The sequence below is a fragment of the Panthera pardus genome, unplaced genomic scaffold (assembly GCF_024362965.1).
Source record: "Panthera pardus isolate Hobbes unplaced genomic scaffold, ASM2436296v1 HiC_scaffold_17, whole genome shotgun sequence".
In the NCBI taxonomy this organism is placed as follows: Eukaryota; Metazoa; Chordata; class Mammalia; order Carnivora; family Felidae; genus Panthera; species Panthera pardus.
In genome coordinates, this window is record NW_026526732.1 from 54493149 (window position 1) to 54736941 (window position 243793).

General features: G+C 43.3%; 2 protein-coding genes across 10 annotated transcripts in view; one reads left to right on the plus strand and one right to left on the minus strand.

Annotated features, from left to right (window-relative positions):
• Positions 1–45038, plus strand: part of SCML4 (Scm polycomb group protein like 4) — a 124961-nt gene extending 79923 nt beyond the window's left edge. For 2 of the 8 annotated variants that reach the window (XM_019443018.2, XM_019443019.2), the window contains 4 exons: positions 2601–2795; positions 20610–20900; positions 30664–30809; positions 33594–45038. In XM_019443018.2, the coding sequence (XP_019298563.1) occupies positions 2601–2795; positions 20610–20900; positions 30664–30809; positions 33594–33719 (758 nt within the window). In that variant the 3' untranslated portion in view covers positions 33720–45038. Of the gene's footprint in view, positions 1–2600; positions 2796–18459; positions 18586–20609; positions 20906–30663; positions 30810–33593 lie in introns of those variants that run through there. The other 6 variants (XR_008422931.1, XR_002078247.2, XR_002078248.2 and 3 more) reach the window with 6 other exon arrangements.
• Positions 45039–75242: 30204 nt separating this feature from the next.
• Positions 75243–237522, minus strand: SOBP (sine oculis binding protein homolog). Of its 2 annotated transcripts, XM_019443016.2 has the most exons (7): positions 236829–237522; positions 223275–223413; positions 221312–221497; positions 195068–195219; positions 140482–140577; positions 93465–95411; positions 75243–75354 (listed from the first exon to the last, which is right to left on the minus strand). In XM_019443016.2, exons 1-6 carry the CDS (start codon positions 236922–236924, stop codon positions 93468–93470), a joined length of 2613 nt encoding a protein of 870 aa, XP_019298561.2. In that variant the 5' UTR covers positions 236925–237522; the 3' UTR covers positions 75243–75354; positions 93465–93467. The 2 variants fall into 2 exon arrangements, with proteins under 2 accessions (XP_019298561.2, XP_019298562.2); XM_019443017.2 differs by lacking the exon at positions 140482–140577.
• Positions 237523–243793: the final 6271 nt, after the last annotated feature.

A 243793-nucleotide genomic window follows, 5' to 3' on the forward strand; every position in this document is an offset into this window, starting at 1 on the left:
CCTGGGCTCCCTCTGAGGTTTAGAGCCTTGTCCTTTTCTTTGCTGAATACCAGGACTCAAGACACAGACACAGTGCTAAGAGAAAATTCTTCCTGTACTGTGTGCCCACCCTCTTCAGCGAATTCCATCCCACTGAGTTTTTCATGGCCCCTCCCCCTAAGCTGGGAGAACTTAGCCCATTTTCCCTGCTCTCCTGCTCAGCCCTTCTGTGGCCTCAGGGGCCTTGGCACTGGGGAGCAGGTTCTGCAGTGCCTGGCACAACACAAGCCCGGGAAGAGCCCTGCCAACTTTCCCTTGGCTGAGGGATTCCCAGGAAGTCCAGAGCTGAGCACTCAGTCTTGGTGTCTTGGAGAATGCAGTAGCACCAGGGACTCTTCATGCTGCCTCCTTGAGGTGCCAGAGCAGCAAGGGGGTCCTTCATGTTACTGAGGGCAAATATGGAAGCTCAGCAAGCTGTGAGAGGGGCCCAAGGATAAATAGACTCTCCCACTTTCCACCTCACCCTTAGGGCACTGCTTTCTAAACATTCCCATGGCACAACACAGAAAATGGTGACATTGATGCTGGCACATTGGGCTGAAGGAACCAGACTGCCATGGGCGGGCCTTGGGCCAGCTCAAGGGCTAAGGGAGCAGTATTGCATGCCCTGCCCGAGCCATGCTATCCCAGAGGGGTAGGCCTCATGGTCTCATAAATGCCATGGCTGCTTCGATGAGGTGGTCCTTCCAGGCACCTCTGGGAATGTATGCACCTTGATTTTTGGATTAGGCCTGATGACTCAGACTCTCCTGCTATGGGTTCAGTTTCCATCACACTTACTCTTCTGAAATATTGGAGGCAAACAGTGACACTCACACTAAGGGGGAATTTCCAGAGTGTCTGAGTTGCCGGGGTGAACCCCTTCGTGGGCCTGTTGGTAGTGCTTTGCCAGCTCTCCCAAGCAGAGTCACTTGGAGTATTAACATGACAGTCAAGGGCCACCTAGAGGCCACATGAGTTGGAAAAACTGCTCTTCACCCTCTTCTCAGTCTCCTTATCTGTAACTTGGGATAATAACCTCTTGTCTACTGTCCTCATAGGATAGAATGATGGATACGAATGTTCTTGTCAAACTATAAAGAGCTTATACACACAAAAAATGGATTCTTTTGGCTTCTAATTAAAATGTTTTGTTTCGTGTTAGTTCTGAAATCAAAACTACCTCTGGTTTTGTCCCTGCCCAGCCCCTGTTATGTGCCAGTCTTTGGGAGATAAAATGTAAAAAATCTCTTGGTGTTAACAATGAATGGCGGAGACATGGGTGGGGGCAGTATGTCCTCCTAGGGTCTCCTTCTGTGTTCCTCACACTGGAGCTGGTATGCAAGCTTCATGGGGCAAGAGAGGGCTGTGAGGACGATTACAGACAGGGGTATGCTGGAAGAAACATGTTTCTTCTAAATTCTGGTAACCCTGTAGAAATTGAATGTGGTCTAGAATCATTATGGAGAGATTATTCTTCTTTTTAAAGAGTCCTCCCCGAGAAAGGTAGAAAGAACCCTAAACTCTGTGATGCTGGATTAGAGCTAAAGACCTCAACATGAACTCAGGTTTATTTGGATCTATCTATCTATCTAGATCTAGACCTATCTATCAACGAGCATATCCAGTGCCCAAATCTTAGTTTCTAAATATCACTCTTCAATAACAAGGAACCAAGGATGTTGGAGAAATGGCTGAAATTAGGGCAGGGGCAGGGAAAATGCAAGATGAAACTGAGGCATATTAAAGTATCAGTAACCAAAGAGTTGCTAAAAAAAAAAAAAAAAATGAGGGCATGTCATAGGGACACAGGACACTAAAAGTCCCAAAGACAAAATTTAAGCAACAAAATAAATAACATAATATTGGATAACCCACAGTACAAAATAAATACATTAAGTCTATACTGATATTAGTAAATGATTGAATAAATGAAGGAATGAAGGAATAAATGGAGGACAATGGACGGTTCTTTCTTTCAGAAGAATTCCAAATAATACAGAGACTCTCCCCTCTTTGAGAGGTAGAGCTTAATCCTTCTACCACCCTTGAGTGTGGGCAGGAACTTGTGACTTGTTTCCAAGGAATGGAATATGGAAAATACAGTAGAGAAATGCAGCAAACGCTATCTGGCCAAGTGATAAAAGCTGACATCCCAGTGATGTCGTGGGAACATCATGTACCCTTGATCTGATAACAGGAGAGGGACACTTCACTTCTTCTCCAAAAACCTTAACCCCAGTCACATCATGAAAAAAAAAAAATCAGACAAACCCAAATTGAGGGACATTTTACAAAATATCTGACTGGTACTCTTCAAGACTGTCAAGGTTATGCAAAACAAGGTAAGTCTGAGAACAAGTCACAAACCAGAGGAGACCAAGGAGACGTGACAACTAAACCCAGCATGGTCTCCTGGATGAGGTCCTGGAACAGACGCAGGACATGAAGTGAAAACGCAGGTGAAATCTGAATAAAGCTTAGTTAAAAACAGAACACAACTGAAAAAACAAAAACCTCCTTCCAGGGACTTGTGGCTTTCTCATGCCCCGCTCTGAGTTGCTGTCTCTGTGGCATTTCAGTGTCGGCATCCTTCGATGGGAAACAGCACCTGCGGAGCCTGCCTGTGGTGAATAGCATCGGGTACGTCCTCCGTTTCCTCGCCAAGCTGTGCCGAAGCCTTCTGTGTGATGACCTCTTCAGCCACCAGCCCTTCCCCAGGGGCTCCAGTGGCTCTGAGGAAACCCAGGAGAAGAAGGAAGGCAGAATGGAGTCAGGTAGGCTTTGTCCTTCTGTGTTTCCTGTGCCTGCAGGTGGTCCCAGGTGTCCCTGCCCTCCCACGAGCTCCTGGGAGCTTTCTTGCTGGAGGCCCACAGGCGGCCTCTCTGCCAACCGTCCATCCCAGGGAGCAGTCAGGAATGGCCAAGACGGAAGGTACCTCGACAGTCCTCACCCAGGTTGCAGTGGGAAGAGATCACTCTAGCTACTGAGAGCTGATGCTATAGCATTTAGGCTTATGTTATTAGAATCTGGATGAGACCACATCACATATAATGAGTGATTTTCTTCACTCTCTTCTAATTAAGACTCTTGGGCACTTATGCATCATTGTTGAGTAGTTGAAAGACTATCACAGTAAGGAACTAATAAATCCTGAAGAAACTAGGGATAAGGAAACAGATTACGTTGGTCTTGCTTGGGGGCCTCAGATACCCACCCATGTCAATAAACAGAGTGTCTATTACTGCAGGGATTTGACCAGGCCACGAATCAAATATGTTTTTCACTAAGAGTCAGAGTCTCTCTCTCGTCACAGGATGGAAAGTGAGCCAGGGGCTGAGTGCCTTTTGTTGCAGAGTAGCTCAGCATAGGAAAGCTAGTGGGAAGGTCACCAAGGGCACACAGGGGCCACACTGCCAAAGCTGTCACAACATTGTCTGCTCAAGATACCCATAGAAGGTTTTCCTTCTCTGCTTAGCAGCCCTGAGTTATGGATTTGCAGAAAGTTAAACATGACTCTAGGTTCTGGATTCTAGGTTCCCAAGGATTAGCAGAAATGTTGCCTTTTTTCTTTCTCAGGAAGCGGTATTGTTGATATATAAAGAACACATAGTCAGTGAAACTGGAATCTAGTCATTATGTCATTCTATAAACATTTGCTGAACCTTCTTATGTTCCAACAACCATGGGAGACCTTGTCTTGTGATAAGGCAAATACACAAGGTTCAGGAAGTTTTTGAAGTATTGAGGTATTGAGTGACCAGTATTTGTAATGAAAAGTGAATACATTTGCAGGTATGTGTTCACAGGTAGGCTTAGATGCTTAAAAAAAAAGATGCTTATAATAAGAGTGGCTATATGGTAAGCCTAAGAGGACAGCAGGGAAGGATAAACTTAGATTCTTAGCATATATTTTTTTTCAGATACTGTCAAGAACCTTGTTTACAATTTTACATTAATGTCTCTAAGATCTGGGATCAGTAAGAAATTTGGCCTTTACAAATAAAGGTATCTAATTAAATATAGTCTATGTTAGCAGGTACTATATACACTTGTTGTTTTTTGGTTTTGCTTTGTTTGTTTGTGATGTCTCTATGTGGGCAAGCTTGGGAAAATGTTTTCTTCTTTCTGGGCCTCCATTTCCTAAAGGAAGTATTGCTCGTGCACAATGCTCCTTCTAGTTCTTACAGTGTGAATCTGGCCTCTCCTGTCAGCCTTAGCTGACTCAGGAACATATCCTAAAGCTAATGTATCTTCTAGTGAACCTTGCAAAGAGAATAGCAGAATGGTCTGATTTCACTTTGCAAACCCCTTGAATCACTGTTACATTGAACAATCAATGACCCATAGGATATAATTATAAAGCCACATAATTCGTGTCTCCCATTCTCCTTTAAATGTATCCTGTGGGACCACTTCTTTCCCGTCCATGGATGAAATTTTGGACAAATCTTATGACTTTTCTTGCTCCTTTCAGGTAGCAAAGCATTCTCTAGTCAACAATTAGTATATCTAGGTCAGAGTAAGAACAAAATTTAAATTTCACTCAAAGATATAACTATTTCCCATTCCCAGTTCAGATCTGCTTCAGGCCAGTTGGCTTCTCTCCACCTCACACTTAACCTTGTGTTTTTGCCCCCTCCTATATTTAGGTAATAATGATTTTGAATCCTTCATGACCAGAGTAGGGGACAGAAGTGAGGTAAGGGGTAGGAGAGTTTTTACTTGACTAATCCTGTAGTGAGTTGGCATCATACACCCTAATTTGCAGGTGTTTGAAGCTGATTCTTCATCCTGTGGGCTCTTACATGGGCATGTTGGTGATCCTACCATCTCTCACTTGCACTTTCCATGACATGAACAAATAAATACAACTCTTCTCTGGCTGGTCACTTATAATTCCTTCCACACCCCCAAATCTATAGGAAACACATCTCTAGCTTCTTTCTGCAGAGGCCCTGTTGTGCCACCACACAGTCCTGCAGTCCTAAGATGATCTGACTTTAGATCTCTCTTCTGATGGCCCACATATGGTCCTGACAAACACTACACATGATCCTTTACCCAGACAAACTGGGCAGGCTGAACCCTGCAGGCACCTCTGCTTTGTCCTCTGATCAACGTAGCCAGACTTTTGGATTTCCCATGGGAATCAAACAATAATCCATTGTGTCTCTCAACTCCAGGGACAGATATCAAGCTATTCACATGGCCACATTGAAGCCCTTGGGAGCACACTGGACAGTTGTCTCCATGATTCATCTTCTAGTCAACCTGTTTCTCAACCTCTATATTTCTTTTGCAGACGTGATGTAGGTGGTCATCTGTAGGTACAAAGCTGGCTTTCCACCTTTTATTTTTTTTTCAAGATCTGTACACTTCACACTACTTTGGGGTATCTGTTGTCTTACAGCCTCAGCCCAGACTGAAACTAAAATGGTTTCATTTTAACATCCTGTCCGAGGAGCCCCCTTCTAGCCTTCCTTAAGTAATTATTGAGGAAACTCTTGCCTTGGTTTCTACCATATTATCTCCCCTTCCAAGCTCACCATACTGGAGGACGGTTTAGTCTTTTCCCTGGAGCAGTGTAGCTACAGTTATTTCTCCCTGAAAGCTCCTTTTCTTCCTAGCTGGCCTGGCTTTGGAAGTAATAACTTGAATTGTCTTCATGAGCCTTTCCCTAGAGCATGCTGATTTGAAAAATGAATGGCTCCCAAATCAACCAACCTTGTGGAAGTTGTTTCTCATGCCCTAGGTGTTGCAAAACCAAGTGCAGTGTGCTTCATGTGTCTGGGAGTCTCAAGGAAAGTGGAAGAAGCAGCCACGTCATAGTATACTCTAAGCAGCCCCCTTGCCACATGTCTTTTCCACCAGTCTGCCGTGGAACCTAAAATGACACCATTAGAGAGTTTGCCTTTAGATTAAGACATTGCCTCTTTAGGATTGTCCTTTCAAATTTCCCTAAAAGGGTAACATATCAAGTTATTATTGCTTCAGATGAGGAACTGGCTTATACTCACTTTCCCACTTTTGTGGCAAGAGGGGCACGTGTGAGAAGGAAAGGACGGAAGTCTTTGTTGACTTTAGGTTCCATATCCATCTGGGGGACCAACATCATTCCAAAACAATATTGCAATCTTGAGCTCATTTGAACCAGGTTGTTCTCCACCCCGATGTTGTTCAATTAAAGCGATGGTCTATCAGGCTTGGTGCCACACACTTGTCCACACTCAGAGCATTTCCAGAAGACACTTGATGAGACAATAAGAAAATACAAAGCTGTGACACGTAAGAAACTATCAAAGAAACAAAGTTTGTGCCCCCCCCCAAAAAAAGGATGATTTGGAGGAAGACATGATTTTCTGTTCCAGTATACAGCAGCAGGTCATGTGGGTTTGTTCTCTGTGGTTCTGGTGATAGATTTAATTAAACCTAAGGTCTTGCCTCTCAAACTCTGGTCAGAAGCATCCTCATCACCTGAGAAAGGCAAGAGCTCAGAGGCCCTCCCACACTCTTTAACAACAGATCCCGGGTGGCTTGAAGACACATTAAAGTCTGGGAAGTGTGGATTTAAGGAATACTCTCCCAGGTAGACAACTTGGCAGCTGAAGAGCCAGGTAGAACTCTCACAAGATAGCTCCTTTAGGAGTCAGGTGGGGTTGATATTCGTAGGGAACTTTGAAAAGTCATAGAAGTAGAAGGGACTGCTTGAGCGGTAGTGATCTCCCCGTTATTGGTGACAAGTGCAGATGCCCACTTATTAGGCCATTAGAGGTAACTCTGGCAACCCAGAGAAGTAGGAGCAAGATGTCACAGCTGGAGGTGGCAGAGGCTAGCTCTGGGCAGCATGAGGTCAAGGTGCCCCAGGAGTCCCAGTGAGGGTCCTCCGCCCCCCCGCCGAGGTGGATCCCAAGGCAGAGGGGTTCATGTTAGAACAGAGAGAGGGCATCTTTCAAATCTCTTCCTCAGGCCTTTGGAATATAAACTTTCTTCTGTGATCTTTCTTCTGTGTCTGGGGCAAACCAGACTTCAGACCTCCTCAGCTGCCTGAATCCAGGCCAGAAGGTAGAGTTCTTGGCTGGAAATCAGGAACATCAGTCATTTCCCTTCAATTCTATTAATCGACAGCCAAATGTGGTGTGCATTTTAGGAAGACCAGCTCACTGGTGCTTTGCAAGAATGGAGGCAGAAACATGGATTTGATAACATTTGCGGTTCTGTCAGAAGTCATGTGATGATCACAGGGAAATTTACTGTACCTTCGAATGTTGAAAAGAAAAGGTCTCAATTATAAATAAACTCAAGCCAGTGTTTTCCAAACTTGAATGTGCTCCCGAACCACCTGGCATCTTGTTAAAATGCAGATTCTGGCCTCAGCAGGACTGGCGTGGGGCCTGGGAGTCCGCATATCTAACAGGTGCCGGGTATTGGGGCTGCTGCTGGCTGGGGACCACACTCTGAGTGATAAAGTGTGGGCTGGCAGAGTTCTGCTCACCTAGGGAAATTTAGTTCAGGTTTGCAGTAAAATGAGTCTATGTGCGCTAGGACACTATGTAAGTGTTGTCACTGAGGATGATCCCATGTCCTGTGGAGGTGTCCATGGGGTGGAGAGGAGATGGGGGGAGGGCAGAGTGGTTAGGTGAGGTGGTAGGTGTGCAGTCTGGGTGAGAAAGAGGAGGTTTGCTGCACTGGTGAGAAGGTTGAAAGAAAGCAAAGAATGACGACAGCAAATTCCTCAGTGTGGCCTGGCCATCTTCTGCAGCAGGGTCCCTGTTGCCCTTTAAGCTTCTCCGAATCCCAGAAGATGTCCGTCTGTTCTCCCCGACTCTTGTTTATACATCCTCAATGACACGTAATGCTGCCCCATACTGCAAGAATCTGGGTCCAGATCTCATCTCCCTGCCGGGTAGCCTTGGGGGCGGGGCCGCGTAGTACCCGGCCGAGCCCGACGTGTAACGGGTCTGCAGCAAATATTTACTGACTTAAATTCTATGCAACGCAACAGAACAAATTGCTCACCAAGGGTTGGGGAGATCTCTGGAAACCGCAAATGCGATAACTGAACTCTCCTGCAAGATCTAATTTAGTGATTGGTTTCCTGCCTTTTGAAGTTTTAACATGATGGGAACAAACTGTTTACTTTTGGTTGAGTAGCTTTTTTGATACACAGATGGTAGGGGGTAGGAGAGGAGGAAGGACATTTGTTCTCGAAGCGTAATGTTTTCTTCCTTGGCTGGTGGTCTTTGAGCCAGGCACCAGAAAACTACTGGAATGACAGACCTTCCCAATGTGCTCCGTTATGGTTGAACCTATGTACCCAGCCTTTAGAAATCAAATCTGCTTCCTTGTTGAAGTACAAATTCATCTAATATGATCTACAGAAAATGAGTATACAGGGAATAACTATCTTTCCAAAAGATTGTTTATTTCTAGAAGGAAATAGAGTTTATCAAGTGGCATGAATTCCATTACATGGAAACATCCATTTAGGCAGTCAGCAAACATTTAGTGAGCTTCCCCAATGGTGATGCACCGAGGCCCACAGAGTCAGGCCAATTGTTCAGAGCCACACAGAAAGGCAGCAGTGGGGAGGGAATGGAGCCCAGGTTTTCTTTTCCCTGTCCCTTTGCTTTTCTCTCAAGCCAGTTGTCAGTAGGGCCCTATTACCCAACACTTGCCAGTAGGGTGTACGTCCTGTTTCTTGACTCAGACGGCTGATGGCACAAAATGGATGTTCACAAGTGGCTTGTGGTACACCTGTGTCATTTTGTCTACCAAAGATATAAAAGAACAAAACAAACCCCAACCCCCATTTAACAAAATCTAGGCAGAAGCTGTACTCCAAGAAGATCAATTCTCTTTTCTCCTTCTGGATTTCCTGTCTTGGCCCCAAGGAGTGTTTCATCCTTGTCCTTGTGCTCTGGGTACACCCTTGCTAGGTGACATCCCCAGGACAGGCAGAGCCCATCATTCCAGACTCTGGGAGAGCTCTTTCATTTCACAAAACCCACACACAGTGGTCTGTTCCACCACACATTTGGCATCGTTTGACCTGGTATTTTAAATAATATGTGGAATGGTGGAGAAAAAAAAAAAAAAGAAGGAAGAAGTGTTACTCCAGATCCCCCTGCAGCCGCTTGTCTCCCAGTGTAGGCCAGTGACTGGAATATCTCAGAGCTATGCTCACCCTGCTACAGCCAGGGATCGTGTGAACAAAATGAGCTGTCCTGTTCTCAAGCCAAGTGTTGGAAAGAGGGTCATTTGGGAGGAGAACAAAGGATCAGTATCAAGCTCATGTGTTAAGAATCCTCTGAGAAAGTTTTGATGGAAAGGGTAAAAGAGGAATGTCCCTAAGGTCTACGGCAAATACAAAGGCCTTTCCTGTATTTTCAGATGGACAGGTCTGGGAGAAGCCCAGCCACAGCTCCTACAGCATGAAAGGGGGAACATTTGCCAGCGTGGGATTCCTAACTTTAGTTCTGCCCCTGGGTATAATATGATTCATGTAGGAAAAGTTATTTATTGTGTTTCTAGTTATATCATTCATTAATTTATAATATCTGTACATATTTTAAAGCATTTACTTAGGGGCGCTGGGTTGGCTCAGTTGGTAGAGTGTGTGACTCTTGATCTCAGGGTTGTAAGTTCAAGCCCCATGTTGGGTGTAGAGATTACTTAAAAAAATAAAATCTCACACACAAACAAACAGACAACAACAAACATTGAACTAAAAGGGAAAAATACAACCTCTCGAGAAAGGCCTGGGTTTTGTAGAATTTAAAATAGATTTTTTTCAATGTTCAGTGATTTAGTGACTCTCTTTGCATTGCAAGGCTTAGGTTCTCTTCTGAGACCTGTAGATACTGAGGAAGCACAAGATAAGTATTCAATACTTATTGTTAAATGAATGAGTGTTCCAATTAAGTTGTTATATAAAGGTAAACTTTATGAACTCTCTCCTATTAGTGGGTAGTTTCTGGGTCTCATACACAAGCAATACAAACCCTTTGCTAAAAAAATCCCATAAACTTCCTTGCAGAGAATTGAATAGGTATTCTATAGCAGATACATCCTAGCTGCTACTGAATTAATAATTATAATTTCCAACCTGGATATGCAGAGTCAAGGGAAATGAAACAAATGGCCTTTTCTCATGTGTATTAGTTATCTATTGCTAGTGACAAATTACCCCCAAAAGTTAGTGGCTTCAAATAACATTTATTATCTCAGTTTCTGTGAGTCAGCAGTTCAGGGGCAGCTTAACTGGGTCCCCTGGCTCTGGGTCTCATACCGGCCTCCATCCCGAACTAGGAAAGGATCCACTTCCTAGCTTATTCGTGTGGCTGTTGGCAGGATTCAGTTTCCTATGAGTTGTTGGTTTCTTGCCATATAGGCCTCTCCACAGAGCATCTCACAACATGGCAGCTTGCTTTATACCAGCATGAGGAATGCAAAGTATCATGAGCCCTCCTAAAAGTCAGGATATACATTTAGAACCAAAGCTTCGGAGATGTCCTCTATTCTGGTGACTCCAACGTTTTCCTGATTGAGGACCCCTTTTAATTTCCTTGAAGTTCTAGAAAGACCAGAAAGTGTGTGGCTGTTGAGGAAAAAGAACATGACTGTGGAAGGTGTCCCCCTCTCATCACCCTCCCTCACCTCTTAGGAGTTCCCACAAGAACTTCGGGTAGAGGCAGGGCAAATGTGCAAGACCATATAGAGAGTGATTATAGAACCTGCTTTCCTCTTAAGACTGGAAGAGCATTCATTATCCCAAATGGCTAGCGTTGGGCAAAATTGCCTTTGGGCAAAATTTCCACAGGAGGAAATCAACCCAGAGGCTTAGCACAAAGTCTTAGGCAAACCAGAAACATTTGAGAGGACTACAGTTCAGGTGTCAGGCATTAAAATTATGGTTGGTTTCTGTGCATCTCATTAGGGGAGAAAAAATATAAATGTGCTTAAATGGACCAGAGGGGAGTCATAAGGTTGATTCTGAGGGCTGAGTGATCTGAACTTAGAGGCAAGCTTAAAGGGAAAAATCTATACTGGCCAGAGACCAAGTTAATGGAAAATTTAATTGAAGCGAATGAAATGCTAAGCCTCGTAGGTGGTGTGGCCTGGTGCCCTTTGAACCGGGAAGGCTGGGACAGGAGGCCACAGAGGGCCCTGAGGGAAAACGTGATGAGCTTATCTGAGCAAGAACAAGGGCGGGACTGAGGCTGAGAAAAGAAAGTCTGCAAACCTCCACTCGAGCCTCAGAGAAAGGCAGCCCGAGGGCAGAGAGGAAATCTGCTGGTTTCTGCCACCACCTAGGAGTCCTTAGAAGTCCTCTCTGCCTCCCGGAGCAGTGCTGGGTGCCCGTGGTGCTGGAGAGGAGTGAGGCTGAGGCTGCCTGGTGGCAGACACCGTCAGCACCTGAGGTAGGAAACAATGGCCCCCTGTTGGGGCTCTCAGCAGGGTGCAGCTCTGCTGGGGACCTGCTACTGTTTCCGGGGGTCTTCTCCCTCTTGCCCCCTTCCTCTTTCGGCTTCTCCCCTTGCATGTCTTTCTCTGCATTCCAGAGCTTACTGGCTGTGCTCTCTAGGTGGTGGCACCTGGTTAAGCGCCGGGTAATAGTGATCCCCCAGCTTTTCCAATGGCAGCATATGGGGGCCATGGTGCAGCTTCCTTTTCTGATCTGGGTTTCAGAGCTGGGATCTGCTGAGCTCCCTTCTCTTCAAGCAGCCGAGCCAAGCTGTTCACACATGGAACGCTCTGGACACTGACCCAGTGGTTTGACTTTCTTGCCAGCCTGGGCAGGGTTGTGCGGCCTGCTGGACGGGGCAGGCCGGCTGGCAATCGATCCTGGAGAAAGGCGGTGGCTGCCGGTCGGGGCGGGGGAAGGTGGCGGTGATGATTATAGAAAAGGATCACTGTGTGCAGCTGTCCCTTTAACTGGGGAGTTATGCCTGATGTGGGGAAATAGGGTGGGGAGTGGAGGGTGAGTGTGTGTGTGCGCGCACACACACATGTGAGAGAGCGGGTGGGGACAACTGTTTGTAATGAAAGTGAATAGTTTCTAAGACTCTGGAATTTGGGGGTTATTATGGCATGATTAGGTATTATTTGAGAAATATTCTGCAGATGGTGGTATTGATGCTTTTCAGGGCTTCATTTGGTTGGAAACTCCAAGTAAAGTGCCAGTTTAAGTGTTTTAATAAAATAAACAGTCCAAGTTCACTTAACTGGGAGCAGTTAGGTCTTGTGTCCCAAATGACAAAGGGTCAACACCAGCCTGAACTAAAACTCCATCAGAAGGGTCTGTACTTTTAGACACGTGGGCCCTCTTTTCCTCTCTGTGCAACTCTCTGCTTTGGGACTTTCTCTTTCTCTCGCTCTCTATCGGCTTTCTTCTTCCTGTCCCTCTGTCTCTTCCTGCTTCTCTTTGGATGTTCTCTACATCCTAGGTGCTCTTGCCTGACCCTCCAGGACTGCAACAGGAGTGGGTTGCACTGGGTGGGTGACCTGGAAGCCTCTGCAGAGGTGAGGGGGGTGGGAGATGTCCACGCACTCCTGACCCTAAAGTTTGTTTCCCAAAAGGGGAGGTTTAGACACAGCTCAGATTCAGAAGCAAGTGGGTATCCCTGGAGGCTTGAATGGGTTGGAACTCTTCTAGAGTGTTCTTTGGCCTCCCTGGTGGGCAGGCTGCATGTACAGAGGCTGGGGGAAAACGTAGTTCTCCAACAGTTTGGCAATGGTGAAAAAGGAACACCAGGCTCTCCTGAAAATTCCTAAGACTTTAAACCCTGAAAATGTGGTAGCCTCTTTGTGCCATCGGTGCATTTGCTTTCTATTTAAGCTTGCTCATGTGATAGTACAAGAGCAGATTGTTCCTTTCTCTGGAGGAAAGTTTTAGTGATTTTACAGGCGGCATCCTTTGTCTCCTGGATAGAGGCAGGGAGGTTATAAAGAAAAGTACAAGAGACGCCTCTCATTTGCCTCACTCTGCTGAGCTCAGATTCTCCACAGAGATTAAATGGCCTTAAACAGAGGCCGGGTTGGATCCTCCTGTTTAATGAGAGGTGCCAGGGTGACAAGCTCATTTCACATGAGAAGTGATTTTCTAAAAATCAGGGAGAGAAAGACCACGAACGTCTTAACCCTGTCAGCCCTGTGGTTTGCTGCGAGTTTGTACAGGAGTTGGAACCGCGCAGGGCACTCGTGCCTGACAATCTCAGGACTGCTGGCCCCATCTGGTGTTCACTCACCAGTCAGCCACCAAACCGCTTGAGAAGTGCACTTCTCTCCTCAAGTATGGGTTTGGTCCTTCTTCTTAGGAACTTTAAATAATGGTTTTAGGTAACAGTCCATGTGTCACACTATGAAATTCTTAAGCTACTAAAAGTTCTGCATACCTATAATTCATCTACCTGTATGTTGATGACTTTGTAGTTTTGAATAGTATAAAGGCTAGTATCTTTTTTTTTGAATATATGAAATTTATTGTCAAATTGGTTTCCATACAACACCTGGTGCTCATCCCAAAAGGTGCCCTCCTCGATACCCATCACCCACCCTCCCCTCCCTCCCACCCCCCATCAGCCCTCAGTTTGTTCTCATTTTTTAAGAGTCTCTTATGCTTTGGCTCTCTCCCACTCTAACCTCTCTTTTTTTTTTTTTTTTTCTTCCCCTCCCCAATGGGTTCCTGTTAAGTTTCTCAGGATCCACATAAGAGCGAAAACATATGGTATCTGTCTTTCTCTGTATGGCTTATTTCACTTAGCATAACACTCTCCAGTTCCATCCATGTTGCCACAAAGGGCTATATTTCATTCTTTCTCATTGCCACGTAGTATTCCATTGTGTATATAAACCACAATTTCTTTATCCATTCATCAGTTGATGGACATTTAGGCTCTTTCCATAATTTGGCTATTGTTGAGAGTTATAAAGGCTGGGATCTGGCAGCCATCTTTTTTCCCCCATTTTTAAAAATTTTATTTAAATCCAAGTTAGTTAATGTATAGTGTAATAATGATTTCAGGAATAGAATTTAGTGATTCATCGCTTCCATATAACACCCAGTGCTCATCCCAACGACTGACCTCCTTAATGCCCAACGCCCATTTAGCCCATGCCCCCCACCCAACATGCCTTCAGCAACCCTCATTTGTTCTCTGCATTTAAGAGTCCCTCATGGTTTCCTCCCTTTCTGTTTTTATCTTATTTTTCCTTCCCTTCTTCCATGTTCATCTGTTTGGTTTCTTAAATTCCACATATGAGTGAAATCATATGATATTTATCTTTCTCTGACTGACTTATTTTGCTTAGCATACTACATTCTAGTTCCATCCACAGCGTTGCAAACTAAAGCAAGAGAAATTGGGGTTAGATGTAAGGAAGAAATTTTAGCCAATGAGATTTGTCGTACAATGACCTCACTCTGAGGGAGATTGTAAAATCTCTTGCAGGAAGCTTTTAAATAAGAGGCTCATTTATTTTCCTTATTTACCACCCAGCTTGAAAAGAGAGGTTGGACTAACTAACTCAGTGCATTCCAGTGTTAATACACCACCTTCACAATTTTTGTACAACCATATGACAACTGTAGAAGTGTTCACTCAAGAGATTCCTTTAACAGGTTCATTTCTTTTAACTTTAGCTGTTAGTAACCTCAAGCAATGATATTGTGTCAGTGAAATCATAGTTCAATGGGCTAATTAAATTTTTTTATTGCTGTACACTAAAATACATGACTATAAAAAATAATGTTCATCTGTTGTGTCTTCCAAAAAGATACATGTTCAAGTCCTAACTTCCAGTGCCTGTGAATGGCACTTTCTTTAAAAACATTTTTTTTAATGTTCATTTATTTTTGAGAGAGAGATAGTGCCAGTCAGGGAGGGGCAGAGAGAGAGCGGTGGGGGGGGGGGGGGGGCGGGGGGGAGACACAGAATCCGAAACAGTCTCCAGGCTCTGGGCTGTCAACACAGAGCCCAATGTGGGGCTCAAACTCATGAACCATGAGATCATGACCTGAGCCGAAGTCAGACACCTAACAGACTGAGCCACCCAGGCGCTCTGGGACTTTCTTTAGAAATAAGGTTTTTGCAGATGTAATCCAGACCAGGTCATACTGAATTATGGACCCTAATCCAGTGACTGATGTCTTTCTAAGACATTTGGACGCAGACACAGATGCACAGGGAAGATGCCATGTGACAATGGAGGCGGATTAGAGCCATGTGTCTATCATGAAGGATTGTTGGCTACACAAGCAACGAGGTAGAGGCAAGGAAGGATCCTACCTTTGAGCCTTAAGAAAGAACATGGCTCTGCCGACACTGTGATTTCATGCTTCTAGCATTCAGAACTACAAGAGAATACCTTTCTGCTGTTTTAGGCCACCAAGTTTATGGTAATTTCTGCAGCTTTAGGAAACGAACACACCAAAGTCACACCTGATATCATCCCCTGTCCCACCAGTGAGACACATCTAACACTTGGGGAGATGATGGGCTGGTTGCTCTCTGCAGGCCCTTTTCAGTCCTGTAGGTAAATAATGACGGCCTTCATTATATCAGTCATCTTTATGCTTTGGCGTGATGTAAGTGTCAGCACCCCTATTTATAAAGGTGAGGAAAAGGCTGTTTGAACCAGGTTTGAGCAGCTGTGTCTCATCAATTCTGAACGGCACCCTGGTGTGTGCACCTGTACGTGTTGTTCGCTCCCAGGCTTCCTGGGAGCTCCAGGCGATGCAGAGCCCCCATGGGGGGGCTTGCGGACCTGTCTCCATGGCTGTTCACCCGCTGCCTCTGGAATCACTGGTGTATCCTTTGCTGGGTAGAAGGCCATGGCTTGATGGTCTCTCAAGTCGGTTTTACTTTTTGATGAATTCATTTGGATCCCAGCCCAGAAACTGACTTTTTATTACCTTTGATCTCACCCATGGTCGTCAGCAGTTTTTAAACCAATAAAGTCCATGTTCCCGTGTTCCCCATTTCTGCACGTTGTCATAGGAGAACAATCTTTCATCTGCATCTCTATTTTCCAGCTATAGTGCAGATTGGAGAATTATCCGCATTCTCTGCCTTATACTATCAGAACTATGTAGACATATTTAATTTGGATTTAAAATATTTAATAAACAAAATAAACATTTTAGTTACATCTTTTTTTTATCATTGGTTGTCATTTATTTACATGAATTGTAATGCATGTTCTATGCAACGGCTGCCTGACTGCTAACAGCACCCAAATGTCTACTCAATAAATATTTATGGAGTGCCTTCTGTATGCCAGACACTATGAGTAGCTTCCTCACATATACCAAAGCACCTGCCACTAGGGATCAAAGGATACCAAAAGGATTGGTATCTCAGATACCAAATCAAAGATACCAAAAGGATTGGTATCTCAGATAATGAGAACATTCCAAAAAGGGGACTATAATGGCAGCCTTACTCCTTACTGGCTTAGAATGGTGCTGGCCCATAGTGGGTGCACAATAAGTGTTAGTTTTCCTCTTCCCACAAACAGTGTATGAGGATTCCAATTTCTCTACAGCATCAACATTTGTCTTTATCTGACTTTTTTATTGTAACCATTCTAGTGAGTGTGAAGTTATAGTTCTTTGTGGGTTTGATTTGCATTTCCCAATGGCTAATGATGGGGAACATGTTTCATGTGTTTATTAGCCATTTGTATATCTTTTTTGGAGAAAAGTCTATTCAAGTCCTTTGCCCACCTTTAAATTAGGCTGTCTTTTTATTATTGAGTTACTCTGGAAACAAGTCCCTGATGAGATATATGATTGGCAAGTATTTTCTCCCATTCCGTGGGTTATCTTTTCACTTTTTTTTTAATGGTATCTTTCAAAGCACAGAAGTTTGAAATTTTAATAAAGTCCAATTTGTGTATTGTTTTCTTTTGTTGATCACGCTTTTGGTGTCAAATGTAATAATGCCTTGCCAAACTCAAGGTCATGAAGATTTATTCTTATGTTTCCTTCTAAGAGTTTTATAAATTCTTGCTCTTACATTTAAGTCTTTGGCCAATATTGAGTTGATTTTTTTGTATATGGTATGAAGTAAGGGTCCAATTTCATTGTTTTGCATGTGGATATCCGGTTGTTCCAACACCAGTTTGTTGAAAAGGTTTTTCTTTCCCCACTAAATGATTTTGACACCCTTGTGGGGAATCAGTTGAACATGCATTGGTTTATTTTTGAACTCTCAATTCAATTCCATTGATCTACATGCCTACTCATATTCCAGCATCACACTGTCTTTACTATCATTGCTCTGTAGTCAATTTTGAAATTGGAAAGTGTGAATGCTCCATTTTGTCCTTTTCTCATGATTGTTTTGGTTAATCTTGGTCCCTCGAAAATTGTATGAATTTTAGAAACAGCTTGTCAGTTTCTACAAAGAAGTCAGCTGAGATATTGACAAGAATTACATTGACTCTATAGGTCAGTTTAAGGATTATTGCCATCTTAACAATATTCAGTCTTCTGATTCACGAACATGGGATTTTCCCCTGTTTGTTTAGATCTTCTTTACTTTCTGTCAACAGTATTTTATAGTTTTCAGTTTTACACTTCTTTTATTAAACTTATTTCCCCATATTTTATTCATTTAACGTTATTATAAATGAATTGTTTTCTTAACTTCATTTTCAGATTGTTTAATCTGAAACACAATTGGTATTTGCATATTGATCTTGTATCCTGCAACCTTGCTAAACTCGTTTAGTAGTTCCAATAATGTTTTAATGGATTCTTTAGGATTTTCTACATACAAGAGATAGTTGTATTTCTTCCTTTCCATCTAGGTGCTTTTTCTTTCTTTTTCTTACCTGATTGGGTTGGCTGGAACTTCCAGTAAAATGTTGAATAGAAGTGGTGAGAATAAGCATCCTTGTCTTTTTCTTGATCTTAGGAAGAGAAGCATCTAGTCTTCCACCATTAACTATGATGTTAGCTATAGGGTTTTTGTAGATGCTATCTCTCCAGTTGAGGAAGTTCCCTTCTATTCCTAGTATGTTGAGTGTTTTTATCAGGAAAAGACAATGGATTTTGTCAAATCTATTGAGATCATTGTACCATCTTTGTTTTTTTATTCTATTTATATGGTATATTACATTAACTGATTTTTAACTGTTAAAACAATCTTGCTTTCCTGGGATAAATCCTACTTGGTCACAGTGTATAAGTTATACTATATGTTATAGGATTTGATTTGCTAGCATTTTGTTGAGGATTTTTGTATCCATATTCATAAGAGATATTATTCTATAATTTTCTATTCTTGGAATGTCTTTGTCTGGATTTGGTATCAGGTTAATAGTGGCCTTATAGAATGAGTTGGGAAGTATTCCTTCCTTGTATTAGTTTGCTTGATCGCCACAACAGAATACCACAGTCTAGTTGATTTAACAATAGAATTTATTTTCTCAGAGTTCTAGAGGCTAGACGAGTGAGATCAATGTGCTGTCAGGGGTGGTTTCTGTTGAGAGCGCTCTTCCTGATTTGTGAACAGCCACTGTCTTGCTGTGTCCTCGCATGGCCTCTTCTCTGTGCATGTATGTTGCTGGGGGGGGGGGGGCAGGTGGGAGGAGAGGGAGAGGGAGAGAGAGAGAGAGAGAGAGTGAGAGAGAGCTAGTGAGCATGTGTTGTCAAATTAAGGTCCTACCCTTAAGACCTCACTTAACCTTTACTACCTTCTTGTATGTAGTCACTTTGGGAGTTAGGACTTCAACATATGAATTTTAGAGGACACACTTTAGTCCATAACATTCCTCTTCTATCTTTTGGAAGAGTTTGTAAAGAATTGGTTTTAATTTTTCTTTAAATGCTTGGTAGGATCCACTCATGAAACCATCTGGGCCTGGGATTTCTTTGTGAGTAGTTTTGATTACTGATTCATTCTGTCTACTTGTTACAGGTTTACTCAGATTGTCTATTTTTTTTTTTTGAGTCAGTTTTGGTAATTTGTCCATTTCTTCTGTCTACATTCTTCTTCTATCTAATGTATTGGCATATGATTGTCCATAGTATTCCTTAATGATCCATTTATTTCTGTAAGATTGGTAGTTATGTCACCTCTTTCATTTCTGTTTCTGATCATTTGAATCTTCTTTTTTCCTTGCCCAGTCTAGCTAAAGTTTTTCAATTTTGTTATTGTTTCGAAGAGCCAGCTTTGGATGCATTGATTTTCTCTGTTGTTTTTTTAGTCTTTACTTATTTCTGCTTTAATCTTTATTTCTTTCCTTCTGCTTAGTTAGGTATAGTTTGCTCTTTTTTTCCCTAGCATCTTATCATGAAAGATTAGGTTATTAATTTGAGATCTTTCTTCTTTTTAATGTAATTATTTACAGCTATAAATTTTGTTTTAAGCACTGCTTTAGCGACATCCCATATGCAATGACTTTTATTTCCAGACAAGATCCATATATTTTCCAACATATAAGAATTGCTAGTTGCCCTAATAAAATCAAGTCTTAATCTTTCATTATCTACATTATGGGAGGAATCCATAATGAAGAAAACATCTGGGTCTTGTGGCCTCAAATGTGTTACCCCATTGCCAACCTTGGAGGATCCACTGGTTTTTGTTACTCTAACAATTTTCTTTGTGCATGTCAAGATCTGTTTTGACCATATGTGGTATAAAGATGATTACTGATGGGACCAGGCACATGTGATCTTGTCTGGGACTGGAGGGACTAAAGACAAGGAATTCCTAGAATATTTTTCTTTTTCTTTCTATTCCCATAATCCTCCTGAACTTTCTCCTTAAAAATAAAACAAAACACCCCACACCATTTGGCCATAGGTATAGCTCACAGAGTTCAACAGGGAGTTCAAGCTTTAAAAGTATAGAAAATTGTGATTTACTTGAGCAAAGGGGAGCTGATGATGAGGTTGGCTGACTCTTCAGCAGCTTTACTCCCCCTGCACTTTTGATTGGCTCTTTATCTCTCAAATGCAGGTTATGGGGAGGACCGTGGGGCCAATAAGGTCAGCATTTGTGTCCCCAGCTTGTTAGCTTTGGAGGAAGGACAGTACCCTTCTGTGCATTGAGACTAAAATTGGGGGGGGGGTGGAGGGGGAAGAACCATTGCCCCTGTGTCACCACCCAGGCCAAAGTGATTCTCCTAACTCAAGGGCATTGTAACTCTTGCTTGATTTCTCCAAAGCATCCTGGGCCAAGTGAGGCTAGCAGTGTTAGTGGGCAAGAGAAAAGAGTGCAGGGAGAATCAGACAAGCTAGTAGCGACTGCTGGAGAGGCAACACCATGGAAGGAGAAACACCTTTGAATTTTACTTCCAAATCACCAATAACCAAATTAATCCCTTTTTCTTCTGAACACGGAAGGGGCACATCTCCCATCTGTTCTTTGGGATATGCTTTGTTGGTGAGACAAGTGTCTCAATCTGCTGAGAGGTGAACTATTTGGGATTATGATATGGGGTGCATTCCTCCTCATCTCTCATTCCTACAGGTAGCGGCACCCATGCCACTGAGGAAATGTTTGCCAAGATTGTCAGGTAGCCCCTGGACTTGCTTTCTGATCTCTGCTTCTCTGTCCTGCCTTCTTGCTTAGTAAAAACAGTCACCACTGAGGAGTGCCTGGCGAACCCTGTGGGCATGAACCGCTACAGCATGGACCCCTCCGCCTCCACCTTTAGCCACAGGGGCTCCTTGCCCACCTCTTCCTCGCTGTACTGCAAGAGACAGAACTCTGGAGATGGCCACCTTGGGGGAGTCTTGGCCACCACTGCCAGTGGTCCCCGCTCCAGCCCCATGTCCTCTGGAGGCCCCTTGACACCTGGGCTGAGGCCCCCAGGCTCCAGCCCCAAGAGAAACGGGACCCCTCTTGAAGGAAACAGATGTGGTAATGTAATGCATGCTCTGGCTTCCCCATGACTTAACCTCCTATGCCCTTGCTCTGGGATAACTGCATGTAGGGGGAAGGGGGTGGCTTCAGGGGGAACAATGCTATCTGAATATGGAACACTGGAAAATTGGAAGCCCTTTCAAGAATTTTTGTTGTTCTTAAAGGCAGCTAACTTCAACTTTTGACCATAAGTAAAGAAAATAGTATATAAGAACAGGCAAGGCTGTAGGAGTAAGTAGATTCCAAAATGTACAGTGGCTCAAATGCAATAGAAATTTATTTTATTTTTTTGTTCAAGAGTCCAAGGTGGGTGTTCTTAGGTCGTGGATGCATCCCGATTCAGGGGCTCAGACTTTGTCCATTTTGTGGCCCTGCTATCCCCTATGGCCTCCATGCCCCAAACACCTACTGGGTAGAAAGGGAAAGAGTGAGGAAGGCACATACTCTTCCCTAGAGCTTGAGAATGATGCACGTCATTTCCACTCACATTTCATTGGCAAGAACTGGCCATTATGCCACACTTAACTCTAAGGGAATCTGAGAGATGTAGATCATCTCTGTGCCAGGAAAAAGAAGAACTAGATGTCAATAAAGCATCTTTTCTTGCATAGTGGGTGACATTTGTAGGACACAAATACATGGGCAGAACCAGAGTTAAACAACATTTCCTTAATGCTGGTTATACTACCTTGTGATACCTTGTTGGGATGCAATGCATGAAAGTGCTCTCATTCTAGGGATAGCTTGGTATCCATTGTTTTTTTAAATCATTTTCAAGCTTCAGTATTTCATTAATGAACAAAGGCTGTAAAGCATAGTGGATAATCCATGGAATATGGAGCCAGATGCACTGGGCTAGAATCATGGACCTACCACTTCCTGACTGTATGACCTTTTGCAAGTCTGGGTTTCTCGGTGCCTCAGTTTCCTCACCTGTAAAATTAGAATGATAACAACAGCATCTATCTCATAGGTTTGTTGGGAGGATTAAATAAGTTCACACGTGTATTTAGTGTCAGACCGAGGACATGGTAAAAGCTCGATAAAGATTAGCTGTCACAGATCACGTGAACACATCTCTCACCCAATCACAGCCCGGCAGCTCTGCACCTGAAAGCTGCTGAGGAGAGGAGGCCCCAGGCTGAGGAGTTAGGGAGTCTTCATCTTGCCCCTCTGGAGCCTCCCAATGGGTTGACCGTCTTCTTTGACAAGTCACATTTTTGTTCGGAGCCTTGGATCTCTCAGCCAGTAGCCCTGAGAAGCCACAGTGATGAGCTAGTTTGTATGATCCAACATCCTCCATTTTTCCCCTCAAAGACCTCCCACATCTCACACAAGCCTCTCCTGGCTGAGGATAGATAGAAAGGCAGGCAGGAACGCCTTGAGCAGAGGGCAGTTCTGAGGAGCAGAGTACAGAATCCCTCAGCCACGGGGGTCTTGCCAAATGTAGAGGCACCCTGCAGACTACTTCCCAACATTGTCACATAAGCCATCAGCCATGCAGAAGATTTGAGTGGGCAGAGCCCATTTTCCAAAGGAGAGAGACATTGTTCTACCTGATTTTTAAGAACGAAAGAAGAGAACAAGATTTGGCACAAATCAACATCTTAAAGTAAATGAGGGGCAGCGTTTATTTCCTAGGCTTATCCCCAGAGTTTTTGTAGCACCCGGCATGTAGTAGTTCAATAAACATTCATTATCTCTGTGTCCCCTACCATGATGCCAGTGTCCTCATGTTGCCCCTGGTTGTCAAAACACTCCTCTTGGTGCCCCTCTGCCTTTTAGCTGTCTCTTCCTGTCAACCTCTTCTCCTCAACCCAGTTCCCATTTGCTCAGGGTGATTGCAGGTCATCGCCTGATTGAGTTGACTCATAATTCTAAGAGTGTTGCCATTTTTTAAAAAGGAGATATTTACCCTGTCTTCTGGTCAAGTTGGTGGAGTATCAGGCCCGATGTCGTAAGTGTAGGATTTGAGCAATAAAAGGATGAAAAGAACTTCTATCACTACCTGAAGAATTGTCTGCTCCATCCCAGTCTATCTGGTACCCCTGGATGAGGGGAATCTTAGATCCTTCAAAGGGATCTCAAGGTAGCTTCCCTCCCACCCTGGGATGCCCTCCTATCTATCACTCCCTCAACAACTCTCTTGTCCTTCATTTTCGCCTCCTCCCCAGCCCTTTGTTCTCCAGTTAGCTGTCTGAGGGGGTCTGCCTGAGGGGTGGTCCAGACGCTCCCTGGGAACCAACTCTGAGAGAACCCTCTCTGTTAGAGCTCTGGTTAACCCCCCAGGAGATCCCCACTCACTCAGGGCTTTGCCTCTTAGGATCTTGGGTAAAATCAGAGAGATGGAGCCCACCAGTGCCTGTTACCTTCCTCTCCAAGCAAAACACTAACTGTACCCTGAATACGGATTGCCTCTTTCACTACTTAGAAATATTAGTGAGAACTTTGATGCCCTGAAAATCAGAGTTGTCCATAATTAGCTGGACGCTTTGGGGCTTTGGGAAGTTCAAAAATCACACACTCACCCACCTAGCTTCCTCATTTTAGCTGCAAAATGTAATGGTAGAAGTTCATTATTGAGCCTCTTTAGTATACTGAAGAAAAAAGAAAATTATTCACCCTTTGTAGGCACATTAACTCGAATGCTCCAAAGATTCCTTTAACCAGTGTGCTAAATGGAAACAGATACCAGAAAGCCAGCCAGCTATGTCCACTCTAGCATCAAGATGTAGGAGGGCAGTGCCAGCATCTCTGAGAGAGATTTCCACTGCTGCTTCCATCTCATTGGCCAGAACTTAGTCACATGGCTACCAGCTGCAAAGGAAACTGGGAAATATGATTTTGTTCTAAGAAACCACGATCCCAGCTGGAAATCAGGATTTCCGTTATAAAGGAAGAAGTGCAAAAAAAAAAAAAGATATTGAGTAGGTGACCGAGAGTCTCAGCCACACCTCCCAATTAGAAATGTTTGTTCCTTCTGATTCCTTCTGTAGCACTTTGTTCTCTCATCTCTAGGACTTTCTCTTCCCTGTCCCACAGTAGGAACCAGACCCTCAGCTTTGTGAGGTCCCTTGCTCATATCAAAATCCTCCATAGCCCCAGAATAGGAGCCTGCTTGCTTGAGGCACATACTAAATAACTATTTATTGAGCACCTACCAAGAGCCAGACACTTTCCATACATTATTTATGACTTCTTGCAAGTTGTATTTTATGATTTATTATAATATGTACATATTGTTATAGTAGATATTATTATATACAAGGTACAGATAAAGAAAGTGAAGATCAAGATAAGGTCATTCAAGTGTTGAGTCAGGATTTCACTTTAACTGGCTCCAAAACCTGTGTCTTTCAAAATTACCCCAGGGATTTCCAGACTTTCAGTAGGCTTCAGGGGGTCCCTTCGAAGCTCTAGGGGATAGGGAAGAGGGGATGGGAGCAGACAGGACTCCCAACACCCTGCCCTCTTTAACCAGGGCCTCTTCACATTTGCAGAGCGGGGTTCTATGTATGCTTTGCTCAAAGTCCGTGCAGCTAAACATATCTGGAACCCATGGAGATAAACTGTGCTGAATCGAATGGCAGTATATTAAAGTAGGAGAGGAAACCATTGGCTTCCTTACCCATTTGTCACTTAACTGCCAGTCTGGGTGCTTGCTGTGGGCACTCTGGAGGGTTATTAAGTTTGCCCTCCACCCTGGGAATTGCTCAGGATTGCTCTGGAATTGCTTCCCAAGTGTAAGTATTTGGTTGGAAGAGACCATACCTCTTTAGGAGGGTTTGACCTAAGTCATAAACCCTGGAGGGGACCTAAAAAATGATTTTCCCCTGTGGTGCTAATCAAAATGGTTTAAAATCACAGAATCCAGAGAACTGCATGAGGCTGCAGGCAGGAGGGTAGATATGGATGACATGACAAATTTCTCAGACTTCTCTTGTGAGTACTCCCCCTGCCCCCTGCTGTCTTGATAGATCATACCTATAGCCCCTGCCAGTGGATTCTGAGGGGATGTACTCACAGGACACATTTCCTTGGTTTTTGCTGATACTCAGGTAAAAATTTGAGAGCTCTTCCCCATCCAACATATAAACATCTTCTCCCACCCAACATGCAAGCATCAAGAGCTATAAAGTTTTCAGATAACAAAAGCTTCCTAACTTTTGCATTAAATAGGACATGCTATAAAAGTCCCAACCACAATTAGGTCCAAGTTTCAGAATCAAGAAAGAATGAAAATAAAGAAGAAAGTAAAGCTTCCATAGGGTAAGGTGTTGGGTGATGGACAGAGAGACCATCCAATCAGAAAATGAGAATAGGGACAGCGCTCTATGTGGAGGGGTTGACGTGAGCAAAAGTGTGGCAAGGGCTTATTGATTCCAGGGAAAGAAGAGAGTTTGAGCAGAGATGCTGAGGGAAATCACCCTGGGAGATTTGGGGTCCACTTCGAGCAGACTGAGCTTTCATCTGTGGGAACCAGACATTTCTGAACAGGGAGGTAAGCTGATGGCCATGGACTTTAGCAAGACAAACCTACTGGCCTTTATGGAATGACACATCATAATAATAGGAAGCATAGTAACTACCTTTTGATTAATTCTTACTGGTTAATGCTTCACATCATCCCATTTAATCCTCTCAACATGGTAGGTGTTTGACAGGCAAGGCAACTAAGTCTCAGACAGCTTTTGCTCCATCTCAGCCAGCAGATACTTACTGAGCACACTATGCCAGGGGCTCGTCCCAAGTCTAAGGATGGAGCTGTGAGCAAGACACATGTGGGCCCTGCTCTCTGACAGTGTGCAATTCCACAGAGGCAGACGTTAACAATATTGCACAAACTTCATTACAACAGTGACTATCCCTCCAAGGAAAAATATGATGCTATGGGAGGATCAGCTAGGGAGGGGTCACTGAGCCTGCTCCAGGGAGGTGGGAAAAGCTTCCCGGAGAAGTGACAGTGGAGTCAGCTGGACAGGGAAGCAGGAGCTGGCTAGGGAAGGACCGTGGGGAGGAGTGGCTGGAAGCTTCCTGGCAGTGGTCAGATTGCTTGCCCAGAGGTCGCATGTCTGTGGTGGTAGAGAAGGATCCCGCCCATTGTGGCCTCATTTTAGGCCTTTGGTCTCTCCTGTCTCTCAGGGCATCCTCTCTTCTCATGCAGCATGTCAACTGGTCTTGAAAGAATAAAAGAAAAATCTGATTAAAATTTGAGGATTGGTCAGGTGCTCTTCTGTCTCCTATCTCTCTCGCCTCATACAGTCTTGAAAATTCTTACCATAGAAATAATGAAACACAACACTGTTTTAAACTACCTGATGCTACCCAGATTGTGGGCTAGGCTGGGCACCTCCCACACTCCTCATGGCCTTGTTTCTAGGAAGGGTGCCTTCTACAAGGACCAGGTCACTAGGAGGAGCTGAGAACAGATCTACCCTTCCCTGGCTTTCACCCCCATCCCCTCCAACCCAGATCCAGCGCTAGAGATGCCGAGAGGGCCAAGGGGACTCAGAGAAACCTGAGGAAGGACACTGAGAGGTCCCTTTTGGACACCGATGGGCTTCCCTTCAAGATGTTCTTTATCAGGCTCCAGCCCAAAGCCACATACTTGATTCTTACGATACTCTTGAGCAGCAAGATGAAGAAACTAAAGCCCACGGAGAATGATTTGGGCCAGGAAGGGCTACAAGCTTGGCCGTTGGTACTCTACTCAGTGTGCATTGCTCATGGACACACTGATAAGACTTTCTGATACACAAGAAGGTGACTCCCCGGGTGTTGTGCGGGACAAACCACAATCATATCAGAGGCAGAGGAACCTTAGAGATTCTTCCCAACTCCCTTATTTCACACCTGAGAAGTACAAAGACACTCACACGGCTGGTGGGTGGTAGGGATTTTGACTCCCGGCTCATTGCTCCTTCCGTTCCTCCATATGACTCTATTGTTAGCTCAAAAGTTTTCTTTGAATTATGAATGAGCAAAAGGAAATTATGCATGTGGTTGTGGGCAGGTATGAGACACAGAGATTCAAAGACAGCCGTGCAAGTCCCTGTGCCGTGAAAATGCCCGGGCTTGCTTTAAACACTGATTCGTAGGCATTTATTCCTGGTGCACGCGAGATCAGCTTTAGAAACAACCCCCACCTCCTTCACCTACACATCCATTCACAACTGGGTTTCACTCTTCACCGAATCTGGCAGCTCTAGTGAAGGGACATGACATACACAAAGTTGTCTGACATGGAGAATCCTGCCTTCCCATAAAGGCGTTTGGCGAGCACTTTGCATGCCCTGGTCCCTTAGGAACGAGATTCTTTTCACATCCATCATGTCTTCCTGCTGTCCAATCACATCCGCCTGGCCTGGCTGTGTCAGGCCGGATCCATCTGTCTTCCTGACACCTTGACAGCCACTGGAGGGGGGGGTAGCGTATTTATTATCTTTGTGAGTACAGACCACTGCAAAGGCTTTACAAACCTGCCACTGGAAAGTTCCATTTCTCTTCCTTCTAGAGCCAGTTTATGTGCTTTGGATCTTGAGCAATTCCCAAGGTGTGGCAGGCTTCCTGCTGCTCTCTGTCTTGTATGACTAAGAGACCCCCTCAGAGAGGCTCCCGAGCCAGGCCCGGCTGGTGCCATTTCATCCTGGAAAGGTGAAAAATGCCCACAGCAAGCACCGGGGCCACTCTCCAACTGGGCCACCTCCTTCTACAGCCATCACCTGGAGAGCCTCCTCAGTCAAGATGATCCCGCCCCTCTTGCTCAACCCCTGACTGTGACCACTAGGAAAGTTGTGCCCTGACCTTGCTCAAGGAGCTTGGGCTCCCAGGGATGATGCTATGAATTGGTCTGGTATTCTTCCTTCCTGTCAGATACAGGAAACTTGATTTGACCTCTGCTCTGATCGCTCTAAAATCATTCTTGGCACCAAAGGCTTGCAGCCTTTGTAATCAGAGCATCTTTTATCACCCTGATTACCACCGAAGCACCGATGGAGCAGGATCGAGGGCGAATATGATTTCTGTGATTCCTCGTCCCCATGTTGAGTGCAGATGTCTTTAAATGCAGTGAAATCATCTCGAACAAGCATGCATCCGCGTTCAGACGGCTCCGGGGTGCACTAATAGTTTCCCGGCAAAATGCCCTGTGCCAACCCACGTTAGGGGACCCTCCCAGGTCCGGCAAGGAAAAGGCAGGGAAAATCTCAAAGCAAATCCAGTTCTCAACTGAACCATTATGGTTTTAGGGCACACTCGGAAATGTGATGTTGTACTTTGCTCAGCACTAATGGAGAGCTGTGCACTTTTCGAGCATGTTAAAAAGAGGAGCCAGAAAGAGAGAGCAGAGAACCACTGCGCCCCGAGACTGAAAGGGGGAAGTGGAAGTGAAGGCTTCTGAACTTTTCACATAGAATTATTCTTTAGCAGGCTGCTTCATTGTTCAGAGCCTCCACTTTCTTTGGGCCTGAAAATAAGATTAAGGATTACCTCCTCAAGTCCTTTATGTGAGTTATCTATACTGTTCCTACAAAATATATTGATTCATTTTACACCTCCTGAGCCCATATTTGCAAACACATTTACTTAGAATTGTGGAGGAGTCAATGATCATAAACCCCGTAATGAGAGGATCCTGTTTTTCACCAGACACTTTGCCCAGGACCTGGTACAGAAGAGATGCTCAGTAGATGTTTGTGGAATGAATGGGATGGGATGGGGGGAGATGAAAATGATTGTCCTCGAGAAATTTAAATCTAACTGGAGGTTATAGACACGCGTAACTGCAGTATAAGGTGGAATGTGGAAAGCGTCTTGAGAACAAAGATGTGGGGGTTAAAGGCAGAGGAATGTGATGTCCAGATGGCAGGACACAGAAATGCTGCCTATGAAGGGGTCTGCCTGGGTTTTGATGGCTGGTGGAGCTTCTGTGGAAAGGAGGGAGGGTATGTGCTTCTAGAGAAAAGCCAAAAGCCCTGGCTAAAGATGGAGAAGGGAAGCTAGGGAGACATTCTGTCAGTGTGCCCGGATGGGAGTGTGCAGGAGGGCAGTGGAGGCAGGCAGGGTGTCTCCCCTCTGTGGAGTGCCTGATGCATGGTAGCCCTAGGGCTTAGGCCTAATCCCATTTCAGTCTGACACTTGCCCTTCCTAAAGGACAGTGTTGCCATTTTACAGCTAATGAGCTGAGTCATGGTCAAATTGGTAGCAGTGGGTGGCTCCAGGGTTTGTTCCTAGGTCTCTCTGGCACAAAAGCGCTTCCCCTCTGTCTCAGAAGGAAAGATGTTATTATAAGAGAGTCCTTGACCTTGAGCTAGAGTATGGACTCTGGAGTCAGTACATAGGCAAGGGGCACAGACAGGGTTGGGTCTACAGAAAACATTGAGGCAGTAGACAGTTTTGCCCAGAAGGAAGAGAGCCCAGGGCAAGGATACCCATGGAACCCATCGCAGGGGTTTGGGTAAGAGGATCTCCGATAGGGGCAGCAGGGTGGGAGGGAGAATCCAGTGTGAGAGGCATCTTCCTAAGAGCTTAAGAATAATTAAATGTGGGGAGCTAATAAGGGGCAGTAGAAGGAGAGGTAGAAGTAGAGACATCACTGTGGTTTCAGAAACCCGACGGATAGGAGGAGAACCTGGTGCTGGAGAAAGAGGAGTTAGTTTGGGACATATGAAAAAAGTCAACCTCTAGATATGGCCAGGCATTCGATTCGTTACTTTTTTCCTCCTTTACTTGTCTTGTACCTTTTACTCTGCCATGTGGGGGATGCATTTAAGGAATGGTGCAGGTCATACAATAATCACGTATCAAGGACCAGCTCGGGACCAGGCACAGGATTGGACCCTTTGCTGTCAAGGAACTCTCATGCTAGTAGGGGAGACTGGGGCAAGTCCTCTGAAGAGCAGGGGGCCATGGAGGAACTCTGTGCCTGGGGCAGTGAGAGGATGTCTCCTTTCTGCACATGCAGAGAAGAGGCGCCTCTCACAGAGGGATTCCCGGCACTGGAGGCAGAGACCCAGAACGAGGACCAAAATGCACCTCGGTTCTCCTAGTCTTTATGTCTCGGTGTAACCAGGGGAGGCAGAAAGGATCTGAATTCTTTCTGGCCTCCTAGCACTGTAGGGGCCAGTTTGGACGTTCAGCTTAGCAAGCCTTCTCTGGTCACCCGGCTAAGGAGGTCCAGGGCTCACTGAGACAGAACTGAGCAGGAGGGTTTTTTTAAAACTAACATGGACCAGAAGCACAGCCTGTTGAAGGAGATCCATTTTCTTTTTTTTTTTTTTATTTTTTTTTTATTAAAAAAAAATTTTTTTTTTCAACGTTTATTTATTTTTGGGACAGAGAGAGACAGAGCATGAACGGGGGAGGGACAGAGAGAGAGGGAGACACAGAATCGGAAACAGGCTCCAGGCTCTGAGCCATCAGCCCAGAGCCTGACGCGGGGCTCGAACTCACGGACCGTGAGATCGTGACCTGGCTGAAGTCGGACGCTTAACCGACTGCGCCACCCAGGCGCCCAGGAGATCCATTTTCTAACGCTTTACTCCGTGGGAGAGCGGAGGTCGTTTGCAGGGATGGGAGGGTCTGCCTCCAGAAGTGGCCTCCCCGTGCTGCAGGCTGTCTCTCCCAGCCTTTCTCTGTCACAGGAGGTCACTCAAGCCACAGCCTTGGACTAAGAGCCAGGTGGGGGCAGGCAGCACCAGGTAGGCACTGAGGCCATCATCCCGGTGTCTAATATTCTCCTTGTGTGTGCTCACCCGTCCAGCCTCAAGCCCTTCCCCAGACGGACAGGATGCCAGGCGGCCCCGGAGCAGGAACCCCTCCACCTGGACTGTGGAGGATGTGGTCTGGTTTGTGAAAGACGCTGACCCGCAGGCTCTGGGGCCTCACGTGGAACTCTTTAGAAAGCACGTGAGTACTTGCATGCACATGGTAGGCCTGGCCTGGGAGGGGGACGGAGGCGGGGGTGGAGGGAGCATGGAGGAAGGGCGAGGTTCAGGGAGCTGCAGGCTGCAGAGGGGGACTGGTCTCAACTAAGCCTTGGGCCACCACTCAAGGGAGGCCAGATGGAACCACAGGCTTCTCACTTCGTTTTGTTTTTAAGAAGGGGTATTTGTCCCATCTGTTCCCTCATTTCGGCCGTTATTAGGAGTGCCTGTTTTCCTGCCCATCCATCCGTCTGTCTGCACATTCAACAGACACTTATAGCACACCTACAATATGCCGGGCAAACTGTAACCGTGCCTAATAGTCTAAGCTGCTTTGAGGGTTCAATGAGAAAATGCACGTAAGGTGTTCAGCACGGCACCTGGCTTATAGTTAGCCTTCAGGTAGCAGGTATTCTTAGAAGGGAGATTCTAGAATATATATTTAAGAGATTCTGAAATATTATAAATATGGTAAATAAAAAAAAAGTAATTAATACTTCATCTGCCAGGCTTACTATGTCAGTTTTTTATTGCTGCTGCTAGAACCAATTACAACAAACATCTAGTTTAGAACAACGCAGATTTATTATCTTACAGTTCAGTGGGTCAGGAGTCTGACGGGTCTTGGCGGGCTGAGATCAAGGCGTCTGCAGGGCTGACATTCCTTTCTGGAAGCTCTAGGGAGAATTGGTTTCCTTGCCTTTCCCAGCATCTGGACCCACCCTCATTTCTTGGCCTGTAGGCCTCTGCCCTCATCCTCAAGTCCAGCAACATCAGGCGAGTCCTGCCCAGGCTGCCGACTCTAGTTCTGTCTTCTGATTTCTTCTTCCGTTTGTAAGGATCCTTGCGATGATGCTGTCTCTCCCACCCAGTAATCCAGGATACCCTTCCCCCCCACCCCCATTTTAAATCCAGCTCATCAGTAGCCTTAATTCTCCCTTGCCAGGTAACCTCACATACTCACAGGTTAGGGGAGTAGGACGTAAACATCTAGGGGGGAAGAGAGGGAACATTATTCTGGCTGGCCACATTTACCATGATATTCTCCTTCTTGTCTCTCACTTTTGTTTGGTGATTCTGTCATAGAAACCATACTCTCAGATCTGGGGAGACTTCTGCTCTAACCCAACACTCACATTTCATTAGGGATATATATATATATATATATATATATATATATATGTATTTATTTAAGTTTATTTATTTATTTTGAGAAAGACAGAGACGGCATGAGTGGGTGAGGGGCAGAGAGAGAGGGAGAGAGAGAATCCCAAGAAGTCTCCACACTGTCAGCATGGAGCCTGATATGGGGCTCAAACTCCACATGGACCATGACCTGAGCCAAAACCAAGAGCCAGACACTTAACTGAGCCACCCAGGCGCTCATTAGGGATATATTTACCATCGCTGGACAATGGGGCCTTGAGAGCAGGGACCATAGACTGGGTTATGTTAAGACAGATCTGGGTAGGAGGAGTCTGGCTCTCCTTCAGAGTGGTAGGGGATGGTGGAAGTCTAGGAGATGGGGTAAAGAGAGAATATTAGGCCCATCGTTGAGATCTGCCCACTCTTCTTCCATTTTGCCAACAACACAGAGAGTGAGTGACAGAGTAGGTGTTCCATCAATACCGGCTGCATAGACGCAGAACAAGGGCTGGTGAGCCTTGCATGGTTATATGAGTCCTGTAACTGCCTCTTCTCCCAACCTGAGCACCCACACTTTCTACCCTTTGTCTCTTGTGACCTGAAAATGACAGGATAGGTGAATGAGGAAACCCAGCCTTAGAAGTTTCATGAATTCTACACGCATTCTGGAAGGTTACCATTTTCAGAGACAAATCGGAACAATACCACGACCACGAGGGGTTGGCATTCCCTTAGTAGTTCTTTGTGCTGAATCCTGGGATGAAGTAGGTGCATTATTTAGTTGTCTGCCACCTCAAATTATTGATAGGGCCAGACACCTGAAATCCCTCATCAAATGTAATGAGCAATTTGGTAATCAGCTCAAGGTCAGTGGGCTTACCAAGAAAAGATAGAAGAGATTAGGGTGATGGAAGGCAGTCAGGGCCTCGTACCGGCACCTGAAATGGAAAAGTAACTGCTAGTTTCAGGGTCTAACAGGTGACACTTTGTCTTAATCCAGTCAAGCTGCTATAACAAAGTACCATAGACTGGCTGGCTTATGAACAAGAGTGATGTTATTTCTCAGCTCTGGAGACTGGAAGTCTGGGATCAGGGTGAGAATCCTCTTCTGGGTTGCAGACTGCCATCTTGTTGTATAAGGACACTAACCCCATTCATGAGGCCTCCACCTTCATGACCTAATTACCTCCCAAAGTCCCCACCTCCAAATACTGTCATATGGGAGGGTAGGATTTCAACATTTGAATTTGGATGGGGACACAAACATTAAGTCCATTGTAAATTTTTTGCTTCTTTGGTCCTAGAGCAGATAAAGAGATAAATATCATGTGGGGGATATCGGGAACATAACTGGAGTTATGTCCGGTTCCTTCAGTAGGGGGAGCAGGAATATGAAAGATCCGATGTATCATATGACCTCAGGGACATTATGGGAAGAGGAACACATAGTATTTGCTTTAATTTATTTTTTAAAGAAGATATTGCCTTGGGACTCAGAGAGATATATATGAGTAAATCCATATTCCCTCGCCTCATCCCCTGACCACATGTTAACCAGAGCCACTGTTCTATTATTCTGACCACCTTCTGGATTTTCTTTTTTCTGATCCTGTTCTGCCAGGAGATTGATGGCAATGCTCTCTTGTTGCTGAAGAGTGATATGATCATGAAATACTTGGGTCTGAAGCTGGGCCCCGCGCTGAAACTGTGCTACCATATTGATAAACTGAAGCAAGCCAAATTCTGAAGGTTTTTAAAAGATAGAAGCAATGTCCAGACAACAGATCTCAAGATCATCTTCTGCCTTACCAACATCCAGCCACCATCATAAAATGGATTCTCTTCTTAAAATTAACAGCCACAAAGACTTGGCCTTTAAAAAAAAAAAAATTGTGCATCTCTGCCTTTAAAAACAAAAAATTCAACATGACCCTTTTGAAAGGCTCCTCTGTGTTAATGATTTGCCAAAAATTATGGAAAAGCCTGTTATTTTAACGTTCCTGATAGGCTGGTTGCTCTTAGAGTGGGTCCTATTTTTATGATGAGAGAGCAGGGAACGGAATGCTATTGCCCAAGAAGAACCCTGAAGCGTTCTCACAAAGATGTGAGAAGAAAGACCTCTGTCTCCACCACAGCACCACCTGTCTTTAACTCTGCCCTGGGGACCTATCATTGTGAGCCTTGCTTAATTCAGCTCTGGAAGCTGTCTTAGGGAAAAATGCCTCACTTTGCACTATCTGGAAAACTTGAATTCTTTTGCCCTCTGACAGAGAAGAAAAAAGTCTTTTCTATTCCTAGTTATTTGAAATACTGTGTTGTCCCACTAGAGGGCAGACTGTTAATGAAGTTTCAGGACCCTCACTGCAGTAGCCTGCTGATCCGGTACTCCGGGGATGGGTTAGGGTCTCTGTGAACAAGATCTAGCCTACACAGACACGGGGAATTTCTTCCACAGTCAGCACCACAGATTGCAACTTGGGAAGAAACCGTCTCTTAGAGCATTCTAGTTCATACCCAGTCATTATTGATGGACTGAGATGCACAAGCAGCAAAGGCAAAAATCTGGAAGTATGTTCTTCCCAGATGGGGCTTTGGAGTCCCTTCCTTTTCAGAGTCCTTACTGAGGTGTTGATGTGTTGGCACGCCGAAGAGTCTTAGTGACATTTAGCCATGGGTGTTTCTTTAAAAAAGAAGAAGAAAAATGTCTCAGATAAGCTTTGAAATGGAAGAGTGTTGATTTCTAGTTACATTGCCGGATTACGTAGTTGTATCGCTAGCTAATTTTTCTAGTTCTCAACAAATACACAGACATGCTATTATTGGGTTTAATTCAATTTACAAATAGGTTTTCTCCTTCCTCACCGTGAAGTAATAGAAAAAAAATTGATTTTTTACCCCTTTGCAGCTGTGTCCAAGGAAGGACGATGAAACCACAATTGAATAGGCAGGAAGGTGACCTCATCTCCATTCCTTTTATCCTTCTCCTTTCTTTCTGTCCCTCCTTCTTTTATTCTTCCTTCCTCACTGAACAGGAAGCGTATCTTCAAACTGAATTCACCTTCGCCATGGGCATATCCTCTTAAAACATCTATAACGTTGGAGGTGAGGAGATGAATGCTAGACTTTGCAATCTCTGGGAGGGAGAGGATCAAGGAAAACTCAGGGCCTCCCATGGCCAAAATGCAAGTTAGGGAAAGCATACCTTCCTCTGGGATGCAGCCGGCAGAGCAGAGCAGGGGTCTCACCTGATGGCTGGAGCAGGGTGGGATTTCAGCCCCTCATCCTTCAACCAGGTGCCCTGGTGCAGGACAGGGGCTGCCAGGGTAGATCTGAATGCTGATCTTCTCTTCGATCAGGTAGAACTTAGATGAAGATCCTAAGGAAGATTCCATGCCATGCTGTTAGACCCATTTTGATGAGCGATAATCGAGAAAGCCCATCATAGCAAAATCCTTTCTTAGACACACACCTGGTGGCTGGACTGAAAGCATGGCAGAGAAGGGGAGGAGGAGACTGTCCTAAACCTGGCCCCTGAATTGAGCTGGAGTCATCAGGTTGTGGGAGAGCTTCATGTCTGCTGCTTTCAGCACCTGACAAAGCTACCCCGGTGTCATCAGGCCTTGGGACAGAGTCTTCCAACATCTTAGATAAAATGACTCTGTCCCTCAGAGTTTAAGTGCTCATGGCTGGTCTGGAGCTAGATAAGTTCCCTCAAAAGCCAACGTGAAAATGGTGAGGCCCAGAAAACCCCACCACAACTCACCCACCCTTTCTGCATCCGCGGGTTTCCACTCACATTCCTCTCTCAGACCTGTCGCGTCTCTTCTGCCAACACATACCTTGTTGAGAGACTTTCAAAGCTTCCTACCCACCCTCACCAGTGCCTCCCTCACTACAAAAGCAGGAGCATTGGTGCCCCCAAATTAAAATCATCCCCAAACAATGTCAAAGAGATACTGTGAGTAGTTTGCGGGGGAGAGAGATTTTCTCCTCTCAAGTCTAGGAGAAAACTGGATCCATGTTCACGTGTAACTGCTCTCACGGAGGTGCGATCTCATTTTGCATTAAACTTTAAGCAGGACAGATTGCTGAAGCCATGATATTTAAGGTTTGACTTTTTAAAAATCTCATTACTCTTAAAATGAATGCTGCCATATCAGAAAATAACCCAGGGAGGAAATTCCTCCTTGCCTGTTTTTGCACTGAAATGCAATTAGCCAACCAAATTATTGTAGCAATACTGCAATTATAATTAATTTTCACCCCTTTCAAAAATCTTGTCAGACCAGGCAGCTAAATAGCTCAGCAAATGTAAAACATGCCAGGCCATTTCCTCTAAATGGACCTTAAAGAGTCAGGCCATGTGTGTCATTCTCGTCCAAACGCGAGCTTATTTTGGGAACCTCACACTTGTTATTCCATGGCAGTAGCTTTGCTTCGGGTTGCGGTGAATAATGATATAGTTTTGCATAATTCCAAATTAGAGTGGGTGAGTGTGTGTGTGCGTGTCCAGACATTTCCAATCACCTGTGTCAAACATTTTTTTAAAAAAATCTAAAGACAATTCTATTGCCTAAATCATTTTAAGTATTTTATAAGTGCATGATTCCCTTTGTGAAGACTTCAAGTAAAAAGATGTAGGGTGTGTGTGTGTGTGTGTGTGTGTGTGTTCTAACAGTAGTTGAAAGAGCCTAGAAGAGGCCGAGAGCGGATCAGTTTTACAGTCGCTTGGTTTAGAATGCCTCCCAGCTGCAACTTGGAGCAGAACCCACTCTAGGCTGTTATGACCAGCTATCCCCTCTGCTGCCAGCAGGGTGCGCCCTGGAGGCAGTTGGGGGACGGTTCTGGGGTTCTGGGCCTGCATCCCTCAGGCTGGCTGGAAGGGTCAAGCCAGCCCAGGGCCCCTGTGACTGAGGCAGAGACCTAGCCAGGCAGCCCGTGGGGCAGGGAACAGACAGACGTCTTGAGCGCCTTGTTTAGTTCCCACCAGAGCGTTCACCGGGCTCCCATCATTTCTCTTCAGCGGGGCTGCCAAGGTTTTTTCCTTTCATCAGGAAAAAGGAATGAAGAACTCCTCAGGAGAACCAAATGGGAGGAATCCTGAGCGAAGGTTGGTTTACTTCAGGAGGAAACCAGTGAGAGAGGGAAGATACAACTATAAATTTCATAGGAAAACAATAAAAGAGCACCTCTTCTAACAGCCTCAACCCTTGAGGCAGCAATAACCTATTTTTGTATTTATGTGCTGTATGGAATATTTTTTTTTAATTAAAATCATTTTTTTAATTATTTTTTGAGATTGCTTTAGGAGAATTTTGTCGTAACTCTGAAGATAATTGGAAACTCCCAGCAGTGACCAAGGACTTGAATTTAGTCATTGGCAGAAAGTCGGGAAAGATGGAAATATTCCCCTTGATGTCTCCATAGTCAGGTTTTCATACATGTGAGCAGGTGAGTGCCAGTGTTTGCTCTCACAGGGCACTTTTTCAACTCTTCCCTGGTGGGGTTACAGGATGAAGAGATTGGACTCACCTTTCTTTTTTTAAACCTCAGATAAGAAGACATCGGGTTGTGAGGGAGGAGGTGACCTTTTTAAAGCTGCAATATTTTGTTAAGGAGAGGGGTGAAAACCTGTTGGTGGATGTGGTTTATTTTGTACCATAAACACACTCTACGAACTGAGTAGTTGCCCAGCTGTGCTGTTGTCTCACCATGTCTTATATTCCTGGTGGCATGAGAGGGCCGCCTGGGGACCCCAGAAGTGAATCCAGAAGTCTAGAGATGCAGTCATTCCTCTTTCCATCCTTCTATGTCACCCCGGGGACGACGCCCCACTTTGCTCACACGGCCCTTGAGCTTCCAGCCCAACTGCTGGTCGTGCTGTTGTGCTGTCGAGGGAAGTTCCAGGGAGTCCTTCCCCCACAGTGGTTACCCTAATCGAAGACGATTCCTTCCTGGACAATTGGAAGCTGGATTGTTGAAAATCTAACCTTGACTTGAAAGAGAATCTCTGTTATTTATGGCCACCAGTTAAATATTATGGAAACATGTCTGCTAACAATTTGCTTTGTGTAATTTGTTCTAATGCTAATAAGTCACAGCTGGGATACTTCCTGTGGTAAATTCCTCTGTGGTTACAGTGGTATTATCACACACGGACTTCACCAAAACACTGTGCTTAAGAAGAACCGTTCACCCTGGCTCTCGCAGGCTTCAGGAAATTCCCCTAACGGAGACGCAGCTCTGGGCAAAAGCACAGCGTTTAGAAAAGGATTTGCTCTTCCTCGCTCCCTCCCTTTCACAAGCGGGGCCCCAGACCCATACAGAAGCCCCTCACACTTAGCACTGAGTTTGAGTTCCTCCAGAGGAAGAGATGGAAAGCAGAACTTAGGAATGACAGCTCCCTCCAGGTTAGGAGGCTGTACCCGGAGTCCGTATTAAGAGGAGGTGGGCAGGAGAGAGGAGTGGAGACACTTCCAAAGGCGAAGAGCTAGTTCAGCAGTCAATCAAATAATGAGGTCAGATACTTGTGGAGACAACAGCGTCTTTCCGTCCAAACGGTCTAAGTAGACCACTCAGACTTGCTCCGGGCTGCCGGCCCATCATGCTCTGCTCTGTCGCTCTACCATGTGACCTGAGCCTCGGAGTTGGTTCTGTGCATTGGCGCTTCATACAAAAGGCCGACACAGGCGTCTTCCCTTAGATCCTACTTTGGAACACGCCCAGAGCCTTGTGTTTCCCAACAGCTCACTCTGAAATAGCGGGCCCTGATGGGGTGTCACTTCACAGTCAACCTGGGTGACCGGAGACCGCCTCCATCATAAATGTAGCACCCCCACATCTCAGGAAGGCTCTGCCTTCCCCACCCAGCACTGGACCGCCTTCCCCCACAGCCCTGAGAAATGGCTGTGCCTGACGACGTCCCATTACGGGGAGTTCACTCCCATAGGAAGTGGCTTATTTCTCTGTTGGACAGCTCTGGTTGTGAAAAAGTTCTTTCTCAGGGAGACACAGATGTCTGCGAATCAGACACAGACGTCTGAGATGAAGCCAACTCTGCAATCTTTCTCTTTTTAACAGAGCTTGTCCGTGCAGTAACCGCACCTATAATACAAATCGATGTTGGCGAGCAGATCCCCGCTCTGTTACATTAGAATAGAGGAGCAGACGCTTTATATAAATGTAGAACTTAGTTAGGTCGTGGCCATCAGATTCATCAGCCCTGTCGTGAAAACCTAGCAAAATTCCTGTGGCCACACACACACACACACACACACAAAGGGTGTCCTGGGAGAATCTTCAGTGTCGTCGTAAATCTGGCTGTGGTCACACAAGCAATATGAGTTACGTAAGCTTGTGTGAATGAATCTATAAGGCCGTGTGCTTCGTTAACTGGGGAAAAAATGCTGTGAGGCACCGAGGGCCTAGCTCTTAATTGTACTCATTAGTGATATAATGAACTAAGGAAGCTTTAGTTTAGAGAAAAACAAGTTATAATTGATGACAGAAAAGTAAACATGGTCTGTCGTGAAGGTCTGAAGAGTTATGCAGTTATAACCCCAAACCCAAGTTACATTTCATGCTTGTGTGTGCATGCATGAGTGACTGTGCATTTGTGAGTTAATGCAACAGGAAGTGGGAAGTGGGAATTGAGGGGATGTTTAAGGAGGCATTGAAGAGGGAGGTTTTGCTTTCTAGAGCATTCTATCTTAATCAGAAGAACTATCTAGCAATGATTTAGATATCAGACCCCAAACTAAACATAACACATGGTTTATGTAGCTTACTTAGATAAAATTCTGGCTCATGGAGCAGATTCTCTATGAAAATATTTTTTTGTATTTTTAAGTTTTTAAATTTTTTTAATGTTTATATTTGAGAGAGAGAGAGAGAGAGAACCAGCAAGAGAGGGACAGAGAGAGACACAGGCAGAATCCAAAGCAGGTTCCAGGCTCTGAGCTGTCAGCACAGAGCCTAATGTGGGGCTCGAACTCACAAGCTGTGGGATCATGACCTGAGTCAAAGTCGGATGCTTAACTGACTGAGCCACCCAGGTGCCCCTCTACGAAAATATTTAAATCTTGGTGCTTGGAAAAAGGAACTATCTAGCACCTTGCATAGCACTTGCCGTATAAAAGACACCTTGTTAATGAACCGTGTGAACCAATGCTTGACCGGTTTTCACATTTTTGTCAAAAAACCACTAACTTCTCTTTGAACCCCGTTATCTTTATTGAAAGGAGAATTGCCAAAGCGGAGCCTGACACCTTTTATTCCTGGCTCTCCCAACCTCCCCAGTCACCGACTTGCATCTTTTTGTCTTACGATCTCACATTCCCGCTTGGGCTAGTGGTCTCCTGCAGGCATTAGAGAGTCGTACTTACAGCTTTACTTTTAAGCATCATGTCCTTCTCCTTTGCAATCTTTGATGCCTCGCACAAATGCGTCGGGTTTCCATCTGCGGGTAAACTGTACAGGGAGGTAAGCATCTCTCGGGGAGGGCCACAGAGCTCTTTCCATGACCCCCACACTCCTTGTACCTTGCTCCCCTCAGAGTGGGCAGGTAGCTGAACTGGGCCTCCTGCATGAGGCACTCTGTCACAGGTATGTCACAGAGGTAAGCCTCTTTGAGAAGACACAGCCTGCAGGACATGGATAGAAGAGAACCTTCCCTGTCCTCTTTCATTCTTTACCATCTCTGTCCTTGAGAACAGACTCAGAAATATCTGGGGCTTCTCTTTCTTCCCAAATGGTTCCATAGGAGCACTGAGAATAGAATCATGAGACCGATTTTTTTTTTTTTCATAAGCACCTCAAAATTTAGTTTCACCTTCAAAGAAATCACCTTTAAGAGCCTGGGCACGTGTTCCTAGAATGTTGTCATTACTCAGGGTATTTTTAGTACATCTCTTCTGGAATCATGTTTAGAAGCTAGAACACATTCTTTCAAACTGTAGTTGGAAGTGCACTGTCGTCCCTTGGTGGGGGTGGATGTTTTTTTTTTCTTTTTGGAGCAAGTCAAAGCCACTGGGATGTTGCCTGGTGAATGACACAGATAATCCATTTGAAATTTAAAACGGTGCGTCTCCGTTCTCATTAGTTTGTCTTTTCCTTGTATGTTTCCTTAGCTGATCCAAAAGCTTAGAGCAATAAGAGCCACAATTCATTTCCTAACCATATCAGGCAGGTGTTGGTGTAAGGAGTTGCAATGCGTAAACCGCTTTGAAGGGCGATATTGCCGGATGTGTAACACCCACCGCGCTCATTTTAAAGTAATCTTATCGCTGTATCTTTAGGCATGGTGAGCTGATGCTGTGAGTGCATGCAAATGTGCAGACCCTGCTCTTGTCTCTAGAGCCCCAATCTCAGAGGAATTGGGAGGAAGACGCATGAGGGACACCTGAACAGCTCACCTCCAGTGTAGAACCCTCTCCACATCATCTCCCATGGGCCCCACAGCACTCTGTGGGGGCAGATCAAGGGGCAGTGCAAAAGAAACAAGCTCTCTGAGTTATCAACCCCATACCCCCACCTCCTCCACCGGGAGAGGAGGGGGCATCCAGGTGAGCTTTGCAGGTGCTGACGGTAGTTACTCTCAGCGAAGCCCAGTGGGGCTGTAGGCTCCTCACTCTTGTATTTTATGACTTGTAGCTTCTGCTTCTCCCCCTGTCTGACTTCATCCAGATATTTTCTTATCCTCTTCTATCACAGGCATGTAACTCTTCTTCGAAGCCACTTAAACATCATTTTCTCATTAGTTTCTACCTTTTTTTCTTCCTGTCTCTTCCTTTTTCTCTTTCTTTCTCTTTTCTCTTTCCCTCCTTCCTTCCTTCCCTCCCTTCCTCCCTCTCTCTCTCCCTTCCTTCCTTCCTTCCTTCCTTCCTTCCTTCCTTCTTTCCTTCCTATCTCTGTGTTTCTTCATTTCCCCCTTTCTGTATTTCTCCATTCCACTACATCAAATGTTTTTTGGGCAGGAGAGGTGGGTGGAGAGAGAAATAAAGAATTAACAGGTGGCCTCCTCACTTGCTGGCCCAGTAGTCCTGATCCTTGCCTGCCTTCCACTATCCCCTCACCACCTGCCTACAGCATTCTTTGGCTCTATCATGCTTCCAGCCTGATCTCCACTTGCTCTTTCCATTACTCAAGGTCTAGCCCTCTCAGTCTGTCCTTGAGTTTGGGAATAAGAATTCTGTCCCTTTTATTTTTAGTCCTATCCATTTTAAATGCTTCATTCTGTGACTCACCCTGACATCTCACTGATACAACTCATCAACCTTCCTCAAGCACAGGCCCAAATGCTCATCCCCGTAGGGATTTCTCTTCATTCAGTCCTGAAGGTCAAGAGCCCAGGTGACCTGGAGACAATCTGACATACCTCTTGAGAAGCATGAGTTGTTTCTCCCAGCCACGCTGCCTCCTACAATCTGCCTCGAGTCACTCTGACATCCAGTAGCAATTCTGATCATTCCACAGTTCTTTATAGAACGTGTAGCTTTGTCCAGACCCACTTAACCCTGACTGCACCCCCTGTGACCAAAGCCAGGCCAGTGTCTCAGTTTAAATGAGGAGGGCCAGCCCGGATCAAAGATGAGACATGATGAGCTATGTCAGAAGCATTTCTGGGGTGAAGTTTTGTTTTTAGACATTTACAAGTGTGATGAGAAGGTGTGCAGTATGAAGTCTGGGAAGGGAAAGATGATGATATGTTTCTGAAAGGAAAATGTAGTTTAGAGGAGAGAGAAAGGCAGCAAAATTCTGGAAAGGGGATGTTCTATGCCTGGCCTTTATCCAGCATAGTCGCATACCCTTCTTACTAGAAGTCAAACTTGTTTCCACTGCAGGATCTGAAAATGTTGCTGCCTAAGTGTGAGAATTTGGAGAACTTTAATTTCTGTTATTCAAAACCATTGTATTCAAAACCACAATATTTAATTTGTTGTCATCTTCTAGCTATATCTTTGATCACTTGATATAGTCAAAGAAAATGAGCTCCTCTCCTCTCATCCTCCAGAAATGTTGAAAGATCAGTTGCTTTACACAGCAAATATTTCCATTTTATAGACATCGGTTGATTATTTTCTCTCCTGTATATACCTAGAAATAATTTTATTAATATAAAGACTTTTTCCTTTAAGTACATTTGCAGATAAATTTACTTTTGATTCTATATGCACGCAATAAAATGCAATAAAAATGGATGAAGCAACATCATTTCATTATAATTACCTTCTGTTGCCATTTTTTCCTCTACACTAACAGTGAAAACTTTTTGTTAATTAAGTGCCATTGTAATATCACAAAGCATCACTGGGCCAGAAGGTTTGTGTTTTACTAGCCAGGCTAGGCTGTAACTATCTGACAAGGCTCTTGCTAAAATACCGAGGGCACCTGAGCAAGTGGAAATCCATGTTCTCTAAGCTTGCAAGATTGAATGATGATGATTGAAATGTTATGCCTTTTGTTTTGTAAGTTGAGGAGTTCATTGCCAGATTCTTTCAACCCAGCCTCAGTTAATCTCATGTTTCCACCTCTTTATTCTGCTTCTCTACTCCAATATGCCCACGCAGGAGGCGTTCTGATCTCTCTCTGTCTGGGAAGGTGACAGCCGAATCCTCTCCCTGGTAAAGTTCCTGTCCTTAACCGTGCCCTGCATGAAAAAGCCAGAAACCAAAGGCACAAATAGGTCATCTCCCTGTCTCGGTAAAAGGAAAATAGGGCTGACCGCATTGCCTTTTCCCTAACTGGATGGTCTTCCTCCCTTCTAAAGATTGAAAAGGGTGTATGTATGCACATTCATGCGTGTATTTATGATTGGGTTTGGGAATTTGAGATAAAGGTCATCCAGTGGAAGTTTATGCATCAACTGCTTGTGCCAAGGCCCGTGTGCAAGGAGGATCTGGTACATGTATTGCAGACACTCCAACTACTCGAAAATTCATTGTGCTTTCACTTTTTGTGGACGTAATGGAATTCTGGAACATTACTTCAATTCCAGACTTTATTTAGAAGTGCTTGGAGAGTGTGGAGCTTTGAGCCTAGGAAATGGTGTCATTTTAGGGGCTAGCTTTTTTTTTTATTATTATTATTCCAATGGATCTAATTTTGCAGACCAGAAATCAATGAATAGAACCCGTTGTAATGGGGAACAGCATTTCCATTGGAGAGGAAGAGCAGTAAACTCTGTCACCTGGGGAAAGAGCCTCTCCTTAATTTTTGTTCTTTGTAAGCATGATGCAATCAGTGTTTCCTAATATCGGGACAATCCTCTCGCTTCAAAGTGTTTCTATGTAATTGTGTCACATAATGATAAATTGTAATAGGCAATTTGGTTCTGTAATTCAGTTTGCCAAGCATGCAAACATACGATAACTAGGTTAAATGCAAATAAGCATTACACTAAGGTACAAAAAACAGGGGAGAAAAAAGATGCTGTGTCCGTAACTTAGAAAGAACATGAATTTTATTCCTCATGTGCCTCAAAATGTAGTTTGTTAAAGTTATTTATCCTCTCATTTAATTTCATCACATACTGTTTATACTATAATTATCTGTGTATGAACATACATGTATTCTTACTGCATACATTGACAGATCTCTCATGTGCAATAAGTAGGCTCCAAACAAGCATGTTGTCGGAGTGAGTTGATGTGCTCATTTTTTACGGTAATAGACGATTATATATAAGACACCATATCAAAATGTGCTTTTAATTTTTCAAAGCCTTTTTGTTATTGTACATAAGCTTTTTTCCTTTGGGCCAATTTTTTCATTATTTAGAGATCTATTTTTAATATATTCCTTTGAATAGTGACTGGTAGGTACACTAGAGTCAGATATGTAGTTTCATTAAACAAACACTACTGGCCTTAATGATTTTAATATTTTGGGGTGCTTTTTTCATTTTTGATGCAGTATTCTTTTTTTCTAGTACAGTGTATTGTGGGCCTGGGAGTGATTCAATAAAATTTCTAAATCTTAAGATTCCAAGACAATGCAGTATTTTCTGTTCATGCTGTAAAAAGTATTTCTGTATTTTAATAAAGAATGGAATTTATGTGAGACCATATATATTTTCTCTGAGCAACTTCTTTATGTTCATTATTATTTCATTAGCCCTAATTCCCATAGGTGGACAGCAAGGAAAAGCCTTTCAAAAAGGGGGTCTTTTGGCAGCCAAGGCCAAAAAGTCCTGATTCGCGGCTGCCTGTAGTGCCTCCTTTGGCGGCACCATCCTGGCTGGGAGTGACTTGTTACAGGAGCCCGGGATTCTCTACTGACGATACTTCCTGTCTCCCTGACCTTCCTGTTCTGGGGGGTGAGTACAAGGGGGCAGCCCAAGGTGGGGAAGGAACGTGAGATCTGACCAGAGCCCCAGGTGCCAGGTGTCTGCCCAGGGTCATCTTGGACCAGTGTCTCCTCTAGGATTTCCTTCCTGGTCAATTGTCAGGGACACATGGAGGGCTGCCTCCGATGATGCTCAGGGGAATTGAAATAAATTACAGTGCTTGTAAAAGCCTCTCAGACACTGTCAGTTGAGTCTCAAAGCCTATCCCAGCTGTTTTACTCCAGTGGGTTGGTTGTGACTCTGGCTGTTTGGGGGTCACGACTGCCCCTGGATTTTGATCCCGTCCTTACCCTGACCTGCCAATTCCCTCTCAAAGGGTGCCATCCTGTCCGGGTGGTTTGCAAGGATACTTCACAAAGGCAGCATGGTTCTCAACAAAACATTTCAGGGGCAGGGAGGGGTCTTCCCATGCCAGTGCTCTTTGTGGCTGTGTAAGGCCAGAGGAAGGACTAGGGATAGCTCTTGGGGAGAGTTGGGGGTACAGACCACCAAAGCCTTCTCTATTCATCATTGTTTTACTTAAAACTTAATAGATTCTGGGATGCCTGGGTGGCTCAGTTGGTTAAGCACCTGACTTCAGCTCAGGTCATGATCTCATGGTTGGTGAGTTCGAGCCCCGCATCAGGCTCACTGCTGTCAATGCAGAGCCCACTTTGGATCTTCTGTGTCCCTCTCTCTCTCTGCTCCTCCCCTGCTCACACCTTCTCTCAAAAATAAATAAAAACAGGGGCGCCTGGGTGGCTCAGTCAGGTAAGCATCCGACTTCGGTTTGGGTCATGACCTTGCAGTTCATGAGCTCGAGTTCCGTGTCAGGCTCTGTGCTGATACCTCGGCGCCTGGAGCCTGCTTCAGATTCTGTGTCTCCTTCTCTCTCTGTTCCTCCCCCACTTGCACTCTGTCTCTCTCTCTCAAAAATAAAGATTAAATAATAAATAAATACATACATACATTTAAAAAAACTTAATAGATTCTGAGAATATTAACCTTGCTACTTGCCCTGCCTCAAGCAAAACCATTCCCAAGTTCATCTCTCTCCTCTCTCCTCCAGCACAGATCCAAACTAGGTAGCCTTTCTTGTATGTCTGTAAAGTCCCTGAGCCACCCCAGAAAACCCTCCGACAAGTGCACTCACACACTCTGGTCCTAAGGATCCCTTCTTTGGCTTGCTCTCCTCTAATAGTTGGACACAAGTTCTGAAAACGCAGCTTCCATTACTAATTTTTTCTCCTTGTTGTTGTACCAACCGTAGTATCCTAATTATAAAAAGTGCAATGGAGGGGGGGGGGAGATGGGGGAAGGGAGGAAATGCCCAAGGGAATACGGTATGTTTTTCTGTCAAATCTGAACTTAGATTTGGCCATCTGAACACTTACAGAACTAGAAAGGAAGGAGGGAACACCGTGATGAGCTGAGGCACCTCACCCTGGATTGGAGCAGACATCACTGTCTGGTGGGAAATAGACATCACCGGAGGGCAGGAACAGTGCAGCTAGTGAGCATGGTCAGGTTTGAAGCTGATGAACGGGCGTGTGCACAACTGAACATGTGCGTGTACATGCACCGGCCCTGCCTTATTGCCTGCTTCTGAAGAGGCAGAGATAGAGTGGACCAGAAGCCACAAACCTGGTTTAGCCCTGGCTTTCCCACTCACCACCTGAGGCCGTTAGGCAAGTTGCTTCTCCTTTCGAGACACCAGGGAGTTGGACTAGCTGAGGTCCATGTTCCCCGACCCCTACTCTGGCCCTCTCCAGAGCCTGTGGGTCTGTGCCTTAGCAGTAGAATAAGGCATTTTTAACGAGAGTCTCTTTTTCATGGTCTTGAGAGTCCTGAGCTGGTAGGACCTACCGGGGTCCTGCAGAGAAGAGGGAGCTTATATGATGGAGGCTGAGATGACCACTTACCTCACAGGTCTCTCTCCTAAGAATCCATGAGGGACAGTACTTTTTAAGATCAAAATGGAGTTGATTTTCTCAGGCAAGTTACCAGAAAAGAGATTTTCCACTGTAGGAATTTAGAGCACCATCGCACACACTGAGCACAGAAAGCTCTTGCCTTCTGATCTCTGACTAAGAACTTCCATTCATTTTAGTGCTCAATGAACTTGCACGTTTTCCCATTACCCCTTTCATAAAAAAAAATCATTTTTAAAGCAGAATTGCTTTTCTCCTTGAACTCTTCACCAAGGTTGCTTCGATACCCATCTAGGAGTGGCTCCTAACTTATTGTTAACCTGTTAATGGGAGCGATAAAAAATATAGAAAGGCAAAGGCTATCTGAATGAGAAATATTTCTGTAAAATCCCCTGGGATTGGGAGGTGGAGCAGTGGCTCTAACAGTAGCTCCGTTGCCAGTTTCAGACTAACAGGTTTGGCAATGATGTTTTGTTAGCAGCAGTTAATCAGCGAATCCCATTACTTAATAAGGTTATCACTCTTAGCAAAAGCTGCAAATTAGTTTCTTTTTCTCCAGGCTGAAGATAACATCCTTAAAATTTTGCATCTACAAGTAGTATCTTGTTAGCAGAAACCAGGTAAACAGAAGCTCACGGAAAATGCCATTTGTGTGCAATTCCGGCTAATGTTTTTATCCAAATACTTCAGTCATGTTAGCCTGCAGCCTCCCTTCTCCCTCATCATTCGGTGCCTGTGCGGACTGTGAATCAGAGAGGGGTAGGAAGCTGCTTCTTTGTTCATCACCAGCTGCGGGAAACACTGTCGTGTCCACCGAGAATAAATTCATGGGCTTGTAAAGCTTGGCTAAGTCACCACCAGCCCCGGGTCTGTCTGCCCCTCAGCCTTGAAGGAGGTTTTCCAGTGATTTAGTGACCCAGGAGCTGCTTTCTCTCAACAAAACCACTTCCATCAACCCCCACGACTCTCACTTCCTATCTGGGCACAGGGCACTCAGGGTGGCCCATGAACTGTGTCTCCCCGCCCTCTGGGGTCTCCCCACTGCACCCCTTAGCTCCTGCCGTGTGTAAATCCCCCATAGCCTTATCGGCCAAACCTCCGCGGTGCAAGCTCACACGTATTCACCCATCCCTTTTCCCGTGGGGCCTGGGAACCTCGGAGAAGGACCGAGTGATGCTAAACACGTTGGCATCAGCCTTGACCTCCTATCAGGATGGCGTCGAGTCCCAGTGGAAGGGGAGGCGGTGTGATGGGGAGTTATGTCCTGCAGCTGACGGCAAGTGCTGCGGCGGCCCCTTGGGAAGGGGGGCAAGGGAAGCTCTTCCCTGCATGCACAATTCAGGATGAGAGGTGCAGGGGGAAAGCGTCCTGGGGCCAGGAGACCGTGCAGGGCGGACACCGTAGGTCAGGGCGGCGGGGCTGCGTCTGAGCGCCGCGCCTACACTCACAGGGGTACACCCAGCAGACCTGCTCTTCCAGCTCCACAGCGCTCCACTCCACAGTCCAGCTGTCCTGTTTTGTTTGCTTGTTTTTTCCTTCTGGCTCAAAAAGCCCAGGGGGGATGGATAGGAAGGCCTTCCTGGGATGCGTGTGTTGTGCACATGCGCGGAGTCTCTACCTCATTCCAGCGGTCGATGCCATTTTCCCTCCCGCCCGTTTTCTCCCTGCCCTGCCCCTCTTGCCCATTGGCTCCCACACCTCCTCTAGTACCTAGCATTTCTTAGAGCTGCATATAATTTCCCCTAGGAGGGACTTTGTGTTTTCTGGCTGAAGGATTCTTTACACATTTCCAGTCACTTTCCCCTTTGTGTCGCACCTCAGCATCCTCCGCACACTTGGCTGTTGGAGCATTTTTCTTTTTCCTGGTGTTTTATTTCCTCCTCTTGTCTCCTCCACCCCCCACTGCAGTGAGAACATCTCTGTGTGTGTCTCTCAGCTTTACATTTTCCACCAGCAAACACACTTCCAAGGGCCTTGGTGACTTGTGAACATTCCTTCCAAACTAGTCTCCTGGAAACAGGATGGCAGATGAAAGATTTCTTCATTAAAATTAGACACTTTAAGAGGCATTCGGTAAAAGCTCCAAGAATCCCCAATGGGCCTCTGTCTAGCGAGGGGGCCAGAAGGAGGCCTGGGTTTTGGGAAAGGCCAACGTCAAGCACACAAGCACACTGGGATTCTGTCCCCCTCTTTCTGACACAGAATTCCTTCCCCCGGAGCAGGGAGGTGTTGAACCTCGTGGGTTGTTGCTTCCGACTCATTGTTCACACTGACTCCTTCTTGAAACAGCTAGTCTGGGGGCGGGGACTGGAGGTCCTCATGACCCACTGTTCTTGGAGAACAGAATATGATTTATGGCTTGCAGAGCGGGTGGAGGTTTGGGATGTAATTCCAACCAGAGATTTCCCATTTGGACTCCTAATGTTTGATTATGCAGCTGGGCGGCGCCCCTCTAAAAGGCAGCTTTCTCGACATGAGCCAGTTCCCAGCTGGGGGTTTTCACTGGACCAGCAGCATGCAGTGGGAGCTTGGAGGAAACTCCTGGGCAGGGCCTTAGGAAACTCGGGGCCTGGGAAAGTGGTTTCTGACTCTGACTGAAAGCAAGCAAGCAAGCAAGCAAGAGGCACCAAACTGACTTCTTCTGAGCCAGGCTCGGTACTGGGTGCTGCATGCACAACAAACATCTCACTGATTCCTCAAACGCCCCTGCTTTGAGGGCACGTGGCAAACAGGCTCAGGGCACATTCCTGGGGTGAACCAGACCACCTGCTGGGCTGGCAGGAACCCCTGTCTTCCTGTAAAATCTTTGGTGCTTCCATGACGACCCAAGGCTGGGTGGTCTGGTCTTGTGGTTGGGCCTCAGTCCTAGGCAATATTCACCCCTCTCACAGGCCAGGCCTCAGACCAGGTGGACCCTTTTTACTTCTTTCAGGGACTTAGGATATAAGTCTCTAAAAAGCCGCTGAGCTGCCAAGCACAAAAATGGACAGAGATTCTATTTTTTGCCACCTGGCCCACCTGAAGGAGGCCAAGGATAAAACACTTTCTCAGCAGGTGCGCGCACACACTCAGCACAGCAGCAGATTTGTCCCATGCTTTACTGTAGACCATTGTTGTATTCAACGTTCAAGCAAACTATTAGGATGGACATCCATGCCGAAATACTGAATCCTGAGACACAGATGCATGGGAACCAAGTCTTTCTTATGCAGCCTACAGTGCCTCCTCCTCAGTCCAGTCTCTCAAGAGCCAGTTCACATGAGGGCGCGTTGTTTCTGCCAGCAGACGGGAGCCAGGTCCTACAACCTTTGGCGTGTAAGGCACTCTCCTCCCAAAGCATGGACTGTGTTTCCTCATTTTATGCTGAGACCTGACTCTGGCTATTGACCTGGAAACAACAGGGGTTGGGGTGGAGGTCAGGAGGGAGATCTTGAAAAGTACATGTAGCGTCTTGCGAGGCTTCGGAGGATGTCTTTACATTGGCTCCAGGCAAAGGGAAGCTGTTTTTCTTTTTAAATATTTATTTATTATTTATTGATTGATGGATTTAGAGAGTCCATGCAAGCACAAGCAGGGGAGGGGCAGAGAGAGAGAGGAGAGTGGGAGAGAGGGAGAGAGAATCCCAAGCAGGTTCCAAATTCTATGCACAGCCTGATGCAGGGCTCGATCTCACAACTGTGAGATCAGGACCTGAGCCGAAATCCAGAGTCAGATGCTTAACCCACTGAGCCACCCAGACACCCCAGGAAGCCATTTTTCTATAACACATAAGAGAGGCCTGCTTGTGCTGGTCTGGAGAATTAAGGAGAATTAGTAATGAAGATTCTTAGATGCTTCCAATCAGTGTCTGGATCCCAGATCTCAGGGTCTCACTCTTTATCACTTTTAGGGCAGTGAAATTGACGTGGGAGACCTAAGGCTGCACATTCAGTATACTTTGCAGCTTTGCTACTATTGCTATCAGACCTTGGGGCTGATTTTCAGCAGTTTGTCCCGTAGATATAGGACATAAAAGTAAAGGACTGCCATAGAGGTGCTCTGGCTTTCCAGCATGCTGTGTGTTGGCAGTAAGCTGTCCTGAATGCTTTTTTATCAAGTGTTGCAATACCATCAATGGCAGCCAGCACCTACCACAATCCTTATAATCGCCCCATTCTACCAATCAGAAGCCATGGCAAATGCATATCCCAGTGGTTCTCAAATTTGGCTGCATATAAGAATCACCTGGTGAGGGAAATACAAATCAAAGCCACAATAAGATACCACCTCATACCGGTCAGAATGGCTAAAATTAATGACTCAGGAAACAACAGATGTTGGCAAGGATGTGGAGAAAGGGGTACCCTTTTGCATTATTGGTGGGAATGCAAACTGGTGCAGCCACTCTGGAAAACAGTATGGAGGTTCCTCAAAAAATTAAAAAAAAAAAAAAACAACTACCCTACGACCCAGCAATTGCACGACTAGGTATTTATTGAAAGGATACAAAAATGCTGGTTTGAAGGGGTACATGCACCCCAATGTTTATAGCAGCGCTATCAACAACAGCCAATTTATTTGGAGTCCAAATGTCCATCAACTGATGAATGGATCCAGAAGATGTGGTACACACACACACACACACACACACACACACAAAATGGAATATTACACAGCGATCAAAAGGAATGAAGTCTTGCCATTTGCAGCAACGTGGATGGAACTAGAGTATATTATGCTAAGCAAAATAAGTCATGCAGAGAAAGACAAATACCATATGATTTCACACATACGTGGAATTTAAGAAACAAAACAGATGAACGTAGGGAAGGGAAGGAAAAGTCAGACAAAAACAGAGAGGGAGGCAAACCCTAAGAGTCTCTTGAATACGGAGAACAGACTGAGGGTTGCTGGAGAGGAGGTGGGTGGGGGCATGGGCATTAAGGAGGGCACTTGTTGGGATGAGCACTGGGTGTTATATGTGAGTGATGAATCACTAAATTCTACTCCTGAAACTATTATTACACTATATGTTAACTACTTGAATTTAAATAAGGTAGTAAAAAATAATAATAAATAAATTTTAAAAAGAATCACCTGGGGCGCCTGGGTGGCTCAGTCGGTTAAGCATCTGACTTCGGGTCAGGTCATGATCTCACAGTTTGTGAGTTCGACCTCCACGTTGACAGCTCAGAGCCTGGAGCCTGCTTCGGATTCCGTGTCTCCCTCTCTCTCTGCCCCTCCCCCACTTGTGCTCTGTCTCTCTCTGTCTCTCAAAAATAAATAAATGTAAAAAAGTGTGAAAAAAAAAAAGAATCACCTGGTGATCTTCAAAAAATATTACACCTGGTTTCCACCTACAGAGAGCTTCCTTCCACCGGTATGAGGTGGGCTTATTTTAAAGCTTCCCCACATAAGTTTAATGTGGCGCAATTTGGAAACCACTGGCATATCCCTCATCCTGGCATACTGCCTCATCACTGCCTCATCTTCCACTTCTACTGCATTGCTGTGAACACAGGTGAGAGCTTTGGTGACATCACTGCACACCAGGTGTTTTTACCAGTCCACTTACCATCAGCAGTGGGGCCCTTTGCCGTCAGACAAGTGGGCAGGCAGTTCAACTCCAAACTCCCACCCTGAGGGTCTGCTTCGTAGGGCCACTCTTGGAACTATCTCTGCCCACATTCCCTAGACAACAGAGGCCGAGCAAAAGCTTATATGCTAAGACCTTATTGCAGGATAGAATTCCAGGGAAGCAGAAGTGAAGATACGAGCGAGTTGGGGAAAGAGGGAGAGCAAATATAAGGAGGTGCGTTACCAAGCTGGCCGCAGCTCCATGTGAAACTGATTGCTCAGTCCTGCAGGATGTCTCAGAGAGACCCTATGACACTACCCATCCTCTTTCCCGGGGGAATAAGGGAGGAGGAGTTGGTGTCTGACTCTCATCTTCCATTGGCCCCTGTTTGCCAGTGGCCATTTCTGGATTGTGTCTGTTTGGGTATCATGTGGGTCCTAGTATCTTGTGTCTCCATGGTGAAAAGAAAGCCCCACAGCAGAGGCTGAGCAGCCGGAAATACGCAGCATGGCACGTGAGAGGCACTTCATCAGCTGCCTATTGCTGGGGAACCAACCCCCCTAGCACCTGATGACTTAAAACAACCATTTCACTTGTTCACAAGCAGTTTGGGCTGGTTCTGTGGAGCCTGTTGGCCTTGCCGGGGCTGATCCACATGGCTGCAGTCATCCGATGGCTTACCTGGGGCTCACCTGGGGCTGGATGGTCCAAGATGGATACACTCACATGCCGGGTGGATGCTGCCTACCGATGGCAGGACCTCTCTCTTCACACGATTCTTCACCCTCGAGGGGGCCCGCCGGGGCTTCCCGACATGGCAGCATCATGTTCCAGTAAGGGCGGGGGACAAAATGCTGAGGCTCGGAAGTCACATATTGTCATTCCTACGCATTCTGTTGATCAAAGATGTCACAAGGTGGGCCCAGATTCAAGGAAGGGGAAACAGGCCTCTTGATGGGAGGAGGAAGAGAGACACCTCGCAACGGGCACACAGGCAGCAACGTGAGGGACCACTGCCGCTGCCTTTACAAACCCTATAAAGCGAGCGCTGTCACTTTATGCCTGCAAGCAGGCCTCGGATCCATGGCGACGGTGGAGGCAGCATCAGCCTCCAGGCTCCAAGACAGACAGAACAGCATGAGTTCTAGTTACAGTCACGCTGACCCGACTCCAAGAGGAACGTGTGGATCTGGGTGGCTCGTACCTACGTCCAGGTCAGAATGTACACTATTTTAGAGGCCGATAGGGTAATATCCAATCAAGTTGAGCGTATGCCTGTACTACAACATCAAAACTCCACTTCTACAAATTCTCACAGATGTTCACAAGGTGAGAACAAACGTATTCATGGTGACATTGAAATTGCAAAGCACTGGAACAGTCTCCAAGTCTATCAACAAGGGAATGGATAAATGAACTCTGATATATTCATTTAATGGACTATGATACAGTAACTACAATGATTTAGATGTATCAGTGTGAATACATACCAGAAATTTAATGACAAGTGCAATAAAGAAAGTTGAAGGAGATACACATGTTGATATATTTTGCATTTCTTTTTGGTTTTTTTGTTGTTATTTTTTTAACTTTATTTATTTTGACAGAGAGAGAGAGAGAGAGAAAGAACAGGGGAGGGGCAGAGAGAGAAGGGGAAAGAGAGAATCCCAAGCAGACCCCATGCTCAGTGCGGAGCCTGACATGGGGCTTGAACCCATGAAACGTGAGATCCTGACCCGAGCTGAAATCAAGAGTCAGACAACCAACTGAGTCATCAAGGCGCCCCATGATTTGTATAAGTCTTTTAAAAAACCCACAAAATGATATCTTATTATAATTTAAGTATGCAAACATACATTACAGCAGTATAAAACACAGGGAAAAGAAACTCTCAACTTCAGGAAATTGGTATCTCTAGGGGAGAGGAAAAGGATTAGGGGAGGGTTGTCAAAATTTTACAACATTGTATTTATTAAAACAAAAGTATCTGAAGTAAATACAAAATGCTAACTTTTGTTATATGTGGGCCTTAGGTTCATGGATTTTTGTACTATCATTTTCTAATGTGTCATGAAGAATAAAAACAAGTATTCCTACAAGGCACTAAGAGACCTCAATTCTGATCTGGATTCAGCCTCTAAGCTTGCTCTTGGGTAGAAGAAACAAGTCTGGGAGAGATACACCCCAAAATGCACATGGTGCCGACCTGTGGGTGATGAGATTTTAAATTATCTTTATTTGCTTAATTTTTATTGCAGTTTTTAGTGCTGCTTCTATGTTTTGTTATCAGGAAAAAAATAAGATATTTTCAAGAAACCTTGTTCTTTGGAACTTTAAAACCACATTGTGCATCACAAGCAAAAATGAACGGAAATCACCATTTTGTAGATTGAACATTGGCCTTCGTTACCTCACACCAGTCTTCTTCACACAGCAGGTACAATTGGACATCAAATCCTGCTGCACACCAGCATGCCTGGGCTCAAGGTGGGGGTGGGGGCAGGGGTATTACGTGACAGACAAGGCTTTCCCTCATTGGAAAGTGGATCCCTCAGCCTATTCCTTTATTAAATAATCCTTGGGGTGTCTGGGTGACTCAGTCAATTAAGCTTTCAACTTCGGTTCAGGTCATGATCTCATGGTTTGTGGGTTCCAGCCCAACTTCGGGCTCTGTGCTGACAGCTCAGAGCCCGGAGCCTGCTTGCCATTCTGTGTCTCCCTCGCTCTCTGCCCCTCCCCTGCTCACTCTCTGTCTCTCTCTCTCTCTCTCTCAAAAATAAATAAGTGTTTAAAAATTTTTTAAAAATAATTCTTGGCAAAAATGGCCTACCTGAAGGGAGGGCCCCCTTCAAGGTATCACCTATTTCTAAACACAAGCAATGACCAAAAGGATACCTGAGTGTACATAGCACTGGGCACATGTGCTGATGTGTTCACCACTCTCGTGGCACAGGACCCTGGGGATTCTTTGGAGCAACCACTCTAGTGTCTCTATCAGGGGGCTCCATCCCCCTCCTACCCACCAGTAAATGATGGCAGCTTGTTTGAATCATCACTAGCAAATGTCACAAGCTGCATGATTGCAAGAGGGATTTGTACGGAGAGCACAGAGGCAGCTCACTATCCCCACCCCTGAGCTCATTCAGCAGATTTCACCATGAGTGAGTCCGGGGGTGCAACTCAAAGCTAGCTTAAGCCAAAAGGGGGGGGGGATCACATTCAGCTTATTTAACTGGAGGACACAGGGGTGGAACCAGGGACTCAGAGTCCATCAGCAGGACTGTTTCTCAGTTTTCCATCTCGGCTTCTCTCTTTGTGTTGATCTCATTCTTCCTTCAAGAAACTCTGTCCAGCGGGGAGGAGAGAAGAAAGGGAAATGACAGGAGGCAGTTCCAGAATTACCTCCTGCCAGCTCAGCATCCAAGAGGAAGGAAAGGGAGAGTCACTAACACTATCAGCACATTTCATCTCATGAATGACTCCGATGAGACCACCTTGAGCCTCCTGTCCACCATATGTACTGATCATTAAGGCCAGAGAGCAGGCCAAGCTTGGGCCACATGCCCAAGTGGGGCACGAGGCAGCATATACAGACTGGTGGCCTCGTCGAAACTGATGACATAAGCATGGAGGAGCAATTGTCTAACGGAAGAAAGTGTGCTCTCATCTGAAGAAGGGAGGGAGGAAGACTGAGGAAACACAACTGAGTGACTGCCACCATGCAGGTAGGATACAGAGCTCTTCCTCTGCAACCAAGTCTCTTAAGCAGTACAGAGGCATCTCCCCATGAAGTATGCCCCTCCTGCCCCCCTTTCTAAGTGATGTGTGGGGAAGACCTCAACAGTAAAAGGAGAAAAGTTCTTGTAGCTGTTTGTTGGGCTGGGGGCTCACTTTGAATTAGCCCAAACTCCCCCCTTCTCCCCAGCACAGTTACCATTCCTTCCCCTTGCTTCTCTGTTCTTATCCATCTCCCTTTTTTCTAAAGACAATAACCTTCATGTTTTTAACCTTCCCTAGTGACAAAAAAATTTTTTTAACGTTTATTCATTTTTGAGAGACAGACAGAGTGTGAGTGGGGGAGAGGCAGAGACAGAGAGGGAGACACAGAATCTGAAGCAGGCTCCAGGCTCCGAGCTGTCAGCACAGAGCCCGATGTAGGGCTCTAACTCACGAATTGTGAGATCATGACCTGAGCCGAAGTCGGTTGCCCAACCACTGAGCCACCCAGGTGCCCCAACCTTCCCTCGTGATAAATAAAATGTATTCCTGGCATCTTAAGAGCAAGTCCTTGTATTTTAGGGGCAGAGATCTATGACTGAAAGGAAAATTGCAAGCTAATCTCACTTATGAACCTATACCCCCAAATCCTAAACAAATCACTGTTTGCAGGATGACCTCAAATGCTAGTCAGCACTGTACGAAAACAAAAAGAAATAAAACATATCAGGATCGAAAAGGAAAAACTAATACTGACATTATTTGATATGACTATTTTACACAGAAAATCCAAAGCAATTGACAAAGTACAGAACTAATAAGGCTTCAGTCAATTGCTATCAACACACACACACACACACACACACACACACACATTGTTTTTCTATGTACTGGCATGCACTATATGCTAACTAACTTGGATGTAAATTTAAAGATAAAAAAAAGAAAAAGTAGATATTTTTAAAGGTACCATCACAAAAGTAATAAAAAGCTGTAACTTATCTAGGAATGAATCTAACATAAGATGTGCAAAGAAACAAATTTTTACAAAGAAACAAATTTTCCTTTACAAAGAAACAAATTTTTTTTCTTGAAAGACATAAAGGAGAAATGGAATAAATGGAAAGAAGCACCATGTTCATGGAAGGAAAAACTCTATGCCATAAAGGTGTTGCTTTTCCATAAATTGATATATAACTTAGTAAAATTACAATCAAAATCCCATCAGGGTTTTTTGTGGGATGGTTTCAGGGTAGTTGGTTTCCACCAGGGGATGGGCCCCAGGAAAGGGTCCACAGCACAGTGACCTGTGGCGACAGCCTCACCTCTCTGCCATCATCCCAGAGTGATGGGATCTGGGCATCAGTCCCATTCACCCCAATGAGGTGTTGAGCAGGAGAATCCTGAGTTGGGCCTATGACTGGATGTATTTCAGCATCAGCTGAGTTCTGTGTTTTTGAAAGAGGAGCAGTGGAGAAAATTGGTTCCTGCTATTTCTACTACTCAGGAACCAAAGCCTTTTCAACCCTGGGAGCTGGCCAGCTAGGACATAATAAATAACCCCACCAGTGGAAAAAACGCCTTCATTTCATTCCATGAGTTTATAAATCAGTATGTTACTCAGTTATCCCCTGACTTCATCTAATATTTTTCTCCATCACTCCACCATTGGGGATAGTGTCCTACAGGAAAAACTTACATTCTGAAATGTGCATTTCATCTTCTTCCAATATGGAAAAGAAGGCTCAGTGAAGAAGGAAGAGTAAGCAGCCGTTGCCAGCTTTCTGCTTGGAAACAAGCCATGGAAAGGCATCCAGGAAGAATCTTGCTGGAAGATGACTCTATCAGGCCAGATCAGGAGTTTATGGCCGGCAGCTCACGCAGGGGACTCCAGTGACCCACATGGAGAAGAGGTGGCCCCTTCCCCTGCTTCGGGCTCTGTTCCTCCAGTCTGGAGGAAGCCCTGTGACACAACTCGGGTGGAAAGATGAACCCCAACCATGGCACCCATGCTTATGTGGTGCCTCATGGTTTGCAAATCATTTCATCTCACTTGATCCGCACAACGATCCTGTGACTGTTGCCATTTGAAAAATGGGGAATATGGCATTTTAGAAATGGGGAAGCAAACCCAGACTCCAAATTCACAGCGAGCAAGAAAACAAGCCAGAACTCATGTCCATGTCCTACTCTCTTCTGTGCCCCCATTCTCTTCTGTACGTCACCGCTTCCTGAGGCGTTACCCCCAACCCCCACCTGTGGGACTTCTTCCAGTCAAGGCCCTGCAGCGGCGGCTTCGCTCTTCTGAGGGCAGATGGAGGCATGTGGTTAGTCCACAGGCAAGACCGAAAGGCGGGTCTTTTGGTACCTTAATCAATGTGCTGTTCCTAATGAGAAAGGCGCTTCCTCCAAATAAGGAGTTTCAAAGGCGACCAGCAGCACCTTGTGTGCCTGCCGGCGCTTTCCTCCTGGGGCTGTGAGCAAAGCTCGCACCTGGCCAGCCCACTGCTGACACCTTGTGGCCGAGGAACAGAGTTCCTGCTCATTTCCTCTCGGAGTCCCACCAAGCGAGGAAGCTGGAAGCTAGGAACCAGTCAGATAGCCTTCTTCTATCCTTCCTGGGCTCCCCTGGCGACTGTCTCCTCTAAAGCCGAAGTGCCAGGCCCGCGTGGGGGCTGGTGTAACCCTTAGCGGGTGGCTGCAGAGCTTCCCTGGGGCCCCAAGGCTGCCCAGCTTGCCACTGTGAAACCACAGAAGCAGTCACAGGGCCCTCTAGGTGGCACCTGCTGTCCAAGGCGGTAACCAGCACGCATGGCACTCACCAAACAACGGGCAGATGAAATAAGGGTTCGCCCATAAAAATAGGCGTGAGCCAGACATCTGACCACCGGCTCTTCTTCAGGGCCCTGTGCCTGCGGCGGCAAACTGACAGCCTCCGAAGGTGGGCAGGGTGCACCCGCGGGCACTAGAGCTTGTGCCAGATGGCCTCTTTGGGCAGCCATTGAGGCAAATGACACTTTAGAGGCAGAAGTCATTGTTCTGGCGTCAGCAAGAAAACACTTCAAATTCTAAGGAGACCCTGCCAGTAACAGGAAGAAAGGTACCATCTATCATCTCATCGTGGACCGCGGGCAGAGGCATCTGGCCCTGGAGAGTCTTGTCACTCCTTGTTTTAAGGTGTGGTATGCAATTATTTTAGCTCACGGTATTTTTAACGTTCCGAATAGTAATCCTCAGCGTGGCTGTGGTTCACTTACTTCACTTCATGAGAATTTAAGATAGTTCTAGTTCAAAGTACCATGCTGTCCCACTGCGCTAAGTAGCTAAGGGTCTTGAATCAGGACTGCATCCCCAGCCCTCTGTTTCTCCACCTGCAAAATGGGAAGTTTGAACAAATCTGTATTTCTTAAAGGGTGGGTTGTGAACATATGTGCGTCACAACTGCCTGATCTTTAATTAAAGACCCAGGTTTCACAATTGCTCAGCTGGGGTCTGAGAATCTGCATTTGAACCCCTTCTTCGGGTCATTCTCAGGCATAGATGTTTGAGAATGACTGAACAAGGTGATCTAGCGTCTAAGATCTATCGAGACACCATTGTGCACTCGGCACGGACCAGAGAAGACGCTCAAAGAGCCCACGGTCTTTTTGGGAACAAGGACGAGTGAACAAAAAGACATAGTGAGTGACAACAAATGCTGTGGCAGAAAGGAGGAGAGAGTGGGAAACTGCCTGGGGACATCATCCCTGAAGGCTCCACGGAGAAAGGGACGCCAGAGTGATCTGGAGAGATGGGTTCACCAGGTGACTGAGGTCAGGAGGGGCTCTGCGGGCATCCCGGGCTGCGTGTGACTTTCCGATGCTGTCCTGGGGCTGGGGCGGTTAGAGGCCTGAAGCCCCGCCCCGACAGTGAGGCCAGCATCTGTAAGAGGAGAGCAGCACACTAAGGATTAGCCTGCCGTTTTCATTTGATCCAAAAATGGATCCAAAGCTCTGGTAATCTCATCCTCTCCTTCCAAAGCAGTAAGAGGTCAGGTCCTCACCGAAGGAGTGCCCACGGGTGGGGCCGGTACTGTCCACAGAGCACATGTGGGCAGGGCTGGGGGTGTCCACAAAAGCGAGCCTGGGATTTTGTGTCAACAAATCATTTTCTGAATAAAGGACATTAAAAAAAAATAGTCCTTGTTTTCCTTCCTATTTCTCTTTCCCCTTTCCCCCCCTTTTTCCTTTCAATTTCTTTAATATTTAAATTTCCTTAATATTGAAAACTGTTTACTTCCAGGAGCTTTTAGAAAGATGTACCAAGAAAACACCTTGAGTTACTTACTACATGGGATCTAATCCATGTTCTTAAATCTGCCCTGAATCCCTCAGCCTGAGTTCTGCCCAGACCTTCTTACCCAGATGGCCATTGTCCATGGCCTCCGCCCAGTGGCCTTGGGCAGACATTGAGAAGTGCAGGACCATTCTACCCGTCTTCTGCTGGTATGTGCTGGGGCCTCGTCCTGTCAGCTCACGAGAGCCAATTCTCCATTTTCAGGAATATTTCAGGAATATTTTGTTAAATACAGACATTATTAGATATTAAATTACATGCATTACAATCAAATAAGAAATGCTAAACACAAAATTAAAAGATGCCCCAAACTCATCACTTCCCAATTATTTTACCACATTATACTGTTATCTGTGCTCCTGAGGTTATTCATACCTGTTATATCCAAACAGTGGAAATATTGCATAATGAGGTGGCACTGCCTGGGTCTTGCCAACTCCAAGTTCAATGGTGTCACATTGTTAGCTTGCAATCGATTGTGGTGAAAATATTTACACCACAGAAATCAGCGTATGCTAGAAATCAGGGCTTGGTTTACGATTGTGTTAATTGTCTGGACTTAAGAAAGTGATGGAAAATGTTAATAATGAGAATTTAACTTAAAAACGTGTCATATCTACGGCTGTTACTTTGTGGATAGCGCAAAAATTTGAGGAAATATTGTTCTAGTATTCGAAAAGTAGAATTTGGTCTAGAAAAGAAGTCACTTGTGTCATTGATGAATGAGCAAAGTTCCAACCTGTGTCTCTATGGTCTTACTTTTGTCTCATATGTTACCATACAGGGAAATATCACTGAATAGTCATTCAGCAATTGAAACCAGGTATAGGTACAAGAATTCAACAAAAATCAACAAAAGCATTCTGTGAGAATCCCTTTTATAACAAAGAATGCATACCTTATTATTATTTGTAAATTGTGTGCTGCTCATCCTTCATATCAGTAAAAATGTATATTAAATGTGTGTGTGTGTGTGTGTGTGTGTGTGTGCATTTTTTCCTCCAGAGAGCCCTTAGTTAAACATTTACCAGTGCACCATTAATCTTCTCTGGGCTTTGCTTCTGTGGAACACAATTCACACCCATCAAGGCTGCAAAACCAGTAGTTAATTTTGATTGCTGTGGTGGCCGATAGAAGGAGCACTGGATTGAGAGTCCATGAAGACCCAGGTTCTCATCTGGGTACTGGCAGTCACTAGCTACCTGCCAAGACACTCAGCCTTTCTCAGTCTCCCCATGTGCATAAGTGCGTAAGTGGGTGCGTTGAACAACATGAACGGTAAAGTCCGTTCCAGCTCTAAACTGTTATGATCTATGACTCTGTGAGCAAGAGATGACTCCAAAGTTACAGGAATGCAATCCAGGAAGTTTGGGATGTGCAAACATACCAACCTAAGGACTCCCAACTCCACACTTCAGTGTCAATGTCATTTGTGAAGTCACAGATAGGTTTTAAATGTTCCCATGTCATCAGGTTACTATACTTTCGATGAGAATGACATGAATTTTAGGCAAAGGAGAAGAGAGAGGCCTTACCTGTAAAGAATGTCTTTCGAGGCCCATCTGAGATGAGATACTGTAATTCTGTCTGTGGGGATGGGAGTGAGAAAGATGCACTAAGTATGCTCCTCAGGCAAGGACACTGCTGTCTATCTTCCATAGCCCCTGTCCCTCTCCTTCTGGACTTGGTTTTCCTGCTCCCAGGGGACGATTCTTGGACCCTGAGGTCTCCCCTGTGGCAGAGGCAGGGCCAGCTGAGGTAGCTCAATACCCAATGAGTGATGGTCCACAAAATCTAATAATTAACTAGAAAGTACTTTATCGCTCACACAGTGCCTTCGTAGCCTCCCCAGTTTGGGGCAGGAAATGGTTAAGCACCACAGTCCTGATCCAGAACAGCCACAGGCAGGGGAGGGGCGGCCAATTAATAACACTACACAGGAAGTATGGGCCTCCTTCTTTCTGCCCAATGGGGAAATTCATTTTCAATCCTGACCTCAATGAGGAAGTTCCTCTTCCTGCCAAAAGGAGTGGAGTGCAACCTTCTCTATCCCCACAGCACAGCAGAACCAGAAGATAGAAGGCAGACAGAGAGAAACAGCACTGAGGGCAGAGCAAAACGCGGGGAGGGACAGAGCGGGCAGCTCGACAGAGACAGCCCTTTGCGGTAGTACGATGACACGACTCAACACTCACTCGCTCACTGAAATGGAGGACAAGGCTGGGAAGCGAGAAAACACTAGCTGAAGTGAAACAGTGGGAGACACAGAAAAAGGTCAGCAAACCTAGAAGAGCCTGGACAGACCGGACCCCATCACCGACATGCTCCTTAGCAGAGAGTAAATGGAAGACATACCGGAAGGCCACTGGATACTTTTTATCACAGTATACAGTTTAAATTAATATATGACAGGGGCGCCTGGGTAGCTCAGTCAGTTGAGCGTCTGGCACTTGATTTCAGCTCAGGTAATGATCCCACCATTTGTGAAACCGAGCCCCACACTGGGCTCTGCTTGGTGCAGAGCCTCCTTGGGATTCTCTCTCTCTCTCTCTCTCTCTCTCTCTCTCTCTCTTTCTGCCCCTCCTTGCTCACAGTGTCAAAATAAAATAAACATTACAAAAATACCCCAGTTTTTTCTGGCTGTATAACACCCCAAGTTGAAGAACCTCTCTAGAAACTGTTTCAGATTGACAGGTGGCGTAGGAAGATCCCGACCTCGTGGGTAAAGCCCCACCTCTGATGCCTAGGGTGAGAAGGGCCAGGGGAGTAGACTTTGTGCAATGAGATCCTCAGGGGGTCTGTTTGCATGCAGGCCTGCGACATGTCTGCACATCCACACACTCTATCAGCCAAGGTCCTGTCAGGAAAATAGAAAGCACCTCAGACATTTACATGCAAGGCGATTCAATGAAGGGGACTGGCTGCACTGGGGACCGTGAGCTGAATAGCTGGATGGGGGACAGTGAGGTAACCCTGAGGCTGAAGGAACAAAGGGAGGAAGCTGTTATGGGAGCTGCAATACTAAGGGCTTTCTAGAGGGGACTGGAGTCACAGAGGATAGAAAGCTGCCCGAGGCAAGAGAGAGGGGGAAAGAAATGCCTCCTCCCGAGTTCCCATTGGCTGAATTCAGCCAGGGGTCCCCTGCTAGATAGAGCTGAGCCGGGAAAGGTAAGCTAGCATACCTGCTATCATTGAATCCTGGGCAGGTATTATAATCCCCATATGACTGATGGAGAAACCAAGCCTCAGAAACATTAAAAACCAATACAGCCGACAGCACACATCAGTAAACTGTGGAGCTGAGACAGAAGCTTAGATCTTCCATCCATACATCCACACTCGGTCCATTCTCCTCATTTGGTCCTGCAGTGGTGTGGGAGGCAGGGATGTCTATTGAGCCACATGGCATTTCCAAGCTTCCAACGGTAGTGGTCCTTAACCTCCTGCTCGGTCTTGTGCCGGGAGCCATGGTCAAGGGTGCCACATGGCGCTGTGGCTTGTAGGCCAGAGCCAGCATGGCCAGCCAGGGTGGTGGGTTCATGGAGGGTCTTGCCCAACCTCCCTGAGCCTCCGTGAAAGGCCTCTGTGTGCTCTTCAGAAGGCAGAGCAATGGGCCAATGCACAGTCTGTGCCAGCTAATTATCTAGCCCTCCTTCTGCTCCCTGGAGGACCCAGCCTGCTGGATGGACCGACGTTCTGTGTTTCTAATGTCAGATGGCCTGGTGCCACCTCTCAGCGGGACTGGTGTTTGGTTCATCCTTCAGGTTCCCATTTGGCACACAGACCACAAACATCTGCTGGGGTTCTGTTTGGCCTGTGGCAGACTTCAGAGCTGAGAGGGATGGAAAAAGGTGGGGAAGGAGGTGGGGAACTGGAGGAAGGAAGGAAGCCGAGGGCAGCCTTTCCTGGGGAGTTAATCAGACACTGTGTGGTGGGGGAGGCTTGATCCTGCACCCGGTCCCAAAGAAGGGAAAGGCAAAAGAGACAAAGAATGTTCATGGAATTTCATTGGAAAGCCTGAAGTACCGTCTGTGGATGCTTTTCCTCCATTGCTTTGCTTCCCCCAACTGTTCCTTTTCTCACCAGTTGGCTATTATTTTCTAACGCATTTTGATAATTACTTTATCAATCAAGAAAGATAAACAAAAGCCTAAAAATACATCCAAGTGAATGAATTCCCAGAGCCAACCAATCCTCAGCACTATGATTTTTATGGTTTTTGTTGTTGTTGTTGTTGTTGTTGTTGTTTTTGGTTTTTGGCTTTTTTCTACCCAGACGTGCTTGGGAAACAGTTGAAGGGCTTGATTCCTCATTCACTGAGGGTTCAGTAGACTATATTAACCAACCTCTGCTCTCCTGGCACTCATATACAGGGCCAAGAAATTCGACGACTTAAGGAAATGCTATCCAAGCAAAATAAACACCCTAAAAAGATGCGCCTACAGTCTTATCCTTATTAAAATGATTCTTTGCCTTTAATTTGTTATTAAATCAACAGAATATTGGGTCAAGCAGCTCATGAGCCACCTTTTAAAAAAGTAAAACACAGGAAGTTTGTATCATTGCACGGCTATTATTTAGGAAGAAAAGGTGTCCAGAATCTCAGTGAATAGACCTCATATTTCAGAGGCCAAAATGCTGTCTAGATATGCCCTGTGAGTGCCTGGACATAAGTCCCACCCACTAGCTCCTTCTGTCTCTCACAGAGCAGCCCAGCCGGGCTTGGCTTATTAAGAGCCCTGGGGAGAGGCCAGCACTGCATTAGGGAAGAGGCATTAGCCTCAACTTTTGCCTCAATCCTAAATCCATGACTTTAGAATGAAAAAGTCAATGGGGGTGAAGCACCCCAATGACCAATTGGAAAGGCACGCTCCCCCTCCCCACCCCGCCCCATCACTTCCCAAATTAACAGTGTCCCCTACCAAAAGGGGGTCTGGGTTCTCTTTCCTATCAAAATCGGCACAGGACTAACATATTCAGTGACTATTCCCAACAATCCATTGCAGGTACTACAGGGATATCAGACCTGAAGGAAATCATCCAATTTATAGCTGCTCACGTAAAAGCCATCAGGAGAATCGTGAAATGATTCTCCATATGGTGCCCTGACGCTTCCAAAAACTATACGAGAAAGAGGCTTGGAAGGAATTCTTTCCTTTTCAGAGACAAGGAGGGTAGAAACCAAGCATCTGTGGCAACCTGGAAAAGACACTCCTCCCCGACACCCACCCCCTGCATCCCTGGGGTGGCCTGGAGAATCCGTCTGCGCTGTGGCCCAGGCACACGGGGTCACCGACACTGGCTTGTTAGGCTTTTCCATTGACCAAGCTTATGTTTTCTAGTATAAATGAACTCTACGGTTACATTGTGTGGAAGCTTAGAGACATGGTTTGCCAAATGGAAAAACATTTGGAGGTTGGGAAAATATCTTGCACATAAATTACTGAAGGCATAGAGAATCTAAAAGAGGGATGAAATCAGAAGCCAAGGAAAAGCCGGGAGGGTGCCAAAGTAAAAATGGAGAGAGAGACAGAGACAGGGAAAGCGATGTAATGATTTCTCTTAATGACCTGCCTTCAGACCGAAAAGGCAAGTTTCTAAGCCATGTTTGAGCCTCATAAAAGCCATGTGCCTGAGTATTGGGAAATATCCTTTAAATGGTAAGATCAAGCCCTCATTTTTCATCCTTTCCGAGTGGAGCTCTCCATTGATTTTGTTAAGTGCTGGCCACCAGTAAGAAACACAAAAAGCTCGTTGTCTTGGACCGTGGCAAAGGCCAGTTACACACTTGTTAATTTCCTGATTTATGACACTGAGAAGGTGGAGTCAAGACAGTGCTGCTTCTCTCCTTCTCTCTGTCTCTGTCTCTGTCTCTCTCTGTGTCTCTCTGTGTCTCTCTTTTGGTGGTGGTGGTGGAAACTATTAAAACAGAGGCAGATCAGGAAGTTTGTGATAAAGAGAAGCCAGGCTCTCGTCTGACATACAATCTCTCTCTTGGCTTAAGTAAACTTGCTCCTTCAAGGCCTGCCATCAACAGAGTCGGGCTCACGTTTCACCACTAAATCTGAGTCAACAATCTCTAATCTGGACACTGGGTTCAGAATCCAGGCTCAGGTTGCACTTGGAAGCTGACAGCAGGGACGAGAGCAGAGGAAAATACGGCCTTTGTTTCTGGTTTGATCGTCCCCACCGAGCGGAGCTGAGGTCATGTGTCGTTTTCTGTCATCAACAAGATAAAAGTTTGCACCTCTCTGGCCCTGAAATGGCTCTCCTGCCATTTATATTAAGGCCAGCGAGCTCTCTGCCCCAGGATTGGAGGGCCAAGTTTGTAGAGAGCTAAGATTTGGAGTCCTTTTCATCTTTCTGACATGTGATACCATGACATAGGCGGCCCTCGCTGGGTTGCTATGCAGATATACAATTTCTGAAAAGTTACACCCGGAAAACGAAAACCCCGGGCTGGATTAGCATTTCACAAAGAACAGGGATAAAATGTGTAGCAGTTAGGCTAAAAAGCTAGAGAGAGAGAGAGAGAGAGAGAGAGAGGAGAAAAGAAAAAAAAGTGAATTAAAGTTTCATGAAAACAAACTCTTTTTTAAAGAATCAATAAGTATAAAAGTATCTCATTGCATTCCTGGCCTTTGGTCCTGAGCCGCGATCCAGCTACTGTGTGTGAAGGAGACACTGCAAACCAAATGGCAAGGCAGGAAAGGAAGGTCTCGGTGCAGGATGGGGTTTGGGGGTGCTGGGAGTGCACAATAAAAAAGGTGCTGTTGCTTTATAAAACTCTTCTATCTACCTACAGTTGTTTTCATTGTTTTTATTTCGTGATAATCTTTCCCTCTTGTGTAAATAAGCCTAGAACGAAGGGGAAGAACTCACCCCATAGTCTAAAGGTTCTGGCTAAATATGCCTCAGGATATACCTTCCCTTTCATTACCAAGGTCGAAGGGCACACCCTCAGAGCTCACTCACTCACGTGCACCTTTCTGGAGCAAATCCTTTTTCAGGTGTTTCAAATATCAGAAATGATCTTATATGGGACATTTAAATGGAATGTGATGTGCTTGCATGAGAAGTAGCAGAGGGGAAATGACTGAGGGCTTTCCTTGTCATCCTCAGGACCCAGTGCCTTCCAGTGGAGACTGTATGCTTCTGTTCTGGTGCTCTTCCCCAGCGGTCTTGTCCACACAGCTGGGGAGGTGGTGGCCCCTCACGTGCTGCCCAGACACCAGGGTTTCCCAACAGCGTCACCTGCACAGACTCTGGAGGAAAGCCCAGAGCAGGAAATGGGAAAGGGGACACAGACAGTGGGGACGAGATTTGAGGGACTCACCTAATCCTGCTCCCGCAGTGAATGAGAGGCACAGCTACCAGGACCCCCGCTCTAAACCCTCAATCCTTCAACACCGAGTGAGTGCTGAGTGCTGAGTGCTGGGTGCATACAGACAATGCAGAGATAAATCAGCCCCGGTCCCTGCTCCCAGGCTGTTGGAGCAAAGCAGATGAGCGGAAGTAAGTATAGAGCTTAATATAGAGTATAGAGTAAATATACTCTTAATATAGAGTATAGAGTAAATATACTTATATAGAGAGTAATATAGAGTAAGTAAATATACTTAATATAGAGTATAGAGTAAATCCCCTTGAGCATTCCTATGTGTTGTGTTGTGAGGCTGGCGATGTTGGCAAAGAAGAGTTCTCATTCAGAACGGGAATTTATTAGAGGTTAGTTAAAGAAGATATGAGCGGTTGACTTTTTTGGTAACTCAAGAGATAGGAACCACTTTTGTGCTCCTCTATGTCACTTCCAGGGTTGATCCTGAAGATGAGATGACATGTGTGAAAGTGACTGGTGTAAAATTGGGCCACACGTACATCAATCAAATGCTCTTTTATTCATGCATGCAGGCATCTGTTCATCCACAAGAGGGAGGCTGACACGTGAGTGGGCTGGTTAAACGTGGGCTCTGCTATCAGACTGACCAAATGTACTTTCAGGCTTTGCCCTTACTTAGCCTTGTGGGCTCAGTTTTCTCATCTGTAAAACAGGAATAATAACAGTATCCTTCGCACAGGGTTGTGGTGAGGCATAAGTAAAACAATGCAACTGAACGGCATTTGGTACACATTGAATAAACATCCACTAAGATTAGCAGTGGATTTCGCTCCCTCTTGGAGGGGTTCACTGTCTGCTGGCTTGGCCCAACCCTGAACGTGAGGAACGGTGAGGTAAGAGCGTTAGACCTTCCCAGAGGTCTGGGAGCAGGGTGGAATGACATCATCAGGCATGTGTTCCGTTGGCTGATTCAGATTCAAACTAAGTTATGACCTGAATTGACGCTGGTATTTCTGCAGCTGTGGTGCCATCAAAAAGAGCACTGCCCGTGGGCACAGAGGGTCCAAATCTCGGCTCTATTACTCACTAGCTCAGTGACCCTGGACTGTGTCTTCCTTTTCCAGAAGTGAGGATTGCACTCATTGCATGTGGTTTCATGAGGCTCGCCCGAGATAGTCTGGGTGGCTGGCCCTTTTTGGCGTCTGGCATGTGGAGGCTATAAACATTTCTGTCCATTTATTCAGTCGGCTTAGTCAACCAGGGATCCAGTGACTGAGCCCAAAGGTGACCGTGGGGCTTGGATTCAGCCCCCTGCTCTCTGCGCAAAGCGATGCAGCCCCATGTGGCCCCGGCAGCTCCACCCGTTTCGTGTGACATCCCTTTGCCCTTCTAAACAAGCACCAGGGGAGAAAGCCCAGCTTACAGCTCAAAGCATCAGAACCACGGGAAATGGAAAACACCTGGGGCCTACGTGTCCCCTTTGTGCCCGCCCCAGAAATTTAACATGGGTGCCACAGAGCCTCTCTCCTCTCTTCCTCCCTCTGAGCTGGTGGAACAGGGCCCCACCCTACCTCCCTCAAACTTTACCTACTGACAGTTGTATTTTTGATGTTGTTCAAAACCAGGTATCAGGAAAAGTCGGGGTAGATTTTTTCCCTTCTCCAAACGCAAAACAAAGGTCAAAGACATCTCCATCCCATGGCGTAGGCACCAAGGAAGTGACCTGAACTCTGCCCTGTGGTCTGAGCCATCAGGCGTCCCCCACCCTGGTGAGGTGGCTTGACATGGCCATGGGGGTGTGGACCCTGCAGCCTGCTTCTGGGTCCTGCCTCTTACTGTGGGCGGCGCTGGGACAGAAAACCCCTTCATCTTCATGCCTCAGTTTCTTTGGCTACGAAATGGGAATGATGATAACGGCAGTGCCTCCCTCACGAAGCCGTTGTGAGAATTAAATTCTTTAATTTAATAATGTGTGAATGTGTGTAAAGCCCATCCTGGGCCGTGCACAGAAAGACACCTGTCTCAGCGGAGGGACCCCTTTCACTAGAAGAATTACAGACACTGGTGGCAGCTGTTCATTCCATCCACAGTCAGCAAGATAGAAGAAGAGGCCCTTTCTGGGTGTTGATGGAAGCCTAACTTCCCATCTATAAGAGTCTGCAAGGGTCAAAGAGTTAATCTCATCTCTAAGGCTCTTCTGGGTATAAAGTACCATAGTTCTGCGACACAACACAGAAACCCCAGGGCAGTGACTGAGTCTTGTTCCCTTGTGTGGCTCCCCCTGCATTCAGAAGAAGCCCAAAGGTGCACTGACCAACTGGCCAAAGTGGGGCTGGAGCCGGCGCCGCCCCTCCCTGGAGCACGAGAAACAGAATGAAGGTCCCCAGTCTCTCTGTGTTTGCGGCACAATAGCTCTGGTCATCGGGGCTGCACTGCCCTCCTCCATCACTAGGCTTGACTAATGCCACACCCCGGCCCAAATTTTCTCTTCCAAGGGTGGAGAGTAGCTCTTCAACGATACAAAGTTGGGAGGGCTACAGTGGCCTACCTCTGAGGGGCCCAGACGACACGGGAAGAGCAGTATGAGAAGTGGCCTCTGTCCATTTAAACAGCAGCCACGAGAAGCCAAGGGAGGAGCAGTTAATCGTGCCATAGGGAAATCAGGCTCGGCTTCACCAAGGAGTAGCATGTAAACTGAGCTTTGAAGGAGTGGTTTATCAATTGCAATAATAATAATAATAATAATAAAATAGTTTTCCATGTGCTGGGCCTAGGAGATACAAGGCAAATAAGTCAGGATCCCTACCCTCAAGGACTTTGCAGACTAGCAAAGGGCACAGACAGGTGAGCAGCCGGATAGGCAGAGTGTGATGTGCCCCAGGACAGAGGCGGGCATGGAGGTGTGCCTGCCCCAGCAGGGGAGAGGAGAAAGAGGCTCCCAAAGGCTCGCCAGGGGGAATCACCCAAGTGGTTCACTGAGCCTTGATGAGTTGTAGAAATTGCTCAGGGAAGATGAAGGGAAGGCATTCAAGGCAGGGGCACTTTGATATGCAAAGATGGAGGACAGGAAAGAGCAGGGGTGTCAGGAAGCAGGGCCCCCTACACTAGCAGAGAGCAGGCAGACCTGGCGAGGCCAGGGGGGCCAAGCCCAGAGGACTCCGTTTGTCCTACTAGGCCCTTGGCTTTGCCTCTGTAGGCCTCAAGGAATCACTAAAGAGTTTTAAGCAGCACGCGACTTGTCCCAGGGTGAGGCCCTATTGTAACTGGTCAAGGAAGTTAGGACTCTGGCTCTTGGGGTAGAGGAAAAGCCAAAGAGGGGAGTGAGGCAGTATGAGTCTTGAGTGCCTTTGCACCTGGGCCTCGGCTCTGGCCTTTGGCCATGTCACGTAGGCGGCATGAGCTGACACCTATAGGCCTGCTTATGGCCCAAGCTGTCCTTCCAATGTCAAGGGAACACCTGCAGCGCAAGGGGAGTGCAGCTTTGCAAAGCTGTGAATCTAGGTTCCAGATGTGCAATTACATAAATCCTGGAAAACAGCCAAAGAGATTCCCGGTGAAACGAAGAAGTGGTCCATCTTTTCAACAGCCAGCCCATCTTCCGGTTACCTGTAAGCTACTGGGGCAGGGGCTGGGAGCTTGTCCCCTTAATGTCAGACATGGGGCCCTGTGTTCAGTGGGGGTTTGATAACCGACGAGGAAGACACCGCCTGACGGGTTTCTCAGAAGCAGAGTGGTCTCAGCACTTCCCCACCCCCAGTAAGGTGTGGTGAGCAGAAACCATGAACACCCAACCCTCTGGCTTCATTTAAAATGAGGGCCACTTTGGAACAAAACCGAATCACTGCCACAAACTCACAGGAAGTGAAAATGACTCTTTACGAGGATGTCAACAGTTTTTCTCCAGACCGAATGTGTGGCCTGGGCTCTGGCACCACACCTCAGGGGTTTGAATCCCATTCTGCAACTCACTGGCTGTGTGATCCTGAGCAATTACTAAACTCACTGAGCTTCTCGTTCTTCTTTTACTCTGCGGATTAAATGAGGCCAATGTACATGTGCTCAGCACATGCTAGTAATCGTTGGCATTAGGACCTCTATTTCTCTTTACATATCGTTTTGACAGCCCAGGAGGATTCTGTGTTCAGGGAACACCGAGATTAGGAGAAGGAAGGGAAGGGAAAAGGTGTGCCGATGTCTAATGAGATGCCATGAAATCCTTTCATGTTGGAACAAAGGTAGCTTTTGTTTCCAGCAGGGTCACAATGTTTGCTCAACGATCTTGGACTGCGACAAAAGCAAAATCAGCATCCTGGGTGACTGTCTCTGTGGCCAAGTCCAGATGAAAACTGCTATCTGGGACTCTGTACCACACAACTGCAGCTGGGTGCGCGGGCCCCTGGCCCATCCTCAGCTGGGTCTGCGGAGTACCTGATGGAGTCGTTGTCATATACATAACCCCACACCAGGAACCTCCGAGATTCCCTCCAGTTTCCATGAGAGAAAGAAACCCAGTTTCCAGAACCCACTCCCAGGAAGGTCACTTAGAAGAAACCGCGGAAAGTGTCTACGTTTTGCAGTAAGTTGAACCACACCTGTATGGGACTCAGCAAGTCCATTCACCTTTCTAGGCTTCAGTGTTTTCATCTGCAGAACAAGAGGATGAGACAAGGTCTACGTTGGCTAGAATGAGGTGCTAGTGCACTACCTACCTTAGACATTTTCTGATGTTTAATTCAGGTACCAGGGAGAACCCAGATTGACCCATCCATTCACGTAAAGTTAAAACAAAAGCATCTCCAAGCCCAGGGGGTGAGATGGTCTACTGTTGAGAATGGAACCCGCAGGGGAGGTTTGCAACCACTGGATGGTGCTCCTTGGAGCCAAAAAAAAAAAAATCAGGACTGGGAGAGCAGTTGAGAGGGACACACACATCTACAGGCCCAGGACCTCACTGCACATGCACCTTCGTGTTGTCACCAAAGGGCATACCGGCTGGGGGAACAGACCCTCGAACGGGCCAGCAGGCTCTGGTTTGCACACAAGCATCATACACAGCAGGTGGGGAAGGCCGGCGTCACCCCTATATCTCGACATCTCTTAAAACTTACTAACTTTATTTGAAAAAAATTTTTTTTCCCTGGGGGAAAGAAATGAACGCCTTCTATAACAAGGAAAACAACAACGGTAGTCATAATAATGAGAAAAGCGAAATAAGCACATGTAAGTGCATTTTTTTCTTAGAGATTTATTTTTGTTTTATGAAGCTGACACCAGTCAGGGAGAGAGGAGAACGTCGGGAGCCCCGCAGCGAAATGAGCACCCAGAGGAGGGGGCTGCTGCTTCCTGCGGGCGGTGGGGGTGGGTTTGGTGTTGGGGTCTGTTTGTTTAATTTGTTGCTGGAAGTTTTCCTTTTGTTCACTTTTATAAATCTCTCCCTGGGCTTTCGAGCTTCCCCTCCCTCCCACCTCCCTTCCCCTGCCCCCCCCCAATTTCATTTTTAAAAAGCGAGCTCGCTCGCCAGGTGTGTCCCCCAAGCTCTCACAGCTCTAATAAATAAGGAGCACCTGTAAAACAGTAGCTTGACTTGTTAAGTGACTCTGTACAAAGGAGAATATAGAAATACACTATGTACACCGCATCTACGGGTCCCGTGGCGCTTCAGGGCCGGCGCCGCACGGGGCCCCCCAGCCTCGCCCAACCCCCACCGGCCACCCCTCCAGCCTCCCGCTCAGCGGCCCTGTGGGCGGGGGCACCCGGACCCCGCAGGAGGGAACAATTGCTTTATCTGAGTTAGTAAACAGATACACTGAATCACAAGGTGATTTGATTTTTTTTTTTTTTTTTTAGTTTTCTCCTTTTTTTTTTTTTTTTGATTTTTTTCTTATTTTTTTCTCTCTTTTTTTTTTTTTTTTCTGTACTCATCAGAATGGGACACTCCACGACTGTCTCACCAACTCAGTGCCAGTACACATGCTCTAGAGGACTTCTGGACTCGCAGCTACAACTGTACAAGTGCACACAAGAAAATCTACCCTGTTATCCTCCACCCACTGATTGAGGATCGAATTGCACATTTCTCTTAACCATGACAGGAGAAAGCAAACAGTGAAACAGAATCATGGGTGATCTTTCTCACTTTCCCTCTTGTTTTCACTGGTTTGTCCATACCATTCTAATTATCATGAAAGGACTCTGCGTATAGAGAGATTGCTTCACTGACTTCCTGGATCACCGAAAACCATCAGGGTTGAAATTTCATCCAAGTCTTTCGTGACGCCCAGCAAATATTCCCCCTCGGATTATTTTACACCTTGAGGGCATTTTGGTCTTCAGTTCAACACTCTTGCTCTGTTCCCAAATGGGGCGCTATTTAGGAGAATTTAAAGAGAAAGCTGAGAAGAATAAACATTTACCGAGTTCTCTTGGCATTCAGTCTCTGAAAAACCACAGTATAAACTATTCATGCTGCTTCTTACATCTGTCAAATCGAAAATTAAAAGCCATAAAAGTGTAACACTGAAAATATGGCATTAAAAAGGATAAAGGTGGCCTTTGTAAAAATAACAAGAAAAGTATATTAGCCAATAAAATATTCTAACTCTTCATTTAAAAGTGCATCCTGGGCAGGACAGAGATGAATCCGAAGTGTTGGGACTCCAGTATGATTCCTCTCTGCCTTCAAAACGTGAACAGTATAGGTCCAAAACCGTACAATGCAAATCACAATTCTTCGTGTAGCAGCAAAACCACAGCAGTTTTTAAAATGACTAAAAAAAGATTTTTGTTTTCAAATTCGTATCATCTTCCAGCCTCACCCTCTGAGCCTTGAAGATGGAGCGGGGAGAATACCTACATTGGTCCTTGTGGCTTGTTGGTGTTTTGTTTTGTTTTGTTTTAAAACCAGGGGCGAAATCCCTAAGTTCCTCTGGGGAGAAGCAGAGACGGTGGCCGCAAGAAGGCTGGGCCGCTTGGTAGGTCCAAGACGTGCTGGCTTCTCTGGGCTGGAGGCCACCGAGGGAGGGCTGCTTCCTCTGAGATGCTTAATGACAGGAAGCGGCTTTATTTGTTTGAGTTTTAGCCAGAGGGGGTGGTGAGCTGACCAGCTGGTGTCATTGGATGGCGGGACATGGTTTGCTCTGCGCCCTCTCTCCGCGCAAGGTACCCTGTGAGCGAGCGTTCCTGGGAAAAGAGAAGAAGGGGCCCATCAGAACCCGCTGGGTCAAACCACAGCCCCGTCCCACGTCGGGAGAACCCAGGCATGAGTCAGAGCGGCACCCTCCGGCCGGCCGGCAGGTCAGACCTACGCCGAGTACCCAGAACTAGAGCAGCACAGCATGACTTTGACGTGTCTCTAATTCACGGTTCCGCTCGGGGTCAGCCCTGCCAGCTTTGTGTGAGGACACGAAACACGAGTCGCTTCTCGGTGCACCACGCCCTCACCCAAAGACCACAACGGCATGCCTGGCCACGGGGCTACCTTGGCCCTCCGCCTTACTGCACGCTTAACCGGCAACCCTTCTGAATTGCCCAAGGTCACCCCCAAAGGTGGCAAGGTCATCGGGGGACCCTGGAGCTCCAGACCTCACCCCTGTACTCCATGTAACGGCTCTGGTATCTGCTACAAAGGAGGAAAGCCAAGAGATTCGCTTTTTAGCACATGAACAATTACTGTGGACATGTGGACCTCTCTTCAGAGGTTTTCTACAGAGGCAGCTGGTAGCTGGAAGCAATGCCCTTCTCTGTGGGTCTTGTCTGACGAGGGCGAGCTGTTCGCATCTCTTGATACCCAAACCAACCAGCAGCACGGGACTGGAGGACAACAAACCAGCTGGGCGTCGGGGTCCCAGGGCAGAGGGTCTGCACAGGATTGTTCACCAGGAAAGTCAATTTCAGGAGAATGCTCACCCCAGTTTCTACCACAGAGGTTAGGCTCTGCCTCTCCATCCGCACTGGCTTATTTCATTTGCTACCAGTCCCTTGGTTTGAAATATAACCTCCCAAGGACGCTCAGTTACTCCTCGTAAACTGCCTCTTAGAAGTCTGCCAACCAAACCGTAAAGTCCCTGAGGTTTGGGGATGTGTCTGTTTTGCTCACATCTCCACACCCAGCCCCTGGTTCAGCGAGACGCACATCTGTCAAGTGAATGAGGGTCAAGCAGCCGTTGTTCCCCATGCCCCAAAACAATACCTGTTTTTCCTGCTGATGTATGAGGATTTCAGAAATGTGAATGGGTAAAATCTGGCTAACGTGAGGTGGTGACAGAGGACTCGTAAACATCTTTACAACTGTTGAGATTATTCCTAGAACAATGAACGAATAATTTTAGAGAGGTGGTAGAATTTAAAACGTGAAGGGACCCCAGAGATAATGTAATTTCCTCATTTTATAGATGAAGAAAAAGAGGCCACAAAGAGACCTGGAGACTTGCTCAGAGAGTGTCTGTAGCATGAATTTAGCACAAGCATGAGGAGGTCAAAATGCCCATTGGGAGGACAAAGTACAAGCTTGTGCTTTGAACCCTGCTATCCAAACCCTGGTGTTAATGGTAACGATAATAATGATCAGCCAAAAACAAGGTTTGAAAATCTGAATGTGCATGACAGGAAATGCCTGAGTTCCCCAAATCACATTAAATCACCAGATCTGTGTGTATTTAATATGTATATTAAATAACCAAAGTGAAAATGCAAAACACCGCAAATATGTGATGGGGCTGGAATTACAAGGCCATGGAAACCTTTTCATTTGGCATGGTCAGACTTGGAAATGTGGGTATTTATCTCTGAATCAAGAGCTCATTTTTCTTTCTTTCTTTCTTTCTTTCTTTCTTTCTTTCTTTCTTTCTCCCTCTCCCTTCCTTCCTTCATTCTTTTCTTTCTTTTTCTTTTTTCCTTTGAGAATGAGACAGTGGCAAGAAGGGATACTGAAATAAAAATGCCAAGAGCAGCTGTCAAATGAGAGGTCATGAAGAATCGGAAAGGAGCCTCAGAAATCACAAATGGATCCAAAGACACAAGTGTAACTTCTTCTGGGACAGTTCTTTTCCACCTAGGGAGCATAGCCTGGAACTTGCCATGGAGGGAGGAAAACCGTCCCCACCTCTGGGCTCGGGACCAAGAATGACCAAATCTTGTAGTCAGAGGGGGCCTCTGAATCCTTTCTTTAAAAAGGAAAAGAGAAAAAGAAGCATTTAACGCTTTCTTCCAGTGACTGGGAAACACCACCATTTTGAACGACTTAAGAATGCTCTGCTTTTTTAAGGATGTGGCTTTTTTTCTTTAATGTAATCGTGACCTCAAAAAGAGGAATATTTCTCAAATGAGTTTCTTTATATTCAAATCACCTTTGGACAAAGGCCAAACATGGACAGCATCAGCCTACTTGGAGAAAATTTCAAGGCTTTCATAAGGGACTGGGAAAACGGGATTATAATGAGAGCCATTCTGGAACCTTAACGACAGCGTTTGCCATCCCAAACACTATAATAATCATTATTATTCTCTGGGATCTATTATTGTCTGGTAAATAATATGTGTTTTCCCCCCAAGTTCTAAAGGGTGCAGCTGCACCACACTCTATTTTCTGCAGCCCCATTCCTGCTGCTCTGAAAGCCTCCTCACACACCGAGCTTATTTTAAGAGAATGGCAAAGTAGACAATTTGTGTGCTGTTTCCTTCCCTCTCACCACATCCTTGCCATGTCTGGGACACACGCAAAGGCCAGATGGTGGCAGTACAAGTCCCTTTCTGCCACTAACATTTGAGGAGGGGGTGGTCCTGAAGTCGTCCTCATCTGTTCCCATGGCTCTGGCGGTAGCTCAGGGCAGCCCCCTTGTTGGTGACCCGGGGAACAGACTCTCGAATCAATGGAAATGAAGAACCAAGCTTGGGCTTCACTTTCCTGGAGTTATTGGTATGCAGAGTGTGAAACTCAAGAGCGGGGAGGAAGCAAGCCTGCAGTTTTAGAAAGTGATCGTGAGGAAGTTCCAGGGCTCGAGCCAGTTCCTATTTTGCCCTTGCCAAGCAGAGGGATCTTATGGAAAATCCATCCAGTTTAAATTTCTTGATCTGAGCAAAGGGGAAATTACTATGATAAGTGAGACAGAGACACAAGTCACAGTCCAGCCTGTCCCCTTCTTTAACCTCCCCAAGTCTTGATTCCTCCTCTGTGACACCGGCATCTCGGGAGATTTTCGATTATATCTTCCATCTCTCAAGTTCTGTGACTGTGGGATCTTTGGACCAAAGCCAGTGTCAAGTACGTAGGATTACAAACTTGAGCAGCTGGATATTAATCTGTGTATAAGGAAGACTATTAACTTCTGAACTCCAAAGCACAAACTTTCAGAGTCTCCTTTCTACTAATCTCTCTTTCACGTGCACGTGCGTGCGGGCACACGGGCACACACACACACACACACACACACACACACCCCTCTGGCAGGTTTTTGGAGTATCCCTTAATGCAGGAAGTTCTGGGGAAACAGCGATACTCGTGCCTCACATTTGGGTTTTCCTGTGAGTCCAGGGTTCGTCTGAAGGCAGGACAACCCAGGGGTCCTATTACATGGAATCCCACATGCACACAGCCCATCCTGTGCACCACGCATGTACTATGTTTGCAGACTGGCTCCACAATGTATAGTCTCCAGCAGACCTGTATGGCCAGGCGCCTTCAGAATCCCAGGCCCCCCTGCCCCTTAGGCCAGAGGAATGAAGTACCGTCCTCAGGGAATGCATAACTAAGTGCAGTGAGAGGGCCTCTGTCTGCCTGGCACTTTTCCTTTTTTTACATCAGGAAAGCATTGCTAAGAATATGATTGAGTTACTCATCCTCCTTCACCCCACAAGAATTTTCAGAGAATTATGGAGAACAGAAATGTGCCTGAGTACTAAGAAATGCTTCCAATGTTGATACTGTCAAAATATAACCATTCTCACCTTTCCTTCTTTGGCCTTTACAGCCTAAGACTTATGCTCGCAGTCTTTAAAAGGAAGTCTTATACTTTCCTAGCAACCACTCCCAAAAGGAAATGTGTGTCCAGAGAAAAATGTGTGTCTTATTCTTATTGCAAGCTGGTCCCTCCACAGTGCAAGAGTCCACTTCTGCCAAGAAGCCTGCCTTGATTTATCTAATCCACTTTCCAGACTTTTTCTTTCCTTCCTCAAATACCTTTGTAATTAGCATAATCAAAACCCTGTATGTCTGTCCCGTCTTACCTGTTTAGAAGGCAAGCTCCCCATGTCTGCCAGATTTATTACCCGAGTCTAAAACCCCATGGCATCAACTCTATGATGTGCGAGAAGTGCCCACTACTGAGCTGGCTGGCCTCTGTCCACTTACCCGAGCCTTACAGTGATGCGGCTCACTTGGGCACATCGGCCCATCACTTATCACGGTTAAATACAGCCATTACGTGCTGGCTTCGGCCACGCTGTTTATCTGGAACAATAATGAGTCCCCGAGGACTGGACTGGTCTCAGGTAGCCGCAGCTATTCTGGGACACTCACAAGAGAAGAGCCCAGCGGTCGATGAGCAGAGTCACCTGCATGAGCTGATAAACCCAAGTGTGAGGCCAGATAGTGGTCTCCACAGCAAGCCCTTGGTGAGGTTTTGCCCAAAAATGGCTCCTTCTCTCCCCCATCAACCACTGCTTCGTGAAGTTCTGAAATGGCTTTTGCCAAGACAGAAATGGCTTTCATTTATGAAGTGGATGGCACCTCTTTTCTTACAGCTCATTAGTTGGCGAAAATAATTGAAAAACCTGGTGTGATTGTTATGGAAAATAACCAGTGGTGGGGAGAGGGTTGTGGGAGCCAAGGACGAGCATCGGTTGGCTCAGTGCTAGGCTCTAGTCTGAAGTACAACTTCATCACCACTGTGCTGCCCACTCCACGGTTCTGATAAGCCAAGGCTCATGTATATTTAACAGAAAAAAAAATTAAGCCAAATGTAAGGACTTGCTTAATTTTCTCCTTTAGCAATAGCTCTTATTTTACTCTTTAATCAGGAAAAATCACCACCACAGAAGACCCCCTGCTGGGATAGCTCCATCTGTAATTCTTTGTTCTACAAGTTAAAATTTTGGTTTTCTCTGCCAAGTTGGCTTGATGAGTTACATGGGTACAGAGGCCTGTTGCTTCTCACAAGTGGTCACTGCTATTTCTTGCTGACCTCTAAAAGTTCCTAGGGCACAAAGAACCTCAGCCGTGAACTTCATCTCGTGCACTCATTAGGATCCTCTTCTTCACCCCGGATGACTGATCTTCTTAAACTACCTCCAATCCTTTCTGGAACCTGGGTGTTTAAGCAAACCAAATGACCCTGACCCTGGCCCTTTCCTAAAAGTGTATGGGGATTCATGACTAACAGAGTACATTTTCATAAATGCACTGGGGCAGGTGGCTACCTCCCTTCACAAAAGAGAAAAATAAAATAAAGGAGACTTACATACTCTAGCTAATGTTCTGCAGGAAATTTTGAAGATGAGCCAAAAGCCCTATGCCTCTAGCTTTTAGGACCAAGCACTTCCTATTATGGTTTGGCAAAGCTTCAGGGTTTTTTCCCCCCAAAGAAGGAAGTCAACTTTTACTGAGCACCTACTTGATGTCAAATGCTGCACTAGGCACTTTTATATACTTATTTCACTTGAAAACAAACACATTTTATATAGGTATCTCACTTATACACTTAATTCATGGAAACAACAATGCTACTTAAGTATTTATTACTGTCCCCATTTTGCAGATGAAGAAACTTTCCTAGGAAGGTTAAGAAGCTTACATGGTCAAGGTCACTAGCTAGAAAGGGGCAGAGTAGGTTGGATCCACCTCCTATGACCCCAAACCCCGTGCTCCCGTCCAGGGAATACCTCCCTCAGTCCGGGTTTCATCTCTCCCCTTCCTTCCCCTGACAAGTGGGGGTCACAGTGTCAGGGATGTGAGGGGCCCTAGAGACATAGACAGTTCATCTCCTTTGCTTACAAACAAGAACCCTGAGAAGCTAATTGATAAGAAAATACAATTACATTTTCATTCCAGTTTCATCCAATACACCAACTAGCTAATGCTGGTTCATGTGCCTTCTAAAAATTCTGCCTTGGACAACAACAACAAAAAAAACCCAACAGAAAATAACGTAGATGTTTATTGTGTTAAGATTGAGTTTGTCATTTCTCTATACCTATATTATCTGAACATGGGCATTCTAGGTTAAAAGAAGAAGGAGGAGGAGGAGGAAAAGAAAAGAAAGAAAAGAATGTGACAAGTAGCTATGGTTTATGGACCAACAGTAGATTTTGGGGATTTTAGCTGGGATCTGGAGGGGTGGTCTTTCTGGCACTTAATCTATTCTTTACGACCAATCCATGAATAGGGAGGGTGGGAAGAGGAGCAGGAGATATTGAAGGGGGGTGGGGAGAGGCTTCATGTTCATGGAAACTTCACTGCACAAAATAAGAGCAAACATACTGACCCCCCACAACTCTATTGCCTACCCCTACCCCTGCACAGCCAAGGAGATGGAGAATGTGGTTAATAATTACTTCTCTGCAACACTTTCACCCTCCTGACCCCAGATGTTCAGGTACAACTTATTTCCTCTCTGAGATCAGCTGCTCAACATGAGGAAGTGATACCATGGGTGGCAAAAATATGCCTTTGGTTCCTGGCACAGGGCATGTAACTCAAGCAGCCTTGGTCATATCTTATGTCCCACTGAGAGGAAAGGCAGATGAGGACTCAGGTTCTAATCCTGGCTGCACCACTCTGACCTTGAGCATTTGCTCTGTTTGTCCCAGTCTCTACCCGTAAAAGTGGAACCAGACATCTTACACATTCTGGAATGGTATCCTTAACATCCGAGGTTGACAGCATGGAAGCGTTTCATCACCTTGCATTCCACATCCAAGGGAAGCAAGTTCTGAGCTACAGCGGACACCATGACAATTCTTTAAACAAGCACCTACTATGTGCCAGGTACTTCCTTGGCATTTTAACCTAGGTTATCTACCACTGGAGCCTGATGACTCTATGAGGTAGGAGGTCTTATCTTCATTTTCGTGTATATGAGATGTGCTCAGTGATCTTACATGGGGACTCTGGAGCCAGGCTGCCCGTCAGATCTCTCAGTGTTGTCATTTACTGACCAAGGACACAAGATAGGAGACTTAGCCTCTCTGGTCCTTAGTTACTCATCTGTCAAATGGATTTAATAATGGTATTCCATAGTTTTGCTGTGGGCACATAACCTTTGAACGCTGCCTGCATATAAAGTATGCTCAATAAATGTTAGATGATACAATTATTTAACGAGAGAATGCAGGCACAAGAGCTTATAAAGCTATTCCAAACTCTCATAGCTAGTAAGCGATACAGCTAGTTTTCAAACCCAAGCAGACCTCACTCTGGCCCTGCACTTCTCTCCCAGTCCTCACAGCCTTTCTAACAAGGCAGTACCTGCCAGCTGTAGGGCATCTGTGATGTGCCACACTGTCTATGTGTTCTACCTACCCCTCACAGTAATGTCACTGTTACTCGTGACCTAGAGAGGAGACTCAGGAGACAATCACCTCCCTCCTCACCTCCTAAAAGACTCTGCCAGGATCTGCACCCAGGCTGGCCCAACTCCAGAGCTGATGTTCTTTTCCACAAAACCACACCACTGCCTTCCTTCACAACTGGAAGCTCCCTGTCCGCACATGTGGAAGCTTCAGAAAAAGGTCTAAGGCACAGGAGGTTAAAAAAGATAAAAAGGCATCTCTAAAAGTTGTCAGCCTCCCTTGACAGTGCCTGAAGGCCCTGGGAGAATGGGATTCAGACACTGTGGAAATCTCAGAAGATGTCTGAGGGAGAGCAAGCCACCCAAGCGTTATGGCTGCTCTTTGGTCCAAGGCCAGAGCTTTCGTGTGTCACTGCGGCCACCGTCCAGGCTCCGCGCTCATCAGCAGGGAGTCCTCTGCTGGGAGAGCACTGCCTGTCTGTGTGTGCCCATCAGTCCTAGCCAACAGCCCACACCATGCCTAGGTGGCTGGTCAACAGCTCCGGGCAGCTGGCTGGTCAGAAGGGCCCAGACCCTGTTTTCTACAACAATCTGGGGCCCGGCTGGCACCCCCGACTGGACTTTGAAATGGTCTGTCGGTGGTGAGGTTTCTTCCACCATACGCCATGAAGCCTCTTCATGCCTACGCTGGACACAATGAAAGTTCTGCCTCCCGTTGCACTGCTACAGTGCTTTACACACTTGAAGTACACTTGTGGCAGCCTACACCCCTCACACCGTAGTGATAACATCCCGCAGTGTTTAGAATCAACCACTGGTAATTAGCCTGTCATCAGAATGCAGCAATCAGCTTTCGGGATGCCAGTCTTTCTCCTGCTTCCTTTCAGTCTATGAACAGCTGTTAAAGCAATTTTCCTCCAGTACAGATTTCATCCTGTCACTCCTCTGCTCGAGGTCTTGGTGACGTTGCCTGATGCACAGAGTACACATTCCGCAATCTACCTGCCCGCTGCAGTCTCCGGGGCTCCTCTCCCTCCGCAGTGGGGCTTTGCTCCAGCCCAGTGCAAGGCAGGTCATCCCCAACGGGGCTCACTCACTCTACCTCGCCTCTGCGGCTTTTGACATCCTATTGCATTCTTTATTCTTACACTCCTGCTGGTCCATGCCCCTTCCCAGATTTAGGAACTAACTCTGAACTCACCTGCTGTATGGAACCCTATCAGGCTAACTGCATTAGCTATTGCTCTCCTGGGACTCTCCTCATTCATTTGTTCAGCAAATACCTGCAGGCCTGCTCTGCCAGCCCTGAGCTAGGAATTCAGTTTCAGCAGAGAGGGAGCCGTCCCAGATCCTGCCCTCGCTGAAGCACACTGTCTGTAGTATCACATCACTTTGCAGTTCTGAGTGTTGCCTGGAAAAGTTGCCTTCGTTATTTCTTGTCTCTCTCAGCAGGTCATTAGTTCCTCAAAACAAGTCAAGGACACCCGCCACTCCCTCTCCCATTTTTTTTTTCCTTTTCTGTCTCCTTCCTTCCTTCCTTCCTTCCTCACCCTTTCCCTCCCTCTTTCCCTCCCTTCCTTGTATCTCTTGATAACAGTGTCCCTGCACAAAGTCAGTGTTAGATACCATTAGTTAAAAATGGATACATTTTGGGGCACCTGGGTAGCTCAGTCTGACTTCAGCTCAGGTCATGATCTCATGGCGTTCAAAAGCCCTGCATCACGCTCTGTGCTGACAGCTTGGAGCCTGGAGCCTGCTTTGGATTCGGTGTCTCCCTCTCTTTCTGCCCCTCCCCTGCTTGCACTCTGTTTCTCTCTTTGTCTCTCTCAAAAGTAAATAAACATTAAAAAATTGATATGTTTTACTCTCTAGGGAAATAAATGAAGACCATCTCCAAACTATCAATAAGGGGACTGTCTCCCTCTGTTTGGATATGACTGGGAATTTATTAAGTTTGTGGATTGTAATATATGAATTAAGTATAAATTAAGAACTCCAAATACAGAATTTTTTAAAAAGCTATTATTCCTATGCATAAGCTGCACACACACACACACACACACACACACACACACACACACACCAGCTGAGACAAAGAACAAGTAGATGGGATGTGTTCTAATACACACACACACACACACACACACCAGCTGAGACAGAGAACAAGTAGATGGGATGATCAGACAGTGAGGTGTGTTGTCAAAATCAGAACTCAGAATCAGTGACTCCTCATCTTTGTCTGCAAAACCGTAATGTTTTTCCAAAACTTTTTCATAGTTTTTCAATTAACATTTGGGATTCATGTTGCTCAAACCTTGGTGGATATGAAAATAGACATTAAGTCCTGTGTTTATGATGCCATCATATTCAATGAGAGGAACAGAGGGACCTGGATGTCTTTTTGGTTTGGCAAATTGTAGAATGATTTTTTTAAAACATTTGGGGTTTGGCTAAAACCAAAACTTATTTTGCCAAGCACTTTGGCCTTAATTTTTAAACCCATGTGTATTTTAAAAGAAATTCAATCTATATGTTTCTGACTCATTTACACTTAACTCATGAAAATGCTGTTTGGTAAGAGCTATTAGATGTCCAAGCAAGTTTATGAGCCTTTTTAAGCCTTCATTTTCCCGTTCTTACCAGAAAGTTGTATTTTGCCAGCCATAAAAGAGTGTGAGCCCCAGAGGCCTGTGGTCAGTTTGAAATTTATAACCTCTGAAGTTTAAATGGATTCTGAGTGTGGAAAACAGGTTTTGTCCCTCTCCTCTTTTTCACATGAAGTGCACAAGCAGGCTATCTGTGATAAAGACAGGATCCGGGGTCTTAGTTCCCAAGATGGTTACAGGTGAATGATAAAGAGTTCAATCTAACCACCAGTAAATTGCCCCTAAAACATTTCAGAGGAACAATATGACACTTTAAACTCATGTGGACACAGATTCAGATCCAACACTCGAATGGAAAGTTTTACTAAATACTCCTAGGATAAGACAAAGAGGTGAGACTCAACATGATTCACATTGAACACTTTACCTTTGGGAGAACGGGGTAATTTTTTTTTTTAAATCACAGACAACCAACCCTGTTTATGACTTTTTATACATTTTTTAAATAAGCTGAAACTACTAAAAAAAGCATTTGAATTGAAACCAGAAAAGCAGGAAGAACGTGCATGCTGCAGTGACTTCACCCTGTATCTTCTATATATAATGATGCTCAGATACCACTCAATTACAGTATTCTAGTGGGAGAAGGCTTTTGGATAAAGTACTTAAAAATGGCTTATAAATATTTAAAGTATAAGCATCTAACAAATCATAATGACAAAGTTTTACATTTAACCACATGTGCTCCAAATATCTTGAAATTACTCTAAATATGGGTTTAAAATATCAAAAGGGCTTGTTGATGGGATGCAGAACTTTGCAGAGAAACTTAAACCTGATCGTTCTTGCTCCCACAACACCCAATCCGCACAATTTTTAAAGTGTGCGTGTGTAGATTTCCTTAGGAAAAGATCATGTTACAGTCTGAATTTCCAAAACAAGAGTTGAAGGATGAAATATAGGGTTTCCTTTTCTCTCACCAAATGCAGCTTAGCCACTTTGCTTCTAGATAATTTGTTAGTGTAGGTTGGCTCAAATTTAAGACAGTAACATTTTAGAAACACTTCGAGAACTAAGCCAGCTGCAAGGCGGATATCATTACAAATTGAGACACATGTTGTATGGGAATACCATTCATTTTCAATACCAAAAACATGCCTGGGGAAAGAAGTCATGCAAATGAGAGAGAGATATACTTTTTAATTGCATTTTGGGGATGTTAGGTCAATGGTTCATATCAAATAAGTCCACACACTGTGTCTCTCCCTCCTGTTCCTTAAATGCTATCAGTCGCATTCTTACCTCCCTTTTTACCCGAAAGAAAACACAGCTTGCTGTCAAAGAAAGACAACACACCAGAGGTTCAGTGACGAGACATCCAGCTGCACAGCCAAAGAGCGGGGTGCAATGAGGCTGGGGAGCGCTGGGCAGCTTTGATTTGTCACAGTCCGGATCCTGCAGCTACACAGAAAAGCAGTTCCCTTCTCCCTACTCAGAGAAGGCATTTGGGCAACTTGGTAAAACTGCATATGCACCAGGAGTGAGGAGTTAAAAGATAAGGGAGGCAACTTGACTGGTTTCCAACCTAAGAATGTGTAGTGCGCTCAGGAGCTGTTCTAAAGCATGAGAGACTGACTCCAAGTTTTTGTTGTTGGTGCAGCTTTTGTTCCAGTTGTTTTCACTAGAATCTTTTAAATAGCCCCTGAAATAATGTGTGTGTGTGTGTGTGTGTGTGTGTGTGTATGCATGCCTGCGTGTGTGTGTTCTCCCTCCTTGCTGATAGCCTCCTATTCTCAATCCAGACCCCACCCCACTTTTTTGTCAGGCAGAACGCTGTGCAAATCCACAATCCAGAGAAGAGCTCTACACTGTTAACATTTAGAGCCGGCATCTGAGATGTCATTGACCCCTTTTCCGTGAGAACGGGACCCTGTTTAATGATGCCAGCATCAAACCATTTATCTTTTAAGGCTAACTTGTTTGTCTGGAATGGATTCCTCTTATGCTTTTGAGGCATCGAAAACCAAAAGTTTACACAAGCAGAATGCATTGCCTTAACAAGCATTCACATAGGAAGTGTTACCCATTTAAAGCAGCAACTGAAAAATTCAAGATAATTCTGTGCAGGACAGAGGAAAGGAAAATAGAAAGACTATCTCTGCCTTCACTACATGAGGTAAGTGTCCCGTGCTGTAGTGTATTTTGGTTCTTAAACACCTCTGCCCCTCCTCACTCCTTGTCAGCACGGAGGTAGGTGTAAATGATTGAACCATGATGCCCAGGCAGCCACTCAGGCTGGCAAGGGGATTACTCCCTGGAAATCAGACAGGGAGTTTATTTCCAGTGCCCTTCTGAGGAATGGCCTGTTAATAGCTGATCGAATGCTTTCCCCTCTCCAAGCACACTCTTTCCAGGTAGAGAAGCATGCTAGGGAGCTAGAGAGAATGGGTAGCACTTTCAGAGACAGCTACATTAATGTCTTGGTGTTTACTGAGCCATCCACTTCCCGGGTGCTAGCCATTCTGCTCCCTTGGCCTCCAAAGCAGAGTAGAAGGTTTCCCACGGAAGGACAGTGTCTCCTTATACAGTATAAACTTCAAAAGTCCAGCGGCTGGGGAAGCATCCAGCTTGTGTCTTTTCCTGCACTCACAGGATATGATAACTTGAAGAAGGGTCTGTAACCTTTTGCATTTTGTCACTGATCCATCTCATGGAGGCAGGAGCTACGTTATGTATCTGCAACAGTGGTTCTGTAATATTAGGTCCACAGCAAAAACTGCTACAAATAATTCTGCTTTAAGGAAAACTTTACCATGAAATAAGCTTCCTTAGAGTGACAAGAAGAATTCCACTCAGTTATGGTGTCGTGATAATATATGATAACCCTTCAGAGATATAGCACATACTTTTTCTGAAGCCAAAACCTACAGAGCTCTCCTCCCAAGAAAATGCCTCAGTGCACAGACACATAAAACTTCCCCTGAAATTCCAGGGGGAATGGCTGAAGGCCATCCATGGACTATGGACTAGTCCGTGGAGCAGGAGACTAGCTTTAGGGAGCTACCACAACAACCAGAGGCCTGGGAGCAAGGCCAGGACCAGCACTGCACCTACATGCCCCTGAGACTGAGTTCTTTAAACTTTGCACACTAAGCACTCTCCCACCTCACCCCTGTCCCAGCCCTGCTGAAGATGGAGGGTTATGGCTACATCTGAAAGAAGTAAATACCCGGCCATACATGTCATTTCCTATTCCATCTTAATCTGATTGAAATAACATCTAAAAGCCAGATGCTTGCACATTAAAACCCTCCTCCCACCCTTTTGTCGAAAGGGTTAAAATAGAACCAGCAGCACTGAATGAGATTGTTTAAGGCCAATCTTGACCCTGTTCATTCCGGAAAACTCTCCTCTACGAAAGTCTGAAAAGATCACGGAGAGTTCCAGAAGTCCTCCCCATTAACATATGTGCATGATGCGGACCTGGCAGTTTCTCTCTGGCTCTTTGAATTACCCCTACCTAGAACTGGACAGCCATCTGGATCCCGACAGACAGATGAAACTTGAACATCAGTGACTATGTGGCCAATTCACACTTCCCATAAGCAAGTACTGGGACATTAAAAATCTCAACTCTGGCATAGGATCCGAGCACATCCCATTTGGATTGATTTCCTCTCCTCGCTTTCAGGTGTTCTTCTTTTCCTTGCTTTCATAGGAGACACCCACAGTAATATTTCCAAGGTATGGACCTGACTTCCCAGGCAGCCTACTCTCAGGTTTCTTGGCTGGAAAAACTAAACTGGCAAAAAATTACATGTCACCTCCACCCTCTTGACTTTTTTAATGAGGTCAGCACCCCTCTCCCCACTTTGGAAGAGTCCTTCCTGGGACTGTGTCTTCACATCCAGACCGGCAAGTAAACTCCAAGAGGCCACAACTATGGCTGCCTCCTCTAGGTCTCCTGGAGAAAACAAAACGTGGAAGGGGCCTGTGCTGCTGAGGCTGAGTGAGCACTGTGGAATTGGGGCCTGGGAAAACAGCCCCAGATTTTCCTTCTCATTTTAGAAACACAGAAGAAATCTGGAAGCCACCAAGGTGGGAAGCTGTATGGACTCGTTGCTCCTGGGGAATGGAAAAAGTGAGGGCGAAAAGGTTACTCATGGTCCACATTTTTTCCATTGATTATTTTACTTAGAATATGTCATTTCCCTGGAAAATCGAGGAGGGGGGATATTTTCTTTTGAGTATCTTCAAACATTTGCAAATGGTTACTCTGAACTCCCCAATGTACCATAAACAAGTGTAAACTGTAGAAATTCAGAAAATGTACAAATACAAACAGCTATCCCCCAAGCTCCAAGGCAAAGACAAAGAAGGGAGTATTCCATTTACAAATGGAATTCTTTGTGGATAGAATAGTTTGGAAAATGTTTATTCATTGTTTTTCTTATTATTTGGGGGGATGTATTTTTTCAGTCTACAGAAGCTGCAGCACTGGCATTTGGAGCCTTGAAAGCTAAAGATTAAAGTGAGATGACAGCCTTTCAAAATCTTCGACCAAAACTTAATTAGTTCTGCCTCTAAGACAATATCTGCCCAATGAAATAATTTGTAATTCATATCAACAGAGAAAAATGCATAAAGTCAAGTAACCAGGAACAGAATCACTTCAAAATGGAAACAAAACAAAACAAAACAAAAAACCCAAAAAGCACCAAACCTGTTATTTGCCAAGAACTAGCAAATACGATGGCTTCTTTAAAAAAACAAAAGACAAAAAACAAAAAACAAAAAACAAAACTAGCTGCCTGGATTATTGATTTCAAGATACAGTCCACTTCAAATCTGTTTAAGATGATAAACAAATAAACCGACCAGTAATAGAGTATGAGAATGGCAGGCACAGTGAAAAAAATATGAAGAGCACTGACAAGTGACCCACAGGCTTTCCAAGAGAAATAATATATGCGTCACCAACAAGCATACGGAGAAATCACTCAGCCATACCTCATCCCCCACATCTCAGTCCCATTTAATGCTTTCCACTTTGGCTTTAACTCGTCACCAACAGCGTTCACTGTCATGGCACAAAAGCCATGCCGTCCTTTATTTAACGGATGCATTTCCAATTTCCACAACCATATGAATGGGCTGGGTTTCTGAAGGCATAGAAGAAAAACAGCACCACATGTGCACAGAAAATCAGGAAGGGTCAGAGGATGTGAGTGAATTACGGTAGCTTGAGACCGTACTGTGAGGAGACATGCAACTCCAGAGGGCAAGAGGAAATAAGATTTAGTGAAGGAGAGGCAGTTCTTCCCCCATCTTAAATCACTTGCCTCGTCACCCCTGCTGTAGCTGGCAAAGCCCAAGTGTCTCTGACTTTAAAGAAAAGCTGTAATTTCTTGGGGGGAGCCACCATAAAAAGAACTCTCCAATCTCTAGGGGCTATTGGCAATTTTGTCACTGCATCTTCTGAAATTGGCTAAAGCCAGGTTAATATTTTTAGTAACGACTCTGGTCCACATACAAGACCCTAGCCTGATTCTTTATTCAGAAATATATATCATCCAAACAGCTATCATATAGTTCATGCTTTTATGTTCTTCTGGTCCCATGCTACTCATGGACCTGTGGCACTATTCTTGACCTGGTCACTTCTCACTCCAGGAAGGGTAGCAAAATGTGCTCACCCTTCTGTTCCTCCTTTAATGTCATTTGAATGAGTGATATTAGAATATATTTAAAATTACAATTCCCAAGCTTTCTGGCTTTCTAAAGGCCATAACTTCTGTGTCCCACACCTTCCCATTACTCATTGCTTTGTCAACCAGATTAAACTACTCTGGTGGAGAAATCAGGGGCATTTTCAGTTGAGGTGACTATGAAGAAGGCTGAGCCCATCTGTTTTTGGACAGCAGAACTTGTAGATGTAAAATCAAGAAATGATGGTGAACTGATTCTTAGTGTTCTGCTCCTGCTGGCAAAGCCATTAATGGAAAAGGAAACCTCAAACTATGATGACTGAGAAACGCTTCTTGCACCACCTAGCACGCCCCCCCTAGCTCTGGCTCTATGCTTCCCAAACAAACCTCTGGCTGTCAGGTAGGTGCCCGCATAAATGTGCCAACTTAGAGACAATGGTCTGGACATGCCACATCAATTGTTCTGGTCCACATTTCTATTTCCCCCTGTGGAGTAACGGGCTGTTAGTCTAGGTTTGTTGGTTGTTGCTGTAAAAACTAGTATTAAACACTGTCAAAAAAAAAAAAAAAGAATTGAACACTTTCTGAACACTTAAGTAGTAAGTACACTTGGTTTTTGTCTAGGAACTTTGCCCAAGACAACTAAGGAGAATAAAAGAATTTCATTGAGGTGCCTGGGTGGCTCAGTCGGTTAAGCATCAGACTCTTGATTTTGGCTCAGGTCATGATATCATAGCTCAGTTCGTGAGTTCAAGCCCTGCTCTGGACTCCCCGCTGACATTGTGGAGCCTGCTTGGGATTCTCTCTCCCTCTCTCTCTCTCTCTCTGCTCTTCCCCCACTCACGTTCTCGCTCATGCACACACACTCTCCCTCTCTCTCGAAAGAAAGAAACTTAAACAGAATTTTGTCAAGTAGGGTCATCAAGGGACCAATTAGCCTATTCTTTTACAGTGGTTAAAGAAAGCGGAGCTCTGGAATCAGCCTGGATTTGCATCTCGACTGCTTACTAACTCGGTCGTCTTGGTGAAGCTACTTAATTTCTGTCTCAGTTTCCTCATCAGTAAACGGTAGACAGTAATGATTACCATACAGATCCAGATCCAAATAAACACCACTGAAAAACACTTAGAAGAGGGCCGACACATACAACCATGAGCAACTGTTCTTCCTATAAGGTCCACCTCTACCCAGGCTTCCTTCCTCCCTGGGTTTACATTGCCACCAAACTGTCCCTGTCTTGGGAGCAGACACTGTTTCATGTTCACCTTTGTATCTTCCCAGTTCCTGGAAGGAGCTGCACACCAATTAGGGCTCAGCAAGTGTTCATTTCTCTTCTTTTCTCTCCACAAACAGTTGGTAAACCTCAACTGAACAGTAGTCCATTTGCTGCCCTCTGGGATAGCAGGCCTGGGTCTGGCAGGCGAGTTCACACCGGTTCCTCCACTTGCTAGCTCTAACTTGGATGACAGCTCCATGCCTTATGTTCCTTCGTGGTAAAGTACAGATGATGCCTATTCTGCCAGGTGGTGGAAAGATCAAAAGAGGCCACATCTGGCTCTAGTGGGCAAGCCACACATGCTAGCTCCTCTTCCCCTTACTGAGACTCTGGACTCATTATCGGTAGTTCATTTGGCATTAAGCACGATTCCCTCCATGAGGTCAGATAGGTGTACTTGCAGCCACTTCAGCAGTGTGGCCCTTTCTCCTGTCAAAGCCTCCCACCGCCTGCAGGGGTGAGCAGCCCATCAGCTGAGCCACTGAGCCCAAGCAAGGAGAGAATGCCAAGCTGGTCAACAATGCTAGAGGCCTGCCCTGGGGGAAGCTGGTTGATGACAACATGAAGGAAGAGACTCCCTGGACAGGAGCTGTGGGCCACTGCTTCAGCACTCTGCCGGGCAAATGGGGCTTAGCGGCCTGGGTTCAGCTGGCATAAGCAGGGAAGAAGGTTAGTTTTTGGTCTCATCTTGCAGATGCAATCCATGGTTTTTGAGAAAATTTGGGGGGTTGAGACATTCTGTCAATAAGACCTCCCAGCCACCGGAAGTGGCCCAGCTCACCGTTTACCACAGCTCTGTAACCTCATGACTGAACTTTTAAGGGTCCCAAGTAATCTCTCTCCTTCCTCCCCACATCCCCCTCTTCCTCAACGGGGTGAATTACAGAGATGAGCATAGGAACAAAAGTTTGGTTAAGTAGACAGTGTTTCAAGTCAGATTCAAGCCTGGGCTTCACCATTAAATAAGTGACCTTGGGCATGGCATCTACATGCTGTGACTCAGCTTCCTCAGCTCTAAAGTGGGCATGATGTTGGATCAAAAATGATGACAGTGTGTGACCACATTAGGTGTGCTGTAAAGCATGTACGGTAAAATTACGTTTATCGGTACAACTCCCTCACGCCTCTGCCTTGCAAGAAGAAATAAGGAGAAGTGCACTGGCTCGTGTGCAGGAGAGCCCCGGTGTTCATACAAACCTTTTACTTATTCTGATTTCTAATTCGGAGGCACCTCCTTTTGAGCGGAGGCTCCAGGTCCTCCGGCCCGGTGCTGAGCATGGGCGAGGAGATGATGCACGGCGCCATGGCAGTCTTCTCCGCGGGTTTTGGCACAGGCTGGATCACGCAGCCCGTCTTGGGCAGCATCCGCAGAGCATACGCGTGGTCCTCGTCCGCGGGGTTATTAAGGTTCGGGTCTGACTTGTCGCCCCCCGCCAGGGCCTCCTCCCCCATCAGCTTTTTGGCCGCCTCCCCGTCCAGGTGACAGTTGGAAGCACAGTTGTTCTCCTTGACCGACTCCAGCTCGCTCACCGCCGGCTCCTCGGGCGACAGCAGCTTCTTGGGGGGCGCGGGCGGCGGCGGCGGCGGCGGCGGCTGCTCCGGGGGCGGCTCCGCGCTCTTGGCGCCCTCGGCGGCGCTGCGCGTGCCGTTTACGATGACGTTGCAGGCCGCGGCGGCCTCGGGGCCCGCGGGGGCGCCCGGGCCCGGGTCGCCGGCGGCGGGCGGGCTGCAGTGGCCGTCCCTGCAGCCGCCGCAGTTCCTGCGCTCCGCGGCGCCCGGCTCGCGCTCCGCCTTGACGTGCGCGTGCAGCGCGCGGTGGATCACGTTGTGCAGCCGGGCCCGGTGGCCCACGGTCAGGTCGATGACGCCGTCCTGCGGGCCCTGCAGCACGCCGGGGAAGCCGAGCTGGCCGCCCGCGCCCGGGGGGCTGCTGGCGCGCCGCGTCAGGTCCACCACCTCGCTCCGGCCGTGCTCCGCGGGCGCGGGCGCCAGGCTCAGGGCTTGGCCGGAGCAGCCGGGAGGCGAGTCCGCAGACTTGGACGAGCCCTGCTTGGAGTCCCTGGGGGACAGGGAGTGTCCGCCTGGCTTGCCGCCCGCCGTTGAGGAGTCGCCAGGGGCGCTCGGAATGAAGTTCTCCCCGTTGCTGGAGAATCCGTTGGGGGGCTTGGAATCATTGACGTGAGGGATGGGAATCGGGATGGGGATGGGCACGGGCAGGGGCACGATCACGGGGTATGGCACGAGCAAGGTGGGGGGCGGCACCAGCGGGGCGAGCGACGGCAGCCCGAAATTCATCATCTGGGGCACGGGCATCGGGCCATTTGGCATCATGCTCACCGGAGGAAATGGGAGACTGGGCAAGGGCGCGCCCGGGGGCGGCGGGGGCAGCAGGCCTGGAGGGTTCCCAGGCATGGTCGGGGTGCTTGGGGGATGGATGTGGGGCGACAGCATGGGCCGGTGCATGGGACTGGACGTGGGGCCCAGGTTTCTGGGGCCGCCGGGCGGGGGCCCGATGCCGGGGAGCATGGGGTTGGACAGAGGGCTGTTGGGGTTGGAGGCGTGATGCGGCGGCCCGCGAATAAAGGGCGGGCGGATCTGCTGCATGATCTGCTGTTCCATGAAGATGGGCAGCGGCACCGGGCCGCGATTGGTCATCACCATGGGAGGGCTGCGAGGCGGGACACCGAGGGGAGGCCCGATGCTAGCAGGTGGCTGGACGGAGACCGGAGGGATGTTTGGAGTCTCGCTGATGGGCATGGACTTGGGCACTGGCGTGGGGATTTTAGTGACAGAGCAGTTGGCAGTGTCAGATGGAGAAACGGTGGTGGACGACGATGGGCCAGGGCCCTGGCTTTGGCCAGCTGCAGCCACCGGGGAGGGGGCCTTCCTCCGAGCATCTGTTAGAGGGATATTCCAAGAGTCTGGAGTGAGCAGCTGCACCCCCGTGCCTTCTGCTTTATTTTCCATGGGAGGGTGTAATGTGCTGCACAGCCCAGCTGGAAGATTGGCCTGTGTCTCTTTGTAGAAAATGTCCATTTTGTATTGATTGAGACATTTTGCACTGCAGAACTGAAGCCTTCTTTCCCCGTCCCCAAAATCCAGGTATTCTTTTGTGTGTCTTATGTGCTTACACCAGTCACATACCTACAACACAGTAATAAAAAGGAAAAAAAAAAAGATAAGCAATTTCCTCTAGTAGAGAGTGTTTCATGGCTCACATAAAGGTTCTTTCAAACTTCATCACAATTTTTTTGAACAGGCTGAAGTGTTTCTTTCTGAAAGGTGAAATTCTTAAATGTTTGTGAAATGATTTCTCCTTGGAAGGCAGAATTGCTTTTTAAATAGGAGCTCTTCAGAATAGCAATTATCACCATCTTCTATTAAAAACAGTAACAACAACACCCCAAAACTGTGTTGTGTCCTTTAAGCTCAACTTAAAGGTGGATCTGACAAAAAGGAATACCTACACCTGCCCACGTATTTGCACCTGTCAAAGAGGCTCGTGGTAAATGTAAATGTAACTAGTTGTTGAGAAAAGGATTCTCCAGGAAGTTCGGTGGCCTTTGAAATATAGCCCCATAAAATTCTCCTCACACAAAGTCACTTTACACTATTGACTGTGTTCAATAATGCAGTTGGAAAGGTTGTGCTGTGTTAACCAATAACACAAAGCGCTGAACATCATTATGTCTGGCTTCCAAAGGGAAACTTGGAATTAGTCATGAAGTCTGTGTGAGGTTTAGCTATTCCCAACCTGTGATGTTGCAGCAAGCTAGAATTATTTTTTGAGCTGTTTGCCCACTCTCTCTCAGTAGTCAGAATTTTTGGTGACATTTCTTGGCAGGCAGTCTTATTTAACAACTTTTCAAACACCAGAGAACGTTTTCCAAAAGTTGTTATGGCTTCTCTGCCCCCCCCCCATCCCCCGCCTTCAAATCGACTCCTGGCAAAAGCAAGATATCACCAAATTTATTTTAAAGTTGGGCTGCAGAACTAATTAAAGGCTGAGAGCTTTTCCCAATTGGAAATCACTAGACATCAAAGTTCAAAAAATAGTCATTCTCGGCTTCAGAACCCATTACTTTGGAGAAATTATTGTGATTTCATTAACACATTAATTTTGCAACACCATCAGCTCTCACAGATGGTGAAGACATGATCTACAATTCAAATATGACTCTTGTTTGCACAAATGTCTTTCCTTCATATGGCATTTTAAACAAGAATTAATATGAGTAATCTTGCCATAGCTATAAACAGATAAACAGATGTCAAAATTTTCAGTAGTTCTTTCAGTGCCTTACTTTTTTGACTGAAAATTACACACGCAATTTTTTTCTTTTCTTTTTCTTTCCTCTTTCTAGCGCTCTCTCTCTCTCTCTCTTTTTTTTTTTTTTTTTGTCATTTCCTTCGCACTCAATCCATACAGCAGCAGAGAGAGAACTCTGAAATGCAGTGCAATGGTGAGTTCGTTGAATTCAAGGCTCTCCTCTATAGAGCATTGGTTCCAATGTTGCTGTAAATGGAACCTTGTTTTTGTCGAGGAGGGTGTCTGTTCTGTTGTTGGTGCATGTTTTTTTTTTAAACTATGGTAAACTGATAGCATTAAAAGATGATAACTTTTAATAACGATTGGTCACATCAACAATGCAAAAACAACATATGCTGGGCATTTGATTACTCATCTCATTTAACTCTCAGCTTTCCTTGACTGTAAACAGTGGTGGCATGCTAGGGTGTGACTGTGGGTATACACACTTGTGGCAGATATGGGTCTCTATGTGTAAATCCACTCTTTCCTTCTCACTTTTTTTTTTCCACTGATATTTGCAGGTAATATACTGGAAGGTGTGAGACTGAATAACAGATAGTTACTGGTACACATTCGTTTTTTTGTGTAGTCTCATATCAAATTACCCTCTCAAAATACTTATTGCAAGAAAAACAATTTCAATGCTAAGATACTTCTGTGTTTCACTACCGTGTTTTCAGGTTTCTCTAGGATTATAGAAATTTTCTTTTTTAAATCATAGTTGAGATGTCTAGTTTACAAGTAAGTGCAGAATTGCCTCTCATAAAAGAAACACACAAGATCCATCAGACTCTCAAAATTCTTATCTAGATAAAGGTTAAGTAAACTAGTAGTTAAACCTTGAAGCAAGGAAGCTATTATTTTTAAAACGTGATCATTTTAATAAAGTTAATATATAATGATGTGACATTTAAGTTCCTGTATGAAATAAAGCCACCTGATTCTGCTTCAATATTAGGCCTAGATGTAAATTAATAAGCTTGAAGTAAAGGATCAAACATAGCTTCTTTAATCATGCACTGAAAAATATTATCAATGAATTAAACCAATTAAAATAATATGCCAAATTTTCTGGCATATTTCTTTTGGATCTTACTTTTTAACCATAAGGGGAAAGAGTTTTCTGAAATCCTTAATTGGTTTTTAAATTGCCAGAATGAATTATTTGCCTCCAGAGGATTCCTCTGTTTCCTCAAGCTTAATAAATATTTTCAAGTGGAGTCAAAAAAATAATCTAAATATAACTTAAATGTTCTCCCTTCCTTCACTTCTTTCACTTTTAATAATTCATTGATGAATAAGGAATGATCATAGATCTATCCCAATTATCAAATCGGAATTCTTCACCACATTTTATCTATTTCTACATAAAAAGAATTTCAGACATCAAAGTTGGAAGCAAAATTCTCTTGCATGAAACTTTCCAGTTAAAGCTAAGGCCTAATGTTTACCTCATTTTCTGCAATGCTGTAAAGTGTTTAGGTAATGTAAGTGACAGTATATGATGGTCTCATTTGGGGTAATGTGAGTGTGAATGTGTGTGTGTATATCCTTGCCTCATTATATTTCAATTCAGAACACTGACTTAAAAATACAGAAAAGCAATCTTTCTGATGAAACAAAAAATTATTAGAGAAAAAACTTGTCACTTAAGAAATAATGAATCAAGTCTGTCTTATAGGACACATCATTTAAGATGAGGTCAATGAATTTATGGTACAAATGGCTATATCATGTGAGGCAATAAAACGCAGTACCATAATTCACTCTACATCTACCTAATGACTCACTTCTGGTAATTAAAGATTTCATCATAGGAGCCTGGCTGATTACTTAAGATGTGATAGTTAGGTGAAAATATATACCATAGATGTTTCTCTTTAATAAGATAACATTTGCATATCCATGAAATACACGGCATGTGTCCCATAAACTATGGTTTTCTGAATCATGTGGTATGGGATAGTCTTCCTTTCTTTTTCCACAGGCAGCTTTCATTTTTTTTTTTTTTTTTTTTTTTTTTACTTTTTGAGGCATTAGTTTTTCCTTATTATGCCAAGAAGTACCAAAATTCCTTCAGATAGTTTAAAAGATAAAGATTAAGAAGTACAGAGCTCAACTCACTGGGCTCTGGAATGATTTCCCCCTAATTCCACCCCGGCTTTGTTTCTGTTGGAATCTGGCCTCTTTGGTTCCACTTCTCTTCCTAACAGGTCCCAGATTGGACAGAGCTGAAGCTGAAGCTGTTTAACGATGGCAATCTGGGGACTGAACAATCAGCTAATGCAATGCCATTGAGCAAGACAGCTGAAATGCTTCGTATCACAAATACATAATGTATCACCAGGAAGACAAAAAGATCACAAAGGAGATAAACAAACGCGTATTCCATTCAAGCCTATAACAGCAGTCCTCAAAAAGATTAAATTTACCTTCCTGGGATGTGTCCAATTCTAAACAACAGAATGAACATTTCCTTTAGTCCATTTAGAGTATTTATATTTTGGTGGCTGACTGCCAGGGTAGTACTTATAAGCTCAGTGGCCTGATGGATTCACTCCTTTCCTGTGAAATAACTGTGTGGCAACCTACACCGCTAAACTACTCAAAAGACACTGCCTCAGCAGAAATATCACTTGCTCTTGATATAAGAAGACTGAAAGGCAGGACTTCTGGTTCCTATAACTCTTTCCATCTTGTATTTCCCCTGGAAAGAAAGAAAGCTATTCATGTTGGCAACTGAGCCTTTATTTTTATATAAACGTCCAAAGTCAAAGCCAAAGTATGCCATGAGGTTACCCACATGGGCATAATATATACATTCTGCTGGGCTTAAGAGAAGATTCGGGTGACTGGGAAGGGGGTCAGGGTTCCTAATTAACACATTAATCAGCTGTCGACTGTGGGAGTGAAGTTCATCCTTTAATGGAACCCACTGCTGCTTTCTGAGCGGTAATCTGGCATGAGGCAATATTTAATTAAGAAACCCTTTTGCTGAAATCTTTCTTATCTGGGCAAAGACATTTGCAGCAACGGAACAATAAAAAGATATTAGCAATCCCTTGAATGGCATCAACAATTTGAAAAACAAAACAAAATCTTCATGCGTGCCTGACTTTCCATATATATAGCACCCAGGTTAACAGCTCAGAAGTTATAGCTCCTTAAACAAAATTGTAGCCTGCCCTACAAGGCAGATTCTCTAGGTCTTGGCCTGTTAAATGTGGCACTGATCTTGCAGTCCAGATTAGCTCAAAAAAAATCATGAGCTCATCCAAGAGACATGCAAAGGAGGACAGACAGACAAGGGTTGGGGGTCTGCCCTACCTGTAGTCACCTCACAGCATGAGTTGAGGGCCTCAAACTGACCCCACCCGGAAACGTGCTTCCAGTCTGACCCTGTGGTCCCATGGTCACAGCATCAACTGTTTTGGGGGGTTAGACGCTGCCTCCATCAGGACCCTAATTCAGTGTGGCAAGGGATGCTATGGAAATCACATCGGATTTGGAATAAGAAGATATGGGTTTGAGTCTGGGCTCTATTATTTACTAGCACTAAAATTTATGAAAATCTCAGCTTCAGTTTTTTCCTCTGTGAAATGGAGCTAACAGTAGTAACAAGCAATGCTTGTGTGCCAGGCAGATCACTAAGTTTGCCGCACAGTGCATGTTTTCAGTCCCTAGCCCGCCTCCCTCATGGTTGCTGATGTCCCAGGAACATCCCATATGTTTAAGTTCATTTTAACTTAATGGGAGGATGTTTCTATGACAATGTTAGCAGGGAATGGGAAATTTGCATCCACAGCTTTCCTATGAGCCTGAGTGTCTTTGAGATAGAATGGAGTATGTTTCTCTCCGGGCAAATGCATGCTGCACCTCACAGACCCCCCCTCCCCCCTGCTCCATCCTGCTTCCTAGGAGACTGTCCCAGGATAACAGAGGGGTTGTCTGCAGTGACAAGGAACCAAGCAACAGTTCTATGCATGTCCCAACTGCCCACCATCCTGAGAAGACCCTAGTCAACTCCTGCCGAGCCCTCTTCTTTTTCCAAAGCCAGTCATTCTCTCATTCAGGAAAAAGCTTGACAAAGCAGCATGGCTGCTTGGAAATGAGTGTTCAAATCATTAAAAGGAATAATTCCTCTTCGGCTCAACTGCTGTTTGAATAGTGGAAGCCAAAAAACGTGCTATTCATGTTTTATTAAAAAACAGAGCAAATGAGCGATCTGCTTGACTCATTACATGGAAGGGCCAGAAGCCACAGTATCATGGGCCTTTCAGACAGGATGACCCAAGCCCTGAATGGGAGAATACATGTGAGGACAAGCCCCCATGGTGGGGAGGGGTGTACCAAAACCTGATTTGGGGACCAAACCCACGATTCCAACTTTCCTTGCAAAGTTGGATTAGAGTGTGAAGGAAAGAAAAAGATGACCTAGCCACAGACCTGTAAAGCCATCTAGAATTCAGGAGAAGGATTTAGAACCAGCAAGGGCTATTTTTTTTTTTTAAAGCAAATTCATGGAGAAGTTCATTTTCAAAATAAACTTTCTGCAGGTTTAGATTTCAACATGATGATGTTTGCTACATAATTCTTTTTGTTTATGGATCTTATTCAGTTTTTTTGTTTGCCTTGTCGTTTGGTCTCTCTCTCCCCTCTCCCCTCTCTTTTCTCTAATAGGATCTGGAGCTCAAGGAGAGGCCAACGAGCATCTTTGTTAAAAGTGAACATCTCACTAGAAAACTGCCCTGTAGGGACTTTATACCATGATTCAAGTTCTTCTTACATGTTTTAGGCTGGATTTCAGAAGTCTTGGCCCAGGTCACCAGGGCAGATGTGTTATGAGCTCTGTCAAGCATAGAAGAGATGGGGCTTGGTTTTCAGGATCTCGATGAGCGTTGACAAATGGCTCATTACTGACCCAAGTCTGTTTCTACAGCCAAAGCAAGAGATGGAATCCTGGCCTGTACTCAGTGACCGTGGTCTTCCTCACAGCCAAACACAGGATTCAGCAGAAGGTGATTTTTCCCTTTGGTCTGACGCATTAGGTTGCCTAAGAGCATTAGCGTATCATCGCAAAACTCTCTGCTTCATTTACACTGGACAAATGCAACTTACATCTTCCTAACACAAGTCATCCGGATGGAAACTAAAAAATTCAAACATTGGAAAATCTGGTCTACCTGGTGCCAAATGTCTGCCTCTCTGTTTTCCAGTTACTTGGCCCTGAGAGAACACAGAAATAGCCCAAGAGATCTCAGAGCAATGAAATTTAGCCCTGAAAAGAATCTCAGAGACCAGGCAGTCCACTTCTCCAACCTCCAGCTCCTGGTGGGGCCAAGCACCTAATCCCTCTGAGCCTCAGGTGCTCAGCTGTGAAAACGAGATCATCAATAGTGACAGCGCTCCCCAAGAAACACGTGAGGAAGAATGAACCAGCCCACTCTCTGGCTGCTTCTCGAAGGTTCATAGCTGTTTCTAGTGACCTCTCGTCCGTTTAGCAGCGAGGTACTGATTGCTTGGAACCTGTCAGACACCTGGCTAAGGGCTTTCTTTGCAATGCCTCATTCAATCTCATTCAATGCCTCATTGCAATGTCTCATTTTAACAGTCTCTTGCACATTTCTTGGCTCCCTGGGTTACAAACCGAACCAGCTCCTACCCGTGGATGCTCAGGACTGCCCCCACTTAAGACCCTGGTATCCACCTCTGACCAGTCCTCAGATCTCTCCAGGATACCCCATCAAAAATTATAACTTTTATTACAGTGCCTACTGGAAGCAGGTGTCATAATTTGATGTCTTAATAATATACTAACGGCAATAGCTAGCATTATTTAAGCACTAGTAGCCATGCTAAGCCTGTTACAAGGGTTACCTCACTTAATCTCCAAAAGTCCCTTATCATATAGATAACTGGGTTTAGGTAGATTAAATAACTTGCCAAAGATTATCTGTGCAGATAATAGATGGCAGATCCAGATTCTAACTTGGATCTGTCCGCTTCAAAGACAGTACTGCCGCCACTATGTCAGGGATGTTTGCACTTGCCTTTAAAACTACAGGATTAAGATGGTTGCCTAATGTTTGATAATAATTTCATTTTGAAATTCCAGAATTTCACAGTCCACTCAACCTAACTCCCTCAGCAAGCTTGGGTTCCATTCTACACATACAGAGACAGTCTTCCAGGTGGGACTCAGACTTCTTGTGACAGGGAGAAACAACCAGATCTATCCATACAGCCAAAGAATGATTCACATCATAATGATCTTTCTCCTTTGCGCTGATTTTTCTGGTGGCCTTCTAAAGATGATTGCAGTGTAAGTGCAGAGCCCCTATGCAGCCTATTTTAAGGCAGCCTGGTCTCTTGTTGGACAGTTTTGACTATCAGAAAGCTTAACCACTTCACGTCCCTGTCACTTCACCCAGTGGTAGCGATTCTGTCCACCAGAATCCCCTAACAAAGGCCAACTCCCCTTCTTAATCTCAGCCTTTCAAATACTTAAAAAGAGCCATCATATTTACCCCAGATTGTTATTTTTAAACATCCTCAGTTCCTGTGCCCATTCTCCAGGGAACACGTTCCCAGAGCCCTCCTGTCTATCCTCCTGTGCCTTTTACCCAGGCATATACTTCACCTTAGTAATGTCCCTCTTAAAGAGTAGATAGAGCCCAGAATAGAATGCAGCCACCTGACTGGCACAGAACCCAGGGAACTCTCTTCTCCCTCTTACAGAACACTATACCTCCTCTAATACCACCCAAGAATTGCACGTGCTTTTTTAGCAGTCATATCCCACTGGAAGTTCTTTGCTTTTTAAAAACAAACATTTATTGAATAACTGTTATGTACCAGGCTTGAAGCTTTCACTTATCTCCTTTAATTCTGACAACAAACTTATAAAGAAGCTCTGGGTTTTTTTTCCCATTTTACTTGAAAATGAGAAAACAAAGGTTCAAAGAGACAATGGGGTTTCCCTAAGCTTTCACAGCCTCCAAAGAGTGGAGCCAGGATCCAGATCCAGAACTTCCAACCCATCCTCTTCCACTCTGCCACACAGCTTGCTTCATTCTGAGTTTCTGGTCAACCAAAACCTTTTTCTCCTAAGTGCTCATCAATCATTTGTTTAATGATATATTCAAGGACTTTTGAGGGTAAGCCATCAAGCCTACTGGGTCTAGAGTTTCAGAAATCAGAAACTCTTTCCCAATTTTGAAAATTTGGTCAACATTTGTCCTCTGTCTTTTTAAAACATCTCCCATTTATCATGATAGAATGAAGATTATACAAAGGTAGATATGAAATCATCTACAAATTTCCTCATAGAGGCTGGGAGACCTAAATTTGTTTAGCATAGCAGGTGCCCACAATGTGGGATTCATAGCCTTCTTTATGGTATCTGTCCTACCCAGTCTGGATAACATTTTCTTTATGGAGACAGTGGAAATAAACCAAATAAAAGTTGCCCACCTCTGCCTTCTCCCTCTCTTTTGTTAATTATTAACCATTTGCTCTACACACTGATCTATCCAGTTTTACTTATTGTTCCTTTCAGGAGCATAGCCCTAAGAGCTCCCTTTATTATCTTGGGCAGTTCCCCATGGAACTCCTCATGCACCCTAGCCTTCCTGACACAGAATTCTTTTTTAGAATTTCCCAACCCCCTTCCCCCATGTTGCTCTTCCACCCCTAATACTATGCTGAGCCTCTGACTGTGGGACTAAATCCAACTTTCCTTAGAACTTGAATAAAATCTGCTTTTCTAAATTCTAGGGAACGTAGCTGGTCATATCCAGCATTCTCTCCCTCTCCATCGCACAATCCAAGATAGTTGGGTTACTTCCCCTCTCCATCCACATACTAAACAGCTTTCCTCTATCTCTATCAAAATGCTGGTCAAAGTAAGATTCTCTTTACTGTTTCTCTATCTTCTCAGAACTATCAACAAGGCATGGGAAGAAAAATAAATTATTCTGTTTTTAAGAGAATGACATTCTTAGCATATATCTAGGTAAGCTGTCCCATTTCTTGCTTCTTTGCTAACTAATCTGTCTTTAATGTCTGCTTCATATTTCATACTCAATACCCCAAGTTAATTCTTTTGATGCTTCTTTTTATTTTCCTAAAATTCCCATCTTACATTTCCTCTGAAGTGCATGGATTGCCATACAAGGATATATTTTCCCAAATTTTATCCACCAATCAGATATGGGAAAGGGGGATATGTTGTTTTACATTTTAGGTTTCCATGTTAGCTCTAGTCTAGGCAAACCAAATAAACCAAAACAAAACAAACACGCTCCAAAACTGCAGTGGTATCTCTGAGATTATTTTTATCTTTTTGTGCCCACAATCCAGGGTAACTTGGTCCTTCCCACTCTCTGCCTTGATAGAGATATGTCAGAAGCCATTTGTTTGTTCTTGCTCATGGCTGTCATACCTGCTGCCTTTATTGTGTCCAGTTTTGCAGGTTTATTGGATAGTTTCTGCCTCTGTTCCCCACCTCAGAATTTAAGTTTTTCTTGATGAGAACCTTAAATCTCTGAATACATCCTTCCCAATCTTCAGTCAATGCCCCAGGCTTTTACTCTTCACTTGGGAAGCAGCATAGTTTGGTGAGGAAGGTGGTGAGCTAGGAATCAGAAGACCCATGTCCTGCCCACCCTATAACTTTGGGTCGTACTTCTGTGCCCATGGGCCTTCTGTCTAACTTCAAGTTCTGCTATGAGGATCAAAACAAATAGTGCAAATGGGAGTGCTCTGAAAAATATAAAGTGTCATATAAATACAAATATTTTGGTTTTATAATGATTATAAATGTACAAGAATAACATTTAACATGTAAAACAAAAAACAGAGCCAACTGGTCTACCTACACTCTACTCTTATTTATCTGTTATTCTTCTATTAAATCGCAGTTATGAAAAAACAGAGAAAATCCACTACTATGAATTTTCCTGTGATGTGTACTTCAAAGTAAAAAAGCACGCCATGAAAATAAAACCCAGAAACTGAAATCAACAAAACACTTGACCCCCAAATTCTCCACTGTGTTTCCAATGGCTTGTGGAGTGTCTGACAGCAACATAATTGCAATAATGAGGAGGTTTGCAGGCCAGGTTGTGGTCTTAAGCTCACTATGGATGTTTTAGCCCTAGGCTCAGCTTCAGGCCAGCACCAGTCGCCTGGGCCAGAGTTACCAATGGAATCCCTTATGCTTTAGTCACACACAAATGTGACATTTATGGCATCTGGTGCACAATGCTGCAAATTCAAAAGGCCTAGGATGCTGGGCTTACAAACTTGGGGAAAAGAAATAATTTAGGTTGTCTTGTCTTTTTAGTTAATTAAAACCTGTGAGAACACCCACTTGGTGGCAGTTGCTTAAGTATCTAAGCGGCACGGGTTGGACTGCTTCTGATTTTGGATCTACACGTAGGTTTGTTTGTCTCTGAAAAGCTTCCTGGATGTTTGTGGACTGCTGTTTTGCCTGGTTCTCTTCTGTCTTTGTTTAATGAATTTAGCCATTCTACCTTGCCAACCAACCACCTGGTTGAAAGCCAAAACTCTTCTAAAGCTAGATTCTCCACTGACCACCCTTCTTACAACCCCATTCTTATAAGCAAATCCTGGGTTAGCCAAACCCAGTCTTCCTATCCAGGTTTAACACCTGAGGTGCTAAATGGTATGAAGCAAGATAGCCTGGGACAAAGATATGTATTCATATATATTTAAACACATCCGTTGTAAGTCCTTTTCCCCAGTAAATTCAATTGGCTCAACAGACACTATCACAATACGACTCACAAGAAGTCTGTAAAGAGACAAGCAGCCAGATAATGTGCTTTATTTTGGAAATAAGTAAATTAAGACTAGCAACAATTCTATACCAATTGGCAGTGTTTGGGTAAAAAGCTCCTATCTCATAATCCCTGTATAACTAACTATATCATTCTTTGGTCCCTCTGAAGAGGGAAATGAATGGGGAGGAATAATTCCATTTGACTCCTAGTACAACTGGACTCTCAGTCCCTGGGTGAGGAGAAATGAGTCTGACAGAGCTACCTGATCCGAACAGTCTGTGCAATGGGCCTCAGATCTGGTAGGACACAAAGGAAAGGCATATTTGAAGGGAATCTAAATATGTGAGGTCAAGCCTCTCTTCTAGTACTTCATATCTCAGAGTGAAATAAAAGGCATTACTGGGTATATTCTGCTGCATCAAGGCACGCATGTGATACAGTCTAACATGTGCAGCAGTGGGGAAGAATAGGTAAGGAAAGAAAGAGGAGGAGGAAAAGAATTGTGGATCAACTAGCTTTGTATCAGAATGGATCCCACTGGATGCCAAGTGCCTTCTATGGCCATGGCCCTGCCGCTTCTCTGGCCACAGCTGACTGGCCCCCAGGATACCTCAAGACCTCAGTCTGGCTCTGCCTAACAGGGACAGAGTAATTCAACAAAGCAATTAGATTTTCTTCCTTGGGAGGCTGGGGATTAAGATAACTCCAAGAGAGTAAGTAGTGGCGGGGATAGTGCTGTGGGAATAAAGCCAGAGGAGCACCGAAGATAGACAGTAAGCAGAAACAAGGGGTGGCAGAGGTCACAAGGTGGAGTGGGGAAAAGAGGGCTGAAGTGGCAGGAGTAGAAGTCAAGTGCAGGGCAGGGCATTGCAAGTCCTTAAAGGGCAAGCAGGAAGCAATAATGCTTGTACCCAGGGGCAATAAGAGAGTCCAGTTGCCCACTTATTAGTAGTGCAGGACCATCTTTGTTGCCAGAACAACTGCCCACACTAATGAGGATAAGCAGCAGTGGCTATTACCGTCTAGCTTATTTCCTGGGGCTTCTTTATAGCAAGGCTCTATAATTTTCAGAAGACCAAGAATCTAACCCAGCTTTATATACTTTCTCTGATTTAATCCTTACTACAACTCCGTCGACTATCACCCTCTATTAAAAGATAAGGAAAATCTAGGAAAGGGTAATGACTTAAAAGCCCTTGTGTGATCCCATGATACTTCCTCCCTGTGATTAAGCAGCTTTTTGCAGCACATAAGTACTGTGTACCCTGCTATGGCTGTGGGCTGCCCAGGGAAGCAGGAAGTGGACAGCAGGCCATGCCTCTTACATATGCCTCTTTACACCAGCACTATTTCTGAGGGTCACCACAGGAAGGAAATGTGACTGTCACATCAAGGTCCTTGCCTGTTCCTAAGCCCATTGCAACTGCCCCCGTCTCATTGACCATTCTTACCCCAACTGTCTATTGCCTGAAGAGTATCCTGAAAAACTCTAGTCCCATCAATATCCTGCTCCTGAAAAAGGATTCCATGGCCAGGTGAGTTGGGGAAATGTGGCCTACCCTATGCTCCTTTTGGAGATTCTTAATACACATTGCCATATTTAAGCCTCTGAGAAGTTCTGCAGAAAAGAAACATGTTTATCTTCACTAATCCAGAGTTTCTTCAGCTTTGCAAAAATGGAACTCTTTTTTTTTTGCCTAGTAGAATCCTATAGAAAACCCTTTGGAAAATGCTACTTTAATGATTTGGCTGCATATAAGACAGAGCCCGGAAAGCTTACCATTAAAGCCTTGGTGGATCTAGGTCTGGGTCTTAGGGAACTTCCACTGCCCAGTGCACTGTCTTCCACATGCAACCATCGGTTGTTAACCAAATTGTAGGAGAAGTTAAAGGTGATTCCCATGCCCGTGCCTTTCTGCCTGTTAGCAGGCTCTTTCCTGTGAGAGTCAAGGTTATGCAGCCCCCCGTAGCCCTTTTCTCAGCCCTGCAGCCCCCCTCACCTCTCATCGGCTTCCTGTGCTCACCCAGGCCTAGACGCTATTACATTTCACCCTGTGGTTTCAGCTTCTTCAGTCACTACAAACTCAATTTCTGTCCTCTCAGCTCTAGTTACCCCACACAGCCCACAAGCCCAGCAGGATGTCATAAATACTGTTACCTGGCATGTGACCTTCCAAACCCTGAGGCTCCGCCCAAGAGTGCTTTTCTGCATTACAGATGAACTCATGAGCATCTCATGAGCAAGCCGCCACAACCGAGGGAGCAAACTCTTAAAACACAGTAAACGGCATGTCCATATTTTCACATTTTTACACAAAGGACAGTCTTATCTGTCATGCTGAATAAAAATATAAAATTAAGAGATACTACTTCAACCCATCTTGCTGGCACACTGATTTTGAAGTAAATTCAATTGGTCTGTGAGGATTTATTCTGCTCTGAGTCATATCAATCATTTTATCTCGTTCCTTCAGCCATTCTCTGCCATCGGCCTCCAGGCAAAAGCACCCTTATCAAGAGTGAGTGATAGAGGTGTCCTAAAGGGCCAGAAGAACTATGGTCTCCCAAGGAAAATGGGTGATCAACTATCCCTGGCCTAAATAAATTCTTCTAATCAGACACCCGCATCCTGTCACACATACTTCATGGCCTGATAAACCCAACAGTAGCATGGATGCCCTGATATCACAGTTTCTAACGGGTAACCCAACTCTCTCAAGTCCTACCAGCTGGAAGCAACTCGAATTCTTTTCTAAGTCCTCTTAACAATATACAGTCACTTCATCCATTGGACCAAAAAGGATCGTGACGATTATCTAATGAGAAAGCATACCGCTACCGAAGCCTGCATATCCATATTGCTAGAGACTTTAAGAGAACACAGGCTCAGCCCTGTGATAGTCACAAGAAGCCGTGGAGCGAGCAGGCTCACTGGCTAATTGAGCTTTTTGCTGAACACCAGTGAGACGTGAGACAGGAGTCTGGATTGGAATTCCATTATGAGTTGTTAATAATTAAACGTTACATGTTTGGAACCTCATTCTTCCGTATTACTTTTTAAATATTAATCTATTTACATCAGCTGGACTTCCTGCAGCTTGACACACAGTACATAGGAGTCACACTGAGACAGACAACTGCGTTTGTGGCTGAAAACATCTTTGCTGCATAGTGATAGTAAAGGCAACACTAGCCCAATTCTACACCGTAATTATCTCGCCTTTTAGAAGGTGGCTTCTTCCGTTTTTCAACACACTCACACTTTCCTCATCATTACAATGACTTTTTAAATGAGCGACAATCCAAACTAATCTTCTTTTGAGAGTTTTATAATGCCCCTCGAGATCTCTTGGGGGGAGGGGCCCTGCCCTCTTCAGAACCAGGGTTAGGAAATGGATACAGAAGGCAGGTGAGGGTTTCCTTGGTTATTACCCCACACTGTGCTGAAACTCCGGCATAAAAATTCAAAAACAGGAGCACACATAAAAACCTCATTAAGGGCTAACCTTGCTCCACCCAGTGCCCCGCTCCTACAGGGTCTCTCCCCAAGTGCCCAGCAGCCACTCTCCTTCTGGGTGAATGCTGCGGGGCCTTTGGCTCACGTCCTTCCCTCCTCCCATTTCATCATCCCCATCAGCAACTCCCCAGGGGCCCCTCTCTCTGCTGCTGGGGGTCTCTGACTCAGGCTTTGTTGCCTGTCCATCCTCTCCCGGCTCAAACACAGAACGTCCAGAGGATAGAGACGGGGCCGCCTCGAATGCCTGATTGCAATGGCGGACAGCCTCAATGGAACCAGGATTCTAAGCCAGGTAGGATGATCAAGGACCATCTAAATTCAAGGATGGGAAAACCAACACAGCAAGTGTCCACTGCTCCGGAAATTATGGACCCCACAGTTTCTGCAGTCAAGGTAATCATCAGACCCATGTCTGTGCTCGGCCCCTTGCAGAGCATGCCATAGAATAGTCTCCAATTTGGTTTCAATTTGAGAATTTTATTCCCTTTTAAGACAAAGCTAGCAGCACAGACCAGCCATGGACTGTTTTAAAGAGTAAAATGCCATTTCACTTAATACAAAAAGATACAGGACTCAAAGTAGAAAATTACATGGGAGCTACCCTTATTACAGAAAAAGAGCGCTCCCAGCTGCCCACCTCTGTGACCACAGAGGAAGAAGGAAGTACAGACACTCCCAGGAGATTAAACATAAAAATCTCTACCAAGTGTCAGTATATCTTTCTGTTGTTTTATCTATCAGTACTATTGAATGGCTTATGCAAAATACCTAAAGCAAATGCCCCTAATTAGTCTCTCAAGGAAGACACTGCATGGGGCCAGAAGGGCTGGTCAGGAAGGCAGCAAGACCTACAACAGACTGGTAGTCCCTGGAAGCTGGGACCACCTTGGGAGAGCTGTCCATACTAGACTGGGGAAAGACAAGTCGGTTCCCAGCGTGTTGGGGAAATGCTCCAGAGGAAAAGAAAAGCTCCATGCTTATGGAGGGTTCTGCAATCGCTGAGGCCTCCATCGTCCTCAACCAGCAGTGTTCAATTCTCCCTGTAGCAGGTGGCTCCTTTTCACCCAGAGTTTCAGGATCTGTTCCCACCAATCAGAGGAACAGATTTCGCCTCCTCTTCCCTCTCTCTAGAGGCAGGACCACAAACAAGTGAGAAATCAGGCACTTGCCCAACCTCCCATTCTCTCCCAGACTCTCCTCCAATTCTCACATGCAGATTTCTCCTGTGGGGACACACCATCCCTTGAATAATTCCTGGTTTTAAGAGAAGCAAGCCCTCGTTATAGGTGGACAGAGGGGATTGCCCACTGAGCTTTTCGTGTTGTGAGACCAGAGGAAAGCAGAGAAAGTGAAGTACTCTGTTTGCCTGATCCCCCAGAGGTCGTGGTTTCCTCTACATTATCTCGGCCTCTGTCCCTCTGATTTTCAAGTGCATAGCATTCCCTAGAAAATATCTAAAAGCTTCATAACTCTATTGCTTGGAACTACCCCCCTAATAATTCAGTCTCAATCTTTCTTTGCTTAATTTCGTTCCATGACTCCTACCCTAATTATACCCCTGGTCTAGAGCTAAATAAATGACCTCCTTCCTTGGTGTTGACATCCTCCAGATATCTGAAGACCACAATCGTGCCAACCACCCAAATCTTCAGACCTCACTAATGTCAGCCAAACGCAACAGAAAGAATGATAACACAAACAGTCCCTGCGTGTGCCTCAGACTCCGGCTGGATCTCTCCTGCTTTGTTAGCTCCTCAAATCCTTATCCATGGAGTGGTTCCACTTTGAGTTTCCTAATTATCAGCCTAAAAGGGGAGATGCCAATAGTTCAAAGTAGTACACAGTTATCAGAAGATATTCAAACTAATGCTCCCACTGAATCCGTAAACAGGAGACAAAAATCCCCAAAGAGTAATTAACTCCAAATATTTCCGAAATTTCTACCATTGATGCTGAGTGATTTTTTTAAATGAGGAACATACTTTAAACCCTGAAAATAATAGATTGATATCAAATTCCCTTTCGGTATTGATTTTGCATTCAGCGTGTAACAATTCAGCGACTTTTGGAAGTTCAAGGTCATAACGCTTGGGAGTTGAACTGGCACCAGAAAGTCATTTTATCCCACCTCCCAAGCAGTGCAGAGAGCTCAGCTAAGATATGGTTGGCTCGTCAACTGACTCAACTGTGATGCTTCCACCAATGGGAAACTAACTACTTCACAAGTACTCCTGTTAGCCAACTCTTTCTGATACTGAGAAGAGATCTGCCTTCCTGCAACCCTACCCATAGGCCTGGCCATCTCCCTCAAATCCAATCAGCATGGCTGCCTCCTTTTCCACACAGCCTCCCTTCATATATCTGGCAATGGGGGTATGTGTTCCCTTACTCTTTTTGTCCCAGGAGGGACCTCCTCAGTCACTTCCGTTGTTCTTAAGGCATCGTGACTTCCAGACTTCACAGCCCAGACTGCCTTCACCTCACCTCCATTTCATTCTCAGTATGTGACCCCCCCAAGTGAAACACGACACCCTCTAAACCTGCCCTTCAAGATCTGCACTGCTGAGCCTACAGGAGCTGATGTGATGTGATTTTATGGTTTTTAGAAGGATCTGCCTTCCTCTTCCTCAAGCATGATATTCTACCTTTAAAGATTTTTCTTTGGGTTAAAATATGACATATCCAGGAGTCTTCTGTTAAAAATCCAAATATCTCTGAAGGGGTAATATTTTAAACCACCAGCACCCAGTATGAATTGATTTACGCAGCATCTTTGGACTGAGACCTGGATTCTAATCCTGACTTTATCATTTTCTAGCTGCATAACCACAAGCAAGTTAGTTAAGAATAAGGTATTGAGGCCTGTAAATTCCTAACAGTCACCAAACATTAGCCAAGTATATGTGTACTTAGAGCAAACACATTTTTTCTTCTCTCTTTTCTTCCTACTTACTACCTCTACAACTGTCAGGAAAAAAGACCTGATTTCTATAGACAGGAGTAGAGTAGCTCATTTGTTATAGCTAATATCAAGGCAGTTAAAGAGTGACATAAAACACCTGAGGTGAAACTCCAATCACCAATAACCTAATGGTTATGCATTTTTAATAAATGTTTTTCTGCCATCCCTCTGAAATATTTTGAGGAATCACCCTTGAAGCAAAGTCAAAGAGAATCTATAATTTGGACAGGGATTTTTACCTTTTGGGGTCAGTCTTAGAAGGAACTCTCAAGAAATTTGAAATATTGATCTCTGCAGCAGAAATGGCATGGGATTCAGTAGAGCACACAGCTCCCACTGAATGTCCTGAGCTCTTGCATAAAGACAGCTTTGGGACTCTGGGCCAGGGTTTCTCCAACTTGAGTATACATCAGAATCACCTAGAAGGCTTATTATAACATGGATTACACCAATGTTCACTGCAGCATTATTCACAATAGCCAAAGGGTAGAAACAATCCAGTGTCCGTCAACAGATGAGTGGATAAATAAAATGTGGCATATACACACAACGAAAATTATTCAACCATAAAAATTAATGAAGTACTGATACATGTTACAACATGGGTGAACCCTGAAAACATCGTGCAGACTGAAAGAAGCCAGACCTAGAAGGCCACATGTTGTTATGATCCCTCTGATTTGAAATATCCAGAATAGGCAAATTCAGACAGACAGAAAGTAGATTAAAGGCTATCAGGGGCTGCTGGAAGAGGGGAGTGAGGGGTTATTGCTTAATGATTATAAAGTTTCTGTTCGGGATGATGAAAAGGTCTTGGAAACAGATAGTGGTGATGGTTGCACAACATTAAGAATGACACCAAATGATACACTTAAAATGGTTAAAGTGGCAACTGTTATGTTACATACATCTTACCACAATATAAAAAAAATTTTAACCCCACAAATTCCTGGACTGTACCCCCAGAGTTTCTGATTTAGTAGGTCTGGGATGGGGTCCAGGAATCTGCATTTCTAACAAGTTCTCAGGGGATGCTGATGTTGCTGGCCTGGGGACCACATTTAGAAACCACTGCTCCAAGCCCAGAGGGAGGCTAAGCAAACCCTTCAACCTCTCTTCTCATCCTGCTCCACTTTGTTGATTGTCTAGAAAACCTCAAACTTCTGTGTATGTACAGCAATGTCAACCCAAGCTGGAAATAATAAAAACAGCTGCATCCAGGCGGACTTGAGGCTATCAGTTCTGCCCTGGAGTGTTCTCCCCCTTTTTCTTCTCACTCAGTTTTGAGCCACCACTGAGCAGTAGGAATGCCAATAATTAACACCAACTTCAGCAGGGTAGAAACAGGTGTAAGTCAGAATGAGCAGTGGGTGAGTGAAGAAGTTTATCTCCTGGGTCTCGTCCTCGGGAATCTTGCCCCACCCTGCTGTCCAAACTTGCCAAATTAACAGTGAAGTACTTTCTAATGGACTTAGAAAAGTGCTTGCTGCTTAAAGTTTCAAAAGAACTTGAGTGCCAGGCTTTGTGATATTGATCTGGGCAAGATATTCACATGAGGCATAGAGGATGTAATGCATATGTCTCATTTGGGGTCCAGTAAACTGCTGAAGAGCTCACATTTCTGGGATTCTCTTTTTTGACATTTCTTGGGTTCACCTTGAGTTCACTGGTTTTCCCGATGGTATTACTTAACTTCTCCAAATTTAATATATTTTTATTCCTGTTCATTTGAGTGTTGTATTTCCACACAGGCATGCTTAATTGAGCAAAGTGTACTGGACATGTTTCCCAGAGTAACAGTGCACGGCTTTTTCACCAGGAAAGGCAAGCATCTTCGTCATCTGTTAGGGAGCCTGCCATCGATGGCTGACATGTAAATATCCATGGCAACACAGGTGAACCTGATGCCTGGTTGGGCCAGACCGCACATGGAGTAGGTCCTCCCACTGGGCTGAGCAGAGCCGATAGCTTTTACTCAGCAAGCAGATAGAATGTTGGTTCCTTTCAATTTGCAGGGTTGTCATGTTTAAATATGAAAATGTTGCTTATAGCCAAATGTTAGTGACAGCAGCCTGTGGCGCCGATCACAGTTTGCTCTCTTACTCCTGCTAAAAATAAGCTTGCTTTCTCTGGATTCCTTCAAACTCCACATCTGCAGGAAGTTTTTGTTGCTTTTGCTGGCCTTTTTCTTTCTTTCCTGAAGAAGATTATGGTTCTTTGGCTCCACCAGGGACCCCTCCTTTTTCCCCTTCCTGGGAGAACACCATTCTGAACAATAATAAACACCCTGGGCTCAGACAGTCCCACAAAGGCATCGCATCGGTTCTCAGTTATTATCACAGGCCTCTGCCTCTTAAGTCTTTAGTGAAGAGCAAGCTGGGGCACCTACAAGGGGCAGAATCATTTGACCGGAAGTAAAAGACGAGCCCAATGGGATTGGACGGGCAGGCTAGGAAGCAAAATCTGAAGGTGAGGTTTCCGTGTTTGGGTCACACTCAGCAACCACATCTGCACCAGTCAAGCAGACAGCCTGCTCCCTCTCATGCTGGAATAATTTTGTTTGCCAGGTATTAAGTTCACACCTAGCACATGGTAACTACAGTAATGATGTATTTTGAGCAAATGTTCAACTCTTCTTAAGGCAAGTGTTTAATTGCCTTTATTATTCTCTCTCTTCCTTTCTCCTGAGCATGGTGTGAGGGAGTGAGTGAGTGAGGAGGGGGGAGAGAGAGAGATGCGGAGGAATTGGAACAAATGCCATAGTTGCTTTAGGTGTTTTCAGAATCAGCCAGAAGATCTTGTTTGGAACAGGACCTGAAGGCCTTTAGAAGCTTCAAGTACTTCACAACACACTGGAATCACTCAAGGAGCTTTCTCTCTGGCCCCCACTCTCAGGGAGTCTGATTCAGGTCATCTGAATGACCTGAGTGAGTGGGGCAGCCATGTGGCACCTGTCGGAGCCTCCTAAGCAAAGACCGGAGGTTAGCTCATGGGTCTCCTGGCTGCTCAGACATGCTGTGTGTCCTTCTTTCCCTGGCCACCCTTCCTCACTCCCTACTGCCTCTGTGGGCCAGTCACCTCTGATGCACCCTCCCGTTCAGGAGCTAGCGAGGATTCTGGCAGTGAAACATTTGATAGGAGACAGTCCAGAGGGATGTTATGGCTCCTCCTCCCCCAGAAAGGAAGATGGGTCAGCTCTGCAGTCCTGGCCCAGCTGTCATGCTCCAGTGGGCCCCAGGATGCTCTGGACTATGTGAACACTGTGGGAAGGGAAGAATCCGTCTCATTCTCCTTCTGCTCCCAGCTTTGCCTGACACATGGTAGGTGCATGATAGAGGTTTGCTGGAGCATTGAGTGCTTTCTCAGTTTTCCCCAGAGCTCACAGGTTATGTGGCAGTACAAGTCAACTCCAATTCAGAGAGGAGATGTGACCAAGAAGAGATGTCTGTCAGTGAATCCCTATGAAGTGAGCCTCTGTGAGCTCCAACTTGGCTTATGGAAATTGGAGATCTGTGTCTATGGCGGTGTCCTCATAGCGCTGGAAGCCCTTGGCCAGGCATGGCTCAAAGAGCACCAGATGACCAAGACCTGGAACGCTGGGCCACATTTTAAGATCATGATCCCATTGGCCAGTCGTAATTTAGTGCTTCCCTCCCAGGCTAGTCCTCTCCAGGAACAGTGATGATGTGGGGGGTGCAAGGGTTCTCCACCAGGCCTTCTCCCCCTCCTCTTTTCACCTGCGGTTCTGAATTCCCAGTGGAGCCAGGTGGACCAGGCGCTACTTCAACACGATAACCCCCCCTAGGATCAAGTAGAGAGGTCCTGGGGCATATATCAACTACTTCTGTGTTAAGTACAAATTCCACACCACAAGGATATGTGACAAAGAATTTCTGCATTGTGCTCCAAGGTTGTTCTGTAATTTCTCTCTACCATCCATAGACACTAAGGTACTCCTAATATTTGCTCAGGAAGAGGATGTATAGCCTACCAGTATACATCTTGGGGCTCTTCTCATCTGTAAGAGCTTTACTACAAAATCTAGCTTCCTTTAACATCCTATGTATACATCTCTAGAGTGGTGATCTTCAGTGTGGGGTTGGGTACCCCAGTGGGTGCAAACATGATCCCCTGAAGTCATGGAAGAAAATATTAGAACACCTAGTACTTTTTTTTTTTTTAACAGATTGGATACATAATCAATAGCCTGCTGAAATCACAGGTCTAAGTGACACAGCCTTCACTTTTCATGAAACTGAAAATAGCAGGTTTGGTTGTGAATAGCTGGGGGAGGAGAGAGGGTGGGGAACATGTTTGATGATACTCCCCTAGGTGTTTCTTTGGAGAGGGAGATGAAGAACAGATCAAAGGTGATAAGATGCCCCTGGTTTCTGTGTCAGCCCAACCAGCTTTCCGAAGCCAAATCTAAAAGACCTGCCTGTTACCCTCTCCCCAGTCAGATGTGACTTGTTCTTCTCTGGGACCCTTCTTCGCCACTTTTTCCCTTGCTCAAAGCTCAGGTCACTGTAATTTCTGATGTCACTTGACTTCTTATCATGTCTGTTCTAGAATCTCAGCTCTTTGAGGGCAGCTTACCCTGTACGTCCTGAAGGCCCTGCTCATGGGATCTGATGGAGAACCCTTGGAGACATTATGAAGCTTTCATTTGTAAAAGATGACCAAGTCTATAGTGAGGTCACTGAGCACTAGACAGTATTTTCCTAGCTTTGATTGCCATAGTCAGTAAAAGCTCAAAAACAGATTTTAGGCTTGCCACCCTATGTCAGTCCCCTGAATAATTTTTGCCTAAAGACTTTTTAAAAATTACTGTTTATCGTCACTGCCATTTCATTTATAAAAAAAGAAAAGAAAAAGGACATTTTAATACCACACAGCTAGAAACGATACAGTCTCAGAAAGAAAAGATCATCCTTCCCAAGAAAGGACTCTGGGACCTTATGTTGCCACATAATGTATCTTTACAACATCCTCACTCATCATGCCCTAGTCCACAGTTTACCCTTTAGGAACCTCTGAGGTGAAGGGAGGCAGCAACACAAAAAGTCCAATCAAATCACTGACAGCATTTTGTCTCCCTCCAAGGTGGTCAAGGAAGAGACAAGCTCAGTTCTGAATAGAACCACGATGGGTAGGATGTAAGATGCTTGTGCCACCTTGTCTTCATCACTCTTCCTTGCCCCTTGGTTATCTATCCTTCTCACAGGGCCTTAATCCCCAACAAATAAAACCCAAAATGTCAATCCAAGGCTTTTACCTTAGATAACATCAAACCCCAAAGAAAATAACACCTAATAGTGGAATTCCGAGGGAGTAGGTGGCCAATCCTTTCCATTTGAGTAGCCCCTCAAGTCACAGCATATTTATGACTACAGACCAATCCACCACTCTCTAGAGCTGGCCCTGTAAAGAGGTCCAAAGCTCCAGTAGCCATTAGGACCTTGGAACTCTCGCACCTGATCAGAGGGCAAAGCTCTCTATAGATCCCCATGAAATGCTGATATGGTTAATTTTATCCTTTGGGCTAAAAACAGTGTATACCCAGAAAATGATTATGTTGACTATACCACATATATGTTGTCAAGAAAAGCCAACCTCAAGCCACATATGCACATGTGCATAAAGGCCTTGAATTACACGTGATCAGCTCTTCTTGAGTTCTTCACTATTTATTAACTTTTTTCTTTCTATTGCTTATTCAGTTTGTCAAGTGCTAGCACATGCTTGCTTACAATAAGTACCAGACCACCAAATGCTTAAGAAAAATTAGGAGAGAAACTCTTAAATGGAAAAAAAAATTATATTCATTAACTTAATTTTTTTTCCTGCAATAACGCCAGTATTTGATATCAGCAGCAGAACATGAGGGTCCAGCTGGAGGTGCATCAGTGTTCCCTGGGAGCTTAATGATAACAGGCCAGAATCGTTTACATTGGGCCTGTCCCAGAAATTCCAGGTGGCCACAGACGTGATCTTTTAAATGAACTGTCCATTTCCTATTGTGCAATAAATTGTCACCAATTGCCTGAAAAATATCAGGACACCTGATCTGACCAGTATTTGTCCTGCCGCGTGCAGGGAGTAGAAGACAGACCGGAAGTACAGCTAGAGCACCAAATCATCCTGATGATTTATAGTGACAACTGGCAGAACATGTGAAACCAGGTATCCTGGAAAATGTACAGTAGCCATAGCAATAGCATCACCCAGAGTACATCCTTAGGCCTGGACTTAAGGTCAAATGCTCACTGGCACCAATCAATCCCTTGACATATATAGGGACTTCTTGCAGTCCGCTTCCTTGGTACAGACAACAGACTCTGTCCTCACACTATGAGGAACCCAAGGCCTCCCCATCTGCCGTATGCCAAGCTCCTTCACCTGTTCAATGCACATGGTGAGAGAGGTGGGAGGGATGAGGGTGGTGACAAGCCTCAAGTTGGGCACCACCGTAGGCAGCTACTTTGAAGTCACGGGGCTGGGATGGCCCTGACTACCCTTCCCATAGCACATGTTCATCTGTCTGAGCAAAGTCCAGTGTCTCTTGATCCTGCAGGTAAGAAAGCAAGGGAGGTGGATCCTGGTGCCAAGGCTGGTCCCCCATCCTTTACCTGACCCAGCCTGTGGACCCCACCCACCACTCCACCACTTCTGCCACCTCCCCTAAGGCTGTGAGGTGAGGACCCTCTCTTTTTGCTCCAGGCATTAAACAGTGAAGCCCAAATTCCAGGCACCGGACGCAATTTGGGATTTGGTATCCCTTTAGCTGCCTCACAGTTTCTTTCTAAATTAGAGCTCTAAGTCTCAGACTTCGGGGCCCCTGGGTGGCTCAACCTGACTTCAGCTCAGGTCATGATCTCACGTCTCATGGGTTCAAGCCCAGCATCGGGATCTGTGCTGACTGCTTGGAGCCTGGAGCCTGCTTCAGATTCTCTGTCTCCCTCTCTCTTTGCTCCTTCCCTGCTTGCATTCCATCTCTCTCTCCTCCCCAATCCCTTGCAAAATTAAACATAAAAAAAAAAAAAAAAGACTCGGACTTCAAATATACAGAGGTGATAAAGCAGCAGGCTGAATTTCCTACATTCTCTTGTGGCTGTGCCCCCCATCACTGCTGCACAGCCACCTTCACTTGCCCCCAGCCTGCTCCTTCTGGAGACTGTCCACAATATACTCTCTTAGCTGTGGGTAAGAATTCTACCCATTGTACACAATAAACTTCTCAATGGCTGTGAAAGAGATTCTGACGGCATGGGGGAGGAGCCTGGGGTGTGCATGTGTTAAGTGTATTGTGGGCATGTGTACCATAACGATAAGGAACCTGCTGAAACAGACCCATATTTACAGAATAAAAATCTATCATCATACCCTAGCCCAGAGCTTCTCAAATTTCAGCATGCACATGAATCTCCCCGGGGATCGTTTTAAAATGCAGGTTCTGATTCAGTATGGTTACATTCCTACCAGGGGCCCAGGTGGGGTCCACACTGCTGCAGGGTGGACCACATTTTGAGTAGTGAGGGGCCATAGGCAAGTTGGGGTTGGAGGGTCAGCCCAAAGTCAAGGGGACCATATTTTCTGAACCCCAAGCCAGGGCACATGGTGTGAGGAAAGATTTGGGTTTGCTTCCTGGAAGCAGAGGCAGTCTGGGAACCATACCAGGATGCTGAAGCTTTGCACATCCTGGAACATTCTCAGAGATTGGGGCTAGTGGTTCTCAGACTCATCTCCTGAGGACATGCTGTCTCTAAGCTGGACCCGCAAAAGCTGCTATTGCAATCAAATCACTTTTGTTTCCTCCCAGACCACTGGGGAGAAATGTTAATACACTGAGTTTGCCAAGTTATGTTTTTGTCCTATATATTTTCCTCTGCTTTAATTAGAAGGAAAATTTAGCTACGGCAGGATAATCTCTGGTAAGAGAAAGGCAGCTAATCGAGCAAGGGTCTGTGACCCCTGAGCTTCACCTCCTCTGGGGTCCCCTCTTCAGCCCTGCTGACCCGATTATGGGTCTGTAGCTACCTAGTATTTAACACCCTAGTGTTTAAGCATCAGCCCTCCTTTGATTTGCTTTATTCCCACTGGGACTTCAAAAAAAGTTATTATAGTATATACTATGTGAAATCAAAAAGGAAGCATACCCAGAGAATAAAAGGAGCACAAAGGTTGCCTGGTGGATGGCTGATCTGTTCAGGAGAAAACATTGAGGGAAATTGAGCAGGGAGGACGAGCAGGCAGAGAGGTGAGAGAAGGGAGTGGGGAAAGGGGGAGATGGCCCTGAGCAGGCTGACAGATGACTGGAACCTGCATGGATATGTGGCCAGAGAGAAAAGTCCTGGTGGCCTAAGAACTTTTATGAACTGGCATGTCATTTTTAAGCTTTTCATAGTACTGTGATTTAAAAGCCCTTTACTAACTTGAACCTTTAGTAAAAGTTGCTGCATATACCCGTGCATGCATGCACATGAGGACACACACACACACACACACACACACACTGGAGTCTGGCTCAAGAATCTAAAACATCAAACTCACGGGCCCCAAAATGTTGGCACAATTTGCAGGCCTGGGCCCAGACACAGGACCCAACTTCAAGGCCAACTTGGAGGGAGTTATTAAACCACACATTGCTAGGTGTCGCCCTCCTAGGGGCACTATGGCAAAAGTCAAGAGAGCCAGCCTATCCCCTTTTGGATTCTGGAGGGAAGGAGGTGGGGAGGGGAGACTGGTGGCCACAGGAGTTTGGGTTTGAGTGGGGATGGAGGTGTAGGGTTGGGTTTAGAAATATGAGACACTTCATAAACGGAGTTGCCAGGTCTCCAGAACAAGGTGAGCAGGGAAATAAACTTACATCACAAGACAATAACAGCAGCATGCATAAACAAGAATTATCCAAATTCAGTAGGAAAGGACTAAGCTCACAGACCAAGGCTGCTGTATCTGCTAACAAGCATTCAAAACTAACAAAATCAGCAAGTAAATGGCAAAGGACTACTCGTGGAAAACCAGAAACAGTCAATCCAGTTTAGACAGCTCGAATATTTATTTGTGACCCTGTTTATGACTTCATATTTCATATGTGTATTATAGGCAGCAAAAACTACTCCCCATTCACACAGTGGGCTATTAAACAGGTCAATAATGCACAGTGTTTTAAAAGAGTGACACTATATCCAAATACTAGGCACATGAACCCATCTGTAGGCCAACGGTTTATGAAAACAGACAATAAATGTGAAATTGGGAAGGTTGTGAAAATCCTGAGACATGTGGTTATCACTCTGATAGCTAAGGTGCCTGTGTCTGCCTGTGGGTGTGATGCCCCCATCAAAAGATGGCCCAAGTACAGCCCTGAATCCCAGCCCAGCAAACAAGGAAACTTTCCCTGTGGCAATTCAGTTTGATCAATCCAAACTGATCTCCTTATCCTCTAGGTTTCAAAAAATTATTACAGGGGTTGGGGGGAATCTGGGCCCCCAAAGCATGAGAGCTACAGGCCTCCTCTACCTCTGGCCCTGCTTTCCCAGAAACATGGGATGAGACCTCACGGTCTCACATTTCTGGGCAAAGGGGACTGGTGTGGACATACCAGCGTGGTACATCTCTCTGGGCATAGAGGTTTCCTTTATGCTCCTATAGCACTTTTTTCAGGCTTCTACTACGTGGTACTCAAATTGCTTTTGAGACAGTTTTCCACTGTGTTTTAAAAGCCAGCCCCAGCATGTCTATAAACATCAGTTCATATTCCTGGAATAAATCTTTTTTGTGTTCCATCCTACTACCCACAGGGGTACAGATGGCATGTTTTATGTGGTGGCCACTATTTACAATTCAACTCCACGGAGGCCCATGAGATGCCACAAATGGAGCCCACACAGGAAGACAGCCCCTTGGGCAGGGACATTTGTCCCGACAGGCCAGGAGTGCCAGGAAGGGACACACCCTGAAAGTACACGGGGAGTCTCTACCACTAACATACATTCTCCGTTCAGGGCCAGTGGGATCCTGGGCATCCCCGGGAGGCACACAGACAGTCAGGCTTTGCCCAAGTGACTGTGGGGTGTGCACGGCCAGTGGCTGTAAGCAGGGAAAACAGCACACGCAAAATGCCCCAAACTGGCCATAGAGTTAAAAACATCAACAAAGCAAATCCTTCCCTACCAAGAAGGCTCACCACAATCATTTGAATGTTCAAAAGCAACTGCTAGCTCAGTATCAAAGTATCCTTTCTATTCTGATGGACAGCCATTAATCACAGTAGATATGACCTTGTCAGGACCTCGGGGACTGAATAATAGAAGCAGGGTTTTTCTGTGGTGGTGGGGAGAGAGGGAAAGGAAGAGGAAGCACTTTACTCTGAAGAATACTCTGAAGAAGCCACTGCTGTCTCTGTCTCAGACTAAGATAGCATTTGCCGAAAATGTCAACAGATTGCTTCTTGAGTTGGAGTTGTGCAGACATCAAAAGCTTATTTTAACAGGGCATTTTGCTTAAAATCACTTGGTTAGTTTAGGCATTTAGAATGCCTCTTAGTATATAATTTGGATCAAGAAGTTCTTGTTGAGTTTGACTGATTTAGCATAAATCAGAAGGACATACTGTAATAGACCCATTCACATAACCAGCGCCTTTAGGCCATTAATGTAGTAAAATTTCTCCTTTGTTTGTGTTGAATTTTTAATAGGGCCTTTCTTTCTTTCTTTTTTTTTTTTTAATGGAGCTTAGTTGCTATGCAGAGGCTTAGCGCTCCTGCATGGGGATCAGTTCCAGACTTTGGTTTGATTTGAAACAAGCCTAGCAAATTTGCCTGAATGTGATTCAAAAGGTTTTCCTGTTTTCCTATTTCTCTCATCAGGAGATTGAAGGAAGGTGAAAAGCAAGTCACTACTTGAGTTCAAATAATGCTGGCCTGATTTTTTTCACAAGTATTCAGTATGATTCAGTAGACACAGTCAGAAGGACAACCATTGCCCCTCTGAAACGCTACAATAGCTCGCAAGGACTGGGGCTCAGGGAGCTAATTTCAAAATGCAGTTTACTTATACTCACAGATAAAGTCTCATTCTCCCATTTTTACTTTTCATTCAGTCTTTCTTTCACTTTCTCTTTCCATATTACGCTGAATAGATGTGACTCAAAAACTTAATGGTAATTGCTCCCATCTTAATTTAGCAAAGAGAGAGAAAGTGAGAGAGAGAAATGAGTATAATTTGCAGATCTGAGCACAGGTCATTACAGGTGTGTTATATTAGTGTATTCATGAGCCTCCCGGGACAGGCATGCTGAGATATCCAATAACTTTCTTAATGTGTAATTACACGCCATCGGACTATAATTGATTAATTGAAAAGAGAATGTAGGCAGATGTGAGGGCAAGACTTCTGCTGCTCATCAAATGAATATGTCCTTGCTTCTCTTTAATAAGTTAAGTGGAACTACTCAAAAGCAATTAAGTCAGTAGTGAAATTCATTAAATTTTAAGTAATTATTGGTATTAAATTCTGTAATAAAATTCAAGACTTTGTGTAGTTCTATATCAAAAAGAAGTATGACAATTCTATGGGGCCCATTCGCAGAATGAGGGTTCCAGAGAAACTGCATCTTGGACCCATTGACATTTTGTGTGAAAATCACCTGAGAGAAAAAGAGAAAGAAATGGGGGTGGGGAGGGGAGCCTTCTGGAAGCTTTGCTGGCCATCCTAGACGAGCCAGAATGAATATGTCCCTTAAACCTAGGAATGTAGTGGTGTTTCCGCAGTAATTCTTTCATTTTAAAACCTTTATCTACATAGTTGAAAAAGAATGAAAAAAAAATACATGTTTTTCACACTAATGCCTTGAGTACTACATTTGATACTTTCTCTAGTAATTACATTCAAACATAAACATGAATTATAGGGAGTTAGATACGATTTGGAGAAAATTCTTTCCAGGCCTTATTCTCTCATTTGAGAAACAAACCTAGGCTTTGGGGGTGGGGGGGGCAGGTTGAGGTATGCCATAGCTTATGGAGTGGCCACAGATAGTCCTCAGAGCCCGTAAGTGGCTTCTACACCTTCTGCTACTATTCATTCTGCCCAGGCAACTGGACAACTCAGAAATGTGTCAGAAAGGAACTCAACTCAGCCAATGTGCCGCATTCCAGACATTCCTGACAACTCCCTAGACATAGGGGAGCCCTTGGTGTCTGAGCTGGCTGTGGAAAAGTGCCAACTGGGAGCCACACCGGTATGGTTTGTTCATTCATTCATACAGTAAGTATTTCTTCAGCACCTATTCAAAGCCTTTTAAAGATGATTTTGTATCTATATCTATCTATATAGTATATACAATATCAAGTAAATGTACTTTATTTATTCCCCCCTAGAATTAGAGGGGGAGGATTCTGTAAAAATGTAATCCAAGGTTTGTACCCATCTCAGCCGACCTGGTGCCCTGCACACAGTAGGCACTCAGTGAAAGCTTGCTGATTGAACAATGGAAGGAATCAATGATGTGGACTGTGAGGAACACAGGATAGCATGTGGCGCTAGCACAAAGGTCTCTTTAATTTTTGGAAACCGTTATTAACATTACACATGTTAACGCTTGGTCAGGATAAGCTAAAGAGATGGTGATGATGGCTGTTGAGAGTGAATGAGAACTGACTGAAGAACCTACTCCCAGGCTTCTGTTCTAACCAACAGCATCCTTAACAGTCCTGTCAATTCTTTCTTGACATAAAAAAAAAAACACACACACACACACACAAAAAACTGGAAATGTAAGCTCATGTATTGTGGTCATTTTTTTTTTTTAAAACAGTAAATTCAACCACATTTTTTTAAACTTGTGCTTCCAAATCTAAATATAACTTTGTGTGGTTAGTTTCACAATTTAAAAAGAAATGATTGTGCTTTCATTGTTTGCTGGGGCTCCCACTTTGATGATGTGAGAGCCGGTCTCCTAGATGCAAGGCGGCTGGCTCCCATCACGAACCCTGTGAGAGGCATCCCCACTGCAGACTGACTAGACACAGAGAGAGCAGGGAGAGATGTGACTCACCACTCCCAGCGGGAGGGACAAAAGCATTTTATGTATACCCTAATTCCTGTTGGAAGACAAAAATTCCAATCCTCACACACATTGTAATTTTAGAAAGCATAACTAAAGCTAAAACTAAATTAGACTAACTAGGTATATTGGGCTCAGAAAGAAAAAAAAAATTAGGGCACGTGGAAAGACATTAGGTCTCATTTTCTGTTTGCATGTGTTTCTGCTGGAACGGGCAATTTATTGTCCCACAGCTCATTTTAATCTTGAACACAACCTTGATAATCTGTGTAGCAGCAGCCCAACTATTTCAAAGAGAAGTTCTAACCCAGGGACATACTCTTTCTACCGCTCTGTCATGTTTACTAAATGATGTTTTGCTCACATCGTTTTGGATTTCTGTTTCTTTGTTTTTCACTTTTACAACAGGCCCCAAATATATTCCAGACAGTTAAATCAGACCAAAGGAAAACCGATTTATCAAATGAATAATTAAGTACCTAACTGACATATTCTGAAATTTATCAGTATATGAACAAAGAAGATGGCCAAAGAAGTGGGTGATGGTGTTCATTTCCAAAAGAAAAGTAGAATTTTAAATGGTCAGGTAATTAGAATAATTAGAGAATGTAGGATTATAAAAATTTTAATTTGAGGGATTAAATAGCATACCTTTTTGTGTGAGACTTTTTCCCCAAATGCCATTTGATATTCAATGGTCTAGCTTAGTAAACACAATATATATAATAAAATGTTTTTATTTGATGAAGATCTTTAAAATCTTTAGGGTCATTACTGAATAAATACCAGTTCTTCTTCTAGAATCCTGTGCATGCAAGGTGTAAAGAATACAATCAAAACCTATTTATGATAAGATTTTTGTCTTCATTTAAAAACAAAAAAGGATTCTACACTTGTGTTGGGCACAGCATAACGTATAGAGTTGTCCAACTCAAATAAATAAATAAATAAAAGGATTCTGAATACTCATGTGAATTTTATTTATTGGCATTTCCTTCTTTCTCTTAAAAGGTGAGTACAAAAGAGGGGTTTTATTCCCTTTATTAATTACCATTTATTGAGTGCTTATTATATGCCAGGTGTTTTATATGTATTATCTCATTTAGATTTTACACCAATCCTAAACAGCTATTATTTCTGTTTTACGGATGCAGAACCTGACTTTCCCAAGACCACAAAGCTAGTAACCACATAGCCAGGAAGTGGGCAAAGTCAATGTGACTCCAGGGCACAGATACTACAGTGCCTCTGTGCTGTTTTCTGATGGACGGACTATTACATTCTTGTTAATGGAGTTCTACCCCTCTTCAAATAATCCAAATTTAAAAACCTTTTTCCCCCCTAGTTTGTATTTTTTGTAGTCCAAATCACACTGATCCATGAATCATTGTGAATCACAAATATTTTAAACTTCAGTTTCTTGCTTCTACTTTGATCTCGTTTTTCCCACTGACTACAATTAGCCACTTACTCAATTAAGACTGTTATCCAAAATCTAAATTGACAAAATTAGCTTGAGCCGAAATCTTTGCCAGGTATTTATATTAACACGGTCACAAGAACTTGGTGACCAATATTTTTGGACAGCCATTTGCAGTCTCTTGCCTTTCCAGCTGCGAGAAGCCTTTGTCCTCATCACAGTGTGCCTGGACTGTACCAGGCTTTCACAACAGTACTTCCTGGCTCAGGTACCTACTACAGAGTCCCACATCCTAAAACACCAAATGTGAAATTTCTCACTGTTTTTATTATCTGACCACAGCCTACTGAGTTAACTCCTGTCACCCCTCACAAAATGATGTATGTCCAGCAGTCTCTTAACTGGGCCCTCATGTACTGGCTACTCACCTCCCTCATCACTCCACCCGCAGCCTTCTCTTTCTCTGGGACACCCTTGAATTATGCACCCACCCTCCAAGGACCAGTCCAGGCCCCGACTCCCCTGAGCACCTACTCTTTTATTTTTTTAATGAGAGAGACAGAGACAGAGAAAGAGCTTGAGCAGAGAAAGGGCAGAGAGGGAGACACAGAATCAGAAGCAGGCTCCAGGCTCTGAGCTGCCAGCACAGAGCCCGATGTGGGGCTTGAACTCACAGACCGCGAGATCATGACCCAAGCCAAAGCTGGACACTTAACCGACTGAGCCACCCAGGCGCCCCTCTGAGCACCTACTCATGATGACTCCATCCCACCATCTCCCCCATCCCTTTACTTCCTTATTGCATACAGACTACTTTAATATGTATTTCTATTCTCTAATCAACATACCACCCATCTGGCACTTTGCTATTCACTGGAAGTTCATTGTTCATATAAGGACAGTTTGTAAACTCCTTATGAGAAGGACCCACATTTTATACGTTGTTTGCACTGCAACACATGACTTTTAAGCATAGCACTGGAGAAACTGAAAAGACAAATGTCTTCAAAATCTGGGTCACACACACATACCATGACCTCCTACTCTCATATTAATTCCCCTTTTTCGGATGTGTGCCCATGACACTGAATACCCAGATTTTTTTTAAAGGTTTTAAAACTTTATAGACATTGTCTTCGTGCAGTGTATACAAAAGAATAAATTAGAGATATAAGAAACTATTCAGACCAAGTAAATCAGGAAGAATATATCCCTTGAGAAAAGGTCTTTTGGATTTGAATTATCAGGACCAGCTGTCTCCACTGATGGAGCTCCATTTCCAACTTGGCTGATTTGATGACAGTCAGAACATTGTTTAAAAATCAAAATGCCGGGGCGCCTGGGTGGCTCAGTCGGTTAAGCAACTGACTTCAGCTCAGGTCATGATCTCACAGTCCATGAGTTCAAGCCCTGCGTCAGGCTCTGTGCTGACAGCTCAGAGCTTGGAGCCTGCTTCAGATTCTGTGTCTCCCTCTCTCTCTCCTGCTCATGCTCTGTCTCTCTCTGTCTCAAAAATAAATAAAAACATTAAAAAAATTTTTTTAATAAAAATAAAAATGCTAAGGAAAGATGAAAATAAATATTTCATTACAACTTTATTTTTCCATGTTACTTACTTTTATGTATTCATATGTAAATATCAAATTATTATAGAAAAAATACTGCATAAATGAGTGAGATGTATTAAATGCCACAGGCTGATAAGCACTTTTGTAATGTTGTAGTTAATTTTCCTTTATATATGTATCCACATTTTCACATAGGATATATCAATTTGCCTTCATATATTGTATTTTATGTACATATGTATGCAACATTGTTGCATATTTTCAAAATTCAAGATGCCTGGAAAATATATAAATATTTCTCTAAGCCAAAAATGGTGTTTGGTTCTTTGGAAGTGTCCTTACACATTTATCAGACAATTCAGAAGTTAAAAGCACCACTGATTGAAATGGGTATATAATGGAGGCCACCAAAATATTTTACATATTGTAATAATCTGGTTTGCATGTGAAGGCTTTATCCTAGCACATGAGCAATATTTAAATATTGCCCCCCTTCCTACCTCAGGCTTTGACACTTCAAAATGTTCATGTGGGTCTCCCTTCCTTATTCACACAAAGAAGTGTGTAACAGATCCTGCTGCCATTTCAAAATCAGATTCAAAATTTCCATAAAAATCAAACCAAATCATATTGCGATCTGATCCCTACAAAACAGCAGAGTATTTCACATAATTAAGTTAAGGGTGTAACTTTACCTATGCAAATTGACATCCTGAATGTGGATTATGAAATTTGAAGTGTAGGGGCGCCTGGGTGGCTCAGTCAGGCGTCTGACTTCGGCTCAGGTCATGATCTCATGGTTTATGGGTTCGAGTCCCGCATTGAGCTCTGTGCTGACAGCTCGGAGCCTGGAGCCTGCTTCAGATTCTGTCTCTCTCTCTCTCTCTCTGACCCTCCCCCACTTGTGCGTGCTCTCTCTCTCTCTTTCAAAAGTAAGTAAACATTAAAAAAAGAGAAAATTGAAAGTGTAGGAAATGCACTCATGTGTACAATCTCTTCAGTAGGTTGGGAACTTCTCTAAGAGATGTTGCTCAGGGTGATGATGATGGATAAAGGCATCCTGATTTATAAAAAACATACTTTATCCTAATGTACCCTACAGAGTGTTCTATTGAGAAAGGGAAAGAAATCATTGCTCCTTTACCAATGCACCTTCATGAATTTTCTAGAGAAATATTGATGGATATGCAATCCAAAGTAGAACAGTAAGCAATTTCCTGGATAATTAAGGAACAAGTTGTGATTATTTCAAACGTGGCTTATCTGGGGTCTATCTTAACTGGTTCAACATTTCACTCAAGAGAATGAACAAAGCCATCCGTTGGCTCCAATGAAGGGAAAGCATATAGCAGTCACATGCTCAGCCATGACAACTACAGGCCAACCCCGCACTTGAACTTGTCAGTGGCCAATGCACAATCCAGAGCCAACCTTATGCATTTCACTTTTACCTGAACTAGAGCCAGGGGGATATGCTATTGCAGGCATTCATTCAATAAATAATCACTGAGCACCTACCTCCACAGTTCATGGACTCTATGCCATCATTGGTTGTTAAGATACCATTATTTTGTATCACTAGGGAAAAACACTGCCAATTAAAAAATGACAGGTCATCAATTGTAATATGCAATCCCATTTCTGAGATGTTACGTTGTTAAGGGGGGAAAAGTGCATTTTACAATCCATGAAATGGGCTGCAGGCAAGCACAGTTCTCAGGGATGCAGTGAGGGAAGACAAAGCTCCTGCCTCACAGAGCTCTCAGCCAAAGGGAGCTTCACCTGGAATTAAAAGATGTCTCATCTCCTGGTTGCATGTGGCCATGCAGTAGGGGAAGAGAGCCCTCCCGGAAAGCCTGACACCTTAGGCCAGGAGACGGGGAAGTGTACAAAACACACGATTATGAAAGATGCTTCAGGCCGAATGCAGTGAGAAAATACATTCTTTCAAAGATTCTTGTTTGCCTGAATCTGTTCACTGGCAGCTTAATCGTGGGCTTCCATCCTCCTTCTTCCCTTTCAAAATTCCCCCTCACCAGTCCCCTATCACCCCCATGCCCCTATCTCCAATTTCTTGCCTCCCTTATTACTCACGTATGTCCTTCTTCTCAACTCCAAATATTTTTCATGCCCTCTCCCTTGTTCTTCCAAGAGACTTTTGTTAGCCTTCTAGCCATAAACCAAACACGTGACTGAATAGGATTACCTTTAGTTCTGGCTGGCTATTTGTGCACTTTTATATTGATAATTGATATCCTATCTGACTTTCTGGATTTGCTTGATGTATGACCTAGAGTTTCCGTGAAGCCATCAGAGGTGACTTTTCTTTGGTATTTTAGGTAATTTTTCAGTTCTAGCAATTAAAGTAATGAGGGAGAGTGTGACTGACACCTGACTCTGGGTAATGGCCAGGAGTCTCAAAGGATATGGATCAGTTCCCTCCAAGGAATACAACAGTACTAATCAAAAGAGGTCAACAAGTCCTTCCTGATCACAAAAAATCAAAATCTTCAAAAGAAGACTTCGTACTTATCATACATAATCTATTGCTGTCAGAGTTGTAAAAATAATATACTCAAATGCTTCTATAATACTGCAAAATATATTTTCTGTAGTCCACCAATTAAACAACATATACTTTGGTTCCTTTCCCCACAATTTATCATGCACTGGGAACGTTACAGGCCTTTCTGAATAAATTCCCCTTCCTGACATTCCCATAGATGTTCTTTCTGGCTTCAGAAAGAATTCTGAATTCTACCAAAGAATTGTTACTATAAAGAAGCAAGAAAGAGTGATTCTGAATTAATTTCTTAATTCTTCATCCCACCAACATGGATTGAATAACTTCTCTAGCCTGGGATGGCAAATGTATCAGACCTGGTTCCTACCCTGAGAAGACAGCAGTGTGCCTTGGCCTGACCACAGGTCAGAGAGATGTGGGCCAAACTTGGGCTCTGCCCCTACTCATTAGATCCCTTTTCCTCCCCCACTATAAGAAATGTAACATCTCTGAATTTTAACTTCCCCGTTTGTAAAATGGAAATAATAATAGCTGTTTGGCAATGCTATGGAGAATGAAAGGTCTAAAGGAGAGTCTGTGGGGCGCCTGGGTGGCTCAGTCGGTTGAGCGTCCGACTTCGGCTCAGGTCACGATCTCACGGTCCGTGAGTTCGAGCCCCACGTCGGGCTCTGGGATGATGGCTCAGAGCCTGGAGCCTGCTTCCGATTCTGTGTCTCCCTCTCTCTCTGACCCTCCCCCGTTCATGCTCTGTCTCTGTCTCAAAAATAAATAAACGTAAAAAAAAAAATTAAAAAAAATAAACAAAGGAGAGTCTGTAAAGACCAAGCACAGTGCTGGCATATTGAAGGCACCCCACAAAGGATGACTTCTTGTCTCCTTTCCTTAACAGGCATATCCGTCTGCTATTGCAGGTATTTCCAGGTATAAATTACAATTTTTCCTGAGCTTTGCATTTATTTTCTTAGAATATTTCCAAGATATTCTAAATATGCACAGATTTCTTGCATATTTCCAAGATTAACAATTTTACTATTAAATGGTAGGGCAAGAGGAAGGGGTCTTGGACCATGTAGAGAGTCTTCCCTGAGAGTTATATTAAAAAAAAAAGAGTTTAGCTCTAAAAATAATATCCATAATTTATCTTGTCCTTCTCACTGTTCACAAGCAAATTTTGTGGTTTTTGCATGCATCTGTGCACACTCAAGACTTTCAGATAACCTATTGCTAGAAAATGTGGCCAAGTGGTATGACAGAATGTGCTTGAAAATCAGCAGCCTTGGGGTGCCTGGGTGGCTCAGTCAGTTAAGCATCTGACTTCAGCTCAGGTCACGATCTCACAGTTCATGGGTCTCTGTGAGACCCATGGGTCTCACAGAGCATGGGGCTCTGTGCTGACAGCTCGGAGCCTGGAGCCTGCTTCAGATTCTGTGTCTCCCTCTCTCTCTGCCCTTCCCCCACTCGTGCTCTGTCTCTCTCTCTCTCTCTCTCTCTCTCTCTCTCTCAAAAATAAACATTAAAAAAGTAAAAAAAAGAAAAGAAGCAGCCTTAGAAGAAGTAATCATAATCACAACAACGCTGATTAAGTACCAACTACCAACTGTTCACCAAATACCGTTCCAAGAAACTTATGGGTGTTCATTCATTTGGACCCCACACCAACCCTCCTGGATGGATACTGTCCTCCTTTTACAGACCAGGGCATGGACATTCTGTGACTTGCCCAAGGTCACACAGCCAATGGGTGGAGTGGCTGAGATTCCTGAATCTGAACCAAACAGTCTGGCTCAAGAGTCTAAGCTCTTCAGTACACCATACCATATTTTGAAAGTTTTATAGTCTTCTTCAAAAAAAGTATTCCAATATTTCAGTAATTTACAATTCAGCAGTAGCTGCTATGCAGCTAATAGACATCTCTAGTGTCCTCAGCATAAACAGATAAGTAGGTAGATGTTCAAGGGTTTCTCTGAAGTTAAAATATTACATATGGGCTTCTAGCCAAACAAACTGAGAAGAGACTCTAGTTAGAGAATAAAGGCAGGTACTTCCAGCATCTGCCTAAAGATTTTGTTTAAACTGATGCCACTTTCCAGCTCTATTTTGTTAGTAATATGGCTAACACTTGTTGAATTTTTACTGTGTGCCAGGCATACCAAGATGCACGTTTATACATGATCCCATTTACTCCTCAAAACAACCCTATACATGTACATACTATGTGTATTCTCATTTTGTAGGTAAAGACACTGAAGCTCAGAGCAGACAGGAACTTGCCCAGGTTGCACAGGTGGCATGTCTAGAGCAGGAATTGGGATGCCCACTCTCATCCATCACACCACATTGTCTCCCTTGGAGAACACAAGGTCCTTGACACCTCTCTCTGGCTCTAAGAGCCACTGTGATGTACTATGTGAGAAGTCAGTATGAAAACCAAACCATTATGCCTCTGACTTTTTTTGTGCAATGGCCCTGAAACTAGAAAGGCAAAGATTTCCATGTGATGGAAAAGGGAACCTGCTGGGGACCAAGGGTCTCTGATCAAATCGAGGGTCCCTAGCCCCAAGAAATGTCCTTGTACCAGTGCAGAAGCTGGGGAACTCTAGCCCTTACCCAAATGGCTTCTCTCCCAAATAAAGAAACTAAAAAGAGAGAGTTAAAATAAGTTTGCCTAGGTGGAGAGATGGGGAATGAAGCGAGATGGTCTACAGTAGTATAGAGGGTCTTTGTACAGGAGAAGAAGAAAGCTCTGAACCACGAGAACACAGCAGCAATGGAGCCAAGAGGCTAGAAAGAAAGAGAAGCAGCAAACCCAGCTGGAGAACAAAGTGAAACAATAACACTGGCAGAAACAGAGAGATGTGCAAGTGAAATACAACAGCCCAAGCAGAATGCATCCCTTCTGCCTCTGTTAAAGAAGAGGGGTGCCTGGGTGGCTCAGTAGGTTAAGCAACTGACTCCTGATTCCGGCTCAGGTCATGATCTCACGATCTTGAGACCAAGCCCTGCATTGGGCTCTGCACTGAGTATGGAGCCTGCTTGGGATTCTCTCTCTCTCTCTGCCCCTCCTCTGCTCTGCTCTCTCAAATTAAATAAAGAAAAACTTAAAAAAGAAAAAAAGGAGAGATGGTCTTGTTGCAGGGCATAATTGTGCCACCTCTGTTGGAACTTCCCCTTGCTTAGCCTAATACTGGTCCTTTTCTTTATAAAAAGTTCTATTTTTCTAAAACATATTTCAAAAAAACTGTAGGAGCACAGGAATAGCCCCAGACTAAAGGGATCTGGAGGGTGGGTATAAAAATGACGGGACAGGCCAACTCTCTCTAGACAGCAAGCAGTCCCTGGGGTTTTCTGGGTCATTTTACACTTTTGGGGCTGTTACAGTTACTATTTCAGGAAACTGGTACACAGCATACTACATACACAAATGTCATATGATATTTTGTTTGATGTGACGGAAGTCCAAGTGTGTCACCACGAATTTACATTCTCGGTGCTTTGTGCCGCTCAGCTGTAACATCAAAGCAATTGTGTGACTTCAAGTTGAGCCAGGGCATGAATCCGGCTTTCTGTTAAACCAAGTGTTAAGGGGAGGGTCTTTGGTTTATACCCCCTATTTTAAAAAGCTTATCAAGCTTCAAGTGAAATGCGGCAGTTTATATCACCTTTTGGGGGTCCTCCTTAAGTCCTCATGATCCAGCTGGAAAATCCTAGCCAACAGTTAATATATCACTGCAATCCCAGAATTTCGCCTCACTGCTGTTAGGAGGCCAACATATATATACTCATGAACTAGGCTGGGTTGCAAAGAGATCTGATTTTGTTTTTAAATAAATACATTTAGAACCAGGGACTTGGAAGTAAAGAACCCAAGTTACTATTGGCATTGTGGGTTTTTTGTTTTTTTGTTTTACCTTAAGGACTTTCTAAACTAGATCTGATTGTCTACGTCTTGCAAGGTTGTGCCGAGCAGGGAGGGAAGAGCACAGTGCATAACCCAGAGTCATTTGTTTTATGTGTACCTAGTCCCAAAGCTCCAATTCCCAATTTAATCCATGTCAATGGATTCTTTCTAGCCAGAAAAGTGGGGAACTAAAGTCTTTACAAAACAAACAAACGAGCAAAAAGCATATTTGTTTACAATCTTCCAGTAGAATAAAATGGGGATGAGGTGGGTACAGGGTAGAGGGACAGATGAAACAAGATTAATAGTTAACACTTGTTAAAGCTAGGTGATACATACATGGGGGGGGGGGTCATTATATCACTCTCTTTACTCTTGTGTATGTTAGTAATTTTCCATGATAATTTATTTTAATCCCATAGAAGTACTAGGAATTTCCATGAAGTACAGCTACTGAAGTCCAGGCTTGACAGGATGCTGTAAGTTATTGAAACCTGGGCAAAAGAATCAGCCTGTTAGCTCACCCCCTTATCCTTCAGGTTCTCTACACTCCTGCCAGTTCAGATGCCACCTGTGGGTGAGTCACCTGGTCTGTACTTTCCCACCTCCTTGCCTTTGCCATGCTGTTTTCCTCTGCTTAGAATGCCCCCTTTCCTAACACCTCAGCTGCAACTATCCAAATCCAACCTATGGAAGGCCTTGATCGAAGGCATCCTCCTCCTTTGTTAAGTCTCAAATTACTACATATGGAAAGAATCTCCTCTTCCTTTGAACTCCGGAACTTTGCTGGTACTCTCTTGGGCACAGCCAACTGTGTAACGATAACATTCGTGAGAATAAGAAGAATCATAATAATAGCAGCTAGTACATACTATACTGAATGTTACTATGTACCAGGCATTTTAAATATGTCATCACTTTCCTTACAATATCTTCTGAGGTTATTACCTTGTATTATCACACCCTACAGATGAAGATCTGAGGTTCAGAGAGGTCTAAGAGGATCCACTGTGATGTGACACCAGATGTGTCACCATAAATTTTACGCCGCTGTGCATATGAGCCTTAGTGATACCACCAGAGTAATAGAGTATAAATTAAAGTCTGGCTGGGGCAAAATTCTAACCTTCAGGAAGACCTGAGAGCCCACATTCCTGATGACTACAATACTGTATATGCCTATTCTTTCTACTGAACTGCAAGCTCCTTCAGGGAAAGGACTGTATCTTTTTCTGTTTTTGTGTCCCCCATAAGCACTGTCTAGTACAATGCCATGTATGTAGAAGATACTCGATAACATCTAGTGGACTGAACAATGTATTGCTACAAAGCAGTTCTGTACAGCAATTCTGCCTAAGGACTATGCCCACCTGTTGCAATCCAGCTCTTGTCTACCTTCACCAGGAAATTAGATGGACAAACAGCCCATGCAAGAACTGCCTACGCATCTCTCCTCCCACCACCTCTGTCCACAGGCCACAAAACTAAAATGGTTTTCATCTTTTCCCTACACTGGCATCACAAATGACCAGAAAGAAGTCTTCCCTGATGCTATTTTTTGTAGCCTCCCAGTTGTGGACTCCCTCTCCCACCACCCTTTGCAAAATTCCCACCCCTATTAGCCTTAGGAAAGGCCAAAGGGAGTCAGATTGTGTCTCAGTGATGACTCGGGAAGCTGGAACTGAGCAAAACAGGCTGATTTCCCTCTTGAGTTTCCTTTCTCTTATTTCTCCTTTCAGACTGCTTAAACCTGCATTCTTTCCAACCAAATTACACTACGTTGCTGCTGCTGTTCTTTGACTATATTTTGACCTCCCTCTTGAATGCAGTGATGTTCTCTGGACTGGCCCTCAGAACACCTGGGGAGTAGGCTTGGTCGCCTTCAGTTCCGTCCCCTAAACCCTCACAACATTGCTCTTCTTCTAGCTACAGGTCTTCTCCCTCCAAGGACCCAGCTTCTGCTGTATTTCTGCAAGGTCTTACTCCCAGCTGGCTTTTAAGAACTGAGAAAGTCCGAGCTGATGAGTAGGTGTGAGTTCATCACATGATAAATGTCCTCTTCTCAACTATAGCTCTTAATCCAATTCCCACCATCAATATGAGCATTGTAGTAGAGGAAAAGAAGAGAAGAGAAGGCCTTCTAGTCCTGAAAGAATGAGGCAATAATGGTAAAGGGACCAGCAACGGGGGTGAAATTTGGGGCAGAGGCCAGTCACCTGTGGCTGGCTCTAAATGTTCCCTCTTCTGGACTCCCCTAAGCCATGTTGCTGGAGTGTTAATGTGATGTGAATTTCCACAGTTTTTTTTTTTTAATTGAAAGTTATTTGCCTTGGTCATAAATTTAGCTACGACAGCAAAATACCCTGGGGTGTGTGTGTGTGTGTGTGTGCGCATGTGTGTGCGCGCGCACACACACGCACATGGTACCTATCTGTGAAGAGGTAGATGGGGGCCATGCTGAATTGTGTTATATCAAACAGTACTCACGCTTTATCTAATGTCACTCATCTTGACAGCACTGCATTTTCAAAATTAATAAAAAACATAAGGAAGCTGCTGCACAATCACCAACCAGAGAATCTTGGCCACCAAGCTAAATATCTAGTCATCTGTGTTGTACATTAAGTGTGAAGGCACATATCACAGTTTGGGATTTAAATGGAAAAATCAATACCCTTCAGGAATCTGCAGTTGCACAGCAGATTTTTCTATCTGCCAATGCTTTGTTTGTCAGTGCCTTCTGATTACACATACTTGTGCATTCCAGGCATCGATTTTGCTTTATTTCTGTTTAGGCTACTTAACCCTCTTCCAAGCAGCAGAGGCTGGGGGTGTGGGAGAGAGGGCAGAGAAAATAAACAGTCACTAATACAAGTCTGAGTCAATGTTCAGTCCACCTGGCCAGGGCACTTTCTGTCAGTCCCTATATGTAGCCATGTGTCCTGATCATCTGCGAGCCTAGAAGTAACCTATTCCCCTAGTGTTTTTTTCCAAGGGCCATTGGCAACCCCAACAAAGTTCCTCCACTTTCCAAACCCACCCCTGCTCTTGCTATGGTGAACTATGCAAGGTGGCTCTGAAGCTAAGAAAGTACTTTGGAGCAGGACTTGCAATCTTTTTTCACGAAGTCTTTAAAAATTTGCTCTAAGCTGCACTAAGAAAACTCCAAGGACTGCCTATTTCTCACTTAAGAATGTTCTAGCTTTTTCATATAGAAGCATCACTTTTCCCAGCCTCATATCCAGCCAAATACCACTGCTTTTCTTGTAGTTGAAAAAATTAAATTTCTCCTTGGAGAAATAAGCTTCCTTGTTTTTTTCTCTTTATTCTCCTTTTTCTTTTGTCACAAAAAAACTATGCTGATGAAAATAAAGCATTTCTTACAGTGACTAAAAGGACAAAGATTGTACACATCTCTCAAAACTACTGCTAATACACTACTGTGTCTAAGCATAGCAATGATTAAACATACATTTTCTCTAAAGGTAGCTGGAAAAGATGTTCACATATATATTTTACTTCCTCCTGTATGAACCGACCACAACCAGGACTCAGCACATTCGTTTTAGCAATAAATATTTTTTAAAAATCAACTATGGCATATTAATTTTAACTGTTTCTCTAAAAAGAAGTAAGATACTCCCCAAAGCATTTTGATACCAAACATAGCATTAATGGCCCCTACGGTCTTCTGCTGGATAACTATGGTTACAGAGGGAAGTATTAAAAGGGAAATGGATGAAAAAGATTTCCCCAAAATAGGTCATGCTAGGAGGCCTGGAAGCTTAAGAGCCCTAAGGTAAAATATAAGGTGAGTTAAATCATCAGAAAGCAAACAAACAAGCAAACAAACAAAAAAAAAGCAACTGCATTGATAAGCAGCGAATTTGCCTGCGGACTGATTGGTCAAGGGGCTAGACACACAGCATGAGTGGCTCTATTGTAACCATGCAGTTTATGGAGCTGGGGGGAAAAGAGTTTCTCACTGTCAACATCTAGCTGCTGCGGCTAGGATGGGTAAGAACTGTATTTTTCTCTCTTCTCCTGCTCTTTGGACACTTTGTTTTTAATGAACAGTTGGTATCAGAGCTAAGTCCAAAGACTGTTACATGTGGGATTTCCTAATGCGGAGACCTGGCAGAGCTGTTCGGTGTTCAGCCAAAACACTAAATAGAAATGAGACTACCTCAAAATGTAACAACGGAGCATCCTCATTCTCTTTCAGTGTTTTCATTTAGTTGGAGCAAATGTTTTGCTTTAATGCAATTGAAAAGAAAAGAACATTTAGGGACAACATAGCTAGATCCCTCATAAAGCTTCATTTTCAAAAGCAAGTGCTTAAATATCTAAATAAATGACAATTCATTCTCTGTTTACTTTAGGTAAACAGCAAATGCATCGCGGAGTACTCATTTTCAAAAGCTAATCAAGAACATTAGGTCCCGACAGATTCATTTAATAGAAATATAATAGGCATTCCTTCTTGCTTTTCATCTTGTCTTGCTGTAAATGCTAAAATGAACAGCAAATTAACCCTGCGTTGGAACAGAGTCCCTGTCACAGCTGATACCCCCTCTCTCGCGACTTGTAAACATCCCCGCATCCTGTCGCTGCTTTGACTTCTCCTACAGAGGAAAGACGAAAGTGCCTGATTGAGTTTGGCAAGAGAGTGTAGGAACACTTGAATCCTAAAGGGAGTACTGCGTGTCAACTCTGCTATCTTTCCCAGCAGAACAAAATATTACCATGCTGTCTCCTAAAATAGTGTACAATTAGGAAGGAGGAGGAGGAGTGGAGGTGGGATTGTTTTTTTTTTTTTTCCAAGCTACATATATCGACTGTCTTTCTCTCCATTTTTAACTTTACTAGCCATTCTCCAAATGGCTGGTTATAAACTACTATACAGAACAAGCTAACAAAGACAGGGCCATCCACGCTCTATAATCAGATATAAAAGATTTGCACACAATCTAAGATCTTATAGTTAATATTCAGTGATATCAGAATTAGCATTTAGAACTCTATACAGAAAAACTGTAATACTTCATAAATGATGTAATAATGAACAAACCCTTTCAAAAACTGTTTTCACTGTGCTAAAGTAACATTCTAGACTTGTTGTAAGTATGTTATTCTTACAAGTAGTTCGCAGTTATTCTTGAAGGCAAGCCTTGGAGTTTCCTTAGCATAGTGCTGCTGGGGGAAATTTTCAGCTTGTCCATCTTCATCTCTAGCCTGAAGGGAAATATAATGGCCTATTTAGGGACTTAACAAATAATGGAAGAAAAAAAAAAAGCTAAAAGCATAACAGCTCAGACCATTAAACAAACGGGAATCCAGAAATAACAACATTATTAAGAAGTTTGTTTAAATACGCAGTACGCCTTTTAGATGTCAAAATTCGGGGTTTATTTTTCTTGACGTAGTTTGGTTTCGACATGCAAATTCACTGTGGTGTGATATTTTAAATGATATGAAGCAAACCAAAATCAAATAGTTTCGTTGGCAATTAACCACCACTTTGGTCTTCCAGTGGCTTTCGTTGCACATTGAGGATTATATGACATACGTACGTGTTTAAACTTTTTGGCATGCTTAAGCAATCTCTAGATAACGCACTTTAAGAAAATTCTAATAGCAAGGCCACAAGAAAAGCAGTTTGCATCGTTATATTTTGCATCGTAATACTATTAGAGATAAACTGATTCCCCTTGATTTTTAAATAAAGATCTGAAAGGAGCAATGATCTAGTAAGAACAATGATTCTTCAATCGAATGCAGTAAAAAAAAAAAATAGATTTAATTAAGAAGCTGCATTAAAAGTTACTAGTTATTTTGATCTACGCTGTTAATTAAGAAAGCTGAAGTTTAAATGGAGACATTAACAGAACCCGTTAGCAATACCGCTTGCATACAGTCTTGTCCTCCTAATCTCCATCCGTTTCTGGTTTGGAGTGGGAGAGGGGGAGAGGTAGGTGAAAGGAGGCGTGTCTGCAGCACACTCATTAAACCATTCATTTGGGTGACACTTGCACCTCGCTCTGCTCTCATCTCATCTTAGCCCTAACTGCTCCCCCTTTCCTGGCCTCCTGAAATTCACAGCTGAGCTGTCTCCCTCACATATGGCTTGCATATAATTATGCATATTCCATTTTGCGCTGCATTAAAATGATGAGCTCCTGGCTCCCTGCCAGCTGATTTTAAAAAGCCCAAGTGAAGTAGGAAAAAGGAGAGAAACACAGGGAGAGCCGCACAGGAAGCAGCAGGTAGTTCTGTCGGCTGTCTCTTTAGATAAAATGTATGTCTGGCACCAAGGGAACAGCTGAGAACTACCTGTTGTGATGTATGGATCGAGGAGGAGAAAACAATGAGCGTATGTCTGGGGCACAGCGATGACAGCACTTGGGTGGTGTTTCTCCTTTAATGGAGTGAAATTTGCCGGCTGACAAGTATCACTCAGAGCTCCTCGGCTAGAAGAGGGATCGTCGTTTTAGAAACGGAGCCGTATTTTGTACATTTAAGGATGTATAGCTTGTTTTTTAACAAAGCCTTCTGCTACTTATTACAGGGAGGGAACTGGATGGAATTTGGAAATGGAATGTCATGGGCAGTAATATTTGGGTTACAAGAAGTTGGTGGGAGAAGAGAATTGCTCTGTTTTGGTTTCATTTTTGAAATGTATGAACATCTCTGGGATTGAGTGCCTTTTTATTATACCTTTTATCCCCCCCTACCAAATCAAAGTAAAATAAAAATGCAGTTATAGGACTGGACTACATGTGACAGAAAGCGTAAGCTTTGTTCACGTTCAGTGGTTATCAAGGCACTGAAAGCGATGATGCTCCTTCTCACAGCATCTCACAGCGTCAGCTCTCCTCTGCAGCTACATCTGGGCTTAAGTTAATATAGTCTTAAATGGGGCCCACTTTAAAGTGGAGTGTATAAATAAAAGGCAGCTGGAGGAAAAACAATAAGATGCCAATGGGTAGCAACGATGTTAGATTCTTCCATTCTCTGTAAGTGTGTTTTAAGCCACTCTGTGAGGTCTCTTGACGGCTGATGCTACATCTACTTCGTCTTTCCTATTCTGCCATTTCTAGTGTCTTACTTTTAGTTGGTACTTAACAAACGTTTAAGTGGTGAAGAAAAAAAAAAAAAGCCCCATACATGGATAGTAACTAGACCTTACCATAAACAACTCTGTAGAAAATGCCACCTCGAAATATGCTAAAGTTGGTGGTTAGGTTTATTATATTCCTGATGCACTATGATACATATGCTTGGAAACACACTTAGCATATAGTTTACGAGGGCTACTATTTACATATATATGTCTATATTCAATATACATGTATCTTGTGTATAAATATTCATAAGGTGGAATATGTTTATTATGCATGTACTATGTGTACACATTCATACACACCAGATGCCTGGGGATATTTTCAACATTAGTGGCAAAAATACATCCATTCCACTTATACGTAAGGTGATCACAATGCTTTTTATGTTTTTAAAGGACAAGAAATAATCCCATTGTCTAATATTTGAAGGTGCTTCCTCAAAGGAGCTAAAGATTTCATATAAAGACTCATAATTTATGAGGTGGAATAAAACAGCCATGGAAGAGAAAGGAGAGGGAGATTGAGGGGGTTGGAAGTGAAGAGAGAAAGCCAGAGATTTGCTTCTTTATGGAGCTATTTGCCTCTCCATCAAACCCCATGGCCCTTGGAATGGTCTGCCTCTCGCAAGCCATCTGATGCCAGAGTGCAAGACGTTCCATCCTGCAGCCATTTGCCGCATTGCCACCATGTGCCACAGAACTGGGAAGCATACAACATGCTAGGACCCCCAGCACCGTCTCCCTCATGTGTGTGTGCACACATTGAGCAGTCACCCGCCTCTCGCCAGAGTAATTCCTTTTGCATTCTAAAGGGTTTTTAGTGTAAATTTTAAAACTACTATTCCTAGGCTAAGTGAAATTAAGTGCATTCAGCGAGGGCAATAATTCTCCACTCTTGACTGCATACTAGAATCATCTGGGGTGGCTTTTTAACATTGGAGCCCATCCTGCCCCCTCCTGTCCCACTTTTTTCCAAGACTCTGATTTAATTGGTCCAGGGTGGGGCCCGGACATGGGTGTTTTTTAAAAAGCTCTGGGGTGATTGTAATGTACAAGCAGGGCTGAGAACCACTGATCTAAGGAGTGTGCCCAGAGGAGGGGTATCAAGAGGAGGCTCTTGGCAGAGTGTCGGCAGAATGTTCTCTAACCACGTCCCGACCCCACTAGAGTGAACTGCTATGCAACACTAAGAGGATGTAGGATATGGCCCCTGGGATGGGTCTTATTGTAAAGACTCCAGAGATGACACGGCTAGCTGATCGCAGGCAAAAAATCCCTTATTTTAGTTCTTGGCATGAAAAATAATATTGGAAGAACTACTAGACCAGCTCCTCAAAAGGCCTTTCTGAACCTCTACAACCAAGTCAAAAATCCCCATGTGCCCTCGCTTTGACTTGACACAGGTGCAACTTTACACCGGTTGGTGTGATTTTTTTGTCTTCTCTGCAAAGTAGCAGACGCTTCCTAAGGGCAGAGATAGTGCCTGGTTCCTCACCTCTGGACCTTCAGCCCCAGCCACTGCATGGTACACGGTAAGTGCTCTGTGGGAATGAGTTCTGTTTTCATTCCTGCAACTCGATGGCGATGTTAGACAAAAATCCTAGTAGAATCATTTTATAACCTGTTATATATTGAAGTCAGTGCCTTCTGCCTCTGCCCCATCTGGGCTGGCAGACAATGGCATATCGAGGCAGGGCTGTGTAAGCTCTGCAGACATTCAGAATCTCTGGTCATGGTAAAAACATGAAGCAGAATGACTTTTAGTTGTTTTCTTTTATTGTTCTTAAATTCTTCACAGACCATGAGCTCTCTCACTGCCTTTCTTGGGGCAGACCACCCCACTGCCAGCTCTTGGCATCTCCTGGGGCCCGGAGACCTGTGTTGATGTCTGACTTTGTTCTGGAGTGACCAGTTCTGACAGAAGGAATGCCAAGATACATGATGAACTAATTCTCTCCATGTGTCTTATTCTCAGCAGCTTTATTCTGACTAATACGCTGGATATTTATGCCAACTATGGGGAAAAGCAAACAGGAAGCTTTTTTTTTTTTTTTTACATTTTACTACAAATGCAATCGTCAAACCAAAGGTACATTTCTTATCTACTATTCTAAGAAGACTCCACCTCTTGCCATAAAATAGAAATAGAAATCCTTCAATTAAACTGCAAAAAGTAAATATCCTTCATTTAAACTGCAAGGGGATTTCCCCATCTTGCTGACAGTCATGTTGTGCCTACCATTTGAATAAATATTAGATTATGTGCGACACTTAGACCCATTGCCTCTCTACCTCAAAAATCTCCGGCTTAAACAAATTCATATTCACCTCTCTCTCCCTTTCCCTTTTTTATTTTGATTCTTACATACGGCAATCTTTGGTTCTCTTTCAAAGAATTCACTTCTTCCTTTGGGCCAAAGCTTTGGTGTCGTGTACATCTTCAAGCAAGATCAGCATGTTTTCTCCTCGAGAGTCTCCCTTAGAAAAGGTGGAACATTCTAAAATCAGCTCCACCGGGCTATACCCCAGAAAAGTGAGATTTTTCTGACTCAACAAAAAGGTTAACACTGCTGCCATTTAAGTGGAAAGATAACTACGCTTCCCAGTTAAGACCTCCCTGTGATGAATGGGAGTTTACACCTCTGTGTCGCCGTGATTTCAGAACTTTTTTGGAAAACAAGAGAAGGTTCTTCCTGGAACCAGAGTGGGGAGAGCACACAGAGCGTCTAGACTGAGCGTTCCGGTGCTGTGGCGGACTTGGCACACACCGGCTCACACACGTGGTGTTGTTACCAGACTTGAGAACATCAAAAATAGTGCATCTCCAAGTTGGGGGGGGGGGGGTAAGTTTAGAGATGAATAGTTGCAGAGAAAAACTTTCATTTTTTAGAACGCACTCTTTGAGCCAGGAGTAATAGAATTTCCGTTCAAAATTCAAGACAAAAGCACAGGGACACATCACCTCTGAAAACCCTTAGGATTTCATTTTCCGATTTCCGGTCCCATTTCCGGTCTGTCTTTCCTTAGCCAAATGCCTACATACATTTCTCTTGAAGAAACTCAGAAAGGAATAAACTGCAACTGTCATGTGTGTTGGGAACATCTCTGTGACCTTGGCATAAAGGTCAGCCCGGTTTCCAGGCCCCTCAGTGAAGTTCAGCCAGTGCTGGCCCTGGGCTAAAATAACACAAGGAGGCCTGTGGAGTGGCTCCTGCTTCTTCTGGATTACAGCTCAGCTATTCTCATCTTGGTGGTCCAAACTCCTCACGACTGAATGCCCAGTTCCCTTCAACTGGATTCCTGTCCTTTACCCCCATTTTCTCTTTGTAAAACTAGATTCCATCTGTCCTCCCCCACTTCTCCTGGAAAATTCTTATACATCTTTTAAGCGTTCATTCAGTCTGTAGCTCCTTTAGGAAGCCATTCCAGACCTCTTCCTCCTGATCCTAACCCGGGCTCTGTACCCCTCTGTCTATATATTTATATGTATCAGCATTCCACCCATTGCATTGCATTATGACCATCTATGTGTGTGTCTTCCCCACCAATCTGTGAGGTCCTTGAGTGCAGAAACTGTTCTATTCAGCTGCAAATCTCTAGAGCCTCATCTACTGCCTGGCATATTATAAAGACTCCATAAATGGTGAGTGAGTGAATGAATGAGTAATGAGTTCCTATCCTTCAACCCTAGCATCTGGACATTCTGCCTTGCACTCTAGTCCCCAGAGGTGAGTGCCCTGCCCCTGAACCTCAGGAATCAACTCCATACCTGAGTCTGAGCAGGCCTCTGCCAGAGTTCTCTGATCACACCTGCCTCCCACCTGGACCCTCACTGGCTACTCCATGCACTTCTGCCCCACACCTGTCCCTCCCACCTGGTTAGACACTAGAGTCTTAGCCTCACTTCAGATCTTGTACTCAATTTGGACTTAAGCCAATAATCATTTTGTCCGTGTTTCTCTCCTCTGCCTCCCCCTCTAACCTCTGGTTGTTGCTTAACAAATCCTCATCCCCAAAAGTCCATTCTCAGATTAACCAACCCAGGGCCTTGCTCCCTGTTTCTTTTATCTCATCTGGTCATAGTGCCCCAAGTCAGTCTGGAACTCCTTGATATAACTCATCTTGGGTTATGACTCATGTCTTATCTTCCCTACCAGATTGGAAGCTGCTTAAGGGAAAATGGATGAAGCCCCCATGCTCAGCAGAGTCCCTTGTACAACAAACAATCCTGTAAGTATATGTTGAACGGATTCATTAACCCTTTGCTCCTCCTTAAGCCAAGGTCCAGAAGCGTTCTGTTTTTCTCCACCCTGAATGGTCTCCCTCTACAAATGGATCCCCTTAAGTGTGAGTTGTTCCTATGCAAATATTCAAGTCAGTGAACATCAGATTGCAGAGAATGGCATGGCTTGTGGACAGGATTATGTGTGCATGCAACTTGGGTAGAGAGCTTTCTCTCGCACAGAGGACTCCCACCTGGCATCAGGCTCCCTGCTCTGGAGACACCCCAGGCATGCACAAACATCAGTTCCTGGACCCAGGCATCTGCTCAATTCACGTTAGTACTAATTTTTGCGTCAGACTCCCTGGCCCTCCCTTTCATTAGCTTGTCATCAAAGATTGACTATGGGATTCCTGCAGTGGTGCTCTTTTACTTTGTTCTTTTAACAAAATGTATTTAAATTCCCATTTAGCAAGCAGGCCAAGGGAGAAGCTGTTTCCCCAGTGACGTTCCTCCTAATTCTCCATCCTCCATACCTGCCAGGCTCCTCTGACAGCTCCCACATCTCTGATGGATGAGATGGACTTATTTGCTGCAGCTATTTTTTCACTCCATGCAAACCTTTATATATATCATAAATTTTTAATATCCAATTTGGAGTCTTCAAAGAATAACGGTAACAAATATGCAACATGAAGATAATGGGAATCAAATCATGTTTATGGCCTCTAGGAGCATCTCCTTAAACGATGTCAGGTCAGAACCACTCAGAGCTGTGAGCACGTGAGGCTACCGGGCTGATCTCGCGCCTGATTAATGGCTGCCCTTACTCAGGGGCCCTAATGGATTGCGTGACAGTTACGGCAACAGATTCCACATCAGCCTGAAATACAGCTACCACACCAGCTAAAATATATCATGCTCATCCCAGCACATTACAGCTGTGTCCAGAAAAATCAGAGCAGTTGCTAAGTGGTTCTGAAAATCCCTGTTTTTGCTCCTCATTTAAAAAATCTGTTCTTCCTATATTGGACAGGACTACTGGATTTATCTTGCACTGCTTTTTGTCAGGTCACCTGAGTGTCTTTGGTAGGAACTGTCTTACCAAACTGGTCCGCAGGTAAGGCCCAGCAGCTGGGGCATGCAGCCCCCTCTTCTGTTCTCTGCTAAAGTCACCACCATCACATCCCAAGCAGCTTCTGATTATCCCAGGACCCTCAATCCATGGGGGATTATCCAGGCTCCTTGATGGTTCCCCTCCTCCCACCTCTTGCCTCCACCCACCAATTGCCTTTTGGCTTTTTCACTCACTATTCATTTGTATTTATTACCCAGGGTCATGTGAGGGGAAACAAAAGGCAGGCAATTCCACCATGTTACCCGTTGACACCTATGAAATACTTAAATAATTGGCCTAATCTAGGCATTTCAGGTGGTCCTTTTATTCCTTTCCTCTGAAATCACTAGGCAGAAGGGGCTGGACTCCAGTCTTTCTATACAGACCTCAGGATGGGCCTAAGGAATTAGAGAAAATGCGAAACAGGCAAGGCTGGAAAGGGACCCCAGGACCCCATCTGTAAGAGTAGGAAAGAATCCAGACGTAATGGAGGAGATTTACTATCCACAGGAAGTCTCCCTCGAAATAACCTGGGCTCAGATGGGAATAGGAAACACACTAGAACCAGATGAAGGTACTGCTCTGGATATTATCAAAGATTAATAGTAACAGCTAACATCCCTACGGCTGTTATGAACGCACCAGACATCATTCTAAGTGTTTTATATTTAACACACACACCCACCTATATACCAAAGCAAAACAAAAGCTTATGATTAGGTACTATTATTACCTCCTTTTTATATACAAGAAAACAGGAGCACAGAGAGATGATGTTGTTCATACAAAGTCGCACAGCTAACAAGTGGTGGAACCAGAATTCAGACTCAGGCAATCTGCCTCCACAGCCCTCACTCTATACTTGATGATCTGCTAGCTCTCTGCTAGTGGTTTAAAACAAAATCAGTGTTGGGGCACCTGGCTGGCTCAGTCGGTTAAGCGTCCCACTTTGGCTCAGGTCATGATCTCACATGAGTTCAAGCCCCATACTGGGCTCTCTATTGTCAGCACAGAGCCCGCTTCAGATCCTCTGTCCCCCTTTCTCTGCACCCCCCCCCCTCAAAACAAATAAACATTTAAAAACTTTTTAATTAAAAAAAATCAGTGTGAAATCACTTGAAAATACTGATGTCATTAAGCTAAAAATATATGTTATTAATTCATTAAGGGAGGTTTTCATAATTCTCTGGTTTTCTTGGGTTTTCAATTCTAAGATTGAATACACCAAAGAAATGAGGAAAAGAGGGTACTTAAGGACAAACATAACTGAAGGTGGTGGTGGGGTGGTCTGCAAAGAGCCTAGGAAAAAGAGGCAAGTGCAAACATGAGTCAGTAAGTCTCTGGCATAGGCTGAGGGAGATGCTACTTCAAAATTTATAAAATTAATCCTTAAAACAAACCAACCTCTTTGGCCTGATTCTTGTTAAATAACCTTTGGATCATTGATTATGACACCTAAGCCCATCAATTCCAGAAGGACATGTCCTACAGAGCTCACTCAACTATTCAGATCCTTTAGCAATTTCCTTTGTGAATTTCTAAAAGCATTATCAATATTATCATATTATTTTTTATTAGTCCCATAAATGGTTCTGCACAGACTATAAAGGACATTGTGTGTCTTATGTCATTCAGTCCTGGCACTCCAGTATATAAATGCAGATTGTGGCTTTGGTTAACATGAATCAGCTCATCAAAGCAGTGGATGAACTGTGGACGAATTTTTGGATGAACTGGCAAAATGAAGTCCCTGGACTTGTCTAGCCAAGGAACAGGCCGAGATTGTGGTGATTCTTCAAGAGTTGGGGTGTGGGGAGCCAAAGGCCAGTTCACTAGCCTCTGTTCAATACCACAACACCCTCTATGACTAGGAAAAATTGAGACAGAGCAACAGTAATGTAGCCCTCATCAGGCTGATGGCTAATTAGCTCAGTGGGAGAGGAGATGATGCAAGAGGCTCAGGGGCACTCCTGAGATAGTTAGCTTGCCCTGTTGTCCCTCTCACAGAACATACCCTTCATCATGACCTGCCACATCACATGCATAAAGGTCTTAGCAAAGGGGAGATGGACACCAGACACATGTGAGAGAATGTGGATGAATCAGTGTGTATCGCTCACTGCTTTTGGAAGAAATAACTCAAAGGGCATACCTGGGTGATGATGGTCATGGATAGCTATGAATCACAAATTGAAACACTTGTGTCCTTGAAGTAGTTTCTCATTCTGAGGTCAAGGACTATGATTTCTTTTTTTTTTTTTTTTTTAATTTTTTTTTTTAACGTTTTATTTATTTTTGAGACAGAGAGAGAGCATGAACGGGGGAGGGGCAGAGAGAGAGGGAGACACAGAATCGGAAGCAGGCTCCAGGCTCTGAGCCATCAGCCCAGAGCCTGACGCGGGGCTCGAACTCACAGACCGCGAGATCGTGACCTGAGCTGAAGTCGGACGCTTAACCGACTGAGCCACCCAGGTGCCCCAAGGACTATGATTTCTAAATTAGCAGCAATACTTGTCAAAGACCATGGTGTCACAATTGTTATCTGTAATAAAGGTTCAGTGCTCAAACCAACCTTACCAGCAACCACAGAAATGCCATAATCAGGATCCAGATACTACAGGACTGTTAACATCTTCTCTGCATGGTTCACGTGGGCCTCGGCCTACCTCATTCCCCTGGTGCCCACCAACCTGCAAAGTAGGCCTGTAGATGCCCCATAGAGGTCTGCACCGGTTCCCTACCAGCTCCAGCTTTGAGGCTACTTCTATACCACTCTCAGCTCTCAACCCTCACTCTTGGCTCTAGACCTGCCTTGGAAGCTTTGATCTGTGCACTCGGCCTGGCTGGAGCTGTCTCCATAGAGGCTGCCTTGAACTAGCCATTCGGGTCCTCCACCTTGGATAGCTACAGAAAAGTATCCCATCCTGGTCACTGCCCTGACCCGGGACAATTTTACAGTCAGCGTCCTATAATGGTGCCCAAAATATAATGTGTCTTAAAGATAAGGTTTCCTTAGTAAGAAACAGAAGTGCGAATTATGCAATGGTTTTAAAGATCTAAAGTTGGCCTGACATAAAGAAGAAAGACCAAGAGTAGGAGTAAAATCCTGGCTGTTACTGTGCCCTGTCCACACAGATGCTCTGACCAACATGGAGTGATGCTGTGGCTTGTACCAGTGGTGGCAGGCAAAGGAGAAAGACAGGGTGGCACGTCTATTCACTGTGCCTCCTGGGTCTTTCCAAGTGTGAAGTTGGGATGTGATTCTGAACAGGATGGTCCTCCTGACTGCTTCAATTATGAGCCACGTACCACTTGAACTGCTAACAGAGGCGCCATCAGGCTTAGAGCAACAAAGTCAAAATTACCTTGTTTCCAAACCCAGGACGGATCAGCCTCTCTGAGGAGGCAAATGTAAAGATGGCAGCAAAGGAGCTTCTGATCAAATGGCCCTCTCTGGAGTCTTAATTTTAAATCCCTGCCATTCTGCAAATGATAAATGGAAGTAATAAAAAGCGGGACTGTGACATGTTTAAAGAGGGGGCAATCTTTCAAGCAGAATTTGACTTGTGTTGAGGGAAGGGCCTGTTGAAGCCAACAGCTGAGTACCAGATTAAGGTCCATGCTTAGATGATGATGTCAGTTAACACTTGTTCCTCTGTCACCCCTTTTTGAAAGTATTATTGTTTTTGTTGTTACATTTCCAGGAGTTACATTTTAGAATCAAAGCCTAAGTGACAAAAGACAAAAAGTGTCCTTGGTTTCCACATCCTCTCTCTGTGTAGTATAGTTGAGAACAAGAAGGTATAGTTTTCTCCTGCACAGCGAGCAGCCCTGCCCCTCCTGTTTGTCCCTTTCCTCTTACCTGACCTTTCTGGTTACCGAAATTCCCAAACTATTCCAGATCCTCCATACTCTGGTATCTCAGTTGCCCAGTGGGGTTCTAGATATAAGATAACTGGGGAGCCACATCAGAATGAGGCTCCCAGACTGCAGACTGGACCCCATTGGAGAGAATATCACTGCTTCCAAAGACGTCCAATTCAATGACTGCTTCACAGAGATGTCACCACAAAAGAAAAAAAACTCAGTATAGAAGTCACTTTGACAGTGGCATTAAGATTAAAGTTTGTTCTCTGCCAGACACCATGTTAAACAATTGCAGACTTTGGCTCATTACTCCCCAAACCGTTGTAAGTCTATATGGCCATTACTACCCTCATTTTTCCAATAAGGAATCTGAAGTGTAGAGAAGTTCAGTGACTTTTCCAAAACAAACGAGCTAACAAAGGCAAAGCCGGGGTCCAAATGCCGGTGTTGTGACACCGTGCCCAGGCTCTTGATACCCATGCAACACTGGCTCTTCCACAGCAGCTCAGTCAGCAGAGGATGTTGGCTGACAATGAGCAACAGAAACTGTAGATATTACTAGAAGGCAGAGAAGTCAAGGTTCAAATGTCCCTGCGGGTCCTTGCAGGAGAGAGGAAAACTTAGCCCTCTGATCTCCCCTCTTCATGGTGAAGCACCAATGACCATTGCAGTGGTCAATGGAGCCAGCACCTCCCTGAAGGTCAAGGCCTGGGTGTCAGTCTTCTAGGCCAAAGGCAACACAGGCAACAAGAACACAGCCAAAGGTTGAGCAGATCCAAACCCTAAGCCCACCAGGATGGAGGGCAATGACCTTTCCAAGTATTCTGCACTTGAGGTATGGGGTAAAAAAAGAGGGAAGGATGGAAGGAGAGGGACGGTGGGGAGTTGGTGTGGAAATGGGAGTTTGCCCGGGGAGTCCTATAGGTCAGCAGGAGAAGCTCTGCACAGAGATGGGGGGAGACACACCCCTTAAGTTGACAGACTTCCCACTGGGGGCCTGCTTGTTTTGAAATCCCTCTTATATTTCATTTGCAAATCTACATGCTTAAGATGATGGGATTCCAAGGTGAGAGTGGGAGCCTGAATCTTTTCTTGGGTGTCAACATAGACTGAGCCATGTTTTCAAGGACAAAAGATTCTAAATTCATAAAACTTTCCTTGTGGTTCTTACCTAATCATAGAACAGAAAACTGTCAAATGGTTTGATGTGGAAAATAGTAAAAGGGGAATAGGAATGATCATTTGATATAACTATTATAATATTAGCCTTCTCTTGTTACTAAAACAAGCAGTGTTTACATGCAATCAAGTATCCGAGTGTGTGAAATAAAGAAATTTCACTCTTATCTTTGCCTTAAGGAATGACAGACCTTTGCCTTTGAATGACAAAAATGATTTGTCTAATTCTATAAACTACAGGTTGTACCATCTGCCTTTATACAAAACCATTCTACGTGGCATTGTGACCCCATAGAAAACAGACCACAATGGCAAGGACACATATATAACTTTTTTTAAGGTCCCATTCATTCATTCACTCCTTCCTCATTTATTGAGCATCTACCAACGTGTCCAGCAGTTGTAGACAACTGAACAACTAACTATCTAAAATGAATGGTATTCGGAGCATCTGGGTGGCTCAGTCGGTTGAGCATCCAACTTCAGCACAGATCATGATTTCATGGTTCATGGGATTGAGTCCCATGTCCACGCTCTGTGCTGACAGCTTGGAGCCTGGAGCCTGCTTCGGATTCTGTGTGTCTCCCACTCTCTCTGCTCCCCCCCCCCCCCACTCACACTCTGTCTCTCTCTCAAAAATATAAACATTAAAAAAATAAATAAAAAGGGGCGCCTGGGTGGCTCAGTCGGTTAAGTGGCCAACTTCGGCTCAGGTCATGATCTCACCCCATGAGTTCAAACCCTGCATCGGGCTCTGTGCTGACAGCTCAGAGCCTGGAGCCTGCTTCGGATCATGTGTCTCCCTCTCTCTCTGCCCCTCCCCTGCTCACATTCTGTCTTTCTCTCTCCCTCTCTCTCTCAAAAATAAACATTTAAAAAAAATTAAAAATAAATAAATAATAAAAATAAAATGAATGATATTCAGCCCACATGTCCAACACATTTTAATTTTTTAAGTTCAACGATAGTAAAGCAAAGGATCCCTTGCCAAGGTCTAACCATTCACAATTTGGAGTGTCAAATATCATACATTTATATCCTATTTAAAATTTAGATTTTAAAATAATTATAATTTTTTAAAGTAAATAAAAGTCAACCACAAAAGGCAAGAAGTAGAAAATATTCGCATAAGCAAACAAGAATTAGGATGAAATAAAAAACCAGAAAAAGTGTGAGCAAATTCTCAAAGGCCAAGCACTCCGTGTGCCATTTAGCTGAGGATGTTAGTACAGAAATGGGTGAGGAGGGCCATTTGGTGCCAATACTGAGCTGAGTTTGATTTCTGGCACCAGCAATAAAACGGGGGACATAACATCCAGCTCAGAAATTCAATGCAAGGATTAAATGAAACAATTCATCGCAGGTCCTATACAATCCATGGAAAAAAGTACTCAATATAGGACAGTTATTTAAATTTCACAGACCCACTTTCTTTTCTGAAGAGAAAAACTCAGCTGGCTGGAAGGCAACAGGGACTCACTCTCTCCTATCATTAAAGTCTTGATTAAGTTGTGCACAACTATACAGCATGCTCAGCAGCCAAAGACCGATGTCAGTCAGAAGACACTGGTGAAGAGTTGAGGGCTTTTTAGAAATGCATAAGCACTAATCAGGATCTTAACCCTCTACACATCGATATCAATGACCACTTCTACGTCTCTTTCACCATCTGACTACTCATTCCACTTCCTGCAAATAAAGCATGGTTGTGTTTTCTTTTTTTATCCCTTCATCTCCTCTTGGGTTTTGCGAGCAGTATCTCCATCAAGCAACTTTCTACATGGGCTGAGCAGCTCCCATCCAGGTGAGCAGCCAGAGATTCACGGAGGCTACCACGTGTTGAATTCCGCGGCCCTCACCACACCTCTGTCAACTCAACCAAGGTCTTACTGTCGGTGTCTTCCTTGCCATTCATATCCTCTCCCTTTATTCCTTATTTCCAGCTTCTAACTTCACCCTGTATCAACTTTGTTTCTAACTCAGTAACAGAGGACACCTGCATCATCTGCTGATTTTAAATGCTCCGCAGAGGTCTGGCACCCATACACTGTGACCCACACACTCTTTCCAAGCTGAACGGCCTCACCAATGACAGAGGATCAGACAAATTACAGGGGAGAATTTCTAAACAATCCAATGTGTGGTTCACCATTTTCAGAAAATGTGTAAATGAGAGGATATAGTTTTCTTATTCAAAAGGCAAAGAAGGCTTATTCTTTCCTTTAACTAAATGTTTCCTCATTTATTAGGTCCTTATTCATTTAAGAATTCAGTACAAAACTGTTGCCTTTGAGTTTTGTTTTGTTTTTAATGTGTTCATCCTCATCTTTTTGACACATCATCTCTCCTTCACGCTCTTTAGACAGGACCCTGAATCACCTGGCAGTCTCTCCTCCATTAAGTGAGACTCCCCTCTCCTAGCCACCTGTGCAATCGGAAACAGCTTTCTTTTATTTTACAGATTTGCTTCATCTTGAAGTAAAATGTCATTTCGTTTCTATTTCTCCCCACCTCTTGCCCTGCCACAGGAAGCTGCTGTACAGGTACCATATAATGTTTATGCTCATTTGTTTCTTTGTATTACATCCTGCCCTCCTGTGCTCCAGAATCGGATGTCTACAAAGATATAATCAAAATGAAATTGTATTAGTTTAGATCAACATCTGTGGCAGCAATTCCTTAAATGATACAAACAAGGCAGTAGCTATAATGTCTGTCTTGTTTCAAGGTAAAAATGAAAAATGACATCTTTGATGGAGAAGACTCCACAGAGACCCGGGGAGAAACGCGGCCTCTTCCCCTGCTCACAGACAGCTCTCTTTCCCGTCATATGGCTGACAGGTGTGTAATCATGTTCCTTAGTCACAGTTTGTGTTAAAATAACCAATTACCAAATGAATGAGAATTGAGCTCTAGTGTGACTGTCGCCACTGTTGCAGACTGATGATGCACATCCAAAGCACAGCTTTAAAGAGAGGCTCTGATGGGCTCCTCCCCAAAGATACTCTCCAAGGCTAGAAGCCTCTCCCACTGTACAATGACTCTGCTCAAATACAGGACATTTCTCCTCTGGCCCCTGCCCTAAGGAATGAAGCATCCAACAGGGCCACCATGGATGATCAGTCCAATTTCCTTGGCAACTCAAGGTCCCTACCATTTCCTGCCCTCGATCTTTCCATAACACATCACCCTCGCCTCTCATCTAACACCTGCTGGTAGAGCTGTCTCCCTGCCCACCCAGATTTCCGCCTGGACAAGGCAGTACCTGCCATCAACCTGTTCTTCCCTCTGTGATGTATATCACCTTCCACCTGACCCCACAGTGACAAAAGACAATGCTGAAACCCAAGAGCCCTGACATTCCAAGTGTATCCTCACCAGGCAAGGAATTCCCCAGATCTACTCCCCAAGAAAGGTAGAGTAACATGCAGGTAGCCTACAGAGCCACATGTTGTTCGCTGTTGTGGGTATAGTCAAGAGAAGCAAATCCTTTAGCATTGATGAAAAATGTAAGCACAAAAATCACACTTTCTATTGGCCCAAAGGTTGTCAACAGGCTGGGGGAGAAAGCCCACAAATAACTCAAATGAAGTCAATGTAGAAAATTGAGATAATGACTTATTTACAACAGGTTGATTATAACAGTGCAATTATTACACTGTAGGTGACCTTCACCACTTACCCCTCCCACCTGTCAGACATGCCCTGTTGTGGGCCCATGGGTGGAGGAGCCCTACTTCCCAGACTGGTGGCTGAAGAAAAAGCTGAAGAATAGATGAAAAAAAGTTCCCGCCCTGTAGCTTTGTTTCCCATCTGTGAAGCAGGGTTAGTACTTCGTACCCACCCACACTCGGTCGCATAGGAGATGGGTTGTAAGCACCATGCAACACCAATGGTATAACTCAAGAAAAGATTTTTGAGTTGCATGTCCACTGAGATCTTTTGATCGGCAATACTATACGCTTTCAAGCAAACATGAAATTTTCAATAAAGCCAAAGGAGGTGCTGATTCAAATTTTAAGTGGCAAATATCAAAGTAAAAAAGTTAACCCAAAAATCTTTGTATTGCTTTATTTAGACTAACGGATCCAAGGAGATTCAAGACAGCTTCAAAGAAATGAGTAAAAAGTACCATTCTTTTATATCTCTCACTCCTATTTTTTTCTCATCACAAAAGATGTTCCAGTGGAACCAGACCAATGTTACTTTCCTGTAAAAAGGCTTGGTAAGCTATGCTTTGCATGAGATGAAAGGTAATAAACATTTAAGAGGAAGGAAAAAACATCAGCTGGTTTTCTCCTTCTGTGTTCTTCTGTAACTTCTTTTTACCTGTCTTGTTACCCTCATTAGCATAAGTGCTAATTACCACCCCTCCCTCCTCTCCTACTGGAAGGGCAACTGGGACCCCACATTGGCTTCAACAATGGCTGACATCCCAGGTCAAGGCTGGGGGAGAAGAATGAGATTGGGGCTGTGTAAAGGTAAGTGGGACATGGTGTGACAGATAAGCTAAAAAAGGGACAAAAATGCAGGCGGCTGCTGAAATCAAGGGTCTCCTTCCAAGGAGGGGGCAAGACCCGGTGCTGCGTTGCATATGATGTTCTCTCCTCCACTTATTCATGTGCTCCTGGCAATTTTGGCTGTGGCACCTTGAGTGAAAAGCACACTATTTTGCACATATGGTGGAAAGAGTCTTGTGCATCAGCTGAATGCATACTGTACTACATACACATTCTGTTTTATCTCCGGGCCCAGCCGTGCTGCAAACGCTTGCAAATTGGGAAGCCTTCTGTGCAGTAAAAATACGGACAGGAGAAGCTAGACTGTGACTTATAAGATGCGACACCAGCCAAAAAAGCCAAAGTAACTAAAAGTGAAGGCGTGTGCTTCACGCTCATTGCAACAAAGGCGGCGGCAGCTCTTCAAGGTGGAGACCCCCCCGCCGGGGCTAGTTCGTTTCCCCTCATCCTGTGGTTTCAGACCCAGGGAATAGGCTTCCCTTCCACACACGTGATGCCCTCTGGAAACCTCTGCCCGTACCCAATGCTGTTTCATTTTGTGGAAAGTTTGAAATGTATATGGAAACAATTTCAGTGAAATTTCTCATGTACCTCGGTAGGAAATAGTGACGAAACGGCTATTTTTGTCCTCCATTTTATCCTGACGTCTTCCACCTACCACCCTGCAATGGCACGCTGCTGCCCTCAGCGAGTCCCTGGCATCAGTTTCACTTCCTAAGTGTTTCTCAAAGCAAAATCTGACACTGCTCCGGATTCACAGCTCCCGGTATATTGGGGATACAAAAGGGGCAAAGCGGTGGACTGTTCTGACCTTCCTTCTTTCCCACTCTTCCTTTACCTGGAGCCCAAATAAAGTAATAATGCTTTTTGTAAATCACTCTTTTAAAAGGAGCTAAGGAGATTGATAGAAAAAACCCTTTCTCGATTCAAAGGACAGATCTTCCTTTCTTTTTCAATTAGCCTCGTATATGAGTAGGAAGACGGTGCGAGAGCGTAAAGATTTCTCTAACAAATGGTAACAATTCTTATAGGGGTCAGTGCATTAAGGCTCCTATCCCTCCTTCTCAGGCTCCTGAGAATGGTTAAGTTCTTATCTCAAAAATGAGGAAAGCAAGACATAACCAGGTATCCGACAGAATGCACAGAACTGTAATATGGGATTCTTGGCAGCATACGGACTGTTTAAAGTATATAAGGGAAAGAGCAGAGAGCACCCAGAGTAATGCCCCATATTGTCCCCATTGTCTGCTGGAAGCTCCTTCTTAATTCAAGGACACATCTCTCCCCTCCTAGCCCTTCTGTATGTGTGACATCAGAGATTATAAAGGAGCACCAGGCTTACTAATGTGTGTGTAGCTCCCTCCCTAATCCTGTGTGTAGAATTCATGATTTCGTTTCCATGTTATTTAGAATCATCCTCTCACAAATGTTAGGAGTGACGGAAGTTAACCCCAAACTGGTGGGGAGCTTTGACTTGCCTGAGGCATGCTTTGGCTCATTTCTGTCAGTTGTTCATTTTCAATATGGTTTTAGTTTGTTGAGTTGCTAGAAACAATAAAATACATATTTAAAAGATTGTGTCTTATAAGAACTCCTCCATGGGCAACTTTACCACATTTTCCACTGTTCAGTACTTTGTTCAGCTTTTTTCTTTGTTAGTTGAGTTTGTGGCTGCCTTTTAAAAATTAGTTGAAATATACAGAAAACATAATAAAGTCAATAATTGGAAATAACTCCTGCCATTGGACTCTGTTAACACTACTGGATGATAATTATTGCTGATATACCCAAAATTCTCAATGGAGACTTCCAAGAAATATATATAAGTGATGGGAAAGAAACATTACATACATGGATAAAGCCACAGGTTCTTAAAATGGACCTTTTAACAAAGTTTTAAGAGAACCACCCAGTTGAGTTTAAATATTGTTCCTCCTTCCACACAGCCACGTTAGAGCCAGAAGAAATGGAGCTGGGGGAATTCTCTGGGCTACTCTCAGAACCTCTTTTCTAGTTCTCCCTTTAAAAAAAACAAAACACAACAATAAAAAAATGATTTATTTGCAACACATCCCAGGCCCCATCACTTCAATACAGCATAGGAGTAGAAAAGAGTCACACAGCAAGTATCATTTAGCCCAAGGGAGCGATCCGTGCCTGCAAAGGCAGCAAGCCCATCCCCCACCTCCCCAAACTGAACACACAAACAGGCCAGCCCAGAATGAAGTCAGCCAGGCCTCAGTACATCCCACCCTCCCCATAGCTCTTCAAGCTTCCTAACTGCAGCCACGGGCAGCCCGAACCAGGCCACCTCCTAGCCTCTTGCCTAGCAGGGTACATATTTAAACAAGAATCAGCCACTCTTCTTCTCCCTTTAACGTGTGTATGTCCCATCTTCGGAGCCAGGAAGAAAACTCCTGGAGAGAAAGGACCAGATCTTACGTGTTTCTTACATGTTTCTTTCCCATAATCCCCAAAGTCGATGTGCTGTGAGATGAAGTGCAATGAGTTCAGAACACGAGAAGTCCCTCTAGGAAGAGCATTTGTTAATGACTGAATATGCTATGTACTAAAATGCAATCCAATCCCAGAATTTGGCTAGTAAAATATGTAGGTATTTTGATGATATAAAATCAAATAATAGTACTTGAAATGCTAAAGAATATAGACTTTGAGGAGGTGATTTCTTGGTGGAGTAAGAACATGGTGGAGAAAGTGATTGCTCACTCGAGGGTGAGCTGTGATGCTGAAGGTGTGTCTTCATCCCAGGAGACCAGGCACGTGAGGGAGGTTTGAGAAGCATCTTCTCGGGCTGGAGTGGTCAGGAGGAGAGGGGATTTTAGGTGAGTGCTAGAAGGAGGTTTTCAATAGAAGTCTCAATTATTTTCCAGGACCTGTCCAACTTTCAATTTCACACTCGAGGGACAGGGGTGAAGAGGAAGAAAGTGCATCCTGGATTTTGGATCAGAAGCACAAGCCTGGTTATGTATTACTAAGCCCTAAACTTCTACCCTCGTCCCCATGTGCTCCCTGCTATTTCTTACCTACTTCTGGTTGTGGTCATTTTCTCCCCTTTGTTCCTTATTATATTAATAGGAAATGAATGAAAGACTCTTGATACCCTTGATGCCTAGCACAGTGCTTGACACAAGGGAATGCTCCATAAATGTAGGTCTGTGGACCTGAGATAGCAATTGAGTGTTTGCCTATCACATCCCCTTCTAAGGGACTGTGTACCACGTTTTGTACCATGTGACCAGCCATAGCTGACTGGACCAAGGATATGCACTTGACCCAAGACCAGCCACTAGATAAGGTGTCCAGCAACCCATGATATGGCCTGTTGCAAAAAGATGAACTGATTCAATCAGATTTCCTCTCTCAGGAACGAGAACTGGCATATACCAAGAGACTGCAACATGTAGTGACGGGAACTGAATTGAAAGGTCACAATATTGGGAGGAGCTGGAGAGGCCATGATGAAGTTAGACATGCTGAATGGTGAGGACCAGGAACTATGGGGAGGACAGAAAGGAAAACATGGAGCAGCCAGCCAGGGAAAATCAGAGATACCATGACAGAGGAGATGGAGAGAAGCCAAGCCCAAAGCTGCCTCAGTTCTCGCTGCTTTCTGGTTCCAAATCCTGCCCCCTTTCCTGAAGAGCCTGGCTAAAATAGACAGTAACATCTTCTGTCTTCAATTTAACTCCATTCTCTTCCCTTTCACAAGTCCAGATGCTTGTTTTTCTTTCTCTCCCACGGTGGAGAGGGGAAGCAGCTACTGCAGATGAAAGGAGCCTCTAAGGGCGAACAAACATGAGGATTTTGAAACCCATCAAGCATCTCGGCACAGACCTCCACCGCCTGCTGGGTCTGAAGGATGGGGCACTGCGTTAAATCTTAGAAAGGGAAGGCGTGAGTGAGAATGGCCCTTATTTTGTTGTGCAGGAGAAGACAGCAGTGTTAACAAGCAGAACCAGTGGTGTGCGATTTCCTTCATCACCTGAAACCACCATTAAAAGTGTGGATTAGACAATGCTTTCTGTTTGGTGAATCCTGGAGTCTGAGTGGATTCTGTTTTTTATGGCAAATCAGCCACGGCCTTTTGCTCTTCGGGGCATTTGTCATTTCTAATTTCTGAGAGTGGCAGATGTCAGCTCCCTTAGCAAGGAACAATTTTTTAAAATCTGTTTGTACACATCGGCTGACACAAACTGAGCTGAAACCCACTGGGGGAAAGTACAAGATTATGCTTGAAGCAACTAGGAAACAAGGCTTCCACTGCCCTCCCTGCACAGTGGGGGTGGGACAGGCCAGGGTGCCTTCTCACCCCTATTTCCTTTATTTCCATTCCACATATCCCAGCCTACAGTTCTGAAAGGTGCAGAGACTGGTCGATTAACCTGAATACTCAAAATAAGTTCACTTTTAGGCTCGCTTTTATTTTCCATTCTCTGGCTTAGAGATTAGGTGTATATTCCACAATTTAACAGAATCTCATTTTTATTTTCTGTTTTTGTGGGGGTTCTTTTAGTTAAGATTATTTACTCATTCCACTTATCTCCAGATACCCCCAGTTACAGTCGAAGTCCAAGAAACTGCTAAGGATTGGGGACTTACTCCCTGAACTCTGCCTCTGGTCCTGGGGCTCCACTCACCTCATCCCATACTAATTAGTTCCATCTCAGCCCAGGGGCCCTGGGAACCTGGACTAGGCTCAAGTCACCTCCTACCGAGATAACCATATGGAAACTGAGTCAGTTTTAGGCCCCTCTTTTCCTCCCCCTAGCCACACATATGCACGTGCACACACACACACACACACACACACACACACACACACGCAACCACACAATCTGAGTCAGACCCTTTGCACCTGCCTGTACTGGATACAGAACCCAGCATGAGAAGGTTGTGCAGGTGGTTCAGGGGAGACAGAACTCTCCACCATGGTAGAGACTGAGACAACCTGGCCTCATTCAGACTGAACCTGTACAGTCTACAGCAGATTGAGATAGGGAGGAGCTCAATGGGTCCTAACAGAGACACTGGAACCTATGGACAGCTGGGTCCTATTTCTGATGGTCTATGTCACCTCCTCTGCTTCATCAACTATTACTGAGTCCTGAGGAGACTTCTCAGGGTCTCTTGACCCTGCAAATGTTGAGGGACTTCATTCCTTCATCACAGCTGGAGTTGAAATACCACAGACTGGCCGAGCCGTATCATCCAAACCAAAGAAAATACATGGACAGTCTCAAAATCTGTGTTGCAGTCACCCAAGCTTCAGTTTTCAATCGCCATCTCTCCTTTCTCTCTTGCCCTCTTTATTTTGATCTGCTGCCCTTTCAGGCAGTGATCTTGTTTTCTTTAGCAGACCAAAGGCAGTTTGTTTCTGAGTTAAATGTCACTTCAATATTTCCCCAAGTGAGATGTTTGAACCAGTTTGTGAGTTTCCTAAGCAACAGAGAAATGCTGGAAAAATATTTGGTATCTCAGGTCTGAAAGTTGCCTTAAACTTTGGCTCCCCGAGCAAATGAAACAGATAGAGTGAATACTCCAGCCTCACTAAAGTTTCAAGTTGAAAAATAAAGTATTGGCCTGAAAGCACAGAGCTTTCAAAGTGGGCCTCCCAAAGCCATGCCACTCAGATTTGTGCTCCCAAACAATTACAATACTGAAATATTCTAGTGACAGTAAGAGAAACCATCACGGCACAAATCCAGGATCATGGAACCATGGTCAACAACTAATGTGTGAGGAGGAAGTAAGCTTCCCTAGCCAAACACAGAATTCTGCAGGAAAATTCCTGTGGGAACCCAGAATATGCCCTGAAGGCTGAGATTTGATTAACCTTCTTGTAGCATGTGTAACGACAAATGTTATTGGTCATAAAATTATCCAGCCCTTATTAAAACACAGCTGCAGCTCTGGGCTCAGTGACCTCCTGGGGGAGAGATTTCCATAAGATAGTGATAGACTTTATGGAAGGAGAGCGCCTTCCTAGCGTTGAAACTACAGGAGAGTGTTTTATACTTTAATGAGGAGTTCTTGAGAGAGACCAGGCTCCTTAGTATTAAAAGCTTTAAGAAATAGAAGGACCAGATTACATTCAGTCTGCTACTTGGTGGGCAGCCAGCCTACAGCTCACAATATGGATCCCTCTTCCTTTACAGAATACGTGCAGAGTCGCATTCACACAGACATACCTATCTTGCATCCAACTGGGGATGTTTTTGTCTTATATAACCATAGCATCTCAGAATCTGAAGGAAATTTAGGGACTCTCTGGACCAACTACCCATCCAACTCTATCACTAAGTAGAACTGTATGAAAATGGGAACCTATCTTGGAAAGTGTTCCGGAGGGGGTCTGCAACTCTACAGGATGTTATCAAGGGCCACAGCCAATACCAGAGCCAATGGAATGTATTCCTCCCAAGAGCTAGTGCTAGTCAGTTCTCCATCTCAAGGGTGGGGGCTTCCTTGTGCTTTCCTGAACATCCACATTCATGGGAAGTGCAACTATGAGGCTCCATCCCCATACAAGCCAAATACCATTGTGGGAAGGGGATCCTCTGCTTTTCTGAGCACATTGGTGAATCCCTGAGCAATGTCCTTTTGTCTAGAACAAGTTTTAAAATAGCTAAAGACAAAATAAGAACAATGAAAATGCTTTTCTGTAGTTTGTTCCTCACTATTTATATCCTACTTTCTTTGCCTTCACATGAGTTACTAAACTCATTTTTATTAATAGTGGTTCCTTTGTGAAATTTAAATCTGCTCCTAGGAATCCTTCCACAAATACAGAGTATTTCCCCAGTTTAATTTTTCCTAACTTGATCATTTATCTGCTGAAAAAATCAAAACTTGAAGGATTGCAGAATTGTCTCTTTAATTTCTTTTCTCAGTGATAAAAGTTTCCCAATGATACAATTTTTCCTCAAATGATGTAAAGCTTTCCTTGTGAAATTATTTTGGGCCATCAAATTCCTACAACCCATGGTTCTTATTTTTCTATCTCTTATATATCATGCATCCATTAACATTTTATCACTTTAAAAATTTTTATTATGCATTTTAAAAACAGATGCAAAAATAAAGATAATAGAACAGAGAATCTCCTAATTCCTATCACTCTGCTTCCACAATTCTCAAATATTACCCCCCTTACTTCATCCATCCATCCCTTCTTTTCATGCATTCCTTGGAAGAGTAATTCCGAGTCATTTCATCCCTATATATGTCTGAATACATTTCAACCTACCGATTTTTACATAATATTGATAGTATTTTCTTTTCTTTTTTTGAGACTCTCCAGACTCTCCATGTAAACCATCTCAATGCTGCAGGGTGTTTCTCGGCATCTCGACCCACCACATACACTGTCTCTACTTTGTAGAGGCCGGCGGGGGCGGGGGGGGGGGGTGGGCAGGGACGGGAAGGTTGGCCTCACAAATAAGAACACTCTATCATGAAGTACAAAATTCTGGCCATGAGTTTAAAGTCTCTTTTATCATGCCAAATTGGCATATAAAAACTATTTAGAAAAGACAAGTGAATGTGCACAAATATATCACTCGGTAACCATAAGATAAAATATACTCTGCCCATATTCTCATCAAGACATCATGGCACCATGTACCAAATGACCTACCAATGTCTAAAGACAATCTTTCTTTAAAATCTTCCTTTATTAACCTCTAAAAGGTTTCCTTTTAATATACCATCATTAAGTGAAATTCAGTATTTAAGAACCAGGGAGCCATTAAGAAGCAAGCGTGTGATGATTTAGTAATATTTTAGTTCAAAGAATACATGATTTTAATGATCTCTTTTGAACACCACAGAATCCCAGACACTGGAAAGAAATAGAAATGTATGACACACCATTCAAGGGATCTATTTCTCTCTGTTGTTCTTACTTCTTTTTAAACTATCAAGCTGTAATAATTATTCAGTCTAAGCAGCCCCCGGTAAATGAAACAGCCCTTAGACAGCTGTCAAGGCTCAGTCTTCCGGAAGCTTTGATTTTAATGAAACTCATTAAGGAAAGAAATTAACAGAAAATATCATAATTTGTCTTGTTTCAGAAAACTAAACAGAAACAAAGGGCTTCCTAACCTGACAAGGAATCTGACCAGCCAAGCTCCTTTATTATATTCAGAGCTCCCCACCAGGAAGCTCTGCACATGCATAGGACTAGGTTAGAAAGAGTGTGTCTTCCCAGAGGAATAGCCCAGCCCAGCTCAGCGACTTGTCTCAGCTCCATAGTGAAGGCCTTCTCAGCCAGGGCAGGGGTTTTTAGAGCCATAGTATGAACGCACAGACTATTCAAGGAAATTAAAGGCTCTGGAAAATGTAATTATCATTAAAGGGCTACAGCTGGAGAAATTGTCCACACATTTGGCTGAAAACATTAAATCTAACTTCTCTCCAGACAATGATGAAATTTCCTTCCTTCCTTCCTCCCTTCCTTCCTTTTTTCTTTCCTTCCATCCTTAACTTAAACAAATCCTATGAAATATATGCTCCTTAGTTTCCATTCCACAATGTCTTCCAGCTTAAATTAAACCGGAATGTTTCAAAGAAGGGAAGAAACTTTCCACTAAAATTCCATCCGCTAGCTAAGACACTCTCAAGGAAGACACTGACGATGCCCACAGTTTTTACGCTGGTAGGTTTGACACAGCCCTGATTTAGATACGTTTGGATTGCACATAGATCTAATTGGCATCTCACCCTGATAGGTCAGGTAACCCCAGAGACAGACCCTTCCAGATAGAAGGCATCAGAAGTGTTTAGGAAACTGAGAGCAAGTGTATAATTGACAGTGGTCTCACTGCTGCCGGCACACATTTTTGAGTTCCTCAGGAAAAAGCCTGCAAAGGCGGTTGGGCTTCTCCAGGGATGTAGGTTGTGTCATTGGGAGACAACATAAGGAGCAGGACAGAGCAGGGACTGTGTACACAGCACTACTGCGCCCTGGGCCATGTGAAGCCACCTTCAGCCTGATGCAGGGATAGTCAAAAGCACAGTCTGGTGGAGAAAGAGACCCGAGTCTGTTCACTTATGGGTCATCTGACCTGGGTAAGTTCTTAACTCCTCTGAGTTAATATCACTCTGAGTCTCAGTTGCCTCCCATGTAAAATGGGAACAAAATACCTTTTCATCAGGTTGTTATGAGGATTAAACAACATGTCTGATACAGTGAGAACTTCAAAATTAGGAGGACCTATGAACATCCACGAGTGCATGGAAAGGGTGGTAACATGATAATCCTTGGGCGTCACAAAGGCTCTGGGGAAAGGGGGGTTCCTAGAAGAAGAGGAACCGGGGAGGAGCCAGGGTTTGGGTAGAGGTGAGACACTGGAGGGGGAGCAGGAGAGTTCCTGCACTTGGCTGACCTCTCCTCCTGGTGTTGCACTGTCCTATAGACAGGTCCCCAGGAAAACTTTCAAATCCTTCCCAGGCTAGCCCCATCCTTACCATAGGGCTCTACACAGGAGACCCAGGAGAGAGCTGCATAAAGCTTATTGAAACATTGCTCGGAATGGGAAAGGTTAGATAAGACTCCTGAAATCCTCTTTTTTTAAAAAAAATGTGTATTTATTTTTAGAGAGAGAGCATGCATGTGCACACACATGAGTGGGAAAAGGGCAGAGAGAGAGAGGCAGAGAGAGAATCCCAAGCAGGTTCTGTGCTGATGGCACAGAGCCCTACAGGGGGCTCTATCTTACAGTAAGATCATGACCTGAGCCAAAATCAAGAGTCGGACGCTTAGCCAACTGAGCCACCCAAGCACCCCCTAAAATCCTCTTTTTAAAAATACGATTGGTAAGATGAGGGCAGGAAGCTGCTAAGAAAGTAGGAACCACCCGACAGACGAGGGGGAAAAGGAAAAGGTTCTTCTAAGGCACATAGTATTATTTCAACTGCTGAAAAGTAATTTTGGACTAGTTATTTTCTACCTTTTTCTGGGCTGCATTTGATATACACTAGGGTATCAGACTAGCCCCCTAATCACTGCCCCCTCACTAAGGTTATAAGTCAGTTCTGTGCAATGCATTGAACCCTGTTCTTTTTCAAAGGAGAAAGAAATCGACATGTGTAATGCAAACTAGTGAGTGACCATGACTGACATTTCTACTTTAGATTACAAATATGTGTTGCTGCAAGGTACAAACTACCTGTGGATAGTAATAAGGGAAAGTAAGCAGAGCTATGTGTCACCCAAACTTCATACAAGTCCACATTCTCTCACACAATACAAACTAAGAAGTTTCATAGGGAGATACCACTGAATGGCTGAGAATAAGATAATTATTCCTACCACTACAAACCTGAGAAGGCAGATTAGTTCATCTGCAAAGGTTTTATACGGCCCAACGACTCAGGGACAAAGCCATGTGGTGGGTGATCAGGAGATTAAGGACCCCCTGACTCTGGGTCCATTTACCCCAGACAGGATTACGCATACATTGCAGTTCTCAATCTTTTTACAATATCTCCTCTTGTTCTTGTTTCATGCCTGTTTTTATTGTTTTCTTAGTTAACATAAATGTCATCTGGATGTTTTCATCTCTAATCCATTTGGATTCTTTGTGCTAAAGGATTTGCATATTGAATGAAGAAAAAAATACGACTATCAACGCACATCCCCTTTATTTTTGCAGCTTCCACATTCTCTGTAATGGTTCCCAGGTTTAAAAAATGCACCCAACACTTGATAGTAAAAATGAGGTTATCTACTAGCCTACACACTAGCTCTTTTAACATGTAATTAATGTAATTTGGTAAACAAATTAACATTCCTTCCAATGTTCCTTAATTCAAAAAGTCAGGCCTGGTTTATTGAGTTCATCATTTAGTTCAGACCCAGTTCATTCATTTGTTCAATGAATATTTATCAAGAATTTTTAATATAGCTGACATGGTTTTAAACATTGGGGATATGCCAGTAAACAAGACAGACATAATCGCTATCTTCATGGGGTTTATTATAACGGAAAGTACAGACGATACACAAACATCTATAAAAAATGTATGATATCCAGTAGTATTACATGCTATGAAGAGAACAGCAGTTGTAAGAAGTTAAAGAATGATGGGAGCTACTAATCTAAGTAGATATTTGTTGAATAAAATAAAGTACTCAATTTTTAATATCGCTGGGGTGACTTAAATGTTTTCTAATCTCCCAAGCGTGATATGAATTAGTATGTTGGGACAAACACGTAGCTATGATATTCTGCAGTTTTACGTATTAATTCAATTTTATTTATTAATTTATTTGTACTCTGTCTCATTCCTGAAAGGATTTATGGTAGAGCTGCTATACAGCTGCACAAACTGTCCTGCCCCTTTGCTATTAAAGAACTAGATCTTTATGAAAATAGAGACACAAAGTCATTTCCAAAGTATTTCATTTTCTCTCAATCTCAAGTTGATTTCCTTGACAATTTAAGTGTGTCAGTAAGTACTCAGAACCAAGATTTTCCAGGAAGATCAAATGAAAAGGCTAAAAAATCAATACAGGCAGCAACCACTTCTTATAATCACAATTTTCATAGAAACTTAACTTGGTAATTTTTTTTTTCACAATGTGTCAGTCTCAGAAGCATGTGAGAGGATTGATCCTGTCTGTAGCTAGCATCCTAACTCTAAAATGTTCCAACTTTGCATTCTAGGGGGATATACAACTAAGCGTCAATATGACACGAGAAGGTCATGGCAGAATTTATGAAAATGATTCATAAATCATGCAGTCATCTTTTGCTGACCCTCCCTGGCAGGATGGAGGAAGTCGAAATGACACAAGACAAAGAATAACCAAAAATTGCACTGGAAAGTACACAACTCGTGCCGCGCTCCATAACCAATCTCAGCCCTTCAAAGTTCTGGGCAGTCAGACTTTAGAATGATGACGATGACAGGCAACCCTCTGCACTGCCATTAAAACTCAGTTCATGAATAATTAGGCGTAGGCTACACAAAATGTGAGCAAATAAAATGAAATCTCTTTGCAAATCCACTACTTGGCACTCTGTCCATCTGTTGAAACATTTTATAACTTTCCAAAAGTTTGACTTATTTTGACCAAGCCTGATGTACAACCAAAAGATACGATAGACACTTGGATTTGTGGTTCATTTCGTTACTCTCAAAAGAGTAGCCATTCAGTTTTTAAACAGCTATATTTCTATAATTTTTTATAGAGAAAAATTGTATAAGGAGATAGCAAAAACAGACTTCTGCTTGCAAAAGCAAGCCTATAGTTCACAAAAGCACAAATATTTATTCAATAGACAGTTATTAATTTTTGTTCAAGGATTTAAAAGTTGAATACATATTTTTTACTTTTCAAATCTACCAAGGGTATTCAGTTAATTACTCATGCCAAGAAAGTTTGTCATGTTTTCATTTTTCTGTTGATTTAAAGGAAAAAACCTCTAAAATGTGAAATGTATTTTCTATACCTTAATTTTAGCTCTGCTTTGCATTTATTCCATGTTTATCTTAGCCACAAAACAACCCCTATACCAATAACAAAATGAGTGTACCAAGTACACATGAAATATATGTACACTAAATAAAAGTATTGGTAAAGTTGGAGAGATTCCATCAAAGGCTGGAGGTGTGTGAATGCCTTCTAAGTTGTAAAATGTGACACAAATGTATATTCTTCTTATTTTTGCTACTGATGACACTGTTATCAATTAATTTCCTTTGAGGTTCATTACATAATACGTTAGGCCACAGCCTTTTAAATTACCACATGGCTCTCTCTGATCAGTCACCTGATTTTCAGAATTGCCAGTTGGACACATGTGTTCCGAGGTCTGACTAGACTCTGACTTCACCCAGGAAGAAAGAAAGTTCCAACTAGCCCAATGCCTACAGTTGCTGAAAGATCTGTCCCAGCTGATTTTAGGTACATGCTACCTCCTATTCATGTATAACCATGATTCACCGGCTCACAGTCAAGGTTTGTAGATGAGATTATGCCACTTGCTTTGCGAGGCACAAATCAATGCAGTCCAACGGTAAAACTAATTCATGCCATTTTGTCAAGCCACGTCACAAAGAAAGAACATGAGAAACCACTCCATTACCTCCTTTGATATCTCTAAACTGCGTGTGGTCATTTACTTGCAGGTGCAATGGATCCAAATGGTCTCCAGAAAGTGTCTGAGGTGATGGAAGTCATGCCACCGTGAGCACTATGAGATTGCAGGCAAGCTGGTTTGTGTGCGTGTGTTCATAGAAGAAGTATGGCACTGGTGTAATAGAAAACCTCTAACTACATGGAGATTGGGGGAAGGCCATTATTAGGTCACTCAGCATATCAAGGACAAAACACTGATTTACTGAGTTAGCTTCAGAGTGTGTATTTCAGCCTTTTACAAATGACAAGCCAGTCAAAATCATTAGACGCTACCCCTGACTCGGGACCATCTCAGAACACAGGCTGCCTGTGCCCCACTATAACACCTCTATTACTTTAACAAGCAAAACGATGGTCTGGCTTCCGTGACTTGCCACAAAATTCTCAGGTCAAGTGTAAATGCGTATTACAGAGCACCCTCTGGCATGTATTGTTAAAGCCCTCATTAAAAAACCTCCAAGTCTTCAACTGTGCAACTGGAAATGTTTCCAAATCCTCTTATCCCCAACATAACAAATCCCATTGTTTATTAAATCTGATGTTTTGTAAATTTGATACTGCCTGGCTTATAGGGAAGGAATATCTTCCAAAACAACCCAAGAGAGTTCTTATGGAAAGACAAGCAAATCAGGAGAACCCCCTTCCTTGGTAAGAAGACAGTTCTAGGACTGGGAGACACAACAGCAAGCTAACCAATTACGGTTCTGTCTGGGTCATGCGCTATCTGTAGCAAAAAGAGGCAAGATGGCAGATGCCCTGGGTTATTTTAATTAATTTAATCATGTGACTAATTGGTCTCTGCTGGGTTTCTGTGGTAACTGCTTCCTAAGTGCTGATGGGCAATTGTGTTAAATGTAGCTTGGAATCCGCACGTAGGGCGCAGTGCCTTTGGAGAGCTGGAGAGCAGAGCAGCGCAGCTGCGCTCACGAGGAAGGTGCCCTGCTGGGCCTCTGATTGTCTGACGGCGGAGGCTTACAGCTGCAGCGTCCTCTGGAAACAGGCACTGCCTCCCTTTTCTAAAAGCCACAGCTTACCTACCTCCATGGGCGAGAACTCACTGTGGACACAGGAAAATGATCTGTGATCAAAGAATACTCAGGTTTGGCAAGGATTTGGGACTTAGGCGGAGAAGGGTATCTGTAATAAAGGGACAGTGGAATAGGGAAGAGGAGAGAAGGAAAATTAAGGCTACTCTTCTGTGAATAATACGCAGCCCCAGAAGCTATCATGTGTTATTCATAGCTGTCCAAATGATACTAATAAGCCATCCTTTTAAATGCCTTGTGGGGTTTATATTTTTTTTTCCTTCATTCTCTTACAATGCCATCTCCTCCTTGTCACCGAGAAGGTGCGTGGGAGAATGGGTGGGTGGATGGCCAGTTTTAGAGCACAGTCTACTTCAGACAGATGGAAGGAAAATGACTTCCAAATTTTCTCATGAAGTGGGATATGTTTGTATTTGTGCAATGCATTCTAGCACCTGTGCAGAGAAAAAAATGTAATCACAGATTTCCCTCAGAAGGGGATTTAAAAAAAAAAAAAAAAAAAGGAAAACCATTAACTGCAGCACAAAGATGCTCCTGTACTTGATCAAACCTTTCCATCTGCAGTCCCAGGCAGACTCTCAGAACAATAGTTTCTTCCCACCCCACCCCCACCCTGAAGAACGGTCAATGCTGGGACTATTCTAGAAACTCAAGAGAAACTGCTTTCTGAGATCATTCCTGTGTCTATTGGAATGGTGGCATGAGTGATATTTTTTTTTCCTAGAGCAGGAGTGGGAGGCAGGAGCAGGGTGGTGTTGCTTTTCCTTGACAAACGGCACAGTGACCCAAAGAAGCTATTCTGTGTCCTGTGTGTTCCAGACTTCTGCAAAGGGGCAGCTCCAGTATACTCCAGCCCTGCTTTCCCTTGCAGACGTGAAGCAACATCTTGGTAAATTAAGCTAAATTGGCTTCATCTAAAAATTTCACATTAGAGATGAGCATTCAACGGGCTGACAGTTTAAATTCTTTTAAGAGGTGGCAAGGAGTTCTGTTAAGTATTACAATGCATCCGACAGGACATCCAGGCAGCAAGCATTATTTAATCCAACATCTTGCTAAGACCGGGAGCTTCCCCACATCTGTTATGTCTCTGTAATGCAAATGGAAGAATCTGTCCATAACATCACCAGTTTTGTGACTTTAATGACATCCATTTTGAGAAGTATCTGTCTGTTCTCAGTATTGGACAAATTACTGAAAAATTGTGTCATTTGATTCTCAAGGTCTATATCCTGGAAGAAGCATTATTTCTGGCACTGAGGCAGAACTGTTCTCTCTCCTAATACTGCAAAGTTTATTACCGCATGCTGACTCTAAAAGCCTGTCTGGGGATATCAAGCAGTACCGGTCAAACCCCAGTCTTCCTGTACTGTCCCTTATGCTGACAGATTTACAGTTCACCTCCACCTGTTCCAAACCTCCATTCCAGGCTGCACAGGTCAGAAAACTATCCATCCTGTATCTCTGGTTTAAGGGAAGAACTCTAGTTTTCAGAACAATAGATGAGGAGCTGAGTTCGCCCATATCCAATCGCTCTTATGATTCTAAACCTGAATTCAAGAGGTCAATGAATGAATTTCAGAAAGTCCATGAACCCATGAAATAATCTGTAAAATTCTCTGTGTATGTTTATTTCCTAGAGAAAAGGTCCACTCTGAACTTTTCTTCAGATTATCCAAGAAGACCATGATTCAAACTAGAGGTTAAGAATCCCTGCCCCAGTTTTCTCTGCCGGTTTGTGCCCTACTCTCCTCCCACCTGTCTCTAATCTAGCTGTATCAAATTATTTAAATAGGAAAGCCTTAGCTATCATTTCTTTTTCAGCCTACTTTAAAACAGATTCAACCACCTATCAATAGATGAATGGATAAAGAAGATATTCCACACAATGGAATATTACTCAGCCATAAAAAATGAAATTTTAGGGGTGCCTGGGTGGCTCAGTCGGTTAAGCGTCCTACTTCGACTCAGGTCATGATCTCACAATTCACGAGTTCTAGCCCCGCGTCAGGCTCTGAGCTGACAGCTCAGAGCCTGGAGTCTGCTTCAAATTCTGCGTCTCCCTCTCTCCCTCCCCCACTCATGCTCTGATTCTCTCTCTCTCTCTCAATAAATAAATAAATAAATAAATAAATAAATAAATAAATAAATTCTCTCTTTCTCAAAAATAAGCATTTTTTAAAAAATGAAATTTTGCCATTTGCAACAATATGGATGGATCTTTTAGAGGGTATAATGCTAAGTGAAATCAGTCTGTCAGAGAAAGACAAATACCATATGATATCACTCATATAGAATTTAAGAAACAAAACAAACAAATTGAGAAAAAAAAGAGACAAGGAAACAGACTCTTAAATATAGAGAAAAAACTGGTGGTTTCCAGAGGGGAGGTGGGGGGTGGGGGGTGAAATAGGTGATGGGGATTAAGAGTCCACTTAATGGTGAGGAGCACTGAGTAATGTATGGAATTGTTGAATCACTATATTGTACACCTGAAACTAATGTAACAATGTATGTTAAATACACTGAAATTAAAAAACAAAAACAAAATAAAAATAAAAATAAGTACGGCACCTGGGTGGCTCAGTCAGTTAAGCATCCAACTTCAGCTCAGGTCATGATGTTGTGGTTCTTGAGTTCAAGCCCCATGTGGGGCTCTGTGCTGACAGCTCAGACCCTGGAGCCTGCTTGGGAATATGTGTCTCCCTCTCTCTCTGTCCCTCCCCCACTCATGCTCTGTCTCTGTCTCTCAAAAATAAATATTTTTTAAAATGTTTAAAAAATAAAAATAAGCAAATTCAACCATTCTTTCTCCTTGATATCCAACTGGTCCCCCCAAACAAGTCCCCTGACATGGGCGAGGCCTGTGAAGGATAAGCCTTATGCCGGGATTAGCAGCACAGCTCTATGGAACAGGCCTGGGCATCGTCTCATTGACTGTGACATGGAGACCAGACCACACATGACAAGTCTTCTAACTCCTCACTGCCTTTGGCCCAAGGCTCAGAACTATAATGGAAAGCTGCTCGGGAGGCCACTTCTCCTTCTTTACTTCACTCCTCAGGCCCCTCCTCTGTGTCTGGTCTTCTTACGCGGCTCTCTTACCCATGCTCCTTCCCCATCAAGTCACTTCTGCCTTCCTTTCCTTCATTCTTACCTGATACAAGAGCTTGACACAGCACATTTAAAAATTGGAGCATTCCCTTTTACTGTCTGATCAATACTTTCATCACCCCCAGGACTCCATCAAGACAAATGCATACTTACGAGCTAATTCTAAATGGGGCAGACATCGGCCATTTTAAGAGATAAATATGACTCCATTAACAGAGTCCACAATGAAAGTTCAGAAAAACTAATAGAAATACCTCAGTTTAACTTGATGAAACCACAGAGTTAAAATCAAGGAGAATCCAATGGGAAGACCTTAAAGGCCCTCCTATCCTGCCTTAATAATTACATTTAATACAAATCTATCTATTCATCCAGTATCTTCAAGCTGAGTTCTTACCCCATTAATGAGTCCCAACCAACAACTTTTTAATGAAATAAAACAGAAAAAAACAGAAATGCCAGAGTGCATCACATAGAAAAATAAGTATTGTTTCATGAAACTTTTAGTCGAGTTTTAAATGGATATGCCCCATTTTGCATCTTGTAAAGCCTAAACATTTTTCCTATTTTAATACTTCTGAGATCATGACACATTTTATAACTGTTGTCATCCGGGTTGCGGCTGTGATACAACTGCATGAAAATCTTCAGTTGACACTTTCTGGTAAAATCAAGAAAATGCCAGCATCGAAGTGATTGAGGTAATATGAAATAGGGTAAGAGGGTGTGTGTGTGTGTGTGTGTGTGTGTGTGTGTGTGTGTGTGTTCTAAATTACAAAGCAGAATGTATTTCTTTTTTTTTAAATTTTTTTTTAACGTTTTTATTTATTATTGAGACAGAGAGAGACAGAGCATGAATGGGGGAGGGGCAGAGAGAGAGGGAGACACAGAATCGGAAGCAGGCTCCAGGCTCTGAGCCATCAGCCCAGAGCCCGACGCAGGGCTCAAACTCACAGACTCTGAGATCGTGACCTGAGCCGAAGTCGGACGCTTAACCGACTGAGCCACCCAGGCACCCCTAAAGCAGAATGTATTTCTTACTATGAGTTCCTGGTAGATAAAAAGTTGAAAAGTAGCATCCTAAGCCCTTCTATGAAGTTTATATGTATACTTACTAAATACTGACATTCTAATTGAAAAGAAGAGCAGTTTCTATGGCTTTTCAGGCAACTACCATTACAGTTCTCCTCTTGTTGACTTGAAAGGTCTCATGCTAGTCCCAGGACCTATGGTGTCTGCCCCTCACTAACTGTGTGGCCTCTGCAAGACTTTAAAGGCCCTTCGCTCCTATTCTCGGGCCACAGTTTTCTCATCTGTAAAAGGAGGATATTGGAGAAGGTTTCTCATATCGCTTTCAGTTCGAACGGTCGAGGAAGTGTGCATATATGCATTCAACTCTTTACATGTCTGTCATGAGCGCTGTCTGCATATGCTCTGCTTCTCTGCCTCCATTCTCTCTTGTAAACTTTTTCCTAAATGCAACCTGAAGACAAAAGGATGTCAACAATCAATTTAAGTCATGGTATACGGTTTTAAGCATGCCTATAAAGTCTGTAATATTTTAAAACATTAAGGGGTGCCTTGTGGCTCAGTCAGTTAAGCATCCCACTTTGGCTCAGGTCATGATCTCGTGGTTCATGAGTTTGACCCCCACGTCGGGCTCATTGCTGACAGCTCAGAGCCTGGAGCCCGCTTCAGATTCTGTGTCTTCCTCTCTCTCTCTCTCTCTCTCTCTCTCTCTCTCTGCCCCTCCCCCGCTGCCTCTCTGTCTCTCTCTTTCTCAAAATAAATAAATAAACATTTTTAAGAAGTAAAAGAAAAAAATAAAATAAAATGTTAAAACATAATCCGGGCATTACAATAAGGATTATACATTTGTTTTCCGCTGCTCATTCCTGACTCAGATCCTATAAACTGCCTTGCCACCCTTTGCTTTGAATTTGCATTTCAGTCTGCCTCCTAGCATGTGTTCACTCATGCATAGAGCCTGGCCCCTGGGCTGGGGAAGTCACTCCATGGTCCCCAGTTCTCCTTATCCACATCTGTTCCAGCACGCCTCATACCATATCATTTGTTTACTTGTCTGTCTCCTCTATTCAACTGTGAGAGCCTCAGAGGCAGGGACCTCTCCTTATTTATCTTTGTATCCCCACCACAGAACAATGCCCAGCACGCTGTGGAGGCTGAATAAATGAGTAAGTGAATAAATGTGCAGCATGAAATTTCCATACAAGCACAGGAAAACTCACACACTCAGGCAGACATTCTTCTCAGCAGAAACCAGTTCTCAGATTTCTGTGCTCCATGGCACTCAGCCCTGAGACAGGTCCTAGCCTCTGAGGACCTAAGTGAGTTGCTGGTTCATTCACTGGTTGCACAGGACACGGACCTCCACCCTTCTCTCCGGCCTTTCACTTCTCCAGCCTATTTTAGTATCCCAGCCCAAGCCAAAGTGGTGGGGGTGACTGTCCCTGACCTGCTAGCAGTAGCTTCTGAAAGGAGCCAAGTGACAGACGGGGTTATTTCAGCCTCAGGACCCAAGGGCAAGATGGAAATAGCCAACTTCCTTCCCATCTCCCCCTAGGAGCAAGCTGGGCATTCCATGTGTGGAGAGTGGGAGGGCCCTGGGTGCTGGGCTGCCCAGGAGTGAGTGAGGCCTATCTCCCCACATCTCCTCCTGTGCACAGCTGGTTTACAGCAATACAGTGATGGCTACCACTTGCTGGAGCCCCTGTACAGCCCTGGAGAATACAGATGATAAGAGCTAACTGTAATAACCACTCCAATACAGTCTTTATTAAGTACATCATCCATGTCCCTACATCCATAAGGACAAAGACACTGAGGTCCAAATCATCATTACCAACCCCTGACCAAGTATTTAACCAAATATCTAGACCCCAGGGATGTCTAACATCTTGCCGAATTACAATGTCATAAAGGATTACATTTAACTGATATTTATTAAGTGCTAAATGGCTGCATCAGAAATGTAAAGGAAGTGAGCAAAGGGGCTTGAATGACAAGGGGAGTTTCTGCTGGTGGAGGTATGGAGTGCTAACTTCAGCTCACCTCCTAAGTTTACTTTTGAGTACCGTAATTTTCTTCTCTTGTCACATTGAATATGAAACTCTGTAAGACATCTAAACTTTTCACCCAACTCTTCCTGAATTTCTATTTAATTCTGGTTGTCTTGATTTAGGCTTCAATAAATACACTGGCTCCATCTGTGGCACAGGGCTTGGGAATATACCTCTTCATAATTAATTCTCTGGGCACCTGCTTTTAATTCAGTCTTTAAGTCAAGTTTAATGCTCTGGAATTTGGGAAGCCAACTTTCATTTCTACTTATTAAGCAACTCGGGATACAGGAAAATGAAAAAGATATCATTGGTACAGGCTTTCTTTGGTGCCAATGGGCCATAAGATTGGGGATTCTTTCTTTTTTAATCAGTATCAACCTGAATATCAGGTCTGAAGTTCTGTTAGGTTTATAGCGGTGGGGTCTGCTGCCTTCACGTTTGATTCACAAAGTCCTCACACTACGATGTACTCTCATACTCTCAATGGTGCCACTTGAACCAGAAATAGGAAGTCGTCAAACTAAATCACGGACCTAGGATGCGAGTCTACCTTTTCTCTCTTGCCTTTACCTGATATAGTCTGCATCACCCTTTCCCTGGAGCGTGCCTCATCAGCTGTGTGGTGCGATACAAAGGGGGAAATGTTTTCCCAACCCAGAAACTCATCAACTTGAACCCTGAAGCATGACATCTGAATTCCTTACTGCAAGAGCAGGAGCTGCTCGCAACTGCTATCCACGATCATTAACAACCTGCTTGCATTTCCAGGCTGCCTCTGCGGATTAATATATGCACTATGTATTAAACCATCTGCCACGGAGTTTGACCCAGCCTTTCTCCGTGGTGGCCAACTGCAAAGGTTACCCCTGAGTGTTAAGAGGCAAGGTACACTTTCATTATATTTATCTTTACCAATTCTTTGGTTTTATTATTGGTTCTTCTGTCCCCATCAGTATACCTTTTCAGGCTCTTGTATCCCATATTTGTATAGCCTGGAGTCTAATGAAAATATATTTAATCCTCTATGTCAACTCTTTCAAAGTTCAGCATTAGCCTTTTATAAAAATCAGGTTAAAGAAGGATGAACTACACATTTCCTGTGAAGATGGGACAAAGCTTACTGTTTGACATGCCTTTGTCCATTTAAAAAACTATCTGTAATGCAAACGTCTAAAAACGTTATTGTTTTTAGTCTAGGCAAGGAACACAATGGAGACCCCTTCACACCAGACCAAGTCCCCCTCTCTGGGGATGCTGAGAGGAAGCCTGTATCAGGGAGTATAAGGATTGAAACTTTTTGTCCCCTGTGCTAGCTGACAGCTCAGTAAATGGAATTGCATCTGATGTCAGGTTACCTCATTATATTCATATATTTGTAGAGCAGGGTTTGTTTTTTTTTGGGGGGGTGGTAAAGGGGACAGGTGGGAGGAGGTAATCCCCTGTGGTTTTTCAAATGAAAGCAACTTAGAAAAAGTAGCAAACTTCCTCTCCTTCCTGTCATCTACTTCCAAACAAGCAATCAGTATATTAAGTGACACTACTCCTAATATAAACCCCTGGGACAGGATGCTATTAATTTATGTGTACCCTGAGGAATATCATCCACTCCTTACCCAGGTTCTTAATCCAAGGCAAGGCTTTATTCCTTGCCTTCAGTTATTTATTTTCCTCGAGGGTCTCTTTGGAGGGAGTCAGCCAAACTCTAAGTAAATTACTTAGATTTCTGAAAATCCAAACAACTTACCTTACGTTTTGCAAGGCTATATTTGGTCGTGTTTTTAAGGTTTATATTGAATGCTAACTCAAGGCACAAGTACTGTTTTGTTTTGCTTTGCTTTTTTCTTAGAGGAAGCTTCTCAAATGGGGACCCTGTAAACTTTGCACTGTTGTGTTATTTTCTGGAGCCTGACTTTTCTCCAAATTATGATAATGGCGGCCCACCAATCTAAAATCCCAAGACTTTGGGGGCATATGAGTGGCTCAGTCGGTTGAGCGTCAGACTGCAGCTCAGGTTATGATTTCTTGGTCCACCCCACATCAGGTTCGCCACTGTCAGCACAGAGCCCACTTTGGATCCTCTGTACCCCCCCCGCCCCTCCCCCACTCATGCTCTCTCAAAAATAAACATGAAAAAATAATAAAATTAAAAAATTAAATCCTGAGGCTTTCTATGGAAGTGCATGTGTGTGTCCTTGCACGTGTACAGGAACATCCTTGAAGGACTGCATCAGAAGTACTGTGGGGGGGAGGGGGTGGCGCACCCTTAGAAAAGGCTGGAGGCCTTCATACCAGAATGATTCCCCAGCTTCGGGGATGCTTACCATTTTTAATAGTACTGGTGGCAACATCATGCTTTACTTCCTTCACATGTCTTGGGCCTTCTGATTTACGGCGCTTAAGCCTTTCAGATTTGCTTCAGCTCATTTTCTTTAGAAAGTCAAGTCACCATTTAAGTCGCACCTAATCCCCATAAAAGCTGCTGAACCTCAAAAACACAGGGCAGGGAAGCCACACCCAACCCTCCACACCCCCCATCTCTGTCTTACACTGCTTTCTAATCTCCATAGAGCACAGCCCCTGATAGCCAGTGGACATAAGCACGCTTTGTGTTTTCACTGTCTTTGGTTGCTCTCTGAGATGTCATCTGTGTGTCCTCTCCATTCCCCACTGGTCTTTAACATGTCTTCCGAGTTGCCAGAGACAGATTTTTCACTTTTCTAAAGGATGCCTTTTTAGTACTAATAAAACTTTCATACTTGTCTGCTTAATCACGCCAGCTTTACTGTCCCCTTTTTACTTTTTTGTTTTTGGCTCAGAGGTATATGAACCATCTGTGCCTCTAAAACAGTTTGCTTAAATAGCCTCCAGGCAGATTTTATGGTTTTTAAGTTTTTTACTTTAACCTTCAGCCTGCTGTTAGCCATTTTCATCACAGTTTTAAAATCAGCCTCTTTTGGAAACGACTGTCACTAAATGTGGTTTTTTAGAAGTTACTGAACTGGAGAGGGGGCCATTGACTCCAGCTGAACTGAGTCGTGGTTCTCATTCACAGTCATCTGAGGCGGGTGCAGGTATGGTTAGCCTCGGGAAGGGTCACCTCCTCTATTTGGCATCCTGAAGAGTGATGCTGACACCTTTCATTTCAAATATCATGTCCCCATCACCCAGTTAAGACCCAGGAAAATAAAATCTGAACTACTTACCTGCCTATTTATTTATCACCACATTTCTACAGAGTTGTCATCATGATCCTAGGCATTAAATGAGATACAAGGCTGAAACAAAGAATACAAAGAAAGGGAGGAGAATTCTTTCCTTTCCTGCCATGCCATTGTGCCGTGAGAACTGCCCTCTGTCATTGTGCCAGCAGACATGCTGTTCTTTTTCCATTTCATCACAGTTGTCTAGTCTGGGGACCTGAGTGTCAATAAGCATTCTCCTGTCTTGAGATGTATCACCCAAACTTCCTGTCTACCCTTGCATGAATGTTAACATAGCTCTATAGTTCTCTCTATATATAGTAAAACCACATCTCTTCCCACACCTAAAGGGAGATGAGGGGAAGGATGTTCCCTTTCTGTGGTTCTTTCCATCCAAAAAATGACTTACCCCTTTATTGTCAATTATCCGATGATATTTGTCAGACATTAATTATTTTCCTCTCTCAAATCAGAGTATTTTCACCCCATTTTTTCTCTGTTGTTATTGTTGCTTTTCTTATACATCTGATAATAAAAACACTTAGGGTCTCACAGTTATTATTTTTATTATTGTTTACTCATTTACAAAATGCTTCTACCTTCAGGAGTTACAAGCTGTCAGTATACTCCCCGAAATAAATTAGGAATACTGTGCTAGCTCTACAGTCCATGAAGCGGAGTGAAAAGTCAGGGAAGGCAGAAGTCAGTAAGCAAGCAACAAATCCCCAAGGGTTGGTAGAATGAATGCATGAATGAATGAATGAATATACAAATGATAAATGGCATTATTGATACAGGGAATATTTGTTTGTTTTCTTGTTTATAGGTAAAGTTCCATTCCATCAAAAGGATTTGAAGTTAGCAAAGTAGCAAATCAGGGCCAGGATTCAAACTCATGCTGCTGTGCCCTCATCCCAATAAGCTCTTCCCTCCCTGTTTCCCCACCTTCCTATCTCAGCATCTTTCAGATTTCAGTTCAAGCACTACCTCCTCAGGGAAGCTTCCAGATCTCCTGACTAATCAAATCTCCCCTTTAGAGGCTCTCACAGCACTATGCCAACACTATCACAGCATTTGCCACAACAGAAATTTCACATTTGTGTTATTATGTAAATCAATGTCTGCCTTCCTCTGAGCCATAAGCTTCATGAGGGCAGGAACCAGGTTCTTGTTGTCACCTATTAGAACTCCAATGACTAGCACAGTGCCTGCCACATAGTAGCTGCTCAAGAAATATTTAATAAAGAGACAAATTAGTAACTTGAAAGCTGTAGCCTTCAAGCTCTCTCATCCTCAGCTACCTGACTTTGACAGATTCAACCTCAGACTAAATCACAATTTGTTTGAATACTCCCCACTCCCTTCTGTTTGCCAGGCACAGTTTTCAGCCACAGAGAAAGCTTAAATATATGGGTGGGCAGGCTAACTCCTGATGAGTAACAGTGGCCTCATGTAGTCTCAGATATCTGCCTTCCCATATCTAGTATGGTCCTTGGCCAGCATCTCCCAGGTAACTCACACTGATGAAACTACTTACTGTGCTCTCTGCTGCTCTAAATACACCATTGTTCCTCTTCATAAATAAGCTTATCTTAACAGATAACCACAATCCCTTTCTCTTAGTTCTATGTAATCACGCATTCTTTGGAGTCCAAAAAGAATAGAAAAAGTCAGCACTTTGGTCCTAGTACTAAAGCCAACATCCTAATAATCAGGTTTTCCCAGCAGCTGGTGCTAAATTAGAAGTAGTTCATCTAAGTGTCCTATGATGAATGTTAACTGCATTTTTATCTCTCAATCCATAGTTGGATTTCGGATTCCTTCTTCCACATGATAAGAGTAGATGGGCATGACCTATTCATTATGTACAGAATGTAACCTCATGACATAACTTCATGAGATCATTTCTCCTTCTCTCTTGTGGACATCTGCTGGCACCTACCATCACCCATCATTCTGACCCATTCCCTCTTTTAACAGCTTCAAGATTTTCATTCTGGTAGCTACCCTTCCCCATGCAGCCTCCCATGGCCTTTAGAGGAAAATGAGACTAACTCTAACATCAGAGAAAAGCCCTGACTGGCTCAAGATAATCCAGAATATCCATTGCTCTGGTCATAGTCTCAGTCCAGGCATGCACATGTGACCTAAGCATAAACAACGAGTGTGAATTTCAAGACTCTTGCTTGGAATGAATGCTAGGACACAGGCACTCTGTCTTCGACTGGATATGAAAAAGGAAACAATATAGGCCGGATTGCTGCTGGCAGCCATTCCATGACCTCTGGGGAGCTTGCCTCGGAGGATAGCCAACACTCCATATACAAAAGTACAAAGACAGAAAGAAATGAATGATCCTGCACTACAGGATCAACCTATCTGAGGCATCTGATTTGAATTCCACCAGATAAAAGATGTTTTTTATTGTCTCAACCAGTTTGAGTTGGGTCTTCTGTTACTTGCATTAAAAATCCTGGTACATCCTATAAGTATCACCAAATTAGGTCTACTCTTAGAATAAAACACTTCAAAACACTTCCTTTACCCAAAGATGGTCCCTTCAAAGTTACCATCACCTTTCCTTCACACTACTACTTTTTTTTTTTAAGTTTATTTATTTTGAGAGAGACAGAGCCAGCACGCATGGGGGAGGGGCAGCAAGAGAGGGAGAGAGAATCCCAAGCAGACTCTGTGCTAGGGGCTCGAACCTATGAAGCCATGAGATCATGACCTGAGCTGAAACCGAGAGTCAGACGCTTAACCAACTGAACCACCCAGGCCTCCCTTCTTCACACTACTTCTTCTTTTTTTTTTTTTTTTAACATTTTATTTATTTTGGAGACAGAGAGAGACAGAGCATGAACGGGGGAGGGTCAGAGAGAGAGGGAGACACAGAATCTGAAGCAGGCTCCAGGCTCTGAGCTGTCAGCACAGAGCCCGATGCGGGGCTCGAACTCACGGACCGTGAGATCATGACCTGAGCCGAAGTCGGCCGCTTAACCGACTGAGCCACCCAGGCGCCCCTCTTCACACTACTTCTAATGAGGGTGTGGATACCTGTGGATGCCATAGGTCTGTGACCAAGCCTTGGTTTCTACTCTATAGAAAAAAAGTCTCTGTGTCAGAACATTTAACCAACAATATCCATCCTTGATTCATTTCTTCCCACACTTTCAAAAAAAAAAAAAAGAAAGGAAGAAAAAAAGAAAGAAAGAAAGCCCTAAACTGGTTCAACACACTTTTTGCTACTGGGAAATGTTTCATAACTCCTAGTGAATAATTCAGTGAATATGACACTTCTAGTTTTCTGTTGCCAGACACACCCAGCTTCATGGGAATGCTATTGCTTTCCTACTCTCCAAATCCTCTCTACATCCAGAATCTTAAATGTATTACTTCCTTAACAGAGACCCAATCAACAGTGAAGATTAGATCATGTCACACATCCTGCTCAACACCTTCCAACAGCTGCTATCAAACTTAGAATAAAATCCAAACTAGTACCTCTGAGCCCTACATGATCTGGCCCCTAACCACCTTGACCGTTCAACTCTAGACAATATGGCCTTCTTGCTGCTGTTCAAAAACACCAAGCCTGTTCCCTTCCTTTCACTTGCTCCCCCTCCTCTCCAAAACTATCTGCGTCAAGCTCTTCTCGTGACAGCCCTATCACTTCATTCTGTCCCTACCCACACATCACCTCCTCAAGGATGTCTTCTGTAACCACTAGATGTAAAACAGCACCCCGTCACTATCCATCTCCTCACCCTGCTTTTTCTTCATAGCATTTGTCACTCACAACCTGAAATTCTGTTACAGACATACGTATTCTTAACTGGTATATTATCTATCTCCCTTAGAGAACAGAATGTAAGTTCCTTTAAGGCAAGGACTTTTCTCTTGTTTAATAATGTATCCACCAAGCCCAAAAGAGTGCCTAGCACATTATAGAGACTCAGTATATCTTTTTTTTTTTTAAATAAGTGGATGGATTGGGGCGCCTGGGTGGCTCAGTCGGTTGAACGACCAACTTCGGCTCAGGTCATGATCTCACAGTTTGTGAGCTTGAGACCCACGTTGGGCTCTGTGATGACAGCTCAGAGCCTGGAGCCTGCTTCTGATTCTGTGTCTCCCTCTCTCTCTGCCCCTCCCCCACTCATGCTCTGTCTCTCTCTGTCTCAGAAATAAATTTTAAAAAATTAAAATAAAATAAAATAAAAAAATAAAAATAAAATAAGTGGATGAATAAATAACAATTTTTTTTTTAATATTGGCTAAAAGCAAACAAAAAAAGCAACACAGAGGCACTTGTCTCCTGCTAGGCAAATCCCTCTTGTCTTTAAGTATTTGCCCAGCTTCCCCCCTACCTTTTTTCTTTTTTCTTTTTTTAAATTAAAATATACTTGACACACAATATTATATTTCAGGTGTCCAACATAGAGATTCAACATTTATATACATTATGCAATGATCACCATAAGTCTAGTTACCACCTGTCACCATACAAAGTTATTACAATATTATTGATATATTCTCTATGCTATAATTTACATCCTTGTGACTTAATTGTATAACTGGAAGTTTGTACTTCTTAATCCCCTTCACCTATTTTGCCCATCCCTACCCGCTCCCCCCAATCCATCACCAGTTTGTCCTCTGTATTTTTTTTCTAAGTATAATTGACACACAATGTTAGTTTTGAGTATTTCTTTTAAGTGTAGTTGACACACAATGTTAGCTTGGGTAGCAACTCTACAAGTCTATATCTATACCTTTATTGGACGTACAACACAGGGATTCCACAAGTTTACACCTTTATGCTCTGCTCACCACAAGTGTAGCTACCATCCCTCACCATACAACACTATTACAATACCATTGACTATATTCCCTATGCTGTACCTCTTATCCAATCCGTAACTGGAAGACTGTATCTCCCACTCCCCTTCACCCATTTTGCCCATCCCTCAACCCCTCTCCCCTCTGGAAACCATCAGTTTGTTCTCTGCATGTATAGGCCTGATTCCACTTTTTGTTTGTTTATTCATTTGTTTTTTAGATTCCACAGATAAATGAAATCATACGGTATTTGTCTTTCTCTGTCTGACTTGTTTCACTCGGCCTAATACCCTCTAGGCCCTTCTGTGTTGTCACAAATGTCTATTTGCCCAGCTTTATCTTACCTACCCCTGGGTCTCTGTGTCCTTAAGTCCTCTGACAGCAACAATTTAAATTTCTCCAACTTACAAAAAATTTAATCCTACAGATGATCACAGAAAGTATCAGGGCCTTCAAAGATTGGTCTTATAACAAAGTATTAGATGTGCAGTCTTAGAACTGCTCACCCTATTTAAGATAATATTAATTTATTCTATCAAAACAGATTATAAGATAATATATCACTTATTTGGATCCATGTAGAAATCACCACTTGATCCTAGAATGTTTGGCAAATGGCCTGTGAAGCTGGCTGGCAATGGTCACACCTCAAAATTCCTATTACCCGCGGAATCCCCAAAATACACTTAGTGGGGTAGTATCCAGTTCTCATAATGCTAATTAGCTAATCAAGAAAGTAAAACAATAAGAAAGCTTAAATTTGTATGACAAAAAGCAGATGCAAATCTTTGATTTATGTTATAAATTCTACTATCTCTGTGGGAAAAAAAATAATCATTTCAAAGTCAAAGCAGTTGTTTTTCTACAATCAAACGTAGTTAAATACTTTTAAATTCATTTTAACATATTTATGAAGGAGTTCTCCTACATGTCTCCAAAGCCCTCTCATAAATCAGTGTAATGTTTCCAAGGCACATTTCGAAGTAAAAAATTCCTATCTACTAACTATATTTTCTTCTATTAGAAGATGAATTAAGCAGAAAATATATTAATGTCTGAATTTATAATAGGAGTGGTTAACCCTTAGCCATAGCAAACTAATGAGGAATATTTTACCATGGAAGGATTAATCAGGGCTCTCCAACGCTATGTAATTTGACATTCTGAGGACTTAATCATGAATGGATTTTATTCCCCTATTTACTTTTCATCATGGGGATACCTTACAAAGACACTACATGTTAGAATAATATAATTCTGGAGCTTAATCTTATTACTTTAAAAAAAATGTCATTTAAATAATATTCCATAGGTTTTAAAAATAGTCCTTACAGGGGTGCCTGAGTGGCTCAGTCAGTTAAGCGTCCGACTTCAGCTCAGGTCATGATCTCATGGTTTGTGAGTTTGAGCCCCGCATCGGGCTCTCTGCTGACAGCTCGGAGCCTGGAGCCTGCTTCGGATTCTGTGTCTTCCTCTCTCTGCCCTCCCTCCCTTGGTCACACTCTGTCTCTCTCCCCCTCTCTCTCAAAAATAAATAAACATTAAAAAAAAATAGTCCTTACAGAAGAAGCACTCTACAATTATATCATCTGAGTTAAATGCAGATCAAACATTAAGGAAAATATTAATATATAAGCAGTAAGCCTTAGAGCCTGGATCTGGCTAACCCTCTGGTAGCAATGAAACAACAGCACAAATTCTGGGAGGTTGTGATTACTGGACATTGGCTTCCATCCCCAGCCATTGATTATCTCTTTCTTTGTTAAAGACTACAGGAGTTTCATTTAACCAGAGTGTTCAGTAAATTGCAGCAGAGTTCAAGCATCTTTTATGGATTCATTAAACCATTGATCTGCCTTCTTGTGCTTGTAGTAGTGCCCAGTGCTGGCCCATGGCCTGCATTTACGGAGAATGCAATAGATTGACGTTTGTAACCTCCGAAGGCAGTCTGTCAGTAGACATTAGATTCTGCTGTGTGCATGGCCACCCTGAGAGTGGATTGTAACGTAGGGAATTTCCAATTCTCTGCCTGAACTGCTGGGGCAGAAATTAACCGGCCATCTACAACAAGCTTTTCTTTATTCCATTCTAATCTGTGATAGAATGAACAAAGAGCTCAAGGAACAGATAATTACACATGGCTTGCCCAGTTCACACTTTTGCTTATGCGTACAGAAGCTATCCAGAGGTACCAAGATGGGAGAGAAATAAAAATAACAACAGCCTGCATCTCTTGCATATGGCCGTCTTGAGTGTACTAGGTTTTGTGACCAGACTTTGCAAAAGCGTATAAGAAAAATCCTGAATTCAACGTACTACCTTAACATTTTTTTTTAACGTTTATTCATTTTTGAGAGACAGAGAGAGACAGAGCATGAGCGGCGAAGGGGCAGAGAGAGGGAGACACAGAATCCGAAGCAGGCTCCAGGCTCTGAGCTGTCAGCACAGAGCCCGACGCAGGGCTCAAACTCACGAACTGCGAGATCATGACCTGAGCCAAAGTCAGACGCTCGACTGACCGAGCCACCCAGGCGCCCCACTGTCTTTTTTTTTTTTTTTTTTTTTAAGTAGGCTTTTCACCTAGTGTGGAGTCCAACGTGGGGCCCAAACTCATGACTCTGATCAAGACTGAGATCAAGAGTTGTACACAACCGACTGAGCCACCCAGGTGCCCCAATGGATAGTTAACATTTTTAACAAGGCATCTGAATTAACAGCATAACTACAATCCTAGGAAATGCATAATCATTCTTTCTTGGTTTCTCTGGATAGTGCACTAAGAACTCTTAGAAACTTCTCCCTCCTGTGGTCTTTATTAATAAGGTCTCATGACACCTTCCTTTTAAAATCTGGCACAAAGAGTGCTGGATGTAGCTTACAATGGGAGAAGCATATCAAAATGACCCATTAGATAATTCTTTAAATGCCTGTTCTCTGATAAACCTGAACACGGCTAGCAGCAAGGTGAGAAAGTTGGCAATACAAGTGACTGGATCGATAAGGAGAAAGCATGTCCCAAATAACTAGAACTCTTCCCGATCATTTGTTTCCTGAACTGCCCACTGTCCAACCAGACAGCGGGACTATGAACTCAAAGCACACGCATTCATCACTCTGCAGCCGCAGTCACCAGAACACAATGTAGCTGATGCAATCTGACACTGTGGTTAATGTTAAAAGAGAGCGTGCCTTTGAGATGGATTGGATAATTACCGGTGGTTCAGATGAGAAAAACTTGATTTAAGTGTATAGCATTAGCTATCACTAGAAGGTTGGCGAGACACTGACTGTGTCTGAAAATCAACATTCAAGCATATGTCAATAGCCCTGTGTATTGATCCCTGGGTGATCAGATTCAGATCTATAACGCACCCCCCCCCCTTCTTCCTTCTGTTCATTGAAACCAAATGTTGAACAAAGAATGGGGCTTGAAGCTATTTGGAGTTTTAATCATCTCTTCATATTTCGTCTACAATATCTAATGTTATTCAGAAGTTGACATCCATTCTGGATAATAGATCAGAACTATTCCTCTGTTTTCCCCACAACCTCCAAAATGTAGCCCATTAAAAACTAGAAGAGAGTGCTATTCCTTTCAGTAGAAACTCACTTGCCCCATTCTGTTTGTGTTCCAGGTATCCCTTAAACCAGCATTTCTCAAGGGGTGTTCAAGTGTTCTGATAAACATGAAGATCAAACGCCTCTCCCCAAGGCTTCTGATGGCTTCCTAGGGCACTGTGTCCTACCCAGCCTGCAGAAGCTCTGCCCTGGACCCGTTTCTGGCTTTCTTCTAAGAGCCCAGGCTTCACTGTACTTTGACCTACGTCTAACTTGGCTGGTCAGAATTCTCCTGCTGGAACCCCAAAGGGCCAACACCTTCCCCCTCCTCTGTTATACCCTTTTCATAGGTTCTCACTTATAGCAGCTCATCAATATTCCATTCCATATTTCAAAATACCAGAGAACAAGAAAACAGTTGGGTTTGTTGTTCTTTGCCTAGAGCTTTCTGAGGTACACCCCTGTTTGCCATGACCGAAAGGGGAACTCAGCCACTGGCCTGCAGACCAAAGTCCTGCTCTACATGCAGTAGGCGGCCACTCTACATGCAGGCAGTGGACAACAGGATTGTGGCACAGTTCCAGCAGACACGGCAGAACCAAAGCAATCATTCCAAAGGTTCACTGGCTCCCCTAAAAACAAGGTGAATCTGTAAGAAAAAACCCTGGTCCTCCTTTGGCACATTTACTTGTCGATCAAGAATATTCGCAAGCACCTGACAAAAGCACGTCTGTGGCCTGAGCTTCAGGCAGTCAGAGAACATTAATTACAAATAATTTCTTAATGTCCTTCCCCAAACCCTCATGAATGATAGCCATTTTGCAAATTAAATCCTGCCGGTGCTTAAAGGGAACAAAGGAGACAGGTTAATCAGTAGATGATCAGGGCAACTGTTCCACATTTCTTCTGCACTAGTAGGTTCGATAATTAAGTCTGAAACAGAATCTTTTCCAAGATATCTTTATGTTTAATAAAAATACCAATACAGCAGTCTCCCTTATCTATGGTTCACTTTCCATAGTTTCAGTTATTCATAGCACACTGTGGTCTGGAAGCAGATGATCTTCCTGATTTATCGTCAGAAGACCAGTAGGACCCTAATGCTACATGACAATGCCTACATCTCACAGCATCACCAGAAGAAAGGTCAGTACAGTAGAGATATTTTGAGAGTGAATCCACATTCACAAAAGTTTTATTACAGTATGTTGTTATAACTGTTCTATTTCATTACTAGTTATTATTGTTAATCTCTTACTGTGTCTAATTTATAAATTAAACTTTACCACAGGTATGTATGTATAGGTAAAAACATAGTATATATAGGGTTTGGTACTATCCATGGTTTCAATCATCCACTGGGGGTCTGGGAAGGTATTCCTCCTGGGGGTAGGGGGACTATTGTAGTCTAAATAAAATGTAACTTCAAATAATATGATGGTACATGCTAATTAGTGATGGCTTTTCCAAAAGAGATCTCTTCTAAGAAGAGATTGCTGTGAATTCAGGGAAATCATTTGAAAGTGAAGTAAATGCTTTATTATGCAATATTCCCCTCATTAAATGCTTATTATTATCATGATTGTTAGCAATTTAATGACATCATTTGCAAAATGTTGTTTCTGTCTATATAATCTTTTTACTTTTAATGTATCCTTATTATCTCTTATTTACACAGCTTTCTTCCCACTGAGATCTGTTGGGGAATAGCAACGTTATGATATTGAAGAAGTATTTCCATCTATTCTTGTTTCAAGTTATGGAAAAACTAGAACAAGGAGGCAAAACTTTGGTGTTTTTAGCAAATTGTGCCTGTTACTAAAGTATCAATGTCAGGAATCCATAAAGAACACTATAAATTTCGGATCTTAACAAAGAAAGAAAATAATCATTTACACTGCCTGCATTGGCCATTTGTCTTGAGTTTTTATCTCCTGCTTGATTTATCTCCTAATGGACGTTAGTTTAGACAGTAAGATATTTCCCAAGCAGAAGGAAAAAGACCAAACACGGGCTATTTGAAAATGACTATATTTGTGGTCTTGTTTATTATTCTCATTTTTAAAGGGATCATGATTATAAGGCATTACTCCCTTAGGAAAGAATATTTTTAAATGTCCGTTATTGTGCAAAGTAAAACTGGTATTTGCTAGACAAAACCCTTCAGCATCCCTTGCAAAACTACTAAGACACCTCTGCAACTTTCCAACTCCTGGGAGAATCACTAGGCTAGAAATGTTCTCAAGTCCTTCTCTACTCGTGGCCTCAAAAAGGGGCTGGGAAAAGAGCAAGCTCTTAGTTCCCTGAAAAGTCTCTAGTGCATCAAGTAATGAGATTGACATACCATTGTTCAGCCAATGCCCATAGACTACAAAGGTATTTTTCTTACCCACTGTTTCAAAACCTTTTGAGCCAGCAATTGAGACTGTTGGGGATAAGGATTCTACAAAATATAATTATGGATTAACACTATCACTTCTTAGAGCCAACACCCTGGAATGTATAAGCTAGTAGTTAGGCTCCTTAAACGAACACAGCTGTGACTCACAATCCCCTCTTAACAGAAACATTTCGAAGAAAGCCTACATAAGTGTGGCAATCCACACAACTCTTCAAATAAAATTTTAAGTTCGGTTTGAAAATATAAACTACGTGCCATAAAGGGTTAACTTGGCTTCAGTCTACCCCACCTTCCTTTCTAGGGCCAGAGTTTTGTGAGAGACAGATGTGACATTCTTAACCTACTCCATCAAAAAGACGTAGAGACCCAAAGAGAAAGGAAGGGTGGAGGAGCAAATGAAATTTAAAGAGCCAATTTTCAGTGGGCCTTCATTTTGAGAGTTGGGCTATTTTTGTGCTTGTTTTTAGCAGCGAATCAATTCCTGCCTCCATACCCAAGCATTTGTGAAGAGGAGAGCAGGGGAGCCACAGGCACAGCTGTCCAATTTACATTCACAAATGCAGGTGCTGCTCAGACACAAAACAGAGGTCAGCTGAATACTGCTCCTAATTAGCTACCTTTTCTACTAGGATTTTTCTTTGTAAAGTTATGCATGCAATTTGGGTTCAACTTAGAGGCCATTTTTAGATCCCAGCATGCTATCCACCAAGAAGCGGGATGTCATTATAAAGCATAATTTACAGCATAGTTAACTTTACATGTTTTTTTAAACCTACATTATATCTAAGGCAAATTTCTCTTCTACACACATATTATTCACACTGCTTTCCATCCACTTCTGAATATTTAAAATTTAGTGTAGAATTCAGCCAGAAAATCTTCTATGTCAGAATGGGAAGAATTTTGCCATTTTTCTAAGATTAAGAAAGTCCACAATTTTAATAATGAGGACTAAAGACTCTGTTAAATGACACAAGAAAAGAAGTAGCTATTTGCTATTTTCTTCAGTGAGGAACACCCTGGGGCTTATTACAGCAGTTCTTAGAAATGGCAGGATGGAGACTGGTATCGAATACAATCCATTAGGAAACCCAAGCCCTAAATGAAATGACCACAAAATCCTATCAGTTAACAGAAATGCAGCAGCTGTACATGTTTATTGTAATACAATAGGATATTGTTGCAGAGATAACACTCTTAAAATAAAAAAAAAAAAAGGAATCCAGCAAGCAATGTGACCAGTCTATTCCCCTATTTGAAAAATGAGAAGGTATAGGGTGGCAGAGCTTTGGAATATATAAATAAGCACGAAGATCACAGAGAAGACAGGTATTGTATATACACTAATGGGCTGCTGGGATCAGCTGTCAAAGTCACTGGCTAAACTTCAAGCCACTGTGACTCCCAGCTTTTGCAGAATGTTCAAAGACCTACCCCAATAACTCCCTGCAGGAAGTGAAAGGTAATGGTCCCCCTCCCCCTGCTGATTTCACCTGCTGTAAGTATTCCAAATACTAATTCTTATCTCGGCTCCCAGTTATCCATATTTTTAAAACAGTATGCTACGGAAGTTTAAATTCAGTTTGACCTTAAACTTTATAACGATGGAATATTACATGTTATTTTTTAATAACATAAATTTTTATATATGGTATTATATGTACAAATTTGGTATTCTGGGCTATTTTAAAGGCTTACTAAAGCAAAACAGCTTTGCAAAATGTAACATGTATCGCCAGAATTGTGACAAATTCATCTTGCTTGATTTTGCTCGCTACAGGCGGTCCATCAAGATCCAGACCCATAATCCTTCAGAATCATAGAAAGACAAAAAATCCTGTTCTCTAGCCATCTTCTGGGATGGAGTGCAAAGTATTTTGTTGTGGTAAGTAGGGCTTTGAAGATGAAAGCACTGGGTCCACTCCTGTGATTGTTACCCCAGTGCTCAGCGCTCAGAACAGGAGCCCCAGGGTCTCAGAGATCATTTTAATCCTCCTATATTAAAACAAAACGTGTCTCATGCAAGGCTCTAGCCACCCTCCTCTGGAGTCTCACTGGCCCCTCCCAAGGGAAAATGAACTCGACTGTTGACCGTCCCAAAAGAATTCCAAACAATTTCCTTACTTGCCTCCCTGTTCCAGTGAAGATTATGAGCCTAATTCTTAGAGACTGCTACTAAAATTCCACCCCGCTGAATCCTGCAGCCTAATTCTTTCAGCATTATGTTTTTTGGCAGAATGATGTGACCCAAATTTGCAGGAGATAATTTGCTGCAACGGTGCTTCTTGCAATGCAGTGAACCCAAGATTAGCATTTCAGGATTGCAAATATCAGACTTAAAAAAAATAATAATTGTTTGCTTCAAGAAAAGACAGATCGTGATCTTGTATTATGAAAATGGAAATGCTTAGAAAAAAGTGGACAATTTTATGAATTATGGTAGCTTTACAGATCAATGAAAAATAATCAAGAACTAGCAATTGACTTCAGTAATTGGTGGCGAAATGCTACAGCGGTTCTTTAAAGATTAAGAAACTAGCTGTGTGTGTATGTGTGTGTGAGATTGTAAAAACATGCATTCCACTTCTCATCAATGGTGGCTAATACTATTCTTTAAGGATATTTTCAGATCTAAGATGTCTTAAAACAAAACAAAACAAAAACCGGTAACTATGGCTGTTCCTGTGTTCACCCACCATGCTGCTCAGAAATGCTTGGCTGTGTGAGCAATGCTGGTTCAGGTATTCATTATTTCACTTTTCTCAATATCAATAAACTTGAATATAAGGTGTCAAGAGAGACTTGACGTTTTTCTTGATTAGAATTTGCGAATCAGATTTTAGAGCGAGCCAGAGCAATATTACCATTGGGTACAAATATTAAACTGTGTGGACTAAAGCTTTCTGGCCACACTTCTGTGGCTAGTTTCTCAGCCTTTATAAGGAATCGCTACCACTTATCTTTCATGGACTCTAGTCTATAGATTCTACTGCTGGAGAGACACTGTCACTTAGGATGGCAGCTGTGATCACCGTGTCCCTCCTCATCAGATTCTCAGTCACCCTCTCAGAATTCAAACATCAAAACAGAGGAACTGAAGAACAGGTTACACATTGGAAGGGGGTTGATTCCTTATTCCAAAAGGTTAAGTATGGCAGAAAAAGAGAACAGACAAAACAGAAAAAATAAAAGAAAAATGTGCACAGTGTTTTCAGCTAGAAGCTAAGAGGCACATGCGCACGTGGGCTGGCGAGGCCTGCAGAGCCGCCTCTCTCTACGTGCTCTTACCTTATTTCTCTTGAAGTAGGCTCGTCGGCAGGCCGCAAAGCACTTCTCGCTGCAGAAGCTTTTCACCTCACTTCCCATACTCAGGGAATAGCGCTTGATTCCCACTTTCTGGCACCAGGCACACATTATTTGTACATTTGACACATCATCTTCTATAATAAAAGTATAAGAAAAATGTTCATATCAGAAGCAAACATCCCTTCAAACTTAGACACACCCTCAACCTGACAGAGCTACTTGAAGTCTAATTTTAACTTCTACGCCTCACCACGCTCTGACCTCAAAGGCAGGATAGCCAGCTCTTGATAGGAGGACTCAGTGCTTGCTTTTTTTTTTTTTTGGGGGGGGGGGGGTGGCTCCTAAGTTTCCAAAAGACACCATTTAATCATTTACTTAAAATCCAGAGCACAGAGCATGAATGCACAGCAAGGAGGAGGGTTCCTAGGACGTCTTAGCCTGCTAAAAATGCATATTCTACCTGCTTAAAGCAGGCTCAGTACTAATGAAGCTTATAAAATGACCCGTTTCTTCAAAGGTACTGCTGAAAGCCTACAGGATCCACACTAGGTGGGACAGCCAGTGCTAACCTACAGATGTGAGGCCCCAGTGTGAACCTTGATAGCCAGGAACCAGGCTCAATCTTGGCATGTTCCTTATTACTGTTACATGATATAGGGTGTTATTTACCCTTGCAATATAATGATTCCCAAGTGATGTGGCTAGTCAAAAAAGGAAGGAGGTGAGCGGCCAGATTCTGCTGATGAAAAGGCACTAGCCTGGCTCACTCAGCAGTCTCCTACGACAAAACCTTCCTGCATGGGTGTCCTCAGGGAGGCACAGGCCTGATTTAAATTCTTTCCACGTGATGTAGCTCGTGTCCTGGGAAGAAGGGATGGTAATGGAGGTGTCAGCCATGAGACCTGAGGTCACACAGCCACAAAGATGATTCTCAGCTAGACTGGTGGTCCTTGCAGCTCCTGTGGGCCCTGCCACCCGTGTCATGGAGATGCTCAGAATGATGGTAAGTGGTATGCAAATATTTTCAACAATTAAAATACTGTGTATCTTTTCCTTTGTGAGAGAAGAAAACAAATTTAACTAGCAAGACAAGCCCATGCTATCACCAATATGACTGCTCAAAACAAAGACAGGCTTTTTAAAAAGTGAGTCAGTTAATAAAATGCATTGAGTAAATCATAATGCAGGTGATAAGAGTTACAACAAAAATGTGATGGTGATATTCAAATGACTGAAGTCTGAGAAATACTGGCCTGTTTGGGGGGAATAAAAGGAGACTTTAATTAGAAGTCTAAGAAATATTTTTGGGGCGCCTGGGTGGCTCAGTGGGTAGAGCGTCCGACTTTGGCTCAGGTCACGATCTCATGGTTCATGCATTCGAGCTCTGTGTCAGGCTCTGTGCTGACAGCTCAGAGCCTGGAGCCTGCTTCGGAGTCTGTGTCTCCCTCTCTCTGTCCCTCCCCTGCTCACGCTCGGTCTCTCTCCCAAAAATAAATATTAAAAATAATAATAAGAAAAAAAAGAAGTCTAAGAAATATTTTCTTGCTGCCTCCTAGGGGGGCTTTTGCTATATCTTGAGTTTTCTGGTCCTCCCCATTGACAATGTGTGTACATATGACTGACTGCCACTATTAGCTACATTTTTTCTTCCTTCACGGATTTTTTTTTTTTTTTTTTTACTATCCCAGACTCATGCTCCCGACATGAATGGTAATCACAAAATCCCCAACAAGCTCTGGTATAGGGTTGTCTGATTTCTGAATAAAATCCCCCAAAGACTAATTGCTAAGCAAGGCCTGGTCCATGAGTTGTTGACATATTCATGGTTCATAGAGTCTGTCATGCAATCATTCCATTTCCAGGGAAAAGATTTGGTTTGAGGCAGTGTGGTCATCAGCCTGCAAAATTAGAAGCAAACTAATTTGTAGTGCAGTGATACGGCTCTTTTCCCCCTGAGTATCATCACTCAGAACTACGTGCAGCATTTTATTTACCTTAATGGAATAAATATTGTCATTTTAATGACCACTTTTTTTCCCACAAATTACAGAACGTGATCTATTGTTAGTTATCAAATAAGACAGTGTAAAAATGACCTTTGATATGAGCCAAACATTTTTGATAACATAACTTTCTTTAAATGGAGACATAACATGAATTCAAATGTCATACGATTACTGCATTTAACAGTTTGTTCTATTCAAGAAAGCTTTGTTTATATTTTATATGGTTTCTAATACGGTATCTGTTTACATATAGACATTTTACATGAAATGTCTATAGACATGAAATGTCATAGACACAAATTTATCTGAATTTAGACTGAACAATTTATCTCAGAGTATGGAGGAGATTTTTTTAATTAGATTAGAAATAGTACATTTTAAAAATAATTATCTGTCATTACTAAACTAATTTGAACTGCGAGTTTCTATTCTTCTCGATTAGCTGCTTTAAAATCTTAAAGTCCTAAAAAAGAAGATGATATAGCAGAACTCTCCCAAGTGATCCATTGGCAGTAAGTTTGATTCTGGTGAAATCTGTAAGGAAAAAAGCATTTTATGGGGGAAATTATTTGGCCTCAGAGTTCAAAAAGGAGACCCCACTTCCCAAGGACCTGTTTTAGAACAACCATCAGCTTCCCCTTGAGGTTCCTTCCTTTAAACAGTCTGGTTTGGGAAACAAAACCTAAAATTTTTCCTCCTAGATCTTTAATGGATATGAATAAAATAAAATAGCCCACTATAATGGACTAAAACTGAGACGAAAAACGGTAGAGAACAAAGCGGTAACAAGGTGGGCAAAGGGCCTCCACGAGCTGGGGTGCAGCAAGGTGGCTGGGGAAAGGGCAGCTCACAGTCTCTCTGGGGCTTCCTTCCACCCCCTCCATCCCAGCCAGGCAGCCCCACTCGTCAATTTTCTAAGAGGAGGCACGGACACTTTCTTACACTAGACCTAACACATAAACAAAAAGTAGAATGTTAAGGGAGATGATTTTTATAAATCATTTATACTACAAAGTAACAATATGGGAAGATGAGACAAAAGAAATTGTGCACTTTTGTTTTCTCTGTGGCAGTTGGAAAACTCTTAGAATGGTGGCTAGCATCTGTCTTGTTAAATAATTCAGTATTCCCATCCGCTTCTCATAAAATTCCATTTCATAGAGGCAAACACTTTGGAAAAATTCCATTGGATTTCTCCTTTTCTGTCATCAAACTGCTACCAATAGCAAGTGCTCCAAAGATGAGACGACATTTTCAGAGATCTCAGGTACTCTGGTCTTATAAAAGCCATCTTTATTAACATCATATTTAAGAAACTAAGAACTGTAATTATCTAAGTTAATTTTTCAGCTAAAACATAGCTCAAAAGTCTGCCCCTAGACATGAGATGGTGCCCCATCCTAAATTTGTATGACTGCACCTCTAGAAACTAGGGCTTTTCTTAAGTGCTTAAAACCAAAGGGATATGTTCATTTCAACAACCACATTTTAAAAATCTGAAACCCAGTAATTATGTGCAAGCTTTACATTGGCAAAATAGAAGGCCCTAGCATTTTAGCTTTTCTAATTTGATCTGCTACCAAAAAAAATTTTTTTTAATATTTCTTCAAACTAGGGAGAACCTGACTTCCTATCTTTTATTTAGGCTAACGTCTGTGCCATTAGAGACTTGAGATGACCTCAAAGAAGACTGGCATAACAGATCTTTCCTTATAGCCATTAGCCTGTGTACTTTTCATAATGAACAACGCAACAACAAATGCAAAATATTTATAGCATTAAGTCACATTCCCGAGGCGAACAGTTTGTATAACATGATAAAATTTTCATATGATAATATCATATAAATATGCATCAGTCAAAATATGCATGCTTCTATTAATCATGAAAAGTTTGTACCACCTCTTTAGGATTTAATTAAGCAAAATGTTTAGGGCATTTTATTTCCAATCTAATGTTCAAAGAGCTATAGAACATTATTCCATTTTACATTCCAGAAGGAGAAGTTCAGATTAATTACTCTAACATGAAATCAAAATTGTATTTATTTATCATAGTGCAGAGAAGTATGAGATCAAGCATTTCTGGAATGCCTTGCTGAAGTTGTTTGAGAAACTGCCTTATCTGGTGACTTTCAAAAATAAGGATGGCCATTGGTCAGTGGCATCCTAGGGGCACTTGAATTGGCTCTGAACATGCATACCTGCTTACCTGACCAGAACACAAAGAAAGTCAGGAAGGCCTTATGCTGGACCCCAAGTGATTAACCTGTAGATTTACCACCCCTTGTAACTTTCACGGGAGTCTAAGATTGAAGGAAAAATCAAGTATTTCCTGGTGATGTTTCTTTCCTCTAACAGTTCCTGGAATGCACACATCCAGATAATCATTTCAATATTTGAATTATATTTGGGACAGGTTGCAAGGCAGTCTGATGTGACTCCTGAGTATTCTCTACAACTCGAAAGGAAAGTATGGCACAGTTGGCCCTCTGTCAATCTGTTTGTCAGAGTAGCTATACAAAGAACACATATAGGGGTGCCTGGGTGGCTCAGCCGGTTAAGCGTCTGACTCTTGGTTTTGGCTCAGGTCATGATCTCATGGGTTCGTGTATTCGAGCCCTATGTCGGGTTCTGTGCTGACAGCTCAGAGCCTGGAGCCTGCTTCAGATTCTGTCTCCTTCTCTCTCTGCCCCTCCCCCACTCATGTTGTCTCTGTCTCTCTCAAAAATAAACTTAAATTTAAAAAAAAAAAAAAAAAAAAAAAAACGCAGATAAAGACATGGCCTGCAAGGCAGGCAAGAAACTAGGGTTCAAGTTTGCTTTCTTTGCAGCCCTTCTTGGAATAATTCAACTGCAAAAACTTTGAGGCAGTCCAGTTTAAAAGCTTCTACAGAGTCCTATAGAAGCTTCTGTACAATTCTTTGGATTGTAGAAGTGAACATACAAGGAGACCCAGAAAAATCTAGGAATCATGGCTAGCCATTATTCAGCATTTAATGGGAGCAGGCACAGTACAAAGTTCTTCAAATTCGTCATTTAAACTTAGTCACAACCACTGCTCCCTCAGCAAATACGAACATGATCCCCACTGTACAGATGAGGAAAATGAGGTTTAGAAGGTAAGTAATTTGTTCCAAGTCACAGAGCCAGTATACACCAAAGCCTAGATGAAGACCAGACTGTCTGACTCCAGAGCCCAAGCTCTTGACTACTACATTTTCGAGACCACAGCCTTTCTAAGTGTTGAGATTACACGCCATCCACACAGACTTCCCTCTGCAAAAAGGACTAAGCGCTGTCACAGATTCTGCTACGTACACAGCACCCTGCTTCATGACACATTCATACACAAAGAAAATGAAATCAAAAAGGTCAAAATGCCTTTGAGCAGACAGCTGAAGTGTTAATCAATATTTGTTGATTGATTTAAAAAAATAAAGGCTCACAATGCAAGCCTTTATTTCTTTATGACTATGAGACTTGGATTTGCTGCAAACATTGTCTCTGCACTTTCACCAGCAAGTGCCACTTAAACAAGGAGACAGGGCCAATACTGGATCTGAGGAAGCAGTCATTCCACCCACAGGCAAACAATACTCCTAGCTCTCTCTTTAGAAAGGAGGGAAATCACAGCAAGACATGGATAAGATTGACTTTCCATGTGGGTGAAACAGGAACCACTTACATCTGTAATTGCAAAGATGCCAAGAAGAATATCCTAGCTTCAAAAATTATGACACAACTGCTCACTAAAATTAAATTCTACCATTAGAGGGTAATATATTTGGCTATATATTTTACATATCCCATTAAAACACAAATTCCCTAAAAGCAATAAAATTCAGTATATATTTGTCAATAATGACTTATGCATTAAAATGAATGATTCTTTTAAAAAAAAATGAGTGATTCTTTCTGAAGAACACGTTTTCACAGAGAGTGGAGAGAAGGGCTAAGGACAAGATTCCAGTGAGAGAGGTGGAGGGCAGAAATAGGAGAGGCTATGGTATAAGAAGCCTCTGGTCATTCCCTACTTTGCTAAAGTCTAGCCCTGGGCATATAGGTAGAGTAAGCTGAGGGCTGCAAAAGCAAAGTGTGGACAAAAAACCATACTGTCTAATCACAGTGTAGCAACCATCTTCAGAGTGCCCTTTAGGTGTGAACTAAAACAGTAGAAGTTGAAGGAGGTGGGAGGAAGAGCACCCAGCCAGGGATCTCTGGAAAAGAAAGGCAAGAGGCAGATCCACTTATTACAGTCTTGAGGGGGTGACTTTTGTTTCGAGTGAATGAGTGACAGATTACACTGCTTTGCAAACCTAAGTCACTATTATTGGAAACACAGTATGGTAGAGTGCCAGGAGTAGAGATAGGACATTGGTGAAAATATTAATATGGCCCCTTCCAGCTGTGTGACGTGGGCCAGTCACTCAAGGCCTAGTCGTGCCCATCCTAACTATGAGGTGTGGTGAGGACAAAACTATAGAAAGTAGGCACATCCTACATGGAAACGAGCCTTCCTTAGAATTACTGACAATCAGAGGCATACGGAAAGGGAGGTGTCTGCTACCTATATGCACCTTGGAGAGGTCCGGATGACCAGGCTCCAGCTTCTTTAATCACATCCCCTCCCATGGATGACATCTGCAGAACCACTATCTTTGAATACAAAGCACAACCGAGTTAATTGGTTAAATTTCACTAACTCAGACTATTTAAGAAGAAAGCCATTACATTTAATAAAAGCTTCACTTACAGTTATTCTTTTTAAAAATTACTTAACTTGAATTAATAGTGACAAGGTGTTGCCAAATATATCACTGTACTGCCAGATATTCTGTAATTAATAGATGGGAATTCTTTGTAATTATTACATCAACTATCTACACATGGGTGGATCTTCCTAAGTGCCTAAGAAGTTTGCGCTTTTAAAAAGTATCATAGTAACAACTGAAAATTCCTGCCACCTTGGTAACTGAACTATCAAAAGTTGCAAAATAATAGAGACTGAGTTAATAAAATTTTATTGCACTTATTTCTCATTAAAAGGATAGGTGCAATAAAATGATAGAGTTTCCATACAACTATGATTCTTCATGGTTCCTAAAATTATCCCTGTTTTTTTATGTTTATTTCTGAGACAGACACACAGCATGAGTGGGGGAGGGGCAGAGAGAGAGGGAGACACAGAATCTGAAGCAGGTTCCAGGCTCTGAGCTGTCAGCACAGAGCCCAACGTGGGGCTCAAACTCACAAACTGTGAGATCATGACCTGAGCTGAAGTCAGACGCTCAACCGACTGAGCCACCCAGGCGCCCCTAAAATTATTCCTATTTTTTTCTTTTGGAGATAAAATCATTTGAAGTAATTTCAAGAGGGGCATCTGGGTGGCTCAGTTGGTTAATTGTCTGACTTTGGCTCAGGTCATGATCTCACGGTTCGTGGGTTCGAGCGCCGCATCGGGCTCCGTGCTGACAGTTCAGAGCCTGGAGCCTGCTTCAGATTCTGTGTCTCCCTCTCTCTCTGCCCCTCCACCAAATGAGCTTTGTTTCTCTTTCCCTCTCTCTCTCTCTCTCTCTCTCTCTCTCTCTCTCTCTCTCAAAAATAAACATTTAGAAAAATTGAAGTGATTTCAAGAATTTATTTATTTATTTATTTATTTATTGGATGAAGTGATTTCAAGAATTTAAATAGTCCATGTCCCTCTAAATAGAGTAGGACTTAACCCCAAAATAAAATCGAAATTTCTATACAAAAACTAAAATTTGGTTCCAGTAAGTAAAATGAATGAACGACAGAAAAATTACAGAATTTAAATTAATTTTTAATTTTCTAATGGAACTTTTCTAGCCAAGTTTTAATTTTTACATGTACATATGATACATATATATGCACACATATGTGTGTGTGTATTTCTAAAAGATGTGACTCCAGAATGAATTAAACATCTGCATCCAAGCCCCTGCACTAGGTAACTGGTCAAGAATGCTCAGTTGAGTAAGACATGGCCCTGCTTCCAAGAACAGAAAGAAAAGTGTGTGATGGGGAGGAGAACTGAAGTTGCCCCATTAACCAAGATTGTAAGAAGAGAAAGCACATTAGGGGCTCTTGGGTGGCTCAGTCAATTAGGCATCAGACTCTGGTTTCAGCTCAGGTAATGGTCTCACAGTTCGTGAGTTCAAGCCCCATGATGGGCTCCACACTGACGGTGCGGGGCCTACTCTTTCTCCCTCCCTCTCTGCCCTTCCCCTGCTCTCTCCCAAAATAAATACATAAACTTTAAAAAAAAAACAAAACAGATTAGATTGGTGCCAGTGGGGCCTGAATAAGGAATCCCTTAAAGGATGTTTGACAAGGGTAAGGAATGGGGCTCATCCTTATTCCACAGCTAATAAGGAGCCCCTGAATGTTTCTTAGTAGAATATGACAGCATCAGAGACGTGCTGAACAATGTTATTCCAGCAGGGCAGATCAGAATTCAGAAAAACTGGAATCTCATTTCATATCTAGGAGCCTCAGTAAGCAACCAGAGAGCAGGCTCCTTGTCTCTTGCCTGTGCACATAGCAGTGCTTAAACTATAAATAAATGGATGGATGGATGGATGGATGGATGGATGGATGGACGGATGGATGCAGAGGAAAGGAAATGAAGTTCAGAACCTATAGAGTGATGGTAGAAATGAAGACGTAATCAATTCCCAAAAGGTAAGAATGTAACTCATCCAGAAATGATCCAAATTTCAGAGAATTCATCCCCCTGTGTTTCTAGTCAAAGACGACCAGGGAAAAGTCCAAAGAGTTCTTTGAGTAAATCGTGTCCTCAAAGTTAAACAGTGCATTTGCTTTGCTTTCAGTGTCCCTTGCTCACTTATTTTCCCAACATTCAAAGAAAGAAAAAAAAAATGAGAGATCCCATAAAGTCACAAAATAGTAATTCTCTCTTGAATGCCATACTAAACTTGGATTCTTTAACAAGACACTACTAAGCACATCTGTCTACAGCTCCTTGACATTAACTTGAATATCTCCCCATAATTTCCCTGATTTGCCAGTGAAGGAACTCCTTGTAAGTCTCATGGACAACCTCACTTCCATATCTCAGTACTCACTGTGGAGAGTCTGTCTTTCCTACATACTCACCCTAAGAAAGTGGAATAAGAAAGGAAGACAGATGAACTCAAGAGTAAAGAAAACCTCCATGTGACATTTCCCAAAGCACATTCCACTGAGTATTATTCCCAGGAGATACTTAAATGGGTGTTATTTTTAAAAAGACTTCGATAGTCAAATATGTATGAAAACACTGGACTAAACAAAGTTAAATAATAGACCCTTTACCTAAGACGTTTTGGTACCGCCAGTGTATAACTAGGAATCTTAAAGAGGGAGATGGAATGTGCTATATTTCACCAATTTGACCACACACAGAGAATCCACAAACCTGGACTTCTAAGGAAGTCTCCCTGGGATGTGTCGTTCTACTGCCCTATATCAGCACTGAAGCACGAGCACTTACATGTGGGTCATCAATTATCAGGCAAGTTTCTCCTCTTTCACCCAGAATTGGGTCCTCCACTGCCAGGAGCTTTGTCTGCACTGGGCAGAAAGACAAGGCCTGCAGCCATGTGGCCAGTACTAGGTGTGCTGATCAATGCTTACTAGTCTTCAAAAAACTAATCTCCAAGAAACACCACCAGACTGAACAAAGATATCCATGGCCACAAAGTCCTGTGGTGTGTGCTACATGTATTCAATATAGAGAAGGTAACCCTTTTCCTGTAAGGTCCTATAGAGACAATAGCAGAAATGAGTAATAAGGCAATGGGAGAGTAATACCGCTCTTAACATACCGAATTCATGTTTACCAGGTGGTTGCCATGCACAAGAAGCTCAAGTAAAATCTTGTCCCCTATTCTTGAGCCTTGGGATATGACCCTGTGACCAATCCAGAGGCCCTGGGACAATGATGTTGCAATCATGGGTTTTCTCTCCACTGGACCTCTCTCCTACATGGCTGAAGTCCACTCACTGAGCTCTAGAATCTAGCCAACAAATGTATGTGAATAGGGAGTAAGGTCAAAAAGTGTGCACCAGCAAATCCATCACTGATGGAAAAGAAATTCCAAGCCCCTGCCCTGCATAGAGGGGTATCCTCTCCCAAGAAATACAAATAGCAGCATGTTAGGACTAAAGGGTCAAGCTGCCTTACATAGGACATCAGAGCAAGAAAAGTATTGCCATCACCTACTATTTATCTGAAGGGCTCGTTTCCTCTTCTGAAATCTGCCTGTCCCATTAATTACACTTAATGGGCGCCACAGTGGTTGACAAATCTCCCTAGAGGGGAAACTTTAATTGTAGACAAAAGATTCATTTATTTGCTCAACTTTGTGCCAGGCACTATACTAGAAGCTGGAAATACACTGGCGAACAAGAAAAGATATGATCCCAGTCCTCACGAAGCTTCCCATGGCTGCTCCCAGTGTAAAATGTCAAGGTGCAATAGACAAGGATCATGAAAAAGCCAAGCCTGCTCCCATGGCTCTATCACCACACAAAAGTCACAGGAGCCAGGTGTTTGTGGTAACCACAGAGAGGGATATAAGCAGCCCCAAAGGAGAGGAGGATAAGCAGCCCCAATATGACTGACTAGCAGGCCAAGTCCCACCTCTCAGCATTTGGGACAGCATACCGGGATGGGACTACCATCTTAGGGGAGGTAAATCAATGTGTTAGAGACTGGGAGGTCAAAGAACCGAGGGGAAGCTGCTGGAACATTGTCAACAATAATTTACTTTTCTCTTCACCTTCCCATCTTGAAATATTCATTGAGATTTCTTGAATGAGAGTAACCAATGGTTGAGGGACTCTCTAAAGGGATCCCATGACAATCCCTACTCAGGAATGTGATGAGACATCACATGCCAAAACAGCCCAGCTATAGGAAACGTGGAGGAGGGCCACACCAACCAGAAATCTTTCAGAGTCTTCTCTTCTCTCTACATGCTCCCTTTGGGCTGATCAGCTATGTACTCCTGTGACTTCAGTTACCACCCATAGGTGAAGGTTTCCAAATCAACACAGCTACCTCTCATGAGATGTCATTTCCAACTGCCTCCCAGCATCTAAACCTGTCATGTCCAAAGCTGCATACACACCCCTCTGCATTATCTGCCCTTCCTGTGTTTCCCATCTCAATTCCTGCCTCTACCATCCATGCAGTTACTTGCTAGCAGAAATATGGCATTTTCCCTGCTTCTTCCCTCCTTCCCACCCCCCACATTCTGATTATTCACCAAGTCCTCCTAAACATTTTTACATTATGCCTACATTTGTTCAATTCATTCATGCATGCATTCATTCATTCAATAAATATTTACCAAGTTTAATTATGTACCAGGCACTGTTGTAGGTGCCCATCCTCATGGAGTTTATGGCTGTCCATTCCAGTGAAGCCACCAACGCCTCTTGCCCATTCTGCAGGAGGCCTTCTGTCTCACTTCTGTCTAGTTCATTCCCTCTGCTCTGGATGTGGGAAAATCTTGTGAAACACAAATCTTATCACTGCTCTAACCTGCTCAAAACCCTTCACTGGCATCCACTTCCCTCAAGAACAAGCTTGAACTCTTCAGCATGACCTCAATGACCAGGCCAGCCTCAGCAGTTTGTCCACTCTCTGGGCTCTGGCATGTTTTACTTTTCTTGAGGTTCTCTCTCTACTCTGAGTCTTTCCATGTGCTGCTTCCTCACCCACAACCTCAAAATCCTTGACTGATTCAGTCCTACTTCCCCTTCATATCTAATCTTAAACATCATCCTAGGGAGGGGGCTTTCTTGACCTCAAACCTGGTGAGATTCCACAGCACTCTGGACTTGATCATCACCAGACTTGATTGAGATTTCTTTTTAATGTCTCTTTCCTTCAGCAGACTAAGAGCCAATTAAGACAGGGACCATGTCTGGTTCACTAGAATGAAATGTCTGACTTTGGACCTCAGCCTAAGGAGCAGAAAAAGTCGAATCCTTACCAGGTGCACCCTGGGTGGTTGGATGCCCAGGGTTGGGGGGGGGGGGGGTCAGGTGAGGGGGGAAAGCCAAGGATACCATCTTTGGTAATCACACAGAACAAAGTTGCTTTAGTGGGAAACACCAGTGAAAAGCCCCAGAATGGAATGTGATCATTATTTCCGCTCGCCTTGGCCAAGTCCATGAACTAAGTCTTCTCAATTTAACAGAAACTTTGAGAAGTCAGCATTGGGAATGTCCCTAGAATAACAAGAATTACCAACTTCACCATCACTTCTCTCTTAACCAAACTTTATTTATACTTTCAAATAATTAAGAGCAAACAGTTCAGTTGGGTCTAGGCTAATCCCAAAAACACAACCACCCTCTACAAGCAAGAGAAAATATAGATGACATTTCCTCCTGTTTCCTGTTAGCATCTTGGCTCCTTGGTGACCTAGGGGCAGGGTTTTCTGGAATCCTAACTAGGTCACACCCCTAGTTCCAGTCAGTGTCAGGAATCATAGGGGTGCATGACTTAGAACCCATGTTTAGAGGGTATCCCCACTTCAGAAGTGAGTTCTGGCCCTCGTTCTGCCATTAATGCAACTCAGTGGTTTTGAGAAGGTCATTTAGCCTCTCCAGCCTAATTTTCTCACCTATAAACGGGAATTTAACAAGATCATCTCTGAGTTCCCTTCTAACTAAAATTCTAGGAGTCTAAATCTTTCAAAATAACAAGGTTCATTTAAAGGAGTACAGCCAGAGGATATTCTTTTTCCTTTCCTTTATTTCTTGGAGTCCTGACTTAATTTCTTCCCTTTTTATCCTTCCATATGGCTGCCACTGTTGTCCCCTGCCCTTACCACAAGAGCCTTAGAAAATTCTTTGACTGATGGGATAATTTTAGAAGTAGCCCTTTCTGAGTTCTCCAATATTTGCACCACCATAAATCTGGTACCCTCTTTTTTACTCCTTTATTATATATTTATGCTTCACTTTAAAGGAACAAACATTAATGTCCATAAAATTTTAACTTTTCATATTCTTTTCCATTAATGTCTGATCTTTCACTGTGGACCTCCACGTACATGATATTTTATCCTGAGTTTCCCAGAAAACTCTGAGACAAAGATTTGCATGCAGCTGATTTATTGGACATGTGGTTCCAGAAAGGAGGAATGAAGGACACAGAGAAAGAACGTGGGGAGGAAGAAGAGCCAGTATAATGATGTGTTACTAAATTGGCCACCACTAAGGGAAAGTGGTATTCAATCATAAAGAACATTCTTTGGAGTTTGTGACATACTTTTCATAGCTATTCTCTCAGGGGACAAAAGAAGGAAGAATTTATTCATCAACTCTCATGCCCCATTGACCCAGTGTGTTAATTCCCCTACATTTTGGGTTTGCACATGTGTGAATGAGACTGAAAGGATTTACATGATGCCCACACTGCCATATCAGAGAAGCCCTACAGCCAGAAGCTACAGACATATGCCATAAGTGTGAGCCAAGGCCCTTCCAGAATGTACAGGCCTAAGCTGTCAAAGTACCACAGCAATCACTGGATTAAGAGGTGGGGGCAAGAGGATCTGGAGAGGTCCCATATACATGGCTGTCATCCCTGTAGAGCCTGCTTTCTCAACCATGGCACTATTGACATTTTCAGCCAGATAATTCCTTGTTGTGGGGCTGTCCCATGCGTTGTAGGATGTTTAGCAGCATGCCTGGCCTCTACTCCCTATATGCCCTCTCCCAGATGTGACAACCAGAATATCCCAATATTGCCAGTGTCCCCTGGAAGGCAAAGTTACACCTGATTAGAACTACTGGTGCAGACTGTTGAATATCGTAATTTTGTCACTCACCCAGTACCCCTTCATTTCTCTCTACATCATATCAAAAGCAGCTCTCAAGTAGACCACTATGAGAGATATTTACGTCTTATGCCTGTGATTTAACTTTTGGGCCTCACCATGATATACTTCATGTAAATAGATGATAATTCCTTAATAATAAAGAATGATGAGATTTTTAAATAGTTGATTTGAGAAACCCATAAACAGACTAGATATAGAGGGAAAATGTTAAAATTGCATTCTAAGGCTTAGTTGCTTAAATCAAAAGGAATGAAAATAAGCAATTTTTTTAAAAAACCTAAGTCTCTAAGTCAAGGACTCATTATTTTTTGAGACAAGGATCTTTTTCCATCATTATGCATGTATGTGATATACATACAATTTCACATTCAACTCCAAGACCCACACTCACCCACCTAAGCCCATCCAAGGAACTCCTAGGAAACCATGTTAACTACTGTTGATGAACATTTGGATTGTTTCTAGTTTTAAGTTATTATGATTAAATGCTTCTATGAAGGTTCTTCTATATGTCTTTGTCTCATGTATACACACATCTGTGCTGAGAATATATCTAGGATGAAATTATTGGATAATAGGATATATATATGCTCAGCATTAGTTGATATTGGCAATCAGCTTTCAAGAGCGGTTATACTGACTTACACTCTCACCAGCAATGCTTGAGAGTTCCAGTTGCTTCACATCCTCCTCAACACTTGGTATTGTCAGACTTTTTCATTTTAGCCATTGTAATGTTTATGTGCTGTGTTTCACTATGATTTTAAATTTTATTTCCCTAATGACTAATGAGGTTGAACAACTTTTCATGTGTTTATAGATCACTAGGTTATTTTCTTTGGTGAAGTTGGTTTATATTTTTTGCCCATTTTTCTATTAGGCAGTTTTCTTTTTTATTTATAGGGGTTCTTTATATATTATGACTATGAGTCTTTTGTGGGGCATGCATTACAAACATCATCTCCCACTCAGTAATTTTTCATTCATTCTTTTAAAGATGTCTTTTAATCAACAGAAATTCTTATCTTTAATAGAATCTATTTAAGCAGTCTTTTTCTTTACAGTTAATGCTTTTAGTGTATAGTTTAAGAAATACTAGCCTACCCAAGATAATAAATATGTTCTCCTAGGTGTTCTTTTACATGCTCTATAAGCTCTATTTTTTGGTCACATTTAGATCAACAATCCATCTAGAACTTACTTTTGTGAATGGTGTGAAGTAAATAATCAACATACTGTTTTTTCCATAAGCACATTTATTGACAAGACTATCCTTTCCTCACTGCGCTACATTGTTATCTTTGTTGTTACGCACTGAATGTTTGTCTTTCCAAAATTCATGTTGAAGCCCTAACTCCTAATGTGATGTTATCTGGAGACTGGGCTTTTGAGAGTTAATTAGGGTTCGATGAGGTCATGAGGGTAGGGTCCTGATCTAATGGGACTAGTGACCTTCTGAGAAGAGACAACAGAGTTCTTTCTATCTCTCTCTTCCACATCAGAGAAAAGGTGACCATCTGAAACCCACAGAGAGTTCTTATCAGATACTAAGCCTGATGACGCTGATCTTGGACTTGCATTCTCTAGAATTGTGAGAAAATAAATTTTGGTTGATTAAGCCACCCAGGCCATGGTATGTGGTTATAGTAACACAAGCTGATGAATATATTTGTCATAAATCCAAAATCTGTTTATATTTGTTTCTGAATTCCACTGTAATGATTTATTTGTATATCCTTTTATCATTATCTCATTGTCTTTCTTTTAATGCAACAGAAATCATTTATTATTGTTCACGGTTTCTGTGAGTCAGGTATTTGGGAGTAGTTTAGAGAAATTCTGGCTCAGAGTTGCTCATGAGGTTACAGCCAAATGTCTCTTGGGGCTGCAGTCATTAGAAGGCTTGAGTTGGGCTGGGGGACCCACTTCTATGGTGGCTCAACCACTAGGCTGGCAAGTTGGTGCTGGCTGCTGGTGGGAGGCCCCCATTCCTGTCTGCATGAGCTCTTTCACAGGGCTGCTTGAGTTTCCTCATGCTCCCTCAGGAGTGAATAATCTGAGAGAACTAGGCAAAAACTGCAATTACCTTTTATGACAGCCTCAGAAGTCAGTCACACAAACCAGCCCTGATTCAATGTAGGAAAAAACTACCTGGAGACCAAGATCATTAGGGCCATTTTGGAAGCCGGCTTCCATAATTTCATTTGTCTGAAGTCCAAAAATAGGCCATAATAAACTATATTGCTTGGGGGACAGGGAGTGTACTTAGGTATTAAAACTATAGAAGAAAATAAGGCAATGGTTACCATAAAAGTGGTTACCTCTTACAGGGAAGAAGTTGTGAGTGGAAAGGATCACTATTTGTCAAAGAATACATTTATATTTTATGCACTTTTCCAAAAGGCAACGTGTTTCATAATCGCAAGAAAAGATTAAAAAAAAAAATTAAACCAAAAGAAATTGACATGAGAAAAACAAAGTGCTCTTTTCTCTTTTGTGCCTCAAATATAGATCAAAGGATTCCCAAAGACTAATCAGAAGTTTGGTCAAAAGAAGAATAACAACAGTACAATTAACACTAATAGTAATAAAATTAATTAATTAATCAATTAATTAATTATTCTAGCCTTCTAATAATTGTTGAGATCTGGTAGTATAAGTCTTCCTTTTTCTTTTTTTTTTTTTTCCAAGATTATCCTGGCTATTCTTGCCCCTTTCCATCTCCATGTAAATATAAGAAGCAGCTTTATAATTTCCATAAAATTTTATGCCAGGATTGTTATCTAAATTGAATACATACACCAATTTAGGAAAAATCTGCCTTTTTAGACTATTTAGTCTCCAGTCCATAAACATGGGATATCCCTCTATTGATTTAGGCCTTCTTTTGTTTCTCTGCAATATTTATAGTTCCCGATATAACAATTTTGCATACATTTTGTTAGGTTTTTTCACCTGGGTATTTGACGGTTTGATGCTATTTTAAATGGTATTTAAAATTTTGTTTTTTAATATATTCTGGCTGGTATATAGAGATATAAGGGATTTGGGGTTATTGACAATGTTTAGAGACCTTGATAAATGTATTTGTTAATTACAAATTAACACATTGATGGAGAAGTTTACCAATACATTGATGGTTTATACACTGTTATAAACAAAATGCCATTTCTTCCTTTAAAACCTTATATTTTTGTTTCTTTTTCTTGCCAGATTACATTGTCTATGAATTCTAGTATAAAATTAAATAGAAGTGATGATAGTGGTCATCTGTATCTTATTCTTGATTGCAAGAGGAAAGCCTGCAATATTTCACCATTAAATACAATTTTTGTGGGTGCCTGGGTGGCTTAGTCAGTTAAGCATCTGACTTCAGCTCAGGTCATGATCTCACCATTCTTGAGTTCAAGCCCCACATGGGGTTGACAGCTCGAAGCCTGAAGCCTGCTTCAGATTCTGTGTCTCCCTCTCTCTCTGCCTGTCCCCTGTTCACGTCTGTCTCTCTCTCTCCCCACCCCCTCAAAGATAAATAAACATTAAAAAAAATTAAATATGATTTTTGCTGTAGGTTTTCTTGTGGATACTTTTTGTCATATTAAGGATGTTCCATTTGGTTCCTACTTTACCAAAAGTTATTAATTGTGTTAAATTTTATCACATTATGTTTCTGCATCTATTGAGAATATCGTATGAGGTTTTATTTTATTCTGTTAAGGTGATTAATTACATTAAACGATTATTTTTTAATGTTTATTTATTTATTTTGAGAGGGAGAGAGAGCGTGGGCAGGGGAGGAGCAGAGAGGGAGAGAAACCCAAGCAGGCTCTGCACCATCAGCATAGAGCCCAACTCAGGGCTTGATCTCACGAACCACAAGATCACGACCTGAGCCAAAATCAAAAATCAGATGCTTAACTGACTGAGCTACCCAGGTGCCTCTTGACTGATATTTTAAACTTACATCAATCTTGCATTCCTAGAAAAAAAATCCAAATTAGTCATGATGTATTATCCTTTTGCATACATCACTGGATTTGGTTTCCCATGATTTTTTTGAGGATTGAATCGGTGTTCATGATGAACAGAAATTTTCCATTTTAATGTAACTCAATTACATTAAATTGTCATTTTCTTTACTTCTAATGGCCTGTCATGTCATGGGATCAAAGTCAGGTTTGGATCATAAAATGAGTGAAAGTGTTTCTTTTTTTTTTCCTATTCTCTGGGAGAGTTTCTCTAATTTTGATTTTATTTTTTCCTCAAATTTTTGTTAGATTCTACCACTGAAGCTCTCTGTGTCTGGAATGTTCTTTGTAGAAAGGATTTAATTATTTAATTTCATCAATGGATGTAGGACTACTCAAGTTTTCTATTTCTCCTTATGATGCTTTTTTTGATAAATTAAATTGGACATAATGTGGCTTCTCTTTTGCAGAAATTCTGGGAATTTTTCCATTGATAATTACTTATGTGTAACATCAAAATTATTAGGTGTAATGACATATGGGTGATACAGTCTTTTTGTTTACTCACATTTCACATTTTTTTCTAGCGGTTTTTTCTAAAATTTAAATCTACTATTTCAAGTCACTCTTCCAGAGTAAAAAATTAACAATCACTGATAGTTGTCGTAAACAGCATACATTTTCCATCAGACTTTTGGCTGCCATAATTACATATATAGGTGCGTTTTCTTTAAATATGTTCAATCGACTAACAAATACATATTATGGCATATTAAAACAGACCCTCTCAAATCACAAAATCAGGAGGGCAATTCACTATACAAGTCACAAAATCAAGATTTTATAAATATAGACAAGATACAATTACCTACGCTAACTACAGCATCTTTAAGACAAGGAAACTGAGGCACAGAAAGGCAAAGTGACTTATCTAAGATTACAGAGCCAATAAATAGCAGAGCTGGCATTAACAACCCAGGTCTCTCGATTCTTGCTCTGGTAGTCCTTCCACCACATCATGCTACCATTCAAACCACATATTTGATTTGGCATTAAGAGTGCTCAAACATACATACTGGAATATTACTCAGTCATAAAAATGAATGAAATCTCGCTATTTGTGACAACATGAGGATATTGTGTTAAGTGAAATAAGTCAGACAGAAGAGAACAATAGATACCAAATGATTTCACTTACATGAGGAGTCTTAAAAAAATGAACAAACAACAACAAAAGAAACAGACTCATAAATACAGAGAACAAACTGGTGGTTGCCAGAAGGGAGGGGAGCAGGGGATGGGAAATAGGTGAAGGGGATTTATAGATACAAAGTTCCAGTTATAAAATAAGTAAGTTGCGGAGACGAAAAGTACAGCACTGGAAATATAGTCAATAATACTGTAATAATTTTATACAGTGACAGATGGTTACTACAAAAAAAAAAAGAATGATTGAACATACTGAAATTTGATTTCCACCTTTTCAAGAACCCTCAATTTTATAAGGAAAGATAAAACAGGACCCAAATGATAATAGGTAACATTTTTAGACTTCATGTTGTGTCTTCTGTTAATCACCCTGAATTTCAAATGGCTATCTTCTAGCATACATTATGTTTTAGATGCCATTTCTCCTCAACTGTGTGAATATAACAGTACCTGATTATCTCCCTATACCCTTTCTGCTACTCCACTTTAACTGTCCTTCTACTGTACCATGCACCCTGAAAATGCTGTTAAAATACCTTCCAAAGTCAAAGTGGAATGATGTTTTTTGCTTTTTGGGTTTTTTTTTGTTTGTTTTTTTGTGGTTTGTTTGTTTGGTTTTTTTTTTTTTTTCTTTTGGAATGATGTTTTGATTATGTACCAAGTTCACTGTAAGTTCCTGGTGATCAGGGGTGATGATACATATATTGGTATTATCTAGCACAATGTGAAGAACATTCAATAAACATGTAATTGACTGAAAGACTGACGTATTTTTTTTTTGGATAGTCCAGTGGCTATGAATATGGGTTAAGGAGACATCATGCCTAAGTTCAAATGTCAGTTCTGCCACTTATTACCTGTGTGACCTCAGGCAAGTTGCTCTGGGTCTCAGTTTCCTCATCTGTAAAACAAGGTTAATAATAGCATCCACACAGAGTTGTTCTGAAAATTAAATGAGATAATAATCTATTAGCACAATGCCTGGCCTGTAGGAAGTGCTCAAAAAATACTAGCCAAGATGAGATTATATCATTACGGTTATTAACTATTCCTATTCTTGCTATTCACCATAATTCCTCCTGTCCTTGTTCTAAGTCATTTGGAAAACTCTCCAAATCTAAGGGTTCAGTGAATATCTTTTCTTTTTGAGAAATGTATCTGGCACGTAAATAGTAAATCACCCAAATCCCATTAACTGTAGGTAATTTTATTTAATAATTATATTTTAAAAATTGGACAAATAAATAAATGGCAGAGCAATTTTGACTGAATCCTGTTTTCTCAATGGCTATTTGGAATACATCATTCATATGCAAGCCCCAAGAATATTGAATAACAGATAAAATAAATAATGATCATAATGCAAACCACATTCTGATTCCAACTTCCCTGCAAGTACAACTCCATGTACGAATTATAAGAGCCAAGAAGTAACATGCTTATTAACTGTGGGTTGCTCAGCTATATACACAGGGCTTAGCAGATCACGTGAATGTTTCCATATTCTCAGCTAAACTAATGGTTCCTTAGAGCCCAGTTCTTATAACCCCTTAAGAATTTTAAGATTTGCCTGAAAAAATATATCATATTTCCATGACTATGACTGAACACAAATTTGGAAAGCTCACTGAAAGCAAACCATCCTGGAAGACAGGAAATGGTCATTGTTTTCAAAGAAAGTCAAGATGCTGCTGCACACAGGGAATCGAGCTCTTAGGAGCTTGATCTCATTTCCCTCCACATAAACCTGTGGATGCTGTGTGGATAGACCCTATCTTTCACTTCTCACATGAGTAGTGGGGAATAAGAATAAGGCCACTTACCATCTGAGGTAAAAGACATTTTATTCAAGACTGCCATACACATGCAGAAATATATTTCCTCCTCTTTTTACATTTAATTTCATTTTAAAGTATTCAGGGATTTAGAGGGATTCTGGACTTGTACTAGGCAAGTTGTAAGCCTCTGGGAAAGCCTGTCAAAAGACTCAGATTTAAAATGTCATTTCCTAGATACACAGTGTTTTCTGCAGCAGGGCTCAGTGAGACTTTCACTAGGAAAAGTTGCTGCATTTCATCTTTTCCTCATGAACAAAAACAATTACGCCAATAGTTGCATTGATTTTTTTTTTTAATTCTTAGGAGCAAAATGTCATGTCTGAGACTAGGAGATAAAAATCCTGGTTCAAGTCCCAACTTGACCTTCAGGTCAAGGACCTTCAAGTCCTTACTTTGACCAGAGGTAGACAAGGGTAGGGGGAACCAAGCCTATCCACCCAATGCAGAGGACCGATGTCTGGTCAGTGGAGCGGAGTGCTATTACGTTTGAAAAGCAGTAAAGAGCAATATAAAGTCTTTATAAAAAAATCTGTATTTAAAATCCATTTGAACAGCTGCACTTCAGTAGTCAAACTAATGGGGGTGCAGGGCAGGTATACATATTTTGATGGGGACTCACTCCAGCACAGCCTTTGCAATCCATGCTGTTAAGTCCTTTACCGGCACAACCCTCTTTGAATGAAGTCCTGAAGGGTTGAACCCATATTAAAAATCTCTAATATGAGAAGAATTACAGCAAGGTTACAATATAATTAACCTGAGTTATCTTTCAAAACTCCTGCTGATATATATTCTGCCACTTCAGACTGTGTTCATGCTGTGATTTTTAAAATTAGCAAAGAAGGAGGCTTTCATATTCATTCAAACTAAAAGGATACAGGAATGTTTGCATAAAAAGAAAAAGTTGGTCAGTACTTTCTATTATTTCCTTATTCTTTTAACAGGTTTTTTTTAAATGGCAGTTCTGTATAGCAAAGCCTTATTCTGTCCACTTCCTAGTCTGCGGAAAAGTCTGCTAGTCTTATTTAAGGATCATGGTGGCTCCTTTCACTGCTTGGAGGAAAAAAAAAAAAAGCAAAATCAGGGCTATTATCCTGTGTTTATAACAAGTCTATTACCATAGTAACTACTGTGATGTCACAAACCCTACACCAGGGGCCAAATTCTGTCTCTAATGGGGGAAGGGCAGCTTAGCCTTGGAAATCAGACAAAATTGTGCACAAACATGTGTGGCCAAAGCAGGAACAATGCTTGCGGTAATCACCAAAGCATGGGGAGCTACTCTTCTCTGAAGAAAAGGGGAGCAGGCACAAAAAAGCAATTCCCCAGGGCCAGAAATAAGCTACACCCACACTTCTGTCCGCAGCTGTGTAAAAGGAGGGTGGAAATCCAAGCAAGTGTGGTATCACCATGTTCCCAATCACAAGTATTCCACTGGGCCCACCGGCTGCCAAACATGGATGGGATCCAGTGGTGAGCCCGCCCAAGCACATGAAACACACTCTGGAACTGGTGCCCGACCAGATGGAGCCCTCTGGTACCTCGGAGGGGAAGCAACTTGTCCCGTGATGGCAAGCACTTTAAAACCACACTGGGGTTTTACTCCTACTAGGTCAACCCAGCTCACAGAATCACAGATTCTCAGGTTCAGAGAAACTCATCAAGTCTCCCAAAAGATGTGGACTTTAAAAAATGACCTTTTACAGGAACATGTTGTATCCCCTGTCACTGAGGTATCTGAAGTAGCAGAGTAAGAAGTACTCTTATTCTGATACAGTCTAAGAAGGTTTTGTACAAATATGCTGAAAAGGCAACTTTGTATTGAAAAGAATATTGAATCAGGAGTCAGAAGACATTGCTACCAGTCTTGGCTCAAGAATTTAGAAGTCTCCTGATCTTGAGCAAGCCATTTAACCTATCTGACCTTCAGTTCCTTATGTAACCATATCTAGCGTGCTATTTCCTGGGGTCATTGTAAAGATCAGATTAAATAAAATAATGAATGTGAATGAGCTTCATAAACTATAAGGGATTTATTTCACCCAAACATAAGGTATTATTATTATTGGCATTTTCACATAGCCAGTTTATAGTAGAACAGGAATAATTTGAATGCTAACCAGTATTTTCCTTCCAGAAATCCAAAACATACACATGATCCTCGTCTTCCCTACCCCAAAAGGTGCACAGTTGCATGATACAGTCAATTTTAAATTATTTAGGGACTTGGGGCGCCTGGGTGGCTCAGTCGGTTAAGCATCTGACTTCAGCTCAGGTCATGATCTCACAGTTCATGAGTTTGAGCCCTGTGTTGGGTTCTGTGCTGACAGCTCAGAGCCTGGAGCTTGCTTCAGATTCTGTCTCTCTCTCTCTCTCTTAAAAATAAATAAACGTTAAAAAAAATAAATTAGTCCAGGGTTGATTATAGAGGGACCTTTTACTTCTGGCCATTATGCCATTTATTGCTTTCCCTTAGGAATACTATGTTAACCTAGATACAGCTATAAAATTGACAGGAAATGTGCCTCAACTCAGTTACCTGTGTAACAATTCTGGTAAAAATTTTTAACAAAAGGAGAAACTGAAATGATTCATTAGATGGAAGTTTTGTGATAATCTGTGATAATCATGGATAACTTATCCATGGATAATGACTCACATCACTGTCAGTAAAGCTATGGTCAATTTCGGACAGGTTGGGACTAATCCAGCCAAGATACTAACATTCTCTCAGTGAACAACAAAGTGGCCTATACTGTCTTATGTATGTGCAATAGGTATTTAAATATCAGTTCAGTTCATTCAGTTTTCAACAAATATTATTAGAGTACTACAATCTGCCAAAGCTCACCACATACCCTGAAAACCCCACTCTCTTCCTGTCCATGTTGCTGTCCCTCATGATATTACACAAAAGACGTTGGCAAAGCTCATGGCCTCACTCTTAGAAACTCTATTCACCCTCCTATTATCATGAGGCTTTTGCCAATCTTACCCTAGTGCAAAAATCAGCAACCTGTTGTCCTGGGGCCAAACCCTCCCTGCTGTCTTTTTTGTAAATGAAGTTTTATTAGAACATAAACACAGCCATTTGTTTATATATTATCTGTGGCTGCTTTCCTGCTACAACAGCAGAGTTCAGTAGCTGTGATACAGCTGTGAGACAGCATAGCCCAAAGCTTAAAATACTATCTGGCCCTTTACAGGAAAAGTTTGTGGACCCCTGTACTATATAATATGACTAAATCAAAATTCATCTCTCCTGTAAGTGTTTCTGTGTAGAGATTAATGGAGAAAACCCCTTGAAAGCAGAGATCCTTTCTGTATTCTCTGTCTTGTCATATAGAACCCAGGAGAAGCACAGAGTCAAGGTTTAGAGCAGATACAGAAAATTAAACACGTCCTCCCCTACATTTTGTTTTCAACAGATGAGTGCTTTGGACTTGCATGAAGACAGCATAAAACCACTGGTGTTCGGTTACTCTGGCTTCTAATTCCTCCAAGTTCCTATGTCTAAGACTTCCAAGGCTCAATTTTTGGCCTGTATCCTTTTGCATATTTATTTCCTGATCTGATGTGGAATTAGAGTTAAATGGGAGCTGTGTGCTTGAATTCCACGTGGCTGGCTCAGCAGGAAACTCCAGGGCAGGTTTTTTGGCATGCCAAACTCATGTTAGCCTCAGCTATGCTAATTTCTAAAGCTGTTTGCTTTGCTCAAATAAATCTTAGAGGGGAATTTGCATTTGGATGCACACCTTTTTATGCACAAATTATGTGCATGATAATTCTAGGGCAGACTAAGGACTGAAAAAAAAGAGGCATGGTGTTTACTGAATGGCTTTCATGTGGCAGGTACTATGCTAGGTGCTTTACATATATTTTCTCATCTCATGGCCACAATAATACCATAGGATGAACCTGTGATCCCCATTTTACAGATGGAGAAACTGAGGAGAGGAGAACTCATTTAATGTGTGCATGTTCACAGAGCTGGTAAGTGACAAAGCCTAGACTTGAGCCCAATCTGTCTAAATCTGAAGCCAGGGTTCTTTCCACTTAGACACACTGCCTTAATGATACTCTTTATCATCACCTCTCACTGAAGCCACTGGACACACATTCGAATATGAACCCTACATTTACAAAATTAGTTACCCCTCTCCTTTCCAGTAGCCTATGCAAAGTATGTTTTTGGCCCTTGGGAGATACATCTGGGCCCCTCTGCATCAGAAAACAACCAACCAAAGGAGACTAGGGGCATTAAATAGGTAAATTCTATATGATACACAAATTATGTTAGTAATCAGCAAACACAATTTCAAGTGATTTTGACAGATAAATGGATTTCAAGGACATATCTGAGGACCTCAATTTGAAAGGACACTTTTACTACTAAAATGTAGTAAGCTAAGGAAGAGAATGTGCCCATACTATGAAGGAAAATGTTAGTAACACTTAGAATATGGTACAAAAATATCTACAACATAAGCCTAGGAATTTATATCTACAAATATCCTCACTGTTTATGAAAACAATTGCACACCTATCTCCCCTAAAAAAAAATGCAAACATTCTCTTCCGTAAGTTATGCTAAGTACTGCCATCAAAACTCACTGTTTATCATTGTTCAACTCAATATACACAAAAATAATCAGTCTAGCAATTAAGCATTCTAGCATAATTCCCACATTTCACAGCAAGCCAGATACAATGCTACTGAACTTCTTTCTCTGCATGGAACATGGCTGTAACCTAGCTTGCAACATCATACAATGCTCAGCCCTTTGCCATCCAGCTTCATACACTGCCATCTGGTTTTCTGGAAATATTAAAGAACGGATTATATTTTCATGCACGTAAAATTCAGACATCCATTTTTCTTTAACGCTCTCAAAGAGAGTTTTCCAGGAATTAGAAAGAATCTGTGGCAAAGATGGATAATCTAGGTTGTTTCTTAAGTGGATTTAGAAGGGTGGCCCTCTGAGGAGAGCTTGCCCTCACAACACTACCACCCAGGTCAGCCAGTCAGTATATAAAATTATTTCACCTTTCTTTTTTTATTTTGTAACAGATTATTTCAGAGAAGGAAAATAACTTTTCTGTAGCCAGTGGCAGGAAATATTCATTCAGTTAAAAGTAGATTGGGGGAATTTGCCTAACAGAGCAATACTCCTGTAAATAATACATGCACTAGTATCTCTTGTCACAAAATTCCTAAAACAGTCTTTTCCAAAGTTAACTTGAGCATTTAATAATGATTTATAAGATAATGACAACTACTTTCTGAGTCGTTCTCCTTGGAAACCCCAGTAGTGACTTACCTGCTGGTGGCTTTATGAAGGGTGGAGGGATTAAAGGTACAATAATGGGCACATTGCCATGATCCTTGGACCCTGCAGGTGAGTCACTGAGTCCATTTCCTGTGGCAAGCCCTGAATAACCTGTGCTTATATTGTATGGTGAAATAACACTGTCCTCAGGTAATTTTGGTTTTGGCAAAGAATTTTCTGTAAAAGAAAAGAAAATCATGTTCAATGTAACAAAAGGACTTGTTTTCCTTATGACCACATTTTCTCAAGCAAAATGGCTATGTATAACAAAATAAATTTTTCCTTGCAAATCTTTAAACACTTTACCAGAACTGCACAGACCATCCTGGACCTTTTCAGTCTTGTTACCATAAATTTCCAATGGGCTCCTTTATAATTTGCTCCACTATGATAGCTAACATCTCAATTGTATCATGGTGATGAATTTTAGCGCTGTAAAGCCCATAGAAAATTGAGAGGCAATTAACATTTCCCATGTACCAAGTGATATATAGCAGGCCTCACTCTCTGGCTAAAGGAGGGGGGGTGGCTAAAAATTTGCCCCTCCAGGCCTATAACTAGGTCCCACTGTATTAAAAAGTTTGGTCTTAATATAATCAAAAGAACCAATGAGAAAGAAGCAGATTATTAGAAAGAAAACTGTTTCACAGGGTAAACTCTTTAAATGAACCCATTAATATCCATTAAATATTAACAAAAGTGAAAATAAAGAAAACTTACAATGATATGAACTTTGTGAATTTTATCCTTGTATGTGAATCATTAAAAAAAAAAAAATTCAACCATGGAAAACAACTTTTTCCCTCTAGTAGCATATCCTGGCACTCTCCATGTTCCCCAGAGGCAAAGATTATTACCTAGACCAAGTATTATACGAGCTATTAGTTTATAGAATATAAACTCATGACTTGCATTTTTCATTTACAGTCAAATTGATGATACTATCTCTGTAACATGATGTGTACAATTTCATAGCGGGCTTAACATGAAATTTGTCATGTACGTTCAATTCCACATGCCTGCAGGACAGCTCATTTACATTTCGTTGCTTGGCATATAAGAAGGAAAAGCCCTGTCGTAGACACTGGCAATAAAATGCATGAGCAGGTAGTTTACAATGCAGGGCAAATACTGATCAAATTGCCAATGATGACACACAATGAATTTTGCCCACTTTTTATTGAAGTTCCCCACATGGATTGCTTCTTTATATACTCCTTTTCTTTGACAAACAAACTCTCACTCCAAATTTAGGTTCATAAATTCAGTATCCATATCAACACCCACCAGTGGTTCTAGGCTTCCCTCATGAAGTCGCCGACACTATCTGCTGATAGAATCAGTGTTAATTTTATTCTGCCACGACTCTAATTTCCACTCTTTAGCTGGGCTTTGATGAAAATTCTTATAGAGTAATGTGGGATCCAATCATGTACGACTCTCTTATTCCTCTTACCCTATCCAAGGCTGGGGGCAGGAAGGAATTCAAACACAAAACAGAAATAGGGCTTTACTTTAGAATTCCCACCAAAAAGAGAAGAAGGGGGGATTACCAAAAATTCTCTCTTAAGAGTCTCAAAATCCAAACCTAATATTTCACTTAATAGGAAGCACCAGTCCCCAATAACTAATATATCAAAGGACACAGGGGGAGAACATAGCAGATGTTGTCCCTTTCTATAAATTTGTGGGCAGGACCATAACACTTAAAGTCCATAGCCCTTGCTAGCTAGTTCTCTCATTGCTGGAAGGAGATTAAGCTGTGTCTATTTTTGTTTTATGTTGTGCTCTTATATTCTGTGGAATTCTGCTTATGGGAAAGCACTACTGGGGATGTACATTTAAATCAACCATTGGCATAATCAACAAAATGAGTCCCAAAGCAACTCAATTCTGGCAGGTTGAGATAGTTAATCCTTCTTTGCATGAACAAAGGGACATTAAATGTCATTACCTTTGAGAACAGAAATGTGCTGCCGGCTCTCTCCATCTGTAGGGTAGCTCCTGAATTCAATATCTTCACCATCTTTCAATTCAACCTTATCATAGCCATACCAGCCAAGGAGTTCATTCATAGTGTTTTCTGCAAAGTTCTGAAAGAGAAGCACAGGTTCCTTTTTTATATAATCAATAACTATTTGAAACGAATGCATAAGTCAAATTCTGTTTGCACTACCCGTTTAATGCCAGCCCTGCCCCACCTCCCCTAGAGTCGTGTTCATTTTTCAAATCACGTTCAAACACTGTAATGCATTTAAATCTCAGGATGACGCATCCAATTATGACAGGCCTTCAGACATTTGCAATTTAAAGATAATAAGAAAAAAGGTATTAGTCTGTTTTGCTTACAAATAGGAAGTCATATTTTAGCATATTCTGCAAAGTTTATACCCCAGACTAACACAAAAGGTAAGGCACAAAAACAGCTAAGAAAATATTTGAAAATGAAAACAATCAAACTTTTGGTGGCTCAGATTAATTTAAATTAGAATTGCTTTCTGATTCAGGTATTGTTCTTTAACATGACTCTTATCTCAGATAAAGCAAAATCTCAGCAAAGAAATAATTTCTCAATTGTCAAGGCTACAAGGGTCTCCCTTTTTAATTTTCCCGTTTGCAAATGTATACTTTAAAAATCAATGCATAATTTGCTTTACAAATTTCACTACTGACAGATTTCCTTCTCCATAAAATCAAAGGTCACTATGATTGTCTTCCAACAAGTAACATAATAGTACCAAATAACTTTAAGGTTAATAGCCAGCCCAGATTTTGGATAACACATGAAAATAGTTTATGAACTATAAACCAACATATAAATGTAAGATATCATTATTGTTGTTATTATTGATACTAAACTGTGAAATAATGGGTATAGTTGGACAGCTTTAAAGCTTTAATATCAGGTGGCTATTTTTTTGTGAACTTATCAACTGCTAGATCTGGAAACAAGACGTGAGACTGTATTAATGATCTTAATGCTTGCATGTGCCTTAAAACATCTCTAAGAAATAGAGTAGAGTGGTAGTCACCAGAGCTGGGAGGTGAGGGAAATGGGGAGATATTGGTCTAAGGGTACAAATTTCCAATTATTAGATTAACAGGTTGGGAGATATAATGTACAGCATGATGATGATAGCTAATAGTACTGTATCATATACTCAAATGTTGCTAAGAGAGTAGATAGATCTCCAATGTTCTCACCACAAAAAAGAAATGGTAACTATGGCAGGTTGGAGGCGTAGCTAATGCTACAGTGGTAATGATTTTACAATATATAAATACATCAAATCAACGCATTGTACACCTTAAACTTACACAATGTGTCAATTATATCTCTTATGTTCTAATGTGTCAATTATATCTCAATAAAGCTGGGGGGACTTAAAAATAAAAAGCAGGACACTATGCTACAGAATAAGGGCTTAATAAATGTTGAATGAATTCTTTTTTTTAAAAAAATCTTTGTCTGGAAAGGCATCCTGAGCTTCCTAGACTTGCTAGAAAAACTATATATTCTAACCTCTGTGGCTCAAAGAATCTTTTCTCATTCTCCCTAGAAGCTGTCATTTCCGAATTACACTGGGATGTATAATTTATATACCTGAAACAAAGCACCCAGGCTAAACCAAGAGTGTACACAGCCTCAACGTGTGAGTTCCATGTTCTCTTGAATTTCACGACTTTAGATTTCAGCAGGGATTGCATAAAAAAGAAAAGATATTACACTACTGACTCCACAAAAACAAACCTGGCATTTCAAACCTCCCACAGAATGTTAGATTCTTTGCTTTAGTGCCCACTTAAGCTCAGGGCTCCAACTGGGTCTATCTGTGATGGTATAGTGCACCAGCAATTTTTAAAAAATCTAGCCAGATTGATTCAGTGCTACCATCCACAAGGCCAACAGTCAGCCATATCACGCTTTAGTGAGGCATTTATTCTCTCTGATGGCTGGTCATGTCCACATTAAATAGACATTCTTTTCATGAATGCACAAAGATGATATGATCGATATGTATAATAAGCTCAGCAACCTCTGGAATACCACTGAGGAGGACTCAGCTAAACACTGCTCTATTCAATCAAAAGAGATCCCTTTAATGAGGCGTCAGTCTCCCCTAACACCCAATTTTTTTCACTAAGCTGAGCGCCTGGTCTGGAGAATGACAGTCCCTAAGCGCACAAATCGAGGTCCTCCATCAGTGGTCTGGCAGCAGAAATCTCCACGGAGAAGGATTACACCTTAAATCAAAACACCAATTCCCCACAGTGTTAAAAGCCAAGTTCAAACCATCTTATTGGTCTGTGTGCTATTTGCCCCAATCTCCAAGAGAACTGTGCCAACGAGACAGAAAATCTTTTGCATAGTAACTCTTGGCCACCATATCCAATTTTCTAGACCGTTTGTATCTGGGCGCCTCTCTCTCCAGTTCTGCCTAACCTCTGAAGTGACACAAAGGCTACAGATGCATAATTCATGGAACAACCTCCCAGCCAAGGATATAGATTTGTTTGTTTTAGTCCAGCTGCAAATCCATTCAGCTTTTCAGAACCAATCCCAGGGATGGAATCCAGAAGTTTCAGACATGCGGGTAAAAACTAAAACCTCCGCTGGGTTATTATCACCAAATTCATAATATTGGGACATCTTAACTGCAACACTTAGTTTATGGTTTGTGCTGAAAACTCAGAGACTTCGTGGAACAATCAATGTGAACTTAGTCTATTCTATGATTTTCAAGTTACTATAAATGTCAATGAAAATAAGCTCTGAAACATTCCCTTTCTTATCAGTGAAAATAAAAATAAACACCTTGTTGCTTTGATAGATGACTGCAAAAGCAGAATAGGAAAGGTTTACAAGCCCTCAAGCTATAAATCTCAAATCTGTCCAGAAAGGAAGACCAAGGTGAAAGAAAGAGAAAGTGAACACCAAAGTTTCTTGTGGCATAAGTATAAGAAACAGACTATTACTTCTGTCTTAAACACACTGTATTAAGAAATCAAAGAACCCCAAGGAATAGATAACTTAAGATTTTTAATTTCTAGGTAGAATTTGATGCTAGATATCATATGGGCTCATTATGGTGCGAAACCAAAGGAAATGAAATAGATTTTTGCAGTTATCATCCAAGAAACATAACATTCTAGAAGAAATGAGTTTAATGTTTATGGCCCATAAGGGTTTTCAAATCCTTCTGGTAGAAAATTCCAGCGGTTGGTTTTTCAACATTTTTTAAATTATTATCCTCAAAAAAGGATTTTTCTATTAAAAAAATTACTCCTTTCCTACAGATGTTTCTCATGTATGTTATGGTTTTTAAAAGGTGAAAAAATAAAGGTGATAAAAATTAAACTGCAGAGATGTTTTGCCAGAAAGATGTTCAATAATAAGACAAGTTACTTTACCAAGGGAGGTAGTGAAATTTGTTCCCCCCTGCCCCCCCCCCCCCCCCCCCCCCGCAAATCTTCACCTAGCAAATATTCTAGAGACGGGGTGGGAAACTAAAGTCTCCAGGTCCCTCCCAGTAGTAAGATTCTGTGAAATCAAAGAACTTGTACTTAGACAAGAAATTAAATACCTTTTGCAAAGAAATATTACAATTATCATGATCACATGTCATAAATTTTACTGAACATTTACTATTTCAAATATTTTATCATTGCTCCCATAAACCATCAAAATTGTGCCAGAAATTTCAATATTCTGGCATCTGAATCGCATTTTGCAGACTGCCTCTCACCCTTGGAAGTGGCACAAAAATCCTCTCTCATACCATGTGGTCCAATTTGGGTTTGGAAAATAGGTCACTATAATTATAATGATAATGTCTAACACTCTTACAGCACTTTATAGTGTTTCCACATCCTTTAACTCTCTGTTCCTTTCAATAACCCAGTAAGTTGGGTATTTGATTTCCACAATAAACTTCTGGTGAACCTAGGTGATACCTTCATTTTACAACCAAACATTAGAGCATCCAGAAAGTAAATGACAGGCATGAGACATCACACAGTAAAGTCAGAACAAAAATACAGATCTTCTGATTCTTATACCAGGCCTCTTTCTATGATCAATTCCATATAGTCCGATGTGTCAGCAATTCCAAAGAAACTACCTCCTTGGACCAATCAAAGAGTTGCAAGGAAATCATACCACAGGATGTCAATGTCCCATATAAAGAGCTTTCCAACCAGGGCCTGTATCTACCTATGTTGCTTGCTTTCAGACTTGATCATTGGCCTCTACACTCCTCAATTATTTGTTTCGTTGGATTGTGTTCAAAATTCACTGTTAAATTTAATCTTCTCATTTTATAATTTTTTGCACATTGCATCTGACTCTAGTTGCTTTGTACTTTTAACATTTATCCCCATGCCTCTTCCTTGCCCTCTCTAATTCCCCTCTCTCGCTTCCAGGGCTCCTAAGGAAAAAAAAAAGACAATCCTAACATTTAGTCTGAAAGCATGATCTCTTCCTAGAATTAAACAAACAAACAAAAAAAAATAGGCCACAGAAAGATGGTGGAAAGGCTGGAAATTTTACTATTTCCCCATTCCTTCTGAATTCTTTTGATACAAAAATTTATTTTTGTTGAAACCTAATTCCCAGGACCTTCATTAGATTCTCTCCTTATTCACCTGGAAGTACTGCACAAATGTCAAAGTTCAGTCTAAATGATTTTTCACTGACCACTTTACCAGGTAAATAATAAAGACTGGACTTCAAGGCACTTTGAAAACTGCAGTAATTACAAATTCTCACAATACTTCTGAAATGCAACTACTTCAAGGTCTTCAAAAAGGACTAATGATTTTATGTTGAAAACACCAAATAGACTTTAAAATGTAAGTAGGTACCACGGATTTCTTTCTTACCAGGCCTCATAAAACTGAATATCAGTGTGTTTTCAACTTCGTATACTAACCAAGAGAGCACAAAGGTTTCAAAGAGCTCCCAATTTTTAATTCAAATGAGGGAAGAGCCATGTCCTCTCTCTCCCCACAAACATAATTCCAGTTTTCACCCCAAGTCCCAGGTCTGGTAAAATATGTCACCTATCCCAAATACACTATAAGTTACCTGAGGGCAGAAACCTCTTATTTCATTTTACGCCTCACCTAGGACAATGCCTAGCACTTAGAATGTACTCAGTCAATGTGCTAGTACATTTGAATATATTCACAAAATTTTAACTTTTTTTTTTAATGTTTGAGAGAGAGAGAGAGAGAGAGAGACAGAGTGTGAGCAGAGGAGGGGCAGAGAGGGAAGGAGACACAGATTCGAAAGCAGGCGCTAGGCTATGAGCTGTCAGCACAGAGACCAACGTGGGGCTCAAACTCACGAACTGTTGAGATCATGACCTGAGTCGAAGTCAGACGCTCAACTGACTGAGCCACCCAGGCGCCCCTCACAAATATTTTTTAAATGTATAAATACAGAAAAACGATCAAACAAAATTCAGTAAAATGGATTCTAAAAATAAATATGTGCAAGTTAAAGGAATTGGAATATCCAGTGTTAGTGAGCAGTCTCCTACTATTGGAAATTTAAGTTGATACAACTTTTAGAAAAAGGGTAGTTGACTATATGCAGTGAAAGACTTTAAACACGCACATACCCTTTGATTCAGCAATTGTATTTCTCAGAATTGTAGGAACCATTCAAAGGAAATGCGTGCAAAAATATGCATGTTCAGGAATGTTTATCTCAGGGTTTTTTCTTAGAAACAAACTATATGCCAAACAATAGGAATCTAGTTAAATTACAGCTTAGTCATGGAGTGACTAAAATGGAATACTATTGCGCCATTAAAATATATGCTATAGATAAATTTTTACTGCCATGAAAAGCTATTAACAATATATTAAGTTTTGAACAAGGTTAGCACACTAGAAGACCTCTTTTGTTTAAAAAAAAACTATATATCATACATAGAAAAGGGCATTAACAGACATATATCAGAATGTTGATAGTAATTGTGTCTGGGTGGGAAAATTATAGGCTTTGTTTTTCTTTTAGCTTTTGTATTGCTTTTGTATTTTGTATCTTCTGTATTGCTTACTCTACTATTTCTATCGTGTCTGTGTATTAACTTTATAAAAGTAAAAATTACTTTAACTAAAAATTAATTAACACATAGTCTACTCATAGACAATTATGTCAGCCATATTCACAGTCCTGATGACAATAAAAAGGATCTGTCAGTCACATGACTTAACTTCAAAACATTCTGGCACACACTGTCTACAAAAGTGAAGCCTATGAGAAATACTTTCAAAGGAAAGGGAAACCCCAATCCTGAACAATTTATAAGGCAGGGGGGAAAAATGCTAGCATCCCTGCTGGTTAAGATTATGAATGACAGAATGATGGTTATTTTTGGAAAATATTTTATCTCCCCCTTCACCTCCATGTGTTCTGACTTCTTAGGTAGGTTTCTGTTAAGCATCACTGAACTTGCTAATTGAGATCTTTAAAGGGGGTAAGATAGCAATTTGCAGAAGAGGCAGTTTCTCTTCTTTCAGAAGTAAGAACTGAACTTGATTAGAAGTCAGCTTCTGATTCTATCCCCACATCTGGCCTAAGGCTGAGTCTAAGTCATCTCTCTCTCTTTTTTAAGGTTTATTTTTTTCTTGAGAAAGAGAGAGAGAGAGAGAGAGAGTGAATGCGAGCAGGGAAGAGGCAGAGAGAGAGGGGGGGACAGAGGATCCAAAGTGGGCTCCAGGCTGACAGCAGAGAGCTTGATAAGGGGCTCAAACTCACGAGCCACGAGATCATGACCTAAGCCAAAGTCTGACACGCAACTGACTGAGCCACCCAGGTGCCCCTAAGTCATCTCTCTTAACACAGATCCAGTGGATCAGATTTATTTTAGAGTTCTGCAAGAGGGTTGGGAGGTAAAATTTAAACAGAGAAAAAGAAATATTGTAAGATCCCTTTACAGATTACAAAGTACATCCACATTCATGATCCCGCTAGATCAGATGGTATCCTAAGGAATCAGATGGTCCTTCTCCCCAGAGAAGACCCGTTAGAGGGCTATCCACATGCATGGAACGATAAGAGCAGCGAGATTTGTACTCTTGGTGCAGACTTTACCCGGTGAGCCCTGCTCTTTTTACCTGAACCACAGTTTTGCAATTTGAAATCCTTTAAAGATGGGAGCGCCTGGGTGGCACAGTCTGTTAAGTGTCAGGCCCTTGATCTCAGCTCAGGTTATGATCTCGTGGTTTGTGAGTTCAAGCCCCACATTGGGCTCCTCATGGACAGCACAGAGCCTGCTTTGGGATTCTCTCTCTCTCCCTCTCCCTCCCTCTCTCTCTTCCCTGCCCCCACTCATGCTCTCTCTCAAAATAAATAAATAAATATTAAAAAAAAAGAAGAAGAAGAAATCCTTTAAAGATGGTCACTACCCTCCATTTTGCAGCATCGTTTTCGGCCACAACACAATGATTACAATACAGTTCTAAAGGTAGAAGACACATCATAATATTAAAATACAACCCCAGCCTGAAACAGGCCTGAGGAGAAAGTCTTGTTCTCTTATTGATATATTCTAAATTGGATGGCTGTGTAATTGGTATACGAAACCAAAATTGTGTGTTTCCACAAATAAAACCTATGTTGCTTTATTGTCTTTTTGTGACACAGAATAGACAATTATGTTCCCACGTTTTCATCCACGGCCAGGACATCAAACGTCCTAAAAAAGGTCAAACAAATGCTGTGAAATTGTGGATTCCAGCCCCGAGGTTAATGTGGCAAACAAGGCAGGTGTGCAGCTGTGTCCGATCACAGCTGTAGAACGGCCCTAAAAATCACCAAGACTTGTTGCATTGCTTTCCTGTCCCTGCCAAAGCCATTGGCCTTAAAACAGGACAGGGTTCCACAGCCCTTTGGTTACGTAAGAGATATTAACACCCATCGGTCTACAGATCCTAAAATATACATTCAGCAAATCGCACTCACCACATGCTTTCATGCCTGTTTACATGTTTCAATTGGCACCATCAAAAACAAAGTACTTTATTTCTTTCTCATTTTACCCAGTAATATCCCTTCTCTTTTAGGAAAATATTCAATAATCTTATTAGCTCGAGAGTGCAAGTGTGGCTGACTTCCCATTCCACAAGAGGAAGTTTGAGACTTGAGAGCTTTTTAAATGATCCGCCTTCTACTACTTCTAATAACTTTTTTGAAAAGAAAGAGAAAGCAGTATAAAGACTTAATGAAAAGGACACTTCCCTAGGAGATATAAAAAATATGGTCACTCTAACAAGACACTGTCTTTCCCTGGAACTCTCCTTTTTTCAGACAGTCACTTGTGCTCACTGATATTTGCCCTTTCGGAGGCCCTGTTTTTGACTTTCCTTTAAAAACTGTTACCTCTTGGTTTCTATGAGTCTGTCTCTCACACAAGGAGAGTAAGGCTTGGCTTCTCAGAGCAGTGCTTGGCAAGCACAGAGGCAGGAAACGCAGAAGGGAATGAGTCTGTCAGACTCATTTTCTTCTAGTTCAAATGTTTATTTCAGATTCGGGAGGAAGTGGAGTGGTTCCTTTCCATTTCCTCGTCTCTGGAACCTGCGAGTCGTATAAGGCTTAGAGAATCTTGCTCTATCACACTCACAGGTTCATGGACGGAAAAAGAGCCTCTTTTCAGAAAACCCTGGTTTGAACAGAACAGAATTCACAGCTCTCTGTGCCCTCCCAGAAGCATCTCTTAATGGGTTTTGACTGGAGCCTTGAGCAGGACAACTGACAGAAACGTGGAGGACAAGGCTGGTGGGCTCAGGAACATCCTATTCCAGCTCGCAAGAAGTAAGGACCATGTCCCAGCTGTCATTAGTCCCCAACCCTACCACGTGGCACACCTGAGGCCAGTGGCTGACAGGTCTTACATAATTTGTGAATGCCGCAGTGAGATCTGTCCCAAGCCCACTTTCTAGGTTCCTGAGACTTACTGTGTCTGACAACAGGATGGAGTTTCAGCAGCAAAACTTAAAATATACCTGTTTTAGTAATGAGCTGATTTCAACTTTGAAACATGCCGACTTTCCCAATCTACACCATGATCTCCATGATCTTTCTTTCTTTCTTTCTTTCTTTCTTTCTTTCTTTCTTTCTTTCTTTCCTTAATGGAAACCTATTTATCTCACTGCACTCACCAGCTTAGCTCTGCAACTTGCTTTATTGTCTATGCAGTTGACACAGGTCATTTTTAATGCCAAATGGAGACCATCAGAAACCAAATTAGCAAATCTTGTGGTGAGTTTACTACTAAACTTTAACAGATGTTCCTGACTCTAACTGTAGGCATCAGGACTGAAGCATAATTTTAGGTACAAATTATTTACTGGGAATATTTATAGACAGAAAACGTCTTCAGTAAAGGAGACCCCAAGACATTTAATACAGATGATCCTGTAGTTTAACAATTGATAAAGAAGTCAAACGCTGCAAATGCATTAATTATGGTTTGTTTAGGAAAGTTTCCAGGGCAGAGTCCTTGATCTAATCACACTGGTTTTGTCAAAGAGTTTTAAAAGATAAAAATCTGACTCATTATCTCTACTCACAGTGTAGTTTTTTTTTTTTTTTTGAGCTGCATTACTGTTCAGTAGCCACTAATCATGTTCACTAATATCTATGTGTGCAAGATACTTACCCTTAAGTAGAACTATTACTGTTACTGTTACACTTACACATATATTTACCTATACACGTCCAATAGTATGAACTAGTTTTTATATTAAATCTGTCATGTTATGGATGAACTCCTGAAATGAATTAGCCCTTCTATGTGTTGGAATTCCTTCCTAAGATCCATTTATTATGATACATGTGAGCTAACAGTACATTGAAGACATATTACATTAGATACAATCACAATATTCACTTTAGAAAACAAAAATAGTCAAAATGTAAATTGCATCACCATCTAATTTTTTTAAATTGTCTCTACTGGTCATTAATTAAACAAGGCATACTTATGACAAATACAGTAAAGTAACGAGTCTTTTTAACCAAGAAAAACCAGGGTGGAGGGAGAAAGAAGAAAAGGAAAGATAAGGTAACATTGTAAAGGTCATAATGAGACAAGCACTTCTACTTGAAGATATTTTCACTACACTATAAGCATCTATGCCAAGTCATGTACTTTTCACACACAAAATTATATTGTATCAAATTTAAATTTGTTACAACTGCCATGCACATTAGACCAGTGATAACGAAAATGTAACTCAATATCTGATCTAGTGAAACAGCCACCAACATTAGCTCCCAGCCACATGAAGACAACCTCCAATGCCATTACTGGTGTCAGCTAAACCTCAGCCAGTTTGTCTTCTCCAGCCATTTTAAAATAAACATGTAACTATCTCAATTAGGAGATCTTGAAGAAAGCCTCATGATGGGGTGATTTTGTCACTCATTCTGAGTGCCCTGCATTTGCTGTACTTAAAATAGACACTTGTGCCAATGTCCTTTCTATTACCCGAAGCGGGGAAGAAAAATCACATACACACCAGTCTTTTTTCTTTCAGCTCACAGAGAAGCAACTTGATCCAACCAGTGTTGAAACCTGAGTAGGTCACTGTACACCATGATAAAACTCCCTAATCCCTGAGCCAAATCTCCCTGAGGGGGGCCTCCTCCTGACCCTCCACTTCCCAGGCTGACTTTTCCATTCGCTCTCTCCTCTTTCCCCCTTTCATTTCCCCTACCTTCAAGCCTTGATATGTGATCCTCGGTGGGGGCTCAGGTTTCCGTTTTTACAGCTTAGGCCGTGCTAGCTGTATACATTCCTTTCTTTCTGCCGGGCAGTGATTACTTACCAGGGTTTAGTTTACACTGGTCCAGATGAAAGCCGTTCAGATGAAGGCAAACACAGCCAGGCAGCTCCAGCGGCACCGATATGAAGCTGCACAAGGCCACATTGTGTTCTCGGTGACATTTTGTTGCACATATTTTTGTACAGGGCAACCAACTTGTTATGTTACTCTACACTTTAGGTTTGGGGACAAGGAGTAGTAATAATACCATGAGGTTTGAGGAGGGTTATACTGATGTGGTTATTAACATTAAAAACAGAAAAATATTAATGAGTTCAAAATAACCTTTCCACCATTTGACTTTGAGAAAGCACTTTTCAAATGAGGACTTTGGGTGCCATTATATTAGAGGAATACCTACAAAACAATTCCAGTAGAAATGGGAATCCATGCATACTGGCATTGTGTGCGTGGACATGACTGGAGGTTTCTGCCGGGGTCTCTCACACACTGGTCTAAACCAGATAGAAAATACCAATCCTACAGGCAACTGAGTTATTTGCTGTGTAAAACTTCTTATTTAATGCCACTCTACACAGAAATGATGAGGACTAAAACTTCAAATAGTAGGTGGTGATTTGGAAGAAAAATAACATTTTAAGAAGAGGAAATTCTGTGCACGAAGGTTAATTCCATACTTAGTCCTGCAGCATTGACTAAAAATTGTGTAATTTTTCCCCTTCACACAATGTTGTTTTTGTTTCTTCCTCACCAGTTCAGACAAACATCTGTTATACTGTAGAAGGACAACTATCTCCCAAACCACGGAGTGCGCCCGCAGCCAAAGTCAACAACGCCAGCCCCAAGCATTGAGCACAGTCAGCCTTTATATCCAGCCGGGATAACATTTCACATGTTTTGATTAAAATTAGCTAATTTGTAATTCTAGAACCTATGAAACTTAAAAGCTGCCATCCATATAGATCACATTAGGTAGTGTTTTAAAGGGCCAGTGCACACTGTGATTTCCTAGTGGCTCACTTCTCTCCTGTTCCTGCACCCCCAATTTAAAATGAAATGGAAAAGTAATCTGGAAATGCAGGACAGAAGAGAAGTGTAAGTGAGGAAGAATGGTTATTGTAGACTGTTTGAATTCCAGCCCTCATCAGAAGACAACAGCTCCTACTGGTCTTTTAAAAAACTATCATTTAAATCAATGGTGGTTTCCATCACAAGGAATGGCACTGGTTTCCAGAGCAAATCTTCCTTAACTCCCCTTGGACTGATGCTGCACCCCATGCTTTCAGGCACTAAGTTCATCACCCAGAAATAACAGCTCAAATTCCGAAATTGAGATTGCTACAGACATTTTCTGGAGGAAAGGAAAGCTATAAGCATATGCACCTAGATACTCATACAGCTTGTATTATCCGTGCGCCCCTTCCTAAACACGGGCTTCACAGGAGGCACTCTCACAGAATGTGCTTGTTCTAATCAAGAAAGCGTCAAAGCGCGATAAATTTTACTTAGTCGCATGCCATTTTCATCCAGTCTGCCTTTTAAATACAAAGTTCACCAACATGACTAAGTCAGTTGGCAGTGTTAAGGATTCTATCTTGCAGAAGATAGGGAACACCAAGCCGGCTGCAGAATGAAAGCTAAAGTCCCCCTGAAAACTGCTACTTGTTTGTAATTCACAAAAAGAAAAAAAATTAATATATATATATATATAATTTTTTTTCTTTAATCAACATCGATTCGTCATATCAACACAGAATAAAACCCTCGCCGGGCAAAAGCTTCAACTTCATGGAAAATAAGTGTGTGTGTCGGGGGTGGGGGGGGTGGGGGTTGGCCGGAGCTGAGCGGTGCTCTGGTGCAATCGCTCCAAAGCGAACAGCTGGAGCGCCAGGCTGCTGCGCTCGCCACCTCTGGCGCACCGCTGGCCTGGCGGGGAGCCCGACCTCGCCGACAGGACTCCGGGCTGGCCTTTCCGAACAATGGGCCGGCGCTCGGGAAGGCCGCCCCCCAGACAGCTATCTTTCGGCGGGGCTTGCCCGGGTCTGATAAACTGGGAAGTGGAGCATGCAAAGACGAGCAAGAGGCGGAGGCAGCCGAGCGAGAGGAGCGGACAGGGGCGGGCGAGGTAAGCTGGCCGTCAAAACGGTACCCAGACTCACGCGGCTGGGGCCGCACTCGCCGGGGCACTGACAGCCTCTCTACACCGTCGCAGCTGGCTACTTGAGGGGAAGCGGGATCGAGGCGCTGGGAGACGGACTGGAGGCAAGGGTGGAATCGAGCGCTCCCGGGGTTCCTCGGCCCGGCAGCGCCTCAACTTTGGAGGGATCCGAGGAACGGTTCCCGAAGAAAGGGAAGAAACTACACACGGCCGACTAGGAAAGCCTCTTCACCACGTCCACCCGCCACTTGGGCCCCCGGTCCCCTCCCTCTGAAACGCGCCTGTGCCAATCTGGGGTTTATAAGGTTAAATAGTATGTGGTTTCCTGGCCGCCCCCCCCCCACCCCCATCAAATCGGAGGCAGGCAAATCTCGGGGATGCAGCCCGCGAGTTGGCCTCGGTTTTGCACCTGGAGGAAGAGCTGAGGCGTTCTGGGCGTCCTACAGAAACTGACAAGCGCTCCCCGTACCCCCCAAATCCGTACAACGGCCCAAAGGGAGCGGGCGGAAGAAAGAGCTCAGTCTCTCCAGCCCCGAAGTCCAAAAATACCTTCATTTCCTCATTGATCTCCCTTTTCACTGGGTGAGCCGGTTTCCTGCTCCTTTTATTTTCCGGAGGTCTCCCTTCTTTCTCCATTTCTGCCATGTTTTTGTGTCTGGTTTCTGTGGAGATGAAATGGCTGCTGCCGCCGCCGGCGGTGGTGGTGGTGGTGGTGGTGGTGTCGGTGGTGGTGGTGGAGGTGGTGCTGATGGTGGCAATGCTGGCGGAGGTAGCGGTGCTGGCGGGGCTGGGGCTGGGGCTGGGAGGGGGGAGGGCAGGCGGGCGCCGGAGAAGCGGGGTCTCTTCTAGCGGCGGAGAACGTCAGTGGCTGTCACAGGGAAAGGTAGCTCGAGGAGTCTCAGGGATGCCGCCGCCGCCGCCGCTCCTGCTCCCGCTGCCGCTGCCGCCGCCGCCGCCAACGCCGCCGCCGCCGCCGCTGCCCCTGCCGCCGCCGCTGCTTCTGCCGCTCCCGCCGCCGCCGCCGCCGCCGGGCTGCATCCTCGGTGCCCCGTGGAGTCGTCAGCCATCTTCCGTCGCTCTGTCCGTCTGCATGGGCGAGGGGAACGAGGGCCGGGCGCGGAGAGAGCTGCTCTGGGCGTGCGTGCGTGGATGTGTGTGTGTGCGCCCGGGAGAGCGCGCCAGCACCGGCGCCCAGCGCCTCCCGCGAGCCGAGCCGGGGGCGGGCCGGGGGCCGGCGCGGGGAGGAGGGGGCGGGAGGGAGGGGGAAAGGTGGAGGGGGGGGCTGGGACGGCCCCCAGCTCCGGAGCGGGCGTGGCTTCCACCGTCACTGAATACGCGGATGCTGCGCGGCCCCGGGGGCTGCTCGCGGCCGCTTGCTCATCCGCGGCGGGCACCGGCGGGACGCGGCGCCCCTCGCGGCCGCCACCTCGGCCTGACGGCCCCTGGGGCCGCCCCGACCCCAGCTGTTCTCCTTAGCTCCGTGATGTGGGCTCGCGTGGGTTTGGAGTTGGCTTTTGAGCCGGTCCTAGAAGCTGCCGAGGGGGGGGGGGAATGAATGGGGGTGAAAGGAGGAGGTTGGGCGGTGGGAGGGCACGGGGATTCGAGGTCGAGTTGCAAGAGGGCCGCTTTCTTTACCCCCGGGGAAGGCAGACTGAGCTCGCTGCCTCCGGATTCCAGCGCCAGGGTCTCGGGAGAAAGGAGACCACAGCCCTGACCTCCCCCACAGCTGCCAGGATAGTATCCCCCCCGTCCGGGGGCCACCTCTGGGCGTGTGGAGGCGGGAGGCCCCTTGGAGAGGTCCGTGCGCCCAGCTCCGCCGGTCCCCAACCGGGTGCGAGCTACGACTGCGTTTGCAAGACAGCTTTTGCCTCTCAATGAACCACTTAGAAGTAGGACATCTCGGACCTCAGCCCCCTGTTCTTTCTTTCCCCTCCAGTTCTCTCTCTCTCTCTCTCTCTCTCTCTCTCTCTCTCTCTCTCTCACACACACACACACACACACACACACACACACTGGTGTCTCACTACAAAGTAACAGTTTTACCCTGTGACCCCGTGCGCACCCTTGTCCCAGTGCCCTGGGTTTAACCTCAGGGCATTGGGTGCTGCTGGGAGCGCGGGGTCCCGTTGATAAGGTTTCGTCCTCCGGGAGCCAGCTGCGTTCGCCCCGCCTGGCAGGACCCTCCCTCCACCGCCGGTGGACACTCTTCCCCACGACTTCCCTGCGCGCGGCTGTTCTCCCCCATTCGTGCTCTCTCCCCCTGCGCTCGCACGCCTTCGCTTTGGCCCACTAGGTCCGTGCCTGGGGCCAAGCTCGGGTTGCGTTTGTGGCTCTCTCTGGGCTGAGGCATTGGCGTGAGAGGTTTGATGAGGCTTCCGTGAGACACGCAGCCCCGAATGCTGGTACACGCTGCGGGTGACACATTGACGTTCGCTGCTTGGCTTTCCCGCGCCACTACACTTCGTAATTACCTGACACAATGCGATATGGGGGTGTCCATTGTTCCACTGCTTGTTATTGTGGAGTGTTCATTATAACCGTGGTGGAACTTAAAATTACACAATTTTTTTAAGTACTTAAAGATTGAATGAATCGGCTTGGGGAATATGAGTCAGCTTTCCATTAAAATCTGTTTGGCCTGTCAAACAAGGCTCATTCTGGGTATCACATTGCCTAATTTGCATTTTAGCATTGTTTTGTTTCTTAAAAGTCAAGTTGGAGATATTTGGGAGCGTACTCGGGAGGGCTGAGCACCTCTACGGTGGCTGTTTTGCATTTTAGCATTATTTTGTTTCGTAAATGCCAAATTACAAATACTTGGGAGCATATCCAAGAAAGCTGAGCACCTCCTCTCGCCTCTTCTCTTCCCTGTGTGGAGGGAAGGAAGGGAAACCGCACCCCTCTCTGCGTGGCTCGCTGGATCCCGAGCGAGCCAGGTCGCCAGAGCGAGAGAAGCCGAATCAGACTCTGCTCCTGCAAGGGGTCCAAGCAAAACATTTGCCCGGGGAAAAAAGTTTAAGATCCTGGGGCGGTTACCTGGGGCAGAAAAAGTCGAGAGAGGAGGATTACTGAGTTTTTATGGAGCGCCCTGCCGTCCAGGGATCCCCTATTCAAGATTTTTCTAGCAGCCTCTGGGAGTGTACCCAGGGATGCACAGGTGTGAGCCCAAGTCCTCTGGCGAAGTTGAAGCCGGGAGTAGCCCACAAGAAACCTACAACGACCCTGGCAGCAAGGGTGAGGAGAGGAGCCCAGAACTGTACTAGCCGTACCCACACCCCCCCCCCACGCCCCTCCCCCCCCCCCCCCCCCCCGCCCTGCCCCGTTTTCCTAGAACAATAACACAACATTCCTGAACGTGTGAAAGTGAGTGTTTTTCCGCAGTGAGGAATAGCATCCTGATGCTGTTGCCAGTAGGGAGAGATGAAGAGGGAATCTTTATGGTTTTTCAACCTGAATTTCGTCCAAAACATCTGGTAAATAATATGTGGGTTGGAGGTAGTTTGTTTTCTCTGTTTTGTCTTCTTGGTCTTTAATGAGAAGTAGTGAGAAACTTTTTTTTTTTTTTTTTTTTACTTTCGAATATTCTAAAAGTGTGGAAACATATGTCATAAAGTATGCACAAAGGGAAGCTTTTTGTCTTCTGGAAACATATTTAAGTCCTCTCTGTTTCCTTCAGTGCCAAAAGCATTACAATTGATTCACTGTTGTTCACTTGATATCAAATAACAAGTTATATGCCCCAAGTCCTAAGATACAGTTTCACAAGTTAAGAATAAAAAGAAAAGGTGAATTGCAGCCCAGAGTTATATGTAGTGGTAGCTATACTTCCTTTAAAGAAATCTCTTCCTCTGAAATGGCTCATTTAATAAAAATGATGATATTAATCAGCTACCTGTTCTTTCACAGGCACATGTCTTCCAGCAAATGGAGGTGGCAATGTTGTGTTAGAATTCACGATGCCTATCTTCAGTGGCAGAATGAAACCTCTGATAGTGTATGTGAGGAAACTTTTAGTTCAGAACGAACTTCAGAACTAATGACTGTTACACCTTATTAATGACCAGTTTTAGGTTTCTTCAAATGTACTATAGATGAAGACAATCGTAACAAGAGTTGCTGCTTTATGAATTTGGACATATCATGAGTCTCATAATGTTCCCTAGATAACTTTATACACTTTGTTAGAGTATAACCCTGTGTAGGAAGGAACAATGGCCTACATCTTGAAAGAGCCACTCATTTGCTACTATGACCCTGGACATAGAAAAAGTCTTCAATATTCCCCTTACTGTACCCCTGCCAGTCACCAAAATGAGTATGGGACTGACCTTTCATACATTCCTGGGATGTATTTTTATGACTTTTACTCTTCAAGGCTTCTTTGATATTCATTCTAACCAGATTCACCTAGGAAAACACATCAGAGAGAAGATGAAGGACCTAGGATGGTGTGCCTTGGGCCCTCAGCTTCTAGATCTGCTTCTTTGTTATCTCTAAGAACTCCCAACTCACACGCCCAGTCCTCATGCCTGGTAATGAATTAATAAATATTTGCTGATTGATTTTTATGGCATAACAACAAACTTACAAAGACACTTTCCTGTATATTGTTTGAAATTGATGCTCACCTCGAACAAATTCTGTGGTCTAATCAAATATGGGGACTAAAACATGTGGAGTAATTACTATGCTAAACACATTGTAAGAATTATATCACTGAATATTTACAAAATCTTATGAGGCAGCTTCTACTATTGTTTTTTTATTTCGCTTTTTGTGGGTTTTTTCCCTTTTCAATGTTTTATTTAAATTCTAGTCAGTTACCATACAGTGCAATATTAGTTTCAGGAGTAGAATTCAGTGATTCATCACTTATGTATAACACCCAGTGCTCATCATAACTGCCTTCCTCAATACCCATAACCTATCTAGCCCATCCCCCACCCACCTCCTCCATCAACCCTCAGTTTGTTCTCTATCTGTAAGAGTCTCTTATGGTTTGTTTCCCTCTCTCTTTGCCCCCCTCCCATATGTTCATCTGTTTTGTTTCTTAAATTCCACATATGAGTGAAATCATATGGTATTTACCTTTGTCTGACTTATATTGCTTAGCATAATGCACTCTACCTCCATCCGTGTTGCTGCAAATGGCAAGATATCATTCTTTTTTATGGATCAGTAATATTTATACATACATATATGTGTGTGTGTGTGTGTGTGTGTGTGTGTGTGTATATATGTATGTATGTATACCACATCTTCTTTATACATTCATCAGTCGATGGATATTTGGGCTCTCTCCATAGTTTGGCTATTGTTGATAATGCTGTTATAAACAGCAGGGTGCATGTATCCCTTCAAATCTGTATTTTTGTATCCTTTTGGTAAATAGCTAGTAGTACAATTGCTGGATCCTAGGGTAGTTCTATTTTTAACCTTTTGAAGAACCTCCATACTGTTTCTCAGAGTGGCTGCCCCAGTTTGCATTCCCAACAGTGCATGAGGGTTCCCCTTTCTCTGCATCCTTGCCAATACCTGTTGTTTCTTGTGTTCTTAATTTTAGTCATTCTGACAGGTGTGAGGTGGTATCTCATTGTGGTTTTGATTTGCATTTCCCTGATGATGAGTGATGCTGAGCATATTTTCATGAGTCTGTTGGCCATCTGGATGTCTTCTTTGGAAAAGTGTCTATTCATGTCTTCTGCCCACTTGTTAATTGGATTATTTGTTTTTGGGGTGTTGAGTTTGATAAGTTCTTCATAGGTGTTGGATACTAATCCTTTATCAGATATGTCATTTGTAAATATCTTCTCCCATTCCGTAGGTGATGCAGCTTCTACTGTTATCCCCATTTCACAAATGAGGAAAGTAAGGCTTGCACAAATTATTAAGTCACAAGCTAGTAAGTATTGGGATTTGAGTCCATAACTTCCTGTTGAACTCTAGATATGGAGTTCTTGACACCTGATTCATGATAACCTGATTTAATGAGTTCCTTTTAATAATCTATATTTTATCAAATCTAAGACCCTTGGTTTGTTTGTTTTTACATTCTAACACCTCTGAGATTGTGATATATCTTACAATGAATTCTTACAATTATAAATGACAGCTTCCCCACCCCACTCAATACTACATAAAATGGTAGCATATTCTCCAATCATTGGTGTATTTGGCTATGTCAGGTTATGCTGCGATTGGCAAAACAGAAAATCTCAGGACTTAAAGCAATGAACGTTTATGCTCCTTGTTCAGACAAAGTCTCCTGAAGATCTGTGTGACTCTCCAGAGCAACTGTCTTCCATGTGATGGCTTGGTGTTGCAGCTCCAGGCCAGCATGTCCACAGTCAGTACTCCAGGAGAAGATGGAGCCCTGGAGGATCTCTCACCAGCAATTAGATGCTCCAGCCTGGCAGTGACATATGTCACTTCTGCCCCGGTCCATTGGCTAGAATTAATCATATGATTCTGCCCAACTGCTAAGGAAGCTGGGAAATTTAAGTCCCCCAAAAGGAGCGGATAACTGGATATAGGTGAGCATTTAACATTTATACCACAAAGGCATCTTCATTCAATGACATCTAGTCATTAGGGTCAATTAATGTAAATATCAGGGATCTTTTTTCTTCAAAACCAATGAGCAGCAATTGGCCTGCTGATATTCCATCTAAAGCATACTTTCAAAGTTCATGGTCATGTTTAATTTCAGAAGATGAAATTCAAAATCAATTTCAAATAGAACATCATGAAACAGCAGAACCATAATGCAAGTGCTTTAACCAGGTGTCTTACAGATGAGCTTCCAGAGCTTTGCAAACTCCTAAGATCATATACAGAACATTCAGTTCATTTTTTTTTCCTGGGCAATGGGCATATATGTGTCATTATGTTTTCACTTAAGATTCATAACTTATTTATTCAACAGATATTTATATATCCAGGCACTGTTCTGGGTGCTTGGAATCTAACCACAAACACAACAGACAAGTTCCCAAGTTTCAGAAAGCTTATAGACCAGAGAGGGGACAATAAATAGACAAACAAGCAGTAAAGAAGAGAATTTTAGATACAGAGAGATGACAAAGAACAATGTGATAAAGAGAAATTGGATTAAGGGGACTGCAAGAGTCAGAGGTCTGCTTTAGCTAAAATGATCATAAAAGATCTTTATGAAAAGAAATTTCACATGAAATGGGAAAGATGTGAAGGAATTGCCTAGGCAGAGATCCTGGAATCCTGGAGAAAAGTATTCTGGTCAGAATCTTATTTATTTATTTAAAAAAATTTTTTTAATGTTTTATTTATTTTTGAGAGAGACAGAGGCAGCATGTGAGCAGGGGAGGGTCAGAGAGAGAGGGAGGCACAGAATCTGAAGCAGGCTCCAGGCTCCGAGCTGTCAGCACAGAGCCTGACACGGGGCTCAAACTCACGAGCTGTGAGATCATGACCTGAGTCGGAGTTGGACATTCAACCGACTAAGCCATCCAGGCACCCATATTCTGGTCAGAATTTTA

What these genes read in the sequence shown, in the direction of transcription:
- SOBP (XM_019443016.2), bottom strand. Translation starts at nt 236,924, where the DNA reads ATGGCAGAAATGGAGAAAGAAGGGAGACCTCCGGAAAATAAAAGGAGC. An exon ending in AGATCAATGAGGAAATGAAG is followed by an intron (nt 223,414 to 236,828) that starts GTATTTTTGGAC and finishes CTTCTCTTTCAG; the next exon opens with AACTTTGCAGAAAACACTAT. An exon ending in AGAATAACTGCGAACTACTT is followed by an intron (nt 95,412 to 140,481) that starts GTAAGAATAACA and finishes ACTGTGTTGTAG; the next exon opens with GTATGTGACTGGTGTAAGCA.